At 45.5% G+C, this 288358-nt stretch overlaps 1 long non-coding RNA gene across 4 annotated transcripts; it reads right to left on the minus strand.

Annotated features, from left to right (window-relative positions):
- Positions 1-6070: 6070 nt before the first annotated feature.
- LOC138250139 (uncharacterized) lies at positions 6071-201052 on the minus strand. Of its 4 annotated transcripts, none has more exons than XR_011194895.1 (6): positions 200994-201052; positions 191670-191808; positions 94302-94453; positions 84980-85247; positions 26045-26127; positions 6071-7079 (listed from the first exon to the last, which is right to left on the minus strand). It is a non-coding gene; the product is annotated as an uncharacterized lncRNA (long non-coding RNA). The 4 variants fall into 4 exon arrangements; XR_011194896.1 differs by having other exon boundaries at positions 26020-26127; XR_011194898.1 differs by lacking the exons at positions 6071-7079; positions 26045-26127 and adding exons at positions 76904-77351; positions 83225-83335.
- Between the last annotated feature and the right edge of the window lie 87306 nt (positions 201053-288358).

Consider the following 288358-nt stretch of genomic DNA (forward strand, 5'->3'; position numbering starts at 1 on the left):
CAATGGAATACCGCAGTTGAAAGACGGCCGCGTGGATTAGTGGGTCGTAATAGCATGGGCGTGTTTCTGTTGGCGTGACGGTGGAGGATTTGTTATCGACAGTTTATCACTGACCTTTGGTGTGGCGGACTTGTGTGGGTGTCTGAATTTCGGTGTATTCCGAGATGTGGGTCATAATAGCTGTGGGGGAATTCCACGGCCGCAGCGGTATGTTGGCGGTCTTCTGCATGACGGTAAGCGGATTTTACCGCCAATGTTGTAATGACCCCCTATGTCTTGACATACTTAGGTACCTAGGGAGAGGGAATATGCAACAAACTCCTGTCTACCATCCACTGCCAGACGTTCAGATAATGGAAGAATGCCACATCATACTGCTCTAACGTCTGAATAGGTGAACAATAGTGTACTTATGTCATCAGTTGGAGCCAGAGCTGATGCCAGCTATTAGTTAAACAGCATACTACCCATTGTACAAGTCATGTCAGTACTGGGCTTCCTAGCCACAGGGTCCTTCCAACATGCAGTGGCCCTATCTGCAGGCATGCACCAACCTATGTTTCTTCTGGTGTTGATGTACTCTCAGCAATGTTGAAACACCTCGACAACTATATCCAGTTTTTCTGGAGTGAGGATTTAGCCCCTGTGAAGGCTGACTTTCATGGTTTTGCATGTATCCCACATGTTGTGGGGGCCTTTGATGGCACACATGTCGGCTTGGTCCCACCTCAGGCCAATGAACAAGTATACCACAACAGTAAGAACTTCCATTCCATCAACGTTCAAGTTGTCTGTTTGGTGGATCCCTACATTTCCCATGTATGTGTCTGTTATCCGGGTTCTGCCCATGAATCCTTCATAATGCAGAATAGTACCATACCCCAGCTGATATCACAACTGTATCCAAAGAGGGCCTGATTGGTTGGTAAGTCACATCTGTCCTTTTTGTGTGTGTGTAAAGTCTGGTGCTGCAATCATGAAGTGAGTAACTCATTGTTGCAGATATATATCCCAATGCTTTTCAGGAGACTCTGCATATCTAAACCATCCAACCATTCTTGGATGTTGATGCCACCAAGGAATCCAACTACGCCAGGGGAAGTCTGCTACAATGAGGCCTATGTAAGAGCAAGGCACGTACTTGAGCAGTCTTTTGGGCTCCTGAGTACCAGATTTAGGTGTCTTGACCAGATTGGTGGAGCCCTCCTCTACTCATCTGGAAAAGTGTGTCAGATCACTGTGGCATGCTGCATGCCCCAGAACATCGCCCTGCTGAGGAATATCTGGTACTTCCCAGAGGAGGGGAGCCTGCAGTGCCACTGGGTGAGAATCATGAAATGCCAAGTGAGGATGGCAGTGGTGAAGTTGATGGAGCTGACTTGCGGGAAGATCTTATCAACATCTGCTCTTCATATGTATAAGCATTTCATGTGATGTAATGACTGAGACTGTACAATGACTGTAGTTGTGAGAATGTGTGGAGTTGAGTGTTTTAGCAACAACTAGGAAGCTGATTCTCTGCAATATTCAGCCAAAGGCGGATTGAAGAGTTAACCTTTGACATATCCACAGCTTGATGATGTTGCTTTGTTTGTGTCAGTCTCATTGCAATGTAAGTACATTTCCATTAGCTTGATATGTGATTTGTGTAATAGGTATATTTTCAAGCCATCTTTGTACAGGCACCTTTACCATGACATCCTCATGTGGCCGTTTCAGAGTTATCACATTGGCAGGTATCTGATGCTGTCCTGGCATACAAAGTGGACATGGTTGATTACAGGAAATGTAGCTCACAGATTTGGGGTGTATGAGACCTGTGCGAAGGAAGCATGTACAGTCTTTGAGTGGAAGGTCATAAGTACACATTGGACTTGTTTTGTGTGCTGTGGATGAGAGGAGGCCTTTTTTGCATGGTTAGCCCCCCACGTTTTGCCTGATGTTGATGTGTCCTAGAAGTTGTTGTGCCCAGGGCCCCTGCTAACCAGGTTCCCTGGGCCAGAGTTATCTCCCTAAATCTGTAGTGATGCTTGCCACAATTGGATACACTCTTAAATATCACTGTAAGTCCCTAGTAAATGGGTACACCAGTACCGAGGGCATGGGGTACTAGGGGTAGGACCCTGGGGGCAGCAGCACTGATTGTGTCATCCTCTAGGGCCCTGCACCCAGGTACTCCCAACACTGCCACTGCAGGCTGAGTGTTCTGGGGCAAACCTAAAAAAGACCAGTTCGACTTGGCACATTCCCTGTGTGCCCTGTCCACCCTACACTGCATATGTTATGGGTAAGTCACCCTCTCTAGCAGTCCTTTCAGCGCTTAGGCAGGGTGCAGCATACCATATGTGAGGGCACAATTGCACGAGAAATATATCCCCACTGTGTCCTTGCCAAACCTGGGACAGAGTTAGTGAACAGAGCAGCCACTTTAAGTACATGTACTGGAAACTGGTCAAACACGAGGTCCCCAGCTACATGATGGCCACTCTGCACCCTGGGTTGTTTGGTATCAAACAACTCAGGAAGATGAATCCAAACTGGTACCAGTATTGGATTTTCCCTAAATGTACCCAGGGGTCACCTTAGAGATGCCCCCTGCAAAGCTAACCTAACTGGCATTGTTGCTGACTGGTTCCATCCAGCATGCCACCTCCAGACAGCCAATGTACAATCTAGGGGGGAGAGCCCTACCTCTCTGGTTTGTAAGACAATGCCCTTCCTGGGTGGAGGAGATAGCACCCCCTCCCTCAAGAATGTGCACTCTCCTGGTATTGAGCTTCAAAGGGCTACTGCCCTTGAAATTCAAACCCCCAGGCCTGCTGCTATCAGCCGATGGCCTACTGCTATCAGCCAATGGCTTTCCCCTTTGTTGACCCCCACTTTTGGTAGGTACAAAGGCGGGAAACCACACAAAGCTTAGGAGGAGGGGTCTCACTGAGCATGAACCACCCCTAGGGGCTTGCAGGCGAAGTGGACCCTCCATTTAATTTTCCTCCATGTTGGATGGTAGGAAAATAGCCAAAGAGGTTTAGGTAGTGACCCTCCCCATAGGAAGTCGTCACTGTAGTGGGTGTAGCTACCCAAAGGTAAGTGTCCTATTGGACACTACCAGGTTCCCCCTAAAATGCCCACTAAATTCAGTATTTAGTGGGCTCCCCTAGAACAAGAAATCTGATTCATCAGGAAGAAAGAAGACACACCAAATAACCCAACAGCACGAGAACAGAGGACCTGCTGCACCAGAAGAGGCTCCAAAACCCCTGCTTGCTGCACTAGAGTCCTGAAAATCGCAACTACGGAAATGTCCACTGGACAAACCTCAAAAGACCCAGAGGACCTGCAGGCTTTGCAAATAGCCCGAGTTCTCCCTCCTAAGTGGAGATACCACTCAAGAAACCAAAGAAACCTGCAAAGAACCAGAAAACGGGTGTGGGTCACATTCACCAACCAGATGATATCTCCTCAACCAGAAGTTGCAGCCAGACCTGATGACACACCAATGACAGACTGGATGAAACCTACAAGTGTGCCATCTTTGGTGGCACTGCGCCCTCCCGTGGCTGAGTTGTATTAATACTCCATGTACTAGTCAGTGTACATCAGACAACAACAAAAACAGCTCACCCAGAGCTGCAACTAGACCAGGAGGAAGCCCCAGTCAAGGGTCTTCAGGAACACCCTGGACCTCCCACCAGAGCCCCTCGTCATCCTACAAGGACCTCGGAAGAAGACTTACTTCCATCTTCAAAGGGTTCCATAGTGCACAGCCTCCAAGACCTCCAACTTGCTCTATATTCCGCCACCCTGAGCCCTGAATCGTGGAACCAGCTGTGTGCCACAGGTACCTAACCCCTTTGTGATCTTGACAGCCCAAGGGGACCCAAAGTTACAACCTTTAAATCTGCAAACCAGCTCCTTTTTCCAGGTGGCCCCTCCAAGTGGCCCTATGCCTGTGCCAAGAGCCTTCCGAGAACTGCTCTCGCCACAACCAGGACCCACCTGAGACTCTCCAGCTGGCATGGTGTGCCCACTAACCTCATCAATCATCCTGCAAAAGAAGAGACTGGTAATTCACATGTGTGATTTTATATGCATTTTTCTAGGTGGCAGTCTATTGATTCCTATGGTGCGCAATTACGGACAGAAAGACTAAGGGCCATATTTATACTTTTCGACACACAACTGCGCCAACGCAGTTGTGTGTCAAAAAATCTAACGCCGACTAACGCCATTCTGAAGCACCATGTGGGCGGCGTATTTATTCAATGACGTTAGCCGGCGTTAGCCAGCGGAGCTGCCTGGTGTGCGTAAAAAAAAATGACGTACACCAGGCAGCGCCGGCATAGGGGAATATGGAGCTTGGGCGTCAAAAAATGGGGCAAGTCAGGCTGAGGCAAAATTTTCGCCTCAACCCGATTTGCGCCATTTGTTTTGACTCCCAACCCCCATTGAAATGACTCCTGTCTTAGCAAAGACAGGAGTCATGCCCCCTTGCCCAATGGCCATGCCCAGGGGACTTCTGTCCCCTGGGCATGGTCATTGGGCATAGTGGCATGTAGGGGGGCACAAATCAGGCCCCCCTATGCCACAAAAAAAATAATAAAATACTTACCTGAACTTACCTTAAGTTCCCTGGGATGGGTCCCTCCATCCTTGGGCGTCCTCCTGGGGTGGGCAAGGGTGACGGGGGGTCCCTGGGGGCATGGGAGGGCACCTCTGGGCTCCTTCCGAGCCCACGGGTCCCTTAACGCCTGCCCTGACCAGGCGCTAAAAAACGACGCAAAAGCGGCTGGACGTCATATTTTTTGACCCGCCCACTCCCCGGCGTCATTTTTGCCTGGGAGTGTAAATACGGCGCACATGCCTCAGAGTCATTTTTTAGACGGGAACGCCTACCTTGCATATCATTAACGCAAAGTAGGTGTCCACGCAAAAAAATGACGCAAACTCCATGAACTTTGGCGCTAGACGCGTCTAACGCCAGAGTATAAATATGGAGTTCGTTTTGCGTCGAATTTGCGTCAAACAAAACGACGCAATTCCGGCGCAAACGGAGTATAAATATGGCCCTAACTTTATTAAAAATGTGAAAAACCATAACTCAAAAAGTACTTAACGTATCTTAACCAGTTTGGTCTTAAAAAGTATATAACAGTCTGAAGTATTTTTATAAATTCTGGTCTTGAGTTATTCATTGAGTGTGTGTGCTGCATGATTGATTTTGTGAGGACAACAAATGCTTAGCACATCTCCTAGATAAGCCCAACGGCTTGACCAGCTACCTTAAAAATTGGAGCATTAGGTGGTCTAATTTGTACCTCTGGAAACCAATGTGTAGTTGCCTGAACCCCCTGCACATTGTGCCTAGTTTTGCACACTATATAGAGGGCCAGCCTCCTATACTGTGTTGTGCCGATTGCATCATGTGTGGTCATGAAATATGTAGTCATCGATTGTGAGCAAGGCATCCACCCTTCACTTTGGCTAAACACTATTCTTGTATGACCTGTATCTAGCTGTAGATGTGTTTCAGGCCACCGTGCCTGTGCCACAAAACTGACATATGTTTGTGCCATACCACCAGATGCAAGGTCATTGGATTATGATAGGCCTGTGATCAGGGACTATTGTACTAGCATCTGTCTGTATCTTGGATTATGTGATGTTGGATTACTTTTGTTTGGTATGTGATAAGGCTCAAGTTTCTGACATCAACCACTTTAATGTTTTCCTATTCTACAGAACAATGTCTGACAAATCACTCCTTTCCATGGTCTGGAGGGATGTACCCTGGAATTTGTACTTTGACTCAGTATGAGCGGCACATTCTTATGTCACAAAGGTCCAGACATATGGACAGCCTATGGGTTGTACACTGGAAATGCTTGCTGTGATCAGACACTTGTACTGATGTATTTGTGTGTAATGGTTGTGATCCTGAGCAGAACATTGTGTACCTGTAACAGCCCTCCTTGCACGTATGTTGTCATCATATGGTTCACATGGTGATACATCTCTACATAGCAAAATGTTGAAATTAAGCAAGCAGACAATGAGTATGTGATGGGTGAATTTATTACAGTGCTAATGTGGTAAATACAATTTTGAAGGAAAAGAAGGAAAATAACAAGGTGAATGAAATCATTGAAGTAGATGCCACACCATTGGAAGTCCAAAGGTCAGAGTTCTCCTCCCATTGGAACTGGTGGGTAGTTCAGGATCATTCAACAGAGTGAATGTGTGGCACATAAAGGAGTTCCTTTTGGAAGAGGACACTTGCTGGCAGTTGTGGGTATCTTACCACCCGCACCTCCTGAATTCTTTACAGGACATCCCGCTTGTGTGATGAGAGGGTTCTGCTGCTGCAGAGGCAGGGGTGTCTAGGGCTTGTTCCTCTGTGAGGACCTCCCTTCCAGTGGCTGGCACTAATGAAGAGAGGCTGGGAGTTGATGTGCCAAAGAAACAGGGTGGTGTTAATGTCCCTCATCACCCCTTATACAGAGGCCATGTTGGTATTGTGAGCCTCGCACTGTTCACACATATCCCTATGGATATCCATCTGTAGCTGCTTAATTTCCCGAAATGCAGTCACTATCTGGCCCATCATGCCTTGGGACTCCTGATAGACCCCCCAAGATGTGGCTGATGGTGTCCTGGCCAGGAGCAGCCCCAGTGACCTCATCCTGATGGCCCACAGTATCCCTCCCATGTACCCTACCTCCACTGGTCTGTGCCCTTGCCACACGGTGCCCTCTCCCACAGGATCCTGGACCCTCATTGTTGAAAGTGTTAAAATGTAACTCAGGATCCAGGACTGGGGGGCATGAGATGGTAGACACAGTACTCAAAACACAGGTTGAGGTGGTGAATGGTTGCCTGTGATGTAGAGGCAACCAGGTTGGGAGGTGTTGATGTTGCCATAGTGAGACTCGCTTTTGGTGTCAGACCAGGTTGCCGCGATGGGCCAGAACCATCTTCCACATCCAGATATCTAAGAGTGTCTTCTTCACTGAGGGATTCATTCGGGGGGGTAGTGGAAGTCTCTTCTGTGTCCTCTGTGTGGCTAGTAGCAGCTTGACCTGTTGATGTGAAAGATATAATGCGACAGGTTGTATTGTGACATCTATCACCAACAATTTAGTGTTACATTAAGCATAGACCTTGCACAAAGTTATTTTGCAGTTAATCTTATTGTGGCAAGTAGCCATGATATTAGTTGTATTGACGTGACATTTGTGAATCATGCCAATTGTATCTGTCAAGCAGCTGCTAAAATGTGCAGATCATTAGCCATTGGGGACTGGCTTGAGAATGCCTTCTTGCCACCAGTTCAGGCAAAACAGTGGCTCTGCAAGATATGTCTTTTGCTATTTTGAGGCCGGGTTGATTACTATGCAGGAGGACCCGGGACTTTGTTGTATATGTGACTGCAGTTGTAATGTGGTCATTGCTTTGTGAATGTGTCTGTTGCCAATACCACTCTGGCTGTGCATCTTAAGGCCTTTCAGATCATTGTTTTACACAATAGGTAAGGTGTCCTTCCTGTCCTCAATAGTTTTTTCTTGGTCAAGATGGATCTAGGTGGCAAACACATCTGAGTTGAGCATGATCTGTATCTTGGTCCCTCCCCTGTAGGTCAACTTCAATTGAGAGTTGGCAGGCAAGGGTATTTGGAAAAGTGACCACTGTTCTGGTGTTTGGATTTCCTGAAACAGGGCCTCCTGGAAGTTGCCTCCTGGAAGTTGCTTTATACTGCACCCACTTGACAAATAGTACCCTCCCAGGTGAGTGAACTTCAGTTGAGAGTTCATAATTGGATAGATTTGGGCAAGTGAACGTTGTTTTTATGGTCAAAGTTAGGGACACAGGGCCTATTAGGTTTTGCATTCTGGTCATTCCCTCTGCTTCCCACAACCACACAAACGTTATCCTCCAGGATGAGAAAACTTCATTTGAGAGTTAAGACGCATGGATATTTGGTAATGAAAACACTGGGCTTGTTTTTAGAGTTAGAGAGACAGAGCCTCCGGCCTTAGAAGTCAGGTCACTTCCTCTACTTCACACACTTGATAAATGTCATTCACACAGGTGAGTACGCTTCATTTGTGAGTTTCGAAAGAAGGGTATTTGGAGAAGTGGACCCTGGGCTGTTGTTTTGAGTTAGTGAAACAGTGTCTCCTGGCCCTAGCAGTCATGTAACTCTCTGTACTACACACACTATACAAACATTATCCTCCCAGGTGAGTACACTTCAATAGAGAGTTAAGGCGCAAGGGTCTTTGGAGACTAGAACACTGGGCTGGTGTTTAGAGTTACAGAATGAATGCCTCCTGGGAATTGCAGTCAGGTCACTCTCACTACTCCCCAATACTTTACAAATGTTATCCCCCATGTGAGTAAACTTCATTTGGCAACTGACAAACAGTGATCTTTGGACAAGAGAACACTAACCTGGTGGTTGGAGTTACTGACGCAGTGCCCGCTGGAAGTTGAAGTCAGGTCACTCTCATTACTCCCCAGTACTTGACAAACGGTATCCCCCCAGGTGAGTAAACTTAATTTGGGGTGAGTTACCAAACAGGGGTCTTTGGACAAGAGAACACTGTGCTGTGCTAGTGTTTGGAGTTACAGGACTAGTGCTTGCTGGGAGTTCCAGCCATGTCAGTCCCTGGACTACACACATTTTACAAATACCATCCTCCCAGCTGAGTACACTTAATGTGTGAGCTACCAAACATGGGCCTTTGGAGAAGAGGACACTGGGCTGGTGGTTAGTGTGACAGCAAGAAAGACTCCTGGGAGTTGCAGTCATATAACTCCCTGTACTACATATGCTATATAAATGGTATCCTCCCAGGTGAGTACACTTCAATTGAGAGTTAAGACACAGGACTCCTCGGACAAGAGTACACTGTGCTGATGCTTGGTGTTACAGATACAGGGCCTGCTGGGAGTTGCAGTCATGTCACTCCCTCTAGTACACACATTATACAAATATTGTTCCCCCCATGTGAGTATACTTCATGCGTGATTTCCCTAACAGGAGTCTTTGGAGAAGAGGGCACTGGACTCATGGTTATAGTGACAGCAAGAAAGCCTCCTGGGAGTTACAATCATGTAACTCCCTCTGCTACACACACTATACAAATGGTGATCTCCCAGGTGAGTCTACTTTAATTGAGAGTTCCCAAACAATGGTATTTGGACAAGAGAACACTGAGCTGGTATTTGGTTTTACAGACACAGGAACTTCCTGGCCTCAGTAGCCACATCACTCCCTCTACTTCCCACATTTGACAAATGGATCCTCCCAGCTGAGTAAACTACATTGTGAGTTGCCAGGCAGTGGTGTTTGGAGCTGCTGAAACAGTACCTCCTGTGAGTTGCAGCCAGGTCACGCTCTCCAGTACACACACTTGACCAGTGTTCACCCCCTAGGTGAGTATACTTCAATTGAGAGTTCACTAACAGATGCATAGCAGCATGTGACACTGTGCTAGAGTTTGTAGTTAGGCAACTAGTGCCTGATGGGAGCTGTGGTAATATCAGTGCCTGTACTACACACACTATATAAATGATTTCTCCCCAGGTGTATACCCTTAAATTGATATGTACAAAACTGGGGTATTTGGAGAAATCACCACTGGTCTGGTGATTAGAGCTATAGAACAGTGCCTGATGGCAGTTGTAGTCATGTCAGCACCTGTACTACACACACTATACAAATGTCATCTCCCCAAGTGAGTACTCTTCAGATGTGAGTTGCAGAATAGACGTCTATGGACCGGTAAACACTTGGCTGGGGAGTTGAGTAACAGTAAGTGAGACAAAAGATGAGCTATGAGCATGCATGGCATAGCAGTTTGGTAACATTTTGTAATGTTGTGATTTACCAGACTCCACTCCTCCAAGTATTTCTGTCAAGCCCTCCGGATGCAGGATGGCCAAGACCTTCTCCTCTCAGGTAAATAGAAGTCATGGGACACTGAAGGGCCACCACCAGTCTTCTTGGCCTGCAGCTGATGCCTGGAGACCAGGAAATGGGCCTTGCCCTTGAGGTCATTCCACCTCTTCCTAATGTCCTCCCTTGTATGCAGGGTGGTGCCTACAGCATTGACACTGTCGGCAATCCTTTCTCACATTTCTATTATCCTACTGAGAGGAGTATGGAATTGTGTTCCAAACAATAGTGGCTCTACTCTTATGATTTCATCCACAATAACTCTTAACTCATCTTCTGAGAAACGGGGATTTTTTTAAACATGCAATGATGGAAAAAAACAGGTGACAGTGACTTACTAAAGAGGTGAGGAGCGAAAAGGTGTGATTGGGCAAAAGTGTGTGTAGGGTATTGTATGGAATGGTGAAAAAAGTGGTGCCTAGTATCTGTACTGTGTTGTAATTAATTCACTCTGGCTTGTGTATTGCAGTGGAAATGCACAGGATTTTGGTCTGAGAAGGGGTGTGTTTTATAGTGTCCTTTTCAGGTTTGTCCAGTGTAGCAATGTGTGTCTGCTGTGTTGTTTTCAAATTCATCCAATGTGCTGTTGTGTATTACTTTGGTGACTGCTGTGGTTCGGACCGACATTGTTTGTCCACAATGGGAGGTCAGACTACCTATTTCCAGGCCTCTGCACCACTGCCAGTCTGCCTTTTTTTGTTGTCAGTCCTGCCTGTATGACACCTTATCGGGGAGTCTGAAATATCACCAACATGGAGGTTTTTCAGGACTGGCAAAATTGCGGTCTGGCAGTCTGACCGTCAAACTCGTAATGAGGCCTTAACTGTGTACCAGGGAATATAGAATCAAGGCTCCAGTTTTCTGTTTTCACTGATTTTTACAGATGAAGAAAGACAGAAGACAGTGTGTTTTCTGTCTGTATTTATTTTTAAAAGTGGAAAAGTACAGAAAATGGTGATTCTTGTGAGTAACTCTTAATACTGTCCTTCATGAATTCAAGACCAACAGCTGGGCAGATACAAGCATGAGGAGTTAAAATAACAGGATGAAATTTCCTTAAACACAGGTAAATGTTACCATATATTTGTACATGAGGCTAATGTTTATCTGTGGGTGTAGTATTGTATTATATTTGGCTGCTCAGATTACTAAAATGTGACATGCATCAAAGTATGAGTGCATGCTTGTCAGTTAAATAAATGTAGAAATATACCATTTTACAACTCTGTTTATGCTCACAACACAAAACAATATGGATAAATACAAATAGGATGGCCAAAACATATATATGTATAAATGCAGACTGAAATGCTTCAAAATAAGTACCATAAAACCAGGAGCCCTTTATATAATATAATACAGAGTAATATTCAACTTAAAGAAAAACAACCAGTCAAAAGCAGAGATACGATTATTGAAACCGAGAAGGTGTAGGTGAAAATGAAAGAGAACATAAAAAAATATATTGTGATATAGGAGAGAAAAGAGATTTAAGAAAAGAGGGAAAGGACACACTCTGATAGTAAGAAGCCAAAAATAACGTTAACCAAGAAATAATGTCAATCATAGGTTTCAATAGAAATTAATAATTGGGATAGTGAAACATAGAGAAGACTGACATCCAGCAAAACTGGACGGGGAATCGACAAAATGACACCTGGAGACACATGTATGACATCGGGATTATTTACAAAGGAAACAAAAAAAAGTTCTTCCTCTACTAGGATTACATCTGTAGGAAAACCAGGAGCCCTTATCAACATGAAGGGAAAAGAATGTAGATACCACATGAAAGGTGTGGAATATTGGATAAAGGAAAAAATGAGGACAAGGTTTTAAATATGATACAAAGGACTACAGTGAAAACAAGAAAGTGGAAGGAAGAAAATTAAATAAACAAACATCCTGTAGAACCTATTAATTTAAACAGACAGAAAAAAACATATGAAACAGTAAATCAGGTTTTCTGAATAGCTATGCTTGTTCCTTTATGAAGATAAATTCATTTTTTAAGGTCCTCCGGAGATTGAAGAGACAATGGTGGTCATTACAACATTGGCGGTAAAAGGCACTTACCGCCGTGCAGAAGACCGCCAACACACCGCCGCGGAATTCCGCCACAGCTATTATGACCCACAGCACGGAATCCGGCAAAATTCAGACACCCACACAAGTCAGCCACACCAAAGGTCAGTGATAAACTGGCAAAAACAAAACCTCCACCGTCACGCCAACAGAAATACGGCCACACTATCACGACACACGAGTCCACGCAGCGCTCTTTCATCCGCGGTATTCCATTGGCGGTACACACTGCCGTGCTCAAAATACACACACATTTACAAAACACAACCACATTGGACATTTCAAAATACACACTCCTGACACACATACACACACCACTCCCACACACCCATTACAATCTAAAACACACACTCACATCACCCACAAACCCCCCCACGACAAAAAATTCAGAAAGAAGGCCAGAGAGACACCACCAGCAAGAACAACAGCATCCACAGGCACACAACACCATCACCCACACAACTTCCACGCACCTCACACAACACACCACTACATATCACCACACTTATCACCACACACTCCACCCCACACATCACCCACACCACCCCATGAAACGGCAAAGACACCCCATGTTCTCGGAGGAGGAGCTCAGGGTCATGGTGGAGGAAATCGTCCGGGTAGAGCCACAGCTATTCGGAGCACAGGTGCAGCACACCTCCATAGCTAGGAAGATGGAGCTATGGCGCAGAATAGTGGACAGGGTCAACGCAGTGGGACAACACCCAAGAAATCGGGAGGACATCAGGAAGAGGTGGAACGACCTACGAGGGAAGGTGCGTTCTGTGGTCTCAAGACACCACCTACCGGTTCAGCAGACTGGCGGCGGACCCCCACCTCCTCACTCACAACTAACAACATGGGAAGAGCAGGTCTTGGCGATTCTGCATCCTGAGGGCCTCACAGGAGTAGGTGGAGGAATGGACTCTGGTAAGTCAAAGCTTTACTAATACATCCCCCACCCTACCTGCATGCTATCACATACCCCCACCCTCACCCTCACCGCCAGCACCCCAACTCCTCACAAATGTCCCAACATCACAAACCACACATCCCAACACCAAGCCATGCATGCAACAAAAAATCATGGACACCCATCACCAAAGCATGGCCACTGCACATACCCATACACCCCCCTAATCCGCCATCACACAAGCTCCCACACAGGAATGCTAGCACTGGGGTACACGGTCACCCACCCCTTGCACACCATTACACACACAGATTTAACAAACATCCTTTGATATCCCTGCAGGACCCCTACCCAACTTCACCGGACAGGAGGGTCCACACATGTCCACACCACCAACAGAAGAGGCCCACAGTGATGACAGCACCTCTGTCCAACTGGATCTAGATGACCAGCCTGGACCATCGGGGACTTCGGGACAGTCGGTTCCCCTCACACAGGCACAGGCCACCACAGACCTTCCCCCCTCTGGAAACACCAGCACAGCACCCACCCAGCGGGCCCACACCTCCGTCCCCAGGACACGTCAATCAGCTGTGTGTCCACCACTACAGGGAACCCAGGATAACCCACCACCCCAACAACAACAGGGACCTTGGGGCAGTGGGCACACGGTCCAGGGGACAGAGGCACTGGAACACAGGGGAACTGGGAGGGCTGCCGTCCGACAGGGGGCGGACAGGCCAAGGGAACCCACTCTCAACAAGACCCTCTCCTCCATCATGGGAGCATACCACCACTCCCAGGAGATGATGGCAACGGTACAGGTCAAGTTTCAGGAGATCCAACGCATTCATGAGGAACAGTATATGGGCTTCAGGGAGGAACTCAGAACCATCAGCTCCACCCTGGGCACCATCGTAGGGGTGCTGAAGGAAGTACTCAACACCAGGAGGGACACTGTGGCACAACAAGGGGCCCCTGACACTAGCATGGACGATGAACTGCCCACCATCTCCGCCAGCGCTAGTGGACAGGACGCCCTACCACAGGACCACAACACCAGCACCCCACCCCCTGCAGAGAGAGAACCACCCCGCAAATGGTCCCTGAGATCCAGGAACAAGACAGAGAACAATGGCAAGACCCCCGCCAAGAAATGAGACCACCCTGATTGTCATCCTACTGTCCCACTTTGTCACCCTGTCCATAATTAAACTGCCCCATCTCCACTTCCTATGCCCATATGGGCAATGCACCTGTGAGACTTATAGACTGGACTCTGCCATGGACACTCCTCCGCCATTACCCCTCACCATTTCACTACCCCCTCCAATATTTTGCATTTAAATAAACACACCTAAAGCACAAAATTATCTGGAGTCTGTCTGTGATTTGGAAATAGTGTATTAGCAATTACAATGACAAAATGTATTTGAAATAGTAATGTCAACATACTTATGTCACACAGCTCTAGTCCATGAGGAATTTAAGCAGATGTCACACAGTGGGACCCACATCTGTGAAACCGTAAGGGAAAGTGACAACTCAGTGACCATACACTGGGTGAAAACGACAGACAGGAGAGAGGTAGTAGTGTAAAAGTACATGTAGTAGGCAGGATTGTAGTCTTACCTGTGTTTCACTGGAAATATTGCTGGATCACTGAGTCCCTGTTGTGCATGTCTTCTTCCTCTGCTTCCTCCTCATCACTGTCCACAGGCTCCACAGCTGCCACAACACGGCCACCTGGACCATCCTCCTGCAGAAAAGGCACCTGTCGTCGCAAAGCCAAGTTATGAAGCATACAGCAGGCCACGATGATCTGGCACACCTTCTTTGGTGAGTAGAATAGGGATCCACCTGTCATATGGAGGCACCTGAATCTGGCCTTCAGGAGGCCGAAGGTCCGCTCGATTACCCTCCTAGTTCGCCCATGGGCCTCATTGTAGCGTTCCTCTGCCCTGGTCCTTGGATTCCTCACTGGGGTCAGTAGCCATGACAGGTTGGGGTAACCAGAGTCACCTGCAAATGGTGAGGGGCAACTGTTAGACACATACTAACCTGGAGGGATAACCCCAGACCCAGACAACCATTCCCACTGACTTGCTTCCAGGTGCTCACCTAATAGCCACACAATGCTGCTATTCCGCAGGATGTAGGCGTCATGCACTGAGCCAGGGAACATGGCATTCACATGGGAGATATACTGGTCTGCCAAACATACCATCTGTATATTCATAGAATGATAACTCTTCCGGTTTCTGTACACCTGTTCACTCCTGTGGGGGGGACCAAAGCCACATGGGTCCCATCAATGGCACCTATGATGTTGGGGATATGTCCCTGGGCATAGAAATCACCGTTCACAGTAGGCAAATCCTCCACCTGAGGGAAAACGATGTAGCTCCGCATCTGTTTCAGAAGGGCAGACAACACTCTGGACGATACGTTGGAAAACAGAGGCTGGGACATCCCTGATGCCATGGCCACTGTTGTTTGAAAAGAGCCACTTGCAAGGAAATGGAGCACTGACAGCACCTGCACTTGAGGGGGGATTCCTGTGGGATGGCGGATTGCTGACATCAGGTCTGGCTCCAACTGAGTACACAGTTCCTGGATTGTGGCACGGTCAAGCCTGTTGGTGATTATCAAATGTCGCTCCTCCATTGTGGACTGGTCCACCAACGGTCGGTACACCAGGGGATGCTGCCATCTCCTCACATGTCCCAGCGGACGGTGCCTATGAAGGACAACAGCAAGCACAGAGTTAAACAACTCAGAGGTACGTACCCACAGTTTACACAGAACACCAATCATACACAAAAGGTGGCCTGTATGTGTGTTGAGACTAGGCCTAGGTATGTGTGACACAGTTGAAAATGAAGCCATGTGGGCCCCTGAAATGGCGGCTGCCTGACCTGTAAAGTGGGAGAATGGGATGTGAGGTAACTGCGCTGGCGTTGTACACCGTCGCGGTAGGCGGTTAGAGACCGTGGCGCAATGCTGTATTGGTTAACATTGGACCCTATGGGTTCCAGGAGCCAATGATGATGTACGCCGGCGGTGATGGTACGCACCGCCGCGGACGTGACCGCCGCGGATTTTACTGCCATTTTCTATCTGTTCAATCACTCGAAACCTGATCTTCGACAGGAGAGGACCTACACTGCAAGTGCTGCTGTGACCTCGGTCTGGAAGAGACAATGGCTCGAGTGTCTGGGGAAAGGGCCCCTGCCTTCACATCGGAGGAGTTGGAGAAGCTTGTGGATGGGGTCCTCCCCCAGTACACGCTACTCTACGGTCCTCCAGACAGACAGGTAAGTACACAGGGAGCATGTTGTATGGGCTATGCCTGTGTGGAGAGGGCTGGATGTAAGAAGGAAGGTGGCAGAGTGATGCGTGCATGAAAGACAGTGAATGCATGTGCCACATGGCAAGGGTAGGGATGGGGGCCAATCACTTTGACGGTGCAGTTGGTAATGACTTCTCTTCTTCCCCTGTACATTTCATGTAGGTCAGCGCCCACCAGAAGAAAGATATTTGGCGTGCCATCGCCAAGGACGTCCGGACCCTGGGGGTCTACACACAGATGGGGCACCCACTGCCAGAGCAGATGGGAGGACATTCGCCGCTGGAGCAAGAAGACGGCGGAGGCTCAGCTGGGGATGGCCTCCCAACGTGGGAGGGGTGCCCATCGCACCATGACCCCCCTGATGTTCAGGATCCTGGCAGTGGCCTACCCGGAGTTGGATGGGCGCTTGAGGGCATCACAGCAGACACAAGGGAGTGAGTACACTCTCATTCTGCTGACTTTGCGTGCAGTGGAGTTGTCTGGGTGGGGGAGGAGGGCTGTGGGTTTCCCTAGGCCAGGGCGAGTTCCGTAGGCAAGGCCCCTCCGTAAGGCAGGCCATGTGGCACCCCACCCCACCTCTGTAGACTGCCAAGTACAGCTATTCATGCCCCTGTGTCATCTATGTGTGCAGATGTCGTCCATAGCCTTGTAGGCCATTTCCCAGGAATTGGACCGTGGAGCCCAAGAGCGCGGCATAGTGCAGGGGGCTTCTGTGTCTGTCTTGTCCGCCAACGGTAACGGTAATCCATGCACTCAACATATCTTTCTTCTATCGTCCCCCCCTGTTTTTGTGGTCTCCCTGTTCTTGTGTGCATTAGCATCATCAGGCGGAGGAGCAGTGGCACCGGAGCACGAGGGAGCTGCATCCCACATGGCCCTGGAGGGCGAGACTACGGACTCGGAATTCACCAGTGGGACGGAGGGAGAGGGGAGCTTCACAGCGGGGACAGGAGCTGACACCAGCGACACAGACACGTCCTCTGATGGGAGCTCCCTTGTGGTGGCGGCAACATCTGTGCCCCCCGCATCTACAGGTACAGCCGCCACCCCCCCTACCAGCACCGCCCTCCCAGCAGCCCCTCTGCCTTCAACCCGTGCCCGCTCACCCAGGAGGGTGGGCATCACCTTCGCCCCAGGCACCTCAGGCCCTGCCCCAGTCACCCCTGCTGCCCTCAGTGAGGAGGCCATTGACCTCCTCAGGTACCTCACTGTTGGGCAGTCTACCATTTTGAATTCCATCCAGGGTGTAGAAAGGCAGTTGCAACAAACTGATGCATTCCTGGAGGGCATTCATTCTGGTCAGGCGGCCCTTCACCGAGCTTTTCAAACTCTGGCCTCAGCACTGATGGCAGCCATTGTCCCCGTCTCTAGCCTCCCCCCTCCAACTTCCTCCACCCAGACCCAATCCCCTGTACCTCTGCCTATCCCAAGCACACCATCAGACCAGCATGCACACACGTCAACACACAAGGGAAGCTCAGGCAAACATAAGCACCACACATCCCACGGGCACTCACGCAAGCAACACACACATGCAGACACACCAACATCCACTGCCTCCACTGTGTCCCCCTCCTCGTTGTCTCCCTCCTCCCTCCCAGTCTCGTCTACACTCACACCTGCATGCACTACCTCTACAGCCACTACGTCCCTCACCAGCACACCCACCAGCACACCCCGCTCACGTGCAGTCACCACCCCCACTACCATGCAGACGTCCCCTGTGTCCTCTCCCAGTGTACCTGTGTCCCCCCATCCCAAGATACACAAACCCAGCCACACACCCACCCAACAGCCATCCACCTCACAACATCCTCCAGCGCATGCACCTGCTCCCAAAGTCACCAAACATACACCTCCTACTACCACCACCTCTTCCTCCACTCCCAAACCCCCTGCAGCTACCCGTCCCAGTGTGTCCAATAAATATTTCATGTCCAGCCTTGACCTTTTTCCCACACCTCCCCCACCCCGTCCATCTCATAGGTCCCGAAGTGGCACCTCAGCCACAACATCTCCGGGACCAGGGGTGCCTGTAGTCACCGGTATGTGGAGTGCACCGGCCACCAGGACAGCCAGTGTGGCACGGAGCCACAGCAGAGCCAGTCCCCCACCTGTGAAGCATCAGAAGTTGGCCAGTGCCCGGCGGGAGAGGGGGAAGACTCCAGCCACCAAAGCCACTCCCAGGGGTCCCGGTGGGAGTGTGGAGTCAGCTGTGACACCTCCCAAGGTGGGGAAGGGCCACAAGAAACCCGGAAAGTATGGGAAGAGCAGCATGGCGGAGAAGACCGCCATCATCCCCGTTGCCCAGGAGGCCACCGCCAGCCCCGCCAGCCCCAGCCCAGCTGCCCAGGAGGGCATCGCCAGCATAGCTGCCCAGGAGGGCACCACCAGCCCCAGCCCAGCTGCCCAGGAGGGCATCGCCAGCCCCAGCCCAGCTGCCCAGGAGGGCCCCGCCAGCCCCAGCCCAGCTGCCCAGGAGGGTACCGCCTTCCACAGCCCCGATGATCCATGAAGGACTGACAGCACAAGCCCCGCTGGGCCATGAAGGACCGCCAGCACAAGCCCCACTGGGCCAGGAAGGACCGCCAGTACAAGCCCCGCTGGGCAATGAAGGACCACCAGCATAAGCCCCGCTGGGCCGTGAAGGACCGCCAGCACAAGCACCGCTGGGCCATGAAGGACCGCCAGCACAAGCTCTGCTGGGCCGTGAAGGACCGCAGGCACAAGCCCCGCTGGGCCATGAAGGACCTCCAGCACAAGCCCCGCTGGGCCTTTAAGGATCGCCAGCACAAGCACCGCTGGGCCATGAAGGACCGCCAACTCAGGCACTGCTGAACCAGGCACCGCCAACTGAAGCACTGCTGAACAGGGCACCGCCAACTGAAGCACCGCTGAACAGGGCACCACCAACTCAAGCACCGCTGAACCGGGCACCGCCAACTCAAGCACCGCTGAACCGGGCACCGCCAACTCAAGCATCGCTGAACTGGGCACTGCCAACTCAAGCACCGCTGAACAGGGCACCACCAACTCAAACACCACTAGCCCATGAGCGGCAGGGGCAGTGACGCAACTGGGTCCGTCACGGGGTGAGTGATGCACTCTGGGCACCATTCCCCCTCCAGAACCAGTGTAGAGATCCATCCACTACCTCTGTCCTTCACAGGAGGAAGCACTCTGGGCACCAGTCCCCCTCCAGAACCGGTGGAGACATCCATCCACTACCTCTGTCCTTCACAGGATGAAGCACTCTGGGTACCAGACCCCCTCCAGAACCAGTGGAGACTGTTATCCACTTGAGGGACTGCGGCTTTGCACTCCCCAGGATGTTACAGTGGGCAACCCACCCACTGTAGAGACTTGAGAGACTGTGGCTTTGCACTCCCCAGGATGTTACAGTGGGCAAACCACCCACTGTAGAGACTTGGGAGACTGTGGCTTTGCACTCCCCAGGATTGAACAGTGGGCAAACCACCCACTGTAGAGACTTGAGAGACTGTGGCTTTGCACTCCCCAGGATGTTACAGTGAGCAAACCACCCACTGTAGAGACTTGAGAGACTGTGGCTTTGCACTCCAAAGGATTGAACAGTGGGCAACCCACCCACTGTAGAGACTTGAGAGACTGTGGCTTTACACTCCCCAGGATTGAACAGTGGGCATGGAGCCCCCTTGTGGATCTGGCGTTGTGCACTCATCCGGCTAAGGTGCCCCCCCTTCCTTTCCCCCTGAGGTGCCTGTTGTATTTCTATCTGATGCCCCTGCAGTGTTCTCTCTGTTTTGATCGGGTATCGAGTGTGGGCCTCGCCCATGCATTTTGGGCCCAGTGGTCCACAGTCTATAAATGGTGCAATACCTGGACTTGTATTATTGGTGTATATATTTGTTTATAGTGTATATATTTTTGCATACTGGATTTTAATAGATTACAATTGTTATAATAATTTCCTTTTGTCTTTGCATTCTTCCGCGGGGCTTGGGGGGTGTAACTGTAATGTATCAACATGTATTATGTATGTGTTGTAGTGGGTGAGGGTGAGGGTGGGGGTGTTGCGTGTGGCGTGTCCCTGTTTTTTGCCTCCCCCCCTCCCCTGTGTCGTAGGTGCAGTAGTCACCGTGGTCTTCGCTGCCGGCGTTCGTGCTCCTGGTAGAGGAGCAGGAAGACTATCGCAGGTAGAATTTGGAGTTCCGGTTCCATGGTGTCCTCATTCCTCGTGGGGTGTGTAGAGGTGAGTGTTTTCACTTTGAAATTCCTGTTTCCGCCGTGTTTTTATCCACGGTGAATCCACCCCGGAAAAGGTGGTGGATTGGCCTGTCATAATAGTGTGGGCGGTACATTGTCTCCCGCCTGTGTGTTGGCGGTGACCGCCGCGCTGTTTGTTTGTACCCCCGTGGCGGTCTGAGTGTTAAAGTGGCTGTCTTTGTTGGCGGTTTCCACCACGGTCGTAATTCCACATTTTTTACCGCTGGCCTATTGGCGGTCTTACCGCCGCTTTAACACCGTCCGCCAGGGTTGTAATGACCACCAATGTTTGTTCTTTACATGTAACCCTGTAGAAGCAGTGATGCACCAGGCAATAATGGGCGTTCATGGACTAAAGAGCAAGTTGAAGCAAAATAAAAAAAAAATCACAGGTTAGCCGTAGCTCTAGTCACTTACTGTGAAAAAAATACCTTCTGTCCTGACTGCAGAGTTTGTTTTCTTTCATCAGCTGCAAAGACTACCTTAATGACATAAGACAACTGAAGAAAGAGTTCCTCTTAATCAACTCTGTATGGTTGAAGGCTTAGGACTGATGTGGTGTGCCGGTTGAAGATTTAGCTCAACGGTGTCCTTGAGGCCAACAATTTGTGGAATGTGTACCTTAAGAAGTGTCAGCATATTGTAACTATCCACTCCCTCAGGAATTCCACAAATACGTAGGGTTTTCCGCCTATTTCAGTTTCCCAAGTCTTCAGTTTGTTGTTTAAGGAGAGAAATTTCCTTGGACATCCTATCTACTTTGCTTGACAAGTCTTTGATTTCACTAATTCATTGCTCTAGCTCAGTGACTCTGTTCTATAGACTGGACCACAATTTCTCAATTCTCTGAAGCGTACAGTTTGTTTCCTTAGGAAATGTTTTAAAATATTTTATTTCCTCCATTAGATCCTCTGAAGCCAACAGCAAAGGAGACTTTGACAGTGATGTAGGGTCCATTTTAGACTCTTATTAGTGCTGTCACCAGAGTCTTTAGGGGGAGGAGGCATGTTCATAAGCTTTGCCAGTGGCTTTAACTGCGAAGAAGCAGTAAAAACTAAACATGAGGCCATGAGTGTGAGGTAATTGTGACCCAAAACATTCTGTATTTAATGTTAAATTGTCAAGACAGGGAAGTGACCTGCCATTGGGCAGAGTTTCCACGGAAACAAGTGCAACACTGAAATTAAATTAGGTAAAGGCTTCTTTCTCCATCTTTTTCTCTGTCTCTGCTTTTTGCGTTGGTTTGTAAAAGAATATACAGTTATGTAGATGACTGTCACTTCATGCACTCATAAGTTATGTACTTATTTATATATCCTACATAGGTTCCCCCTTTTGTTCTTACTTTTCCTCAGGGTATATTGCTGAGGAAAATCCTAGATGCTAATTGTTCTTCTTAGGGGGTATTTGAAGTGCCCCATCTCTGGCTTACATGAAGGCTGGTAAACGCGTCCTGGAAAGCGGTGCCGATGGTGGGGAGAAAACAAGATCGCAGCCGTGTTGGTTATTTATGAGAGAGCAGGAACGGAACAAAAAAAAGTAGGTAAAAGGACCCTAACACAGCCTATCAATAAAATCTACCCGCTCCCTGCACTTTCATGCACTGCCATGGCTCGCCGTAACTCTACATGTGGTGACTCCACCAGTGATCCATAAGTAGTTTCAGAGGCTCCAGGAGGCTCATGCAGCAGCTCATTTAGGTTTTTTTTTTAAATAAGCTAATATCTCGGGGACCTATTTAAGAGCCCCTTAAGCTGCCTTAGCGCTGCCGTAGCTTAATTTATTATCCTAAGGTAGCACTAAGGTGGCCTTTTTCCAGTCTCATATTTGCAAAGTGGCACTATGCATGCACTGTACCACTTTGTAACCCCTGATGCCTGGCCAGGCACACAGTGAAATTTAAAAGATTTCACTGCACCATTTTTGGCATCATTTTTAATGCCTGCTCAGGGCAGGTGTTCAAATGACACACCCATAGTAACCTATGGGCCTCCTTGCACTTTGCTGCACTAGCGCCTACATGTTTGATGCAAGTTTAGCAAAGCACCACAATAGCATAAAAAATGCTGGTGGTATTGTGCTAATGACTGCCATGGTGCACCGTATTATTAATACAGTGCAACCATGGTGTCATAAGGCGCTGGAAGGGAGGCACAGAAAAGTGGTGCATCAGCTCTGATGTGCCAAGTTTTCATAAATATGGCCCTTTGTACCTAACCTGACTATAATGTCACTGTAACCTTTGTTGTCTTCAGTGAATTTCTGGATTTTTATTGATCATATTCACCCAACTCTGTCATTGAGTATAGCTTGTTGACTGTGGTCAGCAGCGGGTTGGAGGTAGGTCCTGGCCTACCCCACAGACAGCTAACCCTAGTAGACAATTACATTACATTTTCCATGGCATTCAATTTTTTATTTCGTTTCGAAGTATCAAAGTACTCCCATGGTATCACCATACAAGTGGCTCTCCAATGTACCACCGGACTGTGCAATCTACAATTTTTTGAGCTTAGAGATTCCCTTGGAACTCTGCAGTACACCTACCGGACCTCAAAGTATGCCTCACTAGGATCTGTTGGAGTACTGCGGGGTCTGCAGCAGCTGAAAAAAATATTTTGGCCCTTAATTTGGATGGAGGCTCAGGGTCATGTGCTTTTTGCAAACAAAGGACACAAATATCAAGTCCCCGGCTCCTTAAATTGTGGCTGAAAAATTACCCTTTGAGTTGTGGCCAGTCAATCACATCCCCCAGTCCCATGCAACAAGTACTATTCCCTCAAGACTGAAAGGTTCTGAGGAAAAAAAAAAACCTCTCACCCAATATTAAGGTAAGAAACATGGCAATCCATGTAAATATGCCCAACTAGACTGTTCATTGGCATAAACCTCCCAACTAGCACCAGGTTTGCATGCATCACTTTGCAGAGAGCACAGCAACAGACCAAAAATCTATGAAAAGTTCAATGAGAATCAAAACAACGGCAAAAATAACGTTTGTCTGTGCCGAAGGGCACACTTCATAAAGGAAACCATGCATACGCATAGTTCCAGGGAGGGGAGCTTCTGTATGAATTGAAGGGCCCCAATATGTCTGACAAGAGAGCACTTTTAAGAAGTGGTATTAGAAACCTTTCGGTAAAATAGCTTTTCTCAATCATCAAATCCTGAAAAAAGATGCCAAACTCTGCATAAGTTCCTTTAGAAAATCTACAAAACATAATTATTTGCTGATACACTGAAGTTGTCACCCTCACCTAACATTATAATCTTCAGTTTGGTAGATCCTTTGTATGAGCAGGGACAGCTGATTACAAAAAGGCTTTTCACTGTATCATGTACAATGATACCGCAGCTAAAAGACGGAGGTCATTCTAGGTATCTCCCAGGGGTTGTCAACCAGGTCAATCACAAGCAACCAGTAGCTGGCAGAGTAGCTCACAGCCCTGAGTTTACTTTTAAATAAGCACATGGGCACAATTTTTTTTTTTAAATCAGTGGAAGGTTGTGTTTATTTTGTATTATTATCCTCAGGCTTCAGATAGCAGTGCTTGATAAAGAGCGTGTGCAGTCAGATTTATGGTCTGGGCTGGGGCACAAAATTGCAGGGCCGAAGCACTGAGGTATTTGTTTCCTAAATAAAAGCACTTGTGAACTCAGTATTGGAGGGTGAGAATAAACTGGTGCTTCTGATTGCTTTTAAATGGGAGGAAATTAACATGAAATGTTACCTTAATGATTGAGTTAACTCGTTATTTTAATTTTCTACCATTTCAAACTGTTGCATTTACAAACAGCAGGCCTCTTGCCCCCAGTGGCCAGTAGACACTGTGCCATACTTATAACTGAAAAATAAAGTAATTTTTTTTTCAAATGGGGGAAATCTGAAGTGAATAGAAATATTTTAATGAAATATGAAGCTTCAATGCTTTTCGCCATTTTGAATTAAGTCAATTATGTTGTAACGATTTCTGAAGCATGCTTCTTCACTTTAAATTTCTCCCATTTAAAGAAATTACTGTATTTTTTTGTTATAAATATGCCCCCTTTTTCTGTGGGCCACTGTGAGCAAGATGCCTGTTGTTCGTAAATATGACACTTGGAATGGGCGGATTTTTAAAGATGAGCTTTATGGAATCCATATACACACACAAAGTTAATGTTTCAATTTAATGTTCTCGCATTTCAAAGTGTTGTCTTTACACGCAACAGGCTTCTTGCTCCCAGTGGCTGGTGGGCACAGTGCCATTTTTATAACTGAAAAATACAGCCATTATTTTAGGTGGGTAAAATTTTAAGTTCATAAAATTGTTCCATGTAATTAACTATTTTTCAGAACATTTTTCTGCACTTTAAGGTCTAGATTTACCAGGCCCTTGCACCCCTTAGCGCCACAATTGCGGCAACATTTTAACTGCAAATGTGGCACTAACGGGCCATTGTCATAGCTCCATATTTACAAGATGGCGCAACCTTGTTAACCCATTGCGCCATGTCATGTATAATATATGCATGATGTATGCAAAGCGGGCGTTTCCTTGTTAGAGTGTCGCTAAACATGGTGCAATGGATTCTACAAGATTCCGTTGCGCCATTTTTAGGGTCAATTTTAACGCCTGCTTAAAGCAGGCATTAAAATGAGGCTCCCGTTGATTTCAAAGGCCTCTTAACACTATACTTGATTAGCGTAATTTTTTTACGCTAATCCAGAACAATAGTGCAAAAAAAAAAAAATTGCGCTATTGCCCCTAACATGCGCCATGGTGCACTGAATTGTAAATGCAGTGATACCATGGTGGCTTTAGGGGACACAAGGGGGCACCAAGAAAAGTAGCACATTATTAGTGATGGGCCACTTTCTTGTAAATATGGCCCTATATTTCTCTCATTTCTAAAAATGGTTATATGTTTGTATTAAACACGTAACTGTGACAAATATGGCAAAAAGTAGTCCTCTGCCATATGTACATGCAACACAGCCTTTCAATCCCCTTCAAACACACACATGTTCATATATCTCAAAAGACCACACACTCACTGACACACATAGAAGCCCAGTCATATTGCCCCTACTCAATGTATTTTGTTAAAACCATAGTATCTGGGTCTATGGATGGCTTAAAGTCAATAAAACTGAACATGAGGGTGTCTGGTAACATTGCACAAATTAATTGATATTTGAAGCTCACAATGATTTTCACTGATCAGAAGTAGCTCTCAGAGCAGAACAAATTGGATACCCCTGCTTTAGGCAAACCAGAAAATAGTCATGGTTAAGCACTCAGGAGGATTTACTTCAGCCTAATGAAACAAATATGTTTTCAGAAGTGATAGATTTGTGTACAGACTCACAACACTGCCAGCAAGTAAAGAAAATAAATCACAATACAGGCAAAATATAATGAGTCTTGACAATTCACTTGGAAAACTGGTTTTGTGTTTAAGAAAGGAAAAAATAAAACATACTATGTTGTAAGAGCATGTGTACAACCTGAGGCAACTAGACACTCCCTTCACCGTGGAGATTTCACTTCATAATTTTCCATTCCTGTGGTGTCAGTTTATGTCTTTGCCCTGTGAACAGTAAAGTTGGCACATTTATACCACCATGGGATAGGACATTATTAAATACAATCCACATTTCACATAGACATCTCCAAAGCTTATGAGGGTGCATTATCATAAGCGGATTTGAAATAATTTGGGCATTATCATATGCTGATTTGAAATGTTCAATTATAAAATATAGTGTACATTTTATATTCTTTATTGTAAGTTTGTACACTGGGCCACAAGACTGTTCCTCAGTGTCAACCTAACCTAATGTTGAAAGGATTTTATGGACTATACCTGTGCTCTTGCTTTCTTGTATAATAAATTCCATTTTAAATGATTGTATGATGGAACCACGCATGCAGCTACCATGCATGCTTGGACAATGTGGTCGGAACAACAACCACATTGTTTCCACACAAGCCTTTACCACGCATGCCTTTACAATTATTTGTCATTGTAAAGGCATGCCTGGTAAAGGCATGTGTGGAAACAGCATGCGTGGTTGTCGCATGCCACCCCCCACCCTGAAAACAGAAGTACCCTGACCCCCCACCCTTAAAAACTACCCCAATACCCCCCACCCACTCTGAGCCCTAAAACCGCCCCCCCAAAAATAAAACTACCCAATCCCTAATAAACAAAATTACCCCGACCCCCCACCCCATCGCTAAAAATCCGACCCCCACCTGCTCTGAATATAAAATTACCCCAACCCCCACTCCTGCCCCTAAAAACCTGACCCCCACCTGCCCTAAATACAAAATTACCCCAACCCCACCCCTAAAAATCCCACCCCAACCCTAAATACAACATTACCCCGACCCACCCACCCCCACTACTAAGAGCCCGCCACACATGCCCTACATACAAAATTACCCCAATCCCCCACCCCTAAAGACTTGACCCCCCATCTGCCCTAAAAACCCAACCCCACCTGCCCTAAATACAAAATTACCTCGACCCCATATCTAAAAACCTGCACCCACCCTAAATACAAAATTACCCAAATCCCCCAGCCCCGCCCCTATAACCTCGACCTCCCTAAATACAAAATTACCCCAACCCCCACCCCTAAACACCCGACCCTCACACACCCTAAAAACATAATTACCCCAACCCCAATACAAAATTACCCTGACCTCCAAGCCGCCCCTAAAAACCCAACCTCCCCACCCGCCCTAAATACAAAATTAACCCACCCCCACCCCTAAAAACAAATTAACCTGACCCCCTGCCCCTCCCTAAAAACCATAGTACTTAAAAATAATAATAATAACCTAACCACCCCAGCACCTTCACCTCCCTTCCCCACTCCTAAAAACTACCCAAACAGTGCCCAAGCCCCACTTGCCTGACCGGGTCCTTTCCCAATTGATCTTCCTTTTTCTCTGCCTCAACCACATATGTGTGTTGTTCAGCATCTGCATGGTTAAGGAAGAGAAAAAGGCCTGTGTTGTTCAGGCAAGAGTGGTTCCGCTTGCATGAACAACACAGGTGTGGTTCCGGACACTTGGAGAGGAGATGTAACAGTTAAAGACAGGTAGAGTGGTTAGGTATACTAAACAGATTCTACAGGGATATATCTATAAAGATCCCCAGATAAGGGGTTTGAAGCTCACTTGTATGTGCATGTATTTCACACCAGGATGAACTAGCATGAATAGAATTATGTATAGTAGTGATAAGAAATAAATGAGATTCAAAACTACAAGTTTATGGACTAAGTTTAACACACAAAGTAATAGTCTAATGTTTGGTCTACACCTATTGCGTATTGAGTGACTAAGGTTGGTTGGTGGCACATATAAATAAGTTTGGACATTGTATTAAAGAATATACATTATGTATTGTTTACAGCTGTAGTAAGCCGTGAGGAAGTCGTGGGGTGACACACCCCAGATTAAACATGTGTTGGCTTGGCTGGACTGAAACCAATCAGAAGAAATAAAGAAGAACATTTTGACTCTGTTGGGACTGAATTTGATTGTGCTAATATATTTAGGAGGACATGTGCTTAGAGTACATATATTTTGGTTCCGGACACGTTGTTCCGGATCTTTCCCATTTTAAATCACTGCTCTCTACTATACTGTCAACAAATTCTGAAACAACAAGGTGGTGGATGGAATGCTTTAATTAATTGCAGCCACTGGCAATCGCTCTGGTTCCATCCCAATCCATCAATTTTTTGTCCACCATGCCACCCCAGTTTGGATTCAGCCATATGCAACTCACGCTTCACCTAGCTTCTCATGGGAACAGTCCAGCCCAAACTGCTAGGCCAGGTCCTCGCAGGACCGGAAACAAGCATCTTGGTAACAGTTTCAGGGTAACACCTTTAACCCCTTTGCTGCCAGGCCTTTTCCCCCTCCTGTGCCAGGCCTTTTTATGCCTATTTGGAATAGTTCTTGCTTAGGCCCTCATAACTTTTTGTCCACCTAAGCTATCCACGCCAAATTTGCGTCATTTTTTTCCAACATCCTAGGGTTTCTAGAGGTACCCTATGTGGGTTCCCCTGAAGGAGGCCAAGAAATTAGGCAAAATACAGTGAACATTTTTTTTTTTTTTTTTTAAATTAGAAAAAGGGGCTGCAGAAGAAGGTTTTTTCCCCTGAAAATGGCATCAACAAAGGGTTTTGGGTGCTAAAATCACCAGCTTCCCAGCTTTCAGGAACAGGCAGACTTGAAGAAGAAAACACAATTTTTCAACACAATTTTTGCATTTTACTGGGACATACCCCATTTTTACGATTTTTTGTGCTTTCAGCCTCCTTCCAGTCGGTGACAGAAATGGGCATGAAACCAATGCTGGATCCCAGAAACCTAAACATTTCTGAAAAGTAGACAAAATTCTGAATTCAGCTAGGGGTAATTTGTGTAGATCCTACAAGGGTTTCCTACAGAAAATAACAACTGGAAAAAAATATATTGAAATTGAGGTAAAAAAACAGCAATTTTTCTCCACGTTTTACTCTGTAACTTTTTCCTGCAATGTTAGATTTCTGAAAGCAATACACTGTTACGTCTGCTGGACTCTTCTGGTTGCAGGGATATATAGGGCTTGTAGGTTCATCAAGAACCCTAGGTACCCAGAGCCAATAAATGAGCTGCACCCTGCAGTGGGTTTTCATTCTATACAGGGTATACAGGAATTCATTTGCTGAAATATAGAGAGTAAAAAAGAGCTATCAAAAAAACCTTTGTATTTCCAAAATGGGCACAAGATAAGGTGTTGAGGAGCAGTGGATATTTGCCCATCTCTGAATTCCGGGGTGCCCATACTAGCATGTGAATTACAGGGCATTTCTCAAATAGATTTTTTTTTTACACACTCTCTTATATTTGGAAGGAAAAAATGTAGAGAAAGACAAGGGGCAATAACACTTGTTTTGCTATTCTATGTTCCCCCAAGTCTCCCGATAAAAATGGTACCTCACTTGTGTGGGTAGGCCTAGCGCCCACGACAGGAAATGCCCCAAAACACAACGTGGACACATCCCATTTTTCTACAGAAAACAGAGGTGTTTTTGCAAAGTGCCTACCTGTAGATTATGGCCTCTAGCACAGCTGGCACCTAGGGAAACCTACCAAACCTGTGCATTTTTGCAAACTAGAGACCTAGGGGAATCCAAGATGTGGTGTCTTGTGGGGCTCTGACAAGGTGCTGATACCCAGAATCCTTTGCAAACCTCAAAATCTGGCTAAAAAAACCAAATTTTCGTCACATTTCGGTGACAGAAAGTTCTGGAATCTGAGAGGAGCCACAAATGTCCTTCCACCCAGCGTTCCCCCAAGTCTCCCGATAAAAATGATACTTCACTTGTGTGGGTAGGCCTAGCGCCCGCGACAGGAAATGCCCCGAAACACAACGTGGACACATCCCAATTTTCTACAGAAAACAGAGGTGTTTTTTGTAAAGTGCCTACCTGTAGATTTTGTCCTCTAGCTCAGCGGGCACCTAGGGAAACCTACCAAACCTGTGCATTTTTGGAAACTAGAGACCTAGGGGAATCCAAGATAGGGTGACTTGTGGGGCTCTGGCCAGGTTCTGTTACCCAGAATCCTTTGCAAACCTCAGAATTTGGCTAAAAAAACACGTTTTCCTCACATTTCGGCGACAGAAAGTTCTGAAATCTGAGAGCAGCCACAAGTTTCCTTCCACCCAGCGTTCCCCCAAGTCTCCCGATAAAAATGACACCTCACTTGTGTGGGTAGGCCTAGCGCCTGCGACAGGAAATGCCCCAAAACACAACATGGACACATCCCATTTTTCTACAGAAAACAGAGGTGTTTTTTGCAAAGTGCCTACCTGTAGATTTTGGCCTCTAGCTCAGCCGGCACCTAGGGAAACCTACCAAACCTGTGCATTTTTTGAAAACTAGAGACCCTAGGGGAATCCAAGATGGGATGACTTATGGGGCTCTGACCAGGTTCTGTTACTCAGAATCCTTTGCAAAATGTTGCTAAAAAAACACGTTTTCCTCACATTTCGGTGACAGAAAGTTCTGGAATCTGAGAGGAGCCACAAATTTCCTTCCACCCAGCATTCCCCCAAGTGTCCCGATAAAAATTATACCTCACTTGTGTGGGTAGGCCTAGCGCCCGCGACAGGATATGCCCCAAAACACAACGTGGACACATCCCATTTTTCGACAAAAAAACAGAGGTGTTTTTTGCAAAGTGCCTACCTGTAGATTTTGGCCACCAGCTCAGCCGGCACCTAGGGAAACCTACCAAACCTATGCATTTTTGAAAACTAGAGACCCTAGGGGAATCCAAGATGGGGTGACTTGTGGGGCTCTGACCAGGTTCTGTTACCCAGAATCCTTTGCAAACTTCAAAATTTGGCAAAAAAAACACGTTTTCCTCACATTTCGGTGACAGAAAGTTCTGGAATCTGAGAGGAGTCACACATTTCCTTGTACCCAGCATTCCCCCAATTCTCGTGATGAAAATGATACCTCACTTGTGGGTGTGGGCCAGGTGCCTGCAACAGAAAAAGGCCACAAACTTGTAGAGATTATGGGGATAGCACAGCGAGTTGATAAGCACATATTCTTCTTTTATACATCTTTAGGCTGACTCTGCTTTGGGGTCCCATACAAGTGAGGTGTCATTTTACTTGGGAGACTGTGGGGAACGCTGGGAAGTAGGAATTTTGTGGTGGAGCGGTGATCGTACAAACAAAAGTCAGGAAAATATGCTTTTTAAAACAAATTTTGAGGTTTGCAGAGGAGTCTGGGTAAGAAAATGTTGGGGGATCCACACAAGCCACACCTCCCTGGACTCCTTGGGGTGTATACTTTAGAAAAATGTCTGGGTTTGGTAGGTTTCCCTAGATGAAGGCCGCACCCAGGACCAAAAACATTGGTGCCCCCCAAACACAGGTAGTTTTGTAATATATCATTTTGATGTGTCGACATATGTCTGTGATGTGCCAAACACTAAAATTGTGAAAAGAAACGCACTTAGGTTATGTGAAAAAGACCCTTCACCCACCAACCAAGTTGGTAGCTTGCTTCATCATCGGGGTCCCACCTGAGACACCTAGCGTGTCACAAGTGTGCTGCGACGCCTGATTACAGCGGAGACGTTTTTTTAATTTTTACCACACATACTGGTTGGATTTGGCACGATGGTGAGTGATGGTTCAGTAGATCAAATTTTATTAACAAGAGATTTCACAAAAGTGAAATGCACTGGTAATAACTGAAAGGCCAAAAAACGGAACCAATGACTCACAGCTCGTGAGTTGTAAAGCCACGGCAAGGCACCAACTGCTTTATAGTCCATTCACACACCTTTCATACATGACATGCACAAGACCATTCACGGCGCCAGCCACGGGCCCAGCACATTACAACACTCGCATCGACAGACAGCGCCAGTCAAGGGCCCATCACTTTCATACGCCCACATGCCTGATACAGCAATCACACCAGCTGATGAGTGTGTGGACTGGCGTTTTGTCTGGCACCGCTAGCCAAGCGCCACCCCACCCCTTCCAGCCAGCCAAGCACCACACCACCCGTACCGCCAGCCAAGTCCCACCCCACTCACACCTCCAGCCAAGCACCACCTCAAGCACACCACCAGCCAAGCGCCACCCCACACACACCGCCAGCCAAGCGCCACCCCACCCATACTGCCAGCCAAGCACCACCCCATGCACACCGCAAGCCAAGCGCCAACCCAAGCACACCGCCAGCCAAGCGCCACCCCAAGCACACCGCCAGCCAAGCGCCACCCCACCCATACCGCCAGTCAAGCTCCACCCCACGCACACTGCCAGCCAAGCGCCACCCCAAGCACACCGCCAGCCAAGCGCCACCCCACGCACACCGCCAGCCAAGCGCCACCCCACACACACCGCCAGCCAAGCGCCACCCCACGCACACCACCATCACTTTATTTTTGTTTATAAACAACAAAGAAACCGCTAACTAATTATAAAATAAGTACAAAACTACAGACACAAAAGTTCTAACTAAACACATGACAGTAATGCCAACCGTGAAACTGAACATATGAAAATATAAAACAGGCAGTTTACGCTCATGGTATTTCCCAAAAATGTTTCCTAGTGTGGTAACTTCTAAAACAGCTGGGCACACACAGCCCAGGCTTTGAAGGGCAATCGGGGCAGTACATCCGGCTCTCCCTCCGGATTGCTCTCCGGGCACATAGTCTACATTTCTTTGTGGGCAAGTCTTTTTTGGGAGTGGGAGGAATGTGATCTGGAAAGTGGTGATCTTTCGATCTAGCCACTTCCTCCACCGCTTCTACTCTAGGAACTCTTGCCTGTTCCACCACAATAAGGCTCTCTATCACTGACTCCTGAAATTTAACAAATGTCATCCTTGACTCAGGTGAACAATCCTTGAACACAATAAAAGCATTAAAGGTTGCCAAATGAAATAAATGTAGGGCCAACTTTTTATACCACACGTAAGACTTACGAAGAGCAGTGTAAGGTTCCAAAATCTGATCTACTCTATCAACACCACCCATGTGCCTATTGTAGTCCAAAATGCACGCAGGTTTGCGCACTTCCGCAACCTGACCCCAAACAGTCACAGGGGAAGTACTCTCATCATGGATGGTAGATAGCATGTACACATCCCTCCTGTCTTAAAATTTCAGAGCTAGCCGCTCATTATTCCGCAAGGCACTGTACTGTCCCCTCTCAAGTTTTTTACAGACAAGCTCCCTTGGATAGCCTTTCCTGTTAGAACAGATTGTGCCACAAGCAACAGTGTCCACTCTAAACAACTCCTTGAACAACTGCACTCCAGTGCAGAAATTATCTACGTACAAATGGTGACCTTTGTTAAACAGTCGTCTACCAAGCTCCCACACAATTTTTTTGCAAACTCCAAAAGTGGCCGGACAACCAGGAGGGTCAATACTGGAATCCCTACCAGTGTAGACCCGGAAATTATACACATATCCTGTACTGCTTTCTGACAGCATATACAATTTAATCAAATACTGTGCCCTCTTACTAGGAATGTACTGCTTAAAAACTAAACGCCCCTTGAAAAGGACCAAAGACTCGTCCACACATCTCTTTGCCTGGAACATAGACCTCTGAAAAACGATCTACAAAATGATCAAGGACAGGCCTAATCTTAAAAAGACGATCACAATCAGGGTGATCTCGTGGCAAGGCTAAAGCATTATCTACAAAATGCAGAATACGAAGAAGAAGAAATAGCGATTACGTGTTGCAGGAAAAATAGACGTTGCCATCAAGGGACTAGTAGACCAATAAGAAGCCAGTGATGGCTTACTGATCAACCCCATCCAAAAAGTCAAACCTAAAAACTTTTTCATCTCTTCCAGATATGTGGGAACCCACTGAGTAGCTCTAGACTGAGGCCTAAGTCTGGCAGCGTTGTCCCTCAAATATTGCTCTGCATACAAATTAGTCTGCTCCACAATCTCTTCCAAAAACACATCGTCCATAAACAAGTGAAAGAAATGGACAGGCAAAAAGTTTTCCGTATTGACTCTACACCCTGGGAGACCAGTAAATGCAGGTAACTGGGACTGCTCCATGTTTGGGGCAATCCAGGTGTCAGGTCTTCTAATGGGAAACCCTTCAGCCCCAGGCTGCTGCACTCTTGGCACATCAATGTCCTCTTCTAACAAAGGCCCTTCATCTGCACTGAGAGTAGCTTCCTCATCAGAAGAACACTCTCGGACATTAAACTCACTGCCAGAACCTCTCACTTTCTCCTCTGCCTCAGATGCAGAGTCAGTCTCATAATCATGGTCTGAAGACGACTCAAAGAGCTGAGCGGTCACTCTTCGGCTAGCCATGATCCTCACTAACAACAAATTGATTGCCAACAACAACTAGCACTAAAATAAGGAATAAACAAAGTGTAGCTTTATCACAAAGAGTTATGTACTAAAAAACTATACCACTCGCTTGCCTGAATAAGCTACTCACCAGCAACTACTCTGCAAAGACACAGCAATCACCAATGATATCCCACTAAAAAGAAAAAAGAAAATTAGACATATGACAACACAAATATCATTGTGCTCAAATCGAAGGGCAATTTCACACACAATACTACATTTAGTACACCACCTACAAACATGTCATTCATGCATGTCAACAATACTCCTTTGGAGTAAATTGCTTTCACCTGCCTAAAACATGCAACTATGCAAATCGCAGAACAACTACTGCCAAAACCACAAGGATCCACAGCAAAGGAAGCAAAAGCTTTGAACTAGAACAAAAAGAAGAAATAAACTGTCATAATCACAAATACAAATACTTCGCCAGTTGACAAACACCCCACCACAAGAACTTAGAAATTGTGCCTGGTGTCTAAGTGGCTTCTGCCCCACTAGGAGGCAGGTGGGCCTAAAAAAATAGGCTGATCTGCCCCCAAGTGGGGCATAAATGGCCAACAGCTCTGTACCCTGTTTGGGGGGCGGCCCTTGCCAAAGGGGGTAATTGGGGGTGCCCCAGCACAAAAAAAACAAAGGGAACCAAAAACAAAATCTCTGACATCTTGGTGCCTTCTGTCCTTCTTGGGGGCAGATGGGCCTAACAAAAATAGGCTGATCTGCCTCCAAGGTGGGCAGGAAAGGCCATCACTAATGTGCCCTCTTTGGGAGGGCGACCCTTGCTAAAGGTGCAGCCCCCACACAAAACACACACACACGATCCCTGGTGCCTAAGTGGATTCTGCCCTCCTTTGGGGCAGATGGGCGTAAAAAAAATTGGCTGATCTGCCCCCTAGGGGGGCAGAAATGGCCAACAGCTCTGTGCCCCCTTTAGGGGGCGACCCTTGCCAAAGGGGGCACCCCCAGCCCAAAACAAAAAAGGGGAAAAAAATCCCTGGCGTATTGGTGGTTTCTGCCCTCCTTGGGGGCAGATGGGCCTACACAAATAGGCCCATCTGCCCCCAATAGCCAATATGAAATTTCCCCACTTTTGGGTGGTGACCCTTGCCCAAGGGGTGCCCCCAAACACACAAAATACACACACACCACACAATACCTGGCGCCTAGTGGTTTCGAACCCCTCGGGGCCAGATCATCCAAAAACATTTGCGAACTAGCCCAGGGGGGGCCGAAACATATAACAAATTATTGCCCCCGGGGCAGCAACCCTTGAAAAATCGGCCGATCTGCCCCCAGGGGGGGCGAAATAGGAAATAAAATAGCTCCCAATGGTAGTGACCCTTGCCCAAGGGGTCGCTCCCAAAACTAAAGATCGTGGAGCAGGAATCCACTGAAAACAGGCACAGGGGGAAAGGAAAAACCCTTTCCTTTCCCCCCGTGTCTGTTTTCCCCCCCAAACCCCCAAAAAGGGAAGGACTCACCTCTTCCGAGTCCTCTTCCCTTGACGCGCTGGAAGCAAATGGCTTCCAGCGCGTCCCGGCAATACTTGATGACGCTGGCGCGCTGTGAATGCGCTGATATCATCAGATTGCCGAGGCTGGGGTGGAAGGGGAAGGGATTCCCCTTCCATCCACGACCCGGGGTGTGGGTGGGGGGCATCCAGTGGGACAGTGAGCTTGGAACCTATATCTGGCCATGTCTGGCATACTTAGGGTAGCAAATGCAAAACCAACACGCTGATGGATGGAATGCTTTTTTGTTGAGTCCTGGTGCATTAAGCAAAGCAAACAGCAGCATCAATTAATGTTTGCAACAAAAGCACCTTTGCACTGGAAGTTGACACAGCTGCAGCAGTAAAAATATCTTTTGTTGTCCAGGACAAGCCCTTCTTATTGACCCTCTGGGTTCGTTTGTGCCTGGGACGAGACCAGCTCTTCCTGCACCTCGCCAATGGGGGAGCGCTAGAGCCTGTGGGCCTCCCTCCCACCCCCCCCCAGTCAGGGATGGAAGGGGAATCGCTTCCCCTTCCACCCCGACCTTCCCCCCATCCCCCAAATGACGTCTGATGATGTCAGCATGCAAATCACGCGCTGACATCATCAGAGAACACCCGGATCGTGCTGGAAGCATGCTTCCAGCATGATCCCGGACTGGGAGGTGGGGCGGGAGAGACAGGAAAGGAAAGACCCTTCCTTTCCTTTCAGGTCTCTCACAGCATTTCTGATGCCCGATCGCGATCGGGCAGCAGAAATGCCCACTAGACACCAGGGATTTTTTTTCTGTATATATCAATAAGGGGAGGGGCCCCTTGGGCAAATAATTAGGCGGATCTGCCCCCAGGGGGAGCAGAAAACCACTAGACACCAGGGATATTTTTATTTGGTTTATTTTAAGGGTTGTTTATGTGTGAGGAGCGACCCCTCAGGCAAGGGTGGCTCAAAAGGGGCCAAATTATTTTTAGGCCATTTCTGCCCCCCAGGGGCAGATGGGCCTAATATAATTAGTCCGAAAACCCCCGGGGGGGGGGAGAAACCACTAGACACCAGGGATTTTTTTTTTTTATACTTCCGCATAAGGGGAGCAGCCCCATGGACAAGGGCCGCACCCCAGGGGACGCACAAAATATTTTAGGCCATTTCTGCCCCCTTGGGGGCAGATGGCCTAATATAATTAGGTCGGTCTTCCCCTTGGGAGGAGCAGAAAACCCCTAGACACCAGGGATAAAAAATTATTTTGTTTATTTCTTTTTTAATATATGTTGCAAGGGTCGCTCCCCATGGGGGCACATTACTGTTGGCCATATCTGCCCCCCTTGGGGGCAAATCGGCCTATTTTTGGAAGGCCCATCTTCCCCCAAGGGGGGCAGAAAGCCCACAAGAGACCAGGGAAGATTTTTATTTTCAAAATAAGAGGGTGGAGGTATGGTCAAACCCTGCCCCAAATAAATGGGGCCAAAGTTGTTCTGCCCACAAGTGGGCAGATTGGGCAATTACCCCTGATCCACACCCTAGGGGGGCAGGAAGTCTACTAGATGCCAGGGAATTAAAAAAAAAATAGGGGTGGTGGCTACCAACCTGTATGGACCTGGTTATGCCCCCACCCCAACTGAAGGAGGAAACAGTCTTTCAGCTCTCCCCCGCACACTAAAGCATCTTATCCCACGGCAAGCAAGAAGACATTTGATTATTTTGGGTTTTGGTTTTACATTTGGGCCATGAGAGCTTGGTAACTCTCAAAATCGTCCCGCTTGGAATGGTAAGGGCTGCACTTTTTTGAATTTGAGACGCTTCTATGTAGAAAAATCCACAAGACCTAGACACATCTGAAAACTACACATCTGGTTGATTCCAGGGTGGCGTGCCTCACATGCAACCTGCACCATTTTCTTACCCACAATGCCCTGCAAACCTCCAACTTTGCTGAAAATCACACATTTTTCCCACATTTTTGTGATGGAACCTTCCGGAATCTTCAAGAATCCACAAAATTCTTACCACCCAACATTGTCTCATCTATACCAATAAAAATTCTGCTGCACTTCTGAGGGGAACGTTGGGTGGTAGGAAATCTGTCCCGGTGCGGAGATCCCACACAGAAATGTGGGAAAAATTTGATTTTTTAGCAAAATTTTAGGTTTGCTGAGGATTCTGTGTAAGAAAACATAGGGGGATTGACGCAAGTCACACCTCTCTGGACTCCCTCGGGTGTCTAGTTTTCAGAAATGTCTGAGTTTGGTAGGTTTCCCTAGATGGCTGCTGAGCCCCACCGCAAAAACAAGTAGTTTTGTATTAGAATATTTTGATGTATCCACATAGTGTTTTAGGGCATTTCCTGTTGCGGTCACTAGGACTACCAACACAAGTGGGGCACCATTTTTATCGGGAGACTTGGGGGAAAGCTGGGTGGAAGGAAATTTGTGGCTCTTCTCAGATTCCAGAATTTTCTGTCACCTAAATGCGAGGAAAAAGTGTTTTTTCGGCCAATGTTGAGGTGTGCAAAAAATGCACAGGTTTGGTAAGTTTCCCTCGGTGCCGGCTGAGCTAGAGGCCAAAATCCACAGATAAGCACTTTGCAAAAAACAGCTCTGTTTTCTTTGGAAAAATGTTAAGTGTCCACGTTGTGTTTTTGGGCATTTCCTGGAGCTGGTGCTAGGCCTACCCACACAAGTGATAATTTATCAGAAGACTTGAGGGAACGTTGGGTAGAATGAAAATTTGTGGCTTCTCTAAGAATCCAGAACTTTATGTCACTGAAATGTGAGGAAAAAGTGTTTTTTTGGCCACATTTTGAGGTTTGCAAAAGGATTCTGGGTAACAGAACCTGGTGATAGCCCCACAAGTCACCACATCTTGGATTCTACTAGGTGTCTAGTTTTCAAAAATGCTCAGGTTTGGTAGGTTTTCCTAGGTACCGGCTGAGCTACAGGCCAAAATCCACAGCTAGGCACTTTGCAAAAAACAGCTCTGTTTTTTTTGGGATAGTGTGATATCTCCACATTGTGTTTCGGGGCATGTCCTGTTGCGGGCGCTAGGCCTACCCACACAAGTGAGGTACCATTTTTATCGGGAGACTTGGGGGAACGCTGGGTTGAAAGAAATATATGGCTTCTCTAAGATTCTAGAACTTTCTGTACCTGAAATGTGAGGCAAAAGTGTTTACTTGGGCACATTTTGAGGTTTGCAAAGGATTCTGGGTAACAGAAACTGGTGAGAGCCCCACAAGTCACCCCATTTCGGATTCCCCTAGGTGTCTAGGTTTAACAAATGCACAGATTTGGTAGGTTTCCATCAGTGCCGGTTGAGCTAGAGGCCAAAATCTACAGCTAGGCACTCTGCAAAAAAACATATCAGATTTCAATGTAAAAATGTGATGTGTCCATGTTGTGTTTCCTTTTGCGAGCATTATGCCTACCCAAGCAAGTGAGGTACCATTTTTATCGGGAGACTTGGGGAAACACAGAATAGCAAAACACGTGTTATTGCCCCTTGTCTTTGTCTACATTATTTCCTTCCTAATGTAAGACAGTGTGTAAAAAAGACGCCTATTTGAGAAATGCCCTGTAATTCACATGCTAGTGTGGCACCCCGTAATTCAGAGATGTGCAAATAACCACTGCTTCTCAACACCTTGTTTTGTGCCCATTTTGGAAATACAAAGGTTTTCTTGATACCCATTTTTCACTCTTTATATTTCAGAAAATTAATTGCTGTATACCCGGTATAGAATGAAAACCCACTGTAAGGTGCAGCTCATTTATTGGCTCTGGGTACCTAGGGTTCTTGGTTTACCTACAGGCCCTATATATTCCTGCAACCAGAAGAGTCCAGCAGACGTAACGGTAAATTGCTTTAAACAATCTGACATCGTTGGAAAAAGTTACAGAGTAAAACGTGGAGACAAATTGCTATTTTATTCACCTCAATTTCAATATTTTTTTTATTTCAGCTGTTACTTTCCTTAGAAAACCCTTGTAGGATCTACACAAATTACCCCTTGCTGAATTTAGAATTTTGTCTACTTTTCAGAAATGTTTAACTGTCTGTGATCCAGCATTGGTTTCAGACCCATTTCTGTCACTAACTGGAAGGAGGCTGAAAGCACAAAAAATAGTAAAAATGGGTTATGTCCCAGTCAAATGCCAAAATTGCGTTAAAAAATAGGGTTTTCTTCTTCAAGTCTGCCTGTTCCTGAAAGCTGGGAAGATGGTGATTTTAGCACCGCAAACCCTTTGTTGATGCCATTTTCAAGGAAAAAACCATAAGCATTCTGCAGTCCTTTTTTCCCATTTGTTAAAAAAAAAAAACAATTTGCTGTATTTTGGCTAATTTCTTGGTCTCCTTCAGTGGAACCCACAAGGTCAGGGTACCTCTAGAAACCCTAGGATGTTTGGAAAAAAAGGACAGAAATTTGGCGTGGGTAGCTTATGTGGACAAAAAGTTATGAGCGCCTAAGCGCGAACTGCCCCAAATAGCCAAAAAAAGGCCTGCCACCTGGGGGGGGGAAAGGCCTGGCAGCGAAGGGGTTAATGGACGTTAAGGAGATGTAAGGAAAAGAGCCATACAATTGACTTCAGGATTGGATTCCACACCATTCAACTAAAATAGCAAGATTTTGCTTGAAATCCTAATGCTAAATCGAACAAAATATGAGTAATGGACAAGTAAAATATCTCATTATATTCCCAAGCACAAAATTTGTAATTTAAGTGAAGTTACATATTTGTATGTGGCATACCCTTTGCCAGCTGTGATTGTGTAGGAATTTGTACTTAATGGTTTACCTATTGTACAAGTTCCATGAAAGACAGCGGTGCCTTAGACTTGCACCATTTCGCAAAAATTATTATAGTGCCCTAGTTCCATTTTTATTACATGGCATCATTATCAAACTGTTTGTAAATGTGGCGCTGCATACTTTTCCTCATTCGCATCATGTATTGCTAGAATTTGTCACACAGTGCTCCACTGTGAGAAGAGCAGTACATGTATCCCCCACAAGCTGATGCCACCATCCTGGGGAATATCCTACTAGTGTTTTTTTTCACAGGGGATAAAACTGGTTGTACCGACTTTGGACAGTACTGTTAAGCTATTGTGCCGTTATAAACATGTTTTGATTGAAAAATAGTTCCATGAATTTCTGAGCATTAGAACCATTATCTTGACTCTTTTTATTTATCTCATTTCACTTTTATTTTGCATGTTCTGAACCACAAGAGCACTGGGCCTTCACACTGACACATATTTTCAGCAGCAAATATTATTTCGAAATGGATGACATTTTTAAGATATTATTTTGTAAAAAAAAGTTTATTAAGAAGCATTTAAGGGCAGATTTAAGTAAAGTGGCGCTGAAACCAGGGCAGCACCACTTTCCTTGCACCCTATGATCCTATGATCAGGGCTTTTAACTTTCTTGTTTTTGAATCACATTAGATGTTTCTTTCTTTATTTTCTTCTCGTCCTTCTTCTTTATTTATTTTTTCCACTACGTGCTCTCCTTTCTATCGCTTCGATGCTCTTTTGAGTAGGAACGCGCTTTATAAATCAAATTACAAATTACCTCTTAGTGACCCCCTAAGATACAGCGCACCATGGTGCAGAGTAGGGGTAGGGGCAATAGTATGAACATTTTTTACACTATAGTTATACTGATCAGAGTTAGCACCATAATGTTGGTGCTAACCCTGAACAATAAATAGGGGCCCATTGTAAACAATGGTGTGCCCCCTTTTAATGCCTGCTCTGAGCAGGCGTTAAACGTGCCGAAAAATATGACGCAAAGAAATCTCTTCAATTTTTTTATCACCATTTCTTCGCCCCCCCCTAATGGGAGAACGACCCCTTTGCATGCATCATGCCTGGAACAGGCACAATGTACTGCAAAAGGTTACAAAGTGGCACAATGTATGCATTGCTCCACTTTGCCAATATTGTGCAGGGAAAAGGCCACCTTGGCATAAACAAAGTGACGCTAAGGTGGCTCTGAAGTAGTGCTAGGGCCTCTTAAATCAGGGCCTTAGCGGTCTGGTGTCTGCAGTTATACATTTGTTGGACAGTAAATTATGGCTTCTTTAGACAGATAATGTTTGAATGGTCTATGTAGTACCTGTATATTTATTCCAAAGTATCCTTTAGCCGTAATCTCATGTTCAAAGTATCACCACATCAAAATATTGTGGGTTAGAACATCGAGGGTAAGTATATCTAATTGTCTTTGTAAATATTATGAATGCTTAAAGCATTGCAGTCAAAAATATTGTGGTATACTATATCATTTATAGGTATTTTTGTTTGTGTTTTCTTTTTAATTTTAATTTAAATATGGGTTAAATTATTTGTATTTAATTCTTAATATTCATTAAATTTATAATTTTACCAGATTGTGGGGTTTATGACTCTGGGTAGCATGTCATGTAATTATACCATTATTTTAAATGTGTCTTTATTTTAATCTCACATTTATTTTTAAAGAAAATCATTGCTTTTTATTGAGTTGTGCATGTTTTGAGGGATTTTTTCAGTAGTGTTTTTTCTAAGGTGTTTTCATTGCTGCATCCTAAAATAAACCACTTTTAAAACGTTTACGGTGTACCACACTAGCACATAGGAGGTACCATTATTTTGTTTTAACAAATGTCCTTTTTTTAATATTAGGAAGTTGAGCAGTAATTCATCTGTATTTTCACAGTACTCCATACACTTTTTTTAATAAAAAATGAAATATGTGACAAATAAAATAATACACAGTAGTACACTATATTTGTGAAATATAGGATATACGTTGTTTTTTATTTTTTTACATATTATTTTTTTAAAATATATATATATATTTATATATATATATAAAGAGAGAGAGAGAGAGAGAGAGAGAGCGCGAGAGAGAGAGAAATGAGAACATCTGTGTAGGATGAACCCTGTTTTTTAAGGCTGGAGAGATGTACGAACCACAGATGAAAAGACACACGGTCTTAAAAAAAGGCAGCAAAAAAAGAAGAGGGGCCAATGAAGGAGGAGGAAAAGAGGAACAGTCTGGAAGAGAAATGAGAAGTACCAGGAAGTGATGATGGAAACAAATTCGGTAATAAATTTGACAAATGAACCTCTGACAGCAGAGGAGACTAAAATACTGTCTTCTGCCCTCTCGGACTGCCCTAGGTCATACTTTGATAATGCACGGTCTAAAATTGATTTATTCAAGTTTACAAGGAAGTTGAAATTGACGGAATTCTTTAAAGGAAAACAGCATATGGAGGAAGAACAGAACATTATTAGAGGGAAAGCATACGGTAATCTTTAACCTCTGGTATGGATTTGATGAGTGACCTGACAGAGTTGGAAAGGGAGAATGCTTGAGGTGAGCGATAAGGACATGATTGAGGATATGAATGTTGATGTGTATGAGGAAGGGAGATCGACGTTTAGGTCCAAATCGAGATTTATACCTCTCACAGCACATGATAATATAGATACATTTTCAAAAATGGTAAATACAGAACTGTGTATCCTCCAGGAAAATGTGAACAAAATACCGATGCAGATGGGAATCAGAGAGAGGACATACAGGCAGACTGTAAATAAAGGTAGTAAGAAAGATAATTTTTCGATAAGGACTTCAGACCGCGGGAGTAAAGTTGTCTTTCTTAAGGATTTGAAGGAGTGGAAGGAGGAAGGTCTTTTTAATATAGATGAATATATTGTACTAAGAAAGGATCACCCTGAATATCCGATGTTTTACCTTAAAGCTAAGGTACGTAAGAATGCACTAAACCCACTGTGTAGACCAATAATAACAGCAATAGATAGTCTGTTTGAAAATACCTTGAAATACATTGATAGTTTTCTGAAACCTTTTTTCTCAAGCTTGCCGTCATATTTTAAGGGTACAAAAGAGATTTTTCAGAGTATTTTGATGTTGAATAGGATGACCAAAGTTGATGATGAGTTTGGATGGATCTTCCTTAAACAACATTATTCAGCATGAGGATGGTTTGAAAGTGGCAGCACATTTGAGAGTGGGATCTACTAGTTATTAAAAAACACAATGATCTGCTGTCGAAATTTGTGCAGAGGTGCCTTACTAAGAATATCTTCCTATTTACTGTAGAGTTCTTTGAGCAGCAGAGAGGGATTGCCATGGGAACCTGCTTCTTCCCTTTCTATGCAAATTTATATATGGGTGGAGGGAACGATCAGTAGCTCAGTAAATTGGACATGAAAACTGGCCATGACACATTATGTTGTGGGCAAGGTCTATCGCTATCTTGTTTGGAATCTAAAAAGGCACTGTAGGACGAGACAGTAGATTTGTAGAATATTTGAATTGCAATAATCTGAACCTGCCTTTTACAAGCAATATCAGTAAAGTAGTATGTTGGAATTCTTGGAAGTTAAATTGAAAGTGATGGGTAGAAAATTGATAACCATACTGTACGGAAAAGCAACAATGGTAATAGTACCCCACATGCAGAGAGTTTTCATCCAATAGCACTTAAGAGTAGTATTTCATGTGGTAAGCTTTTGCGAGTCAGAAGGATTTGTAACAAGATTAAGGGGTAAAGTCTATTCAGAAAATAATTGAGTACAGCTAGGGACAGGGTCAGTAAATGTGCATGAAAATACTTTTTATTTGAGTTGAAGAAGAAAAAGAAGGATACTAAATGTAGATTTGTCCGTTCCATCACTATCAGCATTATAAAGTTAGAGAGATTTTAAGTAAGCACTGGCACTTTAGTAGGGGTGACCCAGTTAGAGGAACAGCTATCATGCGTAGACCACTGGCGACTTTCAGAAGAGCACAGTCTTTACCTACTGAAATGTCCCTGACCCAAAATATATATAGGGAGCTGTCAAGTTTAATATGTTCCTCAGGAGCAGTACCCTCAAGAGGTCCACCTTCCAGCAGCTCTGACTCTGGTTTCAAGTAACAGAGGTACAGAGAGACCAAATGAGGGAAGGGAGTTAGGGAGGGTACTTCGAGGAGGAACATCTGGAACAGAAAGTTGCAACCCATTATTACTGCTTCAACTTGCAACCCACTATATGCAACCAACATATAATACTCTAGAATAGTTTTCACCTGTGAAAAGAAACATCTTCCTCTATGGTCTTGATACCAAGGTTTCTAGGAAATGCTTTTGCTAAAGTTTTCCTCTTAAGCTTACATAGTTATTTTGCTTATATCAGCTTTCAGTTATAACAGGGCTCTCTGGTTATCTCAGGGTTCCAGTAATATCAAACACACATGGTTAAATAGCAACTTTCGGATCTTATCTCTGGTTAGTAGTCTCACAGGGTGTTTCTCATTGTCTAGAACAATAATAACTATATCACTGTACGAGTCTCAAGGGTACTCACATATGCCTTTTACCATTATTTATATATGCCTTGCTTTACCACTATGCAAGCAAATGTGCTTTGTCACCATGCAACGAGTGTCAGGATTTTACCCACACAAGTTCACTAAGGTTGAAATGTACTTTTTCTGTTTACAGAACCATCTGCAGGTGGATCAAGGCATTCTTCAGAGTACCACGATAGCTCACCCTGGTCTGTAACACTCAAGTGCCTTTCCAAGGAATGCAAATAAAGAAAGACAGCATCCCCTTACCTGCTCAGGAGCGCGCAGCAACCGGTGGTATACCGTTCCTTACAGCCAACTTAGTTGGTGATTGTCTGCATGTGGGACCGCTGCCTCAGGACTCTAGCACTGAATAATCCATACTCAGTAGCTGGGCATGGGCACTTTTATAGCAGTGGAGGTAACAAAGATGGATGCCGCCTGGGGCACTGAAACTAAAAAGGGACAATCTTAGGTGGCCGTGATTTGGGCTGCAAACACTGAAACGGACAGAGAAACATATTGCCATATTGTTCTTCACGGTGCTGTTTTGATCACTGACGTATGGCATACAGTGTGCTAATGCACTATTGACAGTACTTTCAGATAAGTGAGGCCTCTTGAATTCAATGAAAGCACTGCATTAATAAAGTGAAAGCATGTCTTTGCAGTAGCCTATGTGCATGGAGTGCGCACATGCAGTTAAGTTCATAACACAGGAGGCAGGGTTCATGACAGACCTCCCCATCAAAACAGACATTCTTATTTCACACTGGGGCATGAGGATGTGTCTTGTGAAATTTGCAAATCAAACTGGGCACGTGTACAGCATCACTAGGTTCCCATGAGTTTTCCTTGGGTCCATAGCTCTTCCATGAAACCAAGTACCATAACTTGCCCTCTTTCTTTGTGCTCTCTTTGATGTCTTGGACCATACATTCAACACAGTCCTCAATCACTATTGGAGGAGGGTGAGGTCAAAATGACCCTTGTGCTGGCTTTAACAATGATATGAAAAACAGGGTGTAGTTTTATGGTCCTTGGGAGCTTTAATTTAAACAGCACTGGATTCACACACTGAATAACTGCGAAAAAGACCAATAAATTGTGGATGGAATTTGTATTGTTGTTTGAACTTCAAATATCTTGTGGAAAGACATATCTTCTCTCCAGGTTTATAAGCGGGGTCTGGTTTTCATTTCTAGTCAGCTCTTTGTTTGTAGATTATCTTTGCTTTTTTATGTTTTGGTGCAGGTGTTGTATCAGTTTAATCATCTCTTGTATTATAGAGTTTAGATATGGGATTTGTGTTTTGGTTTTGGTGTCAGCAATTGCAAGATATGCCAATGAAAACCATGATTGGCAAAGAATGGAGGCATGTTTATGGCATGTGCTTTGGATTATTGTAGGAGAGGAGGTCTACTCAGGAACCCTGGGCGTTGGATAAATAGTAATATAGATATTGCTGAAGATCCTCATTTACTCATTCTGTTTGGCCATCTGACTTAGGGTGAAAACTTGTAGAGAGATTGTTTTAATACACTGAGTTTCACACACACAATTCTTTCCATACAGTTGCAGTGAAATGAGAGTCTTGGTCTAATGTGATGGTTTGAGGCAAACCATGTAATCATACCATGTGGTGATGTAACAATGTCACTGGATTTCTTGCTGTGGGCAGTATCTTGCAGGCCTCAAAATGGATCACCTTGGGCAATCTCTCCACATTACCAGGATGATATTTTTACCCTGATCTCTTGGTAGGTCTAATACAATGCCCACAGAAACATCTTTGCAAATGTGAGTTGGATTGGGCAACAGGTGTAAGGGATCTCGCTTTGGTGAATGGTCAGATTTGGTTAGTGCACATATATCATAGTTCTGTACATATGTATGTACTTCTTTCTTCCAACTGAGCCTCCAGAAGTTTCTACTGACGAGTTCCTACATTTTCATACTTCCAGGATGGACTGCCAGTGGTTGTTTGTGACACCATTTCAGAACCTGTTACTTAGTGGGTACAACTTGCCTTGGAAGGGCAATTCTGCTAGCCTGGAATATCTTTTGTCCCTTTGTTGCCAAATGAATAATCTCTGCAGAGGTATGTTATCCTTGATCTTGTCCAAGAACTGATTGGACATTGGGGCTCCGAAGATCTGATCACTGGGAATCATTGGGGGTGGCTTAACTCACTCAGTTTTCTGTGTTGTTTTATAATAGTGAGACAAAGCATCTGCTTTGTTATTTGAACACCCAGGTATAAAGATTATAACAATGGGCCAGATGTATGAAAGCTTTTTGCATTCGCAAACGGTGCAAATGCCCGTTTGCGAATGAAAAAAACCATTTCAGAATGTATGAAAGACATTCTGAACGCAATATTAAGGAATCGCTAAAATAGCGATTCCTTAAAATTGCGACCCTGTTTAGCGAGTCACAAATTGCGACTCTCTAAATAAGAAATTGCAAATAAGGATTCCTTATTTGCGATTTCTAAGCACATGTAAGAAGTAATTCCTAAATGTGAATTGGGCATTTAGGAATTGTTATTTACCACCAAGTTGAACTTGGTGGTAACCATGTGCAAATTTAAAAAATGCATTTAAAATGCATTTTCAAAATTTACATGTAAAGCACACATGCCCTTTTGGCATGTGTGCACCTTACATGTTGCAAAAAAATATTTTGGGGTGCAGCAGAGGGGGCCTTGGGCCCCCAGCACCCTGGAGTTTTGCATTTCCAAAATTCTGGTTAAGACATCGCAATTTTGGAAATGCAAAAAATTTGCCGATATGGGCCTACAGGCCCATAGGTGCGAATGGGGCCAGTATCGCAATTTGTGATTCGGTAATAGCATTTGCGATTTTTAAGAAATCGCTATTACCGATTCGCAAATGTGATACATTGCATTTTGCGAATCAGAAATAGCGATTTCTTAAAAATCACTATTTCTGACTCGCAAAAGGCCTCCTTGATAACTCTGTCCCAAAGTCGAATTCTGTGAAGTAAAGAGTCCATCTCAGTTGCCTTGGTGTTAATGCTTGAGCACATCACAAGAATTGTAGATTGCAGTGATCCGAATACACAACAATTGGATGTTTTTCACAAAGTAACTAATGACACATTTTCTTGAAGTAAAGTCCAAAGGCCAGCAATTCTTTCTCCGCCACTGTGTAATTTAGCTCAGCAGGTATAAACCTCGTTGAGAGATATGTCACTGGGTGTAACTGATGTGAATTTTGATCTTTTTGAGAAAGTATGACTCCTATAACTGGGTCAGAGACATCTGCCTCTAAAAGAATAGCTAGTTGATGTCAGGATGTTTGAGGATTGGAGCTGTCACAAAAGATGTTTTTAAATTCTTGAAAGGCACTGTTGGCTTCTTGCGTCCAAGTGAACTTGACACCCTTCTTTAGAGGTTGGGTCAACGGGGTTGCCTTGGTTGAAAAATGACTGATGAAATGTCTGTAAAAAATTGTAAATCATGAGAATCACTGGATGTCCTTCACAGACTTTGGCTCAGGCCAGTCCAGAATAGCTTGCACTTTTCTTTCAGCCATTGTTATGCCTTGAGAGGAAAGAATGAAGTTCAGGAATTCCACTTTATTCATGTGGAATTCACACTTTGTTAGCTTGCACAATGGACCATGTTGGTGTAGCATTGTTAAAATTACCTTGACGCGTCCCTCATGTTCTTTATATTGAAATATTGTCTTAGTTGACAATCACGAAATGGTCCAAGAACTCATGCAGAACATCATTGATGAAGAATTGAAATGTCGCTGGGGCATTACACAACCCGAACGGCATTACACAATACTCAAAAAATCCATAATGAGTCCAAAAAGATGTTTTCCATTTCTCCTGAGGCACAAATGCACATTAAATGATAGGAATGCATGATAAAACCTGACATAAGTTGTGTTCCATCAACTGCTCGGATCATTTCTGGCTGCTCCTTAACTGTGGTGGGAATTTGTAGGCTGAATTGATCCTACTTTATGTAGCTCCACAATCAACCATTACTACTATGTTCTCATTTAAGAAGTCTGTTACTATGAAATGTACAGTAAGAATGAGATGGGGGGCCGATATCTGTAGGGTATCAGCAATAGATTGGTCAGAAGAGTCAGGTTGGGTACTTGAGAAATTCTCCTGTCTGTTCCTTGAAACTAGTTAGTTTCCCTGTTTTATGAGATTCTCACCTAAGGAGAAGTCTTTGGGATGCCCTGAGCACTCCTTGACGAAGCGACCCTTCTTACCCCAGTAAAGACATGAACCATTTTTTTGATGGGAGTCCTTTTCTTCCTGAGTGAGCGGTTTGCATACACCTCCAATGTCCATCGGTTCACTGCTGCCCTGAGCAGTTCTAGTCCTCATGTCATTCGGACATGTAAATGTTTGAAACCCCAGTCTCTTTTTGTCTCCTTTCCTACCTGCGATTATAGAGCAAGGGATTGTCTGAAATAAGAAGCAGTACCGCCCACAAAGAAGCATTGCCTCTGAGGTAGGAGATTAAAAACGCTATGCAGGACTGAGCATCTGGGAAAGAGTTTGGCTAGACTATGAAGTGCAGCTGGATTGGAGTTAGAAATATCAGAAACTTTGTGGGATCCCCTGCAAAGCACTCCAGCAAGGCGAGAAGAGACAGTTGAGGAGACTTTCACAGACACCCTGGGCCCAAGAGTGGTTTCCCCTGACATGTTTGGAATGCTTGTACAGTCAGAAGCTGAGCTTGTAAATGAGCCACTCTACTAGCTAAGGCGGCTGTTTCTTTTCTGGTTGCTGACACTTCCTTTTGCATGTTGCCCAGCATGGTAAAAATGTCCTCCACTGGATCATCTTGGAGGCAGGGCTGGGGAAGAACTGAATTCATGGGTGGATAATTTTTGTCAGGGTTAGCCAGTTCCTCAGGAGCAGAATCCTCAAGAGGCCCACCTTCCGGCAGCTCCAACTCTGATTCCAAGTAACAGCGGCCTAGAGTGGCCAGGTGAAAGGAAGGGAATTAGGAATGATACTGTGGAGAGGGACATCTGGAATAGATTGTTGCAATCCATTATTACTGCTCCAAATTACAACCCACTATACGCAACCAACATGTCATAATACTCTAGAATAGTTGACACTTGTGAAAGGAAATGTTGTCTTGATACCAAGGATTTGTTGTGTAGCCATTTTAGTTAGAGCTCCATGCACATTACTTTAGCAAAACTAGGCTTGCAGCTGTGCACTTTAACCTAGATATCTTTTATTCAGCTTTGTTTATTATTTTAACAATAGCCACATTTGTGGTCTTGTTTTTATTTCTCTCTATCTAGCTGTTCTTTGCCTTTGCCAGCACTGCGTTCTTAATCAAGGCATTTCTTTCCCTCTGTGCTTCTCTCAAGGCTGCAGTAAGATAGGTTGCCGGTAAACGTGTTAAAGCTTTGTGTCTGGTATTCATAGAAACATACACATCCTTACGTAGGGACATTTTCTCAGAACATCAGCTGTTTTAATATTGTTCAGTTTCAGCTTTATTTCGGTAAAACAATACCATAAAAGCATACTGGCAAAATTCTTACATTTCTAAAAGGAACAAAAACTCTTTTTAAGAAAAGAAAACACTAAAAAAAGATCGAGACCAGAGCTCCCTCAGGGCCATACAATGCAAATAGGCAAGTTATGGGTATAAATGTTATTAAAAGTAAACAATTAATCAGTAAAAACACTATAAAATATACAGTACACATCATCATGCAAATCATCATATAAATATTATAAAATGTTATAAAATACCCCTAAAATATAAATCTTTATACAAAAAACAGTTAAGATTGCTATCTCACTAATAGTAGCATTAACTATGGACTAGCTCAAAAAGTGACCATTATAAAAATAGGATATATGCTTTTGAAAGATTATTTGCCTCTAGCATGTCAAATTGCCTCTACAATCTTGGCAATATAGATACCATCATCACATGAGGGGTTATTTGACTAATTTTTAAGAGATGATTGACAATCCCTAGGGCCCAACGATTCCTTTCTTTCTTGCGTGCCTATATTACTTAGCAGCCATATACGATCAAGTAATGCAAAGGGCACATTGTTCTAGCAGCAGCTAATATTCACTTAACTACTAGAAACAAGTTATCTAATGTTAGTCTTAAAAACAATAAATAAAAGTCGAATACAGTATTTCATTTGTAAGACCCATAAAATTTACCTCCCGTGCCATCAGGCACTTATTTGCCTAGCTAAGAGGAGATTTTTTGGGATAAAAATAGATAAATATCAGAATCCAGGAACAAGTTTCATAAGTGTCAATGATCATTCTAGGTAACTTAATCAACCTCCCAGTAACTTTGGTCCTCCCGGGCATAGACAATGTCCCCTGAGCTAAATATATCCTTGGCTGATTGTAGGTCCCAAGGCCATTGAATTGCAGAGGGTGACTCCCAATTATCGATTTCAGGACCATAGGTTAACTTTGGGAGTTTTGCCTGAGTTAAAGCGCCTACAGCCTCAGGCCCGCCTTGTCTCTGATGAATGAAATTGCTATTAAGAACCGGGTTAGACCAAGAACAACATATGGTATCGAGCTGGATCTCAAGAATCTGGCAGCTTCATTGTAGTTCCTGATTCCAACGTTCCTGCAGATAGGTCGGATCCATTTCCTCCTTGGTTTATCGTAGGCAGTGCAATTTAAAAGGACATGATCCGTCGTTTCTGGTGTCTCCATATTACACAGCTCGCGGGTCGCCTCATGATTACTCCCATTCAGTAGGCCCCATTTAAAGGTAAAAGCCTTGACCTGGAGAATCCCATATCGAAACTTCATAAATAAAACTTTTGCTCGTCTAGGATGGATAGTATCGATCCATTCCTCAGCTCTCGGTAATGGTTTAAAATCCAGAAAACTTAAGGTTAGTCTACCTGAATCCTTGCTATGAAAAGGGCTATTAAAGATGAAGTCCCAAAATACTTGCTTTAGTCGGATCTTTGATTGGGTTGTGAGTGTATGCGGTTCATCCCAATAGAATTTCAGCCCTAAATTGTAAAAGCATTGCCTGATATAGTGGAGCCACGGGAGGGAGATAGCCTTGTCCAAGCCCATGATCTCAGTTAGTGCTTGCCTGTATTGGATCAGTTCAGGGGTTGTCCAAAGTCTACACCAGTAGAGCAGGGGCCTCAGGGCTGCCAATTTGCCTATTTGTTTCATATTAGTGTCATAGGCTAAAGGAATCAACGGAGTGGATGGAGGGAGGCCCAATACCCCCCTCATGAAATTATTTTCCTGAGTAGCCAATGGAGTTAGTTTTGTGAACCCCCAGAGTTCTGCGCCATACAGAGCAGCGGCCTGTGCTTTGCACCTATAGATCTCGAATACTGGTGACACAGTGCTCGACCTTGAACATTTGTAATTTTTACTGATTGCCATGGAGCTATGAGTTAAGGAGATAGCAGCTTTGTTGATGTGCGGTGCCCATGACAATTTGGCATCAAGCAGTATCCCTAGGTAGTTGAAATTTTTAACTCGTTCCAATGCCTGCCCTCTAATCCAAATGTTTCTCTTGAGTGCTTTGTGAGGGTTAACAATTAAGTATTTAGACTTATTTGCATTTATTTCTAATCCCTTCAGGCCGCAATACTCACTGAATTTATCTAGTAGAGTTTGCAGGCCCATTGGAGTTTGAGATAATAGGATGGTATCATCTGCTAAAAGGAGGGCGGGGACTGGATCATCATTCAATCTTGGTGAGTCGTGGTTACTTTGTTTCAGATGATGAACCAGATCATTGATGTATAATGAGAAAAGTGTTGGGGCGAGCACACAGCTCTCTCTCACCCCCCTATTGATAGGTATTGGGTCTGTCAACTCTCCCTTTGGCCCCCACCGGACCTTTGCAAATGCATTTTCATGTAGCCTCTCCAACTGGCCCAGGAGGTTGCCTGGCATGCCCTGTTTTCCTAATGCTGCCCATAAGGAGTCTCTCAGCACCAGATCAAAGGCTGCGCGCAGATCCACAAACGCGATATACAGGTGGCCTTTTTTTAGTCTAGTGTATTTCCATATTATTGTCAATAGCCTAAAGGCCTGGTCGACTGTACTGGTCTGTTGTCTAAAGCCTGCTTGGTATATAGTCATTATGCTGTTCTCTTCTATCCAGATATTGATTCTATTCAGGATCTGTCTAGCATACATTTTTTGTGTGACATCTATAAGGCTAATTGGTCTGTAGTTCCCTGGGTCTTCCCTGGATCCTTTTTTGTAGATTGGGATTATTTCTGCCCCTGTCCATGTCTCGGGCATTAGGCCTCCCCTTGCTATAGCGTTACTTAGACGGTTTAGATAAGGTGCCCAGATTTCTATGCTATGTTTGAACATATCCCCCGGGATCTTATCCAAACCGGGGGCTTTTCCTGGCTTGATTGCTTCAATGGCAATCACCGTCTCCTCCAGACTAAATTGTAACTCAGGTAAAATACCCCAAGTAACTGGGGTTTTATGTCTTGAGGGATAGAGATCAAGGGTGGGGGGGTCAGAGTAAAGATATGTAAAGTAGTTAACCCATGTTTTGGGGTCTATGTGATGGTCTGTAGTAAATATCCCCTCTTTGCTACCATGGGTAACTATTTTCCAGAAGGTCCTTGCATCATTGCTTTTTGCTGCTACCAGCAGGTCTTGCCATTTTTGGTCCTCCCAGTTGCGTTGGGCAGTAGCCAGCGTTTTCTTGTAACTGGCCATTGCCTGCTGTACGGCTAATTGATTTTTTTGCTTAAGTGCCTCTACCAGTACTCTTTTCCTCGCTCTACATTTGATAGTATACCATGGACTGTTTGGGGTGGTTTGCACCTTCTCCTTTTTATGCTTATTCTGTGGCTGTTTGGTCAGGACGGGTCTTAACGTAGTGCTCAATGAATGGTGGATAGCCGTAATAGGAATGTCACTAGGTTTATTTTCTGCATAAGGCTCCAAGAGATCAGAAAATATGTTGTAAATATTTATCATAGTGACCTGATTGCCTAGTATTGCTGGCCATTTTACAACCCTTCTGTTGTTACTGAGGGTGGGTTGTAACTCCACCTTATCATGTTCTATATATTTTGAGTCCAAATCTAAGAAGTGGGCCCTGAATTCAATTATTAGCGGGAAGTGATCGCTATCCCTTCTTTTATCAATTTTAAAGGTCGCTAGTCTTCCCCATGTATTTATACTATGCAGAATGTAGTCTATTTTTGAAGTTGAGTTGCCTCTCTGGAAAGTAACCAGATTAAGGCCGCCTTCACCCACTCTGCCATTGCATGCCCTCAGTCCGTGGTTTAATGTAAGGCCCATGATTTGCAATGCGGCCACTGTGCCTGGGACAGTTTTTTCTATTGTTAGGTAAGGAATTGTTCTCATTCGATCTTCCTCTTCTGCTAAATGTTCGAATCCAGTTATAGGTTCATAGTTACAGTTAAGGTCACGCCCTATGATAATTGTCTCACCTACTGGAATTTTTTTGAGCAGGTCGTCTAGTAGAGTTATTTTAGGAGACTCCACGTTTGACTTTCTAGGTCTTATATATACATTGAACAAGTGGGTTATTATCTTATTTTTTTTCCCATTATCAACCATAAGATGTCCTCCGAGTCAGTGGCTTGCATGCGTATCTCAACATTTAATGAGATTTTCTCCCATACAACCAACCCCCCAGACGGTCTCCCTCTGGCAGCTGAAGTTGCACTAATAAAGTAGGTTTTATATCCTACTTTATACGTTGGATCTTTAAGCCACGTCTCTTGGAAGAGACAGACATGGTGTCGATCAATATAGTCCTGCCATTCGGGGTCTATAAGCTTATTTTTTAAGCCAGCTACATTCCATGAGATCATGGTGATAGGACCCCTTCCGTTTAGGCTTGTGGCATTGAGAGTATGGCTCGGATAGGTTGTTAGATCTTTCCTACCATACAAGAGCTCCGCTACGCTCCCTACCCCTGTAGCATGAAGATCATTCCCTTCATGGGGCTCCCCTACTATTGGGTCCCCATTGGGTTCCACTTGTGCCTGATCTATCTGGATTAGTCAATCTACTCTTTCAAGGTTTGAATCATCATTTCTCTTTTGCAGTCCCTCATTGTGATTGAGTTTATGCCTTTGAACTCAAAGTTTGGTAATTAATGGATCCAAACTAAACCTCATGGCATTGAAATTAGGGGCGGGGGTTCTCTGTTCCATGTCAATCAAACCTCTGGTTAATCTTCCATCCTTGAGTGTTAATGCAATAACGTCAAGTTGCCCCTTCTCTCCAGGGATTCATTCTGCCCCCCTAATATCTGATCGAATTATGGATAAACAGTGTCTTTTGGCCCTAATCCAATGTATAAGCTTGTTTTTTAAGGAGTCCTCATCTTCTCTGCTATTTAAGGGCAATTTTGGAACATTTAACAGATAGACAACATTGGTCCTAGTAGGAAACCTATCCTCCTCAGAGTATGGATTCCATATAGTGTTTTTGTTATAATCATTAGATACTTGGGGATAGGGGTTAAGAGTAAGTTCCAAATTTCCTTTTTGGGGTCCTTTTACCAAATGGGGATCTCTTTGTGGTTTCCCTGTTCCTTGGCATAAATTACTAGCATTTCTTCTCGAGAAATTGCGTGAACCAATATGTTCCACATTGACCCCTATCATGCATCCCTGTGGTTGTTGTGCAATCTTAGCTATAGCTGGGGTAAGGTTAGGGTTAGTAATCAAATTTTGAGGATATGTGGGTCTACCTTGTAGATGGAGTGATATGGGGGGGGGACTCTCTTTAGCACTGGGCTCTATAAGTACCCCTACCCCCCTCCTTTTCCACAATATCTGTTAAGGTTCTTACTTCAAGTTTCAAGTCCCTAACTTCCTGGATTAATCTGGTGATTAAATCATAAAGGTCTGCTATAGATCTTGTTTTATATTTTAGAGGGTTCCCTGGTTCTGAATTGAGAGGAGTGGTCCTTTCACTATCTAGCTGTACAGTTGGGATAAATGGGTGTAACTCATCCACGGATTCCCCCTCTTGTGCATTCTGTGTGTTACTGCTATCGAGTTCTGCCAGGACTGCATATTTATTGGAGCACATAGCTTCGCACTCCTGGATATGGCCCTTCTTCCTAATATTATCAATGGTGCATAAGTGTATGGATCGAGTTGCAGCAACCCTAGGGCTGTCAGTCCTGACATCGGATGGTGCCTCCCCCTCTTGCTGGAAAGCGATCTCTTTCGCTTTATCTTCCACTGGTTCGATTTTCTTCGTGTAATAGGAAGTAATCTTTTTATCGGGACCTTCCCGAATAGTGGTCCTACTACATAGTAGTGACTCTACCTCCTCTATAAGATCGTCTCTTTCAGCTATTGTGCAGTTCTCACCCGCATTCCTAAGTTTTTTTACAGAATTCACCTTTCCCCTTGGGGGTTCTGATGCCTTGCGTTTTCCCATAGATTAAGCTGCCTAAATAGTGCTTCAGCTCTGTGAACCAGTCCCCAATATGTAATTATAAAGGAGAGTAGGAGAAGGGCTGGTAGGGATAGACCTATTTAGTACAATTATCTTCACATATGAGAACAATAGATATGTTTTCCACTATAAATATAAGCAGACCTCTTGCCAAGTATAAAAAGGCAGAGGCCCAGCCTGGCCCCACTCCAATATTTATCGAGTAATGGAAAAAGCGTTGCAACAATAAGTGGAGAATACCGTCCAAAGGCCCTCTGTAAAAGGTCCTATTTAGGAGTAAATGTCAACACAGTACCTTCAGGCAGCCATACGTGTAGATTGGCATGTCCATGCAACTTTAGATGAATGTCAGGGGGGTGGCCCTGCCCTGCCTCTTCCTGGCAATGACGGGCAAGGACGGGCCCGCCCTTGGCCCGGGCTTCGCCCGGGCGCGTCCCGCGCGGTGGGAGCGCTATTAGAAATTTAAAGGGCTCCTGCCCTCGACACGCCTCCAGGGACCTCCTTGCGCTTCCCTCGACGGCGGGAGCGCTATCAGAAATTTAAAGGGCTCCTGCCCTCGACACGCCTCCAGGGACCTCCTTGCGCTTCCCGCGACGGCGGGAGCGCTATTAGAAATTTAAAGGGCTCCTGCCCTCGACACGCCTCCAGGGACCTCCTTGCGCTTCCCGCTGTTTTAATATAAAAACACTTCACTGTCCCATACACGTCAGAAGGAGATTCCAACCAGATGACCACAACTGTATGCTGATTGCTGAACACTTCGCTACAGCTGCTTATGCAGACTTCAGGCCTATGCTCAGGTATAGGGGATGATGTCTTCCCAGGGGAACCTGAAGGGCAGACCTAGAGCTTAACATGCTGTGCTCTGATATAGCCTAGCTAGGAATTAGTTCAAGGATTCTATTGACAACATGGTAGTGTTATTTTTATGCTTCACTCTCCTTGTCACAATTTTAATTTTGTTGTGCTTCATCGTCCTGGTTATTGCAGTACATGCTTTAGTGTCTAAGATGCAGTTGCTTCATTAAAAACCTTATTGAAACATATACTGCCTCTGATTGTCCTTGTATACGTGAGACCAATGTAACTGAGAGAAAAGGACGTGATCTGAGTGACCACGGTTTCACTGAGGAGTCAATTGTGTCATGCGCTCGGCTGCCCAGTCATCCCTGCTCTTGGGTAGAAATGAGGCACTGATAGTTAGGCGGAGCAAAACCCAGATTGGACCGACAGGTGTCACCTGTAGTGGGTTAGACTCAGTCCCCCACACTGCAGGCAATTCTGCCACTCAAATCCAGTAGTCTCATTAGAATAATGAGAGTCTACGCGACATGGCACTGCCAACGGTTGGTCAGGCTCTAATTTTCGGGTCCTCCTGAGTATCTCTGTCTCACTACATACAAAGACACCTCAGAACTATATATGGAGAAGTCCCTCGTATTGAGGATTTCCTCCTCAGCTAAGGAGGGAGTACCTAACTAACTCTGTAAGTTGTTCAAGCTTCAACCGTTAAAAGGATAATCCCCATTTGGTATGCTTATCTCTAAAACAAAACTTACCATTCATTATGGCAAATCCACAACAGGTAGCAATTGCAGTCAATATGCAACCACCCCTTACTGCACATTTACCGACACATGGCCTAACGGCCCAGGGAGTCCAGTCACATTTGTTGTTGAGGCAAACCCAGCTTATAGAACAGAACTCTTTTATTCTTGGGCCACATTTCCAGCAGTTGATTGGAACACCAATACATTTCATCACGATACACCTGCAAACGTACCTGCACAATTCAGAGCATATGCATATCTAGAAATACTTCTATCTTATCAAGAACATAATAATTGGCTTGATGGCGCTCTCCCCACACAATTTTGCACATTAAGTTAGGTCCTCTAAGTAATGATGGTCCTACCTGGCCTTTATTGGCCACTTATACACCTCACCATGCTGCAGTGAACTTAACGGTAGCTGAAGTCCGTCGCTTAAATGCTGATCTGACGGCAATATACAGACGATTAGTAAAGTTTGTAATGCAAACATTAAACACAAACCCAGCACGTACTGCACCAGCGCAACCACATGCAGTAACGCCAGGTATTAATCCTGCGACTGTACATTTGATCATGGGTAAAGTACCCACCAAACGAGAAGAAATTCTGTTTTGGTTAGCTCAAAAAATAAACGCACTGGAAGCAGTATTTCCCCATACGGGACCTCAGGAGAAACACAGAATATTAACTATGTGCTTGCCATTTGGGATCGTTCCCACTATAGATAACTGTAATACATGGGGCATGGTATTTGCCAAGCTGTATACTACCGCACACGGTACACCAACACTTGCCAATTTACCAGAAGTGTTGAAAGAAATTCAAGATGAATACAGGGCTGCCCGGCCCTGAACTTGGGGATTCAACTAATGGGCAACTTTACCACAGTATCCTCAATTATATTAAGTAACCTTAAAGGGGAAGTGGTTGCACTAGCGGTGCACATGCGGCTCCCGGATGTTCCTCCACAGGATCAAGAACGCGAGCTACCAAAGATTATAACGGAGACCTACTCTAGCACTGGTCGTGATAGTCTGGGGACCAGACCAACAAAACCACAATTTGAAGGTAAATCTAATAAAGATTCTACCAAGCAAACTCCTGGGGGTACTAAGAAATGCTGGGATAAAAAAACAACAAACACCTAAAAAAGAAAGGGGAGAATCTACACATACGGAGACCCCACAGAATAGATATAGGTGGTCATTATGAGCATGGCGGGAAAGACCGCACCGCCGGTGGTCTGGACCGCCAAATAATGAAGCACATGAAAAGCAGGCAGCGTGAAAACCACTCACTGCTAGCAGAGGAGTGCCGACATCAATGGAAGAGGCCGCCCACAGGCCGACGGAAAGATCCCACCTGCCCAACAAATAATGAAGCACAGGACAGCGTTCAGTTCCGGGGCAGGAACCACCACCACGCAAAGCATGACGTAAACGAACCAAATAAAAGGAAATACTCATCGTAGACACACACAACATGCCGAAGCAGACACGGAGAGAGAATTGGAAATCATGCCAATGCTGCTCCTTGCATATACCTCTACGACCGTGACTGCCAACAAAGACGTCAATGGTAAGTACCAAAACCTATTAAACAAGGAAAGAAAGGGCAGAGTTACACACCCACACACCCCACCCACCCAGCAACAAACTCCCAACCCCTCACACCATCACAAGACATACACACCAGAACGAGAGGTACTTACCCGACACAGGGCCAATACAACCTGCCCAAAGTACACACATGTGCACACCACACCCTACAATGAAATGATGAACCACGTCTCCAGAGTGTGCCAACAGCAACACTGGGCACACAAACTTTAATACATTTTAAAAATTCAATGTTCAAATAAGGCCATTGGCCAGTCCAACATAAAAAGGCTAAAGGGCCCAAATGGGCCGAACTTGACTCCCACTTGTGCACATGGTACTCCACAATAAAGGGACATCAATGGGGCAGCCAGGCACCTCAGGGAACAGGGGCAGGAGGTGGTGGGGACTTACATCTGGGAGCGTGGGGCTTGGGCTTACGTTTGGGAGGTGGAGGGGGTTTGCGTTTAGCCTTGGAAGGTGGGAGAGCGGGCTTGGACCGGGGGTGGCAGATTGACCAGGGCCAGCACGGGGCTTCTTGCTCACTGGCGAAGAGGCACGAGAATGGGAAGGGCGGACTGGGGCGTACTTAGAAGTGGAAGGAGTGGACAGGGCAAGGAGGTGGGCACGTCTGGGACGAGACAGGGTAGGCCAGTGGGTTCAAAAAGGTCAACACGGGACAGGAAACGTTTTTTAGGGGCAGTTGGGGTGGACATGGAGGAAGGTGTGGTAGTGGAGATAGAGATAATGTTTGTAAGAGGTGTAGGTGTGCTGGAAATGGATGCTGGTGCCTGTACAGCATGCTGAGGTGTGGTGGATGTGTGTTGGGTTGGTGTCTGGGAACGTTTGAGTGTTTTGGGAGGAGAGGGGTGGACACAGTGGGACAAGACAGGCTGCCAGGGTACATAAATGTTGTCTGGGTGTCTGCAGGTCTGGTGAGTGTGTGTCGAGACAGGGCCACTCACCTGAAAAGCAGGATGTCTGCAGGGGCGATGGTATGCCCCCGACCTCCTGGAACACCTCTCGGCACTTACTGGTGGACACAGAAACCCCAAAAGGAAAGGTGGGAGTGGTAAGAGAAAGAGATAAAACACTGCTATGTCTTGCCGGTCTAGCCAGGCACCCTGTATCTTTGAGGGGCAGGTCGTTGTTGACAGAGTGATAGTAGAGATAGTGCACTCAACTTCCTTGAAACTGAATCTCTCGAGGTCGGAAATACACCAGCTGTTCTAGGAAAGTGCAGCGCTCAAAGAAAAAACTCTCTGGAGAATACTCGTCACTTAGCTGCAGTCTTTTCCGGAATGCTGGAGGAATGCCTGGTGTCAGCTGGTACAGGAACGAAGAAAAGAATTGCTTCAAAGTCCTGAATACAAGGATGACAGTAGGGGCTGGACTGCCAAATCATATGCTGAGATCAGGAAGCAAAACAAAGCCAAGCACGGAGGCTTGCTTAACTCTGCTATTTATAGCCAATCAGGTGAGCAGTTGAGTTTCCACATGTGGATCAGTCACCACACCCAATTAGAAGCACATGTCTACACCACACCCAATTAGAAGCACCCAATTAGAAACACCTGCTCACATTAGCAAACAAGCAAACAAGCATTGGTAAAACAAAAATTGATAAAACCAATTGTGTAACACAACACATTATGTTCACTTAGAAACATGAAGGTTTAACCAAGAACAGAGATATGATTTAACCCTAATACCTGGGGACGCTGACAGATAATGCAGGAGGCGCCGTGGGGATTCCTGACAGTGTGCGGGATGTGTCAGTCAATGTTGTTGTGAGTGCAGGTGTGGTGTCTGGGGTGCATGACTGAATGTCTGATGTTGTGGCGACTACAAGAAGGGAGTCAGCAACAGTGAATGATGGTGCAGTGCTTGTGGGTGTGCATGTAGAGGTGACAGACAGGAATGCAGGAGAGGTGGACACAGTGGGGGAAGTGGATGTTGTTGTGTATGCCTTTTTTGTATGTTGGCTGTGTGTATGCCTGTGGTGGGAAGTGTGGTGCTTGTGTTTTGGTGTATGTTTTTTGTGTGTTGAGGTGTGTGCATGGCTGTCTGAACGTGTGTTTGGAATGGGTGAAGGGACTGGGGTGCTGGAAGGGGCAGAGGTGGTTGGAGGGGGGACTGAAAGGCCAGGTACACTAGCTGCCATCAAAGAGGAGGCCACAGCCTGAAAAGAGCTCTGTAGACCAGACATGGCACCGTGAATGCCTCCCAGGTATGCATTTGCACTGCTACATCTGGGATGCTAGCCCCTGAGATGCTAGCCCCTGGATGGCATTTTTGATGGTTGTCTGCCCTACAGAGATGGTCTTCAGGAGGTCAATAGCCACCTCCGTGAGGGCAGCAGGGCTGACTGGGGCAGGGGATGAGGTGCCTGGGGCGAAGGAGACGCCAACCCTTCTGGGTGAGCGGGCACAGGCAACTGGGTGGGAAGCAACTGGGAGGGCGGTGATGGTATGGGGGTGGCGGAAGATGACACAGAATGGGTGGGCCCACTAGGGTCCGCCACCACCATGGAGCTCCCATCGGAGGAGGTATCAAAGTCACTACCGTCAGTGGTAGTAGCCTCCCCGTTGTACTCCCCTTACCCTCCAACACTCTGGTCCCCTTGGCATCGGTAGACTCTGCCTCCTTGTAACCATGGGTCGCTGCATCCCCACTCGCCGGTGCCACTGCTACCGTGCCAGATGATGCTGATGTACACAGACAACACAAGAGTACATGGGTCGGGAGACAAAACATGAGAAGTATATGTAAATACCTGAATGGATATACATATGTGGTTCACTCATACTCCCACACAGCTTATACACCAACACGCAGCACCTACAGCTGTAGTAAAGCCTATGCCCCTGAGTAGTGGCCACAACCCTAGCAAACAACTCTTCTCTCACATGACACAAGGACCTGATGAACTGCAGACCTGCCCCTGAACATCTCAGTGCACCTGGGCCCTGGATTGCTGTAAAACACCTGTCGGAGTACCTGGCTCTAGACAGCATACATCCGACAGCATCCTCAGATATCCATCAAAGAGGCATGACACTCACCCCCTTGTGGATGCTGTGCAGCCTTCAATCACCCATCCAAGTCTGGATATGCCACCACCAGAATATGGTGCATTAGTGGGGTCAGGGCCTGACGGGCACCCCTTCCTCATTGGGAGGACTTCCCTAGCTGGGCCTCACAGCTCTTCCTGGCCCAGCCCCACAGGTCCTCCCAGCTCCTCCTGCAGTGGGTGCTCTGCCGGTTGTAGACCCCCAGGGTCTGCACCTCCCTGGCAATGGCCTGCCAGAGTGTCCTCTTCTGATGAGCGCTGACCTGTAAGGGACACACAGAAAAGAAACACAGAGAAAATGGCTTTGTGATACCACTGACTATATGTCCTCTATTGGACTTACCCTTCACAAGATCATTTCACCACCTCACTCATAGTACTCACCACACATTCTACGCCAGTACAGGTACATACCGACCACACATGTGTAAGTCTCCTGAAGGCTAGATTCTGTTGCCTCCATCTCTCTGTGGGTTCCCTGTGCTATGGCCATGAGAAGGTGTGTAGAATAGTGGTGGCCTGCTGCATGCTGCACAATGCAGCTGTGAGGAATGCCATCCCCCTAATGGAGGAGGAGGGTGCTGTATATCCAGACCTGCATCATGTGAGAGGGGATGAGAGTGATGGTGAGGATGAAGAGGGGGAAGATGTCCACTCCAGGAACCAGCTTATCCAACTATACTTCCAGTGATCATGAGGTACTGTTCACTGATGATGTTGTCTGCAATGCATAATAACTCTCTGACTTATTCACTTTTGGGAGTTTGGTCTCTAGTCATTGACAGTGTTACCTGAATATAGAGGTGGCATGTGCCTTTGAGACAAACATGGTGTACATTTGTGTTTACTCCACACAATGTTGTGTGTGGGGTACCATTCCTGCAATAAAGGTCTGATTATGGAATTGACTCAAAAATGCATTCACATTTACAATTGATTTATAAATATGACAGGGGACATACAATCTGGTGTACATGTGTTTTATTTGGTGTCCTTAATGCATTGGTGCGCTTTACAGAGATAGGGACTGGGCTAATAGTGGATGCCCATACGAGGTACATGGGCTCAGCGATTGGTGGCAGTGGGTATATGTCCATCTGTACCTTGCAAGTTGTTATGTTACTATTGGCGGGTGAGGATGGTGGCACAGTGGCACACTTGGGAGACAGTCCATGTCAGAGTCACTTCTTGGCGGGGGCCTTGGTCTTGGCAGGTGTTCCTGTGCCATATATGGGTCTGAGGGACCTTTTGATGGTCTGGTGCTGGGCTACAGTAGTAGGGGTGCTGGTCTCCTGTGTGTCCTTTGCCAGTGCCACCAGTCCAGTTTCTGCTGCTGATGTAGATGGCTGGTCTGTGTCCTGGTCAGTGGTATGGGCTTCCTGGTTTGTGGGGGTCTCAGGCTGGGTTAGGTGGTGGTGCTGCAGCACACCTGCTATGGTGGCCATGGTGGCATTCAGTTGTTTCCACTGCTCCATGGTCTCTTGATGTTGGGCTATCTGCAACCTTTGGCTCTGTTGCAGAGTGGCCAGGATCTGGCCCATCCTGTCCTGGGTATGGTGGTATGCTCCCAGGACCTCAGAGATCACCTCCTGTACTGCAGCATCCATCCTTAGGCCTCTCCCCTGGGCCACTTATCCCTCCCACTGGGCCTGGCCCCCTGTGCCTGTGTCCCCTACACAGGTCTGGCAGTACCACTTGTACTGGGGCCATCGTCATCCTGCCTGTTAGTGGGTGGAGACTCTGGCCTCTGTACTTGTTTTCCACCAGTCTGTGACCTGGATCCACTGGTGTGGGGTCGTTTGGCCAGAGATGATGTTGGTGGCTGGGTGGTAGGGGTGTCAGTGGTATCGTCAGTGGGGCTGATGGAGGGTGAGAGTCCAGGACTGTGTGACGGGTCAGGGTATTCCTCAATGTCCACACTTCCCTCTCTAGTTTCCTGAGTGGGGCCTTTGTCTCCATGTGGGGCCCTTGCACTCCTTGGCCTTTCCGTCAGGATGGCATGGGTGGTGGTGCCTGTGGGGGGAATGGACATGTATGTTACATTTCCTAAATTGGATGAGGATGCACAACTCTGCCCTATTGTGTACAGTTTCTTCCCCTGTTGGACCATGCAGGGACCTATAGTGGGGTTGCCATTGCATTTTGCATGCGATGTAGAGGTGCCTTGTGGGTGGTGTAGTGCCATTGTGATTCCTTGCAGGGGTGGGTTGCGTGCACAGGGGGCGGGTTGTGGGCCTGTTAGTGGGTTTGTGGGCATGCAGGATGAGTGGATGTAGTGATTGTGGCCTGGGTAGGGTAGTGGTCCTGGTGGTAGTTGGAGGTGTGGGGTGGTGCGTGCATTACAGGAGTGGTGGATATGGGGTAATTGTAGATGACTTACCCAAGTCCATTCCTCCAGTGAGGCCCTCAGGGTGCAGGATGACCAGTACCTTATCCTCCCAGTCGGTGTAGTCAGGGGGTGTAGGTTGGGGTCCTCCCCCAGTCTTTTGTACGGCGATGTTGTGCCTGGATGCCATGGACTTCACCTTCCCACACAGGCTGTTCCATATCTTACGGATATCGTCCCTTGTGCGTGGATGGTTTCCCGCTGCTTTGACCTTGTTCACTATTGTCTGCCATAACTCCATCTTCTTGGCAATGGGTGTGTGCTGGACCTGTGCCCTGAAGATTTGTGGCTCGACCTTGAGTATTTCGTCCACCATTGTTCTAAGCTCCCTATCTGTGAAGCGTGGGTGCTTAGGGGGTGCCACGTGTGTGTTGTGGGTGGTGTGTTGTGTGGATATTGGTGAGGGTGCTATTGTGTGGTTGGGTGTGTGACTTGTGTGATGTTGTGTTTAGTGTCTCAGTTGTCCTATTGACAATGCAAAGGATTGTGGGGTGTGTCTGTGAGTGTTGTATAGTGTTCTGGATGTGTGTCAGGTGTGTGGGTTTCAAACTTGCCAATGTGTGCATTTCTTGCTGTTGGGTCCCATTGCTGGCCGTGGCGGTCTGTACCGCCAGTGGTCGTCTGACATCCACTAACCACTGTGGTGATTTGTGCATCATTATTTGGAGGGCGGGGGATTTGTCTGCTTGGCGGTGGTGTGGTAGGGTGTGCAGCCTTTCCGGTGACAAGGGCCCTGGCGGTGGCTGGAGGTATGAGTTTTTTTGGCGGTTTCAGTTTTTTTCATCATTATATGGTGGGTTTCTGATCACCGCCAATGGCGGTCATCTGTTCACCGTCGCCATGGCGGCCGACGGTGTTTATCGCCATGTTAATAATGAGGGCCATAATCTCAGAAATAGAGATAGTATAAAAACGCCTTACAGATATCAATAGACTGATACATGCCAATCTTGTTCCTTTCAGGACTCACTGGAAAAAAGCAGTGAGAGAGGTGGGCGGTCAGAGCGAATAACTGAGTACGTGAAACCGAGACAGGAATCACAACGCTCAACAGAAGATTCTGTTAAAAAAGAAAACCTCAATTCAAAAAGAAAAAAGTGCCAGCAGTTGCAGTTCGGCATGCCACTCATGAAGAGGGCTCTATTGAAGAACAAGAAGTGGGCATTAGCGCTATTAGACAGCGCTGCAGAGGTCACAATAGTTTGCTGGAATCTTCTAGAGCATCTGGAGATGAAAGCAACTGACGACATCCTACAAGTTGAAACCGTGGACAAGCATGTTTCCACGCCGGATATGTTGTACAAAGTAATGCTACAATTAGAAGGAGACATTGAGCGAACAATTGACACAATTTATTGGGACCGTGTCGTAAACATATATGATATTCTACTGAACGAAAGGGATTGGCCACCTGAATTTGTCAGTACCTGCCCATATGGGAAAGATGTTATCAAACCTTCTTTTTTGCCCCTTGTTTCAGAGGAGCTCACAGAATCCTATGCCATCGATTGGGCATTGGCACAGGCACCCACATTATATTGAAACCACGTTGAATGGGACAAAGATTCCCCCTATCATGGAGTCTCTATTAAAAATCAACATCAACCCCGATATCCAATAAAACATGATGCAAAAGCACCCGTGAGGGAAATCTGCACACAACTGGAGTACCAGGGCGTAATCAAACCCTGTGTCTCACCAATGAATAATCCCTTATTCCCGGTAGCTAAACCGGACCATTCATACAGAATAGTCTTAGACTACAGACATTTAAACAGTCATACACGCACAAACGCTATACAAAACTCTGCCAAAACCCCGACGCGCACAGCACAGGTTTATTCGCTCCACAAATACTTGAGGCTTATCATGGCCATCATTTGCCAATACTATTTGATTTCTCACAAGGACTCATGACTACCAGCAGCTTGATCTATGTACCTTTCGTGTTTACATATAATGTTTTATATACATCTGAAGCCTTGACAAAGTCTTGAAGACGAAACACGTGTTGGCTGTTTTGCTGTATGGACTTATTGTTACATTTGAATATCCTATTTTAACTCTGACCATTTATCACCATCTGGCTGCTCTGGACACATGGTCATTTTGTACAACGCAGTCTTTTGATTGAGATTTCTACTTTCTACCTGCACTTATAATAAATATCTACACATCATCTTCCAAGAACGAACTTTCTATTTATTCTTGAACATTATCAGGATCAGGATTCATGCTATTGGTGTGACCTAGCCACTCTTCTTTCCTTGCTATACAAAACTCACATAGCACAGCACTCATGAACAACATAGTGCGCAAAAAATAGAAAACAACACTGGACATTTCGAATAGTTTGTTCTGCCAAAATAAAGCGCCTGGGAGTAGAGACTTAAGAAGTTTCAGGGCACTAGGCTCCAAGACAAAATTCTGTCATTCACCCCAGGGGTATAAGAAGAGTTCAGGACTGTTCGCAGCTTGTGTGACTTCAATATTGCATGGCATTGGCCCTGAAGCATTGTCCTATGTAGATATCTATCTCATGGATGATGAATTACTGCAACATTTAAGATGGGTAGTCCGCATTGTTGTGGGATTTGCCAAGTTTGGCTACAAATTCAATTTAAAAAAAACAAAAATAGCCTTCCTTAACATCCTGTTTTTGGGATACAAGCTATCAAGTGAAGGAAAGAGCCTAACGCCACAATACTTGGAGAAATGTGCACAATAACAACCTCCAAATACTATTAAAAACTCCAATCCCTATTAGGTTTCCTAAATTTTGGCAGAACATACATTCCAGATTACGCATCACACATAAAACCTTTATATGACTTAATACGTCCTGACTTTTCAAGTAAATGTTGTACAGTTGAACACACACACATTCTCAGAGCTTTGCAAACAGAAATGTTTGCAGCACAACACTTACACAAAAGGGACAACAAAAAACACCTGGTCATCAGAAAAATTGCAGGTGCCATTGGTTTCACCTATGTAACTTTCAACAAGGGTGAGACAGTCCCGATTCCATACAAATCACATTTGTATTCAGCAGCAGAACAGCGCTTTGCTCCCACTGAGAAAATTCTCACTGCTGTTCAGATCGCCATCATTAAAGAAAAACCACTAAACCAAGGCAAACTCATTATTGTAGTCTCCCCAATTCCAGCTCTTGAGGTTGTTACCAAAGCCAGCGTTCCAAACACTAAAGCATTACATCCACTTTGGTTTCAATGGGCAACGTATTTGACGGCCACTGATGTAGACTACATTTATGACCCAAAATTACAAACTCAAGAATTTTTGCAATATGAACTAGAATACCCAGTTCCAGCAAATATACGGCCTATTGATCAATACCAAAGAGTCATGTGCACTGATGGCTCGGCGGAACCTGCAATTGGCACAAAACATTAACACTCCGCTGCTTGTGCAGTCGTATGTGGCTATATGGAAGATAATCAATTTTGTCCCCAACATACATACACGCAAACCATAGGGGATTGCACAACACAATTATCAGAGCTGAAGGCTCTGCTGAAGGCACTGGAACATACGGATCTCGCACAGTTAACACTGATTGTTTGTGATTCATACTACTGTGTCCAGTCCTTCAATGAATACCTGCATTACTGGTGCCAGAATTAGTTCAGAGATTCTAAAGGCAACACCATGAAACAGACTTTTGTGGGCGAAAGTAGAGGATCTGAAGGAAACATTACCAAACGTCCATGTTGTACATACACTTGGACACCAGCGAGTTGGAATACACATTACTGGAAATAAATACGCTGGCTGATGAAGCTGCCGAATCAGCAGTAGCTACGGCTGCTGTTCCTTCAGTAACCCGTTCTGGAACAAAACAGGATGATGACATATGGGGAGCCGTGAAAGCCACGGTTGAAGGCACGCCCTATCCAAAAGCATTTCCTGCTAAATATTCCTACTGAATGGGAGGCTGCCTAGATGCCGAAGTAAAGATACCTGGCGTGGGGGTTCGCGTGATTCCCAACAAAGACATAATATCAGAGTTGATTAAAGCAGCGCATGAGGAGGTAGCATCTGCCCATGCTGGGTTAGCGGCTACAATTTGATTGCTGCAAGCACGTTATTGGTGTCCACGAATATACAAACAGGCCAAGCAGTATGTCCTTTGTTGTGACATCTGCCAACAAATTAAGGGTTCCACTGTCAAACGCCCACCGCAGACACCCTTCCTAATTTCCAACAAACCATTACAATGTGTCTACCTGTACCATTGTGGTCCCCTAACACCGGACAATGCATACAAATACATGTTAGTCGCTGTTGACTCTTGCTCCAGATTTCTAAGGGTGTGGCCACAACGCTTGGCTGATGCTCTGACTGTTATTAAAGATTTGCGAGTCTTTATTGGTACATATGCAGTTGTGGTTTTCCACTCGGACCAGGGCACTGCTTTCACCTCAAGGACATTCTGGGACACCATGGCTTTGTTAGGGGTCCAACTACAATACTCGTCTCCATTTCATCCTGAGGGAAATAGTGTTGTGATTTAAAGCAGTCCTTACCAGCCAGAGTCTTAGGTATGGGTTGTAGTTAACCACCTGTATGGAGTCCAGAGAGCACTTAACAATCTGCCTAGAAGGTCCCTGGGGTCATACCTCATACGAGTGCCTGTTCGGAACTCGAATGTATGTTCCAGAACTTGATGGTCCTGGAGTGGAGGCGACAGAAACACCCTTTGACATAAATGAACATGTCACTGTCTTGAAGGAATTAGAACGGTTCCGTGATGACAACGCTTCTGCCAATGCTGCCTGCACAGGAATTAAGGATGTACCAGTGACACCTACCAGCTGGATTCCTTAGGTTGGTGATCTAGTACGTGAAAAGGTTGCTGTGAAAAAGGAGATTGGTACTTCTTATCATGCACCGGTTCCAGTCTTGCGAATACAAGGTACCAGAACCGTTCATTCAAATACCATATGTGTTTAAACTTTCAATAAACCATGTAATAATGCCCGGAGTTGTTTCTGATGACTGGGATGTGAAAACAGTTGACTCTATGATGACTGAAATGCAGTATTATACTGTATTTGAAACTGAAGATGTTTATCAATCTAAAGAGAATTATGGTGATATGTTTTGCTATAATTATTATGGGGACAATTACGTTCACAGAGCAAGTACCCAAAGGCTATTTTTAAATACACACAGTGGGAACCTTGTCCAACTCCACCACAGTGGAGTTCTAAAACATATTCAGAAAAGTTTGCATATTTTTCTGGGCACAATGTTAAAAATGCTGAGTCATATTATTTTAAATTGCCATTGATGGAAAATGTACATATATTATTGACAGATACAAAATTCATTTATTCAGGTTCCTTTGTTTTCTGGTTGGCTATAGAAGGCTATGAATATTGGCTGAAGTCGATTGACTTAAAAAGTGTGTGGGGAACACAAAATTGGCAAATAAGGGGGAAGGAAGCTTTATTTAGAGCACGCCTGATACCTCTTCAAGTAATATTTATAAATGAAACTGTACAACAAACTAGTTGTTTTGGCTTAGCAAAGATTAAGGATTTCAATGCGCCCAGTATTCCTGCCCCTGCAAATTGTTACAAATGGCAAAAGTATATAAATGTAACAGAAGATCAGCTCAATGAATTGGTCCAGAATGGCACGTTTAATGCTTTACTGTCATGTCCTGGAGGCCAATAGATACCAATGGGTGTTATAAATGTTTTATAAACTCCACAGGTGGTTTTGGAACTAATAGGCCGGACCCTCGCCATGTGTCATCCGAACATGCGGGTATAGTAACAACATACAGTGTAGGGAAACTATGCCAGCAATGGTTGAAGAGTTCCTCACTAGATGCTGTTAGAGAACACCACAGTCTCCTGTCAAATAACACTGATTTACAGGACTTCCTGTTAGGCCCCAGAAAACAATGCAGAAAGTGCTTCTTATACGCAGTCTATAACGACATTCGGAAGCTTTCCCAACAAGAAGCTGCTTCCCGGTTAAGGCAAATAGACCAGGAAAACTTACAGAAGGCATTAGCTGTTGTAGATAATGGGATGAATACCCTGTCCGACCGGATATACACCTTAAACAACATCGTCTCTTCTGCAATAGACATAATACAAAGTGATATGTCTTCGTCACACCATGGACAGAGTCAACTAAGGTTCATTATGCAGTTTGGTTGGAAATTTCAAACAATGAAGGCAGGTCGCATTCCCTGGCAACATGTTAGCGCAAGGGACATATTTCTACATTTAATTTAACGCGACAACAGCAACTAATGGCTAAGAAAGAACCAACTTATGTCATGTTAAACATCGAAAAGTTAGAAAAGTTGCCTTTGACTGTGGCCGAAATACCATCTACTGAGTGGTTAATACACAGGGTCATTAATCTGCCTATTTCCACACTACAATTCATATCCTGTTTAAAACACATTCCGGTAGGCAGATATGAAAGGCTGGGAGATAGTTACATCAATGAGGTGTGGAAGCTGCCCTTTTCGTACAAATGTCTCAGTGGCATGAAAGTGGTCTTTCTCAGCGGTAATGAATGCAAGACTTCCGTCAGCCATTCGATGGTTTGTAAACAGCTTTCTAGGACACTTTGTTGAGCTTGTGGGACGAATATTTAATGCGTCCAGTAATACTGGAATCGCAAATGTCTTTGAGGCTGTTGGTTCTGGTTCCGTTCACACCTTCCCCTCTATATTCGGTTTAATACTATCAGCCATCCACTCGAGTTTCTCTAGTATTTTCGAGGGATTTCCGATAACTTTGGCTATAATAGGTGGCATTCTGCTATTTCTACTTTTTCTGCGCAATGGCTGTCCTGCTGCAACAAGGAGGAATGAAAGCGCTCCCACCAGCGCAGCTGTGTCATGAACGCATGATGCAGTACTTCGGAGCAACACTCCTGAAGCAATTGGAGTGTGACTGGTCTCTGTCATTCAGACCGGTTTTGCATTGTGTGCAGCCCATGTTTTGGAGCCTCTGGTGCTCGTTCAAACATGCACGGAAAGTTTGTCTTTCTACACAGCACTTGCTTTCATTAGACGCTAGTCCTTTGATGTTCTCACTGAGGGTTCATTACCGGACATGCGTGTTGAGGGTGCGTTTGCTACAGGAAGCTGCTTATGAGTTGCCCTTCATGGAGAATGCAGCTCTGAACTCATTATTGAGCACACCACGGAATGCTGCCTGCCGAAGTGGAAGATTTCCTGTCTTCAATTATCCCGAATTCAATTGGCAACTTCCAAAATGACTCTGACTCCTTAAATTCGGCCTTTTTGACGCCACAAGTTAACATTCTTAAATTGTCCTTTTATATATGCTCAAGTGTCTTTTAACTTGTCATTATTGACATTCTTACATATATGTTTTAGGTTGAATTTTAGCAGCTTTTACATATTATTAGGCTTTGAACCACCTTTAAACCGGCAAGGGGAGGGTGTTGTTTAGCCATTTTAGTTACAGCTCCATGCACATTATTGTAGCAAAACCAGGCCTGAAGCTGTGCACTGTAACCTAGATATATTTTATTCAGCTTTTTTAAAAATTATTTTAACAATAGCCACATTTGTGGTCTTGTTTTTATTTCTCTCTATCTAGCTGTTCTTTGCCTAGGCCAGCACTGCTTTCTTAAATAAGACATTTCTTTCACTCTGTGCTTCTCTCAATGCTGCAGTAAGATAGGTTGCCGGTAAACGTGGTAACTCTTTGTCTCTGGTATTCATAGAAACATACACATCCTTGCGTAGGGACATTTTCTCAGCACATCAGCTGTTTTAATAAAAAAACACTTCACTGTCCCATACACGTCAGAGGGAGATTCCAGCCAGATGACCATGACTGTATGCTGATTGCTGAACGCTTCGCTACAGCTGCATATGCAGACTTCAGGCCTATGTTCAGGTATGGGTGATGATGTCTTCCCAGGGGAAACTAAAGGGCAGAACTAGAGCTTAACATGCTGTGCTCTACTATAGCCTAGGTAGGAATTAGTTCAAGGATTCTATTAACAACATGGTAACGTTATTTTTATGCTTCACTCTCCTTGTCACAATTTTAACCCTGTTGTGCTTCATCGTCCTGAATATTACAGTACATGCTTTATTGTCTAAGATGCAGTTGCTTAATTAAAAACCTTATTGAAACATATACTGCCCCTGATTGTCTATGTATACGTGAGACCAATGTAACTGAGAGAAACGGACGTGATCTGAGTGACCACGATTACCCTGAGGAGTCAATTGTATTATGCGCTCGGCTCCCCAATGATCCCTGCTCTTGGGTAGTGATGAGGCACTGCTAGTTAGCCGGAGCAAAACCCGGATTGGACCAACAGGTGTCACCTGTAGTGGGTTAGACTCAGTCCCCCACACAGCAGGCAATTCTGCCGCTCAAATCCTGTAGTCTCATTAGAATAATGAGAGCCTATGCGACAGGTTCTAGGAAATGATTTTGAGAAGGTTTTCATGTGAAGCTTGCATAGTTCTTTTGCTTATATCAGCTTTTAGTTCTAGCAGAGGTCTCTGGTTACCTCGGGTATCTAGTAATATCAAGCACACATGATTAAATAGCAACTTTTTGACTTTAAATTCTTATCTCTTTTTACATGGGCTCAGAGGGTGTGTGGGTGTTTCTCAATAGTGATAAAAGTAATAACTGTATCACTGTAACAAGTCTCAAGGTTTCTCACTTATGCCTTTAACCAGCCTTTATATATGTCTTGCTTTACTACTAGTTTCAAAACACAAGGGACAACCCAGAGGTACTAAGGGACTACAGGCAAGTATTTAATAGATGAAGGACTGTAGCTTTAAATACCACATATAATCACAATGAAGACTGTGAAAAACATTCAATAAACCACTATATTTATTCCAAATGAAAGTAAGAAAACATTGTAGTGGGAAAACAAAAACGTCTTGGAAACCATAAATCATAATTGCTCAGGCATACTCCATGTGACAGAAAGCACAGTTAAACTCACAATTTTACAGTACTCTTGTTCATGTCAAAACATATATTATTGTACAGAGTCCAAAGATTTGCCATGCAGGGTCTCATGCTGTGCCATCACTCATATCGGGATGATAATTGAGGCTAGTAACCCACTGAATGTGTCCTAGAACAGTAAGGAATCAGAACCAATGTATATAGTCACCGGTGTCACAAAAATTGTGAGCCTAATCAATGCTTACACAAACCAATCACTTTTTGTTCAGAGGGTACACCATTGCACGGTTATGTGCCATGAAGCTGCGAAATCATTCCATGCTTGAGCAAACTAATCACTCAGAGAGTAGCACAGCAGAAGGGTTTTAATGGTGCAACCCACCAGAATAAACCTTTGTAGGGACATCTGTCAATTAAAAAGTCCTCAATAAATCAACCATATTTATGATCCTCAGTCAAGGCCCTCAATGGGCAATTAGCTGTAATTACTGGAACCCAAAAAAACAAATTACTACCAAATTGTCAGTAACAGAACCAATTGTGCAGCATCAACTGAACTTAGGGCAAAACAAGTTACCTGATGTCCCCATCAGAACCGACAGAGTCTAGAAAATAGTGGGGCAAACCAATTATTACACGCAATAAAATCAGCATTTTATAACCCATGTTACCAGCTATATCACTCACCTAAACAGCATAAGGTGTATGTATGTGCCAGCATGCAAGCAAATTATTGGCAAAGAAAGCCTGGAGCAAAAAGCAGTCAAGCGCTGTGGCTAGGGACTACCTTTAGGCCAGGGACTAAAAAATATACAAGTATACATTTGTCAGCATGCAAGGGAAAAGAATGCCAGGTGCCTAAAGCAGACACACATACCATGCCCAGGGATTATAAATAAACAAGGAGGTGCTTTTAAGTTAGAGTGGCGGCCATGTTGAAGAAAACTGAATAAAAACTTGGAGAAAGCCTTGTCACCATCTTAAATGACAGTATTTCTTTATGTTAGGAATTAGAATACATATGAGTAAATATTGAATTAACAATTCCTTAGAACCCCACTAATAGAGTAGTAGGACAACTCACACACCCATACAGGCATTCAGACACCCACCAACACACAGATATACACAGTCACACAGCCACTTACATAATATATGTTACAAATAGTTTTACTCATTATTAGTAAAGAAAGTACACTAGTTTAACTTTTGTAGTACCTTGGTATATATGCCTAACACTCATAAATGTTTAGAAAACCCTCAAACACACTGGATGACGTCATCAGTGATGTAATATGTGAGGTCATAAGCAGTGCATTGTGGGAGTAAGTTATAGTTAGCACAGGCAATTATAACTGCTGAATTTAACTGGTTTTGTACGAGTGAAATGTGAGCCAAACTATAATGTCCCTATACCGTTAGTTTTTTCAGTGGAAAAAAAATATAAGATAGATAGATAGATAGATAGATAGATAGATAGATAGATAGATAGATAGATAGATAGATAATTACCTTCTCAGGGTCGCCAGTAGTTAGTTATAGTAAGGACCTAGGCCCAGATGTATGAAAAAAATCCTTCGAGAATCGTAAATAGCGATTTTTAACAATACGCTATTTCTGAGTCGCAAAAAGCAATGTAACAAAATTGCAATTCGAAAATAGCGATTTCTGAAAAATCGCTAATGCAAATTGCGAGGTCCAAATACCGAATCGCAAAATTATTTGCGATTCGGTATTTGAAAATCGCAAATTGTGAAAACGGACACCTGGCACAGCCTGATGACATCACAAGCAGGAAGTGAGTCAGCCCAGGCTGTTTGCAGGTACGACACCCACAGGAGCTGCAGAGAGACACAGACCAGCCCCAGGGAGCAAGTTTGTGAGCAAGCCAGGACCTGACATCAACATGGCCAATGGTGCTAATGGGAAGGAGAAGGGAGAGAGGAAGAGGAAGCTCAAGTTCAGTGAGCAAGAATTGGAGGTGCTCACTGAGGAGATGGTGAGGAGCCATGACCGGTTATTTGGTAAGAGCTCACTCCAGGTCCCAGAGAGTGAGAAGGAAAACTCTGGGCCGACATCCAGACCAAAATCTGCGCAGTGGAGGTTGCGCAGCTCTCAGTGGAGGAGATAAGAAAGAGGTGGTAGGACCTGCGTTCCCGTGCCAAGAAGAGGGTGTCCAGCAGGCTAAAGGAGGCAAGGAGCACAGGAGGCGGACCATCCACCCAGACACCCTCCACCCCCATGGAAGACCTGGTGGAGTCCACACTGTTTCCAGAAGCTGTCAGTGGGGTCACTGACATTGACACGTCCGGCACACCCAGCAACAAAGTAAAGGTAAGTCCAATAATGATATGTAACCCCATAAGTGTATGTACAAATGCCCCTTAGGAAATAGCAAGTAGTGCAAACCATTGTGATAAGTACTCCATTCCAAATCTCAGATGCAGCACAACAATGCCTTATGGGAGTGATAGTCCATAACTCAGAGCTAAAATTAGCATATAGAACGCAATTAAGTAGAGTGACACCCAGAAGAACACAACACCCACTACATAGTGATACGATGTAAGTGTACATTTATTACCATTGTGCAACATTTGGTGATACATACATAAATGACATGCTGCACATTGTCGTTGCAGATGGCCCAGGCCCAGCAGCAGCAGAAAGTGCCATTGTGGGGAACGCAGAAACACAGCCTCCATCCGACTCCAACATCAGCGAGTCATTGAGTATTACACCAATCAGACGCAGGGCAAGGGTGTTACTACTCCCAGATTTGAGCCAGGACTCCGATGAAATGCGGGATGAAGGCCACACTCCATCCCCAGAAGCCAGATCCACCGGAAGGCAGCAGTCCCAGCCCCAGCGTCACTCAAATCCACGCAGGAGGCCTCACGATGTAGGCACACAGCATACGGAAGTAGGTGAGGACCCATCATTCTTCGGTGGCCTGGAAGCATCAATGCTCAAAGTGCAGCACCTGCAAAACAAAAACATGAGGGCAATGCACAGGCAGATGCAGACACACAATGCCAACATGGGGGGCTGCAGAAGCAGTTGGAGTGTCTGAATACAAACATCTGCAAGCTGCATGAGGGACAGCTAACAGCTGCGGAGAACACCAGGGAACTGACCAATGCAGTAAAGGAACTCTGTACTGAGATCAGGCATGAGCGAGTTAGCCACCGCAGGCATGAAAGGCGATTCATGGGGATGTTCAGTGGCTTTTGTAGATCAGTAAATCGCCTAGCTACATCTACTGCCCTCATATCACGGCGTGCTGTGGCCGCACAGGTGGAGGCAGCACATAGCAGTCGGGATGTTGCCCAGGGATTGGTCCAGATTACCAACATTCTGGATACTATGCTGGCAAATCGCAGTGCTACACACAGTGAACTTGGAGTTGGGGATACTGAGGAGTCATCTAAACTCAGCAGCCTTGCAGTGCCCATGATGAATCCTAGGCGTCGCAGTGCCAGGCACAGCACTGCCACTGAGCCTGATACAAGAGGTGCCGGCGAGGCCACTGCGCACTTAAGTGGAATGCGTGGCCGTAAAAAGTGACATTGATGGCCCCAGGGGACTAACTTTACATGTTGAATTACAGTAAACTATGAAGACAATAGTGCGACACTGTAAATGGCTCATGTATGACTCATGTCTATTGCTTTGTCCTAGTGACAGGGATGTTACCTGAAATCAAGGTAATAAACGTCCTAACTACCAGAATACATGTCAGTGAGGTTGTGTTGTCACAACTTACATCTGAAATGGTTGTGCGTGATGTCAGCATGCCTTTGCCTGCCCTCTGCTGCACTGGTCCTGTCTGCTGGCTGTAGGGGTGGTATGTGATCATCATCCTCATCTGAGTCTGGCTCTGATATTTTCACAGGTATGCCGCTAGTGGTAGCAATATTGTGCAAGATCGCACATGTGGCCACTATTCTACAGGTAGTGTCCGGGCTGTACTGTAGTGCCCCTCCACTTTTGTGGATGCACCGGAAGCGACTCTTCAGCAGGCCAAAGGAGCGCCCCACCACATTGCGGGTTGCCCTGTGTGCTGAATTGTATCTCTGCTCTGCTGGTGTTGCAGGATTTAGGTAGGGCATCATCATGTAGGTGCGCACTGCGTAGGCACTGTCTCCTGGAAGGAACAGAGGGTATAATGAGTAGCTGAGCTATCTGACGTCACACTGCCATCAGTGCACCATTGTAAAGAGGGAAAATACCTAGTAGATATCCTTCACCAAATTCCCCAGCTAGCAGTCTTGTGTGATTCCCGCTGTGGCGAAAGATGTACAAGTCATGTGTGCTGGGTACCTGGCCACAAGATCAGTTATGATATAGGAGGCATTGCATGTCACCTGTATATTCATGGAATGTTGGTATTTACGGTTGCGGTACACATACTCTGTGGCCGATGGTGGACAGATTGCAACATGTGTCCCATCTATGGCACCTAGGACGTGGGGGAACTGTGCTATCTGGTAGAAATCTATTTTTGTCTGCTGTAATTCCTGTGGGGTGTTGGGGAATCTGATGTACTGGTGTATCCTGCTCAGCATGGCGTTTAGAAATGCATTGAAAAATCTAGAGAGGGCACTGTGTGATACCCCTCCAGCTGCTGTTATGACCCCTTGATAGCTCCCTGAGGCAAGTAGGTGCAGGGAGCATAATACCTGCACATGGGTGTGTCTGCTATTAGTCCTGTGTGTTGTGCGCTGCAGTATGGGTTGTAGCTCAGCTATCAGGTCAAGTATCATGGCTGAGCTCAACCTGTACTTCTCAAAAATTTCCTTCTCAGTCTGGTCAAAAAGGGTAATGCACTCTATGAAAATGCGCTCCTGTCTCCTCCTCCCTCTCCTCAAACCTGCCAAGATCCTCGTTCTCCTCGCCATGACGTAGATTGCAGCCATTGTGGAAAAGAGTCTGAGGCATTCTGGGCCTCTTTATATAGGTTGCACCTGGTTACCACCTGGTTTCAATCCGTGGTAATTTGCATGTGCAAGAGGCCATTCTGCGAAAGTACGCAATTTGCGAATTTTTAATGCATCGAATTGCTACATGGTTTTGCGTGTCGCATTTTGCGTCTCGCAATTTGCGACGTGAAATACTGAATCTGTATTTGCGAGTCGCTCTTCAGACTCGTAATTTGCGAAATGCTAATAGCGATTCGGTATTTCATGTCGTAAATTGCGTGACGCAAAATGCGAGATGCAAAACCATGTTGCTTCCCTAAAAATTGAAAATTTAGCGATTCCTTGTTTTTGGCTTGCGAATGCCTTTCATGCATCGCAGACCACGTTTTTGCATTCTCAAATGGCCGATTTCTGCGACTCGCACCGTTTGCGAATGCAAAAACATTTGATACATCTGGCCCCTAGTTTCCATAGAAAAAGTGTTTTTTGACTTGCCTATAACCTCAGCACTGTTTTACGAATCTTCACAAAATGAAATTTCCCATATTAATTCACATAGGGACTTTGAACATGACTACAGCCCAAACCACTGGACAGAACTACACCAAATTAGGCAGAAAATTATCTCTTGGTCCAGAGATCATGTTTTTTTGTAATTTGGTGTAAATTTGTTCATTAGTGTTTGAGATACTAAAGGAAATAGAAATATAGATATCATGGTGGGCCTAAGAGCAAATCTCACAGTGAGATCTGATTGGCTGTCAGCACTTCAACCAGAAAGTGCTGGCAGCCATCTTGTGACCAATATACTTGATAGCATCCATTGAAATGCATTGTGGTGAATGGCGGGTTCAGGGGTCACAAAAAGGAGAATGTGTAAAGTGTGATAACAGATTTTATTTACAATATAAATCATTTATTGCTAAATTGCATTTACCTTGTAAAAAAAGCCTTATGCTGGGATTCCATGAATCAAGTTTGAGAGAAAATAGTTTTCTCATGATTTTCCAATAGAGGTTATGAAAGTTGTTCCAGAAGCTAAAATGAGAGCATATTTTCTGTAAATTCACACTATCTTTCTCAGCCATATGAGAATGAAATTTGACATCCTCAGTAAAACATGTACTTCCAACAGGCGCAGCAAGTCAGTTGATTTCCTTGTGTTTTACAGCAGCCTCCCAGAGTGTTCTAAAGAACAACTAGAGTGCTAACAGTTTTACTTATGAAAAAAGTGTAGTGCACCTGAAGCAATCCAAACTGGTAAAAAGGAAACATTTAAATTAGGAAGAAAATGAGGAGGTTCATTTTGTCATAGAGATTATGGTTAGTGCTGTAGAAAGAAAAATTAAAAGAAGTCTAAAGTGAGTTCTCAAATAAATTCCTGCTCTACTTCAAATAGGAGCAGCGGGTCAGTTGATTCCTTCGTGTTTCACTGCAGCCTCTCGGAGTGCTCTAAAGAACACCTAGAGTGCTAACAGTCTTACTTATGACAAAAGTGTGTCACACCTGAAGCCATCTTTTTTTAATCAAAATAGTAAAACTTAACATCTAGTGACTGATTTAGACATTAGCGGTAATGGTCCCACCGTCCACTTTTCAACAGAAAACCTATCCACCGCCATGACGGTCCACCCGCCTATTCAGATGTCAGCGGGAGCATAGGTGAAAGACCTCCGATGGTCCCCGTCACCACCATGAATCCTCTCCCACTTCGACGGCGCGGTAGGCAAAAGTGGCTGGTAGAGGGGCGCCAGCCCCTTTTACCACCAAGCTAATCACGATGTGTGGTCCTGCTGATGCAACTGTGGCAGCTAAACTTACACACCTGAGTAGGCAAATTGGCAGCTATATAAACACAGAACTCACTTCTGACTGTTTTCTTTGTATCCTGTTACCATGAACCTGCGGCTACTCCTCCTCCAGTTTCTCCTGGGTGAGGTTCAAGATGGAAATCAACCCTATCATGGCCGGAACAGAAGGCAAGTCATGGATATTCCTGTTACTCTTAAAGTTGTAGCTGCATAGTAACACTGGACTTGTACATGTCTCAATAATTTGTGTAAACACCACCATACTGTTGCACAATGCTGAATGTGTAATATTGAAGTCTGACAATGTTTCAGAACAGTCCTCAAGATATAAGTAGCACCCACCAATTTTGTATGCACTTCCTACATGGCAATGGACACCTATACAAAAAGCCTCAACAATCACAAACAGAAATGTGTCTGTAAGGGTGTGTGCAAGTTTGCATTGAAAAGATCTTAAGTACCAACTGAAAAAGCTATCCCCAGTTTGAACCAAACAATCCCATGATAATGGAGCAATTACACAACAACATCCTACAGGTGGTACACACCGAATCTATCACATTATTCATTTCTGACCTGCAAACATGTCAGAGATGTATGAGGGTCACATGTCCCCATGTGTGCAATATATCACAAATATAGGATCACATTCAAGTGTAATGTGCCAGGTCAGCTGTGTAATGCATACGTGCATATTATTGACGCATCATGTCACAACAAACAGACATGCATTCCCCACTCACAGAAACACATATCATTTTGGTTTAAGTGTCTAGTAACAACATGAATGCTTGTACCAAAGTTAATATGCCCATCAATCACTAATGTACAACACTATAGTCGATGATAAATATCATAAGTTCATCATAATTAGAACAGTAATGTCTCAGCCCATGTCGGCCGCAGTGGCTTTCAGGCCCATCACTTGCCTCCTAAATTCACTTTCAGAATAAACCTTCTCTGGAAGGGGCATCCATGAGGCAGAGAGCAGGCACCTCAATGATGTTACTGGATGGGGGTGGGTCCTTGGGTTTAGGAGTGGTCCGTTGGGGTTTGTGTTCGGGAAGGAGGGGTTTGGTAGGGGTGGCCTGGGATTTGGAAGGGGTGGTTTGGGTTCTGGAAGGAGTCAGGGCAATAGGAAGGTCTTCTTTAGGAGAATGGGTAGGGAGGTTGAGAGGGTGCTCAGGTTGGGAGATAGAGGGAGTGGCTGTGTCTGCTGTGCATTTGTCTGTTGAAGATGGAAGTGCTTGAGGTTGTGGTGTGTGCTGTGTCTTTAGGTTTGTGTCTTTTGCTGATTGTCTGTTGGGTGGGTGAATGTTTGTGTTGAGTATGTGTGTGTGTCAGATGTGTCTGATGTGGTTGTGGTATTTATTGCTGTGGTGTCTGTGGATATGCTGGTGCATGCATGTGTGGTAGTGGGTTTGATGACTGGGGTGTGCTTGTGGTGTGTGTGGGTGTTGCTATAGTGGTGGGTGTTGTGTGTGTGGGTGTGGTGGTGGGGGGCTGTGTGCTTGTGTAGTGGTGGGTGTACTGACTGGGGGTGTGGCTGTGGGGGTGCTGTTGATGGTGTGTGGTATCTTTGCTTATGTTTTTTCAAGTGTTTGTGTTGGGATGGGCTGCTGGGAGTGTTATGGGTGCATGTATATGATTGTGTGTGCTATGGACAGGGCTCGGTTGAGGTATTTTGAATGGGGAAGGGATGAAAGTTTGGGTGCGAGGTTGGGGTGGGTGGGAGGTGGCAGCCAATGAGGAGCTCAGACCTTGGAATGACCACTGTAAGCCAAACAGGGCACTGTCAATGCCATTCAGGTAAGCCAGCATCTGGATGTTCTGGCATTCAATAGTGCGGTAAAGCATACAGCAACCATTCTTAAAAGATCAACAGCCTCCTCAGTGAACGCAGTGTGGGATACAGGGCTGGGGCAGAGGTACCTGTAGCAAAGGTGATGTTCCCTCTTTTAGTGGGGTGAGGGGGCAAGAGGAAGGGTGGAGATTGGAATGAAGGGCCAGACAAAGATGCAGGTGTCACAGTCTCTCCTGGGTCTGCCCCCACTAGGGACTCATCTTGGAGGCCTCCAAGGAAGATGTGGAGTAACTGGTCGCCTCCATGCCAGTCCCCTCACCCTCCATGCCACTGGGTCCCGCAGTGTTTGTGGTGTCCACACCCGATCCCCAGTGGCAGGCTTCAACCCCGCTGATGTGGCCACTGTCACCTTTGCCTTGTCCAGTTGATGCTGAAAAATAAGATACAACTGTTACAGGGTATCTGTGAGAATTCAATTGGACATTAATGTGCATCACATAACATTTGCAGCAAGTTCAGTTATCCCCCATCTCACCTCCTATATCATGTATGTCTGTCACTTTTACACTTGTAGTTCACTCCATAACAAAGGGTTCCAATGACATGAGCAAACACATAAGCCAGGGTACATCTCTGAACAACTGCAGCACAGAGCAAAAATTGGTTTCCTTCTCCCAAAGGGTAAGATTTTTAAATAGAAAGGGGCATGTTTATAAGCCCCTAGCGCCACCTTTGCCACATTAGTGTCATTTTATTTTACGCTAGTGTGGCCCAAGAAGGTCAAAATCCTCGTGCCACATTTACAAAGTGGCACAGTGCATGCATTGCGCCACTTTGTAACTCTATGCGCTACATTATGTCTGTGCCAGGCATAATATATGCAAAGGGGGCATTCCCCTATTAGGGGGTCCAAAAAATGGTGCAAGGAAATCTAACAGATTTTCTTGTGCTATTTTGTATGGCACTTTTAATGCCTGCTCAGAGCAGGTGTTAAAAGATGGGCTTCCATTATTTATAATGGGCCCCTATGTACTCTGCAGAGGTAGCACCAATATTTTGGTGCTACTCCTGCAGAGTACATCAATAGTGTCATGAAAAATGATGCTATTACCCTCTACCCTGTGACATGGTGCGCCATATTTTAAATATGGTGCACACATGGTGGCGGTAGGAGACGGTAAAGGGAGCAATAAAAGTGGCACTGCACACTGTGCAGCACCACTTTTCCTAAATATATGCCCAAAGTGTGTTCCCAAAATGGGACACCACAACATCCATGTGATGTTACCTTCCACATGCAAATGTCCCTTTCAGTATCACATTGCTCTCCTTCATAAATTTCTTCTTTGTGCAGGAATAAGGACACTAAATTGTTGTCTATGGGATGCACAACTGTCTCACCAATGTGAACACATTCTTTTTCTGTGGCTTACAATACAGTTTGGCATAGAAATTCACTTTGGCAATCACAGACTGGCTTACAAGCCCATTTGTGAAGGACCAAGGGTTTATGTCCACCAGCTACCGTTCACATAAAGTATCATAAGTTTACTGGAGAAACTGCTTTCAAACATGTGTCAGATAAGGAATGATTCCGCTGTACAAAGAATATCAAAACATTCGGTGCAGATGCACATTCTCACATTCTCATAGCCTCAACTTAGCAATGTCAAGTCTGATATATCCGCTGCTTCATAATTGTGCAGTTTGCCACAGTCACCAGTAATGAAGCCTACACACATTTGTGACATACCACCACATCTAACTCAAACATGACATAGAGCATATTTTATGGAACTGTCCCTCATTGCAGTGTGAAAATACTGGCAATCCCTTGTTTGCATACAACCGTGAGTCTGCCCACAACAGTAATTACCTTGTGAGGAAGAATCTAGTGGCATGCTACAGCAGAAAGCAATACACCACACACAGTATCAGACACAGTCCGATCAACTTACATCTCCAAAAATGATCCTGGGCTCAGAATGTGTGTCTTTCGCAAAGTTGTTGTCATACAACATAGCTGGAAGGTAAAGAGATTAAACCACAACAATATCTACATACAATCACTTACCTCCTTATTGCTGCTGTTGGGCCCTCAACTGCCCATCAAGCTCTGAGTAAGCTACCGCAAGGATTCAGGACATACGTGGGGTCAGGGTGTGTCACACCCACCTGGATCACTGGGAGGACTGCCCAGCTAGGCTTTGAGGCTTTTGAGTAGCCTGATGCAGGTCCTCCCACCTGTTCTGACAGTGCAAGCTATGCCGCTTGTGGACTCCCAGGGTCCGCACCTTATGGGCGATGGCCTTTCAGATTTCCAACTTCTGATGGGTATTGACCTGTATAGATGACATAAAAAACAGGAAAAGACAATTCAGCGTCACTGTTTACTGCTGTGACATTACATTTTATAAAACCACACATACATATACAAATGTTACTGGATCTTTTTTCCATAAAGAGTAGAAATACTGATTTCCAGAGAACTCATGTAAACTGTCGAAATTTACTAGCTTCTCATATTACCTAATAAGGCCTATACTATCATCTTGGCTAGAACTATGCAACCAATCCTGTTGTAAGAACCACTCCTGATCACTCATAATCATTGAGAACTACTGCTGGGCATTCCATCTGTACCATCCTTGCATATAATCATACTCATAGCTACATTGGCTTCCTATCTAAACTCCCAAGAGTTGGAACCCATGGTCTACATCATATACAGTGACTGAGGCCTGCAATGTGTCAATGAGAGCAGGGATTTGTGGGGTGTTTCAACAAGTGTGATTTCTAATGCAACAGACTGGGATGGATGTTTTTTTTATCCACACCTTTGACCACTCTGTAGGAGGCTGGACTGGCTTGTAGTGAGTACCAAGGGGTACTTGCACCTTGCACCAGGCCCAGTTATCCCTTATTAGTGTATAGGGTGTCTAGCAGCTTAGGCTGATAGATAATGGTAGCTCAGCAGAGCAGCTTAGGCTGAACTAGGAGACGTGTGAAGCTACTACAGTACCACTTAGTGTCATATGCACAATATCATAAGAAAACACAATACACAGTTATACTAAAAATAAAGGTACTTTATTTTTATGACAATATGCCAAAGTATCTTAGAGTGTACCCTCAGTGAGAGGATAGGAAATATACACAAGATATATATACACAATAGCAAAAATATGCAGTATAGTCTTAGAAAACAGTGCAAACAATGTATAGTTACAATAGGATGCAATGGGGAAACATAGGGATAGGGGCAACACAAACCATATACTCCAGAAGTGGAATGCGAACCACGAATGGACCCCAAACCTATGTGACCTTGTAGAGGGTCGCTGGGACTATTAGAAAATAGTGAGAGTTAGCAAAATAACCCTCCCCAAGACCCTGAAAAGTGAGTGCAAAGTGCACCAAAGTTCCCCTAAGGACAAAATAGTCGTGTTAGAGGGAAAATGCAAGGAAAACACAAATCAGCAATGCAACAACGATGGATTCCTGACTGAGGGTACCTGTGGAACAAGGGGACCAAGTCCAAAAGTCACAAGCAGCTCGGAGATGGGCAGATGCCCAAGAAATGCCAGCGGTTGGTGCAAAGAAGCTCTTACTAGGCTGAAGAACTGTGAATACTGCAGGAACGACAAGGGCTAGAGACTTCCCCTTTGGAGGATGGATTCCCCACGCCTTGGAGAGTCGTGCAGAAGTGTTTTCCCGCCGGATGGACGCCAACAAGCCTTGCTACACGCAATTCGTGCGTTTGGCGTTTTTGGACGCTGCTGGGGCCCAGGAGGGACCAGGAGGTCGCAAATTGGACCTGCAGAGAGAGGAGACGTCGAGCAAGACAAAGGGCCCTCACTGAAGCAGGTAGCACCCGGAGAAGTGCCAGAAACAGGCACTACGAGGATGCGTGAAACGGTGCTCGCCGAAGTTGCACAAAGGAGTCCCACGTCGCCGGAGACCAACTTAGAAAGTCGTGCAATGCAGGTTAGAGTGCCGTGGACCCAGGCTTGGCTGTGCACACAGGATTTCCGCCGGAAGTGCACAGGGGCCGGAGAAGCTTGCAAAGTCGCGGTTCCCAGCAATGCAGCCCAGCGAGGTGAGGCAAGGACTTACCTCCACCAAACTTGGGCTGAAGAGTCACTGGACTGTGGGGGTCACTTGGACGGTGTCGCTGGATTCGAGGGACCTCGCTCGTCGTGCTGAGAGGAGACCCAAGGGACCGGTAATGCAGCTTTTTGGTGCCTGCGGTTGCAGGGGGAAGATTCCGTCGACCCACGGGAGATTTCTTCGGAGCTTCTGGTGCAGAGAGGAGGCAGACTACCCCCACAGCATGCACAAGCAGGAAAACAGTCGAGAAGGCGGCAGGATCAGCGTTACAGAGTTGCAGTAGTCGTCTTTGCTACTATGTTGCAGGTTTGCAGGCTTCCAGCGCGGTCAGCGGTCGATTCCTTATCAGAAGGTGAAGAGGGAGATGCAGAGGAACTCGGCTGAGCTCATGCATTCGTTATCTGAAGTTTCCCCAGAGACAGAGACCCTAAATAGCCAGAAAAGAGGGTTTGGCTACCTAGGAGAGAGGAAAGGCTACTAACACCTGAAGGAGCCTATCACAAGGAGTCTCTGACGTCACCTGGTGGCACTGGCCACTCAGAGCAGTCCAGTGTGCCAGCAGCACCTCTGTTTCCAAGATGGCAGAGGTCTGGAGCACACTGGAGGAGCTCTGGACACCTCCCAGGGGAGGTGCAGGTCAGGGGAGTGGTCACTCCCCTTTCCTTTGTCCAGTTTCGTGCCAGAGCAGGGGCTAAGGGGTCCCTGAACCGGTGTAGACTGGCTTATGCAGAATTGGGCACATCTGTGCCCAACAAAGCATTTCCAGAGGCTGGGGGAGGCTACTCCTCCCCTGCCTTCACACCATTTTCCAAAGGGAGAGGGTGTCACACCCTCTCTCAGAGGAAGTTCTTTGTTCTGCCATCCTGGGCCAGGCCTGGCTGGACCCCAGGAGGGCAGCTGCCTGTCTGAGGGGTTGGCAGCAGCAGCAGCTGCAGAGAAACCCCAGGAAGGGCAGTCTGGCAGTACCAGGGTCTGTGCTACAGACCACTGGGATCATGGAATTGTACCAACAATGCCAGGATGGCATAGAGGGGGCAATTCCATGATCATAGACATGTTACATGGCCATATTCGGAGTTACCATGGTGAAGCTACATATAGGTAGTGACCTATATGTAGTGCACGCGTGTAATGGTGTCCCCGCACTCACAAAGTTCAGTGAATTGGCTCTGAACAATGTGGGGGCACCTTGGCTAGTGCCAGGGTGCCCTCACACTAAGTAACTTTGCACCTAACCTTTACCAGGTAAAGGTTAGACATATAGGTGACTTATAAGTTACTTAAGTGCAGTGTAAAATGGCTGTGAAATAACGTGGACGTTATTTCACTCAGGCTGCAGTGGCAGGCCTGTGTAAGAATTGTCAGAGCTCCCTATGGGTGGCAAAAGAAATGCTGCAGCCCATAGGGATCTCCTGGAACCCCAATACCCTGGGTACCTCAGTACCATATACTAGGGAATTATAAGGGTGTTCCAGTAAGCCAATGTAAATTGGTAAAAATGGTCACTAGCCTGTCAGTGACAATTTGGAAAGAAATGAGAGAGCATAACCACTGAGGTTCTGATTAGCAGAGCCTCAGTGAGACAGTTAGTCACTACACAGGTAACACATTCAGGCACACTTATGAGCACTGGGGCCCTGGGTTACCAGGATCCCAGTGACACATACAACTAAAACAACATATATACAGTGAAAAATGGGGGTAACATGCCAGGCAAGATGGTACTTTCCTACACACTCCATCACACATATTGACCTTTGGTTTGCTAAATACTGTTTAATATTATTTCTTCACCATAAAAATGATTTGACATGGGAATTGGGGGCATTTATGATTGTCAATGATCCACTAATGAGTACCAGGTTCTAGAAGGTTTTTTCAGGAGGGGGTCTTTACGCCTAAAAGGTTTTGAGAGCATAAAAATGTGAAGACCTCTTCTCTAACTACATATGGTAATTCACCCAAAGCATGAAATGTTTCCTTCACGGTGGGTAAATCATATGGGCATAAGAATTTGATGTAGCTGTTGATGGTTTTCTACAGAGAAGCAAGGACTTCTTGTAGCACACCATTAAAAGTTGGCTCTGATATGCCCCCAGGTACTGCCACAGTATATTGAAAAGCGCCTGTGGCTACAAAATGCAGAATTGCCCTGAGTTTTACTATTGGTGTTATGTCTCTTGGCTTCCTATTGTGAGACAGGAGATCAGGCTCCAAATGCTGATACAAATCCTAGATAGTTTGCCTTTTTAGACAATTTTGCTTGATAAAGTCCCTTTCTTCCATTGTGGCTAGGTTTTGAAAGGGCCGGAGCACTTGAGGCTCCTACCAGATGTCTGTATGTATGGAATAGAAAAGATCAGGTGGAATGTTCACGCCATACTTTTAATGTCAATACACATCTGACTTCTGGGTAACAGTAGAACTGTCATTGAGTAACACATGTGCAAACATTGACATCAAATATTTGGCCCACTAAGATCTTAAAAAACATATTTAGGATTTTTTGGTTATCATGTGCAAATAAGACATTTGAACTGTTTTTTTTGCATCTTTTTTTTTTTACTTAAAAAACAAAACAAAAAAACAACAGAGGTAGTACTTCCCCCCTCCGCTATCATTGTCAAACAGAGTCACGGTTCACAATTAATCATGTCCTATCTTGCCAAGAAAGTGTCATTCGTATCTGGCTTTTGGTAGTGAACTAGCCTCTATTTTGAGTGTTGTTGATGCAAAAACAATTGTAAAATGTGCAACTTTATACCCTAAAATGGCTGCTGCCTGAGCTTGCAATCAGGACATTTGCTACCCGACGGGCATTAGCGTAACTTGACCATGTAGTATGTGGTAAACTCCACGATGGGCCCTGTCATAGGCTAACATATAAGACTGCTGTGCGCAAAAGCCAATGGCTGTGAACATCTCCATCATAGATCACGTCTGCCGTTTACTTGTATGCTGCAATGTGAAAAAACACTCACTTGCCTCCTAACAATGCAGCCATGAAGACCTTCTCATTTTTTGCTGCTGTGAGCCAGGCAGTGCAGGTGACAGGGTCTTGTCTTCTCCCCTGAGGAGCTGGAGCTCCTTGTCTGGAAGGTTCTGTCCCTGTACAGCCAACTCTGTGGGACGCCAGAGGAACAGGTACATGTCTGATTGGGGAATGTCTGACTAAGTAACCTCTTCCCTTATGAGTCACAAGCTATTTGGTTCCTTTTTGGTAATGTGGGTGGTGATGTTTGGAGTTGACAGAATGATGTAGCTGGGACAGATTTTTGTGACCAATGTCTGAAATATCTATGACTGGCAATGTTAAGTCACTTGACAGTAGAAGCTGTAATATGTGTCCATGTAACACGCAAATCCTTTTTCATCACACAAACTGCAGGCCACCGGCTATCAGTGGCCAGTAGACAGTGTATCAGTAGTATGACTGACAACATATAGCCAATGTTGAAATGACAATGATGTTGAATGAAAAATGTAGAGGGTTTGGAGCTGTCTGATGCTGTACTGTCAAGTGGGATTGCAGCACATATTGTGTATCTGTTTGCTCTGTATGGTTTAAACCTGTCATGGAGCCACATATAGGTAGACTTATTTCAGGGGCAGCCAGTTCAGATGACACTGCTCCAACTTATATGAGTTTGAAAATCTGGGGCAGTGTCAAAATCCATGGGTGTTGCATGGGAACAGCCACCGCAATGCCAATGGGATGCCTGCTTGGTGCAGAGTAAGGCAATGCAGAGGCTTGCGCTGCTTTGCCTTACTCCATATCAATGAGGCCATGCAAAGCCACGTAGAATGGCTTTGCATCGCCTCACAGGTATGATTGACAGGCTTTTGCTGCCGGGGCATCAAAAAAAGTGATGCTTCGGTGACACAAGCCTCCCATAAATAAGCTCCAAAATATTCTGTAAGTTTTTTTTAGGTCTTTCACTGTCAGGTAGCTACATATAAAATAACAGCCAGCTTAAATAAAAAATACATAAAGGAAAGTTGCTAATCGGTGGGCAATGCACTCTATTGCATTATGAAACCTCTATTAGTTAATGCACTGCAGAGGTCTGTGTGTAATTGGAGAGGACAGAAAGCACTGTGACTATGTAAGTCCTTATTTTATATTTGCACTACACACAGTATAACACAGACTGCTATAAAATGTGCAAAATGTTTTACCATAAAATAGCGCTTCCAAAATATAGGTTTTACTAATATGCAAATTGTATGTAATACAATTCTTTTTACATAACTGTTCCTTTAACACCTCCTTAGGGGTAGTTAACACTACGTAAAGACAATTACTTCACAGTTCAGTAGTTAACTCTTTTTCCTACCAGTCAAGAAGAATAAATCATTTGCAGATTACAGTTTACATTTGCAGATTAACTGGTAGGGCATATTTGCATTTATTTCTGGCAACCAGGCACCCTAGAAAGAATGCTTCTTCAGATGTCTGCCCCTCCCTGGGATTCAATTAACAGGAGACTCACTAAATAGCAATTCAGCTAAAGCTTTCAAAACTATCTAAGTTAATGGTCCCAGGATCCAAAATGAAGATGTTTTGAATTCAAGGCAGAAGTGGCTGATGAATACGCTCCCTCCTTCCAATTAGTCCATAGCCCCTCTGGGGATCGCGACCCACAGTTTGAATATCTCTGAGTTAGAGCAATAGATGGCCCGCATAGTGCCTTAGTGCCGCCACACAACAGAGAACAGGTTCACCACAATCGTAAGAATTTCCATTCCATCAATGTGCAAGTTGTCTGGTTACCAGACTTATACATATCAAGTGTGTGTGCCCTCTTCCCTGGGTCAACACATGATTCATTTATATGATGGAGAAGCAATATCCCCATGCAGATGTCACAATGTGGGCTGGAGCGAGTCTGGCTTCTTGGTAATTACAACATGGCCTGGTGATCTTTTGCCTGAATCCTAGTTTAGGAAGGGACAATGGTTTGATAGGTGAGTAATCTGTTAATGTGGTGCTTCAGTGTAAGTGACACAGTGTATCCTAACCGACCATGGTTATTGGCACCACTGAAGAATCAAACAAGGCTGGGGGGAGTCCGCTTCGATGAGTCCCATGGAAGAACACAGAGGCCAGTGGAGCGGGCATACAGGCTCCTGAAGGCTAGGTGTAGGTGCCTAGACTAGACCTGTGGAGACTGTGATGACTTCCAGAGTGAGGATGTTGAAATGCCCTATGAAGATGACAGTGGTAAAGAAGAAGAAGTTGACTCATGTCAAGATGTGATTGCCGACATCTTCACCCGAGTGTAAGTATACATTTACAAATTTTATGCTCCAATGTCAGTTCAACTTGTGCCCTGGGGTACATATCTGCCTGTTCTTGTAATTTGTTAGGAATGCCCAATGCAGGAAATTTCAAGGCAAAAATGTTAGTGGATCAGAATTCCCTACATTGGGTTCTATGATCATTAACATAGATGAACTGTGCTTGTGCTAAGAATGTGTGTCCCCATGACTTGTCAATTGAGTTCAATTTATTATGTGATAAAATAATTTCCGCTTATTTTGTTTCAGGGTCCTTCACCATTTCCTCTTCATTTTGAGATTTCAGCGTTGTGACATTTGCTGTGATATGTGCTGTTTTGAAGTACAAATTATACATGCGTGGATACTGGGACAGACACCCACTTGGGATGGATAAATCTTCTCCAAAGACAGCTTGCACTCTGATAGCCTGGAAGTCCAGAAGATTATATCTGACCTGTTTTCTGTGTGATGCTGCCATCAAGGCAATATGTGCCACTTGAGTTGCTCAAACAACATGTGTATGTCAGTCCCTAGCAAACTGTTCTCCCTTCACATTGGCTAAATCTTCAATTTGTGGACTGTGGAGGTAGCAGTCGATGTGTTTAATCAAAAGTAATAGAACCTTTTGTTAGCACACCACTGAGTGGTGAATGTCATTGCACCAGATATTGCCACAGTGTCCTGTACTGATTATGTGGCCTCAAATGTTGTCACTGCAATGATGTAGACTATTCGTGTTATTGAACTAGGATTCCTGTTGTGAGGGTAGTGATAGTTTTCCTATTTAGTTTGCTCCCATTGCATGTTCCCTTTCCTCCATGGTATTAAGGTAGTGAGCTTATAACCCTGAATGGCAGAGTTATTAGGGTTAAGAGTGGTTTCTGTAACCCAGGCTCCATTTCTACAAGGAGCTGTTTCTGACACTTGTATGTTCCACACACATTCTCAGTAGAGTTTGTTTACTTTAAATACATTTGTTGATACTTTTCCTCTTTGTAATTGCAACATGTTTTCCTCAATGGATGTTGTCTAGTTTTCCAAACATTATGGTGAAAGAAGGACATGACAAAGGAAATGCTACAAATAATCAAACAAGAGTCTTGTACTCTGTGTCCATTACAATTATTATGTTGAAAAACAAGTTTGAAGTGAAACAAAATAAGATTAATTAAACTAAAACAAGTCTATCATGGTGGATAGAAACATGGTAGTAGAATCAAATACAGTTTGAAGTCCAATGTCCAAAATACTACTATCCTCTGAAAAGGTGAATGTGTGTATGAAACATTCCACAGTATGAATGGTAGGCACACAAGGAGGAAATTCATTTTGGCATGTCTTGGAGGTAGTGGTGTTGGTCTTGCCATCCTCTGCTTCTGGTCTTGATAACCATCCCCTCTAGGGAGGAGCGGGGCACAGGTGCAGAGACTGGGGAGGTAGGGGCAGATTCAACCTGTGGTGGGGCCTCCCTGTCTGCGGCTAGCAGTGTTGTACTTTGGCCAGATGTTGATGGGCCACATATAGCAGCATATGGACTGGGAAAAGCCCTGTGCATAATGTGATAAATGTCATACATGACCCTAGTAAAGGAGCACACACTGGAACTGGTGTCCTGCGTCTCCGCATTGCTCTCCCTCTGCACTTGCTTAATGTCCCGGAGCTCATATAGGTTTTTCCATCAGACCTTGGGTCTGTTGGACTGATCCCAAGACTTGGTCAAGGGTGGTGTGAATAACAAAAACCTCAGTGGCCCCCTTTGGCTGACCCACAGTTTCCCTCCCTTGACCCCTAATCCCACTAGCCTGTGCCCTTGAAATTTGCCCCAAACCACTGTGTCCTGGGAGACCTGTCAGCTGAGTTGTTGGTGGCTCAACAATAGGCAGGACTGGGGGGCACAGGATTGGTGTTCTGGTTCTTGGTGCACAAGAAGTGAAGGGTTCCTTACTCTGAGATGGTATTGCAGCTGTGGTGGGAGGTGTAGCTGTGGACTGGGTTTGACTCACCAGAGCTGTGTAACCAGACAGACCAGATGGACGAGCTTGCTCCTCTTCATCTAGACTTGCAGCATTGGAGTCCTCACTGAAGGCCTGCTCCTAGGATGGAGTGGAGGTGTCTTGGCTGGCAGATGATGGTATACTGGGCCGGGTGATTATACCTGTGAAGGATACAGAGGATATGTGATTAAAATATAGTTTACTTCAGATTTGTAGGTTACATGTGACAGACATTGAATGCAGCACAGTGGTGAGTAGATTGGAGTACTGAGCCATTCCAAGTCCCAGGAGCCTGCAAAACAGTGTATACTAAGTGGTTCAAAATGCACATGATACTGTCAACATGTGGACAGTGAAATTTCCCTTGTGTGTGGCTGCTAATTCTGTTCAGTATGCCACAACACCTTTTTGGATACCTTGGGCTCAACAGACAATGAATAACGTAAGCATTTGCACCTATTCAATGTAGCTGTGAGCAGGTGACAACATGGCCAACATACACAAGAAGTGATATTAATATCTGAAACATGAGAGGTAATTGACAAATGCACTAGTTTTTTAAATGTGTGTGCATATGAAAGTAAAGGATGGTGTAACAACATTGCATTCCACTAATGTTTTTCAGAACCGATAACAGAGCATCATGGCAGTTGTAATCATCTGTTGACACCATGGACAATACTTGTTTGAAAAATAAGTTACAACTATCACTTTCAAAGACTATCTTAGTGATGAAAACGTCTTTGCAACTGGTACACACATGTGGATATAATGTGACTAGGAGAAAATGCAATTTAGGAACACCATACTCTCCGGTGAAGATGATGCAGTTTTGAACCTGTTTTTGAAAGCACAACAACATACATAGATAGACAGTAATGGGCAAAGCCCATGCAAGGGATTATCCTTGAGGAACTGCACACAATATGGCTATCCATATTGCATTATGTCAAAAGGAAAGCTACACCCATTCTGCTGGTACTTTGTATTACACATCAGATTTAATTTAGTCAAAATTAGATATATCTGTGTTGCTAAGTTGGTTCCAGCTTTCTAATAGTCTGCCTTAAGGGTAGACTCCATTGGTGATTAGGAAGACATACATAGGTCTGGCTTACCGGTCTGTACTCCACCACGGATTCCAGTCAAGTATTCAGCATGGAGGATTTACAAGACCTCCTCCCAGGGAAGGAGTTGTAATGGGGGAGAGGAGAACCACCACCAGTCCTCTGGGACTCCAGGTGATTCTTGGAAGCCAGTGAATGAACTTTACCCCGTAGGTCATTCAACCTTTTCATAATCTCATCCTGTGTACTCAGGTTGTTAGCAATAGTATTCATCCTGTCAACTATTATAGTCCACATTTGCCTTTTCTGGGAAATGGTAGTATTTTGGACTTGTGCTCCAAACAATTGTGGCTCCACTCTAATGATTTTATCCTCCATGACAGACAATTCTCCCTCTGTGAGACCGTGAGTTCACTCCCTGCCATTGTGAAATATATATAAGTAAAACTGGTGCTCCAAAAAATAAAGGGGACTGTATAAAAATCAGATTTAACAAAACAGACAGAGAGAGAGTTAAACAAAATCAAAAAACCTGTCTCCTATGTTGTGGATTTGGCTGGCTGCCTGGTCTTCTGCAGTGGAATGGCAAAGGATCACGGTGTGAACTGGAGTATGTTTTAAAGTGTGTTTTGCAGAAGTTCACAATTGTCCAATTTGCAACAGGTATGGGCTACTAGCATCCAACCAATGGCCCCAGCCATGGTACTATACTGAATGTGTCCCGCCACAGACTGCCGCTGTCATGGGCCTGCTTGTGACACAGCGCCAGCCCAACTGTGTGATCTGAATAGGTTTGGCGGAATGCTGCCATCATGACGGGAATGGAGTGCTAATCGTCGGCATCAGAGTCTGCCGTATTGGCTGCGGGATGCAGCTGGCATGACAGAGTATACTGCCTCATGGCGGTCTTTGGCTTAGCTGCAATGCATTTAAAAATGGTAGGAGAGCTCTGATGTGACAGTCTTTTTAGGCCTGCTGCTGGCAGCACTTCACGGTAAGACAGCCAAGATCTAACTCAGGCCCTTAATTTAGAAAGGAATAAAATGAAGAGTTTCTTTTTGTCAAAAAAATTATGGTTACTGCTGTAGAAAGAAAAATTAGGACACATTTTGAGTTAGTTCCCAAAAATTGTCCTCTTCTATTTCATTGAAACCAACACCAACAGCAGACTGACAGTTATCTCCCTAGTGATCAGAAGTTTACTACAGTGTTCTAATGAGCAACTAGAGTGCTAACATTCTGAATTCATGCCAAAAGTGTGGGACATCTAACCACGATCTTGATGGAATCAAAGTAGAAAACTGAAAGCATTTTCTACTGAAGAGACTGCAGTAAATGATGAGATTAGGGAGCTTCATAACAAATAGGTCTCCCAAGATGACCAACAGAGAAAAAAGAGCCCACATGTAGCACAAATATCATGCAAATGCAGCCCAAGTATAGCCCAATGATAGAAGTGTGCAAAACATGTATTTTATTAGTTTTTTGCAGTTTTATATTAGGAGTGGCCAGTGAGCTCCACTCCGCTAGTAGAGTTAATGCAGTTTTTTGCACTCTGCATACGCTTAAAGCATGGAGTTCTTAGCCTGAGAGAGTTTGCTGCTGCTAGTGCTCGGCCCTAAAGAAAGGGCAGTCTAAGGCTGTGTGTAAGTGCAGATAAAGCGATTGCAAGACTGGTGCAAGACAGGGGGTATGCTTGGTCCTCTGTAACAAGTTTGTGAAGGAGGTCAGTTGGTGAAGGGAAGTGTGAGAGGAGCAGGCTCCAGGTAGGTGGGCTGTGTCAGCACAAGAGGCAGGAAACAGCAGCTTTCCCTTCCTACAGCATACCATTACCACCCTGGCCTAAATGTGCCCGATTTCGGAAGTGCTAAGCTGTGTCGGGCCTGCCCTGTAATCCAGCTTGCCTGGTGTGGTGTATTGTGCTGCAGCAACCCCTGACACCTGCCCTGTAAGGTCAGTTTTATGCCCCTGTCCATCTCCCTCCTACCCTCTGTTATCTGAGTGCATGTCCCTACCCCATTCCTTCCTGTGTGCAACAAGAATCAGCAGGCCACTTTTATAGATATAGGCAAGTCAAAAATCACTTTTTCTATGAAAACATATTCCTACTATAGATTGTAAATTCTGCACTTGTATAGCACACTACTCACCCATTAGGGTCTCAAGGCACTGTACACATACCACTGTGGAACCCTCCTGGCTTTTCCCTGTGAAGCACCCACTCCTGGACAACCCCCAGGGTGAAGCCAGGAATCCAAGTGCTGTCAGAGTTGTTGTGGAGATTAAGCAAGCTATTGCCCAGAGTTACAGAGTGGGACCCATTAATTAGATTAGGCACAGAGGTGAGAATTATCTGGTCCAAGGGAACTGAGCCCAGGACCCGCCGAGGCAGGAATTAAACCCTGATCCCGGGCCAGTTCTCTGCATCAGGATCTGCTGCTCTAACCATTATGCCACACTTCTCAGCCCCAAGAAAAGCCTTTTTAGTACACATCCTACAAAAGGCTGGCTTAAGAAATGATCAAGCTGCTACGTTTTACTTGCAGGAACTTATCTCCTTTGACTTATGTTGTGCAATTTTTAATTGAATAAGGTGCACTCTTTATATGTGGAAACAATATGAGCTGATGCTTTTAGAATGTCTTTTAAACTTTAAATGAGCTGGTTGTCTATACTTTTATGAAGTTTTATTGTTCTATGGATTTTTAATCTGTACTTTTATGGCTGCATATGCTGATAAAAGGTATTTTCTTCTGCTTGTCTGTCTAATGAAAATTACTGTACATTAATTAAGAAAAACATAAAAATACACTGAAAAAAGCAAAGGTTACACAGACGTTATAGTTAGGAAATAGAATTTAAAAAACATAGAAATTCACTTAAAATATTAAAGTTTTCAGGGACGTTAAAGTTAGGCTCCCATTTTAAACTTACAAAACCATAAAAATCCACGTTATAGTTATCTATAACTTGAGCCCAAAGGTAACTATAACTCACACCCTCACCATGCACTGCTAATTACCCCACAAATGACGGCACTCATGACATCTTTGATACCATGATGAAAAATGTGTGCATGGCAAGGGCGCAAGTTATAGTTACCTTACGGCATGAGTTATAGTTACTTGAGAAAACTCTAACAGGTGAATTTCTATGGTTTTGTACATTTAAAATGGGAGGCTAACTATATGGACCCTGTCTCTTTTGTTTTTTTTTTGTGGAAATAAATATATTTATATATATATATATATATATATATATATATATATATATATATATATATATATATATATATATGTATATATAAATATATATATATACACATAAAGTTTGGTAAAAGAAAGGAATATACAAGAAGGTAATTCTCTTCCTTTTCTCTTTATCTGTCCCCTTGAAAGATTTTAAGTTTATCAAGTATTGATTATTACATTTGTTTATTAAGGGGTGTTGATTTATATGACGTAGAGAACAGATTTTGATATATACATTAAGTTAATAAGGTTGCCAGTACCACTGTAAGATGTCTGCTACAGTTTAGCCTGAAAATGACATGATGATGGTCCATCATTTGTTTTGTCTGTGTGAATGGTTTCTTTAAAACATTAAGTGAAAATGGGTGTTTCAACGATGACAAAGGGCCAGTGCGGACTGGAATGCGTTGGTTGGCATCTGCTGAATAAACTAATTTGAAGCACACACTGAGAGTGCCACTGTTCTTCTTTGTTAAGAGGATCTCGCTGTTGTGATTTTAGGCGTGCACCACCCCGGTTTGGAGCACACTGTCACTACGGTTTTGTGCTGCTGTATGAATATGAATGTGGGCCATACCTCTGTGCTGCCAGAGGAAGAGCTATATGGAACCCTGGAGGAGCAGAGTGAAAAGAGTCAAAGGGCTCTCAAACCTCAGATCCAAGGTGCTGGTGTAACTGAGGCAGGTGCGAATCACTATGGTGAGTGGAAAAGAGTATCTCACCACCCAGCATTGGATATTGGTTTTCCCCACTAAGGAGTGTGTATGATATTTGGGAATGGTGGATGAGATGGAAGTAAGAGAAAAGGCGGCAGAGGAGCTGTTTGATGGGGCCCCAGGGACATGCCATCAGGGAAGTACATGGAATGATGGGAATGAAACAACAGTGCAACAACATTTAATTACTCTGGAAAAATTGAAGAAACAAGATGTTTCAAAGTGTTAGAAGAGTAGGACACTTCAAAAGTATATTGAGGTTGGAAGAATCCCATGGGGACTTAGAATAATGATCAGCCTAGTTATGCATAGCTGAATCCAGAACTGATTAAAGAATGGGCTGACCCCAATTAGGCTATTCGATGGGCATTCTCCAAATACTCGTGAAGTATGCACATATGGACTGAATGAATTTACTGAAGGCGATGGATCAGGTGAAGGCGCTGGTATCAAAGGGAAAGGAACTGGCATTGTTGGAAAAACTTAGGAAATAAAATGATGTTAGAGTTTCAAAACATGAAGAAGTGAAATTAAAAAAAGCAAAGAAATTTGAGCATGACCGAATGGACTATGAGAGGGGGCAAGTGTATACTTTTTCCAAGACGCTTTGAGAATTTGAGAAAACAAAGGCTGGAAGAATGTAATTGGGTCAGGCATGAAGCATCCATCAGTGACTTAAGCTCTGATGTGAATTTGGATACAGATGGCAGCAGGAAGGGGAGCATGGAAGGATTGGTTAAACTATCAATTTCAAATTAATTTTGTTTTTTAACTTTGGTCAGGAAGAACCATCATCAACTGGGGAGATGCAGAATCAAAGCAAATGGAAGAGGTGGCAAAGGAGGGGTGGTCAAGGAAAACGAAAGTACAGTGGAATTCAATAAGAGGAAAACAAGGATATTCAAGAAGTAGTGGAGGACAGCAATACAGTAATGGACCTGACTGATATAACATTGTACAGAGCGGACACTCAATTATTGTCTTTGTGTTTTTCATTTTTTCAATACCGCCTTTTTTGATTATGTGCAATGGGAAATTAATCTACATTTGTTTATAAGAAAATTAAGGTTGCTAAAATTGAAGAGAATAAGAAGAAGGCTGAACCACATACTACACCACTGGAGGTAACAGTGGGGAATAGTAATCTGTTAGTTGAGGATGTATTTTTGTAACTATTGGAATTGGAGAAAGAATGAAAGGGAGAGAGTAAACCCTGGGGTGGTTCTTTTGAAAAGAGAATGAGTGTGTAGGTGCCAGCGGGGGGGTTTGATTCTCAAGTATGAGCAAAGTCACATGCCATTCCTAATATAACCCTGTTTTCTGTGGTGATCAAAAAAAAGGAGCTGAAATATTGTAATGCTAAACAAAAATATGAGAAGGCAAATGTGCAGAAGCAGAGGGAAATAAATAGGTTGATGATGAAATGGAATAAGAAGAGTGAGTGTGTGATACAAAAAGCAGACAAAAGGTGGAATGTGATGCTATGGCCAAAGAAATGGTACCTTGAGGAGGCACACAAGCAATTGAATGACACTACATGCTACAAGAAAATAGAGCATCAAGTATATATTTGTACCATGAAAGAAGTTCCTGAGAAGTTGAGAGAATGGCATTCCAGAGAGTTATTCATTCATTCATTCATTCATTCATTAGCTTTATTTCGGTAAATATAAATACCATAAAAGCGCATCACACAAAAAAGGAACGGCAAGCTACATGATAAACAATTTAAGTCATAAAAGATTGAAAAGGAGAAAAAAAAAGAAAAGAGAAATATTTACACATAAGCAGTTCCCTCATGGAAAATCGCACCTTATAGTTATGTAAAAACGCATTATAGGTAAAAGATAAGATACAAGCCTGGCAAACCATATCAGATAAAAAGGACATTTCAATTTAAAAAATATCTAAGAAAAATAAAAACAGCAGGTAGGGAATGCATCTGAAGCAATAAAAGTGATATGTGCATGCAATGATAAATCCATCAATTGTTGTTTACCACATTCATTGTTAAATTTCCCTCTGCTTTTTTAAGCGTGTTCAGTCTGATACGCCAGATTGAGTCTAAGTATTTTGACAAACAACAAACCACTAAAACCGATGAATCAGATTTAAAAATTCTCAAAGCTAGCAAGCAGTTTTTAAAACCCTTACTTCTGCACAGAGGAATAATCCAACGGGCTCTTTGTTTGGAGTATGCGGGGCATTGGAAGAGAATATGAGTTACTGATTCTTCTCTGGCACAGCCCATCGGACACATCTTAGAAGAACAACTAAAATTAGACCATTTATAAGTGAGGGAACGCAAAGGAAGAGAGCCCACCCTGAATCTAATGTATAATGAACGAGCAAACGGGGAAGATACTATATCCATATATTGTGCAAATTCATAATGACATTTAAAATATAAAAAGTTTCCCGTCATGGATGATGACGAGACAGCGGACAGTTGGGAAAGTTGAACGTGGAGCCAGAAAGCATCCTTTAGAGTCTGGGTTGCGTTCTTAGGGATAGATAATGGTTCCTTCCAATAGGACCCCAAACCAAGAAGCGAGAGGGTCCTTTCTACATATGCACACCACTTGATTTTGGAGCTAGTGTTGTTGGCCATCAAGTTAGCTAGCGCACATCTATAATGGACAAGAGAATCTGATGACCATAGGCGAATCCAGTACAACAGGGGCTTGAGTGCAACGATCTGGCTGATAGAAGGGAGATTTAAGTCCATGCGTATTGGGAGCATTGGGGTACTGGAAGGAACTCTTAGCAATGACCTTAAGAAAGAGTTCTCCACTTTTATCAAATCATCCAGGCAACAGTGGCCCCACAGTTCAGCTCCATAGATTGCTCCCCCTCTTGCTTGTAGTTTATAAATTTCTACTGCGGGCGTCATGGCAAAGCTAGGAGATCTAGCTGCAAATCTTGCAATGCCACTCGCTCGCTGTTGCAATCGTAAAGTTGCCTTCTGGATGTGGCGCTGCCACTTGTGCGAGTCTTCTAGTTTCAGGCCTAAATAATCAAAATCGCTGACTCTTTCCAACGCGGCACCCTCTAAATAGATAGGTCGTCTCATTCTGCCTTTCCTATCGCCAAACACCATGCACTTGGTTTTTAATCGGTTGATTTCGAGCCCATAATCATTGCAATAGTCAATGAATCTTGAAAGCAGGGTTGAAAGGCCTGTGGCTGTTTGAGAAACCAGCAGGGTGTCATCGGCAAAAAGAAGGCAGGGGATCTTCTGCCCTCCTATTTTAGGCGAGTCGTTAGAGCACTCCATAAGATAAGGGATGCATGCGTTTATGAAGAGAAGGAATAAGGTAGGGGCAAGAACACAACCTTGTCTTACACCTCGGGCAGTAAGGAATTTTTCTGTTAATTCACCTTGTGGGCCCCATCTAATTCTACCATAGTTGCCAGTGTAAAGATCCCTGATAATATTTAAAATAGAGCACGGGACTCCTATTTTAGACAGAACTTCCCACAGTTTGTGGCGGGGTACTAGATCAAAGGCCGATTTTAGATCTACAAATGCTACATATAGGTGGCCTAAGTCAACATCGACAACTTTCCATTTAATAGAAGTAAAACGAAATATCTGATCTAATGTGCTAGTTTTTTCTCTGAAGCCCGCTTGTAGATGATTTAAGATTTGATTTTCAACTAGCCACTTGTTCAGCCTGCTCAACAACTGATAACAGAAAATTTTTTGAAGGTTGTCGAGGAGGCTGATGGGTCTATAATTACCCGGGTTGTTCCTCTCTCCTTTCTTATGGATGGGCACTATAATCGCCTCTTTCCATGAGTCAGGATAAATTCTGCTAGTCAAGATGGCATTAGAAAGTCTGTTAATATATGGGCCCCAGGTGTTCTGGTCCACTTTAAACATATCAGAGGGGATCCCGTCCATCCCAGGGGCTTTTGCTGCTTTCTGGGCTGCAATGGCCGACACAGTTTCGTTCAGTGTAAAAGGGGGCAAGAAAGCCATAGACTCGTCAAAAATTGTTGGCTCCTCCGAAATTATGTCAGAAGTATGACTTGCCGACAATGGTCCATACAATTCCTTAAAGTAGGAGAGCCAGATGTCAGGAGAAATATAAGACTCCAGGTGAGGTGCGCGGTTCTGATCACCACAGGAAACTAGGAGCCAGAACCGTTTTGAATCATGGACGGTAGCTGCCTCATGTAAATTGCTCCAGAGCCCCTCTTCGTACTCGAATTTACTTTTGTTGCAAATGGAAGCATAACGACGTCTAGCAGTGATGATGCCTGATCTGTCTTTGAGAGTTATTAAATGAAGATGAAATTAGGTTTTTGAGGAATGGCTTTCCTAAATTACTGATTTTTTATTTAATACCGAAGATACATGAGAACCCCAAAAAGATGCCAGGTATACCTTTTATTGTGCCTATTGGTGGCTTATTAGTGAAAACTTATGAATTTTTGGATTTTTATCTGAGACCTTCAGTGGAACGTCTGCCTTCCTGTATAAAATACTCCATGGAATTTCTCAGAAGGATGCTTGATATTGCATGGGAGTATGACATGCTGATAATTACCTTAGATGGTTCTACTTTACACACAAGCATAAATCATGAAGATGGCATTAGAGCATTGAAACTTTTTTGGAGGGCAATACCCATCAGTTTTCTTTTTAGCATAATAAGATGTTGATTTAGATGATTGAGTTTTGTTTGATGAGGAAAATTTTCTTCTTTGATGGTCATCCATATAAACAGGAATGTGGGACAACGATGGGCACCTACTTTGCCCTAGCTATGCTAATTTGCATATGGGCTGCTGGGAAGAGCAGGCGGTCTTTGAACGTTGCAATGGCTGGCCAACGCAGATTGTGTATTGGTTAAGGTTCATAGATGACCTACTTGTGATATGGAGAGGTACTGTTGACTCAGCTCTATTGAAAAATTGAACAGTAATGAACTCAGCTTGAGATTGATGAGAATCATCAGCGATACTCACAGTGAATTTTTGAATGTGTCTATAGACATAGAAGATGGGTGTATGATAACAAGTATTCGGGGGAAAATGACATCAGAGAATAATACTCTGCATGCTGCTAGTTGTTATCCGGAAAATCTGAAGAAGAGCATCCCCTATGAAGAGGTGTTGAGAGCCAGAAGAGTGTGTAATACATAGGAAAAGTTCAGGAAGATAAGCGGGGAGAAGAAGGTAAGGTTTAGACATAGGGAATACAGTGAGAACATTCTTAAAGTAGCAGAGTTTAGAAAGGAGAGATTGAAACATGAAGAAGTGAAGAGAACCCTAGTAGAGAAACAAAAGATATAAGGGTAATCGCCATGCTCAGTAGGGACCATTTTGTCAGTCAGGAAAATGCTTCAGAAGCACTGGTACTTGTTGAAAAGTGAAAGAATGATTTCAGCCAAATCTTGGGGAAACCTCTGATAGCTTACAGGCGGGCAAGATCCTTTAAGGAAAGACTCGTAAGAAATGATATAAGGAGTAAAACCAGCATGTGGCTGAAAACCTTTGGGCAGGAAGTGAAGATTAATAAACACTCAATGTGTAAGACATAATTTGCAGTGTACATATCGAAATGTGATTGGGGAATGTTAAATATAGGGAGTACCATCTTAGAGGCTCACACACAAATCCTGCAGCATTTGAGAGCGCTGATAAATAGGGATAACATCGAAGGGATATTGAATGTTTACAATATTTTGTAATCAACAGCATTTCTTTAAAATCTAGAGAAGGAAATAGAGAATCAACACTAGGAAGACTGGAGGCATGTTATATTCGGGTGTTATATTCACTGGAACCTAGAGGATTAATTGTTGACACCGAGTTGCATGTTTTTTTTTGTGATCAATGTCTCTGCTGTCTCTCTCTCCCTCTGCAAGATATAATATTGTGATTTAATCATTTAAAAAAATTAGTTTTGATATTTTTCTTTACAGTTATGACAGGACCAGTCACAGGAAGTAGGATAGAATAGACAGATCCCTTGATTTGAATTTCATTGCATGGGTGAGGTTGATAAGTATCTCAGCAGAATCATCTTCAAGTAATTAGTGGCTGTCTAAATGAAAACCCACTTGGGCATGATTTATAGTTACTTGAGATAACTGTATAACGGGGGAATTTCTATGGTTTTGCATGTTTAAAATGAGGACCTACCCTGTAAACTTAGTTTTTTTAAGTGACCAGACCAACCCTCAACGTAGCTACGCAAGCATTAAAACACTGAATCATGCATGGTTAAGGCATCATGCATATGCGTGGTTCAGGCACACAGCAGGAACAGCCAGGAGAGGAATGCGGCAGCTGGATAAGTGGGGCTTAGAGGGTGAGGGGATTTTTAAGGACGGGCAGAGTAGGTTTTAGAGTTCAGGGCGAGGGTGGGTGAGTAGGGGTAGTTTTTGGGACACAGTGGGGTAGTTTTTAGGGCTCAGGGCAGTGGCGGGGTTGTGGGAATTTCTAGGACAGGGTGGAGTAGCTTTTAGGGTTCAGGTTTGGGGGTGGGAGGTCGTGGTAGGTTTTAGGATGGGGTAGTTTGTAGGACAGGGTGGGGTAGGTTTTAGGACAGAGAAGGTTTTAGGGTTTAGGGAGGGGGTTGGGGTAGATTTTATAACAGAGCAGGGTAGGTTTTAGGGTTCAGGACTTGGGGTCGGGGTAGTTTTTTAGACAGGGTGGGGTAGTTTTTAGGACAGGGTAGGTTTTAGAGTTTAGGGCAGGACAGAGGGTAGGGATCATTTTTAGGGAGGATTGGGGTAGGTTTTTAGGGTCCAGTGCTGGGGAGGAGTAGGTTTTATGACAGGGTGGGATAGTTTTTTAGGACAGGGTAGGTTTTAGGGTTTAAGGTGGGGTGGGGGGCAGAATAGTTTTTAGGACAGGGCAGGGTAGGTTTTAGGGTTTAGGCTGGGGAGGATGTAAGGGTAGATTTTAGATCTGGGGGGTAGTTTGTAGAACTGGGTAGGTTTTAGGGTTCAGGGTGGGGGTCAGAGAAGATTTAGGGCAGGGCAGGTAGGTTTTAGGGTTCAGGAAGGGGTGAGGGTCAGGGTAGTTTTTAGAACAGGGTGGGGTAGTTTTTAGGACAGGCTGGGTAGGTTTTAGGGTTTAGGGTGGGGGCGGGTGTCAGGTTAGTTTTTAGGGCAGGGTAAGTTTTAGGGTTTAGGGAGGTGGTCAGGGTAGTATTTAGGAAAGGATGGGGTAGTTTTTAGGACAGAGTTTGTTTTGGGGTTTAGGTTGGGGTCGAGGGGTCAGGGTAGTTTTTAGGACAGGGAAGGGTAGGTTTTCGTGTTTAAGGCAGGGGTGGGGGGTTGGTGTAGTTTTTAGGAGAGGGTTGGGTAGTTTTTAGGACAGGGTAGGTTTTAGCGCTTAGGGCAGGAGGTTGGGGAAGTTTTTAGGACAGGGTGGAGTAGTTTTTAGGACAGGGTAGGTTTTAGGGTTTTGGATGGGATTGGGGATCAGGGTAGTTTTTAGGACAGGGTGGGGTAGGATTTAGGACAGGGCAGCCTTTAGGGTTTAGGGCAGGGGTGGGGGGCCAGGGTAGTTTTTAGTACAGGGAAGGTAGGGTTTAGGGTGGGGCAGGGTAGTTTTCAGGACAGGGTAGGGTAGTTTTTAGGAAAGGGTAGGTTATAGGATTTAGGGTGGGGGTGAGGGGGTTGTATCACACAACCATGCATGGTGTTACCACATATACCTTTACTAAGCACGCTCTTACAACAAAAGTTGTTGCAGAGGCATATGTGATAAAGACGTGGTCATGATTCACACAGCGTTAAGACATGCGTGGGTCTGCCCCATGCACAGTTCTGTCATACAACCACATATATATATATATATATATATATATATATATATATAGCCCCCCCATGTCAACTCATGAAGGATCCATGAATCATAAAAAATTCAAAAAAGCACCCACTCACATATCAAAACCCACTGTGTAGGGCCAAAGCTTGTGTGCGGCTTAGGTCTGGGTGCATGCGGGTTGGTTAGTTGTAGGGCCAACCCTTGAGGCAATCCCCTGCCATGCATGGCCAAAGGTTGTTTAAAAATACTGTAGTTAGTTTAATACTTTACAATAAAGACGTAGAAGCTTAAGAAAGGAAGGCCATTTTTTAATGTGGATACATCACTTACAAATGTGAAGACTTTTTGCTATCTTGGAATCGTATTTAGTAGCATGGGCTCTTGGGGCCAACTGATGTCAAACACTCAACTTAGGATGAGCCAGATTTGTGAAGGAATCTTTAGATTTGCACACAAAGTAGGAAATGTTGGAAATCGATAAGGCATGAGGGTTGGCATTGGTCACCTTTGAGGGGGTCTGTGGGGCTACGCACTCTGCAGTCCACTGTAGATAGAGGAAAACTCTTTCCTAAGGCAACTATTGTGTATTCCAGCTTCTCCAACCTAATGAATGGCACAGAAGGAGGTTGGGTTAGACTTTGTGGAAGATGCACTGGCAATGAAACCCTTACTACCATGGAATTCCATCTGGTTAAAATTGAACACTGGCTTTACTAAATTCATCATTCTAGATTGCTTAGAACTGGATCATGCCTTTAGAATCTCCTTGTTTTCTTACAATTGATGATGTTTTTACTTGTGTCTTCAATATATCTATTAAAAGTGACCTCCAAAAATCTTTTACTTTGGAAAAGATTCTTATTAAGACATCCTTTGTAAGATACTGGTAGGACCATAGGGCTCGTGTGGATATCAGGAACCAAATGGTTGCTTCTTATATGTCATATGCACTTTATGAGGGATGCCAACCCAATTTACATGGTTAGTCAATCTTCAGCATCATTTTGTTTCAACTAGATTACGGATGGGTACTGTACACTATTTAGTTGCCATCCCCAAAATGAAGAAGAGCGTACTAGTCTTGAACCCTTGTCCTTGTGATGGTATATCAACACAAAGCAGTTTGCACTTTGTCTTATTTTGTGGTTAGTATTAAGCTCTGAGAAGGAACTTTTTAAGACGCATCTTCATCGCACAATACATCAGGAGACATAATGCAGCTAGTAGCTATACTTTTGGACTTAAAAATCCACTTATCTTCTTAAGAACTGCACTTTATATCCAGGGAGCGGAAACTGCTTTTTATTCTTAGATGTTATATTTTTATATTTTATGTGTTGCTTATTGCACTGTATTCATTAGAGATGTTTTTATGTACTTTATGGCTCCCTTGGTGCACGGAATAAAGATTTTGAACAGTACTGACATTAAAGAAGCCATAGAAATTCACTGAAATAACCACTGGTTAAAGGGACATTACTGTTAGGTCGATGTTAGTTTAATGCTTTACCAATACAAAACCATAGACATTAATCAGTTATAGTTATAGTTATACTTTTCTGAAGAAACTGTAACTCGTGCCCTTGAGTAACTTTAGGCCACCAGTTATAGTTTGTTAATATAAGTGCAACTCTAACTATAGCTATAACCGCTGAATTTCAATGGTTTTGTATGGGTAAAGAGTCAATCTTACTATGTCACTGTAATTATATATATATATATATATATATATATATATATATATAAAACCACTGCATAATTATAGCTAGGTCAGCTCTACAGGAAAAGTGTTGTTGATAGCTTTCACACCGTTTCTTGAATTTCCATGAAACTTTAAAAAAATGTGCTACTGTTTGATGGTTTGTGCATGGCAAGTTTCAGTGTGATCCGTCAAGCAGGGGTAGAGTAAAAAGACGGGTCCAAAATGTAAAATCCCCAGTCTTCTTTAAGACAGGCTGAAGCAAAAACTGCTGAAGGGAATTACACCAAATTTGTCAAGAAGCTAGATCTTGGACCACAGATTGTGCCTTCTGTTGTTTAGTGTTAATCTGTTAATTTTTTGGGAGAAATTAAGGGTAAAAAATAATTGCAAATTTTGGCAGTTGGGCTTGCAAGAGTCTCAAAGACTCTCGCAGGAATGGCAATTTAAAAATAAAACATTCTGATTGGTCCAGGGAGCTTTATTTCTCTTTGATCAGCTCATTTTCGCTGGAGTCAGACACCCGCAGGTGCTCTAACTGGCTGCCAGCAACATGAGAAAAGTGTTGCTGGCAGCTATTACAAGACTCAGGGACTTAGTCAAAATCAATACAGCAGCTGGGCCGCATTTAATAGCATCAAGCCCCTTGGAGACCACCCCTGGGGCACCCCTCCCGAGTCTCAAAGGGCCATCAAGAAACCACCCCGGGGCTAAAACTTTATAAAATGGACATGGGCCCATTCAGCCCCTGTTCCCAAGCCTCAAAAGGCCCTAAGGAGGTCACACCTTGTGGACGAATCTTTTAAGGGAGGGGTGCCATTATTCGTCATTAATCACCTCAGGGACACCATCTCCCAGGGCTGGCTTGCAAGCTGTGTGCTGGGGAGCCCACCCGAAGAAATAGATGTTTTCCTGCCCGCAGAGTGGTGGATAGAGAAACGTGCTTGCTCTCACTTGGTGGGAGCATTTTTTATTCTCCCACTAAGCAGAAGCAAACACTAGTGCTCATATTTATACTCGGTTTGTGCTGAATTAGCGTCATTTTTTTACACGAATTCAGCGCAAACCTAACTTCATATTTACACTTTGGCACTAGACATGTCTAGCACCAAAGTTATGGAGTTTGCGTCGGTTTTTGCTTCAGGAAAACTACCTTGCGTCAAGAGATTCAAGGTAGGTATTCCTGGGCAAAAACCCACGCTATGGTACTAGTGCCATATTTATCCTCCTGTGCTGAATTCACGCATGGGTGGAGGAGGGCCTTACATAATGGTGGTAAGCCTGCTTAGCACCATTATTTAATGCCTGGGTATGGGCAGGTGTTATGGAACCAATCCCAGTTAAGTCCAGATATGTTTTAGTTTTTTTTTCAAAGTGCCATAGGGGGGCCTAACTTGGGCCCCCCTTACATGGCACTGGACCCAATGGCCATGCCCCGGGGACATAAGTCCCCTGGGCATGTCCATTGGGCTGGGGGCATGACTCCTGTCTTGACTGAGTCAGGAGTCATGTCCATGGGGTTTTAATGTCAAAAAATGACGCTAGTCTGGGCAGAGGCATTTTTTTTGCCTATGCCCGTACTAGTGTCATCCTCTGATGCTAATTCCCCTTTTCTCCCTATGCCTCCCCCACCCAGATACATCCCTTTTCTATGACCCTTATGGCCGGCTAGCGTCATACCATAAATATGATGCGGTAAACTTTTTGATGCTGAACTGCATTAACGCAGTTCAGAGTAAAAAACGATAACTATGACCCTACGTCTGCTCCCAGGTGGCAGAGCCTCAAAAATGCTCCCACCTACTGGGAGCAAACTTTTGATCTTTGAGCTGGGAAGCAGATCTAAATATTGCTTCTGGTGCACAGCGAGCAGCGTTATTAGCAATGCCTGCGGAGCAATGCCAGCACGTTGCTCCTCTCCTCAGTCTTTCAGCTCCAGTGACCCTATCCCTCAGGGTCCGACAGTATAGTCAATGGGGAGGGATGCACCTCGCCTCCCTGTGGAAGTCCAATTTTGGGCCCAAGGTCTCCATCCCCCAGGGCCTGGTCACATTTAAAAGAGCAAGTGAGGCATGCAGCCTCGTCCCTTTGCCAATTTCAGCTCTAGGGACCCCCATCCCCGGGGCTTGCTTCCATTTTGAAGAAGGGGGGAATGCGGCTCCCCACTGCAGGCTGCTTTTGGCCCCCGGGATCTCTTACCCCAGGGCCTGGCTATGATGTCAAGGGGAAGGGAGGCACATAGCTCCTTTCTCTGGGCCAAATCGGACCCAGTACCCTATCTCTTGAGACCGGTAGCATTTTAGAGAGGGAGGGATGCACTCAGCCCAGCTCTCTGGTTCAATCTTGGCCCTCTAGATCCCATCCCATGGGGCACAGCAGTATAGTCAAGAAGAAGAGGGGCACACAGCACCATTTTAAATAGTGAGACGACAGGAAAACAGATCTAAAGTCCACTCCCAGTAGCCAAGAGCATTTTTGTAGTTTCTGCCAATTGGGAGATGACTTGGTGCTTGCTCCTGCTTGGCAGAAGGTTTATAAATGTTCCAGCCAAGCAAAATAAAACACAGGTTTCCTTGCCTGCACTTCCTGGGGCAGGGAAATCAATTGTTCTGGGGTGGGCCCCCTGGGACATAGTTGAAAAGCCAGTCCTGGGGGAGGTCTCCCAGGTGCCATTAATGGCTCAGAGAGGAGGCCACATGCCCCCCTCCCTTAATGGAATCAGACTGGAAGTGGGCTCCCTGGGGTATTTTAGGGCTGAGGGAGGGTTCCTTCCCTATTTTCTCAACTTTTCAACTTTAGGCCCTGCGGGTGAGCTCTCTGCGGCCCTAGATGCTCGGAGAGAGGGGTTTCATTTCCCTCCTCTCCAATAGAATTAAGGACTGCCCCGGGGTGGGCTCCCAGGGGCTTCTTGAGGCTTGGGGAGGTGAGTTGTGCCCCACCTCATAAATAAAAAGATCAGCCTGGTGGGGGTTCCTCTGGGCCTATTGCAGCTCGGAGCTGGGGGGTCACATGCCCTGCTTCCTATATATAATAATGTCAGCCCTGAGGGTGGGCTCTCGAGGTCTTTTTGACTCAGGGTGGAGGCCAGTTTTCCCCTCTCCCCATAAAAGGTTTTTTTTTTTTTTTTTGTCTCCGGGGTAAGTTCTCCCAGGCTCATACTAAATAAATGCAGCCCGGCTCCCATTTTTTTGATCCCGAAAGAGCCTAATGGGATTGCTTCATTTTTCCTTTTTTTCTTTTTTGGCTCTGGGGGGGTCTGTCTGGGTCCCCCCATGAGGCCTAGGGAGTCAGGGTATCCCTACCCTGCCTGAGTCCTGTAATGGCTGACAGAATTGTTTTTCTCATATTGGTGGCAGCCAATAAGAGCACTCATTCTTGTGGGAGTCTGACTCCTGCAGCAGCAAGGTGGCCTCAATGAACTAAAGCTCCCTGAACCAATCAGAATGCTCTATTTTTATATTAGGGTTCTCCTGAGAGTCTTGGAGACTCTTGTGAGCCCAACTGACAAAATATACATTTATTTTTGTCCCTTAGGTCCAGATTTAAGAGGTCTTAGCGCCATTCCAATGCCCCATTAGCGTAATTTCTTCTCCGCTACTGTGGAGTTTGAAGGCCAAAAACACTGAGCCATATTTACAAAGTGATGCAATGCTTGCATTGAGCCACTTTGTAACCCCTTGCATCACATTATGCCTGGGCCAGGCATAATGTATTCAAAGGGGGCGTTCCAGCGCTAGGGGGGCTTAAAAAATGGCGCAAAGAAATCTAAGAGATTTCTTTGTTTCATTTTTATCACCATCTTAAACGCCTGTAAGAGCAGGCATTAAAGGAAGGCTCCCATTGTTTTCAATAGGCCGCTGGGTGCTTTGTAGGATTAGCCTCAAAATCCTTGATGCTAATCCTGTAAAGTGCCAGACTAGCGTCAGAAATTATGACACTAGTACACCTGACTACCACCATAGTTTGCCACATTTTAAATACAGCGCACCATGTTGGGTTAGGAGGGCGCTAAGGGGCAAATGAAAAGTGGCATTGCACTAAATCTTCCCCTTAGTTTCTCAAAACTACTGAACAGATTTACACTGAATAACAGAAAGCACAATTGGTGGCCCAACATGTAGTTTCCTGCGGAATTTGTTGTAATTCTCTTCATCAGTTTTTGCTATAACCTGTCTTAAAGAAATCGATTTCCTTTTTCTTGTCCCCATCTTGAAAGATTAACCTGAAAACTTTCCAGGAAGGAGCTGAGGTGGATGAACTTTTTTGTGAAAATTTAGTGAAGGTTTGTTAAAGGGGCCCAAAGTTATTACCAAACTAAAAAACACTCTTTCTATGGAAAAACAGACCTCATTATAACCACATATATAAATGGGTGTTTGGTGTTTTACGAAAACTGGTATTTATGAACTACCACATCTGGCCACCCAGTAGACTGAAGCAAATACAGTGAAATATAGCCACTTTAATCCCATCAACCATACAACCTAGACCAACATCCAGTAAAGTCAAGGGCGCTTCTACAGTGATACAGCACAGAAGTTAGTGGTCACTGGCCAAAGTCCAGTGTCCAGTAAGTGAAACTATCCAAAAACATTCCAGGTGTGCAGCAAGCTGTTTAGGACGATGATATGCAATGTTGCGAAGCGAAGCAGATAACGTTTTTACAGATTTTCTTACATTTGCCAGCTTCACAATGCGTGAAGGTGATCATGGTATTTAAATAAAAAGGCGATAAAACCAATTTCTGTGTGAGATGATAAAATAGAGCCTTGCTTGACAGAAGCAACTCAATCTGTTACAAAATGTGTGTCACCCGCTGGTACATTGGCACAGAGCAGCTAAGTTTAACTTTGAGGTAATATGTAAATTATTTGCTCAACACTTCAAACAATAAAACATTGAAAAAGCGAAAAAGATTCCACACCAGATTAGAAAAACTGATCTGAATTTAATAAATAAAACAAGACCAAAAAACAAACAAATATTCAATAAGTAGAAATTGAGTTGCACATTTTTAAAGAATATAATGTAACATAGTGCTTAGTGGCAAGACGTGCCAACTGGGGATATCTGGTTGTGCCAGACTGGGACAAAGTCACAAGTGCAGGCGAACTGCGATGGAGTGCACGCTAGCTACAGGGAGCCACTTAGGCCTGCTGAACAGAAGTACCTTAAATCCTGGTAATGGAATGTTGCATCAGTTCCAAACCACACAGTAGAGGTGAGGCATCAATTTTCTCAATGCAGCAGTCGCAATACATCAGTTCAGAAAAGCGGTGGATTTAGGGGACAAATTCCTGCTGCATTGACATGGAGGAAGATCCACGTATTGGGGCTTGCGATGTGAAGACTGGGGCTCAAGGATGATTTGTGCACTCGGGGTTATTCATCAGTTCTGAGGGGATGTGAGGACCTTGTGCTGGAAAAAGTGTTGCAGTGTTGGTTCCGAAGGTGATGTTCCAGTACTTTTTCATGCAACAGCTGCAATGCATCCATTTTGCTCCTGCAGCAGCAGATGTACTAATACTGCTGAAAAAAAGCAACTTTAGGGTTACAACTCTGATTGGTTAGGGTTAGGACTAGGGGCAAGATGTAGGTAGAATAGATTTTGCGACTTGGAAATTGCGACTCGGTACAACTCGCAATTTCCGAGTCGCCAAACCAAATGCAGAATGGTGTCTCAGACACCTTCTGCGAATCGCAAGGGGGTCGAAAAGACCCACCTCATTAATATTAATGAGGTGGGTCACAATTTGCGACCTCCTTGCGATTCCCTGCACTCAAAGGGATGGTGGCCTGCTGGAGACAGTAGACCACCATGTCTGTGACTGCTTTTTAATAAAGCAGATTTTTTTTTTGTATTGCAGCCCGTTTTCCTTAAAGGAAAATGAGTTGCAATACAAAAGAAAAAATGAAACCATTTGGTTTTGTTTTTTCAGAGTAGGCAGTGGTCCATTGGACCACTGCCTGCTCTGAAAAAATATTTTTTGCGACATTCACAAAGTGGGTGTTCACTTCAAGTGGGTGTTAACTGCGAATTGCTTTGCGACCGCATTCGCTGTCACAAAGCAATACTGCATCGCGGTGCGAGTCGCAAATAGGGAGGGAACACCCCTTCCTATTTGTGAGTCGCATTCCCATTTTGCGAGTCGGTACCAACTCGCAAAATGGGAATGTGCATCGCGATGCGTGTTTTGCATGGTGCAAACTGCGAATTTCGCAGTTTGCACCATGCAAAACACTTTCTACATCTGGCCCTAGGTCTCTATTGGCCAATAGGGCTATTTAAGCCTAGGGCTCAGGGCGGCTCAGCCCAGGCGTCTCAGCAAAGGGTGGAGAGGACAAGGGCATTTGCCTGTTTGGGTCTGGTCAGGCCTAGGGCCAGAAATGCTGCACAATGTTCCTTTTACCAGAAGGGACCTTATTCCCTACACATCCATAAACATACAAACACATCAGCAAAGACATCCAACTCTTGCATCACAAACTGGCCTCATACAGATTGCAATGTCTAATCACCCAACATAAAACCCCACATACCACACCTATACACATATCCACCACACCTACAACAGTAAAACACCTTCATTCTTACGTCAAACACTACTCTGTCCATTCCCAATAACACAAAACCACTTATACATTACTTTCAACCACCCAGACACTCCCTCCCTGTTCATACAAACCAACAGAACTGTCCTCTATTTGCTCCTGTCAGACCCCCTTTTATAATGACAATAACTAAACCCAGTCTTCCAGCACACCATCTAAAAACACCCTCCCCCTCTCGTCACCAATTACACACAACCATACAATCCATACACTCCACTCACCCACACATATTACCTCTTCCAGTGATCAAAACTAACACAAACTCCCCTGACCCACATCAATCTCCTCTTACACACCTCGTACACTCTTCTCCAAAACACATCAACATCCCTGTAATATTCTAATACCACTCGCTAGCACCACATCAATATCTCCTTTCACTATTCCACAAAAACAAAGCAGACCACACACATCAGCACATCAAAATAACACAAACTTTCAAATGACGTTCCATCACACCCACTCTCACCCTCATGACTACACAAAGAATATGAATCCTGACCAATCTTTACTGCTACATTCTCACTCTACACAAACACCTACTACAAACACCCCAACACAGCAACATTCATTTACCTGCCTCTCATCCATTGCACAATTTAGAGCCTTACATTATGATCCACATGCTCCTCAACCACCCCAACCCATACTCCTTCCACACTAAACAGATGCAAACAAAATAAACAAAAATCCTCTCTTAACAACTTTGCATTCTCTTGTCTATTACATAATAAGGCTACTCTACAAAAAAAGTATACTCTGCATGTCTTTCTCAGGCACCATGTCCACCACCAACATACTCAGACCCAACAAAATGCCTCAGAAGCCTGCTGAAATAGGAACACTATATTGAAAAACAGGACTACTGTGACCCTCACCCAGTGATCACAACTAACAACACACCTGCTACAAGCTCAAAATATACTGCTCACCCTTCTCCAAAACAAAACACTGCCACAAACACACATTTTCTAAACTGCCTGCTCATAAATGCTTGATCACTCTCAAAACACAAGCACCATATCTACAACCTGCTCATGGACACACAACCTGACTTACTATTCGTAACGGAATCATGGTTGAGAGATGACATGGCCCCATTGTTCATGAAGCCATTCTTTTGGGCTATCAAACCATCACACAAAACCGTGTAGGCAAGAGAGGATGTGGACTAGCTATTATATTTAAACAAGCAATAAATCTCAGTAAAACCGACATTTCCATGCAAGATTGTGATGGCCCTCCTTATCAGATGCAACCGTACACCAATATCCTCCTGTAACTTTCTCCTCCTTTACAGACCTCCACCTAACCACTCAACATTCCCAGACATTTTTCTAGCTACAGTCTCAAACCTTATAACATTATACTCAAACATATGCATTCTTGGGAACCTAAACATTTGGTTTAACAAACCCAACATGCCCCATCTGAAAACTATCACCACTGGCCTAGTCACATTGAACCTACATCAGATTGTACACAATCCCACACACATCAGTGGCCACATCCTAGATGTCATGTTTGCAAAGCCTGAACTAGTTACTGTTCATAGCATAACGCCAATCACATGATCAGACCACCATTTGATAACTTTCCAACATGAAATACCACAAATCAACACACCCCATAGCAACTTACATACATGCATCTATCGACCATGGAGCATACTCAATTTTGAAGACTTAGAAACAAAACTAACAGCCAACACAGATCTAAATACAATTAATTATGTTCCAAAATTTTATGAGTGGCTACCGGAAGCTTTCGATATCTTAATACCACTCAGAAAAGGACAAAATCAGACAGTTGCAACGGATCTGGCTCAAAATCAACAACATTCAAGACAAACTTCAGCTACACAAACTTAACAGACTATACAAAACATCAATCAAAAAAGCTTAAAAAATTCTAAATGCCAAATCTGCAACTAAAGAATTGTATGAAATTCTCAATGAATTTCGAAAACCTAAATGTATTGAAGGAAGTCATCCCATTACTCAATGCTTCACAAACAAACTGACAACTCATTACACAGCTAAGAAAGACACATTGGACTCCTATTTAAAACAGAAGAAAACCATCAGATCCAACCCCTCTCCTAAAATCCCCTCCAAAAATAAAACAACCCAGCCTCTGCACTCCTTAAAACAAATATCACAAGTTGAATTCATGGATTTGGTCAAAACAAGCAGGCCGTCCGGTTGCCCTTCTGACCCTTGTCCACCACACATCTTTAAGAAGATTGTTTTACCTACTTCTGCTGCCACACCTGTAAGAAGAATCATGAATAACTCTTTAACTACAGGAACTTTCCTGAAGACCTGAAAAAGTTATCAAAGAAAACAAACCTAGACCCACAGGACCCCAACAACTACAGACCAATCACAAACGGACCTTTCCTGGGCAAACTGATAGAAAGAGTAGCATTCGCCCAGAGGTCACAGTTCATTGAAGACAATTCCACCCAAGAAGAGGCACTGAATCGGCACTCATATCAATCTGCGATGAACTTAAAGACACAGTCGACTGCAATGGAGTTGCTGCACAACTTCTCTTGGAGCTCTCAACGCATCTTCCCCCACCTCAGATTTCCACACAAGGTGCAGGCTACTCTTTTTTCTTGTACTATCCAAACTGGATTATACCAATGACCTTTACCATGGATCATCTCTATCTATTATGAAAAAACTACACCATACTCAGAACTCAGCTGCCAGTCTATTATTACATTTAAAGCCACAAGCCCACATCTCCCCTGCCTTGAGAGCACTACACTGGTTACCCGCTGCCAGAAGATCCACCTTCAAGCTGCTTTGTATCATCCACACAGCTATACATGGAACAGGACCACTTTTCATCAGAAACAAAATACCCAAATGCATTCAACAAAGAAATCTCCTCTCAAGATTGGCACCCTGAGTAGAACACCACTATACAATAAAAAGACAATGGGTGGTACATCCTTCTCCGTTCAAGCAGCCAAACAATGGAATTCATTACCCCCAAATATAAGATGCATGGATAACTATCTTGCCTTCAGAAGACTATTCAAGAGTTGGCTCTTTCCTTCATAACCACCATACTCAAACAGCAATGGGCTGCATATGCCTGTGTTGATGAATATTTATAATCTGATTATGTGTATAGTCTAGATATGTATAGTTATTTAAGAAATATTTATTGTTACTTTTTCATAATAATAAATGATACACATACTCTTTAAGCCTGTTAAATCAATGTATATTTACTCACGGTTAAATATATATATATATGTGTATGTATATATGTGTGTGTATATATACATATATATGTTTATATTATTCTATGCTTAACATGCTCATAGGTCATTGCATAGCTCCTAGATAAGTTGTTATATTCGATACCATTGAATCCCTGCTTTCATTTTTATATCACAATGATCAAATGTTTTATTATCATAAGCATTTTACTATTTAAAAATTGAGGAAAGATAAATGAATGTTAGACAAGTACACTTATTAATTAACTTAAATATTAAAAATCTTGAAAGTCTGTGTTGATGCAATACTACTTTTCTTCTCATAATATTATACCCAATATTAAATTCCTTGCACATATATTCCCTTACCATGTATTTACATTTCTATGTATTTATTACTCTAGTCCTACTGTACTAGAAAAATAATTAAATAAAAATAAATAAAATAAATCTATACATAAAATTCAAATGATAAGTAATTAAATTAAATAATATATATATATATATATATATATAATATATACACACACACATATACAGATCAAATATTAAATACATAAAAATTAATGTAAATGAACTCTCTTGTAAGCTTTACTCTGTCTCCCGATCATCCTATGTCTCTATCAATCTATCCTCCATCCCCACTCTGACTCATCCCAAACACATTCTACTACTTTGATCTCAATATAACCTTGCCTAAGCTCTTCCCTCCTCTACCACATCTAGCTAACCCCAAACCTCGGTTTACTGCCATGATCTCCCAAACAACCCTACTAAATTCTCCCTTATTTATCTCACCTTTGACTCATCCAAAATCCCTCCTCCTGCTATGATCTCCCTAACCCTTTCCACAGACCCTTCCCTCCTCCATCTCTCCTTTACTCAGCCCAAACCCCATCCTATTACTATAAACTCACAGTTAACACTTCTGGATTCTTCTCTCCGCTATCCCTCCATTACTCTAGTCAATCAAACTAACAAACTGACATATCTTCTGCTCAAAATAACTCATAATAATACTAAAACTTTACTCATATTTCCCTATACTATAGTAGCGTGCTACTCGCCGAAAAGTGCTTCGACGCCTCATCATGGGTAGTGAGAAAAGTTTATCTCTTCCAGGTTGTGAATTACACTTATAAGATGTAACAAGGTAATTCCAATATTTTCATATGGGGTGAAAGGCCTTGTTTTCACGAAAAGTGACGTTTGGAGTTTTTCACTATCAGGACATGTAAAACCTAAAAGTACGTATCCTGCCTTTTAAACACAGTGCACCCTGCCCTCTGGGTTGTCCAGGGCCTACGTTAGGAGTGAGTTATATGTATTAAAAAGGAAGGTTTGGACCTGGCAAGAGGGTTAACTTGCCATGGTTGACATGGCAGTTTAAAACTGCATACACAGGCTCTGCAACGGCAGACCTGAGATATGGTTAAAGGGCTACTGAAGTAGACGGCACAATCAGTGCCACACACCCACAATTAGCATTTAATTATCAGTACCTGGACACATGTAGTGCACTTTAATAGGGAATTATAGGTAAATTAAATATGCCAATTGGGGATAAGACAATGTTACCATGTTTAGGAGAGAAAACACAAGCACTTTATCACTGGTTAGCAATGGTAAAGTGCACAGGGTCCTAAAGCCACCAAAAATGAGGTCAGAAAAGTGGAGGAAGTAGGCAAAAGGTTTGGGACAAGACCACTCTAGGGCTGTCAGGTCTAACACATTCCCTTAGTCTTCTAGGGCTGTAAGCCAGCTGCCCACCGCCTGCCACCCTTGTGCTTTGCCCCAGCTTTGAGGCTTGCTAACGGCATTTCCACACTACAGGAAGTCCCCCTTTTCAGAGCAGGAATTCATTGAATATTGCTGGAACACTTCACCACTGTCACTCAAGGCTAAAGTCCATGAATGGTAGCTAAAAAGACTTTTCAGCAGACTGACATATTGTCCCACTTGAATGGAATAACTGACTGTAGAGAAAAAAAAAAGTTGTATTGTGCTTCGTTGCAAAGTCTGGAAACCTCACCCACCTTCATAGGTCTTTTTGGAATAAACCCTGACACCGACTACAGCAGTTAATGCTATTTGAAGTTAGGGGCTAGAAATATTATTCAAATGGTTAAGGAATCAGGGTGGTCCTGTCTAGCTAGCAAAATTACACCTCTCTCCATGTGTGAAAAGGCTGAATATCACCTGGTCCTTAGGGGACTGTGTTTGAAAATGACTCCCAACAGGCACTGAATATCACAATGTAAGTGCATGCTTGCCACTTAACATATTGCCATGCAATGATGCAGCCCCATAAGCCAGATGATGTTCTTCACTGGATTGTGCTTGTCCCTTTCACATGGTCTACTATGATCCCGTGGCTCCTGGAAATATAAATCCTCCAAAACATCCCCATGCACCTATAGGCCAGTCATCTAGTCATTGGGCATGTCTTACTATAGATCAATTTATCTTCTCCTGACAAGTGCAATGCAGCTCCTTATGCAGGCAAGTATACTCTGTTAATCTCCATAAACTGCTGCGTGGCAACCCTACAGCCTACCCAGAGCTAGAGCTAATGTGAAGCTACAGTGACAGCCATGTAAATGTTCCACTCATAGTCCTGTATTTGTGCCTTACATTAGTCATCCCTTGAGCCTATCTCCTTAATATCAACCCGTTAAGTAATATGTGCCTGTTGATGTGCTGTGATGTAATACTACAATTGTATTTGAATTACGTTAGTATAAATGTGTATCATACATAATGAAAACAGTAATGTATTATGTGTGTGCATTGTGGAACACATATTATTATACCTTTTTAGTTGAATGAAAATGGTCTGTTTAATAATGAGGGAAGAGTTACGTTTAAAATCTGATACACACCATGTTTACTCTCAATATAAAGTTAGTATAGCTCAAAATGCATTATGTTTATTTTTTGCTCACACAATTTTCTCTTGGCATCACCTGCTGGAAGATGTACACACAAGACCGTGATAAGAGGGGACAGTGTTTGGGAAAGAGTGGAAACATCCATTCTGAAGTGTATTTCGTATTGCAAAGCGAAAATTCAGAACCAAGCATACATCCTGAGCTGAGGGTGCCACAAATTTTCAGTTGAAACTGAAGTTAGACATTTTCCTTCAAATGATGCCTCTGCCAAGCATATTTGTCAGGGACAGCCATGTAAGATACTGCTGTCTTTGCTTCTTAATGTTGTGTTGTGGGTTATTATTAATAATGATGCACATCGTTGTAATTGTCCCCTGGAATGGTAAGGTGGCACGATGCTGCTAGTGAGCCTGGTCCTTAGTAAGTAAACTTACTTAGGGGGACGCGTATGGTCCGATGAACCTTTTGGATCGCATGGAGTATCCTAGCCATGTAGTGACCAATGTTACCAATATTTTAATATAATCAATCAATAACTACTAAGAGGATCATCAATCATTAGTAACATCTCATGATTAACCACAACTCAATATACATTTTAACAATTTTTATTTCCCTATTAGTTACCATTCTAGTGCATAAGGTTAGCTCAAACTTTATTCAATCAGCTCAAAATTAGTTTATTATTGACCACCAATAACACAATTTAATCAGAACTTGAGAAAACATGTGCTCAAAAGCTTCAGCATAAGCCAACAAAGATGAATATATCAACATTAATATCAGAGTTCAGCAACCAGTTCGTCAATCATTTGTCACTGTCAACGTCACCTAAGGAACCTTACCTAACCCAGATTAGCATTAGCATGTGGGACTTCATATGAAAACAATTTAGAAACATGAATTTGGAAAACATCTAGCTAAGAGAAAAACTATTAAACAGCGCAGTTGGTACCTCGAAGAAAAGGCACAAAGTTAATCAGTCACATTGTCATAGCTACCTATCCACGGAATGGATCAGCAACAAAGTCAGTCTTCGTCTTCAGGTCAGCAATTTATAAGCAACGCATCAGGCTCTCAAGAGCATGAGCCCAATGACAGAATCGCGAACCACGTTTCTTGACGTCAACAATTCCCCCACATCTGAAGTTTTAGCCCCTTGTCATGACTTTTTATTAGAGTTTTTCAGTCCATCCCCCCTGTTCCTAATTGGTCAATTAATCTCCATATGTGATGCTACCCAAAACATTAAATTCCACGAATCTATGAGTTCCAGTAATTTGTCGTTCTCAGTTAATTGATTGGTTCAATGTACGATCTCCTCATCATCTGGCTCATCCTGGTACTGAAAATGTTGCATCTTCCTCTTCAGTCAGTGTCTCTATTGTTTGAGTCCTGGGAAAGTACATCTCGCCTACTCTACACATAATTGTAGCAATTTGATTCCATCATCTCCTGTCCGTGGGTACATTGCAGAAAATTCTAGCTAACCAGACTTTAACATTGAGTTTATCATGGGCGCTTTCCTCCAGTATGCTCTAATATTTCAGCTTCTGCATGAGGCCTGGCAAAAACTAGGCCACAACATTGGCTAAGTTAACTTTACCATATAATGCAAAACATAGGTTATACATCTTAATATGGTACATTACTGCATTCTTATTACACTTTTCATTATTTTACGCATTGTTAATCATTTTAGTAAGAATTCGTATAAGTGGCTGGCATTCTCCGTGTGCACATTTTCAAACGTGCACATTATTTTCTCTACGATTAATTTCTCTATGAACTTTTTGTTAATCAGAACACATAAACATTAATTAATAATTTCTAATTAGCATTTCTGCTTCAACAATGCTAGGACTTTGATAGTGTGATGTTATGTTCTAAAAGGTGATTGACTTATGCTGGAAAGAGATGGAGCTTAAAACTATAAGTACACAGCAGAAGTCGAGATGATCTTGTGATTTAATTTGAGGTGATGAATGTACCATTTGTTTGCAGCCTATACAGAAAAGCCCCTAAAATGTTGACAAGAACATTAGAAGCAACTGAAAAGAGAGCGAGCACAACGGCAGTCGAGGTAGGTACATTGTTTGAAAAAGGATCCTTGGTTATTAGTGCTTTATGATTTGGATGGTATTGTCTGGTAGTCCGGCAGTGAGTTTTGCTACCGTCGCAGTGAGACGATCCACCATTTGGGTTGCACAGGAGTCTGCATTTTGCAGCCATTCCTTACCTACCATAATATGCACAGATACAGTAGGTATATCTGTGAAAATAATTACATCCTGCATAACTCCGGTGCAATTGCAGTCTGCATTCAATGTGAATAGATAGGAAAAGGGATAAATACCCATCTTCAGAAGTCTAATTGGGCATGTGAGGGTTTGAGAAGAGTTCTGGGGCTGTTTCAAATAGATCGAGCACTTGGAGCGCCAAGTTTACCTTGTGTCTCTTCATCAGCTTTGGGCTGAATGGTGTCTTAAAAAGATGAAGAGCTAGGCCATGATGTTTTACCACTTTAAACAATGGTAAATGGTTGCTTGTCACCAGAACTTTCAAGGCAGATACTACATTTGGCGAGAAACCTGTTGACATATTTAAAGTAATCACCAGATTATGACATAAGCAAGCAACATAAAGCTTGTAAAACAGAACAGACCACATTACAACAAACGTCAAAACAAAATTCAACACAACTACTGCAGTACAACACATCAAAATTACGTGAAAAAATACTGCACAAAATCACAGGAGCATAAAATACAACAGAACACATCACCACCTCGGCAAGATACCACACAACAAATATACACAAACAAACTTGTCAAACGCTATAACCTCCAGCATCCTGTTTTCATAATATGGTGGTAAAAGTTGTTTGGAGCAAGCACCTCCTAAAGTTGTCACCAAAGACAAATAGTGCCAGTCAAATATGTTTTGTGATAATCAGTGAAAACAGAGTTTTCATCTAGAGAAGCAAGGCTTTGACTTAGCGGGTAATATAGTGCTTCATACTGATATTCCACCATTGAGCTTTCAAATATATGTTTAAGTTGATGACACACACTGGGGTTCAGCACAGGATCTTTTAAATTTAGTTGCTGTGTGTTTTCGACCCAATTTTTTTTACTGGTTATATTTACTTGTGTTGCCAAATTGATCATTTTTATGTTAAAATGTATATGGGCCACCTTGTTAACCAATACTTGCATTTTACTGTGCATACCTATACATTGCACACCGAACTGCTCCACAAAAACAGAAGTTTTATCTGGTGTTGTTTGTGAGGTAGTGCAGGAAATGTGGGTGATCCAGTCTGGTCCCGGAACTCGCAGCTATTATTGCGCCAGATCTGGTGTCCGACTGGCCCCAATGAAATATGCTAAATTTATCCCGGGGTGATTTGCTGACACAGGGATTCATTGACCAGCTCACACGTCTTGTCTTCTTTTCATTTGAAGAAGGAATGTGCAGGGGGTGAGAGGTCTTTTCTATTTCTACTTTCAGCTGGGCCAAAAGAGAGGCCTGATTTAAAGGATCATCAACCCCGTTTTTCTCACCATGGCTGGAAGCTACATGGAGCCTAACACCTACCTGGAAATAAAGTGGAGGGAAACAAAGACATAAGGCTTGTTACCACTTCAAAAGTACTTCAAAATTGGGCGGAAGATTGGATGGCTTAACTCCAACAGCTAGTAATCTGTCAGGCCACTGGAGGAGGATGTCATTGACATAGACAGTGTAGGCACTGTCACTGATGCACTTAAAGTTTGCCCACCCCTAAATCAGGCGGGCAGATCGTGAGCTTAGCAGAGAGCACAATCTGTGATCTGCACATTACATAATTTGATTTATAGCAGCCACAATAACCCACATTGCTACTTATTGAGTCAAAACCTTCACTAGAAAACATCCAGTTATTTGCAGCATGTGCACTAACCACCAGAGTTATCTTTCCTTTATTTCTATCTGCCGATAATTTCTAGGCAAAGATGACTGCAGTAGATGCCCTAACCACTTAAGATATTTTACTATATATATATATATATATATGAAAGAAAAGATGTCCTGATCTGCGTGTTATGGAGCACTTAATTCTCCGGTGGTGCTGGTTTGAGGCAGGACAACCATATTTCGGAAAACAAGATTCTCTTTCTATTTTAGCAATAGAAAACCGCACTCTGTAGTTGTGCCAAAAATACCTTAACTTTTAATACATTAGTGAGATCATGAACAAACAAACAGGAATCCCCTGACGCGTTTCGGTCTCACCGGACCTTGTTCACAGGTGTTTCCTGTGTGCTAATTTCGGCGCTTTAAATAAAATACTCCAAAGAAACAGAAAAAATACTCAAGTTACACCACTTATCAAGGGTTACTCCATAATATCACTAAATATATACACTTTAACAAAGAAAAATTAAACGTTTTTCTATATGCATATTTACCAAATTATAACAGTGTTTTAACTACCATCCAAGGTGTTTTTCACTAAGTTCCACATTGCATTCTGGTATATGTACTTTATAACATTTCATTGAATCAAATTATATTTAAATATATGTCATAAAATCTTGTTTCAGAGACTAATGGAGACTTCAAAACAATTTCTGAGGTGTATTAACAAAATATTGGTGCCCTCATCAGTTTTTAATTTATATTCACATTGGATTCATATTCATTTATTGCATGTTACCTACAATAGCACAATCCCCAAAGTTTCTTTTAAACAAGGCCCTCACTAAATCCTGCACCTCTGATGTGAGAAAATTAATGTTTGAGTATTGTTCCTTCAGTCAATTTATATTTATAGCGCCAAAATTGTATGTCTATCTGACAAATTACAACGGGAAAGAAAGCATCTTATCAATTGATGGAAATGACATAAAATAAATGAATGGCAACATCTTATGAGCTATGACAACCCTTATAGGTGTACAAATAACTCCTCATCCTGATTTAAACCTAGCGGGGTGAGAGATCGGATATCAAGTATATGTCTGGATTCTAGTTGACGCAATTTCTTTTCTCTGTCACCACCACGTTCTGATTTTAGTACCTGATCAATTACATAGAATGTCATGAGTTCCCACTTGCTATCATGTTTCTGTTCCATATGTTTCGCTGTTGCATAGCTCCTATCTATATTGATAGTTGCTCGAATATGTTCTAAAATTCGCTTTTTAGTCTCACATATGGTACTGCCAACATATTTCAACCCACAAGGACATTCAATCACATATACTGTGAATCGACTTTTACAGTTCAAGTGCTTACGTATCACTCTCTCCATGCCAGTATTTGTGGAGTACTCTTTCTTATTCACCCCAATTTTACATGCCTTACAGCTGCTGCATTTCCAAAAGCCAGTTTTCTGTAGCCAGTTTGCTTTTGTAGTTTGGAAATGACTGTGCGTTAATTTATCCCTTAAGTTTGCTGTTCTTCTGAAAGTCATTAATGGGTATTGTCCCATGATTTCCCCTACTATTGGGTCCATTTGTAAAATTGCCCAGTGGTTTTCCAAGATTTTACGAACTTGTGTGGCACTCTGTGAGTATGTTGTTATGAACCTTAGCTGTTGTTGTTTGGCATGTTTAATGGCTTGGTTTCCTCCATGAATTAGTTGTTCTCTTGATGATTGTTTCACACGTTTCTGTGCCAGAGCTAAACACTTTTTCGGATATTGTCTTGCCAGGAATCTCTCCTCCGCTAATTTCAAGTGCTTCTCACACTCTTCCGGCTCTGAGCAGATTTTCTTTATTCGTAGAAATTCACCATCGGGAATGTTCCACTTTGTTCGTGGTGGGTGAAAACTGTTAGCATGTAATATGGAGTTCGTAGCTGTTATTTTCCTGTGCAATGAAGTCTGAATTGTCCCCTCTTTAACATAAATTTCTGTATCTAGAAATGTCACACGTGTAGCACTGATGTCGTAGGTAAAATTAAGTTTGGCTACATTAGAGTTCAAGATCTTAAAGTATTCATCAAATTCTGACTCAGTACCATCCCAGATAAGAAAAAGGTCATCAATAAACCTCAGCCAAGTCACTACTTTTTGTTGGTAAATCTCATTTTCTTCTGCCCAAGCTATTCGTTGTTCAAACCATCCCATTGTCAAATTCGCAAAATTGGGAGAAAAAGAATAGCCCATTGCCGTGCCCTTAATTTGCAGATACAGTTGTTGATTAAACAAGAAATAATTGTTCGTTAGACAAATGTTAATCATTTCCAGAAGCATGTCATTGTGTTAATAAAAACGTATATTCCTTTGGTTGAGAAAGAATTTGCATGCCTGGATTCCTATTTGATGTTTAATGTTCGTGTAAAGCGAAACTACATCCATTGTTACTAATTTATAGGTGTCCTGCCAAGGTATCCCTTCCAATTGTAACAGTAAGTCTCCTGTATCACGTAAATAGGAGTTCAAATTTCTTGCCAAGGGTGCTAGAAAAAAATCTATATATTCTGACATAGGTTCTAATAGAGATGCTTTGGCTGATATTATAGGTCTACCTGGTGGATGTTGCAAATTTTTATGAATTTTAGGGAGGAAGTATATTGTTGGAGTTACAGGATGTTCCACTAACAAGAATTTTGCCTCTACTTGATCAATGAGGCCTTGATCTTCCCACCTTAAGATACACGAATTTATCTCCTCCTTCAGTTTTATTACTGGGTTCCCAATAGCATGTGCATAACAGGTTTTATCCGACAATTGCCGCATCGCTTCTTTCACATAATCCTGTTTATTTTGTATTACAATGTTTCCACCTTTGTCCGAGGGTTTGATTTCAACCATTGTTTCCATCTGAAGTCTGTGCAGCGCCTGTTTGTCTGGTATGGTTAAGTTCTCCTCTTTCTTATTCCAATTCTTTTTATAAAGATCATAAATGACAATCTCTGCAAATAAATCTATTTTATTCCCTGCTGGTAGTGATGGGTAAAACTTGGAAGGTGGTCTTTTATCTGTCAGGCCCGCCCCAAGGGGTTTAACTATTTCAGTAACTTCCAATGGTTTATTTCCCAGATCTAAATTCACCATATATATATACACTGAAAAAGCCAGAGGTTACAGGGATGTGATAGTTAGGTTCTGAGTTTACTCGTAAAAAAACAAGGAAAATTCACAACAAATATACTGTCAAATTTGTCATTGATAACAATTTATTTGCCATAGACTTTAAAATCTATCTATCTATCTATCTATCTATCTATCTATCTATCTATCTATCTATCTATCTATCTATCTATCTATCTATATAGTTACTGAAAAAAAAACAAAGGTTACAGGGACGTTATAGTTAGGTTCTTAATTTCTATGTTTTTTTTAACCTATAGTAATTTTAATTGTTATACTTGAATCCAACCACCCCCGGCCCTGAGGCCACCCCTCTATAAGCACCCAACCTTTCACTGTGCACTGTCTTTCCTGTGTGCAGTAAGGGTTGCCTGCAAGGGCTGGCTTCCGCCAGTCCCTACGGTCAATCCCCCCTAACTATCCAGCCCGATGTTGTGCACGGCCCTTTGTACATGCATAGCAGAAGTTAGCTGAGGCCTCTGTGAGTGTGGAAATAGGTGTGAGAGGCTATATCTGTGGGTAGGAGTGGCTGTCAGGGGGTCTGTCTGGCAGAGAGGGTGCGTACATCAGTGTTTTAGTGGGTGCGTCAGTATGTGCACAGGTCTGTGAGTGGGTTCATCAAGGTGTCACAGGGTGTGTGAGATTGTCTGAGTGGGTGTTTGAGTGAGTGTGAAACTGTCTGAGTGGGTTTGAGTGAGTGCATAACGGTCTGACTGGGACTGTGGGTGAGTACATGAGGGTCTGAGTGGGTCTGTGAGTGGGTGCATGACTGTGTGAGTGGTTCTGTGGAAGGGTGTGAGAGTGTCTGAGTGGGTCTGTGAGTGGGAGAATTGATTGAAAGAGAGACAGAGAGAGAAAGAAAGAAAGTGGAAGAGAGAGAGAGAGAGAGAGAGAGAGAGATAGAGTTTTTTCAGGCTTTGATGTCTGATATACTTAGAATGCTTTATTTGTCTCCAGTTTTAAATAAAAAAATGTTTTTTTTTTTTTTTAAATTATATATATATTTTTTTTATTTAAAGAAAAAATGGAAATGAGCCCAGCTGGAGTCAAACCCCACCCCCGTAGCTCAGTGTGAAGGTCACAGGGTTATATTTTATATTTTTTTCTAGACCTTTATGGACTTTCATTTTATTTATTTCAAATTTAAAAAAAATTGAAACGGGCTACCTGGCACTGCGAGGGAAGCCTTAAGGCTTCCCTTGCAGTACCATTGCTTTAGTAAGCAGGGAGCTGCTTTGACAACAGTTCAGTGCTTGTGCAGGGGACGTAGATGAAACCTTGGACCTGCTATAAAGGTCCTGCTGTCAAAACCTGAAGTGTTTGCTGTGGCTTGGATGCAGCTGAAGTGCTGCAGCCAAGCCACAGCAAACAGCTATTTCCTGGAAGTGGGCACCCCTGGTACATAGCAGCAGCCTGGGGGACACCCTTGGGGAGACGCCCTTTCTGTTTCTTTACACTTTGCCCCAGGGGTAGTGGTCCCCAGGGTGTGGCGGGATGCTGGCCCCCACTGCATGTATTTAATAAGATGCCTTGGGGGATGGTGGTCCTCAGGACGTGGGGGGACATTGGCCCCCCACATTTATTTAAAAAGAAGCCCTGGGGTGCTAGCGGTCCCCCGGATAGCGAGGGCCATGCCCCCCCCACATATTTTTAACAGAAAGCTCTGGGGAGGTTTCGGTCCCCGGGCCGCAGGCTTCCCCTGCATATTTATAAACAAAAGCCCTGGGGAAGTGGCGACTACCTGTATGCATTTCCTGAATCTGTAACCACCAATTAATGATTTTTGTCAACAGTGGCACCGGATGCGCAACACATATTTCCACATCAGATTTAATTAATCTGTATCATTTGCAAATTATTTAAAAATATAGGGCCAGATGTATCAAGGTTTTTTGCATTCGCAAACGGTGCGAATGCCCGTTTGCGAATTCAAAAAGCCAGTTCAGAATGCATGAAAGACATTCTGAACACAATATTAAGGAATCGCAAAAATAGCGATTCCTTAAAATTGCGACCCTGTTTAGAGAGTCGCAAATTGCGACTCTCTAAATAAGAAATCGCAAATAAGGATTCCTTATTTGCTATTTCTTAGCACATGTATGAAGCCATTCCTAAATGCAATTTGGGCATTTAGGAATTGCTATTTACCACCAGGTTGAACCTGGTGGTAACCATGTGCAAAATGTAAACATGCATTTAAAATGCATTTTCAAAATGTACATGTAAAGCACACATGCCCTTTTGGCATGTGTGCACCTTACATGTCCCCCCCAAAACTTTTTGGGGTGCAGCAGAGGGGGCCTTAGGCCCCCAGCACCCTGGGGTTTTGCATTTCCAAAAATGCGATTTCTGGTTAAGAAATCGCAATTTTGGAAATGCAAAAAATTTGCAGATATGGGCCAACAGGCCGATAGGTGCGAATGGGGTCAGATTCTCTATTTGCGATTCGGTAATAGCATTTGCGATTTTTAAGAAATCGCTATTACCGAATCGCAAAAATCATACATACCTTTTTGCATTTCTGAAATAGTGATTTCTTAAAAATCGCTATTTGACAATCGCAAATCGGTTGTATGATACATCTGGCCCATAGCTTCTTATCATGATTAAGTTGTTGGCATGAGCAACAAGAATGTAATTCAACTTCATGTAGAGAAAACATAGGTTTTACAGTTGTGTTTAAATTATGTTGATTATTGATTGCATCTGCACAGAAATTCAGCAAACAACATTTCTTAAATATGTAATTTATTTTTTAAATGACCCTGTTAGAAATGGGGTTTCCCCTTGGCTAAGGTATGCACCTAAGCCAAGCTGAACCCGCAACTCTAGTTAGGGCAAGTCAGTTACACACCAAAGATAACCTATGATCACTCTCTGATAGGTTGGCGCAGAGCAGTCTGGCTTATCCTCAGAGGTAATGTGTAAAGCATTTGCTCAACACACTCATGCAGCAACACAATTAATACACCACCTAAAATACTCCACACAGGATAATATAAAAATACAGTACAAGGTACTTAAACAAGAACAAAACGACATGAACGACATGAGTCATAAGTAGTGCAATTAATGCTGGATTAAAATGTCTCAGTAGATGCAGAAAATATCCATTACATAATTTGTACTTTACGTGTGGGTAATGTATAAGCACTTTCTTCAGTGCGCAGTATCTTTTAGGAACAGTCATCTATATTGCAGGAAACACATGGGAACAGAGGCACCTGCCCTCCTATTATCAGTTATATGGTAGTTTCAGGGCTGTTATCCACACAAGACCAAAACAACAGGAATCACGTGTATAGGTCCTGAGATATTCTTCCTTTAACTTTAAAATATCACATTAAGGGCCAGATGTAGCAATATACCAAATTGCGACTTGCAATTTGCGAGTCCCTGCGACTCGCAAATTGCAAGTCGCAATTTGGTATGCAGAAAGGTGTCTCAGACACCTTCTGCGAGCCGCTATGGGGTCGCAAAGACCCACCTAATTAATATTCATGAGGTGGGTCGCACTTTGCACCCCCAAAGCGACTCTGGGCACTCACAGGGATAGAGGCCTGCTGGGAACAGCAGTCCTCCATGTCCGTGACTGCTTTTAAATAAAGCAGTTTTTTTTTTCCAAATGTAGCCCATTTTCCTTAAAGGAAAACGAGCAGCACTTAGAAAAATAAACCGAAACCTTTTGTTTCGGATTTTTTCAGGGCAGGCAGTGGTCCCTTGGCAGTGGTCAGCCTGCTCTGAAAAAATATTTTTGGGTCCAGTCACAAAGGGGAAGGGGTCCCATGGGGACCCCTTCCTGTTTGCGAGTGGGTTACCATCCACTTCAAGTGGATGGTAACAGCGACTCCATTTGCGACTGCGTACGCGGTCGCAAATGGAATTGCATACCACTGTGACTCGCAAATAGGAAGGGAACACCCCTTCCTATTTGCGACTCGGAAATGCATTTTGCGAGTCGGTTCCGACTCGCAAAATGCATTTCTACATAGCAAACACGCATTTGCGACTCGCAAATGGCGATTTTTTTTGCCGTTTGCAAGTCGCAAAGTGTTTGCTACATCTGGCCCTAAATGCCTGAAAACCTACTCCCTCCTAGTGAGGATATTAAGGTAAGCTTTATTTCATTTCAGCGATCCCTGTAAGGGGTGGTAAACAAAAGGGATTCAGGGCACCTGGATACAGGGAGCAAGGTGCAACTACAAGGATGGCCCTGGTCCAATGGAAGGTAATCACCAAGCTTTTTTGAGGTCGGCCGCTGGGCTGGAGAAGGCGATTTGTCTGGCCTGGACATGCTGGTCAGGAAAAGTGTCCCAGGGCTGTTAAATCAAGAGAGTCTTCGCCGACTACAGGTGTGTGGCTTAGTTTGGTAGAAAAGACCTCATAGGTAGGGATCATAGTACCTTTTCGTAGGGGTGGTTAGCCTGGTCCGGGTGCCAGTGTCAGGAATGGGGCCTGCATATTTGGTCATTGTTGTCCTCAGCAAAAGGGGGTGGAGACGAAGAACTATCCCTGCATCTCTGGCCTGCTCCTACTTACTGGGGCAACACGCCTTTTGGAAAAAGAAAAGCACGCTGGGGGCCACTGCTGCAACTTCGGGTAAAGAAATGTTGACTAGGCAATTACAGGCATGGAATCCTCTGAGCCGCAAGGAAGTGGTTTAGGCTAATACTTTACTTTTACTTTTCACGGAGCACTTAAATTCCTTTAAGTGCAGTGCAGATTGTAGAGAAGGCTGGATTGAGTATCAGACACATTCTGATCCTTGATCCCAACCACTTACTGGAATTGTGATTGACAAAGTCTTCATCAGCGGAATGGAGATGAAACCTATGATGGCCCTGAGGTTTCTGGAACAGAAGGGCAAGCCGGCAAGCCCTTGGAGAACACTGGGGGCCCAAAGATAGTAGCAGGCAGACAGGCCAGCACAAAAGTCCAGTTGCGGAGTGGCAGTCTCTCTAGCTAGCCCAGTAGGCAGTAGGCCAGCACAACAAAGCAAATAGTCCAAATGGTGGTTCCTCCTGGCAGCACAGCAGTCCTCATGAAATGTGCAGAATGTAGAGCCATTAGTGTCTGGTTAAAAGTCCATGCAGTGTATAAAAACATGTGGTCAGAGCTGCATTACTTATACTGAAAAGTGTCCTTCAAGAAGGGGTGATTCCAAAGGAACCCTCAGAAATGCACAACAATTCCTTTCAGCCGAGCCCTGGCTCCAAAAGATCTGTAGGGGGTAGATCAGCCCTTTGTGTGGAAGCAGACCACAACCTATTGACATGTAAGTGTGAACCACCTCTCCAAGCCCAGGAAGACCATCAGTCTGCAGATGAACGCAGATGTATCTCTATCACACCCAGCCCGTCCTGTGGTGTGGCTGTCTAGAGAGAATGCACAAAGTGCAGCTGTCACCCAGGCTAGATGTGGAGTGTAGACAGGCTGCAAAGCACAGAGTTAAAAGCACAGAGAAATGCCCACATTCTAAAAGTGTTATTTCTGAAATAGCAATGGGAAATACAACTTCACCAGTAAGGAAGATTTATCAGTCCTATTCCAAACATACCAAACCTGACAAGGCCATGCCCTTCTGATCACAAATTACCACTTAAAGGGGTACAAAGGAATTCCCAATGCTAACCTGTGAGAGGAGCAGGCCTCACAGTAGTGAAAAATGAAATAGGCTTTTGACACTACCAGGGCATGCAAAAAATAGAATAATATGTCTTTCCTTTTACTTACACAGCACCCTGCCCATAGGCCTACCTAAGGGCTACCTTAGGGGTGCCATATGTGTAATAAAAGTGGAGTTTAAGGCTTGGCAAGTAGTTTTAAATGCCAAGTCCAAGTGGCACCAAAGTGTGCACACAGACTCTGCAGTGGCATGCCCGAGACCAGTTTAAAAGGCTATTCTGTGGGTGGCACAATCAGTGCTGCAGGCCCACTAGTAGCATTTAATTTACAGGCCCTGGCTATATGGTACAACACTTTAAAAGGGACGTACAAGTAAATTAAATATGTCACACAAGTGTAAACCAATTATACTATGTTAAGGGGAGAGAGCACATACACTTTAGCACTGGTTAGCAGTGGTAAAGTGCCCAGAGTCCTAAAGCCAACAAAAAGAAGGTCAAAAAAATGGGTGGAGGAAGGCAAAACGTTTGGGACAACCCTGCAAAAAGGGCCCGGTCCAACAGACACAGGCGGTCATTCTGACCGCGGCGGTCGGGGGTCGCCGCCCGCTAAGCGGTTCCCGCCGAAAGACCGCTCCGCGATCAAAAGACCGCGGCGGCCATTCCGGCTTTCCCGCTGGGCCGACGGGCGACCGCCAGAAGACCGCCGGCCGGCCCAGCGGGACAGCCCCTTCAACAATGAAGCCGGCTCGGAATGGAGCCTGCGGAGTTGAAGGGGTGCGACGGGTGCAGGGGCACCCGTCGCGATTTTCACTGTCTGCATAGCAGACAGTGAAAATCTTTGTGGGGCCCTGTTCAGGGGGCCCCTGCACTGCCCATGCCAGTGGCGTGGGCAGTGCAGGGGCCCCCAGGGGCCCCACAGCACCCGTTCCAGCCATCCTGGTTCTGGCGGTGGACACCGCCAGAAACAGGCTGGCGGGAAGGGGGTCGGAATCCCCATGGCGGTGCTGCAAGCAGCACCGCCATGGCGGGTTCCGTGGGCCAGCGGGAAACCGGCGGGAAACTGCCGGCTCCCCTTTTCCGACCGCGGCTTTACCGCCGCGGTTAGAATCGCCCAGGAAGCACCGCCAGCCTGTTGGTGGTGCTTCCGCTGCACTCCGCCATGGCGGTCATGGACCGCCAAGGTCAGAATGACCCCCACAATAACTAGTGTAGTGATACTTCACTTATGCAATATCTTTATTGTAGTACACATGCCAAAATACCTTCTATCTCCTGAGATGGTCCGTAATTTCAGATACGTTTTGTTAGTCTTTTGTCATGCAACGTTCGGACAATTGTGCTTAGTATTGTTTCATCAGCATGTTTGACTATACCTTGTTACTAACTTGCATCAAGCATGCAGGTCTCACGTTATCTGACATGGACCTTGATTTCCCTAATGATGATTCCTCAGACAATCCATGTGCTCAAGTTAACAACAGACACGCTCCACCGGCATGCAAATGAGCGAGCCTAGAGCATCAGAATAGATGCAAATTCGTTAGAGATTTGAGAAGGACCAGTTGTTTTTCCAAGAAAACCGTGAGCATATTTGGTCTAATAGGATGTGCATGATGCATAGGACTTCCCTTGATTTAACAGTGGATATGGAAAAATGTAACCCTCATTTACATTTGAGGATGGAGAGGTCACAGAGTACTTATATTTAATGAAAAGGCTCTATTTTATTGAATCAGCTCTTTTAGTCCGTGCACATTTCTTTTCTGGTAGCGTGTTCAATTAATATGGTTATTCATATTCGTTGCAGACATTGGTCATGATCCATTATTCATGCACTTAGTTTCAATATTTCAAACATAGAGGAATGCTTCGTTTCAACTATCATTATTGTCGTTCCAGTGAGCAGATGAGTTCAGCACAATAGCAACCCTTTTCATCCCTTCATGTGCAGCACGACATCAACCCGTTTCATTCCTTCATCTCGAACCCTTTGGGTCCACTTTATTCAGTATGAAAATATTCGTAAAATGCATGTTCTATTATTAGGAAAATGTGTATTTAAACAAAGGTATTTTATTGCAAGAATATAAAAGGTATATAGCAATGATCCCTAAAAGTGCCAATAATTCACAAAACATCAACTGCCAATATAAGAAGCTGTAAGCAAAATGCAACAGGTGCAGACCTCAAACATTAATATTCATGGCAATCTACCAACACACAGATGGATTTAGGGCTTATTTTCCATAACCCTACAATTTTTTTTTTCTACTAACAGAATTCAGCTAATCGTTGGTACCAAACAGTTTATTAAGTGATGTTTAAGAAATTTAGTGACAAAAGATGAATTGATTCGGACAACTGACACAGGCAAAATAAATTGTAAAAATGTCTTTTAGAAAAGAGAACCTTGAAGAGATTGTATAATTTCCTACACTCTATTTCTCAATAGGAAACATATGTGCTTCTGAGTTTTAAAAGAACATGACCTCTGCTGTTAGCTTGGCTTAGACTGAAGCTTACTTTAGTGCAGCGGCAAATAATTGATATGTAGTACAAATTCAAATAATAAAAAGCAGCCCGGATGTCGGGGTGTTATCCTTAATAGACTGACCACTCCTTGCAAAGCAGGAAAGGACAGATTAATTTCTTTCATCTATAGTAACTGGGAATCTCCTCAATGTTTGACGGCAGATTTAGGTTGTGCTGTTATTAATGACGATGTGAAAGCATCTGTCAAAACATTCATAGTAGCCAGGTACAGGCTACAGGCCAGGTACAGGTATGAGGCAATATGTCGTTAAAGACGAGGTTTAAAACAGTGTTTAAAAACACAGCCAATAATGAAGAACCACTCAAAAAGTTAGTTAAAGGTAAGTAATTTAGAAAACCATAAAGACTTATCAAAATATTAAAGTGCAATATAGAAAAATGTAAAAATGCAAATGCAGCAGCAGTCTTACTGAATCAGCCAAAGGACATACAAATCAGTTGCCACAAGGCTCTCAGAATTTTGGTAAAATACAGCACCAAACAAAATCTGAATAATAGTGTAAGTCCCAAAGGTGCAGCAAATCAATAGAAAATCGGACAGCATCCTTAATAGAAACCCAAACGTCCCTGATTCACCCCTAATTCAACGGTTTAAACAGCCGATTTCACCATAGACAAGGATATAAACAGCAAAGATAGCATGGTTCAAGCAAAAGTGTATTTATTTTAGACAGATCACATTTTCAACATTTTAAATTGTAGTATAACCCTATCATGTTAATACAAACCCACTAAATGAATATTGATTCGCCCCTTCTGACCTAATGTCATCGGAGGTGTCAGAGCAAACTAGTTAGGTAAACGACTGAAAAGAGTCATGAATGTTTGCAATACAGAGTGCTAGCAGGAAGATCCTTGGAATGCAACAAAAGGCAGAGTTCTCTGAGAACAACATGTCATATAACATAAACAGAACACATTTTGCTGCATGCCATTTCAATGAGAAATAAAAACACACACTGAAAGTTGTAAAGCCAGCAGCCATATTTACAAATATGAAATCGAGGTGAGGCCTAGTTAGTATTAGGCCAGCAAATCGGTTTTACATATCACATCTTTTTTGTTTAAATTGTAAATTACTCGTGTTATTAAACACAACTATTTCAAGTGAAATAAAACTCCAAGGCATCCATGAAAATATTTACATAAAGGTGACTCCACTGAAAATTATGAAGTGCCCTTATGCTGCTGTGATATCATAGTATAAGTCAGAAATGGGGTTTATGTACCTCGTCATATGATACTCCACACATATGCATGCAGGATTCCTTATACCAGCATATGTCTTGGAATATTTATCCCACCTCCCCCACTGGGGTAGCAAAGTATAAAGGAGCCTCTTTCAGACTCATCTTTGAAGGCATAACAACATGGAGTCCATGATATATGTCCAGTACTTTCCCCTCACCTGTTTACAGAAAGCATGGCTTGCCCTTGCATCGAACCGTCATCAACAAAAGAGCACATCCTGGTTGCTGTGGGGAGCATGCTTTGGAACACTCAGCCATCTCACCTCAGAATTGAGGGTCACTTGATCAGGCTTTTGGAGAACTTAAGACTCATGTTTTCAAGTCTGCAACTAACTGTGATATTCATGACTTCCACCCTGCAAAAGTATGTTGCCCAGCCCTCTTCTCGCTCCCAAATGAGCACCCTTATTCAGGAGCATTGTGATTCTTATGATCTCCTTCATTCTGCTAGTCATGCATCTCTGACTGGTTCAGCTCATTTTAGTCAGCAAGCTCCTTAGGATTCTCTGTGGCCATCACACACACACACACACACACACACACACACACACACACACACACACACAGGCACACACACACACACAGACTTCTCTCTAAGGAATATTATATCACAATCTATTAACACTACGCTTCTGTTCCCCAGAACCCTGCTACTTTCGAGATCATTTGTTGACTGTGTCTTTGACTCTTTACTTTGCTTTGCTTCCTTTTGGCTATGATTGCATTATTAAAAACCACACTCATACAAATATGCTATAAAGTACTCTCTGCTGTACATTATAAGGGTATAATATGTGAGAGCTCATAATCTCTCTATAATGTATTGTATTTTCTTTTCTTATGCCAGGCATGTTCTGGCATCAGAATGTGCCTATAATATGAAAAATGTGCAGCCTGATGCTTGTTATAAGGTATCAGACGTGCCTTATGATGTCACAGAACTCAAGGGTCACAGCAAACTTGAAGGAAGTTGGTGCTCAGGAGCCCAAGTACTCTGGCCCTCATTTATGAGGCCCTAGTGGAAGACTGCGCCACTGGAGCATCATTTTATTTATGCTCCCTTGGCTCAGTGTGACAGCCCATATTTGGAAAGCCATGCAAGGCCACCTTGCATTGCTTTTAATGGCCTTGTAAATATGTACCCATTTCACTCATAACACTGCGTGAAATGGGTGTTCCATGGGTGTTGCTTGGGGTGTTCCCACGCAACATCATGGAGCCTGAGGGAATCTGACTTCTTCCCAAATTTTCAAGTCTGGTACTGCATCAGATTCCTATGCCACCTTCAGGGGTGACGTAAGAGTGATGCACTGGAGAAAAATATCTTTATTTCTCCCCATTTGGAAAACACCTCTTGTGACTTTTTTTTGCAGGAAGGTGTTTCTTCTTGCGCAAAAACAATCATCCCCACAATGCAGACACCCTAGCACCATGGTGCAAGGGTGCCTGCATTGGCACTAGGCAGCAGTTTTTGTGCCAGCACAGAGGGAGAGGACAGAAATGCATCATATCTTGTAGCATTTCTGCCCTTTCTAGTGTCGCAGGCTGGCGCAGTAAGGAACTTGCTGCGCCGCCCTGCACCACAGGCTTCGTAAATGAGGCTCTCTGTATGTAGCAGCAGTTTTTTAAATAAACTGTCATGTCACAGACACAGTGCTTGGGTCTGTATTCCAACTTCCTCCATTGTCTCAGAGATGGAATGCAGGCTATCTAAGGCAGCCTTCGGAAATGTGCTGAGCTGGTCCATCCAAGAAACAAAATTAATTTCTTTCATGGACAGAGGCTAAAGGAACTTGTTTGTCTAATCCTCTACATTTCACCATTAAAAAAAATGGTTTGTGTTTTTTTTAATGGGCCAGTGCTGCTACTTCCTGGTGGCTCTATAAGCATAGCTGTTAAACAGCCTCACATCATGTGCTACACCATCAGCAATGCCTGCCTTTGTAGCATGCAGCAAATTGCAATCTGGATCATCTAGTTCCATTTCAAAATTGAAAATACTGACAAGCAAAGTGTTGTGGACTAAAAGGTCACAAGTAACACATGGCCACTTGTTGGAAATGTATTGTGTTTTCAGAAGGAGGGAGCATAGCCCACATTTTATATTAAATAAAATACCACTGTACTGTGCATTATAAGGATAATGCAAGTGTCCTCACTTGTGGACTTGTGCCTTTATTGGTCATGCAACTCTTCAGGGAGTTGAAACATCCTTATAATGTATAGTAGAGGGTATTTTATCTCATATATTGCAAGTCTACTAGATGTTCCATGACCGTGTAGAGGAACAAGGCGGAAGTCAGAGTTCCATTGTAAGGTCATGGCACTCCAAGGTAACTTGCAATCCCCTTTTAATGCACAACAGAGGATATTTAGGGGCATATTTATACTCCGTCTTCGCCGAATGTGTGTCAAAATTTTTGATGCACATTCAGCGCAAACGTTGCCCATATTTAAACTTTGACGCTCAAGCCCGCAGACGACAAAAGTCCGCCGTGTGCATCATTTTTTGGATGCGGCAACCCGCCTTGCGTTAATGATGTGCAAGGTAGGCGTTCCCGTCCAAAAAATGACTTAAACGGCTGTGCGTCATATTTATGCTTTCGGGCAAAAATGACGCACGGCCGGGTGGCGGAGCCATAAAATGACGCACAGCACGATTTGCGTCAAAATGTAACGCCTGGGTCAGGGCAGGAATTAAAATGGGGCAAACACACCTGTATTTAATCAGAACACACAGAAGCAACAGCAGAGCAGTAGAGCAGCAGAGCAGCAAAAGGGAGACATGGAGGTGATTCTTATCCAGCGTGTACGCAGACGCAGAGCCCAGCAGCTACAACAGCAGCTACCACAACACCAGCAGGGACCCCAAAGGCAGTGCAGAAGGCAGGAGAGGATATTCCGCCCCAGAACAACCCTTCATGGCCTCAGGGAACACGACATCATCCAGAGGTACAGGTTGAACTGGCAGGCCATCCAGCAGCTGCTGCGCAACATTGAGCCGCAGTTGGCACCCACTTTGCTGACACCCTGCACCATCCCAACAGAAACCAAGCTGCTTGCCGTACTTCACATGCTGGCAAGTGGCTCTTTTCAAACAACTGGTGCCCTGGTTGCTGGAATATCACAACCATCATTCTCTGCCTTTTTGCCCAAAGTACTGGATGCCACCATTGGACTCACACCCGCCACATCTGCTTCCCTAACACACTGCAGAAGCAGCAGGAAACAAAACAGGGGTTCTACCTCATTGGTGGCTTCCCACACGTCCTTGGTGCAATCGACTGCACACATGTACGCCTTGTGCCACCTGCTGCAACTGAACACCTCTACCGCAACAGGAAGCACACACACTCTATCAATGTGCAGGCCATTGTCGATCACCACGGATTGATCACCAACATCGTGGCTAAATATCCTGGGAGTGTCCATGACTTCTTCATCTTCTGTCACTGCACCATCAATTAACACTTCCAGGATGGAAGGTATTGCAATGGACTACTTGTTGGTAAGTACAAAAACCTACTTATTTACACACTGCACAGCAACCCTCTAGGACACACAACACATACACCACAACAGCAACATGTGAACAGGAACACACTGAGGTCGTGACATCGCTAGCCATGTTTCTTAGGTCACCATTGAACCTGTCACACATCTGAAATTAGTGTACAGTCTAATGTTAAGACATCAAAGATCACAACGTGTGGAGTGGGGTTGCCTAAATGTCACCTTGCAAATTGAAAGTGTCCCAATGGCGTTTACATTAATCCATTGCATAAGTCTAAAGGTATGGAATGTCCAGGGTACATTGATATGATCATGTTAACAACACTGTCAATCTTAACCTGTGTATGGAACTATCATCTCACCCCCAGTGAAGACATACGGACACCTGTATCACAAGTCACAATGTTAGGGAGGGCACACTGTACTGCAAATCCCAAAACATACTGCTGACAAATGGTCAGCAGCCGAACACTTGTTTAGCCAAGGAAACAACACAATGCAGATGGTACATCCTACAAGCCTAGGATGCGACATAATAACACAAAAGAGTCACAGACAACACAATACAACTACTGCCATGAAAGGTCATTTCAATGGGTCTAGCTACATCAACATGATCCCATTCATTTTCTCTTGCAGCTGATCAGGGGTATGGCATCCAGCCATGGATAATGACACCTATTGGCAACCCGAGTATTGCAGCAGAGCGTGCCTACAATGACGCACATAGGAGGACACGCACCATAGTCGAGAGGACCTTCGGCATCCTCAAGTCGAGGTTCCGGTGCCTCGACATCACTGGTGGTAGCCTCCTATAATCCCCGGAGATTGTCTGTAAAATCATCCTAACATGTGCTATTCTGCTCAACATTTGCATCAAAAGGAACATTCCCCTCCTGGAACCAGAGCCACACATGCCTGAAGAGGAGGAAGAGGAGGATGCTGGCCTGCGACATGAGGGGGAACTACAGAACACGGCCGCTGGTATACGCAGGCGGCAACATATCATGAACAATTTTTTTTAAATATAATCACCATCGCCACTTTAATGAACTAATTTAAATAAACACCTATAATAATCACCATATCATGGTCTGGCTAATCATTTTTGCACACCTTCATCTCTAACTATCAGAATAAGAGTGTTGCCTCATGGAGCATTGCTGATATACCAATTAAGACACTGAAAATCCAAGAGCTAATGTGATGCGTAACATACAATGGTCACATACACACACACTGTAAATGACATATATCATGTACATTTCTCCTTTGAAGGCCAACAGCAGAGGACCACACCTATTTAAAACATACATGTTGAAATCAAGGTCCAACGCAGCATATGGCACACAACTAAGACACCATCACTCAATAAGGGGAAAACAAGCCTCATACATGAGGCAGTTGATGTGCTTTTGCATCAGTAACAGGAATGTCTGACCAGACCCTTGACAGCAGTAAGTACAACTGCATCCAATATTTTCAAGGACTATCTGTGACCAGAGTTCCATAGAAGCAGTACATAGACAGCACAAGTGCCACACATATGAGCAGCATTGCGCACATGACATTCCATGTACATGTCAGCCCATTTCCTAACTCCTGATACACCCATGCACCTGGTCACAACCCACCTGTCTGAAGAGGTCCCTGGAATACTAAGATGTGTACCCTGATATTCCCCCCTCTACACACACAGCCTGTCAATAGCAATCCAGTGTGCTACACCCTTTCCTATGGTATGCCATTGTCATAGAACATCTGACTGCATGGATGTCAGGTCAATGAATACACTGGCTTCTAGTTTCCAAGCCCTATAGCACCTGTAGATTGCTTCCCGTGTGAAAATGTCTGTTGGCCATTAGAATGCAAATCTCACCTACAGGACTTGTGAGAAACAGATGCAGCCTACACCTGTGATCACCTCCATGCACCCCACCCATTACAACAAGCACGGCCCCTGCTGATGTCTGGAACAGCATAGGAGTTGCCATTTTGTCAAATACACCATTAGGCATTGATACTAATTAAGCCGTGTAACACAGCCCTTGGGTTCATTTGTCACCTTCAAAAACACAGGACATACACAGTTAGACATGTCAACTGTCTAGTTCATCCTCCAAACACTCTTAGTCAGACCACTGATTGTGTAACTTGTCAAATTGCTGTATCCTAATTCACCCTGCATTCTGTCAGCCTGACTGGCATCTGTCTGTGCGTCACACTAAAGTATCCCTGTGTCTACATATGTACCACACTTGCGTTAGCAAACCTCTCATTCATCAGGGGGTATTTGGGCATGTGCTTCTTCAATGCATACCCAAATACATTGTATAGCATCATCTGCCTTTTAACTGTACCATATGAGTTAAATCCTCTGTGAAAACCAACATTCATGGCCCATCCCTTGTCTGGGTCTCATTTATGCATGAATGACAAAGTGTGACAGTGTCCCAGGGCCGTATGCAGGGATTGGGTACGGGTGCCTTCAGCAGAACCAGAAACCTCTGAAAATGTCCATGAAAAATCCACACATGTCAGGACCCTGACAGTTCACACACAAAATTACATTGCTCACAACATATTGATGGGCCGTGTGTGGTGAATAGCTGCCAGAATAATCAGCACAGAGGCTATGATGTTCCCAGATGCAGTGGGAATTGCAGAGGCTAACCTGTGTACAAATGTTGTAATGACACCTGCCGGAACATGACACCTGAGACATTATCTCACTCAGCACACCAAGGTTGTCCTGTTGACTGTCTCATTACACGTCTTTAGTGACAGGGTGGGACCATCCCCATGTAGGTTCTCATGTCAACATCCACTTTACTCACATTGATCAACAAAGGATACTCAGTAGATACAGGAATAGCTGCCACTGTCTCATTATGAGTTCTGGACTGAACTGTGACAAATTACACCCCCAAATATATACAGGATCATCATTGGACCACACACATGAACAAGACACCTATGTGCAATTGATCACTGGAAATATGTGGACACGTGCTGCCTCGTCTGCTGGTCCACCACAGCCACTTGAGAGTTGTGGCTCACCTCTGTGACCTCAACTGTGGTGTCATCACACATTTGTGATTCACCTTTGTCTTTCTGGGCAAACAACATCTATCTGGTGCATGCTCTTTGTCATATGCGTTGTCTACTTTACCCTAAATCTTGGAAGTCAACAAAATTACGGATGTTGCTACATGTATGACTAACACATGTCCTCTCATATTTCCACAATGACTTGCATCTAAGGTTTGGACACATGGACGTCACATTCATACAAGCATATGAGCAATAATGCATCATGTGATACACAAACACTTGGTCAACAAATACATTAGTTGCCACAGCACACACATTGAGCCAAAGGCATTTAGGTATTGTACATATGTGCGTCACATTGCTATCCTCTCCTTATGCTAAACATGCCCAATTTGTGCAATACATATACTGTATGTAGGCCACATATATGGCCATCTAGTGCATCAGCCAACCGTAAAAATACTGTGAAGGAAGTAGCGGATCATGGTCCTCTGCAGTAAGATGTCACACATGTGAACATACACCATCAACACCATAGTGGGTGCCATCAGGCTATCTCTGATGTGTCCCAAATGTAACATAACATAAAAACTGAAAAAAAGCTGAAAACCAGTTCATGCACTGAAATTTTGACGTTGCTAGCGTTATGCGTCATTTTTTATATGCCAATACTGTATTTGCATCATTTTTTTGAACGCACAGGAGTGAACATTAGGCCGCATCCAGATAATTGTACAGGCTAATTTTCACTCCTGTCTGTCAAACAAAATGACGCACAACCTGTATGCCTGAAAAAATTATGACGCATAACGCGAAAAAGGGTGGACATTTTATACAGGAAGTGATGTAATAGGATATCCTGTTTACAGATCATGTACAGTGGGTGTACTTTCACTTTGCAGTCTATGATTCTTCTAGACTGTGTGGCTGTGTAGAGAGTGGTGTCCTTCGATTTTGTGCTTTTGTGTCCTGTGTGCTGTCTCTATTGTCAATTTGTGAAATAAATATTGTTGGTGTATACTGTCCTGCTGTGTTTTGTGTCCATTTATCTAGTGTTTTTGTTGTTTGTGGGAGTCTGTTGTGGTAGTGGTAGTTTGGGGATAGTTGGGCTCTTTTAGTGGTTAAGTTTACTTTTCTTCTGTATTTGTACCCCTACTTTCCCCCTTTTGCCCTTTCTATTTCTTTAACCCCTATTCCCTTTCACATTTCTACAATGTCTGTTAGGCCATGTCTTGGCAGGATGGGTGAAGAGGAGTTGGGGGGCTTCATATGGCTTGTGTGCCATTTCTTGCCACTGATGATCGAGGCAGGGTGCAGGGTGATACAGGGGTATCACACAAAGGCGCGCCGAATCCAGTGGGGAAAGGTGCTGCATCACCTGCAGTGTGTGAATGCCAGCCAGAGGAGTGACCACCAGCTGAAGCACCGGTGGGCTGACCTCATCACCAGGGAGCAGGATCTCTTGGTCCACCTGGAAATCGTGATTGGTGGCCCTGTTGGTGAGTACTAATCATGTAAATGTGCACGATTAAATGCTCTGTAGTGACATCAGATGATTTGTACTATGTCTGCCAGCTAAGCTGCTGACTGTGTGTAATGCTGGGGAAACATACTGGGATAATTGATGCACTATGGGAAGGATCACAATTGCTAGCAGTCAGGTAGCACGTGCTCAGCAAACTTACAGGATACTTTTCCATGAAGTAAATTGGTGCTGCCTTTGTGTCAGACAACCAAACAAAATAGGAGCCAATCATGTCTATATAGGGCACTTTTGCCAGAGAAGTAAAGATGTACCAACATATTGGCTAACTTTGTTGACGCAATAGCTAGACTGACTTTAGAATCACTACATGATGCAGAAAATTAGTGCTGGCTTCACGTCAATTGATTATAGCAAAGTGGCTCAGACATATGTCTCATGTGAGTCTGGTGAGTGTGGAACGAAAGCGTTCACGGAAGTACTATGAATGTTAGGGATTATTGTGGTCCTTTATCTTTTTGGATACATGTCAGATCTGGATTTGGAAACATCGTGAAAAGGTGTAAGGTGCCCTCAGCTAATATCTTAGAATGTTGGTTGGACTTAGTTGTGCCACATTCCAATTAGGGATGGCAGTCCAAAGGTATGCACATGGGTTCACATCTCCATGGTTGGTGCAAATAACCATAGCTGGGCCACATCAAATGAATAAACTGTAACAACATGAGGGCTTACAAAAGTCCCTGTCCCTCTGTACATTGTACCTATGTGTAATAAATGTGTCATGGCCACATAGTCTGTTTGACTGATAATGCAGTCCTCAAGTAACCAGGCTTTGGATGGCTCTCTTGGATGCACATGATGAAACGATTACACTCCATATTTTTTTCTGGTCACCAATGACGGGGCATGTTTGCCACCACATGATAGTTAGGGCCAATGCATGTGTGCAGATATGTGTGTAACTGTCACAGGAGACCCATGCTATGTACAGGTTGGCCGTGATATATCAGAAGCAGTATCATCATGTCTGAATGGCTGCCATTTCCTTATTCAGCCTACACATTGTATATGTTTATGAAATTGTTGGTCTATACACAGATTTTGAGCACATTTCTTCCTTCCATGCCTTACAGGTGGACCGGCACCCTACACTGTGGGAGAGGTGGCTACATTTGAGGACCCGACCACTCCAGTAAGTGTTGATATGTCTGTTATGTGTTGTGTTTGCTGGTTATGGACTTGTGTGTGTTGAACGCATAGCAAGGTGTGATGCGTTTGCCAATCATTTGTCTTGTTCCATGAGTGGGATTTCAGTTTCTCAAATGTTTTGAGTTGGCCAATGCGTATCCTATGGTATTATCTAGGGATTGTAGGTCATTCCTGTAGGCACCACAGTGAGTACTGGTGTGAGTCATGTGGATGACACTTGTATCAACAAGAGTCGCACTGGAAGTCAGCTCAGATTTAGTCAGCCTGTCAGACCCACATTCTCCAATATTGGTACAGCAAATTGCTTTCCAATGGACTTCTGCTACCCTATTTACCAAGGTACTTATTAAACTGTAGGTAGAACCTCCTAGCAGCATGTACTTCCACATGTAGTACTACAAGTATGTGGAACTTGAGTGCAATGGCCTAGGTGTGCATGATAATCATGATCATGGGTGTTCTTGCAACTCTGTGTCTGATGTAAGTCATGCCTTACTGGAAGTATATGTTGTGTACCAAGCTCTGCATTTCCTGACATGTGTGGCCCTATGATTGGTCTAGGGTTTGCAGACTCCTAATTGTTGATAGACCTTACCTGTGGTGTGTGTGTAGAGACAAACATGTGTGGAGTTTTCTATACACTCCTCGGTGTCCATGTTGTTTGAAATTGATAGTTGTTTATCCACCCCCCCACCCTCAAACACAGGCATGGGTTTGTGAATAGGGTACCTAGGACTGATGCTACCAGTATGTTACACATATATGTGAAAAAGTGACAGTTTGGTTGGAACCTAGTATACACACTCTGGTTTGGCACATGGGTACTATACTGGCAAGTCCTGTTACAACTTGCAGACCATGTGGCTTTAGTTTTGCATTCCGTACACTGACATTTGTAGCCCAGGTCTTGGCGGAGGATATGCAGCATGATTGTTAGCTGATAACTGGCAGAACTCAGATGGCAAGTCAAAGCCAGTTGTTACCCATCTTGTAGGTTATGGATGTGCTATGTGTGATGTGACCTTTGTAGGCTGGTCTGCCATGTCGTTCCTCAGGGACATTCAATGATCTGTATTTTGAAATGAGCTGTTACAAGTACAGTAGATGTATTGTCTGATTGACTTCTTGTGCCATTTCACACAATGCAGTTCCTAATGTAGATTATTTGCATTTGTCTTCACAGCTGCAAACATGACTCCAGACCAGGTCCGTGAGTTCCAGCGGCGGGCCATGAGATATCAGCACATCCTGCTGGTGGAGTCGGGGTTCAGGAGGATGGCCCATCAATATCGCCATGAACGGGCCTCCGGGGCATGGAGGGAGTTCCCACATGGGACTTTTCCCTCAGTTTCCTCTTCTGTGATTAGCATTTAATAAATATTTGGCTAACCCTTAACAGTAAGTGTTAAATGGTACTTGATCCTGGGCTTGGAATCAGTGTACCTGAATGTTGTTCTATTACATTTGTGTCCTATGCTACAAACAAATCCCAACTGAGTTGTAAGATTGGCAGCTACCCCAGAGCTACCTTGCAAAGTTTCCACCCTTCATTGCAACCACCAATCACAGTTAATATGGATCACAATGTGTTTCTGTTGATAAGTGTGTTTTCTACGTCACAAACAGTGCTTCCAGACTTGGTATAGGGGGAACAGTTTTAGGTCTGACTGCAGTGTGATGATCAAGGACACCCTTATAAGATGAGTTCTTGTAGGCACTCTAGTATTCTTGTCTTCATGACTCACATACGTCATTTGTGACACAGTTCAGCATGATTACCTATTTGTATGTAAACTCAGACAGCTTCATTCATGCAGTTTTTGTAGTGTTAGCTTAGATTTGTGTGCACTGTTATATGTGTTAGTATTGCATGGTGACAACATTTTGCTGCCACTATTTGATGACTTAGATATCCCTTGAGGAAGCATTATTCTGTCCAACACAGCATGATGGTGTATGGTTTCTCACTTCATCAGATATGTCCCTCAGGATGGGCAGAGTATGATGCAATCATGGGCACTGTGCAGATTTATCTGACTACATATTATCAAGACAGTTGTATTGACAAGCTACGTAATTTGACAGGAGTCACATTTTAGTTACCTACTGCACAGTTGGTATGTCGCATTACCAAGAGACAGATTTGTTGTGTAAGTGCTATTTACTGAAAAGTGCTGTAGTGCTATCTGTACATTGTCCATGATTGTGAGTCCATTAGAGTGACATCTTACATTGTGATCCTACACAAGGGGTTACGGAAATGCTTTTGACATGCTGGGGTGATGTTTCAGACAGTGCAGAGGGACAGGATTTGCCAATGAGTAGGAGAGAGACAATCACTGGGCAGGCTGACAACATATACAGTGGTAAGCAGAACAGTCATCAAGTAGAGTTGTTGCAAGACTGGCATGTTACAAAGCGCTGGACCTTGGTAATAGTTGGCCATGTGGCAGGGACTATTGCTTCCGGTACTTTTCCGTGTGAAGGTGATCTGTTCCATGTCTTCTTCTCCTGATGTGTGTGTTGCCTCTTCTGTCCTTGGTGGTGGTGGTTGTGAAGGGGCAACACACACCTCAGTGTTAGAAGACGTGGAGTCAGACATCCCGGTCGCTGCTACCTGTGAAGGTTTTAAGGGCAGTACTGCAGCAAGGAGGATCTGTGGTTCTTGAGAATAGCAGCCACATCATGATGGTAGGCAGCCGGGTCGGCCCTGAGGGGTTCAATGTTGCATTCGTGCACGCGTTGACAGGATTGCTGTTGTAGGTGTTGGGTCAACTGTATTACAGCTGTGCTGATTTCCTTCTGGGTTTTTTGCTGTTCCTGCAAGATAGATGTTAGGGCTTGCATAGCTGCTGCCTGATCTGCAGATGACATCATGCACAAACACACCCCCTCTAGGCTGGCTGCCATAGTCGCACCTCCTTGGCCAGCTCTCGCTGTACCCCAACTACAGTTCTCTCAAAGCTGGTGCCTGTGTCGTCTGAGTCCTCAGCTGTATTGGAGCTGGCAGGTCTTACACTTGGGGTGGTGGGTGGATCCTCTGCAATGGCTGCTTGTTCTGTGCTCCTCCTTGTGACTGAAGGTGGGGTCTGGAGGGTTCCAAGGACCTTTTGGATAATCTCCTGGGGAATGGTTATCATCTCGTCATCCATGTAATCAGGGTAATCTGGGACAGGGATATCTGCAGGAGATCTATCTTCCTCTGCAATGAAACAGGGTACAATTAGTGTGTCTGTGTTGTGGCATGAGTGATGTGACATGCCTGCCTTGTGATAAATTCACATTGTGATCTTGTTTTGTGTTTATTGCACCAGTCTTTCAGATGGGCATTCTCCCAGGCCTATGGCCCACCTGCATGTCACATGTATGTTATTTAGTTATTAGACTTGTCGGCATCATCTCTTCTTGGTGTTGGTTTTGGCCAAAAAGTGAATTGCCACCTTCTTCTCCAACTCAACCCTCCGTCTACATCCATTCTCATGGTGAGACATTTCACTGGCTGTGGGTGTTCTGATGGCACTGGCAGCACACTTAACAATCTGGACCGGCCCCAGTCTCTGATCTTTCTCATCCACTTAAATGTATTTGACATGTAGCATATCCTATGCATAGCAATGTTATGACACGATATGGATGTTGGCATTGGTAATGTGTTTGCTCTGATGTTGGGAATGTGTGGTACATTGGATTGCCCTGATAATCGTATCAGTGTCCTATTTCCTCCTCTGACTGTGCAGGTGTATTTCAGTGACCAATTACATGTGTCCTCCCCCTCAATGCTGTTGTCTGAGCAGTATGACATTTGGCATGTTACATTGTGACTCAGGCACAGGATGGACCCTGCCATATGCAGAATAGGTATGTTCTTAGTGCTGTGTAGCTCCTGTATGGCAGCATGCCCCCATGGGACTGTTGTTGGTGTAGTGTAACGGTGTGCCCCAGCTTCTGTCTGTGCAGGCCATGCCATGCCCCTTTACCCATGCCACTCCATGTATATGATGAATTACATGCAATGTGTAGTAGGTATCCCCCCCCGGTTGCAGTTGACATTAGTGCATTTCAATTCCCCATGCGACTTACCCTGCATGTGCGTTGTCTGCTGGTAGTCTGCGCTGTCCTGTCCTTCAATCCCTGTGACGATCTCCTCTGGGATGACGGCTGTGACCATCTCCTCCATGTGGTCCAGGGCTTCCTGGTGTGCTGGACTCCCACCTCCAGTCTGCAGTGCTGCCTTCCTGTTCCTGGTCATCTTTTCCTTGGTCCTGCGCTTGCAGTCATGCCAGCGTTTCTTGCACTCGATGACAGTTCTGCGTACTTCTGCCACACTGTTAATCTTGTCAACAATTTGTTGCCATATTGCCTCTCTCCTACTGATTGGCAACTTTGAGGTGACAAACAGTTGGTGCTGGTGTTCCGTCACCTCTTTAACTAGAATTTCCTGCTCCTCTGCACTGAAGCAACACTTAATTTTCTTCTTATAAGTGTCCTGGTTCTTGTGTGGGTCCTCCTGGCTGGTTCCTGGTCTGTTGTCATCTTCCTGGGGTCTGTAGTGGCATCTGGGATCCATTTTGGCTCTCCTCTGGTGAAATGGCAGTATTCGCGTTTTTTTTTAATGCTATTGCGTCAAAAAATGGCACATATCTGGTTTGCGGGGTCGTAAATCGACCCACAGTCATTTCCGCCACGTTAACGTCGTTTTGCTTTACGACTTGATGCTGCGGTGTGCTTCAAAATAAATGACTCCCACCTGTGGTTTGCGCCGCCGTGCGTCAAAGTATAAATTTGACGACTGCACGGCGCACCAAAATGGCGTTAGCCGGCGGTAATATTTTTTACGCAAAACTGCACTGGCGCAGTTTTGCGTCAAAAAGTATAATTATGGCCCTTATTCCTTTTAGTATACGATCACGCCATCACACTTCACACAAACCACTTAAATCCTCAGTGTCATGCTCTTTCATGTTCATTGCAGACATGGACAATAAAAGCAGAGTCTGTCCTGCAAAATTAAACACACTAAAACACAATTAAGACTTGCAAAAGTTTTGCCTTCCTCTTTTTCTAACCTTACATTTGTTAGCATTAGGACTTTGGGCACTTTTTTACTGCTGACCACTGCTAAAGTGAATGGTCTCTGTACTTGAAATGTGGTAACACTGGTTTATTCACAATTACCATATTTCATTTATCTCTACGTCCCTAGTAAAGTGCACTACATGTGCCCAGGGCCTATAAATTAAATGCTCCTATTGGGCCGGCAGCACTGATTGTGCCACTCACTTGAGTTGTCCTTTAAACATGTATCAGGCCTGCCACTTCAGAGCGTGTGTGTGCAGTAATGAACTTCCATTTCGACCTGGCAAGTTAACCTACTTGGCAGGCCCAAATCTTCCTTTTTTTTTTTACATATAAGTCACCCATAAGGTAAGCGCTAGACACTCCCACAGGCAGGATGCAATGTATTTAAAAGGTAGGTCATGTACTTCTGAGTTTCACATGTCATGGTAGTAAAAAAATGCTCAATTGATTTTTAACTACTGCTAGGCCTATCTGTCCCACAGATGCCCCCCTTTAATAAATTTGGTGCCAGGGCAGAAAAAGCAGTGACCGTGTGATCTTCAAAGGCATCTTTGAAGTCTCCCCCAGTTCAAAGGCACATTTTGGTATAGGTACTGGACCTCTGACACCATGAAGTTAGTTCACTTTTTTGTCCTGCAGAGATTCTGCCTAGAAGAGGAGTTGCACTGCAGGAGGGACTGCCACTTTGCTACCTGTTTTCCTGTGTTGGCCTCCTGCCTGCTGATTGCTGTGCTGCAGGAAGGACTGCCACTTTGCAGCTTGCTCGGCTGTGCTAGCCTGCTGCCCCTTACCTAACAGTGATGGTGATTGGGTCCTCTCTCTTCAACCTTTTGACACTAGAAAGTTATGCCAGGGGGTTGTTGGCTTGCTCCCTGTCCATGAAGTCTCAGGGCCATGAAAGACTTCACCTTCCGACCAGTGCAGTGGGGATCTGAAACTCTTAAGTCTCTCAGTTGAACTATGACAAAGACTGAAATCTCTGTTTTATAAACTATTGAGTGCTCACGGAGAGACCACCACTGCTACAGGCAAGCTCTGCACTCCGTGCTTCGCTGCACAAAGGGGCCTCTCTCCCATTTTCAATCCAACAACTCAGGAGACAGACACTCAGTACTTCTCTGTGCACCACTGTGTATTGCTGTGTTGTCCCTTCCGGGCAGAGTTCGCTGCATCCACTGGGTCCCAGCAGCTACAATGCCCAAAAGAAGGCAGATGCAACGCAGCACCCATTTGTGTCTTTGTTATGCCACTGTGTGGAGTTTATCTACATATTGTCATATAGACTGATACCTAAGTACATAGCTGAGGAATCAACCATGATTAATTCAGCAAGGAAAATTATGTTCGTTATTACAGTGAGTAGCAGCTAATATTTTGCCTTTTCTCTCTCCATTTAGTTTTCCTTGTTGATCTTACTAATTATTCTGAGATGCTGTCGAAGTGGTGAGTAGTAGATCTCAACACCTCCATAAACAATTAAATAAAGACATAAATACATAAATAAACCCTTTCTTCATTTATTGGAAAAGTGATTATCATTCGTTAAAGAAATTAAAAGAAAGCTCTACACCTTACTATACAGAAATTATGACACCAGCCATTGGCTCCTAGAAGGCTATTGAACTCTCTCGTAAATGATTCAAACTTGGACAAGCAGCCCAAGCTACGCATGCGCCAGAAAGAATCAAAGGGACTCGCTCAAAAACCGGATGACTTTATACAGAGCTTGAGTCCACACTCAGAGATGGAATTTTTCTCTCATCTTTCGCCATACTTTACTAACTGTACCTAGCGCAGATTACCTCCCTTCTTTCCCAGACACACAGACACATTGGGGATTAACAAGCACTTCAAATAATAATGTTTCGCCACCAGATGAAATGGCATACAATCGAGCTGTTGTTGGTTCAAGAAACGTCACAGTCACCTTTATTCAATCAATATCATCCTTAAACCACATCATTAATTGTGATTCCTTCTCAAACAATACAAACACACAATCTGCACAGAGATGTTTATACTACCTGTTAGGACAGAGGTATCCCATTAGGAAATTATAGAAATTATTTGTTTTGCTCTTTGACATCTTACATGTTAAACCTTTGTTAAACATCGGCCTGCAGAAAGATTCTGAACTTGACTTCCACCTATTTTATTCTCCCTAAGAGGAAGTGATTGGCAGATTGGATACTTATGCAATTAATGGGACATTTTAACATATTCCTTTTTTACCTCTGGTCAGTAGAGTATTCATAAAAAAGGAATGCAGGAATGTGGGCTGGTGTACAGCGATATGGGTCACTATAGATGGTTGCAAATTGTGCACTGACTATTTGCAGTCCTTGTTGGATTTTACGATGACTCCCCTGTACTGTAAAATCCCCAGTACATCCGTCATACAATATTAGTGATCTTATATACCAAATGTCCATTTAATTTGTGAAGAAAATGGGAATTAAAAATCATCAAATACAGCGCAGTGGGTAAAGGTGACAAAACATTCTTTATGCTATCTCGTTCACGATACCCACGTGGTAGTAGTTGCCAAAGTGCACATCTGAAACATGGCCCGTTCAAGATTGACTATGAATATAAATAGGGTCCGTGACAATAGTTGATGTTTCGGTCCCCTAAGGAGGTACCCGGATCATCAGGACTCAAAGTATTTTTGGAGCTAAATGATTTGATAGGGAATAAACTCAAGATACTCAGGTTAAAGAAACCACTGAACTGTAATCGCATTTGAGAGGTGTCAGGATCGGTACTCTGGAGCGTAAAAGATGTTCCTGCAGTCGGAGAAATGCCCCAGCCGAGTATCTGTAGCTTGCAATATTCTCCAGATGATGCAGAGTGATTTGCCTAATGCATTATAATTAGGGAATTAGCAATTTGCAACGAACTGTGTTTAGCTACCTACACAGGGATGATGGTATGCAAGGAACAACAGACCACCATCCCTGCGTTTGCATTCCCAAAGAAGATACTTTCTTTAAAGCAGTCTCTGCATTTTAAAAAGATATCCTGCCTGGAAAAACATTAGGGGGTTCAGGGAGTGGGCCCTGGAGCACTCTCTACTCCTACCATGACTCCCACACAATTCAGAAAGGGGAAGCTATTCCAGTGGGACTTATTACGCTTTATGAATCAGTTACCCCTCCAATTTGAGAGTCAGTAACTCAACATTAGTTTGTGGTCAGAATTTCAGTCAGAATCTTAAGGCACAATCCACCGTAAATCAGAAATAGGTGAGGACAAATCAGGAATGATTGCCAAAGTCCTGTTATGAGGCAGAAATCATTTTTGACTGCTGAAAGGACTTAGTACAACATATCCTAAATCACAACAATTCTCTAGGCTGTCCGTTAATTACAGAAGCATGCAGCATTCTGAAAGTGAGGATTGCATTTAGACAAACTACTACTCCGTGATGGGGAAAGGATGGCAGGTAAAAATAATATGGGCTGCTGTCTTTTTTAACAAGCATCAGGGCATTAGAACAATATCCTGCTTACTCCAAGGACTTTATGAAGACATTTCTATTCTAAATCTGTGTACCTCTAGCACACATTTTATCAGGATTCCAATGACTTAAAGACAATATCCTACAGCAATCAGTATGTCACAATCCCCTAAAGTATCTATTGTAATTAATGTCAGGCTCACAATGAATTATGATGTTTGTGACATTCATTTGGAAGTGGAGTCACACATTGTGACTTTTGCAGAATATGACCTTTGTTAATTCTAAGTAGTATACTGATTTGCTAACACAGTAAAAGCTATATACTAACTCACAGATAGGAAAAAAAAACATTGGTGTTCAACGCATCCTGATTGAACATCCTTTCTGGTCAAGCCACTTATCCATCAAATTCAAAAAGGTCCTGGCAAATTTGTTCCGGATCAGATTTTGCAATAAAGGAAATAGGAAAATAATCTGTGATAAGTGTTCTTGCTTGAACATTGGTAGAACTGCACACCTTATAAACAAACCCGTTTTTCTCAAGCAATGAGGCCCGATGGGTTTTCTCGCAGCTTGTTGATGAAAAAGTCTGCTTGGTGGATTTTACTGCTTGTATTGTGGTTCAGCATCATTCTTGCATTATGAAAGATTCCAACTACGTAGCAGGGAGCAACAGTAATACCATTTCAAAAGAAAAGCTCTAACCACAATCTGAGTATTATATTGACCATTGTAGTGTTGCGTTGGCTCTCATTATCCTAAATGAGACTACTGGATTTCTAGGTAGCAGGATCGTTCACAGTGTGGGGGACTGAGTCTGACCCACTTGGAAGGACCTCTGTCACCCTAAATCCGGTATTTCTCCGGCTAACTAGCAGTGCCTCATCTCTCCCAAGGGGAAGGGATGATTGGGCAGCCGAGCGCATGACATCTTTGGAACTTCTCAGGGAAGTCGTGGCCACTCAGATCCAAACCAGCTCTCTCATTTACAGTATGATCTCATATACAAATGACAAAGGCAGTTGAAGTTTTATATATTGTTTTAATAAAACGACTGCATTTATGATATTAAGGCTCGAGCCGCAATAACCAGAACCATACAACACAGTAGGACTGAAATAGTCACGAGGAGAGTGAAACATAAGAATAACGCTATCATGGTGTTAACAATTTCTACTCTCTCTCAGCTAGTTCTATTTCGAGCACAGCATGTTAAACTTCTAACTTGCCTTTCAGATTCCCTGGCAAGCCATCAACCCTCATACCTGAGCAAAGGCCTGTGACCTGGTTCAGCATCTGCAACGAGGCAGTCAGCGTCTAGTTGTGATTCCCTGGTCGGAATCTCCCTCTTGCGTGTATTGGGACAAGGAAGTGTTTTTATAACTAACATGTCAGCGTGATCACAAAATGTCCCTACGCAAGAACGCCAAAGACTATACTCCTACCACGTCTATCGGCAATGTACCAGACTGTATCCTTGACTGACGCACAGAGTGAACAGGAATGTGTTATTGAGAACTCCAGTGCTGAAGTAGGCTAAACAGTGTGATATAAAAAATAAAACAAGACCGTAGAACTGGTTATTTGAAAAATAACAGTACGAAGCCGAATAAAAAGCATTTAGAGCAAAGTGCACAGAGGCTCTAAGCTGCGAGCAAAGGAATAAAATACATCCAGGGCAAAGTGCACAAAGGCCTAAATCCTGAAGCTAATGCGCAAAGGATACATAAAACTGACCACACTACACCCTCCCCTTGTCGGTAGCAAGTGGTTCTAATAATACAAAAATATGCCCCAGACACGAAAAATACATCAAATATATTTTGACAAGGTCAGAGGACAGCAAAGCAGAAAACTAATATTAAATTGGGAAGCATGTGACGGTAAAGGCAAATTCGATATAATGTCAATTTAACAAAAAAATAAATAATAATTCTTAGAGAGAAACCACGGAAAGCAGGAGATCCTCCACTTCGACAGATGTCAACATCGGAAAATCCACGCCAAAAATTATCATGGAGCATGTGTGTTCCAAAGCCCCAGAACCATCCAGGGCGGCACCCCGTGCAGGGCCCATGAATGAGACAATACCATCTTCCTCCAGGAAGGGAATCTCATAAACTGCCTCACGAAGCAAACGCAACCGTAATGCACAAGTCTGGGAATGAGCCCTAATCGGGAACATCAACAGATCAGTATCGACCACTGTGGGGTGCTGCAGTGGGAGACAGAGAGCCAGTGCATGTTCAAACGAGCACCAGAGGCATCGAAACACGAGTTGCACACAATCCAAAACCAGTCGAAATGACAGAGACCAGTCACACTCCAACTGTCCCAGGAGTGTTGCTCCAAAATGCTGCATCATGCGTTCACGACACAGCTGCGCTGACGGGAGCGCTAATATGGGATCTCGTCGGAGTGGGACAGCCATTGCGGAAGAACAGCAGCAACAGCAAAACCCCAGCCAACAAAGCCAAAGTAATAGGAAATCCCCCAAAAATGCTTCCGAAAATAGAATGAATAGCCGAAGGTATTAAACCGAATATGGAAGAGAAGGTATGAGCAAAACCAACACCAACGGCTTTGAAAAAATGTGCAATTCCAGCAGTGCTGGACGCATTAAATATACGTCCCACGAGTTCACCAAAGTGACTCGGAAAGTTAGTATTTAAAAGGGACTGTATTTCCGCTGATGACCTCGCCACCTGAAGTGCGTAGGTCTCGCTAGTAGATGTAAGGGCCACATGCTTTTGAAACAATAGAGCTTTCAGTCGACTCAACTTGTCGAAATTCACCTTGGAAGTAGCAATATGAGGCCAGATGTCCGCTACCTCCCTAATTTGAGTGGGGGGAAACAACACATTCCCGCAGCACGTAACGACCTTGGTGACAATGACTACATAAACTATTCTGGCACGCATGCCACAACAGGGTTCACTGTTAAGAAGGACGTAACTGCCATTTGAAAGCACCTGGAAACTGTTTTTAATTACCGGGACTGGAAATCCCTTAAGATAACAAGCTAAGTTAGCAATCGAGGCATTACACGCCCCGTGCAAAGACAGCTGTTTACAAACCACCGAATGTCTGACAGAAGTTTCGCATTCGCTACCGCTAAGAAAAACCTCCCTCAAACCATTAATACATCTGTATAGAAAGGGAAGCTCCCACACCTCGTGTATGTAACTGTCTCCCAACCGTTCATATCTACCCACCGGAATGTGCTTTAAACAAGAAGTAAATTGCAGAGTGGAGATAGGCAAATTAATAACCCCGTGAATCAACCACTCAGCTGACGGAATCTCATCCACAGTAAAAGGCAATTTCTCCAACTTTTCAATATTTAACATAACATATGTTGCTTCCTTCTTAGCCATCAGCTGTTGTTGACGAGTCAAATTAAAGGAAATAAATATCTCCCTGGCACGAATGTGCTGCCACGGAACGCGACCTGCCTTCAAGGTCTGTAGAGTCCAACCCAACTGCATGACGGACCGCGTTTGACTCTGCCCATGATATAAAGAAGACATATCAGATTTAATAATGTCTATAGCAGAGGAAACAATGTTGTCAATTGTGTATACACGGTCTGAAAGGGTATGCATCCCATTATCCACAACAGACAAGGCCTGTATCAAATTTTCCTGATCAATTTGCCTCAACCGGGCCGCTGCCTCTTGTTGTGAAAGCTTCCAAATCTCATTATATACTTCATACAAAAAACGTTTCTTCAGCGGAATTCTTGGTCCTGACAAAAAATCTTGCAAGTCAGTATAATTAGACAGTAACGTGAGATGTGTCTTAACTGCATCCAGCGTGGATGACTTCAACCATTGTTGACAAAGTTTCCCCACGCTGTGCGTAGTAATGATATCAGCATGTTCTGGTGATATGTAGCGAGGGTCTGCCCTACTAGTCCTGAACCCCCCCGAAGAGGTGACAAAACGCTGATGACACCCATTAGTGTCTATGGGCCACAATAACCACCCGCCCAGACGTATCAATGAAGTATTAAGCGTACCATTCTGGACCCAGTCTGTAAGCTCACTAAACGTGGCATTAATATATTGCTGCCAATTGTTCCATTTGGAAGGGACAGGTATGCTAGGCAAATTCAAATCACTAATCGTTGCTAAGCCCAAAAAACTAGTCTGTTGTACAGTGTCATTTAGGAAAATCATTTGAACAGGAATAATACATGCCCTAAACAATGTGTCCGTACCCCGCATTTGCCAATTTTTCGTTCCCCAGACACTTTTCAAATCAACAGTTTTGGACCAGTATTCATACCCCTCAACTGAAAGTTTGGATACAAACAAATTTGAATACAGTAATTTAGTATCAGTCAATAACATTTGCTTATTAGCATGCAGAGTAACTTTAAAATAGTAAGACTTAGCACTCGGTTGATTATGCCCATAAAAATATGCAAATTTATCAGAAGACGTTTTAGAGCTCCCCTGTGGAGGAGTCGGGCAATGTTCCCATTGCATATATTCAAATATTGATTTAGGGCTACTAGCTTTATGAATAAAGTGGTGTCCATAATAATTGTAGCAAAACATGTCACCATAATTATCTCTAAATAGGTAAGCATCTTCATTTCCATAGACAGTATAATATTGCAATTCCGTCAACATAGAATCCACTGTCTTTACATCCCAATCATCAGAAACAATGCCTGGTATAACAATATCATTCATTGATAATTTGAGAACATACGGTATTTGAATTATTTCAGTGGGACCATATATATCAAACATCACTCTATCCCACACAATCCCATCCGGAATCGTCACTGCAGAAATGTTCACAAAGGACAAGTCCCTTCGAACCATATGTGACGAAAAATGTTGTTTCAACACTGTCTCCACGTGCTCAATGTCAGATCGTTCAGGAAGAAAATGACCATGTATCACCAGAAAAAAGGTAACTACAAACCCCAGCCATAAGGAAAGAGTCATCACAGTCATAAAAAGCCACAGATAGTTCCAAGGAACAATAAAATATGTGTTTTTGAGCCAACACAGCAGCCTACGTGGACCCAGGGCTGGTGTTGAAGAGGACGAGGAGTCCGACACGGTATCATCAGTGGTGTTGAAGCAGCCAGAGGCAGTTCTCGCAAAAGGTGCAATCGTAAACAAAGAAGCAGATGGTGGCTCTCGCCTTGGCACGCTATAAACCACATGTTCAGCAATATCAGTAGAACGTACAGCAACTTGATCAAAAGATTCCAAATTATTCATCCGTCTGTGGAACAATCGCAAGATCAGCTTCCACCCTCCCGAAGCTCGGAGAGGAAATAGCGTCAGTGCAAATCACCTGCAGCGGAACCTCTTCCCCAGTAGTGAGAGGGATTCCAGAACTACTGGGTGTCCCTCTTGGTCTGCTGTGCAGAATCGGACACATGTTGTAACTTGACATTGTCAATGGAAACAAAGCGATTTTCTTTGGACCCTTGCAACGGTGGCAAAATTACAGTTCTTGTGCCTTGGATCCCCAGCACAGGGACAGGCACCCGATAGGAAGGACCAAACTCTTTTTTCACTGCGACCTTTTCACGCACAAGATCCCCAATCCTGGGAATCCAACCAGTAGGCGTTACTGGTTCATCCTTAATTCCTGTGGAGGCAGCACTGGCAGAAGAGTTATCTTCACGGAATTGTTGTAAATCCTGCAAAACAGTGACACAATCATTTATGTCAAAGGGCGTATATCTGCCGTCTCCACACCAGGACCATCTAGATCAGGAACATACATTCGTGTCCCATACAGGCACTCATATAAAGTACGACCCCCCAGGGACCTTCTAGGCAAGTTAGTAAGTGCTCTCTTTACTCCATATAGGTGGGCTAGCCAACTACGACCCGTACCTATAACTCTGGCCGTTAAGGATTGCTTTAAATCGCGATTTAAACGCTCCACGACAGAATTTCCCTCGGGATGAAATGGAGACGAGAACTGGAGCTGGACCCCCAACGAAGCCATGGTGTCCCTGAATGCCTTAGAGGCAAAAGCAGGGCCCTGGTCCGAATGAAAAGCCGCAACTGCATATGTATCGACAGAGATGCGCAAATCTTTAATAACAGTTTGAGCGTCATCCGAGCGCTGTGGCCAGACCCACACAAATCTGGAGCACGAATCTACAGCAACCAATATATATTTGTATACACTGTCAGGTGTCAGCGGACCACAATGATCCAAGTACACACACTGCAAAGGTTTATTTGATATTAGAAGGGGCGTCTGCTGCGGGCGTCTAGCCGTGAAAACTTTAATTTGCTGGCAGACATCGCAACAAAGGACATACTGCTTCGTCTCTTTATAGAGACCAGGCCACCAATAACGAGCCTGTAACAGTGAAATGGTAGCAGCCACGCCGGCATGTGCAGATGCCGCCCCCTCATGTGCTGCAGAAATCAATCGAGGTCGCTCAATTTTATTGGGCATTTCCCGTACACCAAAGCCTGGTATTTTAACTACAGCGTTTAGCATACCACCCATGCAATAACTATATTTAGAAGGGAATCCTTTCGGAAATGGCGTGCCATCAGCCGTAGCCTTTATGGCAGCCAAAATCTCTGTGTCTGGTTTGGAACTCGAACGAGTTACTGCGGCCACAGTGGCAACTGCCACTGCCGATTTTGCGGCTTCATCAGCCAAAGTGTTACCAGCAACGTGTATTCCAACGCGCTGGTGTCCAAGTGTATGCACAACATGGACTTAAGGAAGCGTCTCATTCAGATCCGCAACCTTCCCCCACAGCAATTTGTGCTTAATGGTGTTTCCTTTGGAATCTCTGAACCCATTCAACCTCCAGTAGTGTAAATATTCATTGAAAGACTGAACACAGTAATAGGAATCACAAACCAGCAATGTAAATATTGCCAGATCCGCATGTTCCAAGGCTAACAACAGAGCTTTCAGCTCAGCCAACTGTGCTGTACAGTCTCCCAAGGTCTGTGTATAAGTATGTTGGGGGCAGAACTCCTCTCCCTCCATATAGCCGCTCACCACCGCACATGCAGCAGAATACTGTTGTTTAGTCCCAACCGCTGGTTGCGCAGAGCCATCAGTATACATGACCACCTGATATTGGTCAATAGGCAATGCGCCAGCGGGAACTGGGTACTCCATTTCATATTGAAGAAATTCTTGAGTCTGCAGATAAGGGTCAAATATGTAATCTACATCAGTGGCTGTCAAAGACGTTGCCCATTGTATCCATCGCGGGTGTAAAGCTTTCGAGTTAGGAACACTCGCTTTTAGTAACAGCCTCTAAGGCTGGAATCGGGGAAACGACAATGATGCGTTGGCCCTGGGCAAGAGGTCGTTCTTTAATCACAGCCATCTGTACAGCAGTGAGAATTTTCTCTGTTTGTGCAAAACGTTGTTCTGCAGCAGAATACAAGTGCGACTTGTATGCTATCGGGACTGTCTCACCCTCATTAAAGGTGACATATGTAAACCCAGCGGCACCAGGTATAACCCTGATGACCAGATGCGTTTTATTGTCCCGAGTGTGTACATGCTTTACTGCTAAGAGATCAGTTTGCCAATCTCGAAGAATATGTGTATGCTCATTCGTCCAAAATCTACTCGAAAAATTTGGGCGAATCAACTCGTATAATGGTTTTATACGTGTAGCTTAATCAGGAATGTAAGTTCTGCCAAAATTTAGAAACCCCAATAACAACTGGAGTTTCCGAACCGTATTAGGAGGTTGCAACTGAGCACATTTCTCCAAAAAGTGTGGCGCTAAGCTCTTGCCCTCATTCGACAACTCATATCCCAGGAAAATGACACTGAGGAAGGCAATCTTCGATTTTTTAAAATTAAATTTGTAGCCAATTTCAGCAAATCCCACAACAATGCGTGCTACCCACCTTAGATGTTGCAGTAACTCATCGTCCTTCAGATATATATCATCAACATATGATAAAGCTTCAGGGTCCAACTCGTGCAGAATTTCAGTTACACGAGCCGAAAATAGTCCTGGGCTATTCTTATACCCCTGAGGCAGACAACAAAACTTTTTGTGAGAGCCAAACGCACTAAAGCTCATATAGTCCCTACTTTTGGGCGCTATATTTTTGGCAGAAGAATCCATTTGAGATATCTAATGTGGTTTTGTATTTCTTACGCACTATATTATTCATGAGCGCTGCGTGAATTTTGTATTGCATACATGCGTGTATGTCCATTTAAATGTCTGTAATTCACTACTATCCTATAAGAATGGTCCGGTTTAGCTAATGGAAATAAGGGATTATTCATCGGCGAGACACAGGATTCAATTACTCCCTGGTACTCTAATTGTGTAAGTATTTTCCTTACCGATGCCCTCGCTTCAAATTTTATAGGATATTGCGGTTGCGTCTGAGGTTCGCCCTTTATCGGAATTACATGATAAGATGAATCCCTATCCCACCCCACATTATTTCTATATAAGGCGAGAGCCTGTGCCAGAGCCCATGTTTTACTATAGGACTCTGCGAGTTCTCCCGGAACAAGTGGTGGGAATGAAGGTGTAATAACCTCCTCCCCAACTGGACAGTCACGAACAAAGTCAGGGGGCCAATCCTGTTCGGCCAGCAGAATGTCATACAATTTGACCACACGGTCCCAAAAGATGGCGTTTATAGTGCGCTCAACGTCCCCTTCTAATTTTAAAGTTACTGAATAAACTCTATCGGGATCAGAGACACGCATATCTGCTGTTTCGACTTGTATGAAGTCATCAGTTGCTTTCACCTCCAGATGCTCTAGAAGATTCCGGCGAACTATCGTGACCTCTGCCGCGCTGTCTAACAGTGCTAACGCCCATGTCTTGTTCTTCAAGAGAACTCTCTTCTTGAGTGGCATGTCTAACTGAGGCTGCCGCCACCTTCTTCTTTTTAAATTGCTGCTTTTGTTGGATCGGTTTCTCTTCTTTCTTGACAGAAACCTCCGTTGAGCGTTGTGATTCCTGTCTCGGTTTCATGTACTCTGTTCTCCGCTCTGACCGCCCACATCTCTCATTTCTCTTTTCTGATGAGTCCTGAAAGGAACGAGATTGGCGTGTATCAGTATATTGATATCTATCAGGCGTCTTCAAATTATCCCTATTTCTGAGAATATACCTAGTCTGCGGGGTCTCCGGTTGCAGAGATTCTCCCCTTTCTTTTTTAGGTGTTTGTTGTTTTTTCTCCCAGTGCTTTTTAGTACCCTCAGGTTGCTGCTGTTTAGTAGTATCCTTACTATTCATACTCTGAAACTGAGGTTTTTGCGGTCTAGCCCCTAGGCTATCACGACCGATACTCGAATATGTTTCCTCTATTATTCTCAGCAGCTCCCGCTCCTGATCGAGTTGCGGGACGTCACGAAGACGCATACGCACCGCTAGTGCCACTGCCTCCCCTTTTAGATTACTCAGTATGATGGAAGAAACTGTGGCAAAATTGCCAATCAGTTGCATCCCTAGATCTAAGGCTGGGGCAGCCCCATATTCATCTTGAATTTGTTTAAGGACTTCCGTTAAATTAGCCAGTGTCGGTGTACCGTGTGCTGTAGTGTAGAGCGCGGCAAACACCGTGCCCCATGTATTACAATGGTCCACAGTAGGAACCATACCAAACGGTAAACACATCGTCAATATTCTATGTTTATCCTGAGGTCCCATATGGGGAAATACTGCTTCCAGCGTATTAATTGTTTGCACCAGCCAAAATGGAGTTTCCTCTTGTTTTGCCGGTACCTTACCCATAACTGAGTGTACAGTGGCCGGATTGATACCCGGAACCACTGCATGTGGTTACGCCGGAGCAGCACGCGCTGGGTTTGTGTTCAGTGTCTGCATCACAAATTGAACTAAACATCTATATGTAACCGTTAATTCCGTATATAAGCGACAAACTTCAGCCACTGCCAATTGAGCAACCGCAGGATGTGGTGTACATGTAGCCAATAAAGGCCAGGTAGGACCATCATTACTCATTGGACCTAACCTAACTTGTGCTATGGTGTGTGGGAGGGCGCCATCAAGCCAATTATGGTGTTCTTGATAAGATATAGGGATCTCTAAGTATGCATATGCCCTGTATTGTCCAGGGATATTTGCAAGAGTGTAATCGTGAAATGTGTGTGTATTCCCAACAACTGCCGGAAATAGTGCCCAAGAATAAAAAAGTTCTGTTCTATAGGCTGCATGGGTGTCCACCACAAACGTGACTGGACCCCCCTGGTTCGTTAGACCATGTGCTAACAGGTGCCCCGTGAGCGGTTGTTGCATATTAACTGCAATGTTCATTACTTGGGGATTCGCCATTATGAAAACAGCGCTGGTTCAGAGAAGACACACCAATATTGGGGTTTTCCTTTCAAAGTTCAAGCTTGAACAACCGACCACTAAGTAATAGGATGTACCTATCTCGTGGTGGCGGAAATCCTCAGCCCCACGGACGTCTCCGTTAACGGAACCGAGTAGTCAATATATATATGAGACCGAGAGAGTCAGCCGGATCCGAAAATTAGAGCCAGACCAATCGTTGGGCGCCATGTCGCGTTGGCTCTCATTATCCTAAATGAGACTACTGGATTTCTAGGTAGCAGGATCGTTCACGGTGTGGGGGACTGAGTCTGACCCACTTGGAAGGACCTCTGTCACCCTAAATCCGGTTTTGCTCCGGCTAACTAGCAGTGCCTCATCTCTCCCAAGGGGAAGGGATGATTGGGCAGCCGAGCGCATGACATCTGTGGAACTTCTCAGGGAAGTCATGGTCACTCAGATCCAAACCAGCTCTCTCATTTAAAGTATGATCTCATATACAAATGACAAAGGCAGTTGAAGTTTTATATATTGTTTTAATAAAACAACTGCATTTTAGATATTAAGGTGTGAGCCACAATAACCAGAACCATACAACACAGTAGGATTGAAATAGTCACAAGGAGAGTGAAACATAAGAATAACGCTATCATGGTGTTAACAATTTCTAATCTCTCTCAGCTAGTTCTATTTCGAGCACAGCATGTTAAACTTCTAACTTGCCTTTCAGATTCCCTGGGAAGCCATCAACCCTCATACCTGAGCAAAGGCCTGTGATCTGGTTCAGCATCTGCAACGAGGCAGTCAGCGTCTAGTTGTGGTTCCCTGGTCGGAATCTCCCTCTTGCGTGTATTGGGACAAGGAAGTGTTTTTATAACTAACATGTCAGCGTGATCACAAAATGTCCCTATGCAAGAACGCCAAAGACTAAACTCCTACCACGCCTATCGCCAATGTACCAGACTGTATCCTTGACTGAAGCACAGAGTGAACAGGAATGTGTTATTGAGAACTCCAGTGCTGAAGTAGGCTAAACAGTGTGATATAAAAAATAAAGCAAGACCATAGAACTGGTTATTTGAAAAATAACAGTACGAAGCCGAATAAAAAGCATTTAGAGCAAAGTGCACAGAGGCTCTAAGCTGCGAGCAAAGGAATAAAATACATCCAGGGCAAAGTGCATAAAGGCCTAAAGCCTGAAGCTAATGCGCAAAGGATACATAAAACTGACCACACTACAGTAGACGCACCTAGAAAATATTTTCACATGTGCATACAGAGATAACTAAAAAGCCAACAAATCAAAGTGATTTTACTATGGAAAAGTCCACTATAAATAACATCATTGCGAAGGTATTGGTAACAAGCAAATCTCTGAGTAAAGATGCGTAACCACCATTTTGATCCTTCAGTGATTTTAGTAAGGTGTTCAATTTAATCAGGAAGTTACTTTTATGAAGAATTTTTCTGCACGTGGGTGACCCCCAACAATCTACTTGATAGCTGGACTGAAACCAGACATGGGATAGTCATTTCTTCTGATAAAATTGCTTTCTAGAGACATACAATCCAATGAACCTCAGGACTGAGCCGGGGGTAAATCTATTAACATCTTTTTCTTACTGACTTTGTCTCATCTCTGATGAAAATCAATTTAATCCTCCAAGATGAGTATGCTTTCTATATCCTTATGAACTTCAGTGGTGTTGGAATCCTACACAGATCGCAGGTGATAACTACCCACAGCAAGGCAAATGAATTGGAACTAGACCATTTAAAATCCCCAATAATGACAATCGGGGAAATTGGCTTTTAGATAGGAACCTCTTAGAACTTGTCTTGTTCTACAGATACTTGGGGCCTGAGACTGATAACAAATTAACATGTACAAAATACTTGCAAAACATATTGGGGACCATATTGTATCTCTAGTTCCACTAAGGAGGCTGTTATTTATTGCCATTGAAGAAAGTCTATAATGCCTAAATTAACCCCATTCTCATTTACAATTCTCCTACTTGGCTTCCTGTAGTCATTTCTATGATTGATTTATTCATAGACTTTTTTGGTAGTGCTTGTAGTGAGTCAGATACTCAAATCCACTCAAACATATTAGGCTGGAGCTTAGCTTTTAACGGTCATGGACCATTGGTTTGATAGCCACATTAACCAGTAATTTATAATCAGTCACACAGGCGCCACCACTTTAACATTTGCCTTGGGGGTGCTCTAACAAAGGCTGATATTGGACTCTCACCGTATTCCATTGTGCCTAAAATGGATCGAGCCCTTCAGCCTGACTGAAGAGTTTAATAATCCACAGACAACTTCTTTGACATTCAAGGTAAATTGACCACTTTGCTGTTACTTCCAATTTTGCAAGCTTTCAAGCCAAATCCTCTTGTTTTTTTGTAATGCATAATCTGCAGTACCATCTTTTGCTTGATATTACTCCAGAGTTCTGCTCTAGTCACTTTACTTAGTTTAGAACTCTGTAGATGTAATATTGCAGTGTAAAACGTATACTTAGACCTCTCAAAATAATCCTTATTGACTGGAGAAAAGCTTCCATTTTTAATTATAGTTAGTCAACCCTATGCATGCCTGGCAGCCCACAAGACATGGTGCATGTTATTTAAAAGTAAGACATTTATATTTAGAAATGTAAAGTTAACATGTCCTTAGTGACTAGCACCCAAAAGCTATTTTCATTGAAAGAAGACTTTGACTGGCCCATAGAAAATAATGGGAAAATGGGATTAAATATTAATTCTGGTATCTCTTGATTGGGGCCATCTAAAACTATGAATAAGCCATTTTTAATACTTATTAAAGCCCAGCTTAATGTTTTTTAATAAATATTAAGGAAACGTAACTATTAAAAGTTACCTTGTCCCTGCCTGAAACTCCGTGAGCCATATTTATGCTTTTTGCTGCAAGACTGCGCTAACGCAGTTTTGTGGCAAAAAGTTTAGTGCTGACTTGCGTCATTTAACAATGCCAACCGGGTGCCATATTTATTGAATGGCACAAGCTGGCACTAAACTTGGGCTAGCTTCTTAACAGAAGACTCTAGCCGGGTGGGAGTGGCAGTGGGGAAGGAGAGGGTTGTGTTTCAGAAAATGACACTAGCCTGATTAGAGGTAAAAAAATGCCTCTAACCAGACTAGCGCCATTTCCTAGCACACAACCACCAAAAAGATGACTCCAGTCATAGGAAAGACAGGAGTCATGCCCACCTCCACAATGGCCAGCACACGGGACAAATGTACCCTGGGCATGGTCATTGCACCCTGTGCCATGCAGGGGGCCCCATGTTAGTGCCCGCGATGGCACTTTAACATAAAATAAATACATACTTACCCTACTTACTTGGGATGGGGTCCCCTATCCTCCAGTGTCCCTCTGGTGTGGGTGGGGGGTTTCCTGGGCCTTGGGGAGGGCACCGGTTTACCCATTCCATGGTGTTTAACCATGGAAATGGGTCCACAGGTCTCCTAAAGCCTAGTCTGACCCAGGCATTCAATTATTTAGTTATTATGTAGCCGCTCCTCCCACCCGTGTGTCATTTTAGCACAGGGGATATATATGGGGCTATGGGGATAGCACCAGTTTTTCAATGGGAATGCCTACCTTGCATGTCTTTGACACAAGAGAGGTGTGCGCATTTAAAAATGGGTCAATCTCCTATATTTTGTTGTTAGACATGTCTAACGTCAAAATGTAAATATGGAGTTAGGTTTGTGCTGAATTTGCGTAAAATAAATGATGCAAATTCGGCACAACTAAAGTATAAATATGGACCCTAGAGTTTTATTTGCATTAACCCTCCAGCAGTAGCTCAGTGGTTTTTAGTCCTGACTAGATATGACTATCCGTCTAAGAGAAGAGACAATGGCTTGTGAAGGAGGAGATGTTTTATACTTCCCATGACAGGAAGACCAGCTGGGGTCTACCCAAAAAAGTAATTTCTTTTGATGGGCTCTACCCTGTCACGAGAAAAAGGTTTGTGCCAGCAGAAAAAACTCCAGCTTTTTTCCTCACAGTCAGGCAGGTACCATACCTAGCGGGGGAAGGGCTGCCACCAGAACTGCTGCGAAGTAACCTCAGAGAAGGGGACTGCTCATTTCTATGGCCACATTGTGGTCCCATATTGGAGTTTAGGACTGAAGAGCTCTGTGGCTTGTTTGCAGAGGGGCAAACAGGAAATACTGCAAAAGTGGGTAGGGAAACATTGGGATTGTTTACCTCACTAGTTAAGCGAGGGCCAGGAATCACCTCCACCCACCAGCAATTGCCAGACATCTATGTCTCATCCTAGGCCCCTCTTTAGAACACGTTCTGCACTTGCAGAAGAATGGAAAAGGACTAGACTTGCTGTCTGTAACCTGATGGGAGCCCTGATGGACTAAACCTGGTCCCTCTAGTACCCAGGACAAAGAGGTGGATGCCAAAGGTCAGTTGGGTGACCTCCTGGATGGCTAGAGGGCTACTACAATCTGCAAGAGTCCTTTTGTGAAGCTCTCAGCTGATCAGTAGCAAGTGACCCCCGTTAGGGGGTCCGAAAAAATGGCACAAGGAAATCTAAGAGATTTCTTTGCGCCATTTTTTCAGCACTTTTAATGCCTGCTCAGAGCAGGGTTTAAAAGGGTCATACCATTGTTTGTAATGGGCCCCTATATACTCTGCAGGAGTAGCGCCAACATTTTGGAACTACTCCTGCAGAGTACATCAGTAGCATGAACAAATGACACAATTGCCCCCTACCCTGCGCCATGGTACGCCATATTTTAAATTCAGCACACACATAGTGACAGTAGGGGATGCGCTAAAGGGCACAAGGAAAGTGGTGCTGCACTAAGTGCAGCACTACCTTTCTTAAATCTGCCCCTCAGTCAGAAAGTACAAATTTTGACTGCCCAAAAGTATCTGACCGGCAAGAGAACTTTCCTGGTTGCAAAATTGAAACCCTTCCCACTCAGAACTTTTCCCACCAAAGCTGACAGCTTCAACGGTACATCAGCTAGTACCCAGCTGACTTTGTGATGACTTCTTCAGATACAGCCTGCTCCCTTGGTCTGCCGAAGGATTTTGACTTCCAGAAAAAAGACTAAGGAATCCATTCCGACTTTGGCGGTCGTAATTATCCGATGGCCAAAGCCACAGGGAGGTGGCTGCTGTCATGTCAGCAGCCTCCCCCACCCCAGTTGTATTCTGATGTTTCTACCCAGCTGACCTTCAGGAACATCGTACTACAACATTTCCGCTGGTCCTACCAGTGGAAACAGTGCCACAGCATTAGCCTCGGCTCCCTTAAGCGAGCCAATTCCAATGGAGTGGCACACCATTATCCTTAGAATGTGCACTGTCTGCAGTGCAGACAGTGCTCATTCCTAGGGTGCTGATGGGGGGAGGGGCAGCACTGGCTGTCCACCAGCCTTTTCATGGCATGGACACCGCTATGAAAAGACTGGCAGAAAGAGGACTTGTGATGAGCAAGTCGGTGCTGAACTCAGCTCTGCCGTGGCGAACCACAGCTCCAACTGCCGCCACCACGTTGGGATCCATGTTCCTGACGGTGGCAGTGCTCTCCTGGCAGTCTGACTGCCAGGGTCGTAATCTGGTGGTCCGACCACCAAGAACACAGTGGTCCGACCACCACTGTGAGTCAGTTGGTCTTGAGACCGTCAGACTCATAATGAGGCCCTAAGTCCCAAGGTAAAACATATGACCAGGGGAAACCTGTTTGGTGAATCGAACTCTGGCTCTATCGCCGTTGGCCTCAAATCATTTGGTCCCATTCTACTGCTATGACCATGGACTACTATGAGCATTTTGTGCTTTTTGGAGTTATTTTTGTTTAAAACTCAAAAAATCATATCTCTAGGTCCCCTTATTATGTTGGTGTAATTTTACTCATTAAACTTTACTGTATTGTTCTAATTCACTTTGGGATTTTTAGTCTTTGGTGGTATGACTTTATTACTGTGGTGATACCTCATAAATCCTTCACAAATTGCCCTAAGTTAAGCCTGTCTGGTATAAGCCACAGCTACCAGGGAGTTGAACTCAGCTGAGTATAGTGACTTTGGGGCTTCACCCTGACAAGGGTTGTACTATTCCACCCCCAAAACTATTCCAGCTTGTCAAATATCCCTATATTTGCTATGCATATTCATTTATATCATCACTTTACAAAGTTAGTTTTGGACATATTTTGAATCTTAACAAGTGTAGGAGGCTGGCCTGGTTTGCAGTGGGAACCTTGGGTACGTACACCTTACATCAGGTCCAGTTATCCCTTATGATTGAATGTAGTAGTATTCTAGGAGCTTGGGCTGATAGAGGTAGCTATAGCAGATCAGCTTAGGCTGACCTAGGAGACATGCAAAGCTCCTGTAATACCACTTAGGGTTACACAGTACTTATACACAAGTCTTAAAGACAATACTCAGTGTTACCAAAAATAAAGGTAGTTTATTTGGGTGACACAAGGCCAAAAATATCTTAGAGGCAATACTCCTTCTGGAGGTAAGTCTTATAGACAATATATACACTAGACAACAAAATTAGACAAGTAATTAGTCATAGGATAGTGCAAACAATAAGAAATGCTATAGAAAGCAATGGGAGAAAATAGGTCTAGGGGCAACATAAACTATATACTAAGAAAGTGGAAGGCGAATCACGAATTACCCCAGACAAGTGTAGTGTGTAGAGAATCGCTGGGAGAGTAAGAATACAGTAAAGGTAAGGAAATTACCCCACCCCAGAGCCCAGAAAAGCAGGAGTAAAGTAATGCAAGTTTTCTTAGGACACACTGCAAGTCATGATTAGAGTTATTGCAAGAACCATGCAAGACTGCAAACAACAAATGGTGTATTCCTGGACCTGAAGACCTGCAAAGGAAGGAGACCAAGTCCAGAAGTCGAAAGGAGTTCCAGGAAGGACAGGAGCCCCTGCCAACCCAGAAGAGGGTGCAAAAGAAGATTCCCCAGTTAGACGAAGACTTCAGAAATGCACCCAAGGAAGTTGTCAGCGGGTTCCTGCATGATGCACTGGATGTCCCACAAAGAGAAGTTGGATGCAGGCGAGTTTTGGCGCTGGATTTCTCCAACAAGCCTTGGTTCTGGCAAAGTCGTGTTTTGCATCAAGTTGGTGCTATCTGCACCCAGGGGGGACCTGGGGGCCTCAACTCTGTGTGAGGAGGAAGAGGGGGCTCTCAGCACTTCAGAGAGCCCTCAGGACACCCTATAGCACCCACGGGAGTCCCAGGATATGGGTCAAAGGAGGTGCAAAATGCAGTTGGTGCAGCACTACAAAGGAAGGTCCCACGGAGAACAACTCAGTGAGTTGAGCATCGCAGGATAGAGTGCTGGGGACCTGGGCCAGGCTGTGCACAAAGGAATTTTGCAAATAGTGCACAGAGGCCTCAGGAGGTGAAGAAGACGCTGTTCACAGAGGTACTGTCATTCTCGGGGAAGGCAAGGTCTTACCTCCTCCAAATTGGGACATCAGGACATCAGGACAGTCTGTGCCGATGGGATACACCCTCTGTGTTCCAGGGAGTATGCTCGTCGGAAGGAGAGGAGTCCAAGAGAGACGATTGTCGTCTTAGAAAGTGCCTGCTTGAGCAGGGGAGTGACTCCGTCACTCCACAGGAGATTTCTTTGGCCCTTCTGGTGCAGGGTGAAGACAGGGAGCCCTTAGAGCGTGCACACCATGGAAACTGATGCAGTTGCTGGCTGGAGCTGAAGTTTCAGAGGAAAAGTAGCCCTTCTGAATACTTTGTTGCTGTTACAGCGGTTCCTGGAGCAGTCTGTGGTTGTTCCGAGGTCAGAGGATGATGTAGTAGTCGCAGAGGATTCCTGCTGGAAACTTTTGAGTAGAATCTAAAAAGAGAACCCACAGGAGAGACCCTAAATAGCCCTGAGAGGGGGATTGGCTACCTTATCAGGTATGGACCAATCAGGAGGGGTCTCTGACGTCACCTGCTGGCACTGGCCACTCAGAGGCCTCCAGAGAGTCCCCACACCTTGCAAAGCAAGATGGTTGAAGTCTGGGACATACTGGAGGAGCTCTGGGCACCACCCCTAGGGTGGTGATGGACAGTGGTCATTCCCCTTTCCTTTGTCCAGTTTTGTGCCAGAGCAGGGACAAAGGGTCCCTGAACTGGTGTAGACAGGCTTATGCAAGGAGGTGCCAGAGTCACCAGATCTCGGGGTCTGCGCACGTTCCCAACACGTCCACCACTGAACAGCTCCAAGACTCTGATAGATAAATCACAGAGGCTAAGAGAGTTCAAGAGGGGAAGAGGGGATTAGGAATGGAACAGCTGGGAAGGAGACCTGCAGTAAGAAAAAGGTTAAAACACACAATATGAAAATTACATCTCATCAAATCAATACTAGACTATGGGGGTCATTACGACCCTGGCGGGTAATGTGGCATCCGTACCGCCAACAGGCTGGCGCCGCGGTCGCACCGCCGGGGCCGGCGGTTTCCTGTAGTTTTAGCCCCGGCGGTGATAATCCGCCAGGGCAGCGCTACCGCCAGCCTGTTTCTGCCGGTTTGCACCGCCAGGAAGAGGCTGGCGGTAAGGGGTGTCCTGGGGCCCCTGAGGGCCCCTGCACTGCCCATGCCACTGGCATGGGCAGTGCAGGGGCCCCCTAACAGGGCCCCGGGCAGCTTTTCACTGTCTGCATAGCAGACAGTGAAAAGCGCGACGTGTGCTACTGCACCCGTCGCACGGCCGCAACACTGCCGGCTCCATTAGGAGCCGGCTCCTATGTTGCGGCCTCATCCCCGCTGGGCCGGCGGGCGTAAACTTGGTTTGCGCCTGCCAGCCCAGCGGGGATGTTGTAATGGGGTCCGCAGGAGTGCGGCCGCATTGGCGGCCGCACAGAAGCCTAGTCATTCTGAAAACATGAACAACCTAAGAATTTGGCTTAAAATGACTAAGTTTCAAGACGGCCTGATACCTGTAAGGGCATCAAGATGGATTCAATGAAACTTTCAAATTCAAGTACTTTCCTTTACATGACAATCAGGAAAACATTCTGAATAAGTTCTCAACCAGTCATATGAATCCTTTTTAAAATATGCATACTAGGACCATGCAATATTGCATCTAGAAACTCTGGCCTTCTGTGTTCTCTTGAAATGTTCCAACACGAATTGCGCACATTGCAGATTTTCATATATATATAGTAAACACCATAAAAGGATTGTGCACCATGAATAACACAACATGGATTCAGGAAACAAATCACACAACTTGTCAACTCAAATATTACCTAATAAATGTCTTAGAATAGTGGCATACAATGAACAACATTAATTCAGCTCAAGGAGAGAATCGTGAGTCTTGCCGATTCGAGTGCCACCATGTAAAATGTCAAGAAATGGTAGCACGCAATGAATATCAAGGTTAAATCACCATTAAACAAATTGCGAGTCTTGCCGATTCGTAAACCACGATGTAAATGCCAAAAAATAACAGCGCGTAATGAATAACAAGATTAAAGCTCCATGAAACGAATCGCGCGTCTTTTGCCGCTTCTTAAGCCACCATGTAAATGCCAAGAAATGGTAGCGCGCAATGAACAACAAAGTTAAATCATCATGAAACGAATCACGCGTCTTGCTGATTCGTAAGTCAACATATAAATGTCAAGAAATGATAGCGCGTAATGAACAACAAGGTTAAAGCACCAAGAAACGTATCCCGCGTCTTGCCAATTCTTACGCCACTATGCAAATGTCAAGAAATGGTAGCGCGCAATGAATAACAAGATCAAATCAACATATAACGAATCGTGCGTTTTGCCGATTCGCAAGCCACCGTGCAAATGTCAAGAAATGGTAGCGCGCAATGAATAACAAGATCAAATCAGCATGAAATAAATCACGCGTCTTGCTGATTCGTAAGCCACCATACAAATGGTAGCGCGCAAAGTAATCTGTTAATCATTAAAGAATTAGGCCAAGAATATGAAAGTTCTCAATAACGGCGTCGCGGGGCTAGCCCAACCACCGTCTTACCGCCCAGAACAAGGATCACCAATGAAGAATGAAGGGCAGAAGCCTGGAAGATCAAATAGGCCACCGGGACAGGAGATCAGGAAGTAGCTGCTGCTCTGCACCGGGACCTCTGAATAGTGAGCACTTGGAGCTGGGTTGGCTCCCTTTTATAGAGTCTTGGCCCAGCCCACAACCACACCCAGGCATGCTGCAGGGAAAGTCTCTGGAAGGACCTGGAAAGGGACCACACCCTAACACACTCAGAAAGCCTGCAGCAATACATTGCAAATGAACAGTATTTGTAAACACATTAAAAATAAGTCTTCAGGATTAAACTCTGCAAAGCAAAAGGTTAAACAACAACATATCAGCACAATGCATAAATTACGTTGTTTTGAGAGTGCTGGGTTTTTGCATTCTAGTCGCCAATACAGCGCGCACTGTCCTGGTTTTGACAGGAGGGCACCATCTGTGCCCTTCAAAGCATTTCCAGAGGCTGAGGGAGGCTACCCCTTCCCAGTCTGTAACACTTATTTCCAAAGGGAGAGGGCGTAACACCCTGCTCCGAAAGGAAATGCTTTGTTGTGCCTTCCTGGGACTGAGCTGCTCAGACCCCAGGACGGCAGAACCCTGTCTGTGAGGTGGCAGCAGCTGTAGCTGCATTGCAAGCCTCAGAGAGCAGGATTGGCAGTACTGGGGGTCCATGGTGGAGTCCCCAGGATGCATGGATTTGGCTCCCCAATTACAGATTTGGAATGGGGGGACCATTCCATGATCCTAGACACCTTACATGGCCATATTCAGAGTTACCATTGTGAAGCTACATGTAGGTATTGACCTATATGTAGTGCACGGGTGTAATGGCGTCTCACAAAGTCCCGGGAATTGGCCCTGAACTATGCGGGGACACCTTTGCTAGTGGAAGGGTGCCCTCACACTTAGTAACTTTGCACCTAGACTTCATTAAATGAAGGTTAGACATATAGGTGACTTATAAGTTACTTAAGTGCAGTGAAAATGGCTGTGAAATAATGTGTGCACTATTTCACGCAGGCTGCAGTGGCAGTCCTGTGAAAGGGTTTTTCTGAGGTCCTTATGGGTGGCAAAAGAAATGCTGCAGCCCATAATGATCTCCTGGAACCCCAATGCCCTGGGTACCAAGGTACCATATACTAGGGACTTCTAACGGGGTCCAGTATGCCAATTGAAATTGATAAATAAAGTCACTAGCCTATAGTGACAAATTTAAAAGCAGAGAGAGCATATGCACTGAGTTTCTGGTTAGCAGAGCCTCAGTGACACAGTTAAGCACTATACACACACACACAAACTATGAGCACTGGGGTTCTGACCAGCAGGATTCCAGTGAGAGAGGCAAACACATACTGACATGCAGGTAAAAATGTGGGTAACATGCCACGAAAGATGGTACTTTCCTACAACAAAACATTTAGTTGGAGTGTTTTCACTATTCCAAATTCAGGTTATACATTTTGTGAATATTCCACTGAAACTATGACACAAGTGATTTTACATTGTAAATACTTACCTTCTTAGGTATTGAACCAGAATATCATGACCTAAATATTGTCTACAAAAATATAGCCATCTAAATACTGAATACAAAATTATCGTCCCTTTGGAGGTAATAATACAAAATAAACATCCAATGGAGTTATATTTTTGTATACAATATTTAGGTCCTCATACTTAAGTCAGACAATATTTTGTTATGAGCATTCTGACATGCCACCCACCCTTTTTGTTAGGAAGAAAATATCCATTCTGAAAACACATGATGAATTGTTAACCGTATCAGCTATATTAAACTCTGATGGTCTGCTAAGGTGCAAACCTGTGGTGAACTTCCTATAATTATTTAATGCACTTTTGGAGAGAGCAGGACCAGGAGAGCCTGAGCTGCACCTTGCAGCACTCCTTACGCCTGGAGGCGCTTCCTGCATTGTCCGTCCACCCTGCTCGCACTTATTAGCTGAATCATCCCCCACAGCATGGGATGCACTTTTGGAGAGAGTGGGATGGAAGGAGCATGAACTACACCTCCCAGAAGTCCTTGAACCTGGAGGTGCTTCCTGCATTGTCTGCCCACCCTGCTGGCACTTATTAGCGTGATCAACTTTTGCAGCATAGGATGCACCTTTGGAGAGAGCGGGATGGGGGAGCCTGAACTACACCTCCGAGTATTTCTTGCACCTGGAGGTGCTTCCTGCATTTTCTGCCTGCCCTGCAGGCTCTTATTAGTGAGATCAACTCCTGCAGCGCAGGATGCACTTTTGTAGACGGTGGGACCAGGCAGCCTGAACTACACCTCCTAGCATTCCTGGTGCCTGGGGGTGCTTCCTGCATTATCAGCAGGTCCTGCTGGTGCTTATTAGTGCGATCAACTCCCGCAGCGCAGGATGTTGTCTTTTGGAGAGAGCAGGGCTGGGGGAGCCTGAACAACACCTCCCAGCATTCCTTGCACCTGGATGCACTACCTGCATTGTCTGTCCACTCTGCTGCATCTAATTAATGCAATCAATTCCCACAGCTAGGGATGCACTCTGGAGAGAGCGGAACTGGGGGAGCCTGAACTATACCTCCCAGCATTCCTTGTGACTTGAGCCGCTTCCTGCATTGTCTGCCCGCCCTGTTAGCGCTTATTTGCGTGATTAACTCCAGCAGTGCGGTGCACACATGGGACATGCCTGGGGCATGCCCGGGCCGAACGGGTCAGTCTGTGCCCATCAGTGGTCAATCGAGTCTGGATTGGGCCTGCTCTCTTGGTCCTGGTGTTTGTTCTGGGGTTTATCTTTACATTATTTCTTCGCCTTAGTAAGAGGAGAGGCATTGTTAGGTAAGATGGGTGAAAAAAAGGCCGCTAGTACCACTTCAGTGACAAGCACTAGTCACACCACAATAGATTATTTTCTGGGTAGGGCAGTTGGAGTTATCTCCAAAGAAATTGACCTGGCTGAAAGGCACTTGTCCCTGGGTCTTGTTGGTCCAGCTATGCTTTCTGGGATTGGCAAAACTATGGCTGTGAATGTGGCAGTAGGTCAGCCTGTGGGTCCAAATGGTGTGGAGACTGCTAACTCTGTTTTCTCCTCAGATGTGCAGTCCTCTGGGGGTGCGTTTCCTCAGCTGAGCAAAGTTATATTATTTTCAGCTCCCTCCACTATGGTTGACTCACCAGCTGCTACGCGCACGCTGAAGAACAGGAGGGTGGCCACATTTTCATCTAGCATGGGGCTGGTTACTACCAGGGATACTCCTTCTACTGATTCTACTGATTCACCATGGGCCTCTGCCCTGAACGATCTGAGGGCTTCCTTGAAAGAGCTTCTTACACCAATTTGGGATAAGCTGGTCAAGCTACAGACTGAAATGGGGAATATTCTTACCTTTTGTCAAACTCAACAGGAAGCTGCTACTATGGTATCCCCATGCTCTTCCTCAAAAAATGCTGCAATTACTTTCACATATGAAACCTATTTGCCTGCCCTGCCAGCTCCTCAGCCAGTTAGGAATCTGAGTCCAATTATTACAGCTATTTTTACTTCACCTGTTACTCTAGCAAAAGGGGAATAAAACACTAGTGCACCAATCCTGATACCTAGTAGGAAGTGTTTGAATAGGTGAAGAATACTCCATCTCCCCCCAGAGGCTACCCCATTCAATGTAGTCCTGAAAATGTTCCTGCTCTTGCACAAGGCCAGGAAGAGGTGTATCACCAATTAAATAACAAGGTTATTTATTGGTTTGCTGGAAATTCTGATTTGTACACTCATGATTTCTACTCAAATGCTTTTATAAATGTGCTTCTCACACCTATGGAAAGACTACCAGATGTCCAACACACAATGGCTTAAATATGGGCAATTATCCCACGCTCTTAGAAAGAGTATCTCACAAAACGAGAAGACACAGGAAGACTTTCCACTAGAAATCAGATTATAGATGGGAGGGTTGAGACAAAGCTAGTATCCCAGACATTTGGCACGGTAATGCGAAATACACAAAGTCCATTGCAAAAACTATGGAACAGATGGGCGATAGATGTAGGGAACCTAAATGAGGATGACTGGAGGGAAGCGCTTGAATTTCCAATGCAAGGGGATATAAAAGGCAGACTGATCCAGCTCAAAACATTACATAGAATATACTATGCACCCACCCTACTGTATAAATTAGGTTACATTCCAGAGGCTAGATGCAGGAGACATTGAAGACTAGAAGGCTCCATTCTCCATATACTATGGAGTTGCCTCCACATACAAATGTTTTGTGGGTGAGTGGAGAAATCACTAACTAGAGCAATAGGTATGCCCTTAACTCTGACACCATGACTAGCACTACTGGGCATCTGGGAAAACTCGGACCAAACAAGCTATCAAAAAATATTTAACAATCTGGGATGTATGGTGGCAAGAAGAGACATTGTCCAAAGATGGGGATCAGTATCACTCCGACGCACAGGGGTTGGGAGACAGGAATGGAGTTTTGTAGAATTATTGTAAAAGAAGTTTATATGGGCACAGGATTTATGACAAAATAGGAAAACATATGGGGAGGATGGGACATGGAAACAGACACGGATGATGGCAATTGAAAGGCTTAATCATTACATAAACATGATATAAGCCAGAGGACACAGGAACTGTATAAACCACCATAGAGGAGATAAGTTCATAAACATAACTGGTTTGTTCAATCTGGATGGGAGGGACCCAAGGAGTATTGCAGATTTGACTGGATGTTGCAAGTTAGAGTTTCCAAGTTTTGGGAAATGATGGGATTTATATTTTGTTATATGATGCATCACTGTAAGAGATGACAACATTTCAATAGAAATATATCACAAAAACATGCTATTAGAAATGTTGAGCAGATGCAATGGGCTGGCCCTCAGCCAAAAAGGAAGGGGGGACTGTATTATTGCAAACTTTGTCGGGAGGTCAAAGGCAGGTGCGCTTTTGAAACAATTAACTTGGGTCAGTGTAGGAGGCTAGCCTGGCTAATAGTGGGCAATGGTGGCTGGTGACTGAAAGCAGTGGTGGGGCACAAATACAAGACAGAATTGCCTCACTACCCACGTATTTCCATTCACCTACTCACCCACTTCCTTTGGTTACCTACCCATTTTCTCATCCACATTGTCATCCACTGCCATTCACACAACTCTTATACACAGACACCCACATTTTCTCAGCCACTCAGTCAAGCCCTGCAAACACATTCAAACAAACACACATTGCCTCACCCATTCAGTATCCAGCAGTTTCAGTGATAAAAGGTACACATTTATTTGAGCTGCGGATTACATGTTTAATATGACATATCACGTCATTAGTCTACAGAAGAAATAAAATGAGCATAACTAGCCATGATAAATTACTGGAACCATTACTGCCTTTGAGAGATGAAATCACCTACAGAGGCAGTGAAAGGAGAGGAGAGCTGAGAGAACAGATTTTTTTCTTATTGTCTGTAAAAAAGATAGAGCTGCAACTTACTTGTGTGCAGGGTTGTCTTTGGCATATTTATGACTTGAGGTCTTCAGGTCACACTCCTGTCTCCCAGAGAGCCCTGGATGGAGTTATTCATTGTATTTATTCAATTTCTCTGCCACAGACTGCTTGTAATGCAGGAAAAGGGGATTTTTTTGCGCAATGCCACATTCTTTTAATATAATGTGACCTCTGGTACGTAGACCCTTCTGATCACACTCCACCATTTGCGTAAATAGGAAGGGGTGGATAATAATATCGGAGTGACATGAAGTTTTCAGAAACCCGGGCTGAACAAAAAACACTCCAGGCTGTTTACTATCAGGGCTTCTGGTGGAGGAGGAGATAAGCTAGGGACGTCACTGCGTTCTGAGAAAACGTAAGGGCTTTGCGTGGACAAGCCCTGTCAACCCTACTGTGCAGCTTTCAGCCACATACTGACGCAGGCGCAGTGGGGCTTTTTTCAAAGTGCACAACTTTCACTCGGAAAATGTTGTGCAGAAAATGTTTTACTTTCATCATGTAATTAAATATACACACAAACCAAAATCAGGTAAATAAACAGTTAGAAAAGTAGGGCAAACAGTGTAGAACACAATAGAATGCAATAAGAGACAATAGGCCTAGGGGCAACACAAACCATATACTCCAAAAGTGGAATGCAAACCACAAATGGACCCCAGGCAGAGGGTCACTGGGAGTGTAAGAAAACACTAAGGGTGGCCAAGATACCCCACCCCAAGACCCTGAAAAGTAGGAGTAAAGTTACCCTACTACCCCAGACAGACAGTAAAGTCGAGATAGGGGATTCTGCAAAGACAACAACGGACAGCAAAGCACTGAAGACAGATTCCTAGATCTGAGGACCTGCAAAGGAAGGGGACCAAGTCCAAGAGTCACGCAAGTGTCCAGCGGGTAGGAGCCCACTAAACCCCAGATGAAGGTGCAAAAGGGCTGCCTCCGGGTGGAGGAAGCCAAAGATTCTGAAACAACGGAAGGTGCCAGGAACTTCCCCTTTGGTCAGAAGATGTCAAACGATGTGCTGGAGGATGCAGGGCTGTTTCAACACAGAAAGACTGCAAACAAGCCCTGCTAGCTGCAAGAGTCGCAGTTGAAGATTTTGGATGCTGCCAGGGCCCAGGAAGGACCAGGAAGTCGCCCCTTTGAGGAGGAGACAGAGGGGGTGCTCAGCAACACAGAGATATCACGCAGAAGCAGGAAGCACCCGCAGAAACACCTGAACAGGTGTTCGGAAGATCTGAGCACAGAGGTCATATCAGCTCAATAAAAGAGGGTCCCACGAAGTCGGAGTCCAACTCAGTGAGTTGGGCAATGCAGGACGGAGTGCTGGGGACCTGGGCTAGGCAGTGCACAAAGGAAGTCTTGCAAAAGTGCACAGAAGCCCTAGCAGCTGCAGTTCACGCAGTACACAAGATTACTGTCTGCCATGGGAAGGCAAGGACTTACCTCCACCAAATTTGGACAGAAGGGCCACTGGACTGTCGGGGACACTTGGATCTAGCTCCTGTGTTCCAGGGACCACACTCGTCAAGATGAGAGGGGACCCAGAGGACCAGTGATGCAGAAGTTTGGTGCCTGCGTTAGCAGGGTGATGATTCCGTCGACCCATGGGAGATTTCTTCTTGGCTTCCAGTGCAGGGTGAAGGCAGACAGCCCTCGGACCATGCACCACCAGGAAACAGTCGAGAAAGCCGGCAGGGTGAGGCACTACAATGTTGCTGGTAGTCTTCTTGCTACTTTGATGCGGTTTTGCGGGCGTCCTGGAGCAGTCAGCGGTCGATTCTGGGCAGAATTTGAAGAGAGAAGTGCAGAGGAACTCTGGTGAGCTCTTGCATTCATTATCTGAAGAGAACCCCACAGGAGAGACCCTAAATAGAGGGGACTTGCTACAGAGAGAGGTAAGCACCTATCAGGAGGGGTCTCTGACGTCCCCTGCTGGCACTGGCCACTCAGAGGTCTCCATTGTGCCCTCACACCTCTGCATCCAAGATGGCAGAGGTGTGGGACACACTGGAGGCGCTCTGGGCACCTCCCCGGGGGAGGTGAGGATCAGGGGAGTGGTCACTCCCCTTTCCTTTGGCCAGTTTCATGCCAGAGCAGGGCTTGGGGGATACCTGAACCGGTGTAGGCTTGCTTATGCAAGGAGGGCACCATCTGTGCCCTTCAAAGCATTTCCAGGGGCCAGGAGAGGCTACTCCTCTCAGGCCCTTAACACCTATTTCCAAAGGGAGAGGGGGGGTAACACCCTCTCTCAGAGGAAATCCTTTGTTCTGTCTTCCTGGGACTGGGCTGCCCAGGCCCCAGGGGGGCAGAAACCTGTCTGACGGTTGGCAGCAGCAGTAGCTGCAGAGAAAACCCCAGAGAGTTAGTTTGGCAGTACCCGGGCTCTATGCTAGAGCTCCGGGGATGCATGGAATTGTCCACCCAATACCAGAATGGTATTGGGGGGACAATTCCATGATCCTAGACATGTTACATGGCCATGTTCGCAGTTACCATTGTGACGCTACATATAGGTATTGACCTATATGTAGTGCACGCGTGTAATGGTATCCCCGCACTGACAAAGTCTGGGGAATTTACCCTGAACAATGTGGGGTCACCTTGGCTAGTGCCAGGGTGCCCTCACACTAAGTAACTTTGCACCTAACCTTCCCTAAGTGAGGGTTAGACATATAGGTGACTTATAAGTTACTTAAGTGTAGTGTAAAATGGCTGTGAAATAACGTGAACGTTATTTCACTCAGGCTGCAGTGGCAGTCCTGTGTAAGAATTGTCTGAGCTTCCTATGGGTGGCAAAAGAAATGCTGCATCCCCCCATAGGGGTCTCCTGGAACCCCAATACCCTGGGTACCTAGGTACCATATACTAGGGAATTATAAGGGTGTTCCAGTGTGCCAATCAGAATTGGTGAAACTGGTCACTAGCCTGCAGTGATAATTTTAAAAGCAGAGAGAGCATAAACACTGAGTTTCTGGTTAGCAGAGCCTCAGTGATACAGTTGGGCACCACACAGGGAACACACACAGGGCACACTTATGAGCACTGGGGTCCTGGCTAACAGGATCCCAGTGACACAGGCAAAAACAAACATACATACAGTAAAAATGGGGGTAACATGCCAGGCAAGATGGTAATTTCCTACAGTCAGTTTTCCTACAGATAGCATAAAGGTTGTTCCCCTGGAATATTTTTATAAATCTGTTGCTGCTCAAGCCTTGAGATCTGTACATGGAATTGTGCATGGTTGAAATGTGTATAATGTTTCCACATGTAGTTGTTTCTCTATATTGGAAAAGGTTGACTGACAGACATCTATTAATCAGGTGCTTCATTCTGTGGTTGGTCTGGGGTTTTCTACTATACCTATTGAAAATGTTTAAATGCCCCAACTGACTACCCTATCCCCATTACTTTGTAGTATTGCATTTAGTATGAATACCAATTGCGTGTCAGTTACTGCAAAGCTACCAGTATCTAGTAGGTCTTCTTGACAGCCAGCCACTCTGGAACATTAATGATTTCAAATGTCTACTTTGAAATGTGGCTGGTTTTGCAAGCAAGGTCAAAAATCAGGATTGGCTCAATCCAATTTCAGGGTATTACTTCGTGTGTATGCAAGAGACCTGGTCTAGAGATGGGTTTTAAATTGACGGTTTTCATTCTGTTCATACCCCAGTTGAAATTTCAAGATATGGTCACAACAAAGGGGGCCTCCTCACTTTGTTATCTACTACCTCAACAAGGAGGATTCTTAAGACCTTTTTAGAGTCCCCCCATTTTTAAATTATAACCATCTCATTTGGTGACAAGCTTTTTCTCATCATAGTTAATTTTTATCACAATAAACTTCCATCAGACAAATGTGGACATTACTATTTCGCTTGATGGTACTGTAGACAAACTCAAATATCACAATTGTATTATTTGGGGTGGTGATTTTAATTGCAAGCTGTGTTGCATTGGAGATTCAAATGTTTGTGGTATCCCTGATTGGGCCATTGAAGTCCCACCCATTTTGAATATTCTCCCTGTGGTGATGTTTTTAATTCACTGTTGTGCAGGTTGTCCCTCTCTCTCACAATGGATATGAGAGAACCTTCTAAGGAAGATGATATAACTTTCTTGGGGAGAGGAAAAGGGAGCCGTACAGTTTCTTTGTGCTGTCTCTAGTTCTTATAAGCCAAGGGAAATGAGGTTGGGAAGGCCAGGAAGAAAACTCACTTTATTAAGGACCATAAATGTGAAGAGGTGAATGGATTTACATACTTGGGTATACAATTTTCTAATATGGGTCATTGGAAACAACACCTAGAAATTATCAAGATGAAGTATATTAGGACAACTGAGGCTGTCTTTAGATTTTCAAAAAAAATTGGTAATAAACCCCTAAGGGAAATGCTGCAAATTTACAAAAGCAAATCAATTAGCAGCATCACATATGGTTCTGCCCTTTGGGGCCTGATGCCCGAGATCCATTCATTACAAGTGTTAGAGAACACATTTTTTAACAGATTACTTGCAGTTCCAAATACCACCTCCACATTCATGGTACATAAGGAACTGGGCTTCCCTTACGTGGAAGATCTAATATATATTAATGCGTTGTCGGCTTGGCATGGCATTTGGTCAAAAGAAGGGACGCATTTTACCCAAAAGATTGTTAAAGATTGTTTTACATTAGAATATTGGGATAGAATCCCATGGTTCATGCATTTAAAAGATCTGTTGAAAGGTATAAATCCAGCTCCAAATTTGGACAACCCAGGTATAGTCCTCCAATTTAGTAAGAAATAATTGAAAAACCAATTAATGGCATGGAGGGATAGTGATAGAGAAAATAGAGAATGCATGAAATCAACAGTAGCACTCTATATGATCGAAAACAACGAGGTAATACCAAATTACTTACTGACAGTTGTAAACACTCAGCATAGATTTTATCTGACCCGATTGCGTTTTAGAATGTTGCACTTTTTGGTAGCCTTCCCAAAGGTGAGGATTTGGTGTAAAAGCCTACCGAAGTGCCCCTGTGTGGGACGATTTGCACAATCTACAATGCACTTTATTATATCTTGTACATTTTATCATGACATTAGGAAACAATTTTTAAAACCATTATTTATTATTAACAGGTTATTTTATTATAGAGAAGCCTTTAACTATTTATCTAAATTGGATACCAATGAGAAATGTGAAGCAGAGATAAAATCTATCCCACATGCAATAGAACAGAGAAAAAAGTTGTCCTATCTAGAAAAACTCCGATATGAGAATGAATAACCGCCCAATTTGTTGCAGCAAAGGTTTTTATCTATTTATTTATTAGTAATGTTTTCTTGAAGTATTTTATTGTATATCCTTTTATTATTTTAAAGAGATCGTCTATCTTTTATGGAGTAAAATCCGAATAAAGATTGTTTTGAATTGAATTGAATTGAATTGAGGTTGGGAATCTTGCCCAATGGGCTGAGTGATCATTACACACTGTTTCTGCGTATTGACACTTGCAAGGCTTCTGCACCGCCACTTACTATGGATATTGCTCCAAGGGTACAAGGATATTACCTGTAAATGGGCAACAGTCAACTCTTCTCATGTCCACAGGGCATTATTAAATAGGCAGGGGACCAAATCTCAGACTGTTTAAAAGACGCTCTCTTCCCTAGTGATGTTTAAATGCTTTTCATATAGTCTGTAAATCACTTTCTGGATTTCTGACCTCAAAGGGGTAAGCAGCCGAACCCAAAGTCCAACAGTGGTTTGATACCAGCTGTTCAAGGGCTCACAGAAATCTAGTAGGTGCATTAAGGAAGGTCCAAGGGACAGGGGGATAGTGGTGCGTCTTTGATGCAAATACAAACAGGCCATAACTCAGAGGAAAAAGGATATTGTGGGAGATGCCTGAGATAAACTTAATTGAGCAAAAGTGAGCGGAGATGCCCTGTTGTTCTGGAAAACAGTAATTTATCCATTTTTAAACAATGCACACAATTCCCCTACGGATGCTAGCACCCTTCCTCAAGATTGGGTTGAGCATTTTTCAACTGTCTAGTCCATTAGTTAGGAAGTAGGATATCTATAAGGATAATTCTGAACAACTGCCTTTAGATGCGCCAACCTACGGAGAGGTGATTTCTGCCATGAGGCAGTCTAGGAAAAAAAAGGCCTCAGGCCTGACGGGGTCCCTGTTGACATCTTTTTAGATAATCAAGAATTCTGGGCCCCAATAATAATACATGTTTTAAGATCTGTGGCAAAAATGTGGTGTAGTGCAAATATAATACCCATCTTTAAAAAAGGTGATAGATCAGATCCCCGCCGCTACCACCCGATTTCATTGATCAACTCCACATGCAAAAGTATGAGCAGAATTCTTCTGGAGAGACTAGAGATGTGGGTGGCAACAAGGGATGTTTCTATGATTTCCAATACTGGTTCAAACAAGGGTTAGGGACAGTAGAACAATGCCCCAATCTTCACATTTGGTATAAAAGTACACTGTGGGTAACAGACAAGGCATCCACCTGGGCTTTATGGATCTCTCAGCACCTTTTGATTGGGTGGATAGATGAAAGCTGTGGTCCACCTGCTCGACCTGGGTTTTGATCCAGCCTGGGTTTATTTTTTGGCTCAGATGCATGATGGGGTAATGGCGAGGGTAAGGTACAGGAAAAATGGTGAGCTTACCAATGTGTTTGATATCAAATACTGTGTTAGGCAATGCTGCGTTCTTGCCCTCTTCTTATTCTGTCTTTATCTAAATGACTTAGAAAAGCATCTTCTTGCAGTGGAGGCTGATCCGCCACAAATGGGTCTTGGGAAACTTCCTGAGATGCTACATGGGGATGATTGTGTATTCATTTCTAGAACAGGTGTGGGCCTACAAAAACTGTTAGATGGGTTATTTTTGTGTATGAATTGTTTGGGTTTGAAAACAAATATTTCCAGATCACATGTGATGGTTATTGGGCCTTCATCTAAAGTGCTTAAACATCAACTTTTGGATGGGGAAATATAGGCACCTTCACGTATTAAGTATCCTGTTCGATTGTAATAATTATTGGTCCCATCTTATCAGGTGTAGAAGGCTTCAAGCTAAGCAAGCTATCACAGGCCTTTTTAGGCTTGCTCAGAGATTGTGTGTAAAACCACTGGGTGTAATGTTGAATATTTATAAGCAACTTGATTGTCACTGACTACATTTGGTGTGGGGATCTGGGCTTATTGTAACATTAACAACTTGCAATTGGCTGAAAATATTTTTTATGGAAGCTTCTCTCAGTCCCAAATAGCTTCCCTATTACAATATGCCACTCTGAATTGGGGCTGGTTCCACTCATTGATCATGTTAAATTAGGGCCTCTGCTGCTGTGGAGAGCAATCTGTTTCAAGCAGGAAACTCTGTAATTAATGATGCCATTTCTCCTGACCTGGCCTCTAGTGTTAAATGGTTGAGTTATGTGAAGAAGCAGCTTTCCCTTTTCAGGAAGAGAGGATTGTTATCTTAATCCTTTGTTACTGGGCAATATCTCAATAAAAACAACGCAGGGATAACTTATTTGCCCTGAGGGAATGGTCCAGGTGCATAATTGAAGCAGGGAAACAGAAAACGGTGAGCTACTGGTCACTCCTTGGTCACTATACATATTATGGGGCCTTATCTTTTGTTTAATTTATCCCATGTCTAGCGTTTTATTTAATCAGGTTCATATTTGGAATTGTGCATTTCCTGGTAGCTTATCCTAGCATCCTAGCAGTGCCTTTCATGATTCCATGTTAGACTCATGTCCATGTGATTCGCTGTCTGCTCAGTCCTTGATACATTTTATGTTTTCCTGTAAACTGTACTTCATGCACAGGAGACTTTTTGTATTGCTCTTGCTGAAGTTTTTAAATATTTGACAATGTATGACAGCATTTTTTTATCTGATGATGGATAGTTTATAAGTATATTTCTGCAGTGATTCACCTGAGGCGAGCAGTGGGGAAATAGGGTGGTTTTGAAAGTTTATACAGCTACTGTGTTAGCATGTGGCAATATGTGGCCGATTTATGAAAAGTGGTGCTGCACCTAGTGCAGCACCACTTTTCTTGCGCCCCCTCAGTGCCCCACTAATGCCACCATGTGTGCGCTGTATTTAAAATACAGCGCATAATGGCGATAGTCAGGGGGACTAGAGTCATTGTTTTTGATGCAAGTATTGTCCTTTGCAGGATTAGAGTAAATAATTATGACACTAATTCCGCAAAGCACCCAGAGACCCATTGAACACTCTTAGCACGCATTAAAAAATGCAGATGAAAATGATGCAAAGAAATCTCAGGTTTTTGTGCCATTTTTTTGCCCCCCACACCTCCCTGCCAGTGCTGGAACTCTCCTCTTGAATATATTATGCCTGGCACAGGCATAATGTGGCACAAGGAGTTACAAAGTGGCGCAATGCAAGCATTGTGCCATTTTGTAAAAATGGCGTTGCACTTTTTGCCTTCTACCGCCACATTAGCATAAAAAAATGATGCTAATGTGGCATTAGAATGGCACTGGGCCCACATAAATCTGGGCCTATGTGTTTATATGATGACAATGAAACCACTTATACAAGAGTCCTATTAGTATGTGCATTGTAGGAATCAAACTACATAACTCGATTCTGTCCTATTAAGCCTTGCTGACTCTTTTTATCTATTGCACTATCCTTACTAAGGACCACCCAGATTATATTAGATTATTATATTGCATATTTGAATTGAGGTTTTGCTATATTTTTATATATTTATTGATGCTCGATTTTTAAATGTTATGTTTTCTTACTGTGTATTCCACGCCTTTATGATTTTTATAACAAAATAAAAGAAAGCCTATTTTGATAATATGTAACGTTGTATTATTTTTATTTGAACTTGATGTGAATTATATTATTCTAGTGGTACTAAATTTGGCAGTTCAGGTTCAATTTCAAAGAAAGATTTGTAAATTAATTAAATGAATGAAAGTATAGGTGCTCATGAAAGGTACCTGTAAATGTTATTTCAGGAGTGGCACACACCAGAGCAAGATAGGGCTAAAATCTAATCAGAGCACACCAATATTTTTCAGGGTTCTTTGGTTACAAATTATCTCCATCTATCATAATTTTTAGACAACAGCATCTAGTGTTCTCCAATGAACTGTACAAGTTTCAGAATCACAGTTTTATCATAGTGTTCCTCTTTTATTTTTAAAAGTAAGACGACATTTACCTAAAGAAAAGGGCACACCCCTTTCATCGCTCATGGGATATCATCTTACACATTCCATCAGAAGAATGGCTGTCACTGAAGCTATTGCAACTGTTGTTTCACCGGATGCTTTTCTGTGGATTCCAGAATGGAAATCAGCAGAGAAGCAGGCAGTTGCTGAGAAGAGAGGATGTGTTCAGGGGTTGTTACAGAGGAACTTAATAAACCAATTTCATCCTACAATTTGTGTCCTGACATCTTAAAAGTGGCAACGAGGATGGGATATTGAAACACTATTAACCAGGTTTACGGTGTCAGCTTTAACTAGGTGGACAACCCCCTGGTTCCCGTGTCGCGTGTGTTCGTGCTGTTCCCGTGAAAATCAACCTGCCATAAAGCTGAGCATTAATAGTGGTGAGTCGCTGCGAAGATCGTAGATGGAATTTATTTTTCCTTTTCAAATTAAATTGACTATAGCGTTGCTGGTGCTGCTCGCGAACAAGACTAGATTTGAATAGAATTTTATGCAGCGTGTGAAGTTTTGTGCTGTGTGCATTCCGAGTACGGCGGTGTACGTTTGAAATGAGCACGTGCTGAATGAGAAGCCGTGAGCTGTTGTGAAGAAGTTGAAGGAGAGAAACATTGCACGTCGTCGACAAGGTACGTGTCGTTGGCAAGACATTTGTGGAGGAATTATTTGACTCACCGTAAGACATGACCGAGGCAGGATTCTTGGAACACTGGGCGAGCAGGAAGCTGACGTCGTGCATGTGTCATCATCGCAAGCAGGAAACAATTGACCTATGCGTAGTGGCACAAGGCATTGTGCTTAGCAACACAAGGAACTAGGAAATACATGAAAGATTGTGTGTTAAAGAGAATCAGGCGGAAACTCATCTGTGAAAACGGCAATGACTGTTGCTGAGCAACACAACAACACGGACGAGTGCGCGCTAAAGGAATTGAGCAACTTTTAATTTTATTTTTTTAAGCTGCGATTCATTCCGGTTAAAGAAACATCAGAAGCTGTTTTGGTCAACAGTTACAGCATCAACATTAACGTTAAAGCATTCCATTGATTGTGAGGAAGTGTACTTTTACTGACTACAGACAAGAGTGTCCACTTTATTTATGTTGACTTGATTAATAGTGAAACTAATAGTACTTAGTACGTCGTTAACATGGATATGTCTTCTATAACTGTGCCTCCAAAATTTTTACAAACCTCTGGTACCCCAGCTATGTCATGGGAGGATTGACGTTAGTCATTTGAGACCTATCTTGAGGCCATAGGGGAGGAGGTATATGTGGCATCCCGCAAGTTAGCTCTTCTCAAACACAATTTGGATATTTAGGGGAGGAAAGTGTTAAAGACATTGTCTATGGCCTGTGTAACTATGTCTAACCAGGATGGTGATGGAGATGATGTTTTGGTGTTGGATGAGGGTGCGGCTGATGAATATGAAAAAGTAATGAAAGCCTTAGAAGATATTTTTGGTAAAAATATCAGCATTGTGGTGGAAAGGCACAAGTTTTTTTCAAGATCACAAATGCCAGGAGAGAGTGTGGAACAGTATGTGTCAGTGTTAAGAACAATGGCTTCAACTTACAAGTTTAAAGACTTGCATGCGGAAATCATAAGGGATCAATTGATAAATAGGACAAACAATACAAAAATTCAGGAAATGTTGCTTGAATTGAAGGATTCTTTTTTACAGAAGACAATAAATATAGCACATAGAATAGAAAACATGACAAGATATGTCAAAGAACTTAATGAAGAACCAGATAATGGTAAATGTGATCATACAAAAGTAGATGTGGTGCAAAGATGAAATAAATGTTGCTGGAAATTACAAAACAAGTACTTGCAGTGGTAAAAGAACATGCTACAGATGTGGTAGTTTAAGACATAGTGCAGATGATGAGACATGCCCAGCAGTAAGAGCGAAGTGCTTCAAATGTAAGAAAATTGGACATTTCTCTTGTGTCTGCAACTTTGGAAACCGCAAGGGAAATAGTAATGTGGTAAATGTTGTTAATGAATGCTGTGATGAATGTTCGAGTGATGATGAAAACAACAATGTGGAAGTGTTGGCAGTGTATGAAGACTGGGTAGTGGAGATTAAGAAAGGGTATTGCCCACCAAAGTGTACTGTAAGAATCAACAAGAAGGAGGTCAATGTTTGGGCTGATTCTTGCTCTCTATATACCATAATTGACAAGAATTTCTGGGAAATTATGGACAACTGTGATTTATGAGTACCTGACATTGAACCTGAAGGTTATTGTGGGGTGAAGTTGCCTTTGTTGGGGTATTTTAAGGGAAAATAAAAAAAAGGACAGACATGTGGATGGGAAGGTGTATGTGGTGCAAAAAGTCAGAGCCTTATTCAGATGGAAAGATCAAAAAGCACTGGGAGTCATGCTTGATCCTAACCATCCTGAGCAAATTTTACTTACTGAGGAAGCACAGAAGGATAACTGGAAGATGACATTTCCAAAGCTATTTGCTGACAACATGGGTTGTCTAGAGAAATTTGACTATTGCATTGTTTTAAAATCGGATAGTATACGTAGAGTTCACAAAGGGAGGAATGTTCCCTTAATTTTAAGAAACCAACTTAAGGAAGAGTTGGATCGTTTGTGTGCATCTGGAATAATAGAGCCTATGGAATCGTCAGATTGGTTAAGTCTCATAGTATTGGCGCGAAAGGCTAATGGCAAGTTGCGCATGTGTGTGGATTTGAGGGACCTCAATCAGTGGATATGGATCGACCAGCATCCTCTACCACATATAAATTAAACGATTTTTAGTTTTAAGGATGCAAAATATTTTTCCTCAATCGATTTTTCAAATGTGTATCATCAAATACGTTTGCATCCTGACTCAAAGCATCTCACATCTTTTATCACATTGGAGGGTGCATTTCAGTTTATACGCATACTGTTTGTAATAGCATCGACATCGGCTGTGTTCCAAAGAGTCATGAGTAACATTTTGAAGGGTGTCCCAAATGTACTAGTTTTCCAGGACAATATCTTAGTGTGGGGTAAGGATGTTGGAGAGCATGATTCCACAGTGAACGATCTACTATCTAAGCTAGAAAAGGCTGGGTTGACTGTTAGTGAGGAGAAATGAAAGTTTGGAGTACCACAAGTTGATTATCTTGGTCATACATTATCGAAAGAGGGGGTGAAACCCAAACTTAAACTTATGGAAGCAATTGAACGTGCACCTCCACCAAGAGATAAAGAGCAGCTGAGGTAGTTCCTTGGTCTGGCTGAGTACTATTCAAAGTTCGTGCAGAATTTTGCTGACAAAGTGCATGTGTTAAGGGAACTAATGAAGAAGGGTGTGAAGTTTGAGTGGACATGTGAGTGCCAATCAGCATTTGATGGAATCAAGAAAGAGGTTGTACAGGCAATGGTCTTAAAACCTTTTGATCCCAGGGATGAGACGATAATTGTGGTTGATGCTTGTGCTCATGGGTTGGGTGCTATTTGGATGCAAAAGCAAAATGGACAAGAGCGTGTGGTAACTTTTGCTTCATGAACATTAAAAGGTGCAGAGGCGACATATTATGTGCTTGAAAGAGAGGCATTGGCATGTTGGTGGGGTGTTAGCTATTTTTGAACGTGTACCTGGGGAATCGCTTTTGAATTGAGCACCGACCATAAACCCCTAATCAACATATTCACCACAAATGGGGCAGAGAGAGCTACCCCGAGGATTGCCAAGTGGATTTACTGGCTACAGGAGTATAACTTTACACTCAAATAGATTCGAGGCAACAAACATTGGAATGCCAATTGTTTGTCTAGATTAACATTGCTAGATGGGAACTGTAGGATGATATTTTTTGAATTGTCCTCAGTTGACGGCATTTTGAGGAGGAGTGGAAGGCTGCTGGTGACCACTAGTTTAAGATCTAGATTTCTGGAATTACTTCATGAAGATCACTGTGTCATGTCAAGCACGAAAATAAGGGCTCATATTGACTTTTGGTGGTTGGGCATGGATAACGATATTGAAATGTTTGTGCATCATTGCGAAGCATGTATGTGCAGTGACAAATTCCACAAGTCTGAGGAGTCACCCATGTCACGCACGGAGCTACAGAGAAGCCTTGGCACAAATTAGCAATGGATATATGTGGACCATTCAGAGGCAAAGGCATAGAAGGAAAATATGCCATTGATTTAATAGCCTATTACTCTAAATGGCTGGAAGTAGCTTTTGGCAGTGAGATTACAGCATACAGTGTAATAAGTGTTTGTGAGGAAGTGTTCAGGAGATAGGGTTACCTTGAGTGTATAGTTACGGGCAATGGACCGCAATTTACCGCCGATGAATTTCAAACGTTGCTGAGTAAGGTGGGGGTTACTCACTACAGAACAGCGTTATATCACCCTAGATAAAACAGCCTTTTTGAGAGATTTAACCATGTTATAAAGGAATGTGTACAACTGAGTATATATTGTGGATTTATCGCAACACACCACACTCAGCAACAAAAGAGACTCCTTTCTGTTTATTGAAAAACAGGCATGCAGGTACAAAAGTGACCCTGCTGTGGATGAGCAAAGATAGGCTGAGCGAAGTTAATAACAAAGTGCTGGTTCAGAGAGGAAATATGCATCAAGAGAAATATGTCAATAGACACAGACAAGTTGAAGAATGCTGCTCGGAGTTTTAGGGTAGGCGATTGGGTACGGATTTCTCACATGGGTTGTCCTAAATCTTGTGTGTCACAATGGTCACAACCCAAGGAGGTACAAAGGGTGTTTATAAATAGTGTATTGTTAGATGACAACAAAAGATGGAATAGTAGAAGAGTAACAACATGTGATGAACTAGAATATGAAAAGTGGAAGGAACAAGTGAAAAAGCTGAGGTATCTTCAAGTGAGTTTGTGCCCATTGTAGAAAAAAAAGAAAGTGAACATATAAACAGAAAACCTGTCTGGCATAAAGATTATGTATGGGAATAATCTTCAGGCAGGTCTTGCTATCAGAATGTTGTAATTATTTGTGCTTAAGTGTCAATACATATATGTATATTGATTAATTGTTGTTAGCAGACACAGTTATAAGCATGACATTTTAAATTAGGAAGGATGGAGATATATTGTATCTAGGCAACCGGATGCCTCTCTGCAGATTCTAGAATGGAAGTCAGCTGAGAAGCAGGCAGTTGTTGAGAAGAAAGGACGTGTTCTGGGGTTGTTACAGAGGAACTTAATGAACCAATTTCACCCTACAATTCGTGTCCTGACATCTTAAGTGCAACCACACTAAAGACTCATAGGGTATGATTTAGAGTTTGGCAGGTGGGTAGGCAACAGTTCTATCATCTGCCTTATTACAAATACATTAAAATATAATGCATAAATAATGTAGCACACAGAATACCTGTACCTGTCCACCAAACTTTAACCAGGTGCATAAACATTGATACATCAAAATGCAAGGGGAAGAGTAAACGTAATGAAATTATGCACCGTTTGCCCCCGGATGATATTGTGAGATTAACCCTTTGTCCCAAAGTTCACCTAAGGTCAGATTTCTATTTACTATTTAGTCCTACCTTAAGGGAAAAGAACATGACTTCCAGGGATAGCATGACTAATGGAACTCTGTTTAGTTTATGTTCCTTCTGTTTTCTTGAACTCTGAGGTCAGGGGTAGCAAAAGCAACAGTAGGAATTTCAAAGGGTACACCAGACTTGGCAGGTGCTTCCCCTTACTCTAAATGACATCTATCCAAGGTCCTTACTCTAAATTACATCTATCCAAGGTCTTCTGACTGACTACACCCTAACTGTGGCAGTCTTTTAACACTCAACAAAGTGCTGTGGGATGGGACACATTATTTAAGCTTGCATTAAGGACCATGCCAGCATTGCTACACCACTATGTTCGATTTTTATCATTAAGAGCCTGAAAATATCAATAACTTTGAGCGACATTCTGATCAGGGTACTGATTTTCAGTTAGCATTTATTGCCATGATTTTCACATATCTCATTTTATCAGCCATAAGTAATTGATCCTTCACGTTTTCAAAAAGGTTTATTGAAAAACTAATTAAAAACTATTTTTGGTTTAATTTCATGGACCGATAAAACCCAAGTATACTGCCCCGATTGAATTTATTTTGGCTTGGACTAAATCCTCTACTAGACCATAATCTTCTTTATAGTTTCATAATGTAGCTCATTGTGATGCTAGGTTGGTTATTAAGACCGTAATTGTGCACAATTGTGTTTTTCTAACGGCCAAATGCACTTCTGATCTGTGGATAAACGTGCTGTGCACTAACATTACTTTTTGCTTAATTTAGTAGAAACAGTAGACAGTTTGACGGCTGATTTTCAAATATGTTTTAAAAGCGCAAATAACTTAAATTGTATAGAGGGTATCAATACATACACATATCATCACTTAATATCTCTACTAGCATTAATTATTCAATATTCTGATTGCCTTCAAGATTAATGATAGGAAATGTGTAAACTATCGTAATCAAGCAATTGCAAATTTAAAAGTGACCTACATAATTTTGGAACTCTTCCAAACTCTTGTAATTGTATATTTACTGTGTGCAATAATGACACACATTATTAGCCACCATATTGGCTCGACGTGGCTAATTTAGCACAACAGATCTAGACACATTTATGGCGCACTGAGTTAAACGGGCTAGTTTAATTGCAGCAAACGCCAACAAGCAGACGCCTAGGATTACGTAAAGAAAAATGACGTTGATTTAAATGGGGAAAACCTTTTTAATGTTTCTCGATCATTACCGAAGACATTACTTCATAGCGGGAACACACGCAAAACTGTTTCTTGGATGTATGTAAATGTCACACGTTGATATTTGAACACAACTACAACTACAAGTATCGCTGCCACTAAAGTGTTCTTATGGGTGAGTCACAGATTACAAATGGATCATTCCCTTTTTAAGCACGTTTAACACAAGAATTATCAATGACAAAAGTTTCAGTTTATGTCTATCAAAAAAGATTTTCCCAAGCTTGGGTGGGGTAAGTAGAACAGAGATCAGCTGAAGGCCAACAGTGAAATCCCCACTTCAAGTTCCTGCCCCCCATATACCTCCATAAAAAAATGTTGTTCAGAGATTTTCATTTTTGATTTGTGTTTTGTATCATTAGAGAAGTAATTTAGCTTGGGTAGACATTGCTAATCCAGACGATTTATTTTCTGGATGACGTTTTTAAAAGTGGATATGTTGCAGTGATGAAATAATATTTCAGGAACCATGAGACCTATATACTACATTTTGTTAGAAAAAAAAGAGAGGTAGCAGTGGTCTAATGTGTACAGAACTTCCCTTAAGTAGATACAATGAATTCTAATTTGTAAAGACAGACTGCTCAACAGGTAGAAGCACTATGCTGCTGAAATAGTGCCATAAAGTTTGAGAAAATATCCCACACCAAACATAAGTATAACGTACACCCAGAGCAGTTCCAAGTAGTTCCACAATAGTAAAGGACCATCCAGTAAGTCCAGTAAGTATGTCAGTTCAGTATGAGTGAAATGTTTTATTACAAAGAAAGCAGGCAGCCAAAACGTTTCGTCTACGATGACTTCTTCAAGGCTTCAAAATTATAATATTGAATAGAATACATAAGCAAAGCATAGATACAACAACACACCCCACACCAACACAAATCTTAGCTGTGTAAAATCCAAGCAGAACCTACTATCACTAAAACATGTACCCAAGAAAGTGAGCCATTGTGAAGAAAAGTCAGTCCCAAAGGTCCAACAATGTTATACACACAAAAGTGCCGGAAGAACAATAAAAATCCAGAACAAAGAGTTTTAGAGCCATGAGTCCACGGAATCACCAGTGCAGAACAGTAGAAAGTGAACCACTACAGTGAGAGGCCATGCAGTTTGTTACCTAAATGCAAATTGACGTCAGGTGGAAATCAAAAGAGAGAAGCTTGAGTCGATTAACAGACAGTCAATGCCGATGATAAGTTCACTAACAAAGCAAGGCTTTGTGTCAAGCTCCTGAGTATACGTCAAATCTGGAAAAGAGCAGCCAGGGAGAAGGAAACATGACAGTGAGAACAAAGTGAGCCTCTGGTAAATAATAAACTAACAGTGTGCTCCATCAATGCTGTGCTCCAAACTAGACAGAGTCAATCAGCGTACCTGTATATATCAAGTGTAGAACTCTGGTAGTGCAGTCAAAGTAAACAAGAGTGCAGCGAGGCATTAATAAACCTCCCGGGTACTAACAAAGAAAGGAATGTAAGGCTATTTTCAAAACTCCTCATGGTAAATGGTACGCTAATTAACAATTGGAGGCAGAAACGAATGACACTATCTCACCTGGCATAGTGCGTAGTGGAAATTCTTCCATGGTGGCGTGGCCGCACATGTCAGGTAATGCACTTAAAAAAACAAAGAAATGGAAGGCAGACACTTCATGTTGAAGTTTGTCAAGAGGAGCAAGCAGAGGCAAGCGCCATATTGAATTAGTAAAAGATAGTTGGTGGCTGTGTACTGAGATGGTGCGCACTTCCAAGTATAGTCTTCTTCTTTGCTGGTATTAAAATCCAAAACAGTAAATGTTATTGACAGTTCAGCATATAATGTATACGGAGTGCCAAAGTGGCTCCACACCCACAAGGTGTGTAGATTGTGATCCCAAAGGTCCACAATGTGTGAATAAAGTTGAAAGAACCACGGCACATCCAAGCATTCCGAATATTAATCCTTTATTCTTCCTGGGTATTCATTGAGTACGGAAATCGCTATACCGTTCCATGTACATACAGCCGACACGTGTTTCGTCGTAACAACAACTTTTTCAAGGCTGTGAAACAATTTCCAAAATATGTCATAGTCAGCCAATGGTTCCAATGTCTAGTATACAATCTTTACCGTCATCAGAAAGGTATCCCTACCTCTGTGTGAGGTGAGTTTAACAAATAGCTGATTAGAGCCATACTAGATTACTAGAAAGAGGAGGTGATGAGCATGCTGAATATGTGTGACATATGGATACAAATTATTTCTTTCGGAGTGACTAGTTATAGCAACCAGTGTCGAAGATTATATAGGTATGTAACCGTGACCCTAGTGATGGGCATACAAACGGGAAAGAAAAGGTGTATATACAAAAACAAAACCAGAACCACCAGAAAAAGTAATGATGAGTCATACCTTGTTACTACACTGTAAATTACTTGGTCAGTCTCCCAATATGACCATCTTGTATCATTCGCGGTAGAAACTGTTTTCACATATATGGATAAATCTATATTCTGCAGTACCCCTTGGTAGTAAGTCAAGGCTTGTACCGGGACCGTGATAAGTCCAACTGGAAAAGGGAAGAGGATCAAGAAAGCAGCTCAGTGCCCAGTGCTAATGAAGTGAGTAATGAGAATGATGACATCATATACAGTAACGACCAGCAGTAAGTGATGTATCCTTCCATGTCTAAGGAAATTATATGAGTGTTCATGCTATGAAACACCCATCTGTTGATATGGTGGTATGAACGGATGTAGAAAATTAACATTGTCAAGTTTTTATTTTCTAAAAACGCAGTATAGTTATACATCCGAGTGTCAACCATGATGACTTGACCGCATAGTTGAAAAGGCGGTGACATATGAAGACATTGAGCCTCATGTGTATTTACTTATTTTATGTTACTACCTGCGATTGAGGTCAAGTTGTAAAAAATATGGAGTTTACATGATCTATAGTTTAACCGGCAACGTTATTATCGAGCAATAACTATCTCAAAAGACGTCAAGCCTCATGTTGAGACACGGAGAGAGAGACACAAGAGGGACAGGAGTTGCTGTGTTAAATTTAGATATCTGGCACGTCTACAGGCCAAATAAAATGACTAAGCGGCAATGAAAAACCGTTATCTGGTCAAAAACTTTCTTTTTTCATCGTTAAAAAGCATTAGCGAGTTACAGTTAAAGGTTTACGCAAAAGGACATAAAACGGACATACAGTCCTACCTGTGATAAGTTCGGTCTCGATCTTCTTATTTTGGAGTAGTTGAAAGCGTTCGTACTGGCTTAAACCAGCATTTATAGTTTTACGAGCATTAGAAAAGGAAAGAGGACAAATCAATTGCCGATCACAGTGGCGGCCATCTTAAAATGGGCAACCAACACAGTAAAAAGATAGAGATCAATAATAAAGGGTGTCTGGATACACTAGCATATCAGTAATGTAAAGTTGAAAATATGTAAATATGCTGACAATGTAAGCGTGAAACCGTGGACATGAAGATAAAACACCAGATTGTGACCCACATGCTTATGTGCTTGGAAATATAGAACCTAGGATAGGAACAATTGTTAATGGTCAAACATAAACAGAACCATTGTTACAAATGTTATTAATACAAAGCATCACTATGTTCATCTGTGCTATGCACAATCATTTGGTCCCAATACACAATATTACATTACATATATTGTAGTACATCATCTTTGAGCATGTTATAATCTGCCATATCGAGTTTATGGTGATAAAAGTAGGATGTGAATTAGTATGAAGGCCTTGATAAGCCCCACCAGTACCAACAAAACAAAGGGGGAGTGAAGCTATTGTCAATAAATCATCAAAATAAATGGTGCACTAATTAAAAAAGGGCAAGACCAGATAAAACTGTCTCCCCTAGGCATAGTGTAAGATGGAAATCAATTAGTGGCAGTCATCAATTTTTAATTAGTGTACCTGTTAGAAATGGGATCTCTAGATGCCAGTTGGTTTACACTCTGTCCAAGTAGGGACCCTCACTCTAGTTAGGATAAGGGAGATACTCAGCTCAGATACACCCTGCTCACCCCCTTGGTACCTTGGCATGAGCAGTCAGCCTTATCTCAGAAGCAATGTGTAAAGCATTCACACATAACACACAGTAATTCAGTGAAAACACTACAAAAAGACAAAACACCAGTTTTAGAAAAATAGCCAATATTTTTCTGTGAAAAACAAGACCAAAATGAGAAAACACCAACATACAATAATAAAGATATGAATTTGGCATGATTTAACTTAAAAATACAGTTCTTTGAAGTCAATAGCTCTGTCTGGGGCTATCATGGCATCATGAACAACAAGTCCAAAAGTTCAGGCTGGCTGAGGCATCGCAGACCAGCTACAGTGTCTGGAAGACCCACAAACAGTACCTTGGAAATGTAGGCCATTGTGATTCTCGTGATGAGATCTGGAGTGCGACATTGCTGGCATTGCAGATGTTGGTTACAGAGGTCAGTGCAGGGATCATCAGGCCCTTGAAGTCACACACATTTCAAATCAAACTCTGGGCTGATGATGAAGTCAGGAGCACTGGCATTGATGGCGTTAAGGCTGCGATGCACAGTGGTGTGATGTGACATACAGTGCCCACAGGCCACTTTGCAGGCAGCAGCTCAGTGACAGCGTACTGTGGCGTCAGTAAGACCAGGGCTGCAGTGTGAAGCATGGCAGTGCGACATGCGGTGTCTCCAGGTCTTGGTGCAGGCGAAGCGGCGTCATTGCTAACTCTGTCTCCGGTAGGCCCAAGGCGGCAGTTCAACAGGGGATGAGCTCCGTGAGGCGCCCACAAGTTTTGATGCAGACAGGGCCATCTGTTGAATGATGATGAGTCGATGATGCCGGCGTCGGTGGATTGGCAGACAGAGGCACAGAATGGTAAAGCAAGAAAACGGCTACTTTCTAAAAGTGGCATTTTCAAACAGACAATCTAAAAAACATCTCTACCAAAAGATGTATTTTTAAATTGTGAGTTCAGAGACGCCAAACCCCCGGTCTCTATCTGCTCCCAATGGTAAACTATACTTAAAAGATATTTAAAGGCAGTCTCCATGTTAACCTATGGGAAAGATGCCTTACAATACTGAAAAACACATTTGGCAGTATTTCACTATGAGGACATGTAAAACACACCAGTACATCTCCTACCTTTGAAATACACTGCATCCCACCCATAGGACTACCTAGGGCCCACCTTAGGGGTGCCTTCTTGCCAGGTCGAATTGGCAGTGCTAGACTGCACACACAGACACTGCAGTGGCAGCTCTGAGACATGGTTACAGGCCTACTCATGTAGGTGGCACAATCCGGGCTGCAGGCCTGCTAGTAGCATTTGATTTACAGGCCCTGGGCACCTCTGGTGCACTTTATTAGGGACTTACCAGTAAATCAAATATGCCAATCATGGATAAACGAATCACCAATACAATTTACACAGGGAACACCTGCACTTTCGCACTGGTTAGCAGTGGTAATGTGCCCAGAGTCCTAAAGCCAACAAAAACAGGTCTGAAACAATAAGAGGAAAGAGGCAAAACGTTTGGGGATGACCCTGCAAAAAGGGCCACGGCCAACCGCTTATACTTCATCTTGGTGTCAAATCTTTGGTTTTGGGGGTCTAGTAGTCTTATAGAGACAAAACATAAATCCTCAGAGCAACCCTTCCACTATTTTCCAAAATGGCAGCTCTATAATGATGTGTTTTAGCCATCATATTGGTAATTTATTTTAATATTGATTTTGTTTCAGGTTTTCAATTGATTCTAGTGTGTAAACATGAGCGAAGCAGGTGGTAGCAGAGGATCTTTACCTTGTGACGGAGTGTTGCTAACTACAAAATCTGAGGACTTCAATAAAGAAAAATGTGGCCTATGCCAAACTAATCCAAAACAAAAACTAACATCTACTGTGGCTCGACAGAAGAGAGTTTGAGATACTGCAGAAATACAGCAAGACGAAGTTCACAAAAGATTGAAACTGATGGATGAAGAGGATGAAATATTTTATCCTTGTAACAACAAGTGCTGCAAGTCATATACAATGGAAAAAACCCTGGAAAAAAATTGTCAAACAAAAAGCAGTAACCAGTAAATCACAACAAAACTCTGAGTCTTTTGAGAAAGCAACAGGACCAAACCCAGTGCCCATCCACTAGAAGACTAATGGCTACCCTTCATCCACCTCCAACAATTGATCAGAAAACAGATCTTCAGTGTGTTATCCGTAGTTTAGCCAGAAGAAGTGCCAAAGGGATTGACGAAAGAACAAAGTACAGAGGATGTGAGTCTCAAAGGGCAAACATGTTTTTTGTCTGCAGCTAGTTTCTTCCAAGATTAAGTTTTCGACCAAGTAGCTGATCCAAACAGCGAGGTGAATGTATTTGCAGTGGATTTGTATGCCTACCCAAACTGCATGCATGCATACATTAAACAATATGAATGTACAATGCGCTTGCAGCAGCAACCTAACCACCAGCATTCAGTTAAGTTTGCACTCTTTGAAAATGCAAATGAAGTTTTAAAACCATTCTTGCATGTTGTCTACTGGTTCACACTCAGTGAGATCAAAAAAATAATGGTCAACATTGATGAAACTGTATTGATACTTAACAATGAAATTAGGATTTTTCTGGTGAGAATGAACAATGACAGAATTTTTTTTGTCAGTCTAACAAAAAGAATGGGCGACTTCTGGTGATCTTAGCTGATTTGACTCCTGAAGAGCTTGCTGCCAAAATACAAATCACAGGCTGCAGTAAAATCAGCAGCAACCATTTTAGGAAACATCCTGAAAGAAGTAGATTTTGGACTTAATGACAACTTTTGTGATCCCCCAGAGCTCTACAAATCATGGGAGTCAACAAGAACGCCGGATGTTGTGTTACTATTTTTTAGATCATTGTTTAATATCAGCAAAGCAATACTATTACTAACTAAAGTTCTTGAATTCAGGATAGAAGCTGACTACATTGATGATGGCTTTGAAGATATAAGCAAAGAAGTGGAAAACAATCCCATGAACTGACAGGCTTACGTCATGCAAAAGTACTGTCTTCTCTAAATTATGTTTTATGAAGTACACCATGGTGAAAAGAAAACTCTCCTGCACATGATGACTGTCCACACAGTCTATGACAAGTACAAAAGTAAAGAGCTAATCACTTCAATTAATAGGATTGGTGTATCAATAAGTTGCAATGACATAGTATGGAGCAGGAACTTGTTAGCTTCTCATGCTGTAAACTCTTGTGAATCGGACAGGACACCACTTCCAAGTCACTTTACCAGGATTTATATTTGCTGCTCTTGATAATTTTGATTTTGAAGATAGCTCTTCTTTGCCTGGAACATCCTGCACACAAGATTCTGCCATGGCACTTTTTCAAAACTGCACCAATAAAGTAGATGCTGGACAACAAGCTGTGTGGGCTGTAGGGATCTCAAACAAAGCTGCACTTATAACCCAACTGCCTTGCCAACATGTGCAAAATCACTACAAGCCATCAAAATCTCCCAGTCTACCAGAAAGTTTCAAAATGGCTGAGGACGTGGATCTTCATGTACCTGATGCTGTGGTCTGCAAAGCTGATTTAACTGAATTTATCATATTGCTTATTCAGTGTGGACTGAAGAATGAAGAAAAGCCAATTCCTCCGTGGGGTGGAATTTATGATCTGATCTCCTAGAATACTGTCCCACTGTTTTTATTTGTAACTCCATCTCCAGTCACAAAGTACGCAACAGTATACACAGCTCTACAATTTTCCAAAATATGCATGTTCAGCTTGAAGACTAGCCTATCCTGCCAATTGTCTGCGATGTTGGTCATTTGTACAATTTAGCTGACATTTTTATGAGCCATCCAGAAGATTTTGGTGATCTTTATCAAATGATGGGTGTTTTCCACATGACAGAAGTTGTGTTGCGATGTGCAGGAAATTATCTCAGTGGATGTGGCACAGACAATGCACTTATTGAGGCTGAAATCTTTGGAAGCAAAACTGTCCAGTCAGTATTGAGCAGAACTCATGTTAGTTCTTTACAATGTATGCTAATCAAATCCGAGGCTATGGAGACATTGGGGGTCATTTTGACCTCGGCGGTCTTTTTCCAAGACCGCCGAGGAACCGCCGTGTGGAATACCGCCAGTGGTGGCGGTTTGCCGCTCGGCCTATTATGACCGTTGGCAGCTCTCCGTCCTTTTACGGACGGAGAGCCACCAACAGCCATACTGGCGGGAGGCGGGGAAGTGGAGGTTGCTCCACCTCCACCGCCAAGCCAACAGAACACCTCCCAGCGAATCACGTCCTGTGATTCGCCGTGGCGGTGTTCTGTTGACGGTGTGGTGGCGGCGGAGCAGCCCCATGGCTCCTGTCCCCTCCCGGAGGATCGACGGAACAGGTAAGTCGATCATCCGTTAGGGGAGGGGGTCGGGGGGTGTTGTGTGTTGTGTGGGTGCATGGGGGTGTGCGTCTGTGTATGTAGAGGGGGTGTGTGAGTGCGTGTATGATTGCGGGGGTGTTGTGTGTATGGGAATGATTGCGTGTATGTCTGTGGGTATGTCTGTATGGATGTGTGCGTGTATGTTTGAATGTGGGTGTGCGTGTCTGACTGTGTGTGTGGATGTAGGCATGTATGTCGGCGTGTGTGCGTGTAAGTGTGTAGGTGGTGCCTGCGTGCGTGTCGTGTGGGTATGGGTGATGTGATGTTGGGGTGGGGAGGGGGGCCCTGCCACCTTTGGGGGGTGGCAGGGGTGGTGGATGGGGTTGGGGAGGGAGTCGGGTGGGGATGGGGGGTGGGGGAGACCCCTATCAGTGCCAGGGAAGGAATTCCCTGGCACTGATAATGCTTACCGCCATGGATTTCATGGTGGTTCAAACCGCTGGTAATTCCACGGCGGCAAGGCGGGTCAAAATACCGCCGGCGGTATAGTGACGGCCGCTGGGCTGGAGACACAGGTCTCCAGCCCGGCGGTCATCTCCGCCCTGGCGGGCGGAACGGAGAACCGGCGGATGACCATGACGGTAACCGACATGGTCATAATTCCACAAAGACCACCAGCCTGTTGGCGGTCTTACTGCCGGTTCTCCCCCTTCCGCCAGGGTCATAATGACCCCCATTATGTTGGAATGCTTTCTGGAACAAGAATGACAAATTAGGTTTTCCATATCTCATCTCAGAAGTGAACAAGGCATAGAGTGCACTTCATTTAAAAAGCATAATGTGAAGCCAGGCATTGTTCAATACACTCAGTTTAAAATCTGAAAACCTGAAAACCAACTTCATAGATATTGTCAAGGAATGTGAAAAAAATGAGAACTTTGCAAGTGCGGGGGAAATATTTTACACATGATAGTTTTGGTGAAAAAACGTGGTACATGCTGATCAGGAATGTGATTGAGATCTGCCCATGAAGACTGTGGAGTCACTGATTACTGTATTCCTCTAATTTGTTTGCATAAACTACCTGAGATATGGGTCCTTATGTTTGGAAAGAGTGAAGAAGCTAGAGATGGAAAAACCATACCTCTACAGAACATTCATCCAAAGACATTTTTGGGTGAAAGACAGAGAGGGAAGATTCAGTGCTGTGGCTTCAGATATAAAACTGGAACAGGCAAACCAAAGATCACAGAAAAGCTCCAAGGGAATTGTTGGTCAGACACGTAAAAGTGGATATGTTGCTCAATGGCAGCTAGTTTAGAATGAAGTCCTTTCTATTTGCAATGTTTTCAGAGAGATGACAAATTCAAAATTAATGAATCATCGTGAAACTTCCTCACCACAAACTTGTGGGAAAGAAAGGGGAAATTTTTAATAAACATCTTGACAGCCTTCTTCATTTCATGCTACAGCAAGGAAACCCCTTTGAAATGACTGAGCCTGTGCAACTACACAACTTTGTGATCAATCATTATGGGGATCATTACAACATTGGCGGTAAAAGCCGCTTACCGCCGTGCAGAAGACAGCCAACACACCGCAGCGGCCGCTGAATACCGCCACAGCCATTATGACCCACAGATCGGAATCCGCCAAAATCTAGACACCCACATAAGTCCGCCACACCAAAGGTCAGTGATAAACTGGCGATAACAAAACCTCCACTGTCACGCCAACAGGAATACGCCCACATTATCACGACCCACGAATCCACGCGGTGGTCTTTAAACCGTGGTATTCCTTTGGCGGTACATACAGCTGCGCTCAAAATACACACACATTCACAAAACACTACCACATTGGACAAATCGAAATACACACACCTGATACACATACACACACCACTCCCACACACCCAATACACTATAAAGCACACACCCACATCACCCACAAACCCCTACGACAACAATTGTGACAGAAGGCCAGAGAGAGACACCACCAGAAAGAACAATAGCATCCACAGGCACTCAACACCATCACTCACACAACATCCACCCACCTCATACAACACACCTCTAAATATCACCCCACACATCACAACACACACCACCCCACACATCACCCACACCACCCCATGGCACCGCAAAGACACCCCAGGTTTTCTGAGGAGGAGCTCAGGGTCATGGTGGAGGAAATCATCCGGGTAGAGCCACAGTTATACGGATCACAGGTGCAGAACACCACCATAGCTAGGAAGATGGAGCTATGGCACAGAATCATGGACAGGGTCAATGCAGTGGGACAGCACCCAAGAACACAGGATGACATCAGGAAGAGGTGGAATGACCTACGGGGGAAGGTGCGTTCCGTGGTCTCAAGACACCACATTGCGGTTCAGAGCACTGGCGGCGGCCCCCCACCTCCTCCCCCAGAACTCACAACAGGGGAGGAGCAGGTCTTGGCTATACTGCATCCTGAGGGCCTCGCAAGAGTAGCTGGAGGAATGGACTCTGGTAAGTTAAGGCTTTAACTACTTCATCCCCCACCCTACCTGCATGCTATCACATACCCCCACCCTCACCTCTCACCCCCATCACACCAACTCCTCAGACATGTCCCACTATCACAAACCACACATCACAAACCCGAGCCCCGCATGTAACACCAAAGCATGGACACCCATCACCAAAGCATGGCCACTGCACATACCCATACACCCCCCTAAACCATTATCACAGAAGGTCCCACACAGGAATGGAAGCACTGGGGTACAGGGTGACCCACCCATTGCATACCATGGCACACACAGATGCAATAATCATGCCTTTACAGCCCTGCAGGACCCCGACCCAACGTCACCGGACAGGAGGGTCCAGACATGTCCACTCCACCCACAGAAGAGGCCCACAGTGATGACAGCAGCTCTGCCCAACTGGATCTAGATGACCAGCCCGGCCCATCTGGGACCTCGGGACACTCGGTTCCCCTCACACTGGCACAGGCCACTACAGAGCTTCCCCCCTCTGGAAACACCAGCACAGCACCCACCCAGCGGGCCCATACCTCTGTCCCCAGGACACGTCAAGCAGCAGTGTGTCCACCACTACAGGGAACCCAGGCTAACCCACCACCCCAACAACACCAGGGACCTGGGGGCGGTGGTAGTGGGCACACGGTTCAGGGGACAGAGGCACAGGGAAACAGGGGAACTGGGAGGGCTGCTGTGCAACAGGGGGAGGACAGGCCCAGGGAACTTACTCTCCACCAGGCCCTCTCCAACATCATGGGAGCCTACCACCATTCCCAGGAGACGATGGCAACAGTACTGGGCAAGTTTCAGGAGACCCAGCGGCTGCAGGAGGAACAGTATTTGGGGTTCAGGGAGGAACTCAAATCCATCAATTCCACCCTGGGCACCATTGTAGGGGGGCTGAAGGAACTCGCCAACACCAGGAGGGACACTGTGGCACAACAAGGGGCCCCTGACACTAGCCTGGACGATGAACTGCCCACCACCTCCGCCGGCGCTAGTGAACAGGAGGCACCGCCACAGGACCACAACACCAGCACCCCACCCCCTGCAGATGGAGAACCACCCCGCAAACAGTCCCTGAGATCCAGGACAAAGACAGAGAACAATGCCAAGACCGCCGCCAAGAAATGAGACCACCCTGATTGTCATCCTCCTGTCCCACTTTGTCACCCTGTCCATACTTAAACTGCCCTATCTCCACTTCCTATGCCCCTTTGGACAATGCACCTGTGAGACTAATAGACTGGACTCTGCCCTGGACATTCCTCCACCATCCCCCCTGGCCATTTTACAGCCCCCTCCAATATATAGCACTTAAATAAACACCCTTAAATCACAAAACAATCTGGAGTCAGTCTGTGCTTTCAAAAATGTGTATTAGCAATAACTGTGGCAAAATGCTATATCCAATGTAATGTCAACATACCTATGTCACACAGCTCTAGTCCATGCGGAAACAAAGCAGAGGTCACACAGTGGGACCCACATCTGGGAATTCAAAAGGGAAAGTGACAACTCAGTGTCCATAAACTGGGTGAAAATGACAGACAGATGAGAGATAGAAGAATTAAATCAGATGTAGCAGGCAGTGTCGTCTTCTTACCTGTGTCTCACTGGAAGTATTGTTGGATCACCGTGTTCCTGTTGTTTATGTCCTCTTCTTCTGTTTCCTCATCTTCTCTGTCCACAGGCTCCACAGCTGGCACAACACCTCCACATGGACCATCCTCCTGCAGAAAAGGCACCTGTTGTCGCAAAGCCAAGATGTGAAGCATACAGCAGGCCATGATGATCTGGCACACCTTCTTTGGTGAGTAGAATAGGGAACCACCTGTCATATGGAGGCACCGGAACCTGGCCTTCAGGAGGCCGATGGTCCTCTCTATAATCCTTCTAGTAAGCCCAATGGCCTCATTGTAGCGTTACTCTGCCCTTGTCTTGGGATTCCTCACTGGGGTCAGTATCCATGACAGGTTGGGGTAACCAGAGTCACCTGCAAATGGCGAGGGACAACTGTTAGACACACACTAACTCTTAGGGACATCTCCAGGCACCTAGCCACACTGTATTGGGTCCATGTCCTCACCTAATAGCCACACACGGTGCCTCTGGAGTTGCCCCATCACATAAGGGATGCTGCCATTCCGCAGAATGTAAGCGTCATGCACTGAGCCAGGAAATTTGGCATTTACATGGGAGATGTACTGGTCGGCCAAACACACCATCTGCACATTCATAGAATGGTAACTCTTCCGGTTTCTGTACACCTGTTCACTCCTGCATGGGGGGACTAATGCCACATGTGCCCCATCAATGCCACCTATGATGTTGGGGATATGTCCCAGGGCATAGAAGTCACCTTTCACTGTAGGCAAATCCTCAACCTGAGGGAAAACGATGTAGCTGAGCATGTGTTTCAGCAGGGCAGACAACTCTCTGGACAACACGTTGGAGAACATAGGCTGGGACATCCCTGATGCTATGGCCACTGTTGTTTGAAAAGACCCACTTGCTAGGAAATGGAGTACTGACAGCACCTGCACTAGAGGGGGGATTCCTGTGGGATGGCGGATAGCTGACATCAGGTCTGGCTCCAACTGTGCACACAGTTCCAGGATTGTGGTGCGATCAAGTCTGTAGGTGATAATTACATGTCGCTCCTCCATTGTCGACAGGTCCACCAGCGGTCTGTACACCGGAAGATGCCGCCATCTCCTCACCTGCCCCAGCGGACGTGCTCTATGGAGGAGAACAGCGAGTAGAGAGTCAACCAACACTGAGGTACGTAAACACAACTTTATCGGAAAATGTTTGAAAATCGACCTATGGCTGTATCAGTGATTAAGCAAGGCCTAGATATGTGTGATGCAGTCAAAATTAATGCCATGTGGCCCCCTGAAATGGCGGCTGCCTGACCTGTAATGTGGGACAAGGGGATGTGAGGTAACTGCGCTGGCGTTGTACACCGTTGTGGTAGGCGGTCGCAGACCGCGGTGCAATCCTGCATTGGTTAACATTGGACCCTATGGGTCCCAGGAGCCATTGACGATGTACGCCGGCGGTGACGGTACGCACTGCCGCGAACGTCACCGCCATTTTCTCTATGTTCAATCACTTGACACCTGATCTTCGACAGGAGAGGACCTACACTGCAAGTGCTGCTGTGACCTCAGTCTGGAAGAGACAATGGCTTGTGAGTCTGGGGAAAGGGCCCCTGCCTTCAGCATGGAGGAGTTGGAGAAACTAGTGGATGGGGTCCTCCCCCAGTACACGCTACTCTGTGGTCCTCCAGACAAACAGGTACACTAGTACACTGTGAGCATGCTGTATGGGCAATGCCTGTTTGGAGTGGTGTGGATGAAAGATAGGGGGGAGAATGAGGTGTGCATAATACGACGGTGAGTGCATGTGCATCATGGCAAGGGTAAGGATGCGGGCCAATGACTGTGATGGTTATCTCTTCTCCTTTTCCCCTGTACTATTCCTGTATGTCAGTGCCCACTAGAAGAAGGATATTTGGTGTGCCATCGCCAAGGAAGTCCGGACCCTGGGGGTCCACCGCAGACGGAGCACCCACTGCCGTAAAAGATGGGAGGACATTCGCCGCTGGAGCAAGAAGACGGCGGAGGCCCAGCTGGCGATGGCCTCCCAACGTGGGAGGGGTGCCGGTCGCACCATGACCCCCCTGATCTTCCGGATCCTGGCGGTGGTGTATCCGGAGTTGGATGGGTGCTTGAGGGCATCACAGCAGCCACAAGGGGTGAGTATCAGTGGAGATTGACATCCACTACCTCTGTCCTGGCCAGGATGAAACACTCTGGGCACAAGGCCCCCTCCAGAGCCCTCTGGGCACAAAGCCCCCTCCAGAACCAGTGGAGATTTACATCCACTACCTCTGTCCTTGGCAGGATGAAGCACTCTGGGCACAAAGCTGCCTCCAGATCCAGTGGAGATTTACATCCACTACCTCTGTCCTTGGCAGGATGAAGCACTCTGGGCACAAGGCCCCCTCCAGAACCAGTGGAGATTTACATCCACTACCTCTGTCCTTGGCAGGATGAAGCACTCTGGGCACAAAGCCCCCTCCAGAACCAGTGGAGCTTTACATCCACTACCTCCTTCCTTGGCAGGATGAAACACTCTGGGCACAAAGCCCCCCTCAGAACCAGTGGAGATTGACATCAACTTGAGAGACTGTGGCTTTGCACTCCCCGGGATAAAGCAGTGGGCAAACCACCCACTGGAGAGACTTGAGAGACTGTGGCTTTGCACTCCCCAGGATAAAGCAGTGGGCAAACCACCCACTGGAGAGACTTGAGAGACTGTGGCTTTGCACTCCCCAGGATAAAGCAGTGGGCAAACCTTGGACTTGTATTCTTGGTGTATATATTTGTTTATAGTGTAAATATATATATATATATATATATACATATATTTTTGATTACTGTATTTGAATAGAGTACAAACGTTCGACTCATTTCCTTTTGTCCTTGCATCCTTCCAGGGGGGGTTGGGGGTTGTAAATGTAATGTATCAACATGTACTTGTGTGTGTGTTGTAGTGGGTGAGGGTGGGGGCTGGAGTGTTGCGTGTTGAGTGTGTCACTCTTTTTTCCCTCCCCCTCCCCTGTGTCGTAGGTGCAGTACTCACCATGGTCTTCACCGCCGTCTTTGTTTGTCCTGGTAGAGAAGCAGGAAGATAAAGGCTGGGAGTATTTAGAGCTCGGGTTCCATGGCGTCCTGATTCCTCGTGGGGTGTGTAGAGGTGAGCGTTTTCCCTTCCAAGTCCTGTTTCTGCCGTGTTTTTGTTTGCGGTGAATCCGCCCCGGAAAAGGTGGTGGATTGGACTGTTGTAATATAGTGGGCGGAATCTTGTCTTCCGCCTGTCTGTTGGCGATTACCGCCGCGGTGTTTGTTTGTACCGCCTTGGCGGTCGGAGTGTTAAAGTGGCTATCTTTGTTGGCGGTTTCCACCACGGTCATGATTCAAATTTTTTGACCGCCGGCCTATTGGCGGTTTTACCGCCGCTTTAACACCGACCGCCAGGGTTGTAATGACCACCTATGTGTATAACGGTAGAAAGACATGTCTATTAGATGTCTTGGAACATGGATGAAAATATGTGCGGAACTGAAGCAGGAGAGATTTGTGTTGAAAGAATAAAACCTGTTTGACACAATCACTAAAGCTAAACTTCCACGCTTTAATTGCAACAATAAGAGTTTCGTCCAACCAACCAGTACAAAACAGGTTACAAAAAATAACTTTCACAAGCATATAGAGAGATGGATGTGGCAAAAGAAAGGGGTGAATTTATCAAAGAAATTCTGTTGCATGATCTTTTTCCAACAAACGCATTATTTGATGGAGGTGCTGCAACCAATCCAAGGAAGTACAAACTCAGTGACCAAAAAAAACCTTTCATCTGAAGAATTTTATTTCGAAAAGGTGTCATTGAAAACTGCTGTTTATTGTGGACTATATGTCACAATGGCAAAAGGTCAATATTTTATCCATGCAAAACTTCAGGGAGGTCGTTTGGACTACAGATATCAAAGTCAGTGTGCACCAAGCAAGAACTGCACATTGTCTTTGACAGTTATCTTGAACAATCTGTCAAAGAACGTGAGAGAATCAGAGGAATGTCTACAAGTGAAACAATTGACCTTGCCTGCATCAAAATTCAACACTTATAGCTGTGCAGCTTGATACATTCTGGTCATCAACTTCGAACAAGATGACTTGGAGATGTTAACTCACCAAAACATTGCTGATGCTTCAGTGAACATTGAATTTCCAAATATTGCAAGTAGAATGATTGTCAATGAGGAATTGGTACGTGCAGAGATCATTTCCAAATGTACAGGCCATATTGTTCAAGCACGTAACAGCAGATTGGAGGAATCTGACCTTTGTATTGTGCCACATGTTGAGCGGGCTGTTTCAAATTGTTCCAATCATGTCATTGTAATGTCAAATAACACAGATGTTAATATTGTGCTACTTAGATTTGTTGCAATGTTCATAAGTAAAGGATTGTTAGAGTTATGGTTACGTTATGAAAAAGGCAAGAAAAGATACTTAGGGCTTCATTATGGATTTTGGCGATCAGACCGCCAGACTGCCATGTTGGTGTTCTTCCAGACCACCCTATTATGAGTCAAACAGGCAAGACTGATGAGCGCCAACCAAAAAAAGGCAGACCGGCAGAGGTGCAGAGGACCAGAACTGGCAGTCTGACCTCCAGTGCCGACAGCATCGCAACCAACCACTGACCATATTACAAGTCCAGCCTTGCAGTGGCAGACACACATGGCGGTCCAAAACACAGCAGTTCGCGTTAAGCAAAGTAATACACAAGATCACATTGGATCCATTTGAAAACAACACAGCTGACAAACATTGCCCCACTGGACACACTTGCAAAGGGGACATAAAATACACCCCCTCACACACCACAATCTTCTGCATTTATACTGCAAATTACTGAAGCCAGAGCAAAATATTTACCATACAGCACAGACACTAGGCATCACTTTATCTCACCATCTCGTTTCACACCCAGCACACACATGTTGTCCAGTCACACCCATTTGCACTTCCCCTCTTTAGAAAGTCATGGTCACATGTTTTGTTTTTCTTTTTCACCATGTCACGTTCTAAAAATCCACATATGTCTGAGGATGAGTTGAGAGTCATGGTGGATAAAATCATAAGAGTAGAGACACAATTGTTTGTAGCACAAGTCCAACACACTCCTCTCAGTGGGAAAATGGAAATGTGGGACAAGATAGTTGACAGAGTCAATGCTGTAGGCACCACCCTGCGAACAAAGGGGGACAATAGGAAGAGGTGGCACGACTTCAGGGTCAAGGTCTATTCCCTGGAATCCAGGCACCAGCTGCAGGCCAAAAAAGACTGGCAGTGACCCTCCCAGTGCCCCATTTCACCCCTTCCCTGGGAGGAGAAAGTCTTGGCCATTCTGCGTCCTAAGAGCTTAACAGGAATACTTGGGGGAGTGGAGTCTGGTAAGTCACAACATGAAAAATGTCACCAAAATGCTGTCATGCATGCTCACTGCTCACCTTTTGCCACCATTACTGTCACTGCACTCATCAGCCTAGTTTTCATTTGTCCAAAAAACCCTGTTTGGCAACTCACAATTGAAGTGTACTCACCTGGGGGGACAGCATTTGTATAGTGGGTGTAGCACAGGGACTCTCAGAAGGTGCTGTTTCCATAGCTCCAAATACCAGCCCAGTGTTCACTTGTCCAAAGACCCCTGTTAGTGAACTCTCAAATGAAGTTTACTCACCTGGGAGGATATCTTTTGTCAAGTGTGTGTAGTAGAGAGAGTGACATGACTTCAAAGCTCAATAGGCACTGTTTCTGTAACTTCAGAAACCAGCACAGTGTTCACTTGCCGATATACCCTTATTTGTAAACTCACAAATGAAGTGTACTCACCTGTGAGGACAACATATGCAAAACCCAGGAAGCTCTGATATAGTTACCCCAACCAGTAGCACAGTGTCGTCCTCTCCAAATACCCTGGTTTGGTAACTCACAAATGAAGCTTACTGAGGAGGCACTGTTTCCATAAATCCAAACACCAGCATAATGTTCACTTGTCCAAAGACCCCTGTTTCTCGACTCACAAATGAGCTTTACTCACATGGCAGACTAATGTTTGTCACATGTGTAAAGTAGAGGAAATAACATGAAGCAGCTCACAGGAGGCACTGTTTTTGTGACTGAACACCAGAACAGTGTAAATTCAATCAAAGAGTCCAGTTTTGCAAATTTCAATGCATGTTTACTCAGATGTGAGGATAACATTTGTAAAGTGTGTGTAGTAGAAGGACTGACAGGACTGCTAAGCCTAGGGGGCTCTGTATCTCTCAATCCAGACAAAAGCCCTTGGTCCATATATCCAAATAGCCATTTCTGTGAAATCCGAATTGAAGTATACTCACCTGGGAAGATACCAGACAACAAATGGTGGGAAGTAGAGGGAGTGACCAGAATGCAAATTCCAATTGGCCCTGTTCCCCTAACTCCAACAACAAAAACAGTTTTGCTTGCCCAAATCCATCTAGTGGAGAACTCCCAAATGAACACACCTGGGAGGATGAAAATTGTCAAGTGTGTGCTGTGGAGACAGCAACATGAGTGTAACTCCCAGGAGGCCCTGTTTCAACAACTCAAAACACCACACTAATAGTCACTTAATCAAATACCCTTGCCTGCTAAATCACATTTGAAATCTGGGAGTGACCAGGTTACAGATCATGCTCAACTCTGAGATTTCTCAGGCTACCTAACTCCGTCTTGACTTGCTAACCTGAGATGAAACTACTGAGGGCAGGAAGGAGAGTTTACTCAGTGTGCACAACAAATATTCCTAAGGCCTCAAGCTACATCATTAGAATGGTGTTGGCAGCAGACACATTCGCACTGCAGTAACCACATGATGACTCCTGTCACATACACAACAATCTCCTGAGTCTGCCTGCTTCACGTGCGACTAGGCCTCAAAATGGTCCAAATACCTAGTTGGCCTAGCCACTGTTTAGCCTGCACTGGTGGCAATATGACATTCTGACGCCATCCCCCCACAGGACAACGTTTTGCACATCTCAGCAGCTGTTCACGTTAATACAACCAATATCATGTGTATCTGTTACAATAGGATTACCTGCAAATCAAATACGTACAAGGTCTTTGCAAAATGTCACTGTAAATGTTTAGAGGTAAATGTCACAATACAGGCAGTAACATTGTACGCTTCACATCAACAGGTCGAGCTCCTACTAACCACACAGAGCCCACAGAAGAAATGGCCACTATCCCCATAGATGAAGCCCTGAGTGATGAAGAGACTCCTGGACATCTGAGTCTCAGTGTGGCCACTACATCACCTCCCAGCCCAGTCACAGGTAACCATGCGCACCCCAACCTGTGTCCCTAGGACAGTGTCAACCATCTTTGCCCCCCTGTCCAGGATCCTGAATCATAGCACAACACCTCTCACAATGATGGTCCAGGAACCAGTGGGAGGGGGCACAGAGCTGTGGGGGTAGGGTGCATGGGAGGGATTCTGTGTGCCAGTGGGGTGAGGCCAATGGCAAGCTCCTGGCCAGGACACCATCATCCACATCTTGTATGCCTGTCAGGAGTCCTAAGGCATGATGGGCCAGGTACTTGCTGAACTATGGGAAATGAAGCAGTTGAAGAGGGACTTCCATCTGGAAATGTGTGAACAGTGGGAGATTCACAATACCAACATGGCCTCCATAACAGGGGTGCTGAGTGACAGAAACACCACCATTATCAGGAATCAACAACACTCTACCCCTTCCTTTGGAGTATCTAGACCATGCCCTCCATCGGTGCCAGCCACTGAAAGGGAGTCCCTATCAGGGGGAGAACCCACCCCAGACAACACTGCCTTTGGAGCAGCAGATCCCCCACCCCTTCACGCAAACGGGGACATCTAGCAGGGAATCCAGGAGGTGCGGATGGCATGACAACCACCACTGCCAGCAAGTGACCTCTTTTAAAATCGCCTTCTTTGTATGCCACATATTAACTCTGTTGACTGTTATTCAGCCACCTTCCATTTGCAATGGGAGGAGTACACTGGACTTTGGACTTCCAGAGATGTGGCATCTACTCCAATGATTTAATCCACCATGACTAAACTCTTCCCTTTTCTTTTCCATCATGTCCCAATTTAATTTTCTGCACATATTTTAAACAAGTCCACCTATAACAAAGTCATTTTCTGCTTGCTTCTGTTCCACATTTTGCGATGTAGAGATGTGAGACCATGTGAAGCAAATGAGGAAGACACATGATACTTATGCAAGGAGGGATATGTTACAGGCACAGCATCCTGCTAAGGATTACTACAAACACACACAAACATATTGCTACAAGTGTTTGGTCACACCAAACATTTTATTGCACTGTTCAGCACATAGGCTGTTGAAATGTCTGGGCTGTCATAGTCAATAATGGCTGACTCTTATTGTGTCAAGTTACACATCCCAAATTTAGCCCCTCAGACCAACGAAGGAAGGTCCTTGTCAGACATTTACCTGTAAAATATGCAAACAGAAAGGTGGATGGTGTCACCAGCTTGAGCCTTATCTCAGACCACAACAGAATAATCCACCATTAGACAGAGGGCAGTACAACAGTCCCTGATCACAGGCCATTTATAATCCAACGACCATGCATCTGGTTGTATGACACAAACGTATGCCAGTGTTATGGCACAGGCACTGTGGCCTGAAATGATTAAACACAATTACAGCTATGTACAGGTCATACAAGAAGAGTGTTTAGCCTATGTGAAGGGTGAATGTCTTGCTTACAATTGATGACAACATATTTCATGCCCACATGATCACACACATGATTCAATCAGCCCAACACAGCACATGAAACAAGTACAATGTGCACTTCTGACCTTTCCCCCAAACACTGTTCAAGCTGCCTTGATACAGGTATCATACACCCCAAATCGGTTACCTACATCACTTACACTCATGAAATGTAGCTGTTGATAAGATCTTCCCGCAAGTCAGCTCCTTCCTCTTCTCCACTGTCATCCTCACTTGGCATTTCAGGAGTCTCATCAGTGGCACTGCAGACTCCCACTCCTCTGGGATGTACAGGATATTGCTCCGCAGGGAGATGCTGTGGAGCATGCAGCATGCCACAGTGATCTGACACACTTTCCAGGGTGAGTAGAGGAGCGCTCCACCAGTCCAGTGCAGACAGTGAAATTTGGCCTTCAGAAGCACAAAAGCCCACTCCACTACCAACCTTGCCTTCCATGGGCCTCATTGAAGTGAATTTCTCCTGGCATAGTTGGATTCCTTATTGGCGTTAACAACCAAGGATAGTTTGGTTATGTCGAGTCTCCTATTAAGGAATGGGACATAAGTGCATCAATGAGTCACTCAGCTCATGACTGTAGCACCAGACATTGCACACTCACAAACGGGACTGATGTGACTGACCAACCATCCCGGCCCTTTCTGGGTACAGTTGTGACATCAGTTGGGGTATGGTGCTGTTCCACATTATGAAGGAATCATGGACTGAATCTGAATAACGGGCACAGACCTGTGAAATGTAGAGATCTGTCAAACAGAACTTGCACGTTGATGGAATGGAAGTTCGTTCTGTTGTGGTATACTTGTTTATTGGCCTGTGATGGGACCAAGCCAACAAGTGTGCCATCAATGGCCCCCACCACATGTGGGAGGAGGGCAAAACCACACAAGTCAGCATTCACATGGGCTAAATCCTGACATCGGGGAAGCTGTCCAGGTCTTTCAACATCGCTGGTAGGACTTAATACAACACCAGACTGAACATAGGTTAGGACATGCCAGCTGATAGGGCCACTGTATATTGGAAGGACCCTGTGGCTATGAAGTGCAACGCAGACATGACTTGTAGAATAGGTGGTATGCTGGTTGGATAACTAATAGCTGCCATCAGATCTGGCTCCAACTGACGACCTAAGTCCACTATTGTTTGCCTATTCAGACAGTATAGAAGGATAAATTGGCATTCTTTCATGGTCTGAAGGTCTGGCAGTGGACGGTAGACAGAGGTTGTTGTATGCACCCTCTTCCTGGGAACCTATGTATACAAGGCATGATTTCCAACATTAGTCATTCCGTCAACAGCAACATACATGATGCAAGTCAATGTTATCATGTAACAAGGCATTTCTGAATGGATCGACCTGACAAGCAGTACGCATCACAGCTGCAAATAACACAGGGGTCACATGTGTCCCCCAATGGTATTCCATACATGTGCCTACAACATGTATATGGACCAAACTCAAAGATGTGCAACACAATTGCCCCTCAAAATGTGACTGGATATCCTAACCGCCAAAATGACCATTGGTGAGGGGTGGACTGTGCCCCACTGTTAAATGACATCTATGCCCTGCAACATCATATATGAGGTTAGAGTAGTAGGACCTATATGACAAGACAGGTTAAGCATGTTTGTGAGGTAAGAAATACAGTTTCAGAGGTGGACCACAGTTTATAAAGCCCAAAACAGCATTTCAGGCCACCAAAATGGTGGCTTCCTGACCTACTCCATTGGACATTAGAAACCGCCTTTGACCACTGGCGCAAGTCATCATGGCGGTAGGCAGATGTAACCGTGGCGGACACAGCCATAGGCTAACGTTGTTGCCATGGCAGTCACGGACCAATGGTTGTGTCCGCCGATGGTGATGACTGCCTATGCGGCGGACATGACTGCCATGTCAGACAACATGTAAGTGCATGACAGCATGAGCTGAGTATGCATGTTGTTTGAGTCAGTTGAAAGTAATCTGAGCGATGTGTATGGTGCCACAGAGAATTCTAAACACATCTGCCCTTGCTTAACTGTTGTTTGGAAAGCATATCATAGCTCACTCTGCCCTTCAGGTTGCTACATACACCACATGCCAAATTGCTGTTGGCTACTTGAGGTACTGTCATGCATGGAAGTGGTGGAAATGGAGTGTCATGTAGGTTTTGCCACGTCAGCCTGCAGAGAACAGAGCCTGTCATATGTATCTCCTAGTATGAGATCTAGTGCAGAGGTAAGTCATTAATCTAAGCCATATGTGCACTTAGCATCATTGTCAATGTGTGTGTTGGACTCATGACAGGCCCCTTATTCCCACAGCTCTGTTGTCACCTTCCCACAGGTTATATTTGTTGTTTACAGGCTTATTTCACAAATGACAGTCTCACAATGCATACAGTGCATGATATGTTACTCAGTAACTTGGTCACATAGCAGAAACTGTACAACTTAAGCCTTTATTTGTTGGATGCCATCTCTGTAGGATGGACACACAGGGAGTCATTACAACATTGGCGGTAAAAGCCACTTACCGCCATGCAGAAGACCGCCAACACACCGCCGCGGTCCACCACACCAAAGGTCAGTGATAAACTGGCGAAAACAAAACCTCCACCGTCACGCCAACAGAAATACGCCCACACTATCACAATACACGAATCCACGCGGCGGTCTTTCAACCGCGGTATTCCATTGGCGGTACACACCGCTGCGCTCAAAATACACACACACATACAAAACACCGCCACATTGAACAATTCAAAATACACACACCTGATACACATACACACACCACTCCCACACACCCATTGCAATATAAAACAGACACCCACATCACCCACAAACCCTTACGACCACAATTAGAGAGAGAAGGCCAGAGAGAGACACCACCATCCACAAACTAGCAGCCACAGGCACACAACACCATCACCCACACAACTTCCACGCACAAAACACCACACACCACACACCACTACTTGTCACCACACTTATCAGCACACACACCATCCCACACATCACCTACACCACCCCATTTCACAACAAAGACACCCCAGGTTTTTGGAGGAGGAGCTCAGGGTCATGGTGGAGGAAATCGTCCGGGTAGAGCCACAGCTATTTGGATCCCAGGTGCAGCACACCTCAATTGCAAGGAAGATGGAGCTATGGCGAAGAATAGTCGACAGGGTCAACGCAGGGGGGACAACACCCAAGAAATCGGGACGACATCAGGAAGAGGTGGAACGACCTACGGGGGAAGGTGCATTCCATGGTCTCAAGACACCACCAAGCGGTTCAGCGGACTGGCGGCTGACCCCCACCTCCTCACCCACAACTAACAACATGGGAGGAGCAGGTCTTAGCGATTCTGCATCCTGAGGGCCTCACAGGAGTCGGTGGAGGAATGGACTCTAGTAAGTCAAACCTTTAACAACCATACCCCCTACCTTACCTGCATGCTATCACATACCCCCAACCTCGCCCCACCCCTATCACTCCAACCACACATCCCAACACCAAGCCCTGCATGCAACAACAACGCATCACTAAAGCATGCTCACTGCACATACCCATACACCCCCCTAAACTGTCATCACACAAGCCCCCACACAGGAATGCCAGCACTTGGGTACACGGTCACCCACCCATTGCACACCATGACACACACAGATGCAATAATCATTATTCTTTTCCACCCCTGCAGGACCACTACCCAACGTCACCAGACAGGAGGGTCCAGACATCTCCACTCCACCCACAGAAGAGGCCCACAGTCATGACAGCACCTCTCTACACCAGGATCTAGATGACCAGCCCGGACCATCGTGGGCCTCGGGACAGTCGGTTCACCTCACACAGGCACAGGCCACCACAGACCTTCCCCCCCTCTGGTAACACCAGCACAGCACCCACTCAGCGGGCCTATACCTCCGTCCCCAGGACACGTCAATCAGCTGTGTGTCCACTACTACAGGGAACCCAGGATAACCCACCACCCCAACAACAACAGGGACCTGGGTGCAGTGGTAGTGGGCACACGGCCCAGGGGACGGAGGCCCAGGAACACAGGGGAACTGGGAGGGCTGCTGTGCGACAGGGGGCGGACAGGCCAAGGGAACCCACTCTCTACGAGGCCCTCTCCTCCATCATGGGAGCATACCACCACTCCCAGGAGACGATGGCAACGGTCCTTTCCATGTTTCAGGAGACCCAGCGCATGCAGGAGGAACAGTATTTGGGCTTCAGGGAGGAACCCAGAACCATCAGCTCTGCCCTGGGCACCATCGTAGGGGTGCTGAAGGAAATACTCAACACCAGGAGGGACACTGTGGCACTACAAGGGGCCCCTGACACTAGCATGGACGATGAACTACCCACCACCTCCGCCGGCGCTAGTGGACAGGAGGCACCGCCACAGGACCACCACACCAGCACCCCACCCCCTGCAGACGGAGAACCACCCCGCAAACAGTCCCTGAGATCCAGGAACAAGACAGAGCACAATGCCAAGACCCCCGCCAAGAAATGAGACCCTGATTGTCAAGCAACTGTCCCACTTTGTCACCCTGTCTATATTGAAACTGCCCCAGCTCCACTTCCTATGCCCATATTGGCAATGCACCTGTGAGACTAATAGACTGGACTCTGCCATGGACACTCCTCCGCCATCACCCCTCACCATTTGACTTCCCCGTCCAATATTTTGAATGTAAATAAACACACCTAAAACACCAAAGGATCTGGAGTCTGTCTGTGATTTCGAAATAGTGTATTTGCAATTACAGTGAGACAATTTTCCGGAAATAGTAATGTCAACATACCTATGTCACACATCTCTAGTCCATGAGGAATCTAAGCAGATGACACACATTGGGACCCACACCTGTGGAACCGTAAGGGAAAGTGACAACTCAGTGACCATACGCTGGGGGAAATCGACAGACAGGATAGAGGTAGAAGTGTAAAAGTACTTGTAGTAGGCAGGAAAGTATTCTCACCTGGGTTTCATTGGAAATATTGCTGGATGACTGAGTCCCTGTTGTGAATGTCTTCTTCCTCTGCTTCCTCCTCATCACTGTCCACAGGATCCACAGCTGCCACAGCACCGTCATCTGGACCATCCTCCTGCAGAAAAGGCACCTGTCGTCGCAAAGCCAAGTTATAAAGCATACAGCAGACCACGATGATTTGGCACACCTTCTTTGGTGAGTAAAATAGGGATCCTCCTGTCATATGGAAGCACCTAAACCTGGCCTTCAGGAGGCCGAAAGTCCGCTCGATCACCCTCCTAGTATGCCCATGGGCCTCATTGTAGTGTTCCTCTGCCCTGGTCCTTGGATTCCTCACTGGGGTCAGTAGCCATGACAAGTTGGGGTAACCAGAGTCACCTAATAGCCACACACGGTGCCTCTGGAGTTGACCCATCACATAAGGGATGCTGCTATTCCGCATGATGTAGGCGTCATGCACTGAGCCAGGGAACATGGCATTCACATGGGAGATGTACTGGTCGGCCAAACATACCATCTGTACATTCGTGGAATGATAACTCTTCCAGTTCCTGTACACCTGTTCATTCCTGTGGGGGGGACCAAAGCCACATGGGTCCCATCAATGGCACCTATGATGTTGGGGATATGTCCAAGGGCATAGAAGTCACCTTTCACTGTAGGCAAGTCCTCCACCAGAGGGAAAACGATGTAGCTCCGCATGTGTTTCAGAAGGGCAGACAACACTCTGGACAATACGTTGGAAAACATAGGCTAGGACATCCCTGATGCCATGGCCACAGTTGTTTGAAAAGACCCACATGCAAGGAAATGGAGCACTGATAGCACCTGCACTTGAGGGGGGATTCCTGTGGGATAGCGGATTGCTGACATCAGGTCTGGCTCCAACTGGGTACACAGTTCCTGGATTGTGGCACGGTCAAACCTGTAGGTGATAATCAAATTTCTTTCCTCCATTGTCGACAGGTCCACCAGCGGTCGGTACACCGGAGGATTCCGCCATCTTCTCACATGTCCCAGCGGACGGTGCCTATGAAGGACAACAGCGAGCACAGAGTCAAACAACTCAGAGGTATGTACCCACAGTCTACACAGAACACGATTCATACACAAAATCAGGCCTGTATGTGTGTTGAGAGTAGGCCTAGGTATGTGTGACGCAGTTGGTAATTAGGCCATGTGGACCCAGAAATGGCGGCTGCCTGACCTCTAAAGCAGGACAATGGGATGTGAGGTAACTGCGCTGACGTTGTACACCGTCGCAGTAGGTGGTCGAAGACCGCAGCGCAATGCTGCATTGGTTAACATAGGACCCTATGGGTCCCAGGAGCCAATGACAATGTACGCCGGCGGTGATGGTACGCACCGCCGTGGACGTGACCGCCGCTGACGTGACCGCCATTTTCTAGCTGTGGAATCACTCGATTCCTGATCTTCGACAGGAGAGGACCTACACTGCAAGTGCTGCTGTGACCACGGTCTGGAAGAGACAATGGCTCATGGGCCTGGGGAAAGGGCCCCTGCCTTCACATCGGAGGAGTTGGAGAAGCTCGTCGACGGGGTCCTCCCCTAGTACACGCTACTCTACGGTCCTCCAGACCAACAGGTAAGTACACAGAGAGCATGCTGTATGGGCTATGCCTGTGTGGAGAGGGCTGGTTGTAAGAAGGAAGGGGGCAGAGTTCTGAGTGCATGAAAGACGGTGGGAGCATGTGCCACATGGCAAGGGTAGGGATGGGGGCCACTCACTTTGACAGTGCAGTTGGTAATGACTTCTCTTCTTCCCCTGTACATTTCATGTAGGTCAGCGCCCACCAGAAGAAGGATATTTGGCGTGCCATCGCCAAGGACGTCCAGACCCTGGGGGTCCACCACAGATGGAGCACCCACTGCCGGAAGAGATGGGAGGACATTCGCCGCTGGAGCAAGAAGACGGCGTAGGCTCAGCTGGGGATGGCCTCCCAACGTGGGAGGGGTGCCCGTCGAACCATGACCCCCCTGATGTTCCGGATCCTGGCGGTGGCCTACACTGAGTTGGATGGGCGCTTGAGGGCATCACAGCAGACACAAGGGGGTGAGTACACTCTCATTCAGCTGACTTTGCGCACAGTGGAGGGGTCTGGGTGGGGGAGGAGGGCTGTGGGTTTCCCTAGGCCAGGGCGAGATCCGTAGGCTAGGCCCCTTCGTAAGGCATGGCCCTGTGGCCCCCCACCCCACCTCTGTAGAATGCCAAGTACAGCTATTCATGCACCTGTGTTATCTATGTGTGCAGATGTCGTCCATAGCCTTGTAGGCCATTTCCCAGGAATTGCACTGTAGAGCCCAACAGCGCAACGTAGTGCAGGGGGCTGCTGTGTCTGTCTTGTCCGTCAACGGTAGCAGTAAGCCATGCACTCAACCTGTCTTTCTTCTGTTCCCCCCCCCCTTTTTTTGCGGTCTCCCTTTTCTTGTGTGCATTAGCATCATCAGGCGGACGAGCATTGGCACCGGAGCACGAGGGAGCTGCATCCCACATGGCCATGGAGGCCCATACTACGGACTCTGAATATACCAGTGGGACGGAGGGCGAGGGGAGCACCACGGCGGTGACAGGAGCTGAAACCAGCGACACGGACTCGTCCTCCGATGGGAGCTCCCTTGTGGTGGCGGCAACATCTGTGCCCCCAACTTCTACAGGTACAGCCGCCACCCCCCCTACCAGCACTGCCCTCCCAGCAGCCCCTCAGCCTTCTCCCCGTGCCCGCTCACCCAGGAGGGGGGGCATCACCTTCGCCCCAGGCACCTCAGCCCCTGCCCCTGTCACCTCTGCTGCCCTCAGTGAGGAGGCCATTGACCTCCTCAGGTCACTCACTGTTGGGCAGTCTACCATTTTGAATGCCATCCAGGGTGTAGAAAGGGAGTTGCAACAAACCAATGCATTCCTGGAGGGCATTCATTCTGGTCAGGCTGCCCTTCATCGAACCTTTCAAACTCTGGCCTCAGCACTGATGGCAGCCATTGTCCCTGTGTCTAGCCTCCCCCCTCCAACTTTCTCCACCCAGACCCAATCCCCTGTACCTCTGCCTATCCCAAGTACACCATCAGACCAGCCTGCACACACCGCACCACACAACGGAAGCTCAGGCAAACATAAGCACCACACATCCCACAGGCACTCACGCAAGCATCACACACATACAGACACAACAACATCCACTGCCTCCACTGTGTCCCCCTCCTCCTCGTCTCCCTCCCAGTCTCGTCTCCACTCACACCTGCATGCACTACCACTATAGCCACTACGTCCCGCACCAGCACACCCACCACCACACCCCGCTCACGTGCACTCACCACCCCCACCACCATTCACACGTCCCCTGTGTCCTCTCCCAGTGTGTCTGTGACGCCCCCTCCGAAGATACACAAACGCAGACACACACCCACCCAACATACATCCACCTCACAACACCCTCCAGCGCATGCACCTGCACCCAAAGCCACAAAACTTACACCTCCTACAACCACCACCTCTTCCTCCACTCCCAATCCCCCTCCAGCTACCCATCCCAGAGTCTCCAAACAACTTTTCCTGTCCACCCTTAACCTATTTCCCACCACCCCCCGTCCAACTCATAGGTCCCCTACTAGCACCTCAGCCACAAAATGTCCGGGACCAGTGGTGCCTGTTGTCACAGGTATGTGGAGTGCACCGGACACCAGGCCAGCCAGTGTGTCACGGAGCCACAGCACAGCTAGTCCCCCCATTGTGAAGCACCAGAAGTTGGCCAGTGCCCGGCGGGAGAGGAGGAAGACTCCAGCCAGCCAAGCCGCTCACAGCGGTCCCGGGGGGAGTGTGGAGTCAGCTGTGACTCCTCCCAAGCTGGGAAATGGGCAGAAGAAACCTGCAAAGTCTGGGAGGAGCAGCACGGCGGAGAATACCGCCATCATCCCCGCTGGCCAGGAGGCCACCGCCAGCCCCATCGTCGCTGCCCAGGAGACCACTGCCAGTCCCATCGTCGCTGCCCAGGAGGGCACCGCCAGCCCCATCATCGCTGTCCAGGAGGGCCCCGCCAGCCACAGCCCAGCTGCCCAGGAGGGCCCCGCCAGCCACAGCCCAGCTGCCCAGGAGGGCCCCGCCAGCCACAGCCCAGCTGAGCAATGAAGGACTGGCAAGTCAAGCACCGCTGAACAGGGCAAAGACCGCCAAGGCAAGCACCGCTGAACAGGGCAAGCACCGCTGAACAGGGCAAAGACCGCCAAGGCAAGCACCGCTGAACAGGGCAAGCACCGCTAAACAGGGCAAAGACCGCCAACTCAAGCACGGCTGAACAGGGCATGCACCGCTGAACAAGGCAAAGACCGCCAACTCCAGCACCGCTGAACAGGGCAAAGACCGACAAGGCAAGCACCGCTGAACAGGGCAAAGACTGCCAAGGCAAGCACCGCTGAACAGGGCAAAGACCGCCAAGGCAAGCACCGCTGAACAGGGCAAAGACCGCCAAGGCAAGCACTGCTGAACAGGGCAAGCCCCGCTGAACAGAGCAAAGACTGCCAAGGCAAGCACCGCTGAACAGGGCAAGCACCACTGAACAGGGCAAAGACCGCCAACCCAAGCACCGCTAGCCCATGAGCGGCAGGGGCAGTGACGCCACTGGGACCGTCAAGGGGTGAGTGATGCACTCTGGGCACCAGTCCCTCTCCAGAACCAGTGGAGACATGCATCCACTACCTCTGTCCTGCACAGGATGAAGCACTCTGGGCACCAGTCCCCCTCCAGAACCAGTGGAGAACAGCATCCACTACCTCTGTCCTGCACAGGATGAAGCACTCTGGGCACCAGTCCCCCTCCAGAACCAGGGGAGACATGCATCCACTTGAGAGACTGTGGCTTTGCACTCCCCAGGATGCAGCAGTGGGCAACCCACCCACTGTAGAGACTTGAGAGACTGTGGCTTTGCACTCCCCAGGATGGAACACTGGGCTATCCTCCCACTGTAGAGACTTGAGAGACTGTGCCTTTGCACTCCCCAGGATGGAACCGTGGGCAATTCACCCACTGTAGAGACTTGAGAGACTGTGGCTTTGCACTCCCCAGGATGCAGCAGTGGGCAAACCACCCACTGTAGGGACTTGAGAGACTGTGGCTTTGCACTCCCCAGGATGGTACAGTGGGCAAACCACCCACTGTTGAGACTTGTGAGACTGTGGCTTTGCACTCCCCACAATGGTATAGTGGGCAATCCACCCACTGTAGAGACTTGAGAGACTGTGGCTTTGCACTCCCCAGGATGCAGCAGTGGGCAAACCACCCACTGTAGGGACTTGAGAGACTGTGGCTTTGCACTCCTCAAGATACATCAATGGGCATGGAGCCCCCTCGTGGATCTGGCGTTGTGCACTCATCCGGCTGAGGTGCCCCCCCTTCCCTTCCCCCTGAGGTGCCTGTTGTATTTCTATCTGATGCCCCAGCAGTGTTCTCTCCGTCATGTTCGGGTATCTTGTGTGGGCCTCACCCATGCATTTTGAGCCCAGTGGTCCACGGACTATGAATGGTGCAATACCTGGACTACTAATCGTGGTGTATATTTTGTTAATATTCTATATATATATATATATATATATATATATATATATTTTTGCTTACTGAATTTTGACAATGGTTACACTCATTTCCTTTTGTCTTTGCATGCTTCCGGGGGGGGTTGGGGGGTGTTACTGTAATGTATAGATATGCATTGGTGTGTGTGTTGTAGTGGGTGAGGGTGGGGGTGGGGGTGGGGGTTGGGGTGTTGCGTGTGAGTGTCCCTGTTTTTTCCCTCCCCCTCCCCTATGTCGTAGGTGCAGTACTCACCGTGGTCTTCGCCGCCGGCGTTGGTGCTCCTGGTACAGGAGCAGGAAGACTAGCGCAGGGAGAATATGAAGTTCCAACTCCATGGTGTCCTCCTTCCTCATGGAGTGTGTAGAGGTGAGCGTTTTTCCTTCAAAATGCCTGTTACTGCCGTGTTTTTATCCACGCTGAATCCGCCCCGGAAAAGGTGGTGGATTGGCCTGTCATAATAATGTGGGCGGTACATTGTCCTCCGCCTGTCTGTTGGCGGTGACCGCCGCGCTGTTTGTTTGTACCGCCGTGGCGGTCGGAGTGTTAAAGTGGCTGTCTTTGTTGGCGGTTTCTGCCACGGTTGTAATTCCAAAAATTTTACCGCCACTTTAACACCGTCTGCCAGGGTTGTAATGACCACCACAGTGTCTAAAGGAATGCCTGTGGTACTGGTACATAACTAAGAACCCCTGCCCCTGAAGTCGCATGAGTCTGCATTTTTTAATGCACATGTCCAAACGTGGACAGAGAAGACACTTTTTGTACCCACCATGCCAGTCCAATCATTGTTACTCATGTGTAATGTTTGAGTTTGTACTCTGGCAGTTACCTGTAGGGACTGTAGGCAGTGAGTCATTCTCACAGAGTGTACATTTGGTGGCCAATTCATGCCTAAGGAGTTTATCCTTCAGAAGCCACATATGTGTGATATGTTTCATAGTGTACACATCACAGTACAGGGTGCTAGAGCATTGGCTACATGATGTCAGTAAGTTTGCTTAGTCATTGTAGGGTCTGAGCAGGGTAGTGGGTTAGACTGCAGATGGATAAATATATGTCTATAGTCATGTCCCTGTACTTGTTGGCTTATATGTGTCACACTTGGGGAGTATTGACAAATAGGAAAGTCCTAGCTTGATGTAACTGACATGTATGTGACTCAAACATTTGTAATGAAACTTCTGATTATGATCTCTTGATTTGTCTGTTGCATCCATGCAGGTCAATACCCATCAAAATAGGGATTATGGAGAGCTATGGCTTGGAATGTGCGGACCCTGGGGGTCCACAGCCGGTGGAGCACCCACTGCAGGGAAAGGTGGGAGGACCTGAGACACTGGGCCCAGAAGATCACTGAGGTGTAGCTGTGGATGTCCTCCCAATGTATGCAGGGTGCTCATCAGACCATGACCCCCCTTAATAGCCCTCATTCTCGCAGTGGACTATCCAGAGCTTGTTGGGTGTTTGAGGGCAGCATAGCAGCCACACGATGTTGAGTACAGGGCATATTCCTGCCTATCACATTGCCAGGTGAATGAGTTAGGTTCTGACAGCTACCCCGGACAATTGGGGATGAGCCATGTGTCACACAGTAGATGACTAATTGTTTGTGTAGACATGTCATGTGGTGCATACTGATGTGATAGGGCACAACTTTGTAGAATCCACAAACAACGTGCTCTCCAGGGGCAACTTATGGATGGGTACATTGATGAATCTAGTACTGTTTGTTATTGTAGTGTGTGTAATTTCTATGCAGCAGACCACTACTCCTCAATGCTACAGGCCAAAGGTAAGGAAGTGATGGATCACTGTCCTCATCCATGTACTTGGGTAAATGAGTATATAACCATCTGCCACCCAGAGGCTAGCAGTCTTCAGCGTATGATGGGTGCTGATAGACAACATACATGTGATAGAGCTTACATTGTTCTTAGAGTGAGCTATAGATCAATACTTTCCATTGGGAAGTCGGGAATGTCCATTGACATGATTTATGTGCCATCACTGTTTCCAACATTCCTTGTGCCTACATGTCAGCATGTGTCTTTTCTGTTTTGAAAAACATTTGTAAGCTGCTGTTTCATGCATGGGCTACCTATGTTGATGGGATGATGTCTGTATTTCCTCACATATATGTGCATGGTAAACTTTATGTACAATAGGGGGTAAATGTCATGTTGTGCCACAGACAACAGTGCGTCACCATTGTTTATTGGCTGATAGCATGGCATGTCGTTTGGAATGTACAACTGCAGTAGCAATGAGGGACATGATGGGTAGGCCTGGAGTATTGAGACACAATGTGCATTTCTATGTCCTTGATGTGGCATCAGTGCACTGCAGATGTGTAATGGGTAAGGTTTGTGACCTGACTGTAGGCCAGCATCATGGAGTGACTTGCAGTTATGTTGGAATCATATGTGTTTGGGTACAAGCATTCATCCACAGACAGACATCTGGGTCTGCATGACCATAATGGAGACAATGATGTAACTTCCAATTGGCCAACTTGCTGAGGGCCTTCAACAAGTACTTGCAAATCTCTGCGCCTCTAAAACATTCAAGGCTAAAGGCATCTACTCATGTACTCAGAATATGTCATTGTAAGGGGTGCCAGAGATTCGTGGTGTGTCAGAGTCACCAGATCCTCGGGGTCTGTGCACGTTCCCAACACTTCCACCACAAGACAGCTCCAATACTCTGATTAGATTTGTCACAGAGTCTAAGAGAGTCCAAGTGGGGATAAGGGGATTAGGAAGGTAACAGCTGGGAAGGAGACCTGCAGGAAGCAAAAGTTTAAAACACAACATCAAAATTACATCTCATGAAATCAGTACCATGCTACAACTCTAAGCTTTGTCATTTCTGAAAACATGAACAACCCTAGAATAGTCATAAAACTGTCTAGGCTTTAGATGACCGAATACCTGAGGAGGAAACAAGAAAAATTAAATAGAACTTTCAGATTCAAGTACTTTCTTTAGCATGAGAATCAGGAAACACTCTGAGCAATTTCAAAACAATCATATGAATCTCCATTTAAGAATACATATCAGGAACACACAGCATTACATCTAGAACTCTGGTCTTGTTGTGTTCTTCTAAAAAAACCTTGGAAAGTGAATTGCGCAAATTGCAGGTTTTTATATGTGTATGAAACACCATAAAGGATTGTGCACCATGAAATCACACAAGGTAGATTCAAGGAATAAATCACGCAACCTGTCAACTCGAAATGCTACCAAGGAAATGTCTTAGAATTGTAGCGCACAGCAATTTACATTATTTATAAACGAGGAAAGAATCGCGCGTCTTGCTGATTCGAACGCCATCATGACACTGCCAAGAAATGGTAGCGTGCAATGAATATCATGAATTAACCACGAAGAAAGAATCGCGTATCTTGCTGATTCGAACGCCACCATGAAAATGCTTCTGAAATGGTAGCGTACAATGAATATCAAGAATCATACACAAGGAAAGAATCGCCTGTGTTGCCGATTGGAATGTCACCATGAAAATGCCAAGAAATGGTAGCGCACAATGAATAACATGAAAAGCACTCAAGGAAAGAATCGCGCGTCTTGCCGATTCAAATGCCACCATTAAAATGCATCGGAAATGGTAGCATACAATGAATATTAAGAATCACACACAAGGAAAGAATCGCGCGTGTTGCCGATTCGAATGCCACCATGAAAATGCCAAGAAATGGTAGCGCACAATGAATAACATGAAAAGCACTCAAGGAAAGAATCGCGCGACTTGCCGATTAAAATGCCACCATGAAAATGCTTCAGAAATTGTAGCATACAATGAATACCAAGAATTTCACACAAGGATAGAATCGCGCATGTTGCCGATTCAAATGTCACCATGAAACTGCTAAGAAAATGGTAGCGTACAGTGAATATCAAGAATTACACACCAGGAAAGAATTGCGCGCTTTGCCGATTCGAATGCTACCGTGAAACTGCCAAGGAAAGGTAGCGCACAATGAGTAACATGAATTAATCTCAAGGATGGAATCGCGCGTCTTGCCGATTCGAATGCGGGCACACAAATGCCATGAAAAGTCTAAATGCACAATTACACGCGCATGAGCAAAATGTTATTAACATCAGGAATTAGGCCCAAGAATTAGAGCGTCATCGAATACGGGGTCGGGACCCAGCCCAACCTCCGCCTTACCGCCCTGACTAAGAATCACCACTAAAGAATAAAGCACAGAGGCCTGGAAGGTCAAGGTAGGCCACCGGAATAGGAGCTCAGGAAGTTGCTGCTGCTCTGCACCGGGACCTCTGAATAGTTTGCACTTGGAGCTGGGCTGACTCCCTTTTATAGTCTTGGCCCAGCCCACAACCACACCCAGGCATGCTGCAGGGAAAGCTTCTAGAAGGCCCTGGAAAGTGACCACACCCTGACTCACTCTGAAAGCCTGCAGCAATACATTGCAAATGAACAGTATTTATAAGCACCTTAAGAATGAATCTTCTGGATTGAATTCTGCAATGCAAAAGGTTAAACAATAACATATCATCACAATGCATAAATTACATTATCTTGAGAGTGTTGGGTTTTTGCATTCTAGACGCCCGTAGAGCGCGCACTGTCCTGGTGTTGACAGTACTACCCTCTCCGAGGCGCGCTCTAGGGTCTGGCTTGTCTGGATTGAGACGATGAAAGCATCTCACAAGTACTGGAGCATGAACATCAGATGCGGAAACCCATGAATTACTTTCAGGGCCATAACCTTTCCATGAGATTAAGTACCTTAGGTTACGCCCTCTCAGTTTCATGTCCAACACTTTCTTGACTTCGTATTCTTCTTCCCCCTGTACTAGAACAGGAGCTGGATGAGGGCGGATCTTTTGGACAGCCTTTTTTAAGAAGGAAGTATGGAACACTGGATGAATCCGTAATGATTTGGGCAATTGCAGTTTATAGGTCACAGTATTGATTTGCTGAAGAACAGTGTAAGGACCTATAAATTTGGGGTTAAACATGTGCTTCCTCTTGAAGTCTATATGTTTTGTGGAAAGCCACACTTTGTCACCTGGTTGATACTGCGGTCCCTCACAATGTTTCTTGTCATAATGCTTTTTGTATTTTTGTTTGGCTTTTTCTAAATGCTGTTGAATCGATTTCTGAGTTTGATGCAAATGTTGAATGGTTTCTGACACAGCTGGAGTGAGAGAACTTTCTTGAGGAATTGTGATGGGCAAGGTGTGAGGATGATAGCCAAACAACCCAAAGAAGGGTGTAACACCAGTGGAAGTGTGGAAGGAGTTGTTGTAGGCTAACTCAGCTAACCAGAGCATTGATGTCGAAGAATGAAGTGCTTTTTCAGCGTAAGCACGTAGGTATTGCTTCAAAGTCTGATTTAGTCTCTCCGTTTGATCCTCTGTTTGAGGATGGTGGCTTGTAGATAGGGTAGATGTCACTTGGAGTGTTTTACACCATGTCTTCCAGAAGTTGGAGGCAAATTGCGACCCCCGATCGGAGAGGATCACTTTTGACAGTCCATGATAACGAACCACTCTATTCATTAAGATAGTTGCCAGTTCACTAGAGGTAGGTAATTTCTTACAGGCAATAAAATGTCCATATTTGGTGAGACTATCTACTACCACCAGAATTACTGAATGCTGTTGAACCACTGGCAGGCCTCTAATAAAGTCTAAAGAGATGTGCTCCCACGGACGACTTGGGGTTGGGAGTGGGTGTAGCAACCCTTTCGGTTTTGAATGACTTGTTTTAGTGCGAGCACAGACTTCGCAGTTGTTTACCATCGTTTTTACATCCTTTGTTAAGGTAGGCCACCAAAAATAGCGTTGGATTAATTCAAGAGTTTTAGGAGTACCTGGGTGACCTGCCGTAGGTATAACATGCAACCAATGAAACACTATCTTGCGAAGTTTGGCAGTGGGCACGAACAAACGGGCGTCAAGAAAGGGTAATCCTTGCTTGATTGACCTTTTTAGATCTGCTTGGGCCCACATCTGCCATTTTTCAACAGTGAATGAATTGCGGATGTCTTCAAAGAAATCTTCTGTCTTTATGATACATAGGACCTTGTCAGGAGCAATGATAGTCCTGGAGGGTTCAACTGCAGGCAATGTGGTAGACTCTTGGGGGGAGAAGGCGTCAGTTTTGCGATTATCTTTACCAGGCCGGAAAGTTACCACAAAATCAAACTCTGCAAAAAACAGCATCCAGCCTAATTGCAGAGGAGTCAAAAGTCTGGCGGAACTCATGAATTGAAGATTACGGTGATCAGTATATACTGTGACAGTATATTTGGCTCCCAACAAATGATGCCTCCATTCTTTAAAGGCGTCACGAATCCCCAGAAGCTCTTTTTCAGCAATGACATAGTTCTGTTCGGCTTCGTTCAACTTCCGAGAAATGTAAGCTACAGGATGAAGCTGACCAGGGTCTTTGTTTCGTTGTGACAAAACGGCTCCTATCGCCACATCTGAAGCATCAGCTTCCACTATGAAAGGTCGATCCGCATCTGGATGAGTCAAAACTGGGGCAGTGGAAAAAGCTTCTTTCAAAGTTGAAAAGGCTTGATCGGCTTCTGGGGACCATACACATTTTTCTTTCTTTCTTAATAGCTTAGTAATTGGAGCCACTGTCTGAGAGAAATGGTTGATGAACCTCCGGTAAAAAATTTGCAAAGCCCAGGAAACATTGTACATCACGAACAGTCTTTGGGGTGGGCCAATCAGATACGGCTTTTAGTTTCTTTTCTGCCATCACCATACCTTGAGGGGTAAGGATAACCCCTTAAAACTCAACTGTGGTAACATGAAACTCACACTTGGTTAGTTTGCAATATAAATGGTGTTTGCGAAGGGCTGCCAAAATTTTCTTGACATGTTGAACATGTTCATTTTCATTGTCTGAGTAGATCAAAATGTCATCAATGTAGACTATGGCAAAGATATCGAGGTACTCTCTAAGAACGTCATTTCAGAAAAATTGAAATGCTGCTGGAACATTGCAAAGACCAAAAGGCATGACGTGTATTCAAAAAGGCCATATCTTGTTTTGAATGCTGTTTTCCGTTCGTCACCCTCTCTCATTCTGACCAAATGATAAGCACCTCGAAGATCAAGCTTCGTGTAGATTTTTGCTTTCTTTACTTGTTCCAGTAAGACCGGAATTAGAGGCAAAGGATATTTGTTCTTGATGGTGATTTTGTTCAAACCCCTATAGTCGATACAGGATTGAAGCTCTCCATTCGCTTTTGGAACAAAAAACAAAGGAGAAGCTGTGGGAGACTTAGAGGGGCGGATGAAACCATTCTCTAAGAATTGATCCAAGTATTTTCGTAAATGTTGATTTTCATGTTCTGACAGGGCATACACACGACAGTTGGGAAGTATCGCACCTAGGACTAGATCAATTTGACAGTCATAAGATCTATGAGGAGGTAAGTTTGCTGCTTCCTTCTCATCAAACACATCTTCATAAGATGAATACTGTTTGGGCAACCGAACTTCTTTCTCTGCGGCGGTAGCTATGTAAGAATTTGCGAACTTCCGATTCTTGAGTCCTTTGGAGACATCGTTCTTTACATAGCACGGATGAGAACACGACCTTTCAGTCTGCCCAATTAATCTCTGGATTGTGATGAGTTAACCATGGCAAGCCAATGATGATCCCATACTGGGGAGCATGGATCGCGTCCAGGATAAGTTTCTCTTTATGTTTCTTTCTTTGATTTTTACCTTCACAAATTACTGACAAGGGGACAGTCTGAAGAGTTACTGGACCTCCAGTCAAGAGTTTTCCATCGACTTCCTGGATGATTTCTGGGGTCTTCTTTTCAATACATGGGATCCCCCATGCACGAACCAATTGGGCGTCAACAAAGTTCCCGGTAGCCCCAGAATCGACTAGCGCCTTCTTGAAATAGGTATTTTTCTTGACCTGAACTCTTATTCACAGTTTGAGATGTCTGGATTGTGAAGGGTCCACAGTGACATCCAAGAGCAACCCTTCTCTGCAACTTGGGTGCTTTAGATTTTCCGACTTGACTGATGCATTGGCTGCAACCTTCTGAACTGGGCCTCGCTTGCTCTTTGTTTTGATTGGATAATCTTTGGCGAAATTACCTTTCCGCCCACAATAGAGACATTGCCCATTTTTTCTGCATAGGTCCTTTTCATCTTTGGTCAAATGTCTCCTGATGGTTCCAATTTCCATTGGTTCCGGCGTTCTTTCTCTCAGAGTTCTTGAGTCTCTGTTATCATGAACATGCCAAGAATGTTTTTCAGTCTTTTTACGCGTTCTTTTTTGTTCAGTTAAACAATGATCAAGCCTCAAGACAAGGTTTATTCATTCTTGACAGTCTACAGGTTGCGGGTCGATTTGCGCTAAGATATCCTTTAGTTCCTCTTTGAGTCCCCTGTAAAACAAGGCCGCTTGTTTTTCTTCAGGCCAGGATGTCTCAGCGACCAACCGATTAAAGTTGGCTAAATATGACACTAAGGGGGTCATTACAACATTGGCGGTAAAAGACGCTTACTGCCGTGCAGAAGACCGCCAACACACCGCCGCCGCAGCGGAATTCCGCCACAGCTATTATGACCCACATCTCGGAATCTGCAAAATTCAGACACCCACACAAGTCCGCCACACCAAAGGTCAGTGATAAACTGGTGAAAACAAAACCTCCACCGTCACGCCAACAGAAATACGCCCACACTATCATGACACACGAATCCACGCGTTGGTCTTTCAACCGCAGTATTCCATTGGCGGTACGCACAGCCGCGCTCAAAATACACACACTTCTACAAAACATCCCCACATTGGACGATTCAAAATACACACACCTGAGACACATCCACACACCACTCCCACACACCCATTAAAATATAAAACACACACCCACATCACCCACAAACCCCCACGACCAAAAATACAGAAAGAAGGCCAGAGAGATACACCACCAGCAAGTACAACAGCATCCACAAGCACATAACACCATCACCCACTTAACCTCCACGCACCTCACACAACACACCACTACATATCACCACACTTAATACCACACACTCCACCCCACACATCACCTACACCACCCCATGGCACGGCAAAGACACCCCAGGTTCTCGAAGGAGGAGCTCAGGGTCATTGTGGAGGCAATCGTCTGGGTAGAGCCACAGCCATTCAGATCACAGGTGCAGCACACCTCAATTGCAAAGAAGATGGAGCTATGGCGAAGAATAGTGGACAGGGTCAACGCAGTGGGACAACACCCAAGAAATCGTGAGGACATCAGGAAAAGGTGGAACGACCTACGGGTGAAGGTGCGTTCCGTGGTCTCAAGACACCACCTGGCGGTTCAGCGGACTGGCAGCGGAACCCCACGTCCTCCCCCACAACTAGCAACATGGGAGGAGCAGGTCTTGGCGATTCTGCATCCTGAGGGCCTCGCTGGAGTAGCTGGAGGAATGGACTCTGGTAAGTCAAAGCTTTACTATTACATCCCCCACCCTACCTGCATGCCATCACATACCCCCACCCTCGCCCTCACCCCCATCACACCAACTCCTCACATATGTACCAATATCACAAACCACCCATCCCAACACCAAGCCCTGCATGCAACATCAAAGCATGGACACCCATCACTAAAACATGCACACTGCACATACCCATACACCCCCCTAAACCATCATCACACAAGCTACCACACAGGAATGCCAGCACTGGGGTACACGGTCACCCACCCATTGCACACCATGGCACACACAGATGCAATAATCATGCCTTTCCACCCCTGCAGGACACCTACCCAACGTCACCAGACAGGAGGGTCCAGACATGTCCACTCCACCCACAGAAGAGGCCCACAGTGATGACAGCAGCTCTGTCCAACTGGATCTAGATGACCAGCCAGGACCATCGGGGACCTCTGGACAGTCGTTTCCCCTCACACAGGCACAGGCCACCACATACCTTCCCCCCTCTGGAAACACCAGCACAGCACCCACCCAGCGGGCCCATACCTCCATCCCCAGGACACGCCAATCAGCTGTGTGTCCACCACTACAGAGAACCCAGGATAACCCACCACCCCAACAACAACAGGGACCTGGGGGCAGTGGCAGTGGGCACACGGTCCAGGGGACGGAGGCTCTGGAACACAGGGGAACTGGGAGTGCTTCCGTGCGACAGGTGGTGGACAGGCCAAGGGAATCCACTCTCCACGAGGCCCTCTCCTCCATCATGGGAGCATGCCACCACTCCCAGGAGACGATGGCAACGGTACTGGCCAAGTTTTAGGAGACCCAGCGCATGCAGGAGGAACAGTATTTGGGCTTCAGGGAGGAACTCAGAACCATTAGCTCCACCCTGGGCACCATCGTAGGGGTGCTGAAGGAAGTACTCAACACCAGGAGGGACACTGTGGCACTACAAAGGGCCCCTGACACTAGCATGGACGATGAACTGCCCACCACCTCCGCCGGCGCTAGTGGACAGGACGCCCTGCCACAGGACCACCACACCAGCACCCCGCCCCCTGCAGATGGAGAAACACCCCGCAAACGGTCCCTGAGATCCAGGAACAAGACAGAGAACGATGCCAAGACCCCGCCAAGAAATGAGACCACCCTGATTGTCATCCTACTGTCCCACTTTGTCACCCTGTCCATAATTAAACTGCCCCAGCTCCACTTCCTATGTCCATATGGGCAATGCACCTGTGAGACTAATAGACTGGACTCTGAGATGGACACTCCTCCGCCATCATCCCTCACCATTTACCTTCCCCCTCCAATATTTTGCATTTAAATAAACACACCTAAAGCACAAAATGATCTGGAGTCTGTCTGTGATTTCCAAATAGTGTATTTGCAAATACAGTGACAAAATGTTTTTGAAATAGTAATGTCAACATACCTATGTCACACAGCTCTAGTCCATGAGGAATTTAAGCAGATGACACACAGTGGGACCCACATCTGTGAAACCGTAAGGGAAAGTGACAACTCAGTGACCATACACTGGGTGAAAACGACAGACAGGATAGAGGTAGTAGTGTAAAAATACATGTAGTAGGCAGAATTGTATTCTCACCTGTGTTTCACTGGAAATATTGCTGGATCCCTGTTCTGCATGTCTTCTTCCTCTGCTTCATCCTCATCACTATCCACAGGCTCCACAGCTGCCACAACACTGCCATCTGGACCATCGTCCTGCAGAAAAGGCACCTGGCATCGCAAAGCCAAGTTGTGAAGCATACAGCAGGCCACGATGATCTGGCACACCTTCTTTGGTGAGTAGAATAGGGATCCACCTGTCATATGGAGGCACCTGAACCTGGCCTTCAGGAGCCCGAAGGTCCACTCGATCACCCTCCTAGTTCACCAATGGGCCTCATTGTACCGTTCCTCTGTCCTTGTCCTGGGATTCCTCACTGGGGTCAGTAGCCATGACAGGTTAGGGTACCCAGAGTCACCTGCAAATGGCGGGGGACAACTGTTAGACACACACTAACCTGTAGGGATAACCCCAGACAACCATTCCCACTGTCTTGCTCCCAGGGGCTCACCTAATAGCCACACACATTGCCTCTGGAGTTGACCCATCACATAAGGGATGCTGCTATTCCGTAGGATGTAGGCGTCATGCACTGAGCCAGGGAACATTGCATTCACATGGGAGATGTCTGCCAAACATACCATCTGTATATTCATAGAATGATAACTCTTCCGGTTTCTGTACACCTGTTCACTCCTGTGGGGGGGGGGACCAAAGCCACATGGGTCCCATCAATGGCACCTATGATGTTGGGGATATGTCCCTGGGCATAGAAATCACCTTTCACTGTAGGCAAATCCTCCAACTGAGGGAAAACGATGTAGCTCGGCATGTGTTTCAGAAGGGCAGACAACACTCTGGACAAAAAGTTGGAAAACATAGACTGGGACATCCCTGATGCCATGGCCACAGTTGTTTGAAGTGACCCACTTGCAAGGAAATGGAGCACTGACAGCACCTGCACTTCAGGGGGGATTCCTGTGGGAGGGCGGATTGCTGACATCAGGTCTGGCTCTAACTGGGTACACAGTTCCTGGATTGTGGCTCGGTCAAGCCTGTAGGTAATTATCCAATGTCGCTCCTCCATTGTCGACAGGTTCACCAACGGTCTGTACACCGGAGGATGCTGCCATCTCCTCACATGTCCCAGCGGACGGTGCCTATGAAGGACAACAGCGAGCACAGAGTCAAACAACTCAGAGGTACGTACCCAGAGTTTACCCAGAACACGAATCATAATCCGAAAAGTGACCTGTATGTGTATTGAGTCTAGGCCTAGGTATGTGTGAAGCAGTTAAAAATGAGGCTATGTGGGCCCCTGAAATGGCGGCTGCCTGACCTCTAAAGTGGGACAATGGGATGTGAGGTAACTGCGCTGGCGTTGTACACCGTCGCGGTAGGCGGTTGGAGACCGCGGCGCAATGCTGCATTGGTTCACATTGGACCCTATGGGTCCCAGGAGCCAATGACGATGTACGCCGGCGGTGATGGTACGCACCGCCGCGGACGTGACCGCCATTTTCTATCACTTCAATCACTTGATACCTGATCTTCGACAGGAGAGGACCTACACTGCAAGTGCTGCTGTGACCTCAGTCTGGAAGAGACAATGGCTCGTGCTTCTGGGGAAAGGGCCCCTGCTTTCACATCGGACGAGTTGGAGAAGCTCATCGATGGGGTCCTCCCCCAGTACACGCTAGTCTATGGTCCTCCAGACAAACAGGTAAGTACACAGGGAGCATGCTGTATGGGCTATGCCTGTATGGAGAGGGCTGGATGTAAGAAGGAAGGGGGCAGAGTGCTGCGTGCATGTAAGACGGTGAGTGCATGTGCCACATGGCAAGGGTATGGATGGGGGCCACTCACTTTGACGGTGCAGTTGGTAATGACTTCTCTTCTTCTCCTGTACATTTCATGTAGGTTAGCGCCCACCAGAAGAAAGGTATTTGGCGTGCCATCGCCAAGGACGTCCGGACCCTGGGGGTCTACCACAGATGGAGCACACAATGCCAGAAAAGGTGGGAGGACATTCGCCGCTGGAGCAAGAAGACGGCGGAGGTTCAGCTGGGGATGGCCTCCCAACGTGGGAGGGGTGCCCGTCGAACCATGACCCCCCTGATGTTCAGGATCCTGGCAGTGGCCTACCCGGAGTTAGATGGGCGCTTGAGGGCATCACTGCAGACACAAGGGGGTGAGTACACTCTCATTCAGCTGACTTTGCACGCAGTGGAGTTGTCTGGGTGGGGGAGGAGGGCTGTGGGTTTCCCTAGGCCAGGGCGAGTTCCGTAGGCTAGGCCCCTCCATATGGCATGGCCCTGTGGCCCCCCACCCCACCTCTGTAGATTGCAAAGTACAGCTATTCATGCCCCTGTGTCATCTATGTGTGCAGATGTCGTCCATAGCCTTGTAGGCCATTTCCCAGGAATTGCACTGTGGAGCCCAAGAGCGCGGCGTAGTGCAGGGGGCCTCTGTGTCTGTCTTGTCCGCCAACGGTAGCGGTAATCCATGCACTCAACATGTCCTTCTTCTGTCTCCCCCCCTTTTTTTGGTCTTCCTGTTCTTGTGTGCATTAGCATCATCAGGCGGAGGAGCAGTGGCACCGGAGCACAAGTGAGCTGCATCCCACATGTCCCTGGAGGGCGAGACTACGGACTCGGAATTCACCAGTGGGACGGAGGGCGAGGGGAGCTCCAAGGCGGGGACAGGAGCTGACACCAGCGACACGGACTCGTCCTCTGATGGGAGCTCCCTTGTGGTGGTGGCAACATCTGTGCCCCCCGCATCTACAGGTACAGCCACCACCCCCCCACCAGCACCGCCCTCCCAGCAGCCCCTCAGCCTTCGCCCCATGCCCGCTCACCCAGGAGGGTGGGCATCACCTTCGCCCCAGGCACCTCAGGCCCTGCCCCAGTCACCCCTGCTGCCCTCAGTGAGGAGGCCATTGACCTCTTCAGGTCACTCACTGTTGTGCAGTCTACCATTTTGAATGCCATCCAGGGTGTAGAAAGGCAGTTGCAACAAACTAATGCATTCCTGGAGGGCATTCATTCTGGTCAGGCGGCCCTTCACCGAGCTTTTCAAACTCTGGCCTCAGCACTGATGGCAGCCATTGTCCCCGTCTCTAGCCTCCCCCCTCCAACTTCCTCCACCCAGACCCAATCCCCTGTACCTCTGCCTATCCCAAGCACACCATCAGACCAGCCTGCACACACCTCACCACACAAGGGAAGCTCAGGCAAACATAAGCACCACACATCCCACAGGCACTCACGCAAGCAACACACACATGCAGACACACCAACATCCACTGCCTCCACTGTGTCCCCCTCCTCCTCTTCTCCCTCCTCCCTCCCAGTCTCGTCTACACTCACACCTGCATGCACTACCTCTACAGCCACTACGTCCCTCACCAGCACACCCACCAGCACACCCCGCTCACGTGCAGTCACCACCCCCACTACCATTCACACGTCCCCTGTGTCCTCTCTCAGTGTGTCTGTGACGCCCCCTCCAAAGATACACAAACGCAGGCACACACCCACCCAACAGCCATCCACCTCACGACAGCCTCCAGCGCATGCACCTGCACCCAAAGTCACCAAAAGTACACCTCCTACTACCACCACCTCTTCCTCCACTCCCAAACCCCCTCCAGCTACCTGTCCCAGTGTGTCCAAAAGAATTTTTCTGTCCAGCCTTGACCTTTTTCCCACACCTCCCCCGCCCCGTCCATCTCATAGGTCCCCGAAGTAGCACGTCAGCCACAACATCTACGGGACCAGTGGTGCCTGTTGTCACAGGTATGTTGAGTGCACCGGCCACCAGGACAGCCAGTGTGGCACGGAGCCACAGCACAGCCAGTCCCCCCCGTAAAGCATCAGAAGTTGGCCAGTGCCCGTCGGGAGAGGGGGAAGACTCCAGCCACCAAAGCCGCTCCCAGGGGTCCCGGTGGGAGTGTGGAGTCAGCTGTTACACCTCCCAAGGTGGGGAAGGGCCACAAGAAACCCGGCAAATCTGGGAAGAGCTGCACGGCGGAGAAGACCGCCATCATCCCTGCTGCCCAGGAGGCCAGCGCCAGTCCAGCTGCCCAGGAGGGCCCCGCCAGCTCCAGCCCAGCTGCCCAGGAGGCCACCGCCAGCCCCTTGCCCAGCATCCCAGGAGGCCACCGCCAGCCCCATCCTCGCTGCCCAGGAGGCCACCGCAAGCCCCAGCCGAGCTGCCCAGGAGGGCCCCGCCAGCCCCAGCCAAGCTGCCCAGGAGGCCACCGCCAGCACAAGCCCAGCTGCCCAGGAGGACACCGCCAGCCCAGCTGCCCAGGAGGGCCCCGCCAGTCCCAGCCCAGCTGCCCAGGAGGGCCCGTCTGCCTCAGCACAGGAGGGCCCCGCCAACCCCAGTCCAGCTGCCCAGGAGGCCACCGCCAGCACAAGCCCAGCTGCCCAGGAGGGCCCCGCCAGCCCCAGCCCAGCTGCCCAGGAGGGCCACCGCCAGCCCCAGCCCAGCTGCCCAGGAGGCCACCGCCAGCCCCAGCCCAGGTGCCCAGGAGGCCACCACCAGCACAAGCCCCGCTGGGCCATGAAGGACCGCCAGCACAAGCCCCGCTGGGCCATGAAGGACCGCCAGCACAGGCACAGCTGGGCCGGGCATCGCCAAATCAAGCACCGCTGAATAGGGCACTGCCAAATCAAGCACCGCTGGGCCGTGCACCGCCAACTCAAGCACCGCTGAACAGGGCACTGCCAAATCAAGCACCGCTGAACAGGGCACCACCAACTCAAGCACCGCTGAACAGGGCACCGCCAAATCAAGCACCGCTGAACAGGGCACCGTCAACTGAAGCACCGCTGGGCCGGGCACCGCCAACTCAAGCACCGCTGAACAGGGCACCGCCAAATCAATCACTGCTGAACAGGGCACCGCTAACTCAAGCACCGCTGAACAGGGCACCGCCAAATCAAGCACTGCTGAACAGGGCACCACCAACTCAAGCACCGCTGAACAGGGCACCGCCAAATCAAGCACCGCTGAACAGGGCACCGCCAAATCAAGCACCGCTGAACAGAGCACCGCCAACTCAAGCACTGCTAGCCCATGAGCGGCAGGGGCACTGACGCAACTGGGTCCGTCACGGGGTGAGTGATGCACTCTGGGCACCAGTTCCCCTCCAGAACCAGTGGAGAAATCCATCCACTACCTCTGTCCTTCACAGGATGAAGCACTCTGGGCACAGAGCCCCCTCCAGAACCAGTGGAGAGATCCATCCACTACCTTTGTCCTTCACAGGATGAAGCACTCTGGGCACCAGTCCCCCTCCAGAACCAGTGGAGAGATCCATCCACTACCTCTGTCCTTCACAGGATGAAGCACTCTGGGCACAAAGCCCCCTCCAGAAATAGTGGAGAATGTTATCCACTTGAGAGACTGTGGCTTTGCACTCCCCAGGATTGAACAGTGGGCAACCCACCCACTGTGGAGACTTGAGAGACTGTGGCTTTGCACTCCCCAGGATAATGCAGTGGGCAACCACCCACTGGAGAGACTTGAGAGACTGTGGCTTTGCACTCCCCAGGATAATGCAGTGGGCAACCCACCCACTGTAGAGACTTGAGAGACTGTGGCTTTGCACTCCCCAGGATTGAACAGTGGGCAACCCACCCACTGTAGAGACTTGAGAGACTGTGGCTTTGCACTCCCCAGGATATGGCAGTGGGCAACCAACCCACTGTAGAGACTTGAGAGACTGTGGCTTTGCACTCCCCAGGATATGGCAGTGGGCAACCCACCCACTGTAGAGACTTGAGAGACTGTGGCTTTGCACTCCCCAGGATTGAACAGTGGGCATTGAGCCCCCTGGTGGACCTGGCGTCGTGCACTCATCCGGCTGAGGTGCCCCCCTTGCCTTCCCCCTGAGGTGCCTGTTGTATTTCTATCTGATGCCCCTGCAGTGTTCTCTCTGTTTTGATTGGGTATCGAGTGTGGGCCTCGCCCATGCATTTTGGGCCCAGTGGTCCACGGACTATAAATGGTGCAATACCTGGACTTGTATTATTGGTGTATATATTTGTTTATAGTGTATATATATTTTTGAGTACTGGATTTTAATAGATTACAATGGTTACACTCATTTCCTTTTGTCTTTGCATTCTTCTGGGGTGCTTGGGGGGTGTAACTGTAATGTATCAACATGTATTAGTGTGTGTGTTGTAGTAGGTGGGGGTGGGGGTGTTGCGTGTGTGTGTCCCTGTTTTTTGCCTCCCCCCTCCCCTGTGTCGTAGGTGAGGTACTCACCGTGGTCTTTGCCGCCGGCGTTCGTGCTCCTGGTAAAGGAGCAGGAAGACTATCGCAGGTAGAATTTGGAGTTCCGGTTCCATGGTGTCCTTGTTCCTTGTGGGGTGTGTAGAGGTGAGCGTTTTCCATTCGGAATTCCTGTTTCCACCATGTTTTTATCCGCGGTGAATCCGCCCCGGAAAAGGTGGCGGATTGGCCTGTCATAAAAGTGTGGGCAGTACATTGTCTCCCTCCTGTCTGTTGCCGGTGACCGCCGCGCTGTTTGTTTGAACTGCCGTGGCGGTCAGAGTGTTAAAGTGGCTGTCTTTGTTGGCGGTTTCCGCCACGGTCGTAATTGCAATTTTTTTACCGCCGGCCTGTTGGCGGTCTTACCGCCGCTTTAACACCGTCCGCCAGGGTTGTAATGACCCCCTAAATCCTGATTCCCTTGGTGTAAGTCTAATAATTCACGATCTGCTGACTGTGTTACAGTTCTACGATCGAAAACTCTCTCAAATTCACAGACAAAATTTCTCCAGTTGTACAACAGGGGACTATTTTTACGCACAAGAGGAATAGCCAAGGTAGCTGCATCTCCAGACAGATATGACAACAAGAAAGCTACTTTGGACTGGGCATCGGTGAAAGTATGTGGTCTGCAGGTGAAGTGAAGTTCCACTTGAACCAGAAAAGATTGCGCTTTCAAGGGGTCACCTGAGAAACGTTCTGGGGGAGCTAAAGGAATGGCTGAAGGAACATTGAGGGATATGTTTGTCGGATTCCCTCCAGAAGTCTGAGAAGAAGTACCTGACCAAGACACACCTGTGGGACTTTGTTCCTTCTTCTTTACCTTATCCTGTAACTGAATCACTCTCTTAGCTAGGCTAGTTGCCAAATCTTTTGATAATACCACCTCTGCCTGGAGCTGAGTGATAGCCTTGACTAGCTCGTCTAGTGTGGCCATGCTGGCAACATACACAAACCAGGAGGATAATAATCTGTGGGCTCACTATTCTGTCAGAGTCACCAGATCCTCGGGGTCTGTGCACGTTCCCAACACTTCCACCACAAGACAGCTCCAATACTCTGATTAGATTTGTCACAGAGTCTAAGAGAGTCCAAGTGGGGAAAAGGGGATTAGGAAGGTAACAGCTGGGAAGGAGACCTGCAGGAAGCAAAAGGTTAAAACACAACATCAAAATTACATCTCATGAAATCAGTACCATGCTACAACTCTAAGCTTTGCCATTTCTGAAAACATGAACAACTCTAGAATAGTCCTAAAACTGTATAGGCTTTAGATGACCGAATACCTAAGGAGGAAACAAGAAAAAGTTAAATAGAACTTTCAGATTCAAGTACTTTCTTTAGAATGAGAATCAGGAAACACTCTGAGCAATTTCTAAACAATCATATGAATCCCCATTTAAGAATACATATCAGGAACACACAGCATTACATCTAGAACTCTGGTCTTCTAGTGTTCTTCTAAGAAAGCTTGGAAAGTGAATTGCGCAAATTGCAGGATTTTATATGAGTATTAAACACCATAAAGGATTGTGCACCATGAAATCACACAATTTAGATTCAAGGAATAAATCACACGACTTGTCAACTCGAAATGCTACCAAGGAAATGCCTTAGAATGGTAGCGCACAGCAATTTACATTATTTATACACGAGGAAAGAATTGCGCGTCTTGCCGATTCGAACGCCACCATGACACTGCCAAGAAATGGTAGCGCACAATGAATATCATGAATTAACCACAAAGAAAGAATTGCGCGTCTTGCCGATTCAAATGCCACCATTAAAATGCCTCGGAAATGGAGCATACAATGACTATCAAGAATCACACACAAGGAAAGAATTGCGCGTGTTGCCGATTGGAATGCCACCATGAAAATGCCAAGAAATGGTAGCGCACAATGAATAACATGAAAAGCACTCAAGGAAAGAATCGCGTGACTTGCCGATTCAAATGCCACCATGAAAATGCTTCGGAAATGGTAGCGTACAATGAATACCAAGAATTTCACACAAGGATAGAATAGCGCATGTTGCCGATTTGAATTTCACCATGAAACTGCCAAGAAAATGGTAGCGTACAGTGAATATCAAGAATTAGACACCAGGAAAGAATCCCGCGCGTTGCCGATTCAAATGCTACCATGAAACTGCCAAGGAAAGGAAGCGCACAATGAAGAACATGAATTACTCTCAAGGATGGAATCGCGCGTCTTGCCGATTCGAATGCGTGCACACAAATGCCATGAAAAGCCTAAATGCACAATTGCACGTGCATGAGCAAAATGTTATTAACATCAGGAATTAGGCCCAAGAATTAGAGCGTCATCGAATACGGGGTCGGTGCCCAGCCCAACCTCCACCTTACCGCCCTGACTAAGAATCACCACTGAAGAATAAAGCACAGAGGCCTGGAAGGTCAAGGTAGGCCACCGGAACAGGAGCTCAGGAAGTTGCTGCTGCTCTGCACCGGGACCTCTGAATAGTGAGCACATGGAGCTGGGCTGACTCCCTTTTATAGAGTCTTGGCCCAGCCCACAACCACACCCAGGCATGCTGACGGGAAAGCTTCTAGAAGGCCCTGGAAAGGGACCACACCCTGACTCACTCTGAAAGTCTGAAGCAATACATTGCAAATGAACAGTATTTATAAGCACTTTAAGAATGAATCTTCTGGATTGTATTCTGCAATGCAAAAGGTTAAACAATAACATATCATCACAATGCATAGATTACATTGGGGGTCATTACAACATTGGCGGTAAAAGCCGCTTACCGCCGTGCAGAAGACCGCCAACACACCGCTGCGGCCGCGGAAATCTGCCACAGCTATTATGACACACATCTTGGAATCCGCCGAAATTCAGACACCCACACTCACCAAAGGTCAGTTTTAAACTGGCGAAAACAAAACCTCCACCTCCACGCCAACAGAAACACCCCCATGCTATTACGACCCACGAATCCACGCGGCGGTCTTTCAACCGCGGTATTCCATTGGCGGTACACACCGCTGCACTCAAAATACACACACATCTCCAAAACACTGCCACATTGGACAATTCCAAATACACACACCTGATACACATACACACACCACTCCCACACACCCAATACAATATAAAACACACACCCACATCACCCACAAACCCCTACTACCAAAAATTAGAGATGAAGGCCAGAGAGACAGCACAGCAAAGACAACCCCACCATACAGAGGCACACAACACCATCACCCACACAACATCCACGCACAAAACACCACACACCACTACACATCACCACACACATCAACACACACACCGCCCCACACATCACGCACACCACCCCATGGCACGCCAAAGACACCCCCGCTTTTAGAGGAGGAGCTCCGGGTCATGGTGGAGGAAATTGTCCTGGTAGAGCCACAGCTATTTGGCTCACAGGTGCAGCACACATCCATAGCCAAGAAGATGGAGCTATGGTGAAGAATAGTGGACAGGGTCAACGCTGTGGGACAGCACCCAAGAAATCGGGACGACATCAGGAAGAGGTGGAACGACCTACGGGGGAAGGTGGGCTCAACGGTCTCCAGGTACAACATCGTGGTACAGTGGACTGGCGGCGGACCCCCACCTCCTCCTCCACAACTAACAACATGGGAGGAGCAAGTCTTGACCATCATGCATCCAGAGGGCCTCGGAGGAGTCGGTAGAGGAATGGACACTGGTAAGTCAAATCTTAACTATCAGATCCCCCAAACCTACCTGCATGCTATCACACACCCCCACCCTCACACCCTCCCCTATCACCCAAACTCCTCCCTAATTTCCTAATAACACAAACTACACATCCCAACACCAAGCCCTGCATGACACAACTAAGCATGGACACCCATCACCTAAGCATGCCCAGTCCACATACCCAGTACAACCCCCCAACCATCATCACACAATCCCCCTCACAGGAATGCTTGCACTGGGGTACACAAACACCCACCCATTGCACACCATCACACACACACATGCTAAAATCATGCTCTTATGCCCCTGCAGGAACACGAAGGACCGTCACCACACCAGAGGGTCCAGACAACTCCACTGCACCCACAGAAGAGGCCCACAGTGACGATAGCAGCTCTGCCCTATTGGAGCCTGATGACCAGCCCGGACCATCGTGGGTCTCGGGACTGTCGGTTCCCCTTGCACAGGCACAGCTCAACACTGACCTTCCACCCTCTGGTAACACCAGCACAGCACCCACCCAGCAGGCCCATACCTCCGTACCCAGGACAGGTCAATCAGCGGTGTGTCCACCACTACAGGGAACCCAGGATAACCCACCACCCCAACAAGAACAGGGACCTGGGGCAGTGGTAGTGGGCACACGGTCCAGGGGACGGAGGCACAGGAACACAGGGGAACTGGGAGGGCTGCTGTGCGACAGGGGCCGGACAGGCCAAGGGAACCCACTCTCCACAAGGCCCTCTCCTCCATCATGGGAGCATACCACCACTCCCAGGAGACGATGGCGACGGTCCGGGTCAAGTTCCAGGAGACCCAGCGCCTGCAGGAGGACCAGTATTTGGGGTTCAGGGAGGAGCACAGGACCATCAGCTCCGCCCTGGGCACCATCGTAGGGGTGCTGAAGGACATACAGCAGACCTTGAGGGACACCGTGGCACTCCAAGGGGCCCCTGAGGTTATACGACGGAACACCGATTTCCTAAACAACTAGTGCCTTAACAACGAGGTCGGAACACCGACCTCGTTGCTACTACTAATGATTTTACCACAAATGCCTTAACAACGATTTTCGTTGTAAAGGCATTCCTGATAAAAGCATTACCCCCCAACCCCCTCCCCTCCCCAAAACCAAAAACACCCGACCCCCCCAACCCCACCCCAGAACCTAAAACCCTCTGACCCCCCACCCCCTCCACAAAACCAAAAACGCCCCACCCCCCAACCCCACCCCAAAACCTAAAACCCCCTAACCCCCCACCCCCTCCCCAAAACCAAAAACGCCCCACCCCCCCAACCCCACCCCAAAACCAAAACCTAAAACCCCCTGACCCCCCACCCCCTCCCCAAAACCAAAACCAAAAATGCCCCACCCCCCCAACCCCACCCCAAAACCTAAAACGCCCTGACCCCCCACCCCCACCCCCTCCCCAAAACCAAAAACGCCCCACCCCCCCAACCCCACCCCAAAACCTAAAACCCCCTGACCCCCCACCCCCTCCCGAAAACCAAAAACGCCCCACCCCCCCAACCCCACCCCAAAACCTAAAACCCCCTAACCCCCTCCCCAAAACCAAAAACGCCCCACCCCAAAACCTAAAACCCCCCGCCCCCCCCCCACCCCTCCCCAAAACCTAAACCCACCACTTACCTTAGTCAACCCCTTCTCACCTGCGTCGTCCTCCTTCACCAACTCCCTTCTTTGTACCTTAACCACGCATGTTCGTTCAGAACATACGTAGTTAAGGCACAAAATAACGGAGTCGTGGTTAAAAAAAGCGTTGTTGCGCTTTCGTTAACCACGACTTTCGTAAAAACAAAGTCGTAAAAAATGATGTTTCCCGGCCCCTGACACTAGCATGGACGATGAACTGCCCACCACCTCCGCCGGCGCTAGTGGACAGGACGCCCCGGCACAGGACCACCACACCAGCACCCCACCCCCTGCAGACGGACAACCACCATGCAAGCGGTCCCTGAGAGCCAGGAACAGGACAGAGCAAGATGGCAAGACCCCCTCCAGGAAATGAGACCACCCTGATTGTCCCCCCACTGTCCCACTTTGTTACCCTGTCCATACTTGAACTGCCCCAGCTCCACTTCCTATGCCCATATGGGCAGTGCACCTCTGAGACTAATGGACTGGACTCTGCCATGGACATTCCTCCGCCACCACCCATCACCATTTTACAACCCCCTCCATTTTTGAGCACTTAAATAAACACCCTTGAACCACAAATCAATGTTGAGTCAGTCTATGATTTGGTAAAATGTATTATCAATGACAGTGTCAAAATGTGTTTCTAGTTGTAAAGGCAACATACCTATGTCACACATCACAAGTCCTTGAAGGATGCAAGCAGATGACACACGTTGGTAACCACACCTTTGAAACCGTAATGGAAAGAAACAACTCAGTTACCAAATAATCCCATGAAATTACACACAGGATAGAGGAAGACGTGTGACAGTGAATGTAATGGTAAAAATGAAAATGTTCTCACCTGTGTGTCACTGGAAATATTGCTGTATGACTGACTCTCTGTTGTCGTTGTCTTCTTCCTCAGCTTCCTCCTCATCACTGTCCACAGGCTCCACAGGCTCCACAGCAGCCACAACACCGTCATCTGGACCATCCTCCTGCAGAAAAGGCACCTGGCGTCGCAAAGCAAGATTGTGAAGCATCGAGCAGGCGATGATGATTGGGCACAACTTCTTCAGTGAGTAGAATAGGGAACCACCTGTCATATGGAGGCACCTGAACCTGGCCTGCAGGAGGCCGAAGGTGCTCTCGATCACCCTCCTAGTCCGCCCATGGGCCTCATTGTACCGTTCCTCTGCCCTGGTCCTGGGATTACTCACTGGGCTCAATAGCCAGGACAGGTTGGGGTAACCAGAGTCCCCTAATAGCCACACACGGTGCCTCTGGAGTTGACCCATCATATCAGGGATGCCTCTATTCCGCAGGATGTAAGCGTCATGCACTGAGCCAGGGAACATAGCATTAACCTGTGAGATGTACTGGTCTGCCAAACAGACCATCTGTACATTCATGGAATGATAACTCTTCCTGTTCCTATACACATGTTCACTCCTGTGGGGGGGGGACCAGAGCTACATGGGTCCCATCAATGGCACCAATGACGTTGGGGATATGTCCAAGGGCATAGAAGTCACCTTTCACTGTAGGCAAGTCCTCCACCTCAGGGAAAATGATGTATCTCCTTACGTGTTTCAGCAGGGCAGACAACACTCTGGACAAGACGTTGGAAAACATAGGCTGGGACCTCCCTGATGCCATGGCCACTGTTGTCTGAAATGACCCACTTGTAAGGAAATGGAGCACTGACAGCACCTGCACGTCAGGGGGGATTCCAGTGGGATGGCGGATTGGTGACATCAGGTCTGGCTTCAACTGGGTACATAGTTCCTGGATTGTGGCACGGTCAAACCTGTAGGTCACGATTACATGTTGTTCCTCCATTGTCAACTGGTCCACCAGTGGTCGGTACACCGGAGGATTCCGCCATCTTCTCAAATGTCCCAGCTGACGGCGCCTAGGAAGGACAACAGCGACGATCAAGTCATTTTTTTTCCAGGTATGTACCCACAGTGACACAGAAGACGACACCAAACAATAAACCCTTCCTGTATGCGTGTTGAGTGTAGGCCTAGCTATGTGTGACGCAGAAGTAAATGAAGCCATGTGGGCCCCTGAAATGGCGGCTGCCTGATCTCTAAACTGGGACAATGGGATTGTGGGGTAACTGCGTTGGCGTTGCACACCGTCGCGGTAGGCGGTCGTAGACCGCGGCGCAATGCTGCATTGGTTAACATAGGACCCTATGGGTCCCAGGAACCAATAAACAGGTGCGCCGGCGGTGATGATACGCACCGCCGCGGACGTCACCGCCGCGGACGTCACCGCCATTTTCTATCTGTTCTATCACTAGATACCTGATCTTCGACAGGAGAGGACCTACACTGCAAGTGCTGCTGTGACCTCGGTCTGGAAGAGACAATGGCTGCTGCGTCTGGGGAAAGGGCCCCTGCCTTTACTGCTCAGGAGTTGGAGAAACTGGTAGACGGGGTCCTCCCCCAGTACACGCTACTCTACGGTCTCCCAGACCAACAGGTCAGTACACAGGGAGCACGTTGTTTGGGCTAGGCCTGGGTGGAGAGGGCTGGTTGTAAGAGGGAAGGGGGCAGAGTTCAGGGAACATTATTGCATGTGAATGAATGTGCCACATGGCTAGAGGAGGGAGGGGGGCCACTCACATCGACGGTGCAGTTGGTAATGACTTCTCGTCTTCCCTTGTGCATGTCATGTAGGTCAGTGCCCACCTGAAGAGGGACATTTGGCGTGCCATCGCCAAGGACGTCCGGACCCTGGGGGCCCACCAGAGACGGGGCACCCACTGCTGTAAAAGATGGGAGGACATTCGCTGCTGCAGCAAGAAGACGGCGGAGGCTCAGCTGGGGATGGCCTCCCAACGTGGGAGGGGTGCCCGTCGCACCATGACCCCCCTGATGTTCCGGATCCTGTCGGTGGCCTACCCTGAGTTGGATGGGCGCTTGAGGGCATCACAGCAGACACAAGGGGGTGAGTACCACAACATTCTGCGGACTTTGCGTGCAGTGGAGGGGTCTGGGTGGGGGAGGAGGCCTGTGGGTGTACCTAGGCCAGCCAGAAATACGTAGAGTAGCCCCCTCTGTAATGCAGCCCATGTGGCACTCAACACCACCGCAGTAGAGTGACAAGTACAGGTATAGATGCCCCTGTGGCATCCATGTGTGCAGATGTCCAGCATAGCCATGTAGGCCAGATCCCAGGAATTGCATCTGAAGAGGCCAGGAGCACGGCGTAGTGCAGGGGGCTGTTGTGTCTGTATTGTCCGCCAACGGTAGCGGTATGCCATGCACTCAACCTGTCTTTCTTCTGTCTCCCACCCCACTTTTTCTGCTCTCCCTGTTCTTTTGTGCATCAGCATCATCAGGCAGAGGTACAGTGGCACCAGTGCACAAGGGAGCTGCATCCACATGGCTATGGAGGGCCACACCACGGACTCAGAATGCACCAGTGGGACGGAGGGCGAGGGGAGCTTCACGTCGGCCACCGGATCACCAAGCAGCGACACGGACTCGTCCGCCGATGGAAGCTCTCTTGTGGTGACGGCACCATCTGTGCCCCACACTTCTACAGGTACAGCCGCCACCTCCCCTACCAGCACCACCCTCCCAGCAGCCTCTCAGCGTTCGCCCCGTGCCCGCTCACCCAGGAGGGTGGGCATCACCTTCGCCCCAGGCACCTCAGGCCCTGCCCCAGTCACCCCTGCTGCCCTCAGTGAGGAGGCCATTGACCTCCTCAGGTCACTCACTGTTGGGCAGTCTACCATTGTGAATGCCATCCAGGGTGTAGAAAGAGAGTTGCAACACGGTAATGCAGTCCTGGAGGCATTCATTCTGGTCAGGCTGCCCTTCAGCGAACCCTGCAATCTTTGGCCTCAGCACTGATGGCAGCCATTGTCCCTGTGTCTAGCCTCCCCCCTCCAACCTCCTCCACCCAGACCCATTCCCCTGTACCCCAGCCCATCCCAAGCACCCCTACAGACCAGCATGCACACAAGTCAACACACAAGGGAAGCTCAAGCAAACATAGGCACCACACAACCCACAGGCACTCACGCAAGCATCACCCACATACAGACACAGCAACATCCACTGCCTCCACTGTGTCCCCCTCCTCCTCTTCTCCCTCCTCCCTTCCAGTGTCGTCTACACTCTCACCTGCATGCACTACATCCTCAGGCACCAGGACTCACACCAGAACACCCAGCACCACACCCCGCTCACCTGCACTCACCACCCCCACTCCCATTTACACATCCCCTGTGTCCTCTCCCAGTGTGTCTGTGACGCCCCCTCCCAAAGTACACAAACGCGAGCACCCACACACCCAACATCCATCCACCTCATGACAGCCTCCAGTACCTGCACCAGCACCCAAAACACCTAAAGTGACACCTCCTACAACCACCTCCTCTTCCTCCACTCCCAGGCACCCTCAAACTACCCATCCCAGTGTTCGTCAGAAACTGTCCCTCTGTAAAGTTGACCTTTTTGCCCCCACCCCCCCTCCAATTCATCAGTCCCGTCGTAGCGCCTCAGCCAAAAAGCCTCCAATACCAGTGGTGACTGTTCAAGGTGTGTGGAGTGCACCGGCCACCAGGGCAGGCAGTGTGACCCGGAGCCAAGGCATTGGCAGCCCACCCCCTGTAAAGGCTCTGAAATTTGAAAGTGGCCGACAGGACCCTGTGAAGACTCCTGGAGGCAAAACAACTCACAGGGGTCCCAAGGGGATTGCAGAGTCAGCTGTGACTCCTCCAAAGGTGGGGAAGGGCCAGAGGAAGTCTGCACAGCCTGTTGTGAGCATCACGGCGGAGAAGGGCGGCATCCTACCCGGCGGTCGAGATGCCACTGCCAGCACCGTCGTCACTGGTCCGGAGACCACTGCCAGAGTCAGTGCCCAGGAGGGCCCAAGTATCGTCACTGGTCCGGAGACCACCGCCAGAGTCAGTGCCCAGGAGGACCCAAGTATCGTCACTGGTCCGGAGACCACCGCCAGAGTCAGTGCCCAGGAGGGCCCAAGTATCGTCACTGGTCCGGAGACCACCCCCACCGCCGGAGTCATTGCCCAGTACGGACCAAGTATCCTCACTGGTCCAGAGACCACCGCCGGAGTCATTGCCCAGGAGGGCCCAGGTATCGTCACTGGTCCGGAGACCACCGCCAGAGCCAGTGCCCAGGAGGGCCCAAGTATCGTCACTGGTCAGGAGACCACCGCCAGAGTCAGTGCCCAGAAGGGCCCAAGTATCATCACTGGTCCGGAGACCACCGCCACCGCTGGAGTCAGTGCCCAGGAGGGCCCAGGTATCGTCACTGGTCAGGAGACCACCGCCAGAGTCAGTGCCCAGGAGGGCCCAAGTATCGTCACTGGTCAGGAGACCACCGCCAGAGTCAGTGCCCAGGCGGGCCCAAGTATCGTCACTGGTCCGGAGACCACCGCCACCGCCGGAGTCATTGCCCAGGAGGGCCCAGGTATCGTCACTGGTCAGGAGACCACCGCCAGAGTCAGTGCCCAGGAGGGCCCAAGTATCGTCACTGGTCAGGAGACCACCGCCAGAGTCAGTGCCCAGGAGGGACCCGGCTGCCACAGCCCCGCTGGGCTATGAGGGAACATCATGCCACACACCAATGCCCAGTCCAGGGAACGTCATGCCACACACCAATGCCCAGTCCAGAGACCGCAATGGCAAAGCACCGCTGAACAGTCCAGAGACCGCCATGGCAAAGCACAGCTGAACAGTCCAGAGACCGCCATGGCAAAGCACAGCTGAACAGTTCAGAGACCGCCATGGCAAAGCACTGCTGAACAGTCCAGACACCACCATGGCAAATCACTGCTGAACAGTCCAGAGACCGCCATGGCAAAGCACTGCTGAACAGTCCAGACACCGCCATGGCAAAGCACCGCTGAACAGTCCAGACACCGCCATGGCAAAGCACCGCTGAACAGTCCAGAGACCGCCATGGCAAAGCACTGCGGAACAGTTCAGAGACCGGCATGGCAAAGCACCGCTGAACAGTCCAGACACCGCCATGGCAAAGCACCGCTGAACAGTCCAGGCACCACCATGGCAAAGCACCGCTGAACAGTCCAGAGACCGCCATGGCAAAGCACTGCTGAACAGGGCATGCACCGGGGAAGAATGAAAAGACCGCCACATCAAACATCGTTATCCCATGTGCAGCTGGGACAGTGACGGGACAGGAACTTTTACGGGGAGACTAATCCAGTCTGGGCACCAGTCCCCCTCCAGAGCCAGTGGAGGCTGTTATCTACTTGCAAAACTGTGGCTTTGCACTCCCCAGGATTAAGCAGTGGGCAAGCCACCCACTGTAGAGACTTGAGAGACTGTGGCTTTGCACTCCCCAGGATGGTACAGTGGGCAACCCATCCACTGTAGAGACTTGAGAGACTGTGGCTTTGCACTCCCCAGGATACATCAATGTGCAAGGAGCCCCGTCGTGGATCTGGCTTTGCACTCATCCGGCTGAGGTGCCCCCCCTTCCCTTCCCCCTGAGGTGCCTGTAGTATTTCTATCTGATGCCCCGGCAGTGTTCTCTCCGATTGTGGACAGGTATCTATTGTGGGCCTCGCCCATGCTTTTTTGGACTAGTGGTGCACGGACATTGATATGTGCATATCTGCACTACTTCTCGTAATGTATATATTTCTGACTGATTTTGTAAAATATCTGTATATTTTTGACACATGTGTATTGATACATAACAATGTTTGGACTGATTTTGTTTTGTCTTAGCATTCTTCCGGGAGGGTTGTGGGTTATTACTGTGATTTTTGTGAATGCATTGGTGTGTGTGTTGTAATATGCGAGGGTGGGGGTGGGGGTGTTTCGTGTGTGTCCCCCTAACTTTTGCCTCCCCCCTCCCCTATGTCGTAGGTGCAGTACTCACCGTTGTCTTCGCCCGCACCGGCGTTGGTCTTCGTAGATGAGTAGGAATACAAGGGCCGGTAGAATGTGTAATTCGGGCTCCAGGGAGTCCTCGTTCCTCGTGGGACGTGTTCAGGTGAGGGTTTTCCCATTGCAGGAACTGTTTCCACATGTTTTTATCCACGGTGAATCCGCCCCGGAAAAGGTGGCGGATTGGTGTGTTGTAATAGTGTGGGCGGTACATTGTCTTCCGCCTGTCTGTTGGCGGTGACCGCCGCGCTGCTTGTCTGTACCGCCGTGGCGGTCGCAGTGTTAAAGTGGCTGTCTTTGTTGGCGGTTTCCGCCAGGGTCATAATTCCCTTTTTGTGTCCGCCGGCCTGTTGGCGGTTTTACCGCCGCTTTAACACCGTCCGCCAGGGTTGTAATGACCCCCATTATCTTGAGAGTGTTGGGTTTTTGCATTATAGATGCCCATAGAGCGCGCACTGTCCTGGTGGTTACCCTGGGGCTGGCTGATTCATGGTGTAGTGGATTTTTTTGGGGACATCCATCCCTGACATATTGTCCATGATGTCTACAGTATCCATTTCCATGCCAAATGTGTGGCGTATCTGAGCAACATTAATACTAACTCCATGACTCTATTGGGACACCTATCACCTGGTGAAGTGTGCATAGTGGAACTGCTTCCAGTGTTACATAAGTATTTCCATGTCACCCTCTCTAGGCTATTGTACTTTTGCCAGCAACATGGCAGGATTTTGGAGCATCATTTCTTTTTGGTGGGTCATTATGTATGATAAGTAGATGTGTGCATGGCCTATTGTATGATATAGGTAACTGAGGTCTGTTCCTTGGGGCAAAGCTTTGAGAGTGATGGGATCTCCTACTTGTTGAATGGTTATTGTGATTGCACAACTTCAGTGATGCAATTGTAGTTTTGTGAGATCCTGATTTCCCTGTGGACAACTGTTGACAGTTCAGATGGCATGCATATGGTATGGCACATGTATGGGCCACTTAGGTGGAGTTTGTTGCTGGGTCCTACTTCATATCATGGTAATGGGTGCTAATCAGAGTTGTTGTTTAAGTGTGATCATGGACATGTGATGACCCTATTTGTCTTGGTATTTGCAGCATCTACACGGCAGATGAAGGAGACGGGGCAAAGCTGAGTGGGGAAGCATCTGGCCACGAGACCTCTGGCCAAGACACCACCGACACAGAGGGACCCAGTGGCCTGGAGGGCGAGGGGAGTGCCATGGGGGAGACTGGTACATCCTTTTCAGCATAGGATTCTTCCTCCAGTGGATACTTCCTAGTCTCCTGAGAAGTATCTCTGTGGGTCAGTCAGCCATTGTGAATGCCATCCATGGATTGTAAACCCAACTTCAACATTCCTAGAAGGCATTCATGGTGCAATGGCTGGCCTACAAAGATTTTTTCAGGCCCTGGCCTCCTTACTGATGGCAACCAGTCACCCCCGCCTTATCCTACCTACCCAAAGCACACAGACTGATCCACACACATCCACCTCAACACACAAGATCCACACATACAAACACAAGCACCACAAAGCACACTGGCATGCAAGAAAACAACGGATACCCACAGACACAGCAACAGTCACCACTTCCCAGACACCCCAGCATTATACACACAATATCAAGTATACCCACAGGCACCACCACAACAGTCAGTGACACACCCACCACACCCAGCATACCTACAGAAACCATACCAACAGACATCCACTGCACCATATCCGCAGTCACCCCGCAGACATCCACCACAAGCATCATACCCACAGTAACAACCCAAACAGACACACACACATCTACCACTTCATCCCCAGCACCTCCACCTTCCAGACCCCCAAGACGCACACATGCACCCACTTAACAGACACTAACCAAAAATAAGCATACTTCCCAGAAACACACACCCACAACATACATATTGACACAGCAGACAACCACTCCCTGGACCTCCAAATCTCCACCCACTTCCGCTGACCATCCCTGTGTTCCTAGGAATTTCTTTTGTTTGACCTTGATCTTTCCCCTATTCCGTCCACCCTGTCCTAAACCCAAGAGGCCCCCACCCACCTTTCAGCCCCTCCCTTCCACCTCCAAGGCCTCCCCTGCCCCTCTGCAAGCTCCCATACCTCCCCCCCAAGAAGCATCCCACACCTCCCAAAAACCAGACCACCCCTCCTAAATCCAAGACCAAACCCCCCCTCCCAAATTCAACCCTCTCCCCCAAAGATGATCCCTGAGGTTCCTGCCTGCCCACTTGATGCCCCTTCCTGTGGAGGTTCCCTGGCAATTAGGAGCCAAGTGATGGCACTATGATGTACCTGTGCCAACACACATGGACTGGCCAATGTACTTGAACCTTTTATAAATTATGTTGAATAAACCCAAACATTTGTTTTTTTGGGGTATACATTTGTCCTGCAATTCCTCTTCTACCTTTACATTGTTCTTGAGTAACTTGAGTTGTCTGTCTAAAGATGTGTGTGTTTCAGTCTGCTTGCTGATCCATTTACTGTTGTTAGCTGTATCTGGCTTTTTGGGCAGTGCTGGTGTCCCCCAAGGCAAGGGTATATGTTGACTCTATGGATATGTGGGTGTAATGTGCATTGGTGGTATCATGGCATTGGGGACTATTTGTTATGATAAGTATTTCATCCTGTCTTGTCCAATGTGAGCATGTATGGTGTTAGACTTGTTCACTGATATACATAAGGTATTCATCAGATGTGTGTCAGCTTGAGTTTTGTTTGTGCAGACATGGAGTGTGTTCAATTGTGCTTGCGTTGTTTGCATTTGACTGTGCATGTGTCCATTTAGCTGGGTGTACCTTGCAGCTACTTCATGTAGAGGTATGTCCCATGAAGTTTGAGTTTTGTGTGCTTTGTTGACTTGCACTCCGACATCGTGCAGATAGGCATGTCATTTGGGTCTAGTATTGTTTGTCCCAGAGATATCTGAAGGGCCAGTTCCTGTGCAATATTCGTTTTATGGGCAGTTGCAAGGTGATATGTGTCCCAGTGCAACCTCCTTCACTAGGTATTCTTTCTGACCCCATGGCTATTGTCCAGGTATGGTTTGCATAGTGAGCTTCGAACATTTGTCCCTCTGTGTATTGTGGCATCCCATTGTCCTTCCATTGTGTTGCAATGTGTGTGATATGTGTGTCCATTGAAGGGTTGTTTACTGAGAGTGTTGCTTGAGTTCCATGCCACATACCTCCATATGTGTGTTGAATGTAAGAACAGTCCATGGCATGTGTGCAATGTGTGTGTGTGAGTTGTATTTGTAGATGTGATGTTGGTGTGTTGTTGGTGTTGTGTGAGACAATATTGTGTACACTTCACTGTCCTTGTGCCAGAGATAACTGGACGTGTGTTTTTATGTTGTGTTACGGTGCATCGTGAGTGAGTTGCCCAAATGGGGTGTATGGTGGCTGCGCATGTGTCCTTCTTTGTGTATAATTCTGACCTGGGACACAATGAAACATGTACTTGGTACCTGTAGCATGACCCCCATATCTTGTGGACAACAGGTCAATGATCTGCTGCTACGGTTACTAAACAGGTAGGTGTGTGTACTTTTGGTCAGTTGCGCCCAGTGGTATTGATTTTGTGCACCCTCGATGATCATCAGCATCAGCAGGACATGCGTGATGGGTTCCATGGTGGTAGCGGATGTGTAAGGCTGCCTGCAGGTGAGTGTCTCCCTTCATAGTCTCCATTTCTGCCTGCTGGGAATTGGTGGTTGGACCGATAACTTGACAGTGGTGGGACCGCAGCCACCTTCTCCATGGCAATCCACGGACCGCCAAACTCATAATGAAGCCCTTAATCTCACCTCATATTCTGTACAAGAAACTTGACCCGGAGATGCTCAGTGTTTCTATCAAGGCATATATTCTTGTGGGTTTTGATGCCATGAGCAAAAACAGTTAGAGCTTCAACTGCTCAACCTTTGAAGATTCACAAAGGATTTGCTGAGACAGAAAAATGATGTGACTTTAAAGACGTAGAAACATACCGTACCTTGCATATGTGTGGAAAACGGGTTCTGACTGTCACATAATTGACGATCATTGGTACAGTGAGTTCAAGAGATCAGTCCTGCTAAGTGACTTTCCAGCGATGTGATATTCTGTTTGTGGACACATTAAATGAGTGTTCTACTCATATGTAGAGGAAGTTCAGTGTGAATTTGGTTTGGAAGATATTGGTAGGGTGCTAAAACCTACAACATTTTTAAAGCCTCTACCCACAGAATGTACACATACATGTACTTGCAAAACCTGTGCTACAAAAGGATGTCTCTGTTGATATGCCCTTCTCCAATGTTTTGGAAAATGATGGCAGGGTTGCTCTGAGGAGTTATTTTCTGTCTCTATAAGAGTACTTGATCCCCAAAACCTATGTTTTGACACCAAAATGAAGTATATAGGTCTCATGGTTCCTGAAATCTTACATCATCACTACAACACATCCACCATTTTTAAAAATGTTGTCCAGAATAAATTGGCCGAGATCAACAATGCCTATCTAAGCTAAATTACTTCTCTAATGATCCAAAAACACAAATAAAAATGAAAATCTCTGGACAACTATTTTTTACGGAGGTATATCAGGGGGCCGGGATGATTCAGGACTGGTAAAACACGCACACTAACGCACACACACCCACCCACCCACATATGCACACACTTGTAATCATCTGTCATTTTGATGCCATGTTGTTGCTTACTGTATTGTAAAAAGGGAAGCATGAAGTTTAAGTGGCTCTTCCACAATGATGTTTCTTCTGAAAGTTCTGATGTGGTGGTTGTGATTGATTTTGTCTGTCTGAGATCAATTATTTTTGGTTGGTTGCAGATGTTAGTATTTTTGTAGCAACCTACACAGAGTTGAAGCAGTCACTCCATATTTCACTTGAAACCAGGGCAGCCTGAGGTTGCAGCTAGCCTGAAGTCATCACATTCAATATAATAGGGGCGCACTTTCCCAGTCAGCCCATGGCGCACCTTTTTGAAGGTGCACCTGGTGCAAACACGGTTAGATGAGATTGATGAGAGTGCTGTGAATGGGACAATTGCTGAGCACTACCCTTCTACGAGAGACTTGTTTATGTTTAATAAACATGCTTTTATTGTCCTACTATTCTGTGAATACTGTTTGCAGATCTGGCACTTTGGAGTGCTGTTGTACATGATCGAATAGCACTTATATGAATTCTAAAATCTTTCTTCGTCGGATTTGTCACATTTATATTATCTAAGTAAGTTTATTTGTATGACATCCATCTGGAAGTATGCGTTGGATCTTCTCTCTTTTGCCTTGTGTGTTACCATGAATGGGGATGATACACTGTCATGGCATTTTCACATACTTTTTAGTGTCCTTCAATCATGTTTGATATGTGTGCCACAATAAATGTGCTAAGTATGTCGGTTTTATCATGACCTTTAGGCCCATATTTATACAAAATGATGCAAAACTGCGCTAATGCAGTTTTGCGTCATTTTATTTAGCGCAAGTTAGCGCCATTCCATAGCGCCAGCCGTACAATGGCGATAAGGAATGGTGAGCGTGAAAAAAAATTACAGCAACAATTGTGCCCTATTGTAATGAAAAATGACGTTAATGCTGCAAAAGTGGCACAAAAACGTTTTGCGGCACGTAAACATGTCACAAAAGGGTTACCGCCATTTTCTGCCAGCATTAGTGCCAAATTTAAATGCACAAGCAGGAAAGAGTGTAGTTGTAACTGAAAATGGAAGCATCAGGCCAGGGGAGACCCCAGGGAGACCCCAAGCACCAGCCAGAAGGATCCACAGAAGTCCCTGGAGAAGGCGAAGAAAAAGCGCAAGTGTCGATTTAGTGAGGAGGAGCATGACATCCTTGTCAGAGACGTGAAGGGGCACCAACACCAGCTCTTTGTCACCCCAAAATTCCCAATTGGTAAGAAAGAGGCTATTTGGCAGCAGGTAGTGGACAAAACCAACTGCATGGCAGAGGTGAAGAAAACTGTCACTGAGTGCAAGAAGCACTGGCATGATTGCAAGCACATGGACATAACTAAGGAGAAATTGGCCAAAAACAGAATGGCAGCACTGCAGACTGGAGAGGGAAGTCCTGCACCACAGGAGGGCCAAGGTGAGCTGGAGGAAATGGTTGCAACGATCATCCCAGAAGAACTGGTCACAGGAATCCAAGGACAGGACAGCGCAGACTACCAATCACCACCACAAATGCAGGGTAAGTTTCATGGGAAAACTAACTGGAATCTTACAAATACCAGAAGGGGGATGTAGCTAGAGCACACCTAATGTATGCTAAAGGATTGCATGGGAACTCATTCACCCTGAATCAAGATGTCCAATCCCCACACAAGCAAAATGTTTACACACGCATTGGTTGTGCTATCCACCTGATTAGACCGGCATCCTTGGCGTGGTATCCCCTGTCTTTTTTTTAGACTGCTTCCCATGTTTTGACTGTGTGCTGGACTCTGTTTTTGCTGTTTTTGGTACTCTGCGCACTATACCACTGCTGACCAGTGCTAAAGTGCAGGTGCTCCTGTGTAAAATGTATGTGTAATTGGCTTTTCCATGATTGGCACATTTGATTTACTAGTAAATCCCTAGTTAGGTGCACTAGGGGGGCAAACGGCCCAAAAATCAAATGTGACTAGTGAGCCTGCAGCATGGTTGGGCCACCCACATTAGTAGCCCTGTAAACATGGCTCAGACCTCCCACTGCGGTGTCTGTGTATGCAGTTTTAAACTTCCAATTCAACTTGGCAAGTGTACCCACTTGCCAAGCCTAAACCTTCCCTTTTTATACATGTAAGGCACCCCTAAGGTAGGCCTTAGGTAACCAAATGGGCAGGGTGCAGTGGATGTGAAAGGTGGGACATGTACTGCTGTGTGTTACATGTCCTAACAGTGAAATATGCTAAATTCGGTCTTCACTGTTTCAAGGCCTACCTCTCTCATAGGTTAACATGGGGGCTGTCTTTAAATAACTCTAAGGTTCAGATTCCATTTGAGAGCAGATAGAAATTTGGAGTTTAGGGTCTCTGAACTCAAAATTTAAAAATACATCTTTTAGTGAAGTTGGTTTTTAGATTGTTAGCTTGAAAATGCCACCTTTAGAAAGAAGACATTTTCTTGCTTTAACCATTCTGTGACTCTGCCTGTTTGTGGATTCCCTGTCTGGGTCAGACTGATACTTGGGATGTTTGTGAATCTCCTCTAGACAGTCACACAAAGGGATCTGGGGTGTAGTCATCTGAGCTATAGTAGAGGGAGGAGTGGTCACTTACACCTGAATGGGCTGTGCCTAACCTCACACAATGCAGTCTCCAACTCCCTGGTGTTTGTCTGAAGCCTGGCCTGGGCAGGGCAGGATCTTGTGAAATACAAAGACTTTCCTTAGAAGTTTGGCTACTTCAAAGGCAGAAAGGGATAGAAGTAGTGCACCCAAAACCCTAGACTTTATATCTCTTCTGGAAGCAAGAGGATCCTCTGCCAAGGAGAAGAGCTGAAGAGCTGAGGAGAAGTGCTGCCCCTGCCTGTGACTGTGCTTTGTTGGGCTATCCTACAGTTGCTGCTTTTGCCTGTGAAAAGGGGCAAAGGCTGGACTTTGTTGTGCATTCCTTCTTGAAGAAGAATCTCTAAGGGCTTGAACTGTGCTTGCCTCCTGTTTTGAAGTTCCAGGGCCATCAAAGACTTCATCTGCCAGCACCTGAACTCTCTGCTGAGACTCCTGCCCTGCCAAGTGGTGCCCTATACAGTCCCTGGGACATTGATAGGTGAAGTTCACAGCACAAGAGCTGAAATCCACTCATAGAACGTCGTAAGGGGACATTTTCGACGCACCATCTGCAGCGTGGCTGATAAATGACCCGCAACCCGCTGCGCTTCAAGAATTGACACTCCACCTTCATCGCAGATGGGAGATCGATGCATCGCGGCTGGAGAAACGATGCACCACCTGTCTACAGCTGCTGACGACGATGGAAACCCCACACAGCGCAGTTTTCTAACACTGTACAACTGGATTTTTTATGCATCGTCCTTGGGCACAGATCTGAGGTGCCCTGTCCGGAAATCAACGCATCGCTCTCTTGCGAGGGAGAAAAACTAAGCATCGCCAACCCAACTGGAGAAGAAAATGACACACAGCCTCACTTGCGAGTAAGGAATTGATGCATCACTGACTTTTCCGACTCATGCTTGTCCGTGCAGCTTTATTTTTTATGCAAACGAGGTACTTTGTGTAAATCAATGTTTCCATTGTTTTCTATGCAGTAAGACTCATATTCATTTGAAAATTCATATTTTGACTTGTGTATGTTGGATTTCTATTGTTTTGTTCTTGTTTGATTTAGATAAATATTACCTATTTTTCTAAACTGGTGTGGTGTTCATTTTGTAGTGATTTCACTGTATTGCTGTGTGTGATAGTACAAATACTTTACACATTGCTTCTGAGCTAAGCCTTCCTGTTTATGCCAAGCTACCAAGGGGGTAAGTGGGGGTTAACCAGGTATGTTTCTCATTTGCCCTGACTAGAGTAAGGGTCCCTGCTTGGACAGAGTGCAAACTGACTGCCAACCAGAGACCCTATTTCTAACACACCCCAACATATACACAAAGTGGATATGTGCCAATCAGCAGGGCTATACTCCACCCCATAAATATGCAGCACATTAGCTTGAAGGGGCGTGTAAATACATGCCTGTGGCTGTGCCATCACAATATCCCTTGCATATTGTCAAAGTTTCTGAACCCATACAACTTAGACATCTGAGACTAGGACGGAAGTCAATACCATTGAGTGGGCTCAGGGTGGTGTATCTCGCAAAAATGCTCCCCTACCTCCTTGTTGCATTGCAATAACACATGTGTGCTTCACCTTGCACCACACATTGAAATGCCACCTTAGCTAACATGACTGGTACATGTGCAGGAAGGGACACCACCTGGCACATAAACAATTCAAGCCCTCAAGGCAACCACTCCTTCATCATGGTCCAACAATCCCTGTCTCGTTGCATGGAGAACAAATCACTGCATCTACAGAGGGGATTGCAGTGCTGTCCTGTATCCCAGTAAAGATGGCACTTCCCTGCGTAACTAACCTGGTGCAGTGTTGAGCTGCACATTTTGCTGCTGACCTGAACTGTGCCACAAGAAAAAATGTCCCGAAGCTTGCAACCTTTGGAACACAACACATACAGGGTGAACCCACAATTCAGACACAGCCATAATACCCACATGGGAATGAGCAAACAATTGAGCAAATACAACACATGTTGCATGTCTGTGAACATTATGGTGCGCATTATGACATTGGTGGCCGTCTGAGGAGGCCCGCCAAAGTCCTGTGTTAGAAAGACCGCCAGTGCGGTCTTCCCTCCGAGGTAGGCATTACTACATTCTGGCTGGCATGGTGGGTGGAAACCATGTTTCGGGCTGCCAGCTCTGATGGAAACTCACCACAACATTGATGCTGGCTCGTAATATACTGTAGTGAGTGACAATAGTGGGGTGCACTCATCACTGCCCGTAAATTGGGCAGTAGAAAGCACAAAGGGGGCTGCCCATGGGGGACCCTTCACTGCCCATGCCAAGTGCATGACAGTGCAGCGGCAGCCAGGGCATCCCTCACCCTATTGCCACCAGCCTTTGCATGGTGGACGGACCACTGTGCACAGGCTGGTGGGAAAGTGGGATAATAAACTGGAGGTCCGCACTGATTGCAGTGCTGGCCTGGAGGATTAAGAGCGGTGGCACCGCCAGCCTGTAGGCTGGGGGCAAACTGGCAGTGCCAGGCTATTGGACCGTGGCGTTTACACCATAGTCCTAATGTGTCAGTTAGACTGCTGCTGTTGAAGGGTTCCAAGCGCCACTGCAAGTCTGGCAGTCATAGGAACGCCAGTCTCATTATGAGGGCCCATGTGTGCAGTAGTATAAGTAGCTGCAATCCCACTATCAAACTAGATAGAGGCCCTGATCAAGCTGGAAATGAAGGTGGGTGAATCTGTACCAAATTAGGCTGGATCACGCACTGACATTTAGAAAACGTAGTCTTGACCAAAAATCAAAAGCATACGGGCCATTCCTGTGTGCACCCCGTGCCAGTGGTAAATTAGCTGTCCAGCCCCAGTGCCACATTCCTTGCACCATAGTGTAAGGATGGCTGCGTTGAGGGGGTGAATATTGTTGTGTAGGAAGGAGCACCTTCCTCCACAACAAGAAACTGATATGCTTGATCTGCTTGGTCCTTTTGTGCTGTGTAATGCAGCACACATAGACAAAGGAAAACATAAGAAAGAATTAAAATATATGTCAACATTACGCCCTGATAATGCCACCCTTAGATATTGGTGCTCCTACAGGTCTCCAAAAACAAGTAAATCTGGGACATCATCAAAACGTAATGGGTGTGGGTGTGGCCTGCCCACAGCAATAGCGATTGCATTCCCCTTCCACGCAAAGTGCTGCATGGGAGGGGGCTGTATTTTCAAGGTGGCATTAAGGCACAATAATTCCTCAATACCACCTAGTAAATATGACACAGCCCATAGTGCCACAGGAGCATCCCTTTACTTGACACTCCAGTGGCATTTGAGGCTAAACATATATGCCACATAATGTACAATAGCAACCTTGGGCCTTTAACTAGTCACTGAGCCTTCACTACCAAATAAATGATGTGTCATGTCAACTGTCACAACAATCTAAGATTGATTTTACACTATCTCATTGCAGAGGATGATGGCTTTCCTCCTGATGACCTGCCAGTCCTGGATTTCAATGATTACCTGGATGACCAGCTGACAACCATCAATAAACTGACTCTCCAGGATGTCCTAGGATCCCTCCAGACACCACCTCCAGTTGCAAGGAGGCCACACAGTGTTGCGGGGTATCCACGTGAACCACTCAACAACCAAAACATACCACCTGCCAGTACTGACACAGCCCTGGACTCCGAAGACCCAGAGACCAGCCTTCAGAGGACAGTTGTAGGACTCCAGCAGGAGCTGGCCAAGCAGGTGTGGGTGGGGATGGAGATGGAGACCATGGCAGGCACCCTAGAGAGAGTGGGGACGTGCCTCATAACACCTAATGAAAACACAGCAGCCATCCGAGGCACACACACCCCACTGCGTGGACTCCAGCAGTCCCTTACGGACATAGCTACTGCTATGAGGGAGAGGCCATAACAATTGCCCTCCCAAACTAGCAGCAGCATAGCAGACACAAGTCTGGAGTCCATTCAGTGGGAAGTGGTCTCCCTCAGGGAAAACATGGCTGTCAACCACTGCGATGTTGCAGCCATATTGAAAAATCAGCAGTTCCTCCTTGCTGCAGTGGTGCCTTATGTCATACCACAAATGGCAGCTGTTGGGAACTAAGACTCCACATCTTTATCACCTGAAATGTGTGTGGCCCCCTCTACCTCTACAACAGCACCACCAATGGCACAAGAGGCACCACACACATAAGAGGATGAAGATGCAAAAGAAATTACTTTCAGTAGGAAGAGTAGCCGGTAGCACCAGCCTGTGCCACATGGGCAATTCTCCTCAGTTATGGCCTTAAGATCATGCCAGTGTAGTGACAGTAAGAAATGTGCTTTCTTCAGCCACCCACTGTTGACTTGTCTGCTATGTACTGTCATTGTCTCTGACATACCAATTGGCAATTTATGTTCCTCTTCACTAATGGACACCACTCCTAAGCATGTCTCATGACATGTCCCTCCACCCTGGACTCTGATTGTGTCACATATCCATGACTTCCACTAATGGGGTCTCAGATCTAGACATTGTCAATAATTCACTTTCACACTTCCATCACTATATAAACACCTTGCACACATTTAGCATGTCTAGGATTTCTGTGATACTTCAACTCAGCTAAATGATTGAATTGTGTGAATCCATGACAATGATTACAAAATAGCAGTAAATAAGTGCAGGACTGTGGGACACAAAGCTACACACAAGGATGCTAACATGAGAAAGGTGTATGATGGTGTTGTCTGATAAAACCAATTCACTGAGTATAAAAACAAAAGTGTATGCATATATCATTTACTTTTGATTTATGGCAGGTATGGCTGAGAACCAAGTCAATGGAAATATAGCCAGCTGGGAGTGCCAGAAAAACTCATTTTTGTGGGACAGCTTACCTCATCGGTGATGGGTACATGTCAGTATTGCAGGATACAATTCCAATTGTGCCTGTTGTCAGATGTGTCACAGTTCCCGAAATGTATATCACAGGACCCCACCAATGACAGCTGAAGTACCAGAGTTACCTGTACATGACAAAGTATACATAGACAGAGTGAATGGCGGATACACTGGATGGCAAATGCACGGACAAGTAGATGTGATGTTGCAGTCAATTGAAAGCTCTTTTGTCAATTCGAGACGCACAGTGTAAATCAGGGAAATCAAGACAGTGAGGATTCAATAGGCCATTCCCCCAATTTGCCCAGAAAACTCATGAGAAGACCCAGATACTCAGACAACTTACATAAAATATATGCTATTATAAAGAGGTTTTATTATAAAAAAAATAACTTATATATTAACTAAAACTTAAGCTAACCTATACTAACTATACTCATCAAACAGCTACATCTATCTAACCTAATGTAAACTTATCTTACACATGGAACACCATCCTCTAAACATTGTCCCCCTCCACCCCCCTTAAGAAACAAGTAGGACAACAATTACTATAACTACACATGTACTAACATCCTATGGCCTAAACAATATATATTTGTGTGTAAAAGTATATATATATATATATATATATATATATATATAGAGAGATAGATATTTATTAACACTTATACCCCAACATGACCCCTCGTCCAACTACCCACCAATAAAAACATAATAAGAAAAACCCATCCCCCCAATATACTTAACCAAACTTATGCTTACCCTACACTCACCTATACTAACTGTCTAAAACCCAAACTAAAACTTATCAAAACGTTAATAGGGAAGGGAAGGAACTGAGAGGTAGTCCACAAGTCCAAATGTTCATTTCTTGCCCTTCTTGATTTTTTTTTAATGAACATCAACATCCTCCTGTTGTCAGCTGATTCCTCCTCCAATTTGTCCAGTCACTTGAGGATTGCATTCAGGTCCCTCCTGAGGTCCAGCTCAAGTTGAGTTGGTACACAGGCTGCTGTTGGCAGTACCTGTGTCTGTGTGGAGAAAGGTTGGGCAAACCCTGAGCTGCACATTACAGTTGTCAACACATTACAGAACTGAAGCCCCCTATGCTGTCCTACATTTGTTAAACGGCACACTCAAGGTTGCTGTATGGATGGCCTTAAGCCCACAGTGATTTTGGCATGGCATTGGGTGCTGCATCTGTATCCTGAAACGTGTTACATCATTAGCACATGCATGTCATCCATCATCAAAGCACTAGCTACATACACACAATTCACATCATATGCATATATGAAGTGACCTACATCAGTCACAATTATCATGGTGGCGGGAATATGTTGTGAAAACTGCAGACATCTGGTGTGCGAGAATCATAGACTTTTCCCACAACCATCTGGAGTGGAGTTGTCCACAAACTGTGTACACTACTGACTATTGTGCAGCACATTACGACTCCTTGCAGTCCTACAAACTCATTATATCTGAAGGTTACTGAGGCACCTGTGGTGTTTGTGTCTCCTACATAATCCCCCAAGGTGACCTGCAGATAGAACCCACATCTGTACAATAATGTCAATAAGTGTATGCTATGTGTGGCACACAGTGCAGCCAATGGTGCTGTGACAAAGTGGTTGTCAACAGGCGTGCTATGTACATATACAGCTGCTATGTGACCTATTATGGTAGACAGCAATGAATATGTGGTCAGCCATTACTATTCCTATTACACACAATTCCATGACATCACACTTTGGCCCGTGAACTACATGCAAGCCATTCTCATTTCATAACATTCCAACATACATGATATCACCATCCATCCTCCTATGATATCATTGGTCAGGCCCAAACCTTCTGTCATTGCATTCCACACTTCTGACTGACTCACAGCATTCCCTGGATTTTCTCTTAGGACACGGAATATGACACTCACTGGATGCTTCGGGGTCTTGAAAACATGCCACCTCTCCTATGGTGTAGGGTGCATGTCCACCTGCAAGACATGAATGGAAAATATTGTTCAGTGTAAAAGCCACGTTTCAGTAAATAGGCAACAGTGTACACTGTAAACTTGTTAGGCTGAGTGAGGTAGTCATCCTAGTGGTAGACCATAGTACCTGACAAACATCTATGATCACTCAATCACACATACTCTCAGATAAGATAGACCCACGCACCTACAAATCATCACTGTCCCTGACACTTCTGAAGTGTTTCACACTGCACCATTTATACACAACATTGTCATGCAGCTGTCTGTTAGCATGTCACCTCCATTACCATATGGGACTGCTTGATAACATGTATTCCATCTGAGGGGCATGCAGTGGTTGTTGCAGAGCCTGGCCAATTGTAACACCCATGGCTTTTCAGCCTGCATCAGATGCTGTACACATCTACAACATTGTGAGAAAGTAGCCTCTTTCTAGCATGGTCACCCCCATTTTTGGCCTGTTTGTCAGTGTGTTTGACTGTGTCACTGGGATCCTGCTAGTCAGGACCCCAGTGCTTATGGTTTGTGGCCTACTTGTCAGTATGTTTCACTGGTTTTGTGAGTATGCTCGACTGTGTCACTGGGATCTGCTAACCAGGACCCCAGTGCTTATGCTCTCCCTGTTCTCAAATTTGTCATTACATACTGATAACCTAGCATTTCATCCCAAATTGGCAAACTTGTGCCCCCTTATAAGTCCCTAGTATATAGTACTTAGGTACCTAGGGCATTCGGTTTCCAGGAGATCCCTGTGGGCTGCAGCATTACTTTTTACTACCCATAGGGAGCCCATGCAAAGGCTTCTACAGGACTGCCATTGCAGCCTGTGTGAAATGGTGCATGCGCTATTTGACAGCCATTTTGACTGCACCAGGTCACTTATAAGTCACCTATATGTCAGGTCTTCCAACCCTGAAGGCTGGGTGCAAAGTACTTGTGTGTGAGGGCACCCCTGCACTAGCAGAGGTGCCCCCACATCATCCAGGCCCATTTTCCCAGATTTCGTGAGTGCGGGACGCCATTTTCTGCGTGCACTGGACATAGGTCAATACCTATGTCCAGCTTCACAATGGTAACCCCGAATATGGCCATGTAAGGTGTCTAACAACTGGGAATTGTATCCCAATATTGATTCCAGTATTGGTTGCACAATCCCATGCACTCCATAGTGGACTCCCAGTACTGTCATACCAGCCTTCTGAGGTTTTCCAGGCAGTCGCAGCTGCCACCTCACAGACAGATTTCTGCCCTTCTGTTGCTGGAGCAGCTCAAGCCCAGGAAGGTAGAACAAAGGATTTCCTTTGAGAGAGGGGTGTTACACCCTCTCCCTTTGTAAATAAGTGTTCCCGGCATGGGAGAAAAAGCCTCCCAAGCCTCAAGGGAATGCTTTGAAGGGCACAGATGGTACCCTCCTTGCATAATCCAGTCTACACCAGTTCAGGGACCCGAGTTCCTGCTCAGGCGCAAAACTAGACAAAGGAAAGGGGAGTGACCACTCCCCTGTCCATCACCAAACCTGGGGTGGTGCCCAGAGCTCCTCCAGAGTGTTCCTGGGTTTTGCCATCTTGGATTCCAAGGTGGTGGGGTACTCTGGGAGCATCTGAGCGGCCAGTGCCTTCAGGTGACGTCAGAGACCTCCCCTGATAGGTGCTTACCTGGTTAGGTGACCAATCCCCCTTTGAGGATTATTTAGGGTTTCTCCTCTGGGTGTTTCTTCAGATTCGGATTGCAGGATTCCAGCAGGAATCCTCTTCATCCTTTACTTCATCTTCTACAGACAGAACCGCAATTAAACCCTCAAGGAACTCTACAAACTGCAACAGAGAAGCAAAGACGACTTCTGCAACATTGTAACTTCAGCTCCTGCCAGCAACTGCAACAGTTTCCAGGTCTTGTATCCTCCGAGGACTGCCTGTCTTCAGCCTGCACCAGGAGAGCCGAAGGAACCTCCTGTGGAGTGACAGAGTCACTTCCCTTCTTCTGCAGGCACCTCTCTGCAGCAACGACCATTGGCGTGGGTCCCCTCTCCAGACGACGAGCCTGGATCCAGCAACACGGGTGGTAGACTAAAGTCACCCCCGACAGTCCCAAGGTCCAGCTGTCCAACTTTGGTGGAGGTAAGAGCTTGCTTCCCCACGCAAGACTGTACCCCCATGCACTGCATGACTTGCAGTTGCCAAGGCTTGTGTGCAACCTTCCAAGACGTTCTTCATGCAGAGCACAGCTTAGGCCCCCAGCACTCCATCCTGTGATGCACAGCTTCCTGAGTGGTTCTCCGGCGGTGTGGGATCCCTTTATGTCATGCTGCATGGGCCTCAATTTGCACCTTCTTTGTCCCTGTGCTGTGGGACTCCTGTGTGCACTGCCTGGTCTTCTGAGGACTCTCTGAGTTGCTGAGAGCCCCATTTTTCTCCCCCTCCTTGGTAGAGGCCATCAGATCCCTCCTGGTCCTGGACAGCGCCATTTTCTGCCATCCGTGAGTTTTGCATTTGCAAAGGCTTGTTGGCGGAATCTAGCGACTCAAACCAAACTGCAATTATCCACCCGGCATGAAACATCTTCTGCACCAACCAGAAACCCCCATCTGTCTTCTTGGGTGCATAATTGACTTTGTCTTTTCACCGGTGGGTCTTCTTTTGCACCATCATCCGGGTTAGCAGGGACTCCTGTTCTCCCTGTACTCTTCAGTGCTTCTTGGACTTGGTCCCCTTCTTCCACAGGTCTTCAGGTCCAGGAATCCATTGTTGGTGTCTTGCAGTCGCTTTTGATTCTAGCATAATCTTCTATCACAACTTCTTGTGTGTTTCAGGAAACTTACTGTGATTTACTCCTACTTTACTGGGCTCTGAAGTGGGTTCTATTACTTACCTTTGGTGTTTTCTTACACTGCCAGCACCCCTCTACACACTACACTTGCCTAGGTGGGAAACCGACTTTCGCATTCCACTATTTTAGTATATGGTTTGTGTTCCCCCAGGACCATTGCAACCTATTGTGATTTTCACTATTTGCACTGTTTTCTGACTGTGTACTTACCTGTTTTTGGATACTAGCGTATATATTGTGTATATTATTTAACTCCTAAGGAAGTATAGTCTCTAAGGTATTTTTGGCGTTGTGCCACTAAAATAAAGTACTTTTATTTTTGTAACACTGAGTATGGTCCTTCAAGTGTGTGAGTACTGTGTGACTACAGTGGTATTGCAAGAGCTTTGCATGTTTCCTAGTTCAGCCTTGGCTGCTCTGCTGCAAGCTACCTCTAGACAGCCTATCTGCTAGACACTAACTACATTTCATTAATAAGGGATTGCTTTACCTGGTATAAGGTGTAAGTACCTGTGGTACCCATTACAAACCAGGCCAACCTCCTACAATCATTGTTACAGCAAACTAACAAACTACTACTCTGGTTGTGTGGGTATTCCAAGGTGTTTAGGAATGACATCATACATCCTTCTATGAAGTAACTAATATGTGTGTGCCATCTCAAGGCATGCATACTTTCAAAATTGCTATGGGAGTGTGCTCATGAGAAGTTGATGTACCTACCTGCACACTGACTGGATGAAATCATGGATGTAGTGCCAATAGTGTGCGGCCTGCCAGTGTTGCCATGGTATACCATTGTTAGTCTACTGAGGGATAAGAACATGGGCATAGAAATACGGCTCAACATGGACATACTTGCTCAGTGTCAAAGGATACATCTGGTGGTGCAGGTTAGTTAGTGGTGTGCCACTGATGGAGCTGATGCATGGCAGCCCTATACTGTCAGTGAGAAGCAGCAGGCCTGTGGAACTGACTCAGCACATGTGTCTGGTTATATACATCATATAGGCTGTCTGAGATACACAATGCACTGGAACATGGAACTGCCAGTAGTCTGGACCATTGCATGTTCAAACACTCTTACATTGCCATGGCTAATTACACAAAGGGTCCGATAGAACTACAGTTTTACATTACCAATTGCATCTGTACTGTCCATGTGGCCCTCATTGCACCCCTTACTCACCGCCATGTGTGTGCATATTCAGAAATATGTCACAGCATGATGCAGGTGTCATCCAACATCATCTATTCATGTGAAAGTCAATGATGCACTCAGCAGGATATGCAACAGATCATCACAACTACTGCTGAGTAAATGGGGCCCTCCTCATAGATTTATATGCACACGTTACACACCTTCTCTCAGCATGCCGTTCTGAGCTCTGGAAAATGATATATAGGGAATTATCTTCTTACTCAGAGGATAATACTTTGGGATCCCAACAATGTTTTGGGACCCCCTTCCATGCATGTTGCATGGGGCAGGCCTCATTTGTAGCTGTTCATTACCTAGTTACCTTATGCATGCATCACAACACTATGAGATGGTTGTGCAGGCTAAATTATACATCTGGTCCTGCATTTGCTTCGTTGTTGTATAATTGAAATGCAGCCCTAACGTAGGGCATGGACTCTTCATACAGGTCTCATACGACATGTCCACATCCATTGCATGCAGCACTCCAACTTAACAGCAACTGTCATGCACATGCTACAAAATGAGATTGTATGGCAATGGGAGACTTACCAACTGTTCCACCATCCTCAATTCAACAATGATTGAGCAGATCCTGCTCCGTTAACACCAGATCTTCCCAGCGATGCTTAATTTGGTGGTCGTTCCTTCCTGTTGCAAAAAACTGAGTAAGGTGGTAGAACACCTTGCCCCACCGCAGCCACCTTGCCTCCATGGGGTAGCCAAGTATCACCCGGCCACCCAGTTGCAGCATCATGGGGAGGTAGTGTGCCACAAGCCAGATGATCCCCCTGCTCATCTGCAGACATCCGGCTCATCCTTCCCTTTCCCACTCATTCCCAATGGTGAATGGAGTTCACCCAACAAAAAATAAATAAAAATTAACCTTTACACCTATCTCAACTACCCAAACTACCACAACCACTAAACTACCCCAGACAAACACACGAAAATACAGAGACAAAAACAGTATACTTACTATACAAAATACAAGTTATGAGACAATGAATATACAAAATAACACAGGACACAGCACAATGTACACTACAAACACAGCAAACACTCCACTAATCCACCACCACCTAAACCACACAACCTCACACAGTCACAGAGAAACAGACTGTGAAGTGAAAATGAAACCACACTCACTGTAGCGTGTTTGCAGGCAGGATGTCCTGGTACATCACTTCCTTGGCGTCTGCGTCACGTTTTTCAGTAATGCGTCTTTTTTTTGGCGCATGACGGTTATGCATCGTATTTTCACATTAGTGTGAAAAGGCCTGTGGCCGTGCGATAGACGCACAGGGGCTATGCGTCTATTAGCTTAGGGGTATTATATGGCATATGCGTATGTGTGAAAAAATGTTCACGCATGACAACATTGTGTGGATTTTTTCTCACTGTGTGCCTTGAGTGAACCCTGAGCGACTTCAAATGTTACATGGGATGTGCAACAATGGTGTATATGTGGTATGGCAACATGTGGGTGAATGTCCAGTACTGTCATTACAGTGACAATGGTATGTTGGACCTATGGGTTCGTTTGAGAGTCTGCCTCATGCGATCACTCAATACCTCATGCACATGTGCAGGTGTAGCTACACTGTGTTCACAGGCATGTTGGCACATGTGTGCTATGTGTGTATATATGTGTATGTAAACTAATTTGGGTGTGGACTACATTGTTATATCTGAGATACAGATGAACACATACCTACAACACCAAACATGTTTGGTGGCCAATGTCCAACACATGTGACAACCATGAAAGTTTCTACACACAGTACTCAGTGGACTTGGACTACATTAACATCACATCAACCCAGCCAATTTGCCTGTGTATGTGTGTTCACTCTGTGGTGTGTCCTTGGATTACCCTGCAGGTTGCTCTGCTACACTTGGGACATTTGTGCCCCCATGCACCATAGTTGCTGGAGATGTCATGTGCACATGTGTTTTGCAAGATTGGTATCTGCTGTGTGTGTGTATGGACATGTGTAGGAAAGTACCATATTTCTTGGTATGTTTTTTACCTGTATGTCAGTATGTTTTTGCCCGTGTCACTGGGATCCTGCTGGTCAGAACCCCAGTGCTCATACTTTATGGTCTAATGTGTGAGTTGTGTATAGTGCTGGACTGTGCCACTGAGGCTCTGCTAACCTCAATGCTTATGCTCTCTCTGCTTTTAAATTGATCACTATAGGCTAGTAACTTCATTTACCAATTTCAATTATTGGCACACTGGACCCCCCTTATAAGTCCCTAGTACATGGTACCTAGGTACCCAAGGCATTGGGGTTCCAGGAGATCCTTATGGGCTGCAGCATTTGTTTTACCATCCATAAGGAGCTCAGACAAACCCTTCCCCAGGCCTGCCATTGCTGCCTGTGTGAAATAGTGCACATATTATTTCTCAGCCATTTTCACTGCACTTAAGTAACTTATAAGTCACCTATATGTCTAACCTTCACTTGCTGAAGGTTAGGTGCAAAGTTACTAAGTGTGAGGGCACCCTTGCAATAGCAGAGGTGCCCCCACATAGTTCAGGGCCATTTCCTGGGACTTTGTGATTGTGGGGACACCATTACACGAGTGTACTACATATATGTAAATACCTATATGTAGCTTCACAATAGTAACTCCGAATATGGCCATGTAAGGTGTCTAAGATCATGGAATTCTCCCCCCATTCGAAATGTGGTATTGGGCAGCCAATTCCATGCATCCTTGGGGCTCCACTATGGACCCCTAGTAATGCCAAACCAGCTCTCTAAGGCTTGCACTGCAGCTACAGCTGCTGCCACCTCACATAGCGGGTTTGCCCTCCTAGGGTGTGAGCAGCTCAGTTCCAGGAAGGCATAACAAAGCATTTCCTTTGAGAGAGGGTGTTACACCCTCTCCCTTTGGAAATAGGTGTAACCGGCTGGGGAGGGGTAGCCTTCCCCAGCCTCTAGAAATGCTTTGAAGTGCACAGATGGTGCCCTCCTTGCATAAGCCAGTCTACACCGGATTAGGGACCCTCAGTCCCTGCTCTGGCACAAAACTGGGGAAAGGAAAGGGGAGTGATCACTCCCCGTCCATCATCACCCTAGGGGTGGTGCCCAGAGCTCCTCCAGTGTGTCCCAGACTTCAGCCATCTTGCTTTGCAAGGTGTGGGGGCACGCTGGAGGCATCTGAGTGGCCAGTGCCAGCTGGTGACGTCAGAGACCCCTCTTGTTAGGTCCTTACTTGATAAGGTAGCCCCAATCCCCTTCTCAGGGCTATTTAGGGTCTCTCCTGTGGGTTCTCTTCAGATTCTACTTGCATATTTCCAGCAGGAATCCTCTGCAACTACAACTTCCTCCTCTGACTTCAGATCAACCGCAGCCTGTTCCAGGAACCGCTGTAACAGCAACAAAGTATCCGGAAGGGATACCTTTCCTCTGCAACTTCAGCTCCAGCCAGCAACTGCAACAGTTTCCATGGTGTGCACACTCTGAGGACTCCCTGTCTTCACCCTGCATCAGAAAGACCTAAGAAATCTCCGTGGGGTGACAGTCACTCCCCTGCTCAAGCAGGCAGTGTCTAAGTCGACAACCGGTTCTCTTGGACTTCTCTCCTGGTGACGAGCGTGCTCCTTGGAAAACAGAGGGTGGACCCCATCGACACAGACTGTCCTGAGGTCCTGCTTTCGCAATTTGGAGGAGGTAAGACCTTGCCTTCCCCCAGAACGTCAGTATCCCCGTGCACCGCGTCTTCTTCACCTCCTGAGGCCTCTATGCACTATTTGCAAAATTACTTAATGCACAGCCTGGCCCAGGTCCCCAGCACTCTATCCTGCGATGTTCAACTCGCTGAGTTGTTCTCCTGCGGCGTGGGACCTTCCTTTGTAGTGCTGCACCAAGTGCATTTTGCACCTCCTTTGTCCCCATGTCCTGGGACTCCCGTGGGTGCTATCTCATGCTCTGAGGGCTCTCTGAAGTGCTGAGAGCTCCATCTTCCTCATCACATAGAGTTGAGGCCCCGGGTTCCCCCTGGGTCCAGATAGTTCCTAGTTGATGCAAAATGCGACTTTGCCAGAACCAAGGCTTGTTGGAGGAAGCCAGCACCAAAACTCACCTGCATCCAACTTCATGATGTGGGACATTCTTTGCATCATGCAGTAACCCGCTGGCATCTTCCTAGGGTGCATTTCTGCAGTCTTTGTCCAACCGGAGACTCTTCTTTTGTACCCTCTTCTGGGTTGGCAGGGGCTCCTCTCCTTCCTGGAACTTCTTTCGACTTCTGGACCTGGTCTCCTTCCTTTTTCAGGACTTCCATTGTCAGGCATTAAGCCTGTCCGCCTCCTTTAGATCGACAGGGTGGCAGTGCTGCTCGTTTAACTCCTGCTTTTGTGACACCTGCAGTAGAAACTTTACCAAGGCACAATTCAACTGTAGGTCACCAGGTGCAAAGCACGCTATTACTGCTTCTCTCCATGTCCGTATGCCTTTTTCATTACATTTGCTCTTCAGTAGGGCTTTTCGTTCTAGTGCGAGATGATTGCATGAACAAAGGACATGGAGGAGATCTTCCGTGTCCTCACCGCACAGGCGGCAGATTGAGTTGGTTACGTCACTTAACCAAGGGGCCGCATATAAGGCGTAGGAGACCAAGTCGATACTTTAAGAAGTCATCCTTTGTTTGTTTTGAGAAGCCCTGGCCTAGGTATGACTGTGGTGTCGAAGACGTGTAGGTGTGCAGAGTCATCCAGGCGTGAGACCTCCGTGAGAAGGCTGCTTTGTCCTCCAGTAGTGACTGGAGCCTAAGCGATTTCCTAGCTGCCTTCTTAAAAGCAATGTGTGGGATTGAGGTCCTCCACAAGTCCGTTAGTCCAATCTTCTTAAGAGAGCCATCTAAGTGAATTCTGAATCGGGAGGTGTTCTTCTGTTCAAGCTCTTGCCACAAATGATAGTTAAGAGTGCCCGGGGAGGCACCGCGGGCTTTGCTCCAAAAGTTTATGTAGGCGACAGGTCGAGCCGGGGATTGGTTCAGCAGACCAAACTCCAATTTCAGTTGGGCAGGGGAGGTGAACCTGGGGATGTTAAAGATCGTCCGGTAAGCTTTGCTCACTGAACGATTTAAGATATCAGAGTCCCTGCCTCTTTGAGCTTCACTCACATATGTTATAGTGGGGAGGAGCTTGACCTTTAGCACTTTTAAGAGGGGGGTGTATGAGGGCCCATTCAAAAGGGTTTTTAGTCTTTTTAGTGAGAGTGCTATGGCTAGACTTTTTCCCATTAGGCTTTTCCTTTGATGCACGAAGTTCCCCGATTTGTCAACAGTGACTCGAAGATATTTGTACTTATCTGCGTGGACTAGTTGTGTCTCACCCCAAAACCAGGCTCTCGCGGATGGCTTTGACATAATTGACAGTGTGCGTGTTTTGCCAAAGTTTGCTGTCAAGGCATTCGTAGCTGTGTAGAGCTGAGTGGCGTTGAGTAGTCTCTGAAGGCCTACCTCCGTGTGGCTGAGTAGTACGAGATCATCGGCGTACATTAGGCATGGTAGCTCGAGGCCCCCAATTTTTGGAGGGTGGGAGTTTGTCAGGGTGAGTGCACCTGCTAAGTCTGCTAGATATAGATTGAACAGTGTGGGTGCCAGAAAGCAGGCCTGTTTTAGGCCTTTGGTTGTAGGGATCCGTCTTGAGAGATAAGTGCCTAATTTTATCTGGATCCATGTGTCTGTGTGGAGAGCTATTATTAGGCGTAGAAGTGGGGTGGGAAGCCCCCAGGTTGCAAGCTTCTTCCACAACCAGTTCCTGTCCACATGGTCGAATGCCGCCTTGAAGTCAACAAAGCATAGGTGGAGCTGACGTTTCAGTGTTTTTGCATTGTCACTTAAGAGGGCAATGGCCGTGATGTTCGTGATGGTGCCGGTATGTTTGGAGAATCCTGTTTGAATCGGAGGGATTATTTCCTTTTCGGTAGCCCATGCCAGCAGATGATCCAGTAAAAGGCCTGCAAAGTACTTTGCGTCATTGTCAATTAAGGCAATCAGATGATAGTTATCGGGAAGCGACCAGTCCCCTGTTTTATAGATGGGGAAGATTATGGACCCCTTCCAGGACTGCAGGATCATTCCTGTCAGGCCTATTTCCAGGTAGAGGGGTTCAAGATTATTTTACCAGAAGGGTCTATTGTGCTTGAAGATTGCGGGCAGGAGGCCATTTGGTCCCGGGGTGCCATCTCTCCGGCCCTTGGCTAGCTGGTTATGAATAGTGACAGAATCGGTGAGTAATGAATGCGTAGTCTTTGGTGCAGGCCTGTGTAGAAGAAGACTTCCTGGTGTGATCATGCTTTGTGTGTCCATGCTAACTGATATTGGTCCGTTGAAATGCAGTCCGAGATATTTGGCCCAGACAGCTTCTGGTATATGCGATGTAATGGCACATGGTGTGGGCGTGTGAGGTTACAAATTGTGCACCAGAAGCGTACTCTGTTGTTACTCCTTGCATCCGAATGTAGCCTGGCCCACAAGTCTTCATTGCAGCTCCTATTGATTGCCCATTTGAGCTTTTTCAGTTCCTGTTTGTGGTGCCTTAGGTTTGTCAGACGTTCTGGATTACCCGGGCTGCCACAGAGTCGCCTTATGCTGGAGTTGATTTTTCTCTTTGCATCTCGCAGTGCTGTCCTGTGGGCTTGTGCCAGGTGAGTTGCTGCTGCAGGAGGTGGTGGTCGCCTGTTGTTAATTGGTACCACAAATATTCCACTAAGCCTGGTTGTGAGTTGTTCCCATTTCTGCACTTCGCTATTGTTAGTTGTTTCAAGTTCGAGTGCAAGATCCATTGCTGTTTTGATGAGTTGGTCAGTGTTTGATTGACCACATTTGACACGCTTGCAATTTGTGGTAAATGTGGTGATTTGTGCAATGTTCGTTTTCTCCATTTTGGTTATCCCCAGGTTGATGGATACTTCCTGTGGGCAGTGATCACTCTCGCACCTGTTGCCTAGCTGAAAAGAGGCTACTTGCTTGAGTAGTGGAAGAGAAACGAATATATAGTCAATTGTGGTGGATGCTAATGTTGAAAAATATGATGCCGCCGGAGGCAAGTCTTCAGCAAATCTGCCATTCAGGGCTCTTAGCTGTTACAGTTCTACGACATTGAGCAGCATTCTGCTGATCTTTGTTGGACGGCCATGTTTGTTAGCCTCTTGTGCGGGGAGGTCACAGGCTCTTGAAAGAGCAGTTGTAACTTGATCTGTTGAGGTTCCTAGCAGGTGCAAATTAAAGTCGCCTGAGACGATGATGTCGGCTGTGTCAGCTATGTCGCCGCTGCTTATGAAGTTCTCGAGGAGAGCCACTAAATTATTGGCTTCACTGAGTTTAGTTTTAGGGTGAAGGTAGGTGTTTCCAAGAAATATCTCTGCTGCGGACGCACTTGTTGTAGCGGCAATTGACACCATATTGATGGAGTAGAAGGTGGAATGCAAAGGGGTGACTCTAGCCGATAGTTCTAAGGAGACATAGGTGGCAAGGCCACCTTGCATGTGCCCATACTTCGCTATCCTGATTGCTGGGGTAATGAAACACATATAGCCCTGCAAGTGAAATGGTTCCTCCAGTAAGGTTTCCTGCATTAATCTGATGTCAAAGGTGCTGATGTATTGGATAAAATCAGAGTCCTGTACTTTGGAGAGGAGGCTGTTGACGTTCCATGAGCACATATGGAGGGTCTCCTTTATAGATGTAAAGCCCATCTTTTTATCTAAGGTTTGTCACCCTTGCCTATTGCAGTTGTTGATTGTTTTTGAAAACCACCCTAAGGTTTCATTGTTTGAGAAGAGGTTGACTGAGGTGATGGATTTTTGGGGCTGAGATTCCCCTCTAGCAGTCCTGGAGGAAATTGAGTTTACGGGAGAGCAGCCGCGAGTGCTCCTGAGTAAGGAGCGTGTTTCCCGGCACTGGGGGCCTGGTTCTAAAGCGGGATCCGGTGATAGCAGGGGAGTTGGGTAGCCAACCTCACAGTACGTGCTAGTACTGATACCCCAGCTTTCGAAGGTTGTACTTTCTCCTAGGATTGTTTGGGAAATCAGGCTTGTCTTCCATGTGGCTATAGTGGGTTCGGGATCGGTGGTGTTAGTTGCAGGGAGAAATTCAACTGCTAGAAGATCAGTTGAATTGAGGCCGCCTATGGAGGGGATATGTGAGAGTAGCCGAAGAATGTTGCCCCTGTTCAGAATGTCACCAGATCCTTTGGATTTATAATGAGGGTGAAAAATTAATGAGTTGGTGGTGGCCGAATCTGGTGAAGTCTTGAAATTCTGCAGAGGATGCGAAGGGACCCTGGGGTGGGGTCTTCTCCCTGGTTCCTACAACTGTTAGTCCTGCTGATTGTAAAGTTTTTCACTTGTGCATGATATGTGGGGCTAGGAGGAGTAATGGGTGCTCTCAGGGCCTGAGGAGGAGGAGCCGTTGGCTGGGCCAGGGAGGGGATGGGGGAAGTTACTTGTCTGGTGGAAGTTACTTGTCTGGATTGTAGGAGGCTGGCCTGGTTTGTAGTGGTACCAAGGGGTACTTACACACTGCACCAGGTCCAGTTATCCCTTATTAGTGTAGAAGAGGTGTCTAGCAGCTTAGGCTGATAGAAAAGATAGCTTAGCAGAGCAGCTTAGGCTGAACTAGGAGACGTGTGAGGCTCCTACTATACCACTGGTGTCATATGCACAATATCATAAGAAAACACAATACACAGATATACTAAAAATAAAGGTACTTTATTTTTATGACAATATGCCAAAAGTATCTCAGTGAGTACCCTCAGTATGAGGATAGCAAATATACACAAGATATATGTACACAATACCAAAATTATGCAGTAATAGCAATAGAAAACAATGCAAGCAATGTACAGTCACAATAGATTGCAATGAGAGCACATAGGTATAGGGGCAGCACAAACCATATACTCCAAAAGTGGAATGCGAATAACGTATGGACCCCAAACCTATGTGAGCTTGTAGAGGGTCGCTGGGATTGTAAGAAAACAGTGAGGGTTAGAAAAATAGCCCACCCCAAGACCCTGAAAAGTGGGTGCAAAGTGCACCAAAGTTCCCCAGAGAGCACAGAAGTCGTGATAGGGGAATTCTGCAAGGAAGACCAACACCAGCAATGCAACAACGATGGATTTCCAGACGAGAGAACCTGTGGAGCAAGGGGACCAAGTCCAAGAGTCACACTCAAGTCGTGAGTGGGCAAATGCCCACGAAATGCCAGCTGAGGGTGCAAAGAAGCTGCCACTGGATGGTAGAAGCTGTGGCTTCTGCAAGAACGAAGAGGACTAGGAACTTCCCCTTTGGAGGATGGATGTCTCACGTCAAGGATGTCGCCAATTGTGTGAGGAGACAGAGGGGGTGCCCAGCAAGAAAAGGAGCCCACTCAGAAGCAAGCAGCATCTGCAGAAGTGCCAGAACAGGCACTATGAAGGAGAGTGAACTGGAGCTCACCCGAACTCATGAAAAAAGGTCCCACGACGCCAGGGGACAACTCAGGAGGTCGTGCACTGCAGGTTAGAGTGTCAGGGACCCAGGCTTGGCTGTGCACAAAGGAAATCCTAGAAGAGTGCACAGGAGCCGGAGCAGCTGCAAATCACGCGGTACCCAGCAATGCAGTCTGGCATGGGGAGGCAAGGACTTACCTCCACCAAACTTGGACTGAAGAGTCACTGGACTGTGGGAGTCACTTGGACAGAGTTGCTGAGTTCCAGGGACCACACTCGTCGTGCTGAGAGGGGACCCAGAGGACCGGTGATGCAGTCTTTTGGTACCTGAGGTTGCAGGGGGAAGATTCCGTCGACCCACAGGAGATTTCTTCGGAGCTTCTAGTGCAGAGAGGAGGCAGACTACCCCCACAGCATGCACCACCAGGAAAACAGTCGAGAAGGCTGCTGGATCAGCGATACAAGGTTGCAGTAGTCGTCTTTGCTACTTTGTTGCGGTTTTGCAGGCGTCCAGAGCAGTCAGCGGTCGATTCCTTGGCAGAAGGTGAAGAGAGAGATGCAGAGGAACTCTGATGAGCTCTTGCATTCGTTATCTGAAGAATTCCCCAAAGCAGAGACCCTAAATAGCCAGAAAAGGAGGTTTGGCTACTTAGGAAGGAGGATAGGCTAGCAACAGAGGTAAGAGCCTATCAGAAGGAGTCTCTGACGTCACCTGCTGGCCCTGGCCACTCAGAGCAGTCCAGTGTGCCTGCAGCACCTCTGTTTCCAAGATGGCAGAGGTCTGGAGCACACTGGAGGAGCTCTGGGCACCTCCCAGGGGAGGTGCAGGTCAGGGGAGTGGTCACTCCCCTTTCCTTTGTCCAGTTTCGCACCAGAGCAGGGCTGGGGGATCCCTGAACCGGTGTAGACTGGCTTATGCAGAGATGGGCACCATCTGTGCCCATCAAAGCATTTCCAGAGGTTGGGGGAGGCTGCTCCTCCCCAGCCCTGACACCTTTTTCCAAAGGGAGAGGGTGTAACACCCTCTCTCTGAGGAAGTCCTTTGTTCTGCCTTCCTGGGCCAAGCCTGGCTGGACCCCAGGAGGGCAGAAACCTGTCTGAGGGGTTGGCAGCAGCAGCAGCTGCAGTGAAACCCCGGGAAAGGTAGTTTGGCAGTACCCGGGTCTGTGCTAGAGACTCAGGGGATCATGGAATTGTCTCCCCAATGCCAGAATGGCATTGGGGTGACAATTCCATGATCTTAGACATGTTACATGGCCATGTTCGGAGTTACCATTGTGACGCTATACATATGTCGTGACATATGTATAGTACACATGTGTAATTGTGTCCCCGCA

Source organism: Pleurodeles waltl, chromosome 8, assembly GCF_031143425.1.
Source record: "Pleurodeles waltl isolate 20211129_DDA chromosome 8, aPleWal1.hap1.20221129, whole genome shotgun sequence".
Lineage (NCBI taxonomy): Eukaryota > Metazoa > Chordata > Amphibia > Caudata > Salamandridae > Pleurodeles > Pleurodeles waltl.